Below are 282,650 nucleotides of genomic sequence, written 5' to 3'. Positions count from 1 at the left end.
CATTAATGTTTTGTATACTGGCAAGTTTTAGCCCCCCTAAATTCACATGTGCCGAATTCGGAAGGTTTAAAAGTCAAAATGGCCACAATATTGAAAATAAATGACTAGATGCGTAGTTATTGGCCCTATTTACTTTAATTTCCATTTTATTTTCAATATTGGGGCCAATTTGACTTTAAGCCTTCCAAATTCGGCACCTTTGCAGTACATGCAATCATAAGAAAATGGTCAACTTTGGGCTTGTCGTTTTATATGAAGTCAACCTAGACAATTACTGAGACTTTGCAAAGTTGTAATATAAGACTAGTAGTCATATAAAAAAAATGTTTTATAAATTTTGAAGGTGGACCACATCGACTTTGGACCCCCTGAAAATGTTGAATTTGCAATAAATTTCATCTTCGTGAGGGCGCTGTTCGAAATGTAAATGAGTTGTGACCAGGGGGGGCCGGCCAAGATTGGCTGAATTTTGACGTTGTCATTGGTTTTACACGTAAACACAAAAATGTCTCAAATTATTCCAAAACTGTACGTATGTTATTAAGCACTATTTTATCAGTCTAAATCCGTTGAGGTTCGCCAGTGAACCTCATTGTAAGTACTGTTTTTTGAATGTTTTGTATGAATAACGCACGGTATGTTTATGATATATACCTAAAATTTCCCCATTGTGTATCACGGTTCGCGTGGTCTAATGGTAATGGGTCTCGCCTGCGGTGCATAGGGTCCCGAGATCGAGTCCCGCTCACTCCCGGCTATAATTTTTTTTTTCTTCACATTTATTTTGAATCCAAAAATATTTATTTTTATGTGAAAATTTATACATTCACTGAGAAATATATTTTGTGCATTTTTTTTCTGTAACGGGGCCAATAGAGCTAAAAACACAACTCAGCACGGGGCGTCCAATGTCCAGGCAGTGTTGCCGTCATATTGTCTGTTTTGTTTACGATATTGGCTGTTGCCACAGTGAATAATGTAGTCCACCATCGTCTGAGTTGTGACCTCAATTGTTTGGATATGTATTGTATTTATCCTATATTTAGCATCAGTGACAACAAAAAATAATTAATCTGACAAAAATGTGAATTTAGAGGGCTAAACTTGCCAGTTTACAAAACATTACATTTTTTCTTGCATATTTAATGACCCCGTGACACAACGCGCAATTACAGATTTTTTTTTAATACTTTTGACAAATTGTCATGCAGTTAGTGTGTATACAAGGTTTCAGACCTCTCTCTCTTTTTGTAAAGAAGTCACAGACTCCCAAAGATGACATTTATTTAAAGGGCAACTTTTGAGTCCAAATTTAAACCCCCATACTTCAACTTTAAATGGCTGCCACAGAAAATCCGTAAGAGCTACAGACCTCAAATTTGCAGGTTTTAATATTTTTACAGGTACAACATATGACTAAAATATAAAGCAAATCTGAGGGGGTCAGGTGGGGACCTCCTTGATATCATATGGACTTACCCTAACATTACAGTTAAATATTCCACCGATAATGTAACTTCAGGCTATTGTAAGACGAAAAGCAGCAATACGTACTTTTTTTCTTTTTTCTTTTAACCTACTTCAATCCACTCCGCTGCAGGAGGAACGCATCTTTACCAGCTCTTCACTTCGTTCTCTCTATACACACACAAACCATTAATATATATATTATACGCCATTTCATTACGACTGTGGCTCGTAATGGGCTATTCTGAAAACAGATGCAAACTCCCTAAAGAAGAGTGTAGATTTCCAGACCTTTTGTCCAGTCGTGATTGTTGGAAATTCAGACTTTTAAAGTGTCCAAAGGCAAAACAAAATCTAGCAGAAAAATAGTTCAACATCAGAAGTCCTCGATTTGAGAGCTCACTTGGGACATTTCCATTTGAATTGAAAAGTTACTCCACTATAGGTGGTGTGCATTTATATTCTAGAATAGCCCAATGCTATCTCCGTCAAAGTCCTAACTAGAGTAAATCCAGAAGATAAAGCGTCTTTTATTTTGTAACCTTAATATATTGCCCATTGTATATCCTAATATATTAGAAATCCATTCACATTTGTCTAGCTGTTCTTGATATATGATTTTTTACATTACTGAAAACAATGGAAGATAAAAACGTTGAACACTATTTGATTGTATCTCAAAATAGCATTCAGCGAGAAACAACTGATTTAAAACGTTTTAATAACATTTAAAAGTCGAGTTATTAAAGGTCATGAAAACATTTTTAAAACGTTATTGCAAATATTTTGGGCAAACATTTTTGCAAAATATTTTTTCAACCCCAATATAACATTCTGTTTAGAATGTTGTGTATGAAGTTTTAAAATGGAATGTTATTTTATACCCTTTATATAAACCGACATTTAAACGTTTTCAGTAAAAGATTCTTTGTTTGCTGGGTTAATCGAATTTTATCGAGCTGTATAGCTCAGCACTAACATGATTAATGTTCGAATGTATTAAAGTTCATGCGTGCTGGTAATAAAAAAATAACTTTCAGCACAACAAATTCAACTTTAATTTTGGATGTGTGACACACGTCGCCAATGGTCAACAAAAGGGTTAGTCCAACACAGGACTTTTTGAAGATGCTTGTCACATATCGAAAATTCTAAGTTAGCTGAATTTGTTGTGCTGAAAGTCAGTTTTAACCTGTAGAAAATGATTAATCTAATGTTGTTGGCAGCATCCTATGTATTGCTATGATTGATAATGGATAATGGTAAATCATAATTTATTAAAATAAAAGTAGTGTCTATAGTCTGCTACTGTGAAGTCTTTATGACACCCAAAATATTTGGACAACCTTAATAAATATCACTTTCATTAATGACAATATTTACAAAGCACTTTCTTAATGCAGCGGCTATTTTTGGCAAAAAAAAACCCCACAAAACTTTGTCACGAAATCTAGGTTGTGGATTGGAATACTATCGCTGCTTAGAGGAGAAAAGTTTATAAGCGAAAGAAAGATCGACGATAAGTGACTGCAAAACTGAGGTTGTTCAACTGTTATAATGTTATCGCCACTTGTTTAAAACTTCGGCCTTTTAACAAGTGAGGTAAAGCAAAGAAAATTGGAATTTACTACTAGCGCCCATGCATGTTACTCCCGCGGTTGTAATACAGTACGATCCTCGGGGTGTGTCTGTATGTGTAGCCTGCACGCCGTGTACGTACTGTGCATACGTGTTCGACTAATACCGTATTTCCATCGTAATAATAAAACGCCGGTTCCATCGTTTTATTCAAAATCTCGGATTTTGACAAAACTACAGCACAAGTCTTGATTTTTGCAAAGTATCTTTATTGACTAAAGTACAAGTACATTACAATCGTGTAAAAACCAGAATTTAAGAAATTTTTGAGGGCGTTCTCTTCAGCAAATGTTATAATATGGCTTTAAGGGTAGACGAGGTATTGTTGGTCGAAACAACCTAAAAATCGATTTTCGTTGTCTATATCAATATATTATTGAAAAATAACACCTTGATGTTTTTTAAAAGTTCATTCTATAAATCGTATACTTTGCAAACTTGCTTAATTTATTGTTGTTAAATGAGTTATGTAAGTTTTACAAAAGTGTTGTTGTTTCGGCCCTCTTTACAACGTAACTCAAGAACCGCATCCCCTATACAAGTATGTCTGTGATATTTTAATTCTTCTACATGCTCGTTATGAATTGAGCAATGCAGTTTTTGCCAAAGCTCACTACCATTCGTAAGATGTCGTGAACTACCAAATCACAACAGTTTAAAATAGTTAATAACCTTAACCACTGACGCTACACCAATTTTGATATTTAAAAAAATAAAATACTTAAAAATATTTCGTATCGCTTGTAACTTATGCAACAATGGCAAACAGTTCAATGCTGCACAGTAAAACTGAAACCTTTACATAATTAATGACAAGACTATGTAAACACACGGGAATAAATGGAGGCGTCTTGTAATAATTATTGGTACTTTAGGGATTGTTTCCATTACGCTTTGCCCATCATCTAACGAGATTCTTCCATCGGTGTCAAACCTGCGACCTATCCGTGTTCATTACATGACTACAAAGAAGATAAGTATCCATAAACTGAGGAGGTAAGGGGCCGTCTTTAACATTCAAGGTAGGGCTTGAAGGTAAACTAAAATAGAAAAAATGAGAGCAACAGTTATAAGAAGCAAAATCTCCAAAGTTAAAAAAAAAGATATGATGATCGGTATGGGTTGAAAAGTTATAATTTAGTACAATGATAAGTATGCGTACATTTTATGACATTATGATAGTGCCAAAAAAAATCAACAAAAATATAACGATGATGATCATTATGCTGATTATGATAATAATGATATGTGACCCGTTCTCGTAAAACCAAGAATATGACAGCAGAACTACTTTGTGGAGATAAAGGCATGTAAATACATTGATCAAAATTCTGAACTTGATTTTTTTTGGTGACGTGGTTTCCAATTTATGATCCTTACATCTATACCAAAACCTCAAAAAGTACAATTCTAATGTTCTTGGTTTTGTGGAAATGGGTCAGACATATAATAAATACAAATACAAAAACTATTTTGCCTTAAGATATTTAGAGGATTCAAATCTCCTGGAGAAAGGTCATGGCATTGATTTTGTATTGCAAAGGAAACATTAATAGTGAAAATACAAACCAAAGTTGATAAAGCACGGCCCCTGGTCGCGGTCTTATACAAACGGTCAATCGTTACACACTTTCCTACTCACCTGCCTGTCGACCTAATATGTCACAGAATCAATAAAAGTTGTCAAGAACTAGATCTAAGATATCTCTTTCACGAAATTGATTTCCTTATAGAAGTACCCTATAGCCTTTATGACAAGACATTACGAAAACTAGTTACATATATCTGACAGAAAATGAAAGACTAAGTAAACCCGATGATATAACTCCTTTTGTCAATTCTGTGGACTCGAAATAGATTTGGACATGACACAAAATGTATAAAATCTGGAACAAAGCCTCTAAGTGAAGCATCTAACCTTCAAATGTGGGGGTCAGATTTGTTCATATTTTGTTATCTATCTCATCTTGCAGCCTACCATTAAAACAATCTGTTTAAATAGTTTGAAATTATATTGCTCCAGTGGGTTTTGATATTAGCAGCTACAAATAACATTAACAAATTGTACAGCACACAAGTTCATAGTCCAATTGTTGTTAACACATTTTTTCGTTTTTGTTCACACCTTCTAAGTGGAACATGTCATGGGCGTTTGAAAACCATTGGGTAAAAAACAAACAAACAAACAAACAAACAAAAACCAAAAACCAAAAAAAAAAACCCGGGCGGTATTTAACGGAAATATTTCTAACAGTGTAATACAGACACATCATGGCAACAAGATCTGTAAACAGGTGATCAACTCCCGGATCAACTCCTAAACAGACAAGGAGGTGATGTTCTAGTTAATAATTCGTAACTTTTGATGTGTCTATTTATGTTTTAAAACATTTCTCAAAATTTATGCAAGTAACAGCATTATTTCAAACTATTTGTTATTGTGTGACCCGATCTGATCCACTCAGGCTTAAAGTCGGAAATTTTGAAAATTGAGTTACTACCATTCAGGCCAATCAAATTAAGGAAAATCAGGGCTTAACCCACCACTAATTGCAACAGAAACCATTTAATCACCATTCATTTCAGAAAAGTATATTAATGAAAATGTCAAAAGTCCCAAAAAGTCCAAGTAGTAAGGAGTGCCAACTTCCCTTGACAGTCACTTTTGTGGACTTCAAAAAAGTCTTCGGCTCCATGTTTTCAGTGCTGCGGCATTATGGAATACCAAAGGTTGTGGTAAATGCCATACAGGTGCTCTACAATGACTCCAATAGTACCGTTATGGTACACGGAAGTATCTCAGAGCCTTTCCAAGTAACAACCGGGGTGCTTCAGGGTGATGTGTCAGCACCATTCCTGCTCATTATCCTGGTAGATTACCTTCTGAAGAAATCTTCCCACGTCGGTCAAGTAAGTATCCTGCTAGGATGCTGAATGACCTGGATTTTTCTGATGATATTGCCCTATTGGAATCTTCCACAGCCCGGGCCCAGTCGCAGCTTACTACACTACGCAAAAAAAGTTTCTTTATGGTTAGGAAATTTACCCACTATTAAGATCTAGCGACTAATTTTGTACGTTTGCTAAATAATCGCATGCGGGTGATTGTCCTGCGCATTTTGACACCTCAATCACTACTCTACGACACTCCTGAGAAAAGATATGAATGTTTAAGTAACACGAGGTCGAAAAATGAAAATTGCAAAAAGGCCTATTCAAGTTTTCAGCATAAAAGAACACAAAAAACAACAAACATGCAGATAACATTTTTTGTGTAATTGCTGAGCACATTTCAGGCATCATAATGCCGCTTCCAAATTCACTTGAGATTAATCTCTTCCTTTACCAGTCTTTCAATACTTTGTGTGTCCACCGTTGGCTTCCCTTACAGCAGCCACGCGGCGTCTCATGCTCCTAATGAGGCATGGAAAGTTACCTTGCTCCACCCTGTTCCACTCGTTGATAACGATGAGATGCAATCCCACCAGAGTTGTATCTGCCTTTATCTTCTTGTTGACTCGTCTCTTGTGCTGATCCCAAAAGTTCTCCTAGGTTAAGATCAGGGCTTCTGGAGGGCCACTCAAGTGTCTCAATTCCTTCTGCTCCCAGGAATGCAGCTGTAATCATGACCTGTTTTGAATCCTTTTCCAAATCCATCTCTCAAAACGTAAATGTCTTAGTATACCCACTCACCTTTGTCTTTGATCATTCATCTGCACAATAAGCAAAGGATTATCTAACATGCATCAATTAAAATGCTTTAAATTAAAATTGAAAAGGCGGGAATAATGAAACCGTCTTGGATCAGTGACTTAGCTCTAAAACCATTGAATAGGCTTCTTTGCAATTTTCATTTTTCGACCTCGTGTTACTTAAACATTCATATCTTTTCTCAGGAGTGTCGTAGGGTAGTGATTGAGGTGTCAATTGTCGCTAGATTTTAATAGTGGGTAAATTTCCTAACCATAAAGAAACTTTTTTTGCGTAGTTTATATATATAGGACTGCAACTGCAGCAGCAGATCTAGGCCTCGTCATCAGCGCACCTAAGACAAAATATATGACTGCAAACTGTAACGCCCAACCAGCACTTGAGGTCTATGGTAGTACCATCAACCATGCCACAGACTTCAAGTACTTGGGTTCTAAGATGGGCTCTAGTGATGAAGACCTAAAAAGAAGAAAGGCATTAGCCTGGGCAGCGATGATGACGACGACGATGATGATGATGATGATGATGATGATGATGATAGTTTGACCACCAGTCTCCGACATACAGACATTAAGTTATAGGCAAAAAGGTCAAAGGTCAAATTTTGGTGTCGTTAGCAATAGAAATAGAAAAACCAGGGCTTAATGGAATTCGATCTTCTTTGCCATGTTACCAAGGTAACAAATCACCTGAGATATGGCAAACTCTTCTTTTTTAAATGTTTCTGCAAGAGGAGCAATATGAAAACATTTTTTCAAAATCAGAGCATTTTTTGTTTGATGACCTTTCCCAACAAAAGTTACTCTTGTGCAATTGCTATCATGCACTTGTGAGCACCTCATGATTTCTGGCAGCAGTGCAGCTTTGCTACCGCCTTCGTGGTACCAAATCCCCCTTTTGAGAGAGTCGGGCTTACACACTACTTTGTCTGTCTAGATATGACGGCACATTAATTCCGAAATAACAAGTGTATATCATCAATTAGATAAGGACCTTTGGAGCGGATCATCACACTAAACACATTGACACTCTGATGCATCACATTTATTTGGTGAGAAAGATTAAAGATATCCTTACAATTATAGCTTACAATAAAGTATTATTTTACTAATAATGTGTGTAACATGTAACATTGCGGTGAGAATGTGAATTTTTCGATTGTTCCTGTTGTCATGGTGATTACCACGTTTAGTTGATTGATAAAGCTGGTCGGTTGATATAAATGATATAAATGAAAAGATATAAATGAAAAGAAAAGAAAGAAAAGAAAAGAAAAGAAAAGAAAAGAAAAGAAAAGAAAAGAAAAGAAAAGAAAAGAAAAGAAAAGAAAAGAAAGAAAAGAAAGAAAAAAAGAAAAGAAAAGAAAAGAAAAGAAAAGAAAAGAAAAGAAAAGAAAAGAAAAGAAAAGAAAAGAAAAGAAAAGAAAAGAAAAGAAAAGAAAAGAAAAGAAAAGAAAAGAAAAGAAAAGAAAAAGAAAACGAAAACAGAAGAAAAGAGCATACAAAACTGTCAGCAAATTCGGTTGATTCATAATGCAACGCGCCTCCAGCGCGCTGGATGTCTCTAGCAACCGCTGCAGCGGTTGCTAGAGACATCCAAAGCCCTCGTTGTACGATTACTACACAGGAACGTCTGTCAAATACCAATGATGTTACATGAAAATACACAATAAAACATTGATTCACAATTATAGTAGGTTTATTTTCAATCTATTGATCACACGGAATGCTTTGTGAAATTGTTTTCAATATTGATATTATCAAACTCTTGTGAAAATCCAATGGTGTGAAAATTCAAGAACGGCAAATCTTGGACTGGCAAAAGCAACCGGTGGCGGCTCATCGTATTGTGAATTATTCAGAATTAATACAGATGTGCCTGACATTTACAGTTTTCTTATTCATCCCATGCAAAAGTTTAGTAAGAATGATTTCTATCACAAAGAAGGCGTATATTAAAATTACACCAAAATGAATAAATATAAAAAAACGACCTAGATCTCATGACACATAACATATTCATGTATTCTATAAATAACGGAATACATTCTTTGAGGTGTTTTAGATGTCTGGTTTCATGTTCAGTAAATCATATGGGTTACACTCTATTTCATTTCGTCGCATATACGATCAGGTTTGGTCCCAAATGTCATTTACATATTTAGTTTTCGTTAATAGTAGTCATTTATAAACCTATATTAACGAGCTTAATGTTTAACCCTTGCCTACTTCCTAGCTTAAGCAGACATACTACTTCATCACTTATTATCTTACCAAGTAATGCATCTTCATGTATAAAGACGATGATGAAATGGAAAGACAATAAATCTTGTCTTCTGTGATAAGGTGTAAATCCATTGGCCTAATTTTGAAAAAGAGGTCATAAATGAAGCAAAATGTCGGTACACAGGCCGAAATATATGTGATGATATATTTATCTTTGCTTGTGCTTACTGCATGCGCTCTATATTGCTGCACGCGTATCTTAATATATTTCTTTGAACTTTCGATCTAGACCCCGAGGTATTTGAAAAGAAACACGCATAATTAAAAAGTAACAAACTGGTACGTTCACTTTGGATATCTTCCTTTTCAATTTCAGTAGTAGATGGGTCTTTTGGGACGTTATGAATATTCATGAGCGCATGAACTCATGAATACTAATGAGTTGGGTGTGGTAATTATTCAGGAGGTCATGAATATTAACGAGGACTTTTGATATAATGTTTCGTGTTATATTTAATCGTGAAAAATATATGTTCGTACAATCTTTTTAAAGACTGCACGAACATATAAATCGTGTAAAATATTTGTTTGTGTAGTCTTTAATATTTCTTTCGTATTTGACAACATTTAATTGATAATTCGATGCATTGCTTAACCGGTGTTTGAGTAACGTTATAATTATACACAACCGCGCATAACCTACTTTAAATATACGATCGAGTCATGTAATGTTACAACATTCCACAGGTCACATGCATTCAGAAAATATATAGTTTAAACTACCTATGACTAATAATTCTGGAGTTATTGACAAAAAGGTCAAAGGTTGGGATTTGGGCTCCATAGAGAACAAAAACAACAGTTATTTAATGTTGATGAAAATTGTCTCAAAATGTTTGTCTTATTGTAATAATTCAGACACGAAATAGGTTACATTACCTACAATCGCGATGTTTCGTTACCATGTTAACACGACAAAAGGATTTAGACTACTGCCCGTTGAGTCCAATTGATGTTGACATATTTTTCATATTTATGAAACTCGGATGAATTTTCTGTGCCAATAGCTCCAGAGCTGTATACATATAGCTGTTGTGCATTTACAATTGATTGAGAGTGGTCCTTCTTAAGAACCTCTTAACTTCTTAAGTTTAAAAGCCATTCAAGAGTGTCTCTTATACATGGATTACAGAAGAAAAGGTTACAAGGCTGAATTTGTCTGGTCGTAATGGTCAAATTAAAAACAAATCAAAGTGGCTTCAGCTGCAACAACCCGATTCGTTTTGGTTACCTGCAGCCGGAGCTTGTTTTGTTAACAAGATTGACTTTGTTTGGTTAACTTTATTGTATCAAGTTGTAATTACTCCATTCAATTAGAGCTTATTTGGTTAACTTATTTATTCAAGTTGTAATAATTCAATGCAATTAAAATTAATTAAGTAAGCTCAACAAATCCTGAAATACAATTTGTAATCTGCAACTATTCAAAAACATTCAGTGAATAAATACTTTTGCAGAAAATATTGCTGATCTCTACAGCCGGCGTTTCGCAATTATTGATTTTCAAAATTATCCCATACTCTTACAATTATATATTTATATGTGCTTTTTATATAATATTAATAAATTGCAATTATGAAAACTACAAACTTTTAAAGTGAAAATATATTTACCATCGAAAATATATCATACTTAAATTCTATAGAATCTATAATATCCAACCGAGAAGTGCCCATTTATTTTCTAAATTGTTGTATAGCGCCCAAATACCCCCGCAAATATCTTATACACGATTTTATTGATTCATTTTGGGCTTACCAAAAGTCAGAAGTCGTCAAAAAGGGCAACATCCTCACCATTACCAAACTGCTTTATAAATTATCCTCGCTTGACCAAACACGCATAGTACGTTGATCGAAAGACCTAGCAGAGACCGCGTGGCTTGTCTTAACAATGCAAAAGAGACGTACATCTTGCCTACTAACACTAGCCCATTTACAAAAACCTATTGAACAGTTACGTAGTCATTCGATAGTGCGGACACTCTTCACTCGCAAACCACCAAAATTCGTGCTATTTTGGCGTTGGAAAAGAAATCTCGTGAATAGAGTGCCCTCTCAACAATGATCTACTATCTGCCTACATGTTTACACTCTAGAAATGCCAACTAAAATCATCCAACAACTTCATTTTAAGAATTATTTCAGTATAGAAATCAATAGGAACAGAAAGAGTATGGTCTACACATTCCAGGAAATGATGTTTCATTTGTTTCTTCCACCATTCTATATTTCCCTAAAATTATCACATTTTTTCTCCAAAATCATATGTAAATGATTCTCCACGCTACGCAGAAATTATGTGCGATAAATCATACAAATTTTACATAACTTTAGACAGTATTGGAATATCGTGATGATTTTTAGGCATTTTGAAGGGCAACATAAGTATATTAAGAAATCAAATATCGCGCCCTCGTCGCAACCTCCATGTAATCGAATGTCGTAAAAGTAACAATAGAGGGTATTCATTACTTTATCATTTATGTGGTTGCTCATGTATACAATTCCTCCACATAGGCTGTTTAGCTTAATCGGGAAGTGACCTCTTGAAATGATATCACACTGATTATACTGATCTTTATGTTATTACAGCGAGGCCCACATACAATGTTCAACACAAAGTGAACGATGTTATAACTTGGAGAGCTAACAAACCATCACCGCCAAATTCGACTGACGTGTGTACAACGTGGGATGCTATGAGGAAATTGAACACTCGTTTTCTGATCATGCATGTGTGTTTATGGTTCGGATTAGACTGCGGAACTCAGTCCTCAATGATAGTCAGTCACTTATCTTTTGGTCGTTATATGACTATCATTTGAGGACTGAGTTCTTACCATACATCTTCCGAGGTGCAGTTTCAGACAATAGCTTGGGATTATTGGGACAGAGGTTATCTATTGAATCCTTTCATGACCACTGAAGCATAGTCAAGTCTGCCAAGGACACTCGGCACGAATTGAAAGACCATGCCACTCTCGACAAAAGAATGCATGCATGTCAAAGGTCATACGACACCAATTTGGTGTTTGTTATGCTCCTCGAAATATGTACCTTAAGGTCTGTGTCTGGGTTCGGATAGCGGTTACGCTTGGGGTTTATTGAATACACTCTATATAAAATCATCAATATGTCGTTTCCAGTTCCTGGCTGAACTATTGGGTTCAGCTATTAATGTTTTTAATAATTCTTTTACCCCATAGCATTAAAAAAACTAGTATTTTGATAATTAAAATAGCAGGATGCGGTATGCAACTGATTGGGGTGGTCACGGGTCGTTAAAACCACTAACCGCGAAATGAGGATATCGAACTAGTTTGCCCCGCAGGGCTTCAAAGAACCACAAACCGCGAAATATGGATATCCAACTAGTTTGCCCCGCAGGGCTACAAAGAACCGCTAACCGCGAAATATGGATACCCAACCAGTTTGCCCCGCAGGGCTACAAAGAACCGCTAACCGCGAAATATGGATATCCAACTAGTTTGCCCCGCAGGGCTACAAAAAACCGCTAAACGCGAGATATGGATATCCAACTAGTTTGCCCTCGGAGCTTCAAAACCACTCACCGCGAAATATGGATATCCAACTAGTTTGCCCCGCAGGGCTACAAAGAACCATTAACCGCGAAATATGGATATCCAACTAGTTCGCCTCACATGGCTACAAAGAACCACTTACTGCGCAATATTTTTTACCTCAAAAAGAATTAATATCTACCAAAAACGTTTCAAAACGTAAAAAGTGACCAAAGTTTAAAAATCTTTCCTGTGTGGCTTTTCACCCTTTTTAAACTTGGTCCCATTTATGAAAGTTTCTAAAGACCCAAACGAAGTCATCTATAGGCTACTTGTTGATTTTCTTAGTTGTCAGTGTTTATTTTGTAGAGCAAATGAATTAATGTTCGTGCGTAATTGACGTTTTTCCGTATATAATGTATTTTGATTTAAGAAAAAGTAGCAAATACTCACTTTGTTAAATTCTTCATCGTCATGTGCGATTCTGCGCCTTATGTACAGATGTAGGGCCTATATAGCAGGTTGACACACAGTCAATTTGCTAACTATATACATGTATAATACTCTACTACTCTTTATGAACACGCAATGTAATAAAACATAAACCTTGAAATGTTTTTGATAATACATAGCCTACGTCATATTGTACCGCTTTCGAACAGTCTTAAACCTATATAAGAGCACATTGTTGCATGTCAAAATTAGGACTAATTCTTCATGTTATTACTACTTTACTAAATGGGACCAAGTTTAAAAAAGGGTGAAAAGCCACACAGGAAAGATTTTTTAAACTTTGGTCACTTTTTACGTTTTGAAACGTTTTTGGTAGATAGTATCTACATGGATTATAATGCCATGAGTTACTTGATCGTGGACTAACAGTATGTTGTAGCTTGCTGTGCAAGAATATACGACTATGCTTATTGGCTAGAATCCAGAATCTGATCACAAGCGACTTCCAGAGCGATTAACCTAGTTTTGCGTTAGATTTATTCTGTATTTGTAATTCTATCCATGGACATCCCGTGGAATATTCTAATGTATTCAAATCACCGACCACCTCATGAAATACAATCACTTCTTCAATATTGCTTATCAAAATATCCACTTATCAATATGCTTATGGACTTTTTCTCTTGAAAACCGTTTACACGCACGTAAGTTAAATATTAGACCTTAAAAATGATTCGAGCTTGTTTTACCCCACAAGAAATTGAATAATATTTACATGGATTATATTGCTGCCTCCGCAAATGCCATGAGTTACTTGATCGTGGACTAACAGTATGTTGCCGCTTGCTGTGCAAGAATATACCACTATGCTTATTGGCTAGAATCCAGAATCTGATTGCCAGCGACTTCCAGAGCGATTAACCTAGTTTTGCGTTAGATTTATTCTGTATTTGTAATTCTATCCACTGACATCCCTTGGAATATTCTAATGTATTTAAATTGCCGATCACCTCATGAAATACAATCACTTCTTCAATACAATAATTGCTTATCAAAATATCGACATCAATATGCTTATGGAGTTTTCTCTTGAAAACCCTTTATACGCATATAGGTTAAATCTTTGATCTTAAAAACGATTCGAGTTTGTTAAACCAGTAGTGGTTGATATAAATGATATAAACATGATAAATGACGGTTCTAGTTGCATTTCTTGTTTTAAGTTTTAGTCAAATTGTTAATATAAATAATGAAAAGAAAAGAAAAGAAAAGAAAAGAAAAGAAAAGAAAAGAAAAGAAAAGAAAAGAAAAGAAAAAAGAAAAGAAAAGAAAAGAAAAGAAAAGAAAAGAAAAGAAAAGAAAAGAAAAGAAAAGAAAAGAAAAGAAAAGAAAAGAAAAGAAAAGAAAAGAAAAGAAAAACACAGAAGAAAAGAGCATACAAAACAGTGCCAGCAAATTCGGTTGATTCATAATGCAACGCGCCTCCAGCGGTGAGACATCCAAAGCCCTCGTTTTAGGATTACTACACAGGAATGTCATTGTGTGTTTAAATGCAAATGATGTTACATGCAAATACACAATAAAACATGGATTTACAATTATAGTAGGGCCATTTTCTATTTATTGATCACACGGAATCCTTCGTGAACATTGATATTGTCACACTCTTGTGAAAATCCAATGATGTAAAAATCCAATGATTGCAAGAACGGCAAATCTTGGACTGGCAGACTGGCAAGAGCAATCGCTGGCGGCTCATCGTATTGTGAATTATTTAGAATTAATACAGATGTGCCTAGCATTTACAGTGCATTTTCTTATTCATCTCATTCAAAGGTTTAGTAAGAATGACAAAGAAGGCTTTTATTAAAGTTAAACCTAAATGAATGTAAAATAAAAACACGACCTAGATCATTCTCATGACACATATTGATGTATTCTATGAATAACGGAATACATTCATCTTTGAGGTGTTTTAGATGTCTGGTTTCATGTTCAGTAAATCATACGGGTTACACTCTATTTCATTTCGTCGCATTAAAACAAAATCGTATATATGATCAGATTTGGTCCCAAATGTCATTTAGATGATTAGTTTTCGTTAATAGTAGTCATTTATAAACCTATATTAATGAGCTTAATGTTTAACCCTTGCCTAGTTCCTAGCTTAAGCTGATATATTACTTCATCACTTATTATCTTACCAAGTAATGCATCTTTATGTATAAAGACGATGATGAAATGGAAAGATAATAAATCTTGTCTTCTGTGTTAAGGTGTAAATCCAGTGGCCTAATTTTGAAAAAGAGGTCATAAATGAAGCAAAATGTCGGTACACAGGCCGAAATATATGTGATGATATATTTATCTTTACTTATGCTTGTGTTTACTGCATGCCCTCTATATTGCTGCACGCGTATCTTAATATATTTCTTTAACTTTCCATCTAGAACCCGAGGTATTTGAAAAGAAACACGCATAATTAAAGAGTAACAAACTGGTACGATCACTTTGGAAATCTTCCTTTTCAATTTCAGTAGTAGATGGACCTTTTGGGACGTTATGAATATTCATGAGCTCATGAACTCATGAATACTAATGAGTTGGGTGTGGTAATTATTCAGGAGGTCATGAATATTAACGAGGACTTTTGATATAATGTTTCGTGTTATATTTAATCGTTTAAAATATTTGTTTGTGCAGTCTTTAATATTTCTTTCGTATTTGACAACATTTAATTGATAATTCGATGCTTAGTCGGTGTTTGAGTAACGTTCTAATTATACACCACCGCGCATATCCTACGATCGAGTCACGTAATGTTACAACATTCCTCAGGTCACATGGATTCAGAAAATATATAGTTTAAACTACCTATAATATAGTAGCTAAATGCACAGCTGAAAGAGTGCTCAATACCTAGGTAGAGCAAAAATACATAAATTTAACACATTTCCATGATATGGGTTGGTACCCTGGGTTTCACGTCCGTTTCCTACGGGCGATCATCAACAAACTGATTATTTCTTTTTACACGGCTTGTTACCTTTCTCCTATGACGACAAGTCGATATGAGTTCAGATTTCTTATTTAAAGTGTTTTGATTATTGATGATTTCGATTTTCTCCTCTAAGCAAAGGTTGCATAACCCCGATTGACGCATCGATGTATTTGACCTTTTTACTATGTCCCATCGAATTTCAAAGTCCCTTTCCTCTTTCTTTAATTTCCATACAAACTTGGAAAGTTCTGTTTCAGTTGAGTATTTTTCGTGCCGGAATGATTTTGTATGATTATGGTAACGTGTTTTAAATGGGCCACCAGATAGGCCTACATATACATTTTTTGTGTCATCTGATGACACCGTAGCTTTGTATATTATGGAACTGACGAGGCAATTCCCACGAAGTGGACATGACCCTTTGACCCTACAATTGCACATTTTTGGGGCGTGGTTTCCTGTTTTTCATTCCTGATTACTCTGGTGTTGTGCGCTTTGATTTTGCTTTGCATGTTGGGCATGCAAGAGTAACTCATTTTTACTGTACTTCTGTTAAAGATCTTGTTAAGGGCATTAAACTACCTATGACTAATAATTCTGGAGTTATTGACGAAAAGGTCAAAGGTTGGGATTTGGGTTCCATAGAGAACAAAAACAACAGTTATTTAATGTTGATGAAAATTGTCTCAACATGTTTGTATTATTATAATAATTCAGACACGAAATAGGTTACATTACCTACGATCGCGATGTTTCGTTACCATGTTAACACGACAAAAGGATTTAGGCTACTGCCCGTTGAGTTCAATTGATGTTGACATATTTTTCATATTTGACGTAAATTAATGTAATAAAACCACATGCAAGTTTTAAGGTTCAAAAACCATTTCTTCAATAGATCCCAGACGAGACAAAAAGACATTTCACAAAATAATATTTTCAAAACCTGTTTTATTCCAAGACTGTTCTTGCGGATGATAACTTGATTGTTAGTTATATCAAAATAAAAATACATTAACTCAAAATATATACATATGTCACATGAAAGAGGTTTGCTGTAATAAGAGCAATGACTCCTATACTTGTACTTGTCAAATTAGTTTTATTCTGAGTAAGAATATTCTGAGGTATAAAAACATTGCCGCTTATATATCTGCTGGATCACATCTGTATGATTTGATATAATAATATATCCAAACACACGATGTAAATTAATGGATTGAACAAAATTTGATTTTCATGCCCAAACTGGATCAGCAGAGACATTCGACAGAACCTAAAGTAAATATTTTCTGTGGATATAAGGATAAATTATTATTTTGTTAAATAAACAAGCCCAATTGACTTAATTTGCCTTGTCAAATATATTTGAACTTAAAATCTACTCTAATCAATGAAGTATTAAAGCAAATGAACATAATAATGCGTTATATGTGAGCATATTATCAGCCCAATATACATCAAAATCGAAACCTTTTTTTAGTCGCGCAAATCTGAGAAAAAATATGGGAATGTCATCAGAGGACCCACAACTTCGCTTCTTACTTTCTTTTCCTAAAGATATGACTTGGAGGTGATGATACTTGATTATTTATTGCATATCGTATTATTGGAATGAATATATGGGCCATGCATTTCCTGCAGCTATAGAAGAGATTATGATCTAGATAGATCGGCCAATTTCTGTTATTTTCTTTTAAGTATGACACACTATTCCTTTATATACACTTTTGATTCGCAGTTAAGATTCAGAGATATTAAAGAATGAAAGCTGACACATTTTTATACTCCAAGTCATGTTGTTAAATTCATATGCCCTACAAGAATTTGAATAATTACTTCAACTATATTGCTGCTTCCGTACACGCCATGAGTTACTTGATCACGGACTAAAAGTATGTTGTAGCTTGCTGTGATTGGTTAGAATCTGATCGCCAGCGACTTCCAGAGCGATTAACCTAGTTTTGCGTTAGATTTATTCTGTATTTGTAATTCTATCCACGGACATCCCATATAATATTCTAATGTATTCAAATTGCCGATCACCTCATGAAATACAATCACTTCTTCAATACAATAATTACTTATCAAAATATCAACTTATCAATATGGAGGTTTCTCTTGAAAACCGTTTATACGCATATAGGTTAAATATTTGACCTCAAAAATGATTTGAGCTTGTTCTCTAACCTTAACCAGTAGTGGATGGCTACAAGAATTTGAATAAAATCTAATTAGATGATATTGTTACCTCCGCACATGCCATGAGTTACTTACTCGTGGACTGACAGTATGTTGTAGCTTGCTGTGCAACAGTGCAAGAATATACGACCATGCTCATTGGCTAGAATCCAGAATCTGATCGCCAGAGCGATTAACCTAGTTTTGCGGCAGATTTATTCTGTATTTGTAATTCTATCCAAGGACAATCGGAAATCCTATGGAATATTTTAATTTATTGAAATTTCCGATCACCTCATGAAATATAATCACTTCTTCAATACAATAATTGCTTGTCAAAATATCGACTTATCAATATTGCTTATTGAGTTGTCACGCATATAGGTTAAATCTTTGACCTCAAAAATAATTCGAGCAGTAACGGATGAGAATCGATTTATAATTATTTATCATTTAATGTCGGTCACCTACCTTTGCACGGTATTTTTTGTGGGGACTGAGAGCACATCAAACACACCATATTGCATTCGGAATAAGAAGAATGTCCTTCTGATATCAAATAATTTTGATTTTTGTTTCTTTGTTTAGTTGGCTGGCTGGCTGTCCCCAGGCGGAAGCAAATTCATTAATCCACTGTGCAGCTCCAACGCAATAACCAATAAACATCAAACTTGGAATGGTGATAGGATATGGTAGCCTGATGTGCTGTATAGTTTTGTGTTTTGTTATTTGCATATTTATGAATATTAACGAGCTTATTTGCATATTTGCTTGCATTTTTGTTAATTATGTCTGCAGCTTAAACGTAAAAACCAATCAACTTCAAACTTGGTTTGGTGATTGGATATGATGGCCTGATGTGATGTATAGTTTTGTGTCGTTGTTATTTGCATTTTGTGAATACTTACTCTGCAGTTAAAACGCAATAACCGATCAACATCTAACATGGTATTGGGATAGTATATGGTGGCCTGATGTGCTGTACAGGGTGTAACAAAATATAAAGTACGGTTTGAAAAATGCCACTATTAAAAAGGATGAGGTATTTGGTCAAAATGATAAATTGCACAGCTAAATCAACATGTTGTCCTCCCATAACTATAAAATCACTGGCGTATAACCGTAAATAAGGAATCAGTGGCTATTTGAGCGAGCCGAGTAACAATGCAGTTGCAAAAATTCAATTAAAATCAGAAATGAAAATCACATTTTTAACCACTTTCTTTTGAAGTAATTGACAGTCTTAGTCTTCCATGTGGCCACCAGGGCGTGGCCACCATTCACTGGCAGGTAGATATCAGCTTTCCTCAACATGGAATTCACATAACGTGTTATGAGAGACGCCCTGCCTGCGGGATGTCAACTTATGCAAGTTTGTGTCTCTAGAGTGCATCAAGTTCTGCAGGAGGACTTGTGAAAACCTTTGATTTCAGATAGCCCCACTATCACATTGATAGTGCATCAAGTTCTGCAGGAGGACTTGTGAAAACCTTTGATTTCAGATAGCCCCACTATCACATTGATAGTGCATCAAGTTCTGCAGGAGGACTTGTGAAAACCTTTGATTTCAGATAGCCCCACTATCACATTGGAAGCGGCGTCCAGACAGCATTGTTCAGATAACGATAGAAGGAGAAGTAGAAGGAAAAGCCAGGCCAGGTCGAAGGAAAACAGGATGGATTGATAACATCAGAATGTGGACTAATGGTGGAATGGCCGTGGCAAGAGAGAAAGCACGCAAGAGGATGCCGACGGTTCTATGAGGACTATGGCAACGCAGCAGCAGCAGCAGCCCCACAAGAAGAAATCCAGAGGTGTAAGATTAGGAGATCTTAAGGGCCATTCCACTTGGTGCGTCAAAGCAATCACACGATTGCCAAGCAATTCTGCACGGCGTTCTGTCAATTACTGTAAGTGGTGAAACTGTGATTTCCATGTTATTTAGATTGAACTCGAGCAACTGCAGTTTTACACCGCTCACAAAAATAGCCACTGTGTCCTTATTAATGGTCACACGCCACTGATTTTACAGTTTTGGGAGGACAAGATGTTGTTTCAGCTATCAATTAAATTTTTTTGACCAAAAACCCCATACGTAAAAATTTAGAGGCATTTTACAAACTGTGCACTTTATTTTGATACACCCTGTATAGTTTTGTGTCATGTTATTTGCATATTTATGAATATTAATGTGCTTATTTGCATATTACATATTATCTATTATTGAATTAAGTAGAGTAGCAATTTTTGAGGATGAGTCCCAATAAGTGCATGAACAAAAGAATTACGTACATGTTATAGAAAAAAGATCTAATACTCGGATGGCGAATAATGTTAGAAAAACGGTGAAACCTGTATGGTGTTTTAAACTGTATCGTAAAGAATAATTACCAAGCTTTATAAGCTTAATTAACTTATATAATTATGCTTCACGTGTTCGTACATTTGACCAAATATTCCAAAGTAATTTGTTGAGTGGTTGATAATTTAAAAATTACGTCAATTCTGATATTATATTGTAACAGCAATATATATATATTATATATATAGACTTAATTCATTAGCTTTCAATAATCAATGCATGATTGGCAATTTAGTAATATCAAATAAATTGACTTTCATATTTAGTAATTGAAGAGGCTGATCTAGTATCAAATACTTGATACAATATTTCAACTGGTGCAGTTAATTATAATATAAAGATACACCCGAAAAATCTAACAGAAAGTGTAACATGCTGGTAGGAATACATGAATATAACAGTATGTAAATTGCGCAAATCTCTATTGATTTAACAAATCTTGAAGCTTAGTCAACAAGATAGAGGCGGTTGAAATGTTAATTAGTGAGTGCAGCAAGTTATGATAGGAATTAATCTATTGGAATAAATTGATCAGTGTTCTCAGTCATCCTATTTTTAGTGTAAGTTTTAACTGATTAAGTAAAAACAGAATACTCACGTGAAATTTTCGTTCTCATCTGAGCTTCACTTCTTCTGCACTGATGGGTTGCTGGTACTTGACGTTTTCTCAGCCATCCAGTGCACTCAGAACGGTGGTCACCAGCTTCTTTTGTTATGCATAGTCGCGCTAAATGTCGATCGAAACATGTTGAATTCAGCACAATTCAGAGATACACCGTTTTGCTATGAAATTCATTTTCCTTCAGTAATGTCAGTTACAAACATTGTGCTTGGATATACATTTAAAAAAATCCTGGTGTTAAAATTAGGCATGAAATTAGGTCTTTTGGTTTAATTTGTTTTTTATAGGCCTTAACTACCCCCGCGAGCTTTTTTTTGGAATTCATGTTTTAGCGTTTCAAACTAATATAATTCGCTAAAGAAAGATATTTGCCACCTCTGTAAGGCACATCGTGTGGGTCTATACCGTATATTATAGTTTTGTCAGAATATCCGTTTTGATTTCACCTTTTTCCACTTGCGACTGCCAAAATGTCCAACCAGTACTTCATTTCTAATATAACCAGGCGAAATAATCGATATTTCTATTGTGGTTTGCACAATCATCCATCCATGGGTACATTCGCGAGTTGATTTGACAAAATTGGTAGTCAGAATTGAAAAATGGTGCAATCAAAGCCGAAATTCTGACAAAACTATGACATATAGCTTTATATGATGTGCTTTAGAAAATTGGGAAATATCTTTCGTTAGCGAATTATGTTACTTTGAAAAGCAAAAACGCTGACCCCAGAAAAAGTTCGCGGGGCGAAACGAAGTCTGTGAAAATCGAAAATCTTACACTAGAAGCCTAAATTTTAAAATTAAGGTTTGAAAAAAAAAATACAGTTACCAAGCATCATAGTTTTCCTCTGACATTTTACTGAAGAAATGAAAATTATTGCGTTTCATTTGATCGAGAAAATTAAATTAATTATGAAGTGAAAAGGTGTAATTAAAATTTTGCTTATTTCAACACCGAATTCGATCGTTTCAAGCGCCTACTTAAGTGACTGAGTGGGTCTTGTTTAACAATAGGCATTGACTGACTATCGTTCTACCTGAGTGTAGTATAGCAAGAAATTTAGAATTAAAACAAAATGCTGGGCTTACTATTTTAAGCAATGCTACGTTTAGTTTGTACCAGACCTCGTCAGGCAACTGACACGCTGGATTGGTCATGTATTTCAAGTCCAGTATTTTGATTTATATCCAAATTTCAAATCTATTGGAATCTTACATGCCTTATAAATTAAATTATAGAAACATACAGTCATTTGCTTAAGCTTGGAATTTATATTTTTTACCTTTAATATAATCTTTCAAATATTATCCTTCGTGTACCAGTACAGTCAAATTATTGGAGTGTCGGGTATAAGGTAATCATCATTGGTCAAATTATTATATATTACCGAAATTGATCAATATTAACCCACATGATGTAGATTTCTATTGTAAAATGTTGAAAGTTTATACAAAAATTTTATTAGTAAAGCAGACAAGCTTTTCAGGTAAAATAATGTCAACACATTTTCACGTAAAGAAAAAGAAAAAAGAAAGTTTATACTAGAATTGCTGCTGCTAATCGGGCACACCGTTTGACATCCACCTCTACTGATGACAAAATGGAGGATTTTGTTTTTCGCGATAAGTGCCACAGTCGTTGTATCGGTCGATCCGTCATGATAAGGCAACAGGCGGGACTAATGTAAAGCTACGAAGAATACTATTGATGAATAATTCATTAGTAGAACACCATCGCTATCACCTTCCGAGCTATATCAGTCATAGCCTCTTTCTTTCCTTTGACTTATGTGTGTTGCAGAAGCCTCTGCTTCCTACTTCTATTGGAGAGTAGTACGTAAACACCCGCTGCTCTTGTAGCCAGCCACTAAATCTTGGTATTTGCAATTGTTCCCAGCGTATGCATTTGAAAGATTTTTCTAGCTCTAAAATGATTACAGTCTGTGGTCTTGTAGAGAAGGTGGGGATATCTGGTCCCTTGGCAGTCTCAGTAATATGACCATGAGCTAAATGGTTATAACTTGTTACTACTATGTGATTTGGGTGCATTTGGGTATTAGATCCCAGACTGAAGTAAATAACCTCACTTTTCACAAACTAATACTTTCAAACCTGTTTTATTACAGAACTGTTCTTGCTGATCGATGATATATCTTAATTGTTATTAATATCAAAACGTAAATACATTAATAACAAAATCTATACAGATATTACATGAGAAAAGGTAGTTGTAATCAGAACAATGACTCTCGTACTTTTAAATCTTTTGACAAATTAGCTTTATTTTGAGTAAAGACATTCTGAGTTATGAAAACATTGCCGCTAACATTTTGCTGCAGGGTGCCCTTATTGTGTGCATTATGATAACCCGACGTGTGTTTTTATGATCCTAAACTGAACTTGAATCTTTTGTAATTCATACACATCAATTTATCATTTGTAGCTATAAAGTTACCATAATCTCCAAACATTGCCTGGATCAGACGAGACATTAGACAGAATATAGAGTAAGTTTCTGTGGATATACCGATATATTAAATTTCATAAAATAAACAATTTGAACCGAAATCATATGGTTTTTCAAATATATTTTAACTTTTTCTCTAATGCATATCAATAACATATCATTACAGTTTTAGCGCCATATGGATCACATTCAAATTACCCTTTCGCTAGCCGCGCAAACCCGAAAAAACCCAATATATATGTGGTATGGGAATGTCGACAGATGTCAATAGAAAAAAGTGACATAAGTATAAGAGATTGAAAGAGCAATCAGTGGGTAGAATTTATAGATGGTCGAACCCGGGACCTTAGTAGCAGTTGGACGTGTTTTTAATTACTGTCTATGCAGAAAGAGTGGGAGAAAGGTTAGATAACTTCATTAAATGAAATATGATATCTGTGCATTAATATAGCACTATACTTCTCTTATTGGTTTTGGCAATGTGGATATTTGATTATTTGACACATAATATTAACATATATATCGTGTTATTAAAATAAATATACGATTCGTACGTTTTCTTCAGCTATAAAAGAGGTTCAGATGCTAGATAGGTCGGAGGTAATCTGTTGTTTGTCGACTTGCACGGCCACTTAATTATGCCAAAATTATGTCTTTATATACAAAGCTATCTTTTAAGAATGAATGCTAGATGGATCGGAGGTAATCTGTTATTTTCTCGGCTTGCACGCCCACTTAATTATGCCAAAATTATGTCTTTATAATTATACGGAGCTATCTTTTAAGAATGAAACACTGTCCTTTTATAAACACTTGGGATTCGCAACAGTTAGAGAATGAAACATGACACAGTTTTATAACCCAATTCATGTTTCATATTCAAATACTTAAATTATATGACTGTCCCAGCACAAGTTTTGATCACCGACCAATCAAAGAATCTATACACTGCAAAAACTTCAAGCTGGTGTTGAAGCTTCTGGTGTTAATTTACAGTGTTAGATTGTTAGATTAACACCACGTGGTGTCAATACAAAATCTTAAATGTGCATTACATGGACTTTTTTTTGTAGATCTAAGTGATCTATTATTTGGGTGGAAACCAACAGAAGCAACAGAAACAATTCACGTTCATTGATTAAGATGTTAACAATGATTAGAGATGATAATTTCAACACCCGTACCAGTGTCACTTCTACACCAAAGAGTGTGGACTTCTCAGAACACCGCCGCAGTGTTAAATATGTTCAATCAACATCCAGTGGTGTTAAATTTACACCACAGTGCTGTTGAATATAGAAAATTCAGGCGGTGCTGAATAGGAAATTAACACCGGTCGGAAAAAGGATCAAAATAACACTTCGTAGTGTCAAAATAACACCTGTGTTTCATTAACACCGAAAAGTGTGGACCTCTCAGACACCACCTCGGTGTTAAAATTAACACCCTCGATGTTGCTTTTAACACCGACGTTTTTGCAGTTTAGCTTCTTCTCACCAGCGACTCCCGGACCGATTAACCTAATTTTGCGTTAGATTGGTTTCATACTCGTAACTGTATCCAATAGAATATTCTAATGTATTTTAATTGCCAACCACCTCATGAAGTACACCACTCCTGCTACACAATATAATTACTTATCAAAATATCGACATTTCAAAATGCTCAGGGATTTGTTCATGTAAAACTTGTACACGCATATTGGTTGCATCTGTGACTTCAAACATGATAGCTCTGTTTCCTAACAAGGAATAAATTGTATTTAAAAGGAGATTTTATGATTCTATATATCATCCAAAGGGCGTGGTTTAACTGATATCAACGAAGGGAACTTATTGATTCGGACATTGAATTTACTAGTTATTGTAGTTTGTGGATTCATATCAGCTCAAATAATGCATGCAAATAATTTCTGTGATTGTGTGCCTAATTTGGTTAGTAATTTATGATGCCAAAATTGTTACTTTGATATCAACTTACAAGAAATAATAAATGCAACACGTACACCGTGTGAGTCATCCTTGTACATTATGGGAATTCTCTGTTTGCACGTCCCTAATTTTGTTAGCAATAATATTAATCCTATTACCATGAAAAAGGAGGATCCATTATAGTCTCATTATTTGGAGCCCCTCACAATTGCACTCACTGTAGAGACATGTTATATTCAGATTTACCATAATTGTCACAATTGCACACACCATTGAGAATTTCCATGGAACCTAGAATTGCTATAATTGCCGCAATTGATCCCACTGCAGGGGCTTCTCCGGGGGCTTCTATATTTCTGAATTGAAACAATTGTCATAATTGCGCACATTGTAGAGAACATTGTAACCTAGAATTGCCATAATTGCAGCAATTGCTCCCACTGAAGAGACTTGTTATATTTCTAAATTGCCATAATTGTCGCAATTGCTCCCACTGACGAGGCTTGTTATATTTCATGTTTGATTCGAGCAAAACGAAAGAACAGTTTAAGAGGACACAGTTCTTACAGTGACACCCTATAATACAATCTAAGACAAAAATTAAAGTGCTTTTAATTTAGTTTTCGTTGACTGAAATCGTTTTTCTAACAAGATTTCTTTTTTCGGTTAACTTCATTGTATCAAGTTGTAATTACTCAATGCAGTTTTTACTTTTTTAACATGTTTAATATCATAATATTATCTTGAAATATACTTCAAATATACTTGAAATATTCGTGATATATACTTGATATAGATGCAATTACACTTACAATTACTGTTTTTATAGTATACCAAATTCAATATTTCAGTTCAGCGTACTCAAATCTGTACCACTAATTAGACTTACTTGTGTGAGTTTTGACAACCTAATTTTGCCAGTTATTTATTTACATGGCTTAGCATCTGAATTAAATTTACGTTATTGTTGCCTTAATTGAATAGATTACTCGCAATACGATAATTTAACCAAACAATCATTGTTTGGTTAACTTATTATTGTATGAGAAATTACGACTTGATACAACAATAATAAAAAAGAATTACGACTTGATCAAAATCATAACTTTGTGTATAAATAACTTCATAAGTGAAAATAGGTGGATAAAATATCATATTGATCAAGTTGATTTTGTAATTGATTAGAAATCCGTATGTAATATTGGTAATAGAAGACATACTTACGTGTCGACTGCTCAGAAGTGGGTAAGTGCAATAGCTACCATGTGAACTGGCCTCAAAAAGAAACTTATAATTTTTCAGATGGTCATATCTTAAAATGCTCTCCATAAAAATGAACAAAAATTGCAGACAGGATTACTTCAATACTCTACTCTAAACCAAACAGTTGTCCAACTGACACAACAGCAAAATGCACTGACATGCCCTCCCTGGACCACATTCACAGCGCAATAGATTTCTTTGGCTGGGTTCCAATAATTCTCCTGTGAATGTGATCCCGGAAGCTGTTCCGTGTCAGTGCGTTTTACTGTTGTGTCAGTTGGACAACTGCTTGGTTACTGCCATGTGTTTAGAGTAGATAGAGTATTGCCCTAAGACAAAAATTAAAGTGCTTTTAATTTAGTTTTCGTTGACTGAAATCGTTTTTCTAACAAGATTTCTTTTTTCGGTTAACTTCATTGTATCAAGTTGTAATTACTCAATGCAGTTTTTACTTTTTTAACATGTTTAATATCATAATATTATCTTGAAATATACTTCAAATATACTTGAAATATTCGTGATATATACTTGATATAGATGCAATTACACTTACAATTACTGTTTTTATAGTATACCAAATTCAATATTTCAGTTCAGCGTACTCAAATCTGTACCACTAATTAGACTTACTTGTGTGAGTTTTGACAACCTAATTTTGCCAGTTATTTATTTACATGGCTTAGCATCTGAATTAAATTTACGTTATTGTTGCCTTAATTGAATAGATTACTCGCAATACGATAATTTAACCAAACAATCATTGTTTGGTTAACTTATTATTGTATGAGAAATTACGACTTGATACAACAATAATAAAAAAGAATTACGACTTGATCAAAATCATAACTTTGTGTATAAATAACTTCATAAGTGAAAATAGGTGGATAAAATATCATATTGATCAAGTTGATTTTGTAATTGATTAGAAATCCGTATGTAATATTGGTAATAGAAGACATACTTACGTGTCGACTGCTCAGAAGTGGGTAAGTGCAATAGCTACCATGTGAACTGGCCTCAAAAAGAAACTTATAATTTTTCAGATGGTCATATCTTAAAATGCTCTCCATAAAAATGAACAAAAATTGCAGACAGGATTACTTCAATACTCTACTCTAAACCAAACAGTTGTCCAACTGACACAACAGCAAAATGCACTGACATGCCCTCCCTGGACCACATTCACAGCGCAATAGATTTCTTTGGCTGGGTTCCAATAATTCTCCTGTGAATGTGATCCCGGAAGCTGTTCCGTGTCAGTGCGTTTTACTGTTGTGTCAGTTGGACAACTGCTTGGTTACTGCCATGTGTTTAGAGTAGATAGAGTATTGAAATAATCCTGTGTGTATTTTTTGTTCATGTACAGGCGAATAATTGGAACCCAGCCAAAGAAATCTGTTGCGCTGTGAATGTGGTCCAGGAAGGTGTTGCATGTCAGTGCATTTTGCTGTTGTGTCAGTTGGACAACTGTTTGGTTACTGACCAGTGTTTAGAGTAGAGTATTGAAGTAATCCTGTCTGCAATTTTTGTTCATTTTTATGGAGAGGATTTTAAGATATAGCCTTGTGAAAAATTATAAGTTTCTTTTTGAGGCCAGTTTATAATAGCCGTCATATGTAAAATCTGCACAAAAAGTAACGCAGCTGTTTTAAATACGCCTATGGCTTCAGAACTTGTAATTGTTTTCACAATATATCAACATAGAACGAAGGATGTTTTATTTACGCACATTTTGATACCCCATTTGTCCCATGTCGTTCAATATTAACAACACATGCAGTTAGTGCCTTTAACAAAAAATACCCGAATTTGAAAGTTGTAATTTACAGCGATCAATGGTTATTACACAAGCATAATTTGTGGCACGTAAAACCCACCATTTATCTTCCGCGCTGACTTCAAATCAATAGAGACATTGCGATTTCCAAACGTAGACATATCGGACGTACGTTGATCTATTCAAAAGCGAGGTGCGAAATCGACGTAGATACATCGTTGAAAATGCACAAAATCTGTCCATTTCACAATATGTTAAAAACATTCAAAGATAATGAACATACGAATCATTATAACAAAGGTACAGCGATGTGTTAAAAATGGACTAAATTTAAACGCAATATTCATACGCAGAGATTGCCCATTGAAATGTGTGTGATACTTTGTGTACAAAAAATGACATTGTGATTTCCCATTTTGGATTCCAACGTAGAATAAAACGCAAATGCTACGTTGAAATATGCTGATCTACCAAAATATATGTTTTTGGGCAACTATAATATTTGGGGAGGCCAAAAAAAAAAAAAAAGTTTAATCAGCATGTAGGTCAAAATTTTAGTCAAAATCAAAAGCGGCCTGTTTGAATTAGGCAGAGACTCAGCTTACTGTTATTTTTTCAATCACTATGCCCTCTATCGACATAGATTAGATTAGATCAAATATTAGAGTCTTCATTCCAGCTGACTTGTTCTCCTTCGTGACGAATGAGCACCATCCAGTTTGGAACCGAGACTAGCAATATTTAACACCATATTAACGTACGTAAAAACGTACGTGAAAACGTACGTTCCACGTGCTGCGTTTGGAACATCGCAATCTCTCTAATACAATTTAATTCAGGTATTTTTTTTTTTTTTAAACACAGCTGAGATGTTAATATAGAATGAAATTGGACGGATGGGTATCAAAATGTGCGTAAATAAATCGTCCTTCTTTCTATGTTAAACTATTGTGAAAACAATTATTAATTCAGAAGCTATAGGCGTATTTGTAACAGCTGCGCTATGTTTTGTGCAGTCGATGTATACATGAATTATAGCGTATGCGTGCCAAAGATATGTCAAAATAATCAGAAACCTGATTGGTTAAAAGAAAATTGCAAATTAGGTTAAGCAGACTTTTCAGGACGGGATGTAACAGAAAAAAATACCGAGTAAATGAATTTGAACGGAAGTCGAACATGAAAACCAAAAGATTTAAAAAGTCGCGCTTAATAGCTGCATTTATTGTGCAAATTTACGCAATTTTAATTTGATTCGAATGAATGGTTGCGAAGAAATGAACAATTACATTATGCGCGCATCAATGCAAATCATTCCAAGTTCGATCAACCGGCGCTTTTTTCCTACTCCATCACCCCTTCCTAAAGTTTGGTATCTCATTAAATTTCAAGTCAACTTTGTCCATTTTATAATCCGACGATGTTATGTTATTCATGCTTTTACTGAAGGTGAACAACCTGAATATTGTAAGTTTTGATTTGCCCTCACATATGTGATGCAATCAAGCCAAATCAGTCGGAACTCGGAAATATTGATTTTGAGATATAGCCATACAAAGGAAATAATTCCTTTTGTTTCCTCTTGTTTTGGAAACTCTTTAATTGCTCATATCTTTGGAACTGGTTGTTCAATTTCAATGGGGTTTTCTGCAAAATCCAGATTTGTAAATGTTTTACTTTCCTATAAGAAACTAAAAATTTAATATTTCCGAGTTCCGACTGATTTTGCTTGATCGCATCACATTTATACGTGGTTGATGTATAAAAAAGTTAACATGGATTCCTGAAATTCGATAGCTACGATAAGCAACAATAATTCTTTATGCAATATGTCAAAACAAAAAAAAAGAAAAATATGATTAAGTGATGAGCTTGCATCTTCTATATAATGTTCGATACTCTGCACTATTCTTTTTAATGCTTTAAGTTTTTGTTTAAAGTTTAAACCTTTGCATTCATTATTCATGACAATATTTGAAGCAACATTGTGTTCGAGAAAACTTTGATTCCTGCAATTGGAAGCTTCTCAGCTTTTATTCGTTTTGTTGTACATTGCACAATATGTTACATGTTTATTTTCTAAAGAACATTTGAGTCAAGAATGTAGATCACGTGCTTACATCTTGTAGATATCATGCAACATTAAGTTGAAGTGTAAAAAGATTTTGCGGATGATATTGCCCTGTTGGATCTTCCACAGCCCGGGCCCAGTCGCAGCTGCAGCAGCAGATCTAGGTCTTGTCATCAGCGCATTCAAGACAGAATATATGACTGCAAACTGTAATGCCCAACCAGCTCTTGAAGAGAAGAAAAGCACTAGCCTGGGCAGCTTTCTGGAAACTGGAACGCCTTTGGAGAAGCCCATCCCTGCCAATCGAAACAAAAATCAAGCTGTTTGAGACACTTGTTTACGGTCTTTCTGTACGGGTGTGAGTCATGGGTAATCACCAAGGACATGGAAAACAAGATCAGTGCTACAACATCTTGCTACAGAGTCATGTTAAACATCAAGCGTGTGGATCGGATTCCAAATGAAACCATCTACAATCTGACCAACACCACTCTACTGGTAGCCAGAGTCAAGTATCATCAACTCAGCCATTTCTCGGCCATATACTGCGTATTGAAGACGACGAGCCTGTGAAAGAATAGGCCCTTTATATTCCACCACATGGGAAGAGGAAACCGGGACGGCCAACGCACACTGTACTTACAGTATGTCCAGCACCTCCTGGGAGATATTTAAGGGATGCTGCAGCAGCCGACTGATGATGATGATGATTGTGTTGAATGATATTACTTTCAAACGTGAATTGACGTATGCGTTATGTAATCGATCATTTCTTCGCAATCAGTAAACCGATTCAAATAAAATTAGCATATAAGATGCAAAATTAGCATATAAGATGCAAAATAAGTAAAGTTTATGAATTGGGTGTTATGTGTTATTTCCGGATTGTTTTTTAATCTGTTAAGAAAATACACAAAGGTATTGCAACATCGCTGAAAAAGAAGAATTCGACAACGTTTATACTAGTCAATGTGATTGAAGTTGTCCACTGTGGTGATGTCCTTCTTTTTCAGCGATGTTGCAATACTTTTGTTTAATATGTGACGCATATCATTAGACGTTAGGATTTCAAACATTTTCAATCAATGGATCCCAGACTGAAGCATAACATACATTTCACAAAATAATATTTTCAAAACTTGTTTTATTACACAACTGTTCTTGCGGGGACTTAACTTGACTGTTATTGATATCAAAACGAAAACACATTAAAAACAAAATGTATACAGATATTACATGAAACAAATGAGTTGTAATCAGAGCAATGACTCTTGTATTTTTGGTAAATTCTTTGATTTTTTGAGTAAAGATATTCTGAAGTAAGTATGAAAACATCGCCACTTACATTTTGCTGGGTGACCTTAATATGTGTATTATGATAACTTAAACTGTGTTTGTCATGGACCTGAATTTTGAATTGGAATCTTTGATAACCCATCCACATCAATTTATCATTGTAGCTATTACATAAAGTTGCCATAATAACGCAGATTATTTTGATTGATCAACAATTAATTTTCATACACAAACACTGTGGATCAGCAGAGACATAGACAGAATAAAGAATAAGTTTCTGTAGATATGTTAATAAAGTTCAATTGAATTAATTTGCATTTATGTATATTTTTAACCTAAATGTACTCTTATTGCTGAAGGTCAAACACAAAATGGATATATCCAATCTGGTATACGTGGGCGTAGTTTTAGCTCCCATATGGATCACACTGGAAACCTCTCTTTAGCGTCGCAAACCCGAGAAAAACATGACGTGGTATGAGCATGATAATGTCGATAGAAGTCAATAGAAGTGGATAAAGTAAACGACGTGATAGAAATGTAAGTGATTGAAAAGCAATCTGTGGAGGAATTTAGAGATAGACGAACCCGGGACCTCAGTTTCAATATGACCGTCTTTGCAGAAAGGGTGGAAGAAAGGGTAGATTACGTTTAATGAAATATCTGTGCTTGACCTGATTAGCATTGGGTTAGATGAGTTGACTTCTGACGTCAATGGCTTGCAGCACTCGCACGCACCATCACAATTTCCATTGTTTTTTGACTGGCAGTATGCGTACGCATCATATTTTGTTCAGGGCTCGTGTTTTTAAAACTCCCGCCACATCACAAATAAGGCTATTGAACAGTGTAGTGGTTGCATGGGGTTTACTCAAGCATATCGAAATACCAGTCCCTTGCCTTTGTTGATAAACATTGAGGTCAACTCATACTTCTCTTATTGTTTTTGGCAATGTGGCTCTGCGATTATTTGGCGCAATACCGTGTTATTGGAATAATGTGACATAAAGTTTATTCAGCTATGAAAGAAGTTTAGATGCTGGATCGGAGATTGTTTAGTCGTTCATTAATTAATTAACTTAAACTTAATTATGCCACAATGTGTGCCGTTATATACGAAGCTTTACTTTAAGAATGAAACACTATCCTTTTAAATACACTTGTGATTCGCAATTAAGATAGGAGAAGTTAAGGAATGAAAGCTAACACAGTTTTATTCAAGGCATGGTTTGATATTCATATGCCCTACTAGAGTTTGAATAATATGTGCGTGAATTAGCCTATATGGCTGCCTCAGCACTAACAGTGACTTATGTTATCATCGAAGTGTGTCGTAGATTGCTTCTTGCTATCGACTCTTGGAGCGATTAACCTAATTACTCATTACATTTATTCCATACTTGTAACAGTATCACTAGTAATGATATTTGAATTAACATTCTGTCTTAGCAGCTATTAGCGAAACCGACGCTTTATTTGTGCATCTTTACACATCCAATGATAAAACTAGAATTGCTTCCATGTTTCTATATCCCCTACGCCTTACACTAGGAGTTGAAGATCATAAGGGGGGCCAAAAGTTAAAAATATGTCCTATCATTTTGTAAAATACCTCAGACAAATCTCTGATTGCTAGGAATAAGAAATCAAGCGTTGTAAAACACTAGAGCGCTTAGTTCAGGAAATACATACTGAGGGTATATCCAAATAAAATATAGTTCGAAAAATACCATTAGATTAAAAAGTATGATGTATTTGTTCAAAATACTTTCGTTGATAGCTGAATCAAAATCTTGTCACTCACACCACCATGTACTGCACAAAGAATGTTCTAATGTATTCAAATTGCCACCCACCTCAGGATATGCAATAACTTCTTCAATAAAAATATAGCGAATTAGCAATTTGCGTAGGGAGTTGTGTATCTTGTAAGCGCATATAATTTCAATGGTTGACCTCAAGCATGTTAGCTTTGTTTTCCAGCAATGGACTGTATGTAAAGGGTATAATAGATATCTACGAAATAAGCTTATTTAAATTTGTTTAAGTTTACTCAGATATTAAATTTGTCACTTCACTTACACACAACTACATGTGCCGCGGTGCCCCCAGGATCCACGGTTGTTTGATGAGATCATTTATTAATTTTTCAAACAAAACATCATGTACAACCAAATTGTAGGCTTAAACAGCTAAAAGCGATATCATGCTAATGTATACAGATGCTTTTGAGTCGTTCTAAACTTTAATTTCCCTCTTTTACAAAACTATTCACTTTTATAGTATTTTTAAAGCTTTTTCGGATATAAAATGTATCTGTTAATGACAAAACTGGTGGCGCTATTTAGTTACTGGATATTACACTTTCAAGCTTTTAATACAAATAATTCCTTTTATTGTTTGATAAAATATGCTTATATAATTTCCTTATTGCTTGTTTCCCCTATTATAGCTGTTTTAATGGCAGTATTAATCACCTAACCCTTGCAAATAAAGAAATATGATTTAGGATAAATAGCGCCATCTATAGTTTGCATTTAGTTAATAATGAAGCCAATTCTATATACATCAAACAGCCGTGGATCAGCTCCCCGAGTTTCGTACGGGTTAAATTATAGTATGTTTGGGGAGGGCGGGTTAGTGTAGTGGTCTTCTCACTCGTTTCTCACCACTGTTCCCTGCGGTGCCACATGTGAGTTTGGTTGCCGATCCATGGTCGTCCTCGCAGGTTTTTCTCCGGGTGCTCCGGTTTTCCTTCTGCATCTAAAATCGGACCTCTTCCCATATCCCTGTCCCGTCATATCCGGATGGCATCCCTTGAATTTAGTAGCCTCTGAGCACTATTGGGATTAGCCTGGCTTCGGCCGAATGTTATAAATAAAAAAAATATATCTTCCTTGAGTCAGTAATTTGGATATTGTTTTTTAATGTATTTCTAAATATTATGATGAGAAGTATATTAAAGTATACCTTTTCAGAAAGGGACTGATGCAAGGAATCCAATAGGCATAACAGATTCCTGCATTCAAAAATAATTAACACTTATCGATTGAGCTAACTTGACTGCTATAAGTTCCTGTATGTCTTTGTCAATAGATCAGAATCTACAAAAGGTTATCACACTAAAGTTTGTTCGGTTTATATAAGGCGGACATTGTTTGGTTTTTGTTAATGCGCGCGTCATTAAAGTCCCAACTCACGCTCGCGTAAATTCACATAAGTGTGCGCCAATCACGCATTACGCAACGCACAACTAACGTAAGCACTGCGCCCAACAGCGTGCACGCCATTCTATATCAATACACGGTGTTATGAGTCTTATCTTTTCCGCCTTATATAATTATGCTGAACAAACTTTAACAATGTGTAGTCCGTATCTCTAGTTTCTTGGAATTAGTTGGTGGGTGAGATTGTGGATCACTAGGTGTCCCTTCAAGGTAATCATTCAAATGATTCAAAAGGATTTCATTTTATTACAATATTTTGTGTTTGAATTCGGATCGATCGAAAATAACCTACACTTTCAGGCCTTGCCGTATAGAAAAAGGCAAGTGGTTCACTCGCTATAAGCATGATTCTAGGCGAGTGGTCAAAATGTCACAAATATCACATATTTGGGTATAATCAAGTAAAGCTTCTGTCCTAAGACGGTATTTATGTATTTATGGTGAAATGCGCGTGAAACGCGCAAAAATGTTTGATTTTCACCACTTGGAAGGGGCACAGAATAGAATTGGCTGATTCGATGGCAGATTTTTGGAGATGCAGCGAGTGGTATTTAGTGTCTATGGCGAGTGGAAAATCGCTCACTAGAAATCGAGTTTGGGCAAGCGGTGGCAAGCGAGAGCGATCGCTCACCTCAAACGGCAAGGCCTGCAGTTCATTGATGCATTATGCATAAACTACACTATAATTATGATTAATTATTTTATTCAGAAGTTTCCGGAATCTGTGTATCTATTAGACAAGTACAATATTGTGTATACACGTTTTAAAATAAATTTAAAACGAAAAACGTACAAGACACAGAAAGTAGTGTACAATATTTTTTTACTATTATTCATATCAGGCTTTTGAGCGATACAATAAAACTGTATATTGTACAATATTTGCAAAATACCCGGATGCAATACAATATTTTTTAAATATTGTACGCGTATCGCGTACGCGTCACGCATTACCATGGTGACAGCACCAACACGCGTCATGATACAACAGCACAACAATACAGAGACCGTAACGGCTCACAGGAGATTTTGTACTGTATAAACAAGTTAAATCACAAACTTATTTCGCAGCAATTCTGGATGATGATAACCTTATGATAACCTACAAATAAACCTATATATAATTATTCCGAAATTGTCCTTTGAGAGTAAAAAGCAGAAAACAAAAAAGTCAAAAGGTAAGCTTACATTACAATACACATTGGTTAAAGTAAACCCGGTGGCTAGAGCTTAAATTTTCATTTTATCGCATAGCAAAAGCCTGATATAAATATGGCTTATTTTCGTGTGATACAAGAATATATTGCACTCGATAGAAAAATATTCTTGTATCACACTCAAAGCCATTCAATATTATATAAATATTTGTGAGACCAAGTTTATCATTATTATGTTTTCTGATTAGCCTTCCTGAGTATACTAAGGAGGATAATAATGTCCAAGTAAAGAAATAATTGAACAGCCACCTAACAAACATAAAACGTTTTTAAAACGTTTTAAATGGGTTTTGTATGAAAACACACTATAAACACATTTTTATAAACTGTTGTCCAAATGTTATTGTAAAATATTATTTGCAAACATTTTTGCCAAACATTTTGTAACCACTTAAATATCAGTGTATTAGAATATTTTGCAATAAGTTTTCAAAAAATATAATACAAATTTTATGACAAATTATTAAACATTAATATAATGATGTACCATTAGGTAACAAGTTTGGAGAAAACCTATTAATAAAATACTATGCTGAGCCACCAGCCTGGGTGGCTCACGCTCCAGTAATTTCAGATGATTGAGCTCAGTAATACATCAAAGAATGTCTTCCAATTCATGAAAACCAATAGATAATCAGCTTATCGGATTAAAAGCTTAGAGGGAAGCTCTTGCTGCTCAGCGAGTGTTTGTAATTATCAGAAGGTTTTCTCCAAATTTATTCTCTAATGCTTAAAGTGTATGTAGCTGGGAGGAAAACCCGTTCATCATATGGAAATTTTAACCTTTCGTATTGAAGATATACATTTTTGTCCAAAAACACCTAAATCTTTTGTGGGTCACCTGACTATATTCAATGAAGGTGTTTTTTTTACAGATTGTTGCTTTAAATGCAATTTATACCGTTCATCTAATATGTTTAAGTAGCAGCTGCACGATTAAAACCTATTTACAAATGATCTTATAGAAAAGTTGTACAAACTTTGTTGATTGATAATACAAATAACATACAAATTTACCTTTTCTAATTCTGTTCAATTCATCATTTCGTTTTGACAAGAACGGTGTACATAATGCTATCATTATCTCCTCAGAAAGACCAAAGTTGAACTGAACATTGTCAGTATACCTTTGTTACAAAGTAGAGTATTCCAAACCGGGATTCCAAAGCCATACTCAAGATGAGTGTCCCATACACATCCTTATCTTACACTTATTATTCATCCAGCGGCTCGAAGTATTATGTTTAAATTAAATCGGGAACTGGAAATACTGGGGATTTTATTATTTTCACTTTTTTTGCGGTAATTTCCAGTACCGTTTTAATTCAACAATAACATGGACCTTCTTCAACAATAACATGGAACTGTTTATTTTGCTCTTTCACTTTTAGCTGCCATTGTTATTGAAAACATTGATATTTCATCATTGAACACGTGTATTACGCTCGTATGTCAGACCCATGTGACACAGGTGCATTACGCTCGTATGTCAGACCCATGTGAAACAGGTGACAGGCTTTAGGTTTGTTTATTTTCACAGTTTTATTTGATCTATTGAGTCATGCTTGAAACATTATGAAAGAAAAGCAATATTATAACAAAATACAGTACAAATCTGATTTTAGATATTAAAAGCTATTTGATCTTACGCTTGAAAAAGGCGATAAGCTCTTGGCGTGTTAACATTTTAAATTACTCTAATTGTTAACTGTCAAGATAACATTGGAATATATCATCGTGTATTGTTGATATACCGTAAAAACTCGACAGTTAGCATATGTGCTTACTATCGAGCGCTTTTGAAAATATGGAATTGTACCAAGTCCGGCGCTTTACCAACTGAGCTTATTGGGTTGAGACACACATTTGCAGGTTTACTTGTTCGTATATAACTATGTGTATCGATGATTTCCTCAAAACCATTTACACTTTTGTGGATGGGGCTCTTCATGTTTGCATGTTTTAAAATCGCTCGATAATAAACACATGTGCATAACTATCGAGTTTTTATATTTTGTCTTAACGGTGAGTTTAGTCAGAAGAGTGAAATCTTTATTAAATACAAAATACTATGTTATTATATATATCGTTATGATCACGGCAGAGTGCCGAATACGCAAAATTGCTGTTCTGAGTAAACGGCGTTTGAAAATCTTGGCACCATTCTAAAAATTGAGAACATTCGTGAGCACTCATTTGAAATGTATATAATAGAAGTGAATGTGCACGAATTATTGGCAATACTTGCATGTTCTGAAATAATCGATATATCCCTCAAAACGCTTTTTAGCAGCTATTCGGCTTTATGCTGTATCCAAAATGTCTCTACCACTGCCCAGAGAGAGGTCGAATACGCATTCAATTACGTGTAAACCATAGCACGCATTCTTGATTTGGGGCTTTTGTGTAGAAATTACTGGTTGTCCTAAGGCTATGTAGACTTAACTTGCTATATAAGTTATAAATAGTCATCCCTGTAATATTTAGCAAAAACTTTTAAAGCAAAAATAACAATATTAGCCTATATTTTGTGTATGATATTCCGCGATTTTCCAATTTCACGGGCGCGCACTCACATTATTAAACCACAGCAATATCATGTGGGGAATGTTTGTACCTATTTTGGTATCACTGGATAGAAGATACCTACAGCTATACGTTGGTATCAAATACATTAGTATACATGGTATAGGACATGTAATATAGAAAATTTGGGGTTTCCCGCTAGATCATCATGAAGGTAAGTATACGATTCGTCTCTCTGCCGAATTCATTTATCGCACTTAGGCGCGATTCGTCCAAATCAAAATTTCAATAACAACGTCGGTGAGTAAGATTTACCATTATTTTTTGGTGGAAATAAAAGATAACCTGAAACATAATCATAAGCATACAAATACTCAATTCACTCTGCCGAATTCATAACGATATGATTGAGTAAGTAAACCATGAGAGTACTCATCGGATGGAAGATGAAGCTGTGGGTCCCGTGCACAGAGCCATGCGTGTATATATCTCACAGTTATTTACAAAAAGAGTAGGGTGATAACACCGATTGTCCCAGTCTGTCCTTGTGCTGTTTGGATATTCACAATTTAAGTACGTACAGACATGCTATATGCGTCCTCGGCCCTGCCTTAGGCAGCCGATTCGTTGAGAAAGTGAACTGACATTGGGCTATTCCAGAATATGGATTCCCAGCAATTATAACTTGTCAAAAAGTCCGGAAATCCGAAAATTCTCTACAGAGGGTATGCATCTATTTACTGGAATAACCTATTCACCAAAATCAACAGCGCTTTGAGAATAGGTGAAAGGAGCTATTAAAATTAAACACGTCTGTTACAGAAGACTCGTATTCCCCTTTAAATATTTAGTTAAGTTTCTCACAAGCAATCTCAAGACGCAATACTTCTTAAAGGTTAAAGCTGTAATTGTCACTGTACAATTTGATGAATGACCCCAATGGCTTACAATCATTTGAAACTGGATTTAAATATTGTCTTAACGGGGTATTAATATTCTAAATAACAGTGTAACCCCTGAGCTATCATGTACAATTAAAATACCTACAAACTTTTACCCTTATAATGCCCCACATGCCTGAGTGTCTCTTCCAAAGGCCAACAATAAAAGTAGAAAAAGATCATTGTAAAACCGGTAAATGAAAGTGGAAAAACAATACGAGCAGCAATGTCTATAGCATTTGTTGGTCTTTTGGGTTCGTCCTTCTTCGAATTATTAGACTTGTGTGATTTATTTCCGATTCTGCAGTCAAGGGAGCACAATGCTTCAAGAATACTCGTTTTCCTGCGTTTTCGCTTCTGTAAAGAATTAAAAATAGATTAATTGCTTTAAGATGATACATCATGCATTACATTAGACAAAAAGTTTCCATTTTTAAATAGAAACTGTTTTTAAAACTACTTTAAAGTAAGTAGTTAAGGGGTTGAATGTCCATTTATCAGATTCGAGAAAATAATGCTATATTTGTTATAAATTTTACAATACGTGATTGACGGTTTAGTAATTTCAAATAAATTGATATTCATAATTGAAGAGTCTGATCAAGTATCAAATACAATATTTATTATTACTGGTTTCATTTGATAGTGTTTAAAATCTGAAGATGTATTCGGTTACCTGAAACATGTCACAGAAAGTGTGACGTGCTGTTTAAAATACTGTTTAAAATTCTGTTTGGAATACATGAATATTAGAGTATTACAATTTATGGCATTCTCTTTTGATTTAAAAATATTGAGGTTTGATCAACTCAGCAGGTGGATATTAATCAGGTGATAGACAGTTAATCCATGGGAATTTTATTTGCCCGTAACCTATAGTAAGATAACAATCCAAATAATGAGTAACTAAATCATGCAAACTAAACTACTGGTAGTAAATAAACATCTCAAAAAAAATAACTAACCCCCCTTAAATAATGACCATTATTCAAAAACGGGCGATTGTATTACAAATCCGTAAAATGCGTTGAAGTAGAATGTATTTCTGCACATTTTGACACCTCATTTGTTGCAATTGACTAATTATTGAAATCAATGTAACCCAAGATATGAAAGATGCAGTAAATTGTATTGATTTTGTATTCAGTATAATGGAAGGAAATCTGTGTAATGATATATGAGTGTTTTTGTAATTGTATGCAAGTGCAACTTTCAAATATGGACCCCGCAACATTAAATTGACTGGTGTTTTATTGTTTTCTGGGCTTTCGTATCAAATGAGGTGTCACAATACGCAGAAATAAATCCTGCTTCTGACGCATTTTACAGATTTGTAATACAATGGCCCGTTTTGGAATAATGGCCATTATTTAAGGGGGTTAGTTACCTTTTTTGAGGTGTTTACGTGAAAATATCTAGAGAAGTACAGGAATCGTTAGATTGGTAGTTGTCAATACCATGGACAGACAAGAAGCCACTTATATTTATCGCATCCAAGTTTACGCAGGCATCCTTCATTGCAATTTTTTTCCTGTATGAAAATTGTTTCCCTGTTGCTTGACATTTTGTACGTTTGTACCACCTTAAGAAATAATAACAATTAACAAACCTAATCAATCTATTTACTGATGAGGTAATTACCATTGGTCTAAATGATATATGACCATAAACTTTCAAATTGGTCAACGGCGTCACCCCTCCCCACACGATGTAGTTTCCTATTGCTAAATATTTTGCTATAGTTTATGTACGAAACATTTCAGTAAAACAAATAATTTATTGTAAACCTACAAGCAATTTAGGTTAGATAATCAATAAATCACCTTTTAAGTTAGATGACAAGAAATTAAGAACAGTTTACACTGGAATATCCGTGAATCATTGTTATCTGGCTTCTTATTGCTAATTATAACATTTCCAAGGTAGGGCGAAGAAAAAATCATAGATATTTTAATACGGACCTACCTGATCAAGATTTTGCATTTGGGAGATTTATTGATTCTTTTGGCTAAAAATTTGTCAAAGAAGGTCAGAATATTAAAAAAAATATGCTCTGAAAAAATCATCTGATGGTTTCCAGATTTATCAAGATTTTGGGGAAATTCTAGGGCGATTTATTTTCAGAAAAAATGCCTCGAAAAGTCCATCCACGTGTAAAACATGGTTTTTCATTTTTTTAAATACAAACTTCAACTAACCTTATGATTGTTGTTAGTATTGGTTATATATGGTATATCTTTCGATGATCTACCCATGTTAACATGCGTCTGCGCATACACTCGATTTGTTGATGACGTCAGCGTACGATGGAGTTCCTGATCGGACTCTAACTCATCTTCTTCGTCATTCTGGAATAATATGGAGAAAAGAAAAAACATTTTAAATCAAAGACCACAAGCGATAATGGGACAACTTCCAAAACAATTAACTTTCTTCGCCCATGTAGTAGGACTCTACAATTTTCTGGAATACTCAGAAATACCTTCATTTCATTACGCGATGTCTCGGATTGATTGATATCTTGTCTTACCCATTGATCGTTCAAGGTCACGCCAAAAGTTCAAAGTAGAGAACACCTGAATTGATATCAGAATATGTAGGCAAACATTTGTATCATTATGTTACCAGTACATGCATAGTGTAATTCAAAACCCCATTGATATCACATTTGTAATATATTTGGTATGTATACTTTTTTTGTTTTTGAATCGTCGGGAAAATGTTCGGTACTATTCGATTTGTCTGTCTCTAGCTTAAATTAAAATAGATTTGTAAGGTACATCTCCTGGCAGTCGATATTAAACAAACATTAATCATTATTTGTCCTTTTGTTCCTTAAGGCTGACCAAGAACATGAATATTAATATCATCAGTATTTACAATATCAACAATTGTTTTATGAACGTGACACGTACATTGTGTCGTTGTAAAGTTAACAGTTTTAAATACACATAGCCTAAATTTAAATCCAGCATATTTATGAAGAGGCTGCTGAAGAAAGAGTACCACAGAAAAAACAAGGAAACAAGAAATTAAGAACTCAGAACGTTCTATACCCGAAACATGCTCAACATAATTATACTGATGTAGCGGTAAACGTAAATAGAAAGCAAAATAATTATACTTCTACGCTACTCATATTTGGTACACTCACCGGAGCGTTTTCAACGGGTCAAGCGGGGTCATCAGCGGATGTTATTGCTCTGAAGTTGTCTCAACAACATCATTAGCAATAACAAATCTTCAGAGCAATAACATCCGCTGAAGTCGCCGGTTAAACTGTTGAAAGCGTTCTGGTGAGTGTATCAAATTTGAGTAGCGTAGAAGTATAATTTTACTTTCTATCTATCTCAACATGAGATTTATACCAAGACCTATACATCTCTCATTCTTGCCCACACTTCTAGTCTCACGATAAATCACACAGGCATACCAAATATAATTATTAAAGAAGCAGAGACACCAGTAAAACAATTAATCGAAACACAATCAATGAGACTTTACGACCATATTGACTGAAAAGAAGCTACCAGTAGAATGGAAGGAAGGCACAATTATTTTTGTACAACAGGAAGGCGATAAAGCTGAACCTAGAGAACGGACAGGCTTCAGAGAGGGCTTTTCAACAACTGAACATCTGCAGACTTTGAACCAAACGGATTAATAAAACAAATAAGTATCAGCTGAAACTTTGTACTGGCTACATTGATTGAGAAAGTCTTTGCTTCGGTGGAACATAGCGATTTATTTGCAGCCTCAAGAAGAATTGGAGTTATAGTATATAAGATCTTATATAAACATCTCAAAAAAGTAACTAACCCCCCTTAAATAATGGCCATTATTCAAAAAAGCAGAATTTATTTATGGGCATTTTGACACCTCATTTGATACGATAGCTTAGAAAACAATAAAACACCGGTCAATTTAACGCAGTGAGGTCCAGATTTGAAAGTTGCACTTACAACAATACAAAAACACTCAGATATCATTACACACATTGTAATTTTCAGTTTTAAACTCATGTGATTTAATGGTTTTTACAAATGTCAGTATCAGTTAATATCGTGTGTGACTTCCTTCTGCCTGAATAACTGCCAAGCACCTCCGCCTCATACTGTTTACTGATGCGTCCCTGGTTTATTGGTGCCCATTCCCGTCTCAGAATTTTTTCCAGTCCAATCAAAGTTGTTGTTGGCTTGATCCTCTTGTCTACCCGGTACTTTAAATGTCCCCACAAATGCTCCAACGGGTTTAGGTCTTGAGATTTGGCAGGCCATATAGTACGATTGATTCCTTCTTGTTCCAGAAACTGGTTGGTTATCCTAGCCCTATGTGGAGTTGCATTATCGTCCATCAAGATGAAGTCTCTTGTAACTTTGGTATATTCAGAAGGTGAGATGTTACGAAGATGACCAGCCTAACCTGAACTAACTTAACCATTGAAATGACAACTTGGCGGGGCATTTAAAAATGACTTAACTCTTTATGTCTCAACCAGGGATTAAGTGAATATTGACCAACGATAAGAATAATGACAAAGCGTCAATATTTAGAGAATTGCTACAAATCAGGTATCAAAATGCGCAGAAATAGATTCTGCTTCCAACCCATTTTACAGATTTGTAATACAATCGCCCGTTTTTTTTAATTTGAGATGTTTAGAAGACACTTACACATGACAAACGATATAATTTAACTATAATTCACATAGACGATGTTTCTAAGGATGTCTCCAACGCAAGGGGGACAATCTCTCCAAACATATTCACAGCTGCCCGGAAACAAGTTTTCAAACAACTAGACTCAGAAGAAAGAGGTATTAACATAGACGGAGAATGGTTAGCTGACCGGAGCTTTGCAGATGATGTATTACTTACACCACCGGCAGGTAAAGACAGAAATGACTTGTATAATAAATACACAGAGGGAGAACAAAATATATGACCAACTTTGACACTAAAGAGTCCATTGAAATTGATAATGAACTCGACAGAGAAGGTAGATCTGACTTTGTTTCTTCTTTGTAAAGCGCCAATGTTTTGTTAAATTAATTACAATTAATAGCTTGCGATTAAATTGCGGATGCCTGGCTTTTGACTGATGTTTAATTATTTATTAATTATTACATTTAATTTTAAAACATTACCTTGTTTTGTTACAATAAATTATACTCACTGAATTAATTCCACCGGATTTCCTTACAGGTGTTTTCGATCTTTTAGGTCTGGTACTGACGTAATGTGCTAATACATATTCAAATGATGCAAGAATGACAAAGGAAAGACACGCGAATAACCAAACATCTAATGCCTGCAAGAAAATCAGAAATATTTAAAAAAAAAATGGGTTAAACAGTTATAATGTAAAATGCTAAGTGGACATGTGATTTTGTGTTCAAGTGACATTAATTGGTAACTCAATGTTTGACAGGTTTTAATTTGAAGAGTAGTACATGGTCGTTATTTTTGCAAGATTCTAAGTCTTGCAATTAAGGTATATCAGCTCAGCAGATCTTGTAGCCTTGTTTTAATTATCACGATTATGTGTCAACTAAAATATCAAATAAAACAAAATAGTAAAGAAGCTGCAAGACATGCAATTACAAATTTGAATTTCTTAACATATTAACTCTAAGAATGGAATGAACATGTAATCCATGTTCATACAATTCAATACTTTTCAAATGTTAAGAGTTATCAATAAAGAGATAAGATTGAACACCACCTTAGTCCTAATATCTGAAGCACTTAAAAGACTGATGTTGTGAACGTGATTACAATTTAGTACAGGACCCATTTAATTATTCGAATACGGTATGCTTTAAGAGCCTTGGTGATGTAACAATGTCCCAGTAATCACTAAGTTATGTTTAAAATGCTATAAGAATGTTATAAGCGTGTTTTGTATTTAGTAAAAATATTTAAATGTCAAAGCAAACATTTTGCGAGATATTTTGTTAACATTTAAATAATATTACGCGGGTCGATGCATTTATATTTCCTTATATTTTCCAACACTTTTAGTGGCATTTTGAAACAGTTTCATCAGGTTTGGTAATAACGAAATAAACAGGTTTTTAATTTGTCAAAACCAGTGAAGAAATTTACTATTTCTTGCTGACAGTTTCGTCAGTGCACCACTGACTTTATCGAAGCTTGTTGATGTTGTGATCCAACAGCTGATGACTGGCGGGAAGTTACTGTTACGTCACTTCCTGTAGTGATCTTAGCCCTACTCGCAGTCTCCAAAAGAGGATCATAAACATGACTCAGATTGTAGACCCCCTCGTCTCTGTTCATTACTCCTCGCCCCCTCCTCCTGATCTGAATTGACTCTTTTATCCATCGTGCTTTTCTGTCACTCTCTCTCTCTAAGATTTTAGACTCCCCCCAATTGATAATATGATTTGCCCTGGCTACATGGTCACTAATAGCTGAGTTCTTAAAATGGCTCTCGGATTCTTTGCGTTTAGACCGGGTGTATTTCTGTTGACTCGCTTTTTCCGCCTCCCTTCGGTGCTCGTCTAACCGTGTGCCGAACGTTCTTTGGTTTCGCCTACGTAAGTTAATTCGCAGCTACCGCACGGGACTTCGTAAACACAATTAGGAGTTTTGACCGGTTCTTGCTTGTCTTTGGGGTGGACCACCATTTTCCTGATTGTAGTGTGTGGTCTCATTGTGGTTGCGATGTCATGTTTCTTTAAGGTTCTGCTGATTCTTTCAGACACACCCGCTACATATAGAATAACCACCAGGCCTTTGCTTTTATGCTCAGAAGTTGCGATCTTATTTTTCTTGGTCTTTCCTTGGTGCTTGTCTTCCATTTGTTTCTTAACTTTGTCTATAGTCCATTTAGGATATCCACACTTGGCTAGAGCCTGTCTAAAATCTTAGAGAGAGAGAGTGACAGAAAAGCACGATGGATAAAAGAGTCAATTCAGATCAGGAGGAGGGGCGAGGAGTAATGAACAGAGACGAGGGGTCTACAATCTGAGTCATGTTTATGATCCTCTTTGGAGACTGCGAGTAGGACTAAGATCACTACAGGAAGTGACGTAACAGTAACTTCCCGCCAGTCATCAGCTGTTGGATCACAACATCAACAAGCTTCGATAAAGTCAGTTGTGCACTGACGAAACTGTCAGCAAGAAATAGTAAGTTTCTTCACTGGTTTTGACAAATTAAAAACCTGTTTACTTTTAGTGGCAATTTTGTTATAAAAATAGCAAAAAAAAATTTTCTCGTGTATGAAATAGGTTTATACATGTAAATGCGTATCACTTGTTGCTCGAGATTTTATACAAAATATGCACTTGCTTTGAACTTTGACCTCGTCCTCTTCTTTCACTTTACTGATTCACTCATTTAAAGTTTTATCGGAACATTATACGATAATAGAGCAAACATTTGAAAAAATATATTGAGAACATAATTCATAGTCACGACAAAACAGTTACATTGCTATAGCTCTTTTCTACACTATGGTCACTTTCTTCTTATGAATCAAACCAACGTGCAAGGGTGATTTGCTTAATTAGGAGTAATATGGTTATATGGAAAGCACAATGTTGCAAACAAAATGATATGAGTTTTGCTTACGGATATACTACTATGGGTTAGTACCAATGTTAAATATGAAAACAGGGGCGTATAGCAAGAGCCTCGGGGCCACGGACAAGGAGCAGTCCGGGGCCACATAACCTCTTTCTTTCTTAAAATTAAAATATCCGACTAATATCGGTTATCGCAAAAAATTGGTATTATAATCATTCCCCATCTATATAAGATAATTATGAAGTATTTTGGTATGACACCCAAGTCACAACCAGATTTTATTCAAAATACATGACAGGGAAAAGGTTTTGTTTCTCCAACAAGTAATGTCTGCCCTTCCGCAAATCTGAAACTTTTAATTCTGATAGGAGTTGCTCCTGGACGTTGACAGGAATTGGGTATATTCATGAACATAATGAGATAATAGTTTTTAATTTATTTTGACAAGCGCTTCGCGTGAAGCGCTTTAGAAGTTCTTCTCAGAAGCTTAAGAACTCATTATGCCAGTTATAATGCACTATAATAAAGGCGTTAAATACCAAGTGTACTATCCCGATTCTCTTGTAATCTAACCATCTTATTTTTAAATTGACAATTAAATGATACTTATGCCATAATTGATGTAATTAATGAATGTCGAATTCCAATTGATATCATTACGTAGAGGGTTATGTTGAGATACTATCACTGAATATTCTCTACGAGTCAATTCTTTTTCAATCCGTTACAAGATGTAATGATGATATCGAAGTTATGATCGCAGTGCAATCGATGAGAAGAGCAAACACATGTAAAGGGAAAATCCTTTACAATGCCAGGGAAGCAACAAGGGTATGAGTTATTATAGGTCAGAGAGGAAGCCAATTTGGTCACGTCACATTATAGAATAGATACGGCAGCGCGGGAAGTTATTGATGACGAAGCCACAACATTCATCAACATTTATTATAACATTGACTGATAGTGGAATTTGATTGATTACTTCCAACATACATAACAGATTCCACTTGCGTATTTGGTTCAATATGGGTTACCTGGGTGCAATGGAAATTGACAAAGCAAAGGACAATGACACGAACAACCTGATAAGATACAGACCGTAGTATAGGAAACTTTTGGTAGTGAGAGTCCTGTAACTATATGTTCCTGTATAAATACACAGATCGTGGAGTGAATAAAGGGAAAGTATTGATTATATTGGGTATAAAGTTGATTTACCTAAAGGATAGTGCAGATATTATTTTGATATATGGATGCTGTGAAGTTTGGTTTTCTTTTCATCAAGGACGAAATTTCTCGTATTTTCATTGGAAATATGAAACATGTTGCCTTTAAATTATTACTAGAGTTTCATATCAAATCCAGATACTCACAATTAGTAGTGACGTTTCGCAACATTTATACTGGTTGGTTGCTTCTTCTTGACTGAGCTGTATCCAGTACTAGCACTTGCTGTCTTAGCTGTAGTGTTGCATTGAATTTTCGTGGTTGCACCCACATTGTTCATAGCTTGCTCGTTGCGCCTCCTGATCCAGATTGACTCTCTTATCCATCTTGGGAACTTATCACTTTCTCGATGAAGAATTTTGTCCCCTTCAAGTCTATGATTCAGTGGCTGTGTCCCGGTGGCTGCGTTCTGCGACATGATCTGAAATGGCAGACTTTTGTTGTTCTGAAACCGATGATAACCGTGCCGCTCTGGTGCATGTCATTTGCTGATTGTATTTGATTCTTTCTGATGTTCCAAACTGTCTTCCTGTTTCCCCAACATATGGGAGTACGAGCGAAACATAACTGTCGCAACTGCACCTACACATATGTTAAAGGGGTACTACACCCTGTGGTAAATTTATGACTATTTTTGTATTTTCTCAAAAAATAATAACACACTGGTAACAAAAGTTATGTATATTATTGGGGCAAGGAATCCAATTACTACACTGAAATTTCAGTGACTCGAGACAAGCGGTTCGTTATTTATGATAAGAAATGAGGTACATCCTATCGGTACCTTATTTCTTATCATAAATAACGAACCGCTTGTCTTGGGTCACTGAAATTCCAGTGTAGTAATTGGATTCCTTGCCCCAATAATATACATAAATTTTGTTACCACTGTGTTATTAGTTTTTGAGAAATATGCAAAAATAGACACAAATTTATCGAGGGGTGTAGTACCCCCTTAAGGAAACAGGAAGACAGTTTGGAACAAGAATGAAAGAACATCATAAAATCAGTCAAGGACATGCACCAGAGCCGCTCTTTTATCATTGGTTTCAGAACAACACAAGTCTACCATTTCAGACTACGTCGTAGAGAACACAACCACATCATAGACTGGGAGGGGACAAAATACTTCATCGGGAAAGTGGTAAGTTCCTAAGATAGAAAAGAGAGTCACTCTGGATGAGGAGGCAACGCGCAAGGTATGAACAGTTTGGGGTGCAGCTTAATTTTTTCAGTCATGCATACAATCAGCTTATCCAACCCAGCTTAGTCAAGAAGATGCAACCAGTCAGTAAGGTTGTGAAACGTCACTACTAATTGTGAGCACCTGGATTTGTTATGAGAACTTTAGAAATAATTTATATAGACAATCCTGATGAAGAATCATTCCAATGATGTTGCCTTATTATTTATTTATAACCTATTATTAAGAATGCACATATCAAGATTGTAACGCATAAATGAACCTGACCTTTTCAGCTCACCTTCTTCAATTAGTCCAATATTCAATCAAGTATCATCGGACACAATTAGCGTTCGGCAGTTCCCTTGCCATCTTCGTTAATTTAGCATTGATCATAACGGAGAGTTCAACAGGAAACTCATTAGGTTATTGTAGCCACAAGAAATAAATCCATCAATAAGTTGACTATCTGTCAAAATTACCCTAAGGACAATGGTTCTACTTTAGCGAATCGGTTTGAGAACCAAATAAAGAAAAAAGTTTCACAATGCAGATATTATGGTACGAGGTTTTACTCGAGATTCTGAGGAAGTCAAATATCGCACTTCAAGCTCAACATGTCGTTATCAATAATACATGTGTCATAATATGTAAGTATCCAGTAAAGTAAAGTATGTGTCAAAGAAACACCTACTAAGTAATTGGAGCCATACAAATATTTGCATTTTATGACAGATTCCCTTTGAATACCAAAATGTAAAGCTGATTTTGACGTTTTGATTGCACATCAAGTTGGCGTTTGAATCTTGTTCAACGATTCACTGATTTAGAGACAGAGATTTCATTTGCATAGTTGTGATTTAGTAAAGCATAACTACTTCTTATAGTTAAATATATATGTCAATCAATTCTAAAATTGTTTTAACGTTTACTATCATGCTCTAATTGCTCTTTCCTCGTTTATCATTCGTGTTTACGCTTTTACGTGTCTTACAAGACATTCCGTGTAAAATCATCTAATATCCCCTCCGGCATATGCTAGCTAATGCTCCATGTTGTCGTCGCTTATAGTGAAAAATGTTTCTCCTGAATGAATCAAAACATGAAATCCATCATTTGCACACCGATAGTTTTCTTCGCTTGGATTGCTATCCAATAAAAAATCAAAACATCCCAGAGACAGGAAGAATGTTGCTATAACCTACTAAATCGCTTATAACTACAATTGTCTCACCTTGCATGACAAATTGCGACAATCTGTCTCACGGCTATAAAATGATTGAATTAAAGACGTGAAAAATAATATTTACGTGCAAAATAAATGGATGTTATAATTCAAATGATGGATAGTCGTGATCATAGGCATTTGAAGGGCCAATTCAAGGAACATGTTTGTAAATCAACTTGAGTTAAAGGATGTCTGCGGCAATCATAACATTATGTCTTATAAGTTAGAAAAATAATTATCAAGCATGAATCACATAGTTTTATTTAAAACAAAATCATATTGACCATAACAACGAATAAAAACAATCGGCTCTCACTAAGTCTCAGCACGCGATATTCAAAATTCAATTCAAAGTGCAATGACGTAATGGTTATTTGTGCTCCATTGTCGTCAGCTTTCATTGTATTACTGAGACGTTATTGCACTCGACAATTTCGGCGCCCAGGAATTTTGAATATCGCGTGCTGAGACACGGATGTTTTTATTCGTTTTTATGGTCACTATGAGTTTGTTTTAAATAACACCACGTGCTTGATAACTATTTTTCTTACATATAAGGCATAATGTTGTGATTGCCGGAGACTTCCTTTAATGCTCGCTTATGTGTAATTTGATAAATATGCTTATATATTTTACTCTTTTACTCCTATTTTCAAACATATTAAGCAGTACTTTAAAGTACGACATGACGTCATGTCGTCTATGGTTTGGTGAGAAAATGCAATATACCCTCCATCGCCAATGTCAATGCCATGCATTAACAGCAACTTAAGGTAACAGAAAAGATATTCCCCCGGTGTTTTCGGCATGCTTATCTCCTCATATCCTTTGTCTCTCTTCAGTAAACTTCAATTGATATTTTTAATATTTCACTTACTAGTATTCAACATTAATGAGTGGTTGTAGCTTAGAATACTCTCTTAACACATGCATAATAACACCTGTTTAATTGTAGTTACCATGGTTACACACACAATGCATCTTACCGTAACGTATGAAACCCTTGGAAGTGACCCTCTCGTTGTCATAATTTGTGTAAACATGGTAAGGATAGTGGTGATGCCCAGAGCTACCCGTGCTGGTACTGCTTGTACATCCAGGAAGAAATTAGTCCACGAAATAAGAACTAGAAGAGCCGTTGGGAAGAAATAGAACAGGAGGTGGAACTCCAGGCGACGGGTGAGAACAAAAGTAACTCGGATGTATGGAAGAGCTGAAAGACGATTAAAGATATGTTAACCCCGGATGTTAACATTAAGGCGAAATTAGACTAGCGATGAATCGAAGTGATTTGAGAAAAGACAAACCACTTCATTTGTTAGAAATTAATCGTTCGTCGCTACAGGTATTAATTAAACTGATCAAAATAGATTTGCTTACATTACATGAAAAGCAAAAAAACATACCAAGGGGTATTATTGTTCAGTGATATTTCTGCACACCTTAATCAAGAATGCCCATAATATTTACAGGACTTTATTTATCTTAGAGATCCACTGATGTGTTTTTAATCTTATTTCAAACAAAGATAGACCTAAATCATAATAATAAAAATTACAAATACAAGTTATATTGGTCGCTGACTAAATAATGTGTGCCCTAATTGACCGCAATAGTAACATCCACAGCAGCTGAAGGGAGTATCGCATTATGCTTTGCGATATACCATAATTAATAGAACTGCTCATGTCATTGAAAATGTACACAACCACCTACTTTTCAATTTTCAATTAGTCACTTAAAACAGGATTGCTTAGATTTTTTTGTGTAAAAAAAGGCGTTATAGTTGATGATTCTATAGAATAGTTTGTCTGTATGCAACAAGTATGAAGACGTTCTAAAACTGAAACGGTCCCCTATTCAAACGTATGTAAGAAACCCAACATCATTATTTTCTTTGTGACAAGCCATTTTGAAGCCTTTCAAAATTTAATGTGTGAAAGCTTACTTCCTCTTTCCCCGACACTTGAAACTGACTTTTAAATAGATATTGATGAACTATTTTGACACATGTTCGTCAACAATGTACTTAAAAAATTGGTTACTTTAAAATAATAAATGTTTCATATGTGTATATATTTCGTTTTGAAGTACTTTGATGCAAATATAAATTTTGAATTTACTTTATTTTGAATTGAATTCAACAAGTTATGAGAAACCTAGCATATAAATATGCATCCTCTTTACCCTTATAATGTAAACATGAAATGATATTTTGTGTGTGGATTATTAAGTGCGTTAATGGGAAAATTGGAAAGTGTAAATGTCATATATTTATATTTTGAAAAGTAAAAATGAAGCAATATTAAATTTGCAATCTCTCTACTTAAGGGGTTGTTTGGAATGACAGGTGAGTCAGGGGTCAAAAACAAAATTTTTACCTTTTTGACCTCAGCACATGTGTATGTATGATCTGCCATACAAAAATTAAAAAAACAATACCTCAAAGTATCATTTTTAATGTTTTTGTCATAATCACGCTTTTCTACAAATTTCATCTGTTTGTACCGGGGGCGTGTCTGTTGCCAGGTAGGCCTACATGACAGCATAGACACGCGTTACAACCTTGAATAATAATACAGAATTGTGACGTTATATTCTTCTTAACCTATCTTAGAACTGCCTATTATTTCAATTGTTATACCTGTTCTGGTTGGTTGATTGCATATACTGTATAGAAATTATGCAATATGACGTCGAGCATGACATAGTCATCTTCATTCAAATAAAATTCAGGTACCCGTAAGGTACCACGGAGCAATTCGCACGATAATACAATAAAACAGATGAAAGGTATGAATGGTTGTGGAATCGAATTGCAGACCTGTCCCTCTGTCACCTTAGAACTGCATCTCGTAGGCAATGGTAGGTAATAAACCAACCGGAACGGTATAACAATTGAAATAACAGCATGTCTTGGTCTCAATTCAAGATGTGCAATTTGGACACACCTACTCGTTGGCTGATTTATACTTCAACAGTTCCTCAAAGCTATATCAGAAAAGCCACTATCTCATTGTTCATTGGCCCGCAGTATGCGCTCGCCCCGGGGCACTCAACTATAGAATTGATGGGTATATGTGCCTACAAGCGTTGCGAAGTAGGCGCATATCAGTACAAAACGTTGGGGGTTTTTTTATAAAAAAAAAAGGGTCATTGTGTACAATCAAAATGAAAAAGGGGTCATTGGGTATAATATTTTGAAAACTGAAGGTGCCTGGTCATCGGGTATAGTCGGCTTCAAAAGAGGGGCATATATTGACAGGCACATACCGTCACCTCTAAAGTTGATGCCCCCGGGTGCTCGCATTATATTTTGTTCATGGCTCGGCTTTTAAAACTCCCACACGTCACAATAAGGCTATTGAAAAGTGTATAGAATAGCTAATGATAGACCGGTCCCTGCGATTAGTCGCGGACCCGAGCGACAATATAGTAAACACATCGAGTTTATAACACAAGTGACAGAAGTCGTGAATTATGGAGGGTTTCATTGAACTTCTACCAGCAAAATATGGAATAATACTAACTCAAGACACCAATCGAGATGATGATACCAGCCATAATGGAAGGCTTGTATTTGACCTTCTTATGAATCCAATTTCGTGGCGAGAAGTTAAAAAGGTAATGTATATTTCAAGAAATTTGGGTTCAAAATTCCGTATCAGCTTGTATCATCAATTCCGTAAATATGGCGTATAGAGGCACAACTTGACAATAAACTGAACTATTTAAACGTAAAGGACGCACTGGATACACATAAATTTGTGTTTCCTTGCTGGCGGAATAGTTGCAAAACTCTTTTTGTCAAAAAGTTGGACAATTTATGAATTATGATTGGCAAAATAGCGAAAGGAAATAGACTTTTCCAACCATGTAAAACTACACTGGGTTGTTGACATGGTCGACATACATTAAGGCATATGCATGTTCCTAAAGTAGGAGGTAAGTACTAAAATTAATTGTTTAAAGTGCTCAACATACCAGCAAAAGGTCATAGGGTCATCAGAGTACAGGGACTTTGTGAAATACTGGGTACAAAAAAAAAGTGCGTGAGCCGATATGCAACATCAAATATAAAAGCCGATTTACATAATTTCCCATGACCTTACAGAAGTGATCGTGCTCAAATATAAAACTATAGAGTTTGGTCCTTGATATGCACCATCAATTGTGTACTTGTGATCAATATTGCTAGGCAAACAATCACAGCAAACATGCCAAAATCCTCCCATTTCTCCTCCATTTACACACATATAAACCCATCCCTTAAGGAGAGAAATTAGCAACGTTTTTGAACGGGGCTTCAATTTTGTTTTATTTTTATTTATATATATTTTTATTTATAAAAAATTCTAATTTTTTACACTTTTATTGCGATCACTGAATGAGCCTTTAAGTAACACGGAGACTCATAGGGCTACTTAAGTTTCTGCTCACAACAATTTTATTCACCTGACTATTATTATCACCCTCTTGGGAAAACAACAGCTGATGCTCAAAGAAAACACAAGTATAGTTTTTCCAATTCCGGGGTTGCCTTGTTAAAAAACACGTTGTGAAACACAGTATGCATACGTTATTAACGAGATGATGGCTGTTACATTCAAAACAGTCATTATATACATAAATGTGTTCATGATGACGGACAGTGTAAGCAGATGATGACACTTGATACATCATATTAGACAAACTGTAAGCATGAAAGGCAGGGGCGTAGCCAGCTTTCTTGATCAGGGGGGGGCAAAATAAAATTATGGGGGCACAGACGAAAAAATTGCAGTTGCATCATACAATACATAGAGACTGTATGTCTTCGAGCTTCCCGAAAAAGGCCTTATTGGGATGATGTGCGCGCGTAGCGCGAAAAAAATGGTATTTTACGCTATTTTCGCCCATTATCCGACTAAAAAAAGGCTTTATTGTTACAATGTGCGCGCGTAGCGCGGAATTTTTTGTATTTTACACTATTTTGGCCCTGAATTTTGCTAGAAAAGGGGCTCCTTGCCCCTTTTTCCTTTTGCCCTCCAGATTTTCTCTTTCATTTTTGTCAGAGGGGCACTTTTTCTTTCATTTTTTTGTCAGGGGGGCACTCTGCCCCCCCTGCCCCCCCGCTGGCTACGCTACTGATGAAAGGACAAGTCCAAGAGTGGAGGTTGATGGCATTGGGCGCAACATATTGCAATATGAGTTGCACATTTCAACTCCAGTTTTAATTAAAAAAATAATAGCATAAAAGGACAATACTTCAAGAACTTACGGTGCATTTGACCCCAGTTGGAGCTGTTAAAAGAAGTTAAATTCGCCACTTCCAACCAAAAGTGTGATAAATCTTCTACGTGATGAACTTCTACCGGCGTGTGTTTTGCTTTGCCCCATTGTATTTGTAATTCATTACTGAAATGTCCCACTGAAATAGAATATGTGAAAGTAACTATAATAAGAACAATGAGTAATCAAAACACTGGGAACTTAATAAAAAAACGGTATTTGGATTAAAATATTGATACAAGCAAAAGTAAAACAAGTGGTATTGTCAAAATCAACAAGAAAGTCTTAGTTGTAACACTAATTACTTTTTGTTACTCAATCTGCTCAAGATATCAAATATTTTAATTTTCAGTATTGCAACTTTGCTGAAAAAAAAAAAGAATTTCGCAAACTGTTAGTTGAACATCAATCAAATAATTTTGTCGGAAAGACGGAAATCCGTACACCTTCATAGACGCAGTCTTTAATCACAGGTTCAGTTATATACAGGTGCAGTTAAAAAGCTTGGTTGCGTGCTGTCTTGGTGAGGCTACCCGTGAATGCTGCTTTGAAGGCATTGAGGGATGGCAGCTGTGCTGGCTCCAGTTGCAGGGATTTCCAGTCTTTAGAAGTACTCGGTAAGAAGGACGACAGGAAGACTTGTGTTATGACCTCGGGTGCATGATGTGGATTGCACTAGGTATTTCCCCAGTTGATGTGAACGATGTGAACGAGGCCGAAGCGGATCTGGTATAGCATGAATAGTCTGGTCTGTGATCTGCTGTTATGCAAGGTTGGCTATTGGAAATCTTTTATCATGTTTGTAATACTTGCATTTTGATGGCGGTGTGGAAGAAACCTCTGTTAACTTAATACATGTATTTACAAAGGCAATTATAATTGTAGAACTGTTGAAGCACAAAAGCAATGACATAAAGATATTAACTTTACGATAGAATTTAAGGAATTTAACTTAAACTTATGGAAAACTTTATTTGTAATTATATTATATTATAATTATATTAATTATATTAAAGGAACATTCAGCGATCCGTCAATTCCACACTACACTATTTCCCACACATGTAATTTTTGTGCACTTTTCGAATTGTTACTAATGTAGTAACTAACCCTTACAATACATTAAGTATGTCACTCGTCAAGTTAGACAAATTTTAATTCATTAGGAGTCGAACCTGCAGTTACAGGACGAAGTGCCCATCTCTCATTCGTTAGCGATTAGGCTAGACTCCACCGTAATGTTGCTGTAGGGGGATCGTCACACCTGTTCCGCAGCGAGTCTGGATACCTTCCAAGCATTTAAGAATACCGTTACCCATTTATACATCTGGGTGCAAATGAGTGATCGAGAGAAAGTGCCTTGCTCAAGGGCACAACACGATGGCATCGCCGGGGCTCGAACCCGCAACCTTCCGATTATGGGGCGGAACCCGTGTTCGCTAGGCCACCGTGCACCTCTCTTTATTGACAACATTGTAATGACTGCAAAGGGCGATGCTTACCCTGTGCCTTCTTGTAAGAACATGGATGAGCATGGCAATGAATAACTCAGTTTGAATAAGAATCTTTAAAACACCTTTAAAAACTCTACCGCAGGATAGAATTAAGTACAATGTAAAACACTCAGCACGTCCATTTGGCTCGCCCGCCTGCGGTAGTTATCCATTTATGGATTTGTTTTTGTATGCAAAACATTCCCCTACCCATAAAATACATGGTTGTTGAACATTTGCAGCCATAAAAGGTCAGGCTGGTCAATATTGAATGAAAATGTCAATTAATGAAACGTGCTACTTGAATTCAATTTTGAATCGCCATGAGGTAAAAACGTGAGAAGAGGTCAGGTGAAGGAGTAATAAAGACATATCAGTTTTCCACCATATTCAAAGATATCACTTTATTCGTGTTTAGAGCGAATACCTTATTCAACAATGCATACGATGCGAAATGACTCGATAAACTGCACCACATTTGTTATGGTAACATGCTATGTATTCTATTCTTTTGGAAATTACAAATAATAATCAGCAATAGAATGGTATGTTTGCAGCTATACCACAATTTTGCAACAATATAGGAAATATAATTGTCGCATGTGTACGTCATTCGAGCATGCTGATTGGTTACATAGAGGTTAGAGAGGCAAATTAACATCACATGTACAAGTGCCGCGTACACGTACACAAAATCCGACTGTACCTCAAACTGTTTTACGACTAATTGGTACAACCAATACACAGATTTATATCGCCAGGTGATTAGAAGAAATACATCACCAATACATACATCAAGGTAGTTCTTAATATATGTTTGAAGGTTTTCGCCATTTTAAAAATACTTTTCTACACTTTGCTTATCAGAAGGAAAAAACGCGATCGAGGAAACAGGCAAATAAATAAGAAGAAATCTCGTACAGCGCGCACTTTTAAATATGGTGTATCGGTGTGCTGCTATGTTGGAGTCCTCGAAAGTAAAGCAAGACACAAGCACCCCACCCCCTCCACACAGTCACACACCACACTCAGCCCCACCCCCAATCACTAAAATTAAACCTGACGAAAGTGCTCATATCAGTAGTCACTCATATTTACTCAGATGGGTCCATCAAATTAATTTTAAGAGAAAAAAAATGACTACTAAATGAAGTGAGTGTGATTAATCTTTTCTGACAGGCAATTTCCTAACTTGGTACAATTTTGTATTCTAATATTACCTCATTTCAGGGAAAAGTCAAATCCTCGAAGGAGTCCTGGATTAACAGACTTAAATTTTTTATTGTTTAAAAATAGTATGTTAATTTAAATACGGTACTTACAGCTTCCTATTTCCAGATTACATTTTTGCACATCAAAAGGAAATGTCTTAAAATCCATCGGGCAAGCTTGTGTCAGCGTCAGTCTGCAAGGTAATAAAACCAAATAGGAGAAATATTTAATCACGTGTTGTTATGAAATAAATTAATGTGTTTTAATTTTTATGTATGAGTAGCCTGTGTATTATGGTTGGGAGCAATACCGGTTTGGGGATTATGTTACTCAAATTTAAAGTAAGCATTATAAATGTAATGTAGAACTTAAGGATCTCGGTATCATAAGCCACATGACATCATCGTATCATCGTAGACGCTTTCCGGCTATGTTGCCATTGCGCACGCTACTACTGCTCTCCAGGCTATTCTGTCATTGGTCTGTGTAAGAGTTTGTTCATCTACTTCTTTCTGCATTTGCGCCACCCACGTTGGTTTTGGGCGTCCGACAGGACGCTTAGTTTTTCTTTGAAATTCAGTTAGGGCTTGACGTGCTGGAGTTTCTTCTGGGAGTCTGTATAGATGACCCACCCAGTTTAGTCTTCTTCTTTTGATGGTTTTGCTCCATGGTTCAGCATTTGTGTTTGTATATAGATCAGCATTTGTCATTTTGTCTAGTTTTGTGATGGATATTGTTCTTCTAAGTAGAGTTCTTTGAAATACATCTATTTTGTGTTCAAGTTTTGTTGTCAATGTCCATAATTCACTATTGTATAGAAAAATGGATCCTACATACGCATTAAAATTCTCATTTTTGTTGTAATGTTTGCTCTTTTGCTTTGCAGGAAATGTTTGAGTTGATTATATGATGCTATTGCTAGACATTTTCCCCTTTTTATATCTTCGTTAGTATCTAGTAATGTTCCTAGGTATTTACATTTTTTCCAGTCTGATGGACCATCTTTGTGTACTTTGTATAGTTCTGTTTTATCTTGATTTATTGTTAGATTTCTCTTTTTTAGTTTTGGTGGTACTGTTTTTCTTATTTTGGTGATTCGTCCAGTGTCTGTTGTTATCCAGCTTATATCATCTGCATATTGTTGATCAATTTGAAATGTTTGATCTGGGCTGGATTTGAAATAGGAGTGATCCTGTATATGTGATGGTAGAGTATCATAGGAGACTTCTTTTAGTATGGCATAATTATGTTCAGTTTCATGTGCATCTCTCTCAGCTTGTAGGGATTTAGCTAGATAAAAAAGCGAAAAGTATTGCACTAGCACAATCTCCCTGTGGAGCTCCTATGTTTGTGATGATGTTATCACCAGTGTGTTTATCTACCTGTATTTGTATTTCTACATCTTTTAGTAGTAGATAGAACATGTCAAGTACTTCCTTTAAATCTTTAAAGCCACATGACAACAGTATTAGAATTATGAGTTGAGTCAAATCATTAGTAATCAGGCCGATGCGAGCCAAATATCTCTATTCTGTGTAAGCTTTCACACCACGACCCCCAATCCTAATATTTAATTTTAGTATTCAATTTGAGGATCATTCATTTCCTTTTTATCTATGCCTTTTATCTATTCCTTTATATGTAATTAAACACATGAAAAGAAAATGTTTCCAAATTAAGAGCGACTGACTGTCAGAACCATTACAAAAGCAGGCTTCGTAGCTACATGAGGATGACCAATGACCATCATCCGATGGGCAGTCTTAGTCTCTCAAGGTATGAGCAATATTATTGGCCAATTCGCTGACGAAGTGACGTAATAATCGGATTTACTACAATAGCAATAGATTAATACAATTTTTGAATAGATCGCTCTGCACTACGAGCAGATTGCTCTTGTGAATACAAAGATCTTACAGGTGCGAGTGATTAGCATTTTTTGACATCTATGGTTCAATGCACTGGTACCGCGTGATCCATGTAGTGCAGGGCGATCTATTCAAAATTGTATTCATCCATTGGTATGGTAGTTAATCCGATTAATTACGTCCCTTCGACAGGGAATTCGTCGTCGAAGTTATGTAATAATCGGATTAACTACCATAACAATAGGGTAAAACATTTTTGAATAGATCGCTCTTCAGTAAGTTCACGCGGTACCTCTGCATTGAACCATATCAAGTTGATCATTCGCACCTGTAAGATTAGTATATTTGAATGGAGCGGTATTGTATTCAATCTATGATTGCAGACATACACAGGTGATGAGTACTATCTGCTTGTAGTACAGCGCGATACATTCAAAAATTGTTTTACCCTATTGCTATGGTAGTTAATCCGATTATTACGTCACTTCAACAGCGAATAGTCTGTCACTAGTAAAACACTGGTAAAAGGCCACTGAAGTATTCAATCAGGAGAGCTATGCATGAAACATGGCACATCAGCTCCAACAGAACATATTAACACCTCATCAGTTACGCAGTAGTATCTTGATACAGTCATGTCAATACAATGACAGAACGAACGGTGAAATAACCTCGGTGATATTCAAAGGCAAATCACGTTGTTTCCTCGTCAGATGTTGTAAAGAATGTGTTAATTTCTCCCAGGTTGATACTGTAAAGGACGTGACCATTTGCACGATTAAAATCCTTGGAACTAGACACAGTTAGTGAATTCTGTACTCGTCATGCAGAATCCAAAACTATTTACATTTCCTAATGAGTTGGAAAGTACGATCCAGAAACGTGTGTGTCAAATTTAGATAATTGAATAAGTTGAATAATTAGAGAATAAAGGTATTGTTTTTAGCCACTGGAGTGCATCTATCGTCTCATATAACACGGGCGACATCATTATTTTAAGTAAAACAACGAGGCGAAGCCGAGTTGTTTTACGCCAAAAATAATGATCGCCCGTGTTATATGAGACGATAGATGCAGGACAGCGGCTAAAACAATACCTTTATTCTCATTCTTAAACACTTCAATTCAAATGAAAATATTATACAAGTTTTAATCAAATTAAATCCTACATTTTGCAAGGAATTACCTAGGGCTTAAAATCGATCAGTCCCGTTGTTGCTGTGCGCCTCCGATTGGTCCAAATAGCGAGTACGCGTATCGCGTCGACGCATACGCGCTGACCCGTGTGATATCGTGTCATATCACACGGGTAAAGCTGGGTAAGAACCAATAAGATTGCAGGAACGTTCTCAAGTGTTTAAGAATTTCATTTCTAGCTTCAATGAATGAAATACTTACAATTATATAAACCAGGAAATCAGAGACAATTGTAACAACTTTCAAATGACAAAATTGAATCCCAAGTGAATAAACTCTAACATAAATTGGTATTGCATCCATAAAATTGATGGATGTCGTCTTGAAAACCGCTTAGACATTGAGATACTGCAACACCTGCATTATTGTCAGATTCATATTAGACGACACACTATTTCACTTCATTTGACATCATAATCCTTAATAAACTGAATTGAATGAGGTTTAAAATTAAGCTATCCTCCTTTAAAATCCCTGATTCCATATTCTTTTACTCGCATTATGTCGGCTACTGACTTATCAATATTGACAAATTAATGTGTCTGAGACTACGACACCTGCGCTTAGACGTCTCAGGCTTGCACAAAAGAGCAATGTACACTAGCACAGCGTCTTTAAAGTGAAAACAATTTCAATACAGCGACTACATCTTGAATGCGTGTATTAGTGAATTTGATTGTCTGATTAAATTATTATTATTGTTATATTTTAGTTCATCAAAGTGCATTACAGTAGACTAAAAATCTGAATTTGAAAACGTTTCTAAATATTTATACTGACTGACTGCAATAATCGTCACAAAGATGGCTTTGTAGTTAGCGGGATAACCTTGTTTTTTTTCACACGTCTTAAGGGTATACGATGTATTGTTGGTCGAAGCAGCCAAAAACAAATAGTTCACAGCATCTTGCGAATGGTAGTGAGCTTTAGCAAAAATTGCATTGCTCAATTCATAGCAAGCGTGTAGAAGAATACAAATACGTTTTCAAAGTATATGATTTGTAGAATGAACTTTTGCAATTTTTCAATAATATATTGATTCAGATAATGAAAATCGATTTTTTGGCTGCTTCGACCAACAATACCTAGTATACCCTTAAAGCACGAGCGAACTTATTGGCCAACATACAGTAAGCCAAATAATGAAGGTACCAGTTACGTTCACCCCCTGTATATCCTAAACAAAGGCAGATATGTCATAATTGGAACCAACAGCCAATTATTGGAACCAACAGCTTTTAGCTCGAATTTAATATCTCATTCGGTGACATTGTTCAAGAAATAAAGACACAACGATCCAAAACAACAAGGAAGATGCGAATTTAAAAGTTGCAGTTTGCCACATTGCATGCCCTATTTATGCTATTGATTTGTATACAAAGCGTTCGCGAACAAGAGAACCGTGCTTTCATTGATTAGCACGACAAACTAGCGTCGTGATTTCATTGATTAGAACACAAAAGTGCAACTTTTTATTTCGTATCTTCATTAGGTTTTGGATCACCATTTCTTTAATTCTCAACCAATTTCAACAAAATTAGGTGTTAAATCAGAGATAACGAGTACAGGTATTGGCTACTACTACTGTTTATTTAGAATATACAGAGGTGAATACAACTGCTACCTTAATTCTTTTGCTTACTGTAGTCTGTCAATTGTAAATAGAGACTGAAGTATCCAATCAGGAGAGCTATGATGAATGAAACATAGCACATCAGTTCCAACAGAATACTAAAGTATTATCAGTATTATCTTGATACCGTTATAACACTCATACACAAATCGCGTTATTTCCCTGTCCGATGTTCTAAATAAACCCTAATTTCGTGTAATATTACATGAAGGAGTAACCATAATGATAAATAAGGTGTTGATGCTATAAAGTACGTGTTCATTTACGTGATCATTTGCACAATTACAGCCCTAAAACAAAATACACTTTGCAGCCTAACTAATGAGGTAATGTAAATAGCAACTAGATCTTGAATGCGTGCATCAGCAAATCTGATTGTCCAGTTAGATCTCGGCATCACAGGATTTATCTATAAATATTAGGATTCGTCGCAAATGTATCATGTATGCAGCTACTTACGTCTTGGGTTTTTAAGGGTATTGCAATACAATACAATACAATACAATACAATACAATACAATACAATACAATACAATACAATACAATACAATATAATACAATACAATCCAACACAATACAATACAATAGATTAAAAACCAGAACTTCAAAATGTGTCCATTCATTTTAAGAGTATCTGACAGCTGGTTTCATGGCTACTGGATAATGCCCACTGTATGATTGCCTACTGGATAATGCCCACTGTATGATGGCCTACTGGATAATGCCCACTGTATGATTGCCTACTGGATAATGCCCACTGTATGATTGCCTACTGGATAATGCCCACTGTATGATGGCCTACTGGATAATGCCCACTGTATGATTGCCTACTGGATAATGCCCACTGTATGATTGCCTACTGGATAATGCCCACTGTATGATTGCCCACTGTATGATTGCCTACTGGATAATGCCCACTGTATGATTGCCTACTGGATAATGCCCACTGTATGATGGCCTACTGGATAATGCCCACTGTATGATTGCCTACTGGATAATGCCCACTGTATGATTGCCTACTGGATAATGCCCACTGTATGATTGCCTACTGGATAATGCCCACTGTATGATTGCCTACTGGATAATGCCCACTGTATGATTGCCTACTGGATAATGCCCACTGTATGATTGCCTACTGGATAATGCCCACTGTATGATTGCCTACTGGATAATGCCCACTGTATGGTTGCCTACTGGATAATGCCCACTGTATGATTGCCTACTGGATAATGCCCACTGTATGATTGCCTACTGGATAATGCCCACTGTATGATTGCCTACTGGATAATGCCCACTGTATGATTGCCTACTGGATAATGCCCACTGTATGATTGCCTACTGGATAATGCCCACTGTATGATTGCCTACTGGATAATGCCCACTGTATGATTGCCTACTGGATAATGCCCACTGTATGATGGCGTCATTGTTTCTTTACGCGTGTTATTGTACAAGCAAACTCATTGGCCAATAGTTTGTCACTCGTATGTATAGAGACTGAAGTATTCAATCGAGAGAACTATGCATGAAACATGACACATCAGATCGAACAAAACATATTAACACTTCATCAGTTACATATAATTATCTTGATAATCGTCGTAAATAAAATGACTTTGACACAACCGTAATAAAATTCCTAAGCAAATCACGTTACTTCCTTATCCTTGTTCTAAAGAAATTCGTACATGCTGCATTGGACGTGATCATTATTTTGCACCATTAACATCCCTAAATGATGCATTTGATAAAAATGAATCCACTTCATGCAGAATAATAGATTATTTGCTTTGCCTAATTATTTGGAAAGTATAATCTACAAAATATGTCACTATGTATAGAGAATAAAAGGCGAATATTTATAATGAAATATAAACCATTATAGAAACAAATTGTTCAGCAAAACAGAAGCAATTGTAATGAACTTTAAATGACAAATTTAAATCGCAGGCGTAGAAGGACTAACATAAAAGTGTATTGCCACCAGAGAATTTATGGATAGACATTTCAATATTGCAATTTGAAACGCCTGCATTTTTGTCATTTTCACATTAGACGACACGCTATTCATTCGACATCATAATTTTAAATATGACATGATCTGGTCCACGGAGGCCAAAGGCGGCAAATTTGAAATTGAGATAAAGGCAAAAATATAGAATAAAAAAATAGAAACAAGTATGCTAGACCTTTTGGTGTAACCAATTTAGTATATGATAGCCTAGTATTTGTTTAAGGTAATAAAATATAGAGTAACTAAATTTTCAAAAATGCCTCCTTTGGCCTCCACAGAGCAGCTCATGTCAAAAATACAAAGAACCCAGACCGAACGGATGAGGCTTAAATTGAGTCATCCTAATACCGTATTCCAAATTACATTATATAAAGTATTAATGTCTGATCTTTATTGACAAGTTATGTGTCTACGACTACGACATTTTTGGGCTAAAACATAAATGTTAAATTAGAATTTGACATCTTTTGACAGGCCTGTTTTGGAGTAGGCTACATTTCTCTGCAGCCTTTAATTAATAACATTATTAAAAGCATCGACATGAAAACGTCTGTCAAATAACTTCCATATAGGTATTAAGGCAATCCACATTGGAAAAGTTCGTACCCGCTTTAGGACTGGATATTCGTCGCAAATTGTACGCAGAAACGGCACGGATGTTGACGTAAGCGTCTCCACGTGTCTCCACCTCATTTATCTCCAAATCTGCTAATACGCAGATCTACCTTCCTCTCCATCACTGCACAAATATTACCCACACATCGCTACATTATACCTACTTGTTTTATTGACCACGAACATTTACTAACAACTCTCGCACATACTTTGTTACAAATCTTCCCTGTGAGCTGCATTGATTGGTCGGAGAAAATCTAGCTAGGAAGCCGCTTACACAAACGACAAGGCAGTGAGAGCACGGTCGTGATTATATGCATGACCCAGGATCGGTACAAGAGATCATTCCATAAACTCTTTGGAAGCGGTAAACTGTCTACGCTTTTATTATCACTAGTGTAGATTCGCAAGTCTCCAGTGTAGACACAATGCAGACCACGGAAATGTCATATTAATGCGCATTTATATAACTCAGATCTGCTCTCATGTGCCTGATGAAAGATCTACAGTACTAAATACATTTTCATGTTAGTTTACTCCTGAATATTTTCACTAAGAACAATGTTAAGGGAACTTCAATTATGTGTCTTGATGTCAATCAAAATGGCATAGATGGGTTGGCAAAACAATTCATTATACTTTAACCACAATGAATTGCAGTACCCTTAACAATAGTTTATACAACGTTGGCAACATTGGCAAAGTATTTCAGTGATGCAGGAACCAACTCAAAGCTTATTTCGTACGTACCGGAGAGTTAAGCTGGTTCGAGTGAGTATTGTTGGTTACAACATTATTCATGTTATCGCAATGGCTAAAGGCAATTGTCCATATAAAATGAGCAGAACTGTGAAGTTATACACTGCACAGTCATGAATAGCAGAACATACTAACACCTCTCACATACGTAGCATTCTCACTTCAGCCGTTAATAGTGTGACAGAATGGGTAAGAAACATTTCAATCCAGTATTCCTTCAGAGATGATATAAAAAGGCTGTGATTGGTGAACTGATACGAAATGGTAAGTTATTCATGGATAGGAGCAACACCTAACACCAAGCTCTCTCTCACCAATTGATCCAATCCAGTGGCAAAACAAGTATTGTTAATTTTGACAATCCTTGCCATCTTAAACATATGTTCCAATGTGACCCAGGATCGGTACAAGAGATCATTCCATAAACTCTTTGGAAGCGGTAAACTGTCTACGCTTTTATTATCACTAGTGTAGATTCGCAAGTCTCCAGTGTAGACACAATGCAGACCACGGAAATGTCATATTAATGCGCATTTATATAACTCAGATCTGCTCTCATGTGCCTGATGAAAGATCTACAGTACTAAATACATTTTCATGTTAGTTTACTCCTGAATATTTTCACTAAGAACAATGTTAAGGGAACTTCAATTATGTGTCTTGATGTCAATCAAAATGGCATAGATGGGTTGGCAAAACAATTCATTATACTTTAACCACAATGAATTGCAGTACCCTTAACAATAGTTTATACAACGTTGGCAACATTGGCAAAGTATTACAGTGATGCAGGAACCAACTCAAAGCTTATTTCGTACGTACCGGAGAGTTAAGCTGGTTCGAGTGAGTATTGTTGGTTACAACATTATTCATGTTATCGCAATGGCTAAAGGCAATTGTCCATATAAAATGAGCAGAACTGTGAAGTTATACACTGCACAGTCATGAATAGCAGAACATACTAACACCTCTCACATACGTAGCATTCTCACTTCAGCCGTTAATAGTGTGACAGAATGGGTAAGAAACATTTCAATCCAGTATTCCTTCAGAGATGATATAAAAAGGCTGTGATTGGTGAACTGATACGAAATGGTAAGTTATTCATGGATAGGAGCAACACCTAACACCAAGCTCTCTCTCACCAATTGATCCAATCCAGTGGCAAAACAAGTATTGTTAATTTTGACAATCCTTGCCATCTTAAACATATGTTCCAATGTGAATAATTTAAAGAGTAAAATGGGTAATACTGTTATGTTATGTTATGTTATGTTATGTTAACCACCACTTGTGTATCGTGTATCGTCTACTTTAAACCTTTTTTTTATTGTGAAAATTAAATTCGCTTTTTTTTTTATTATGAAAGAGAAACTGAATACCATTTCTAACGATGTTAAATTCATATCACCTCTGATTCTCTTTGATTAAAGTTCTAAGTGTTCTAATAAAAACTAGCGTCTACAATTACATGCGTGGATAAATGTGTGGTGTATGAATTATAGCACAACATGCTTGCTTATACGTCTTATTCAGGGCCTTCATCCGTAAGATATCAAGACATTAGGTGAATCAACATTCATGGTGTATAAATAAATTAAGTTATTTCCATGTTAGATGATCTAAGAGGAATGTGATCGACGATTTGATCCAATGGGATATAGGTTCAGCCTGGATTGGCGCAATGGTAATACACCTTGTACCAGTATTCCAATCACGCCATAGCCATCTCTGCATACACTGTCACCACAAATAGCCAAAGCAGATACAACTCCGATTCCAACAAAATGTACTTATTTCCCTTATAACAATGTTAGATTCCGATAAAACACGCAAATTCTGATATAATGAATCTGCTGTTTCCAGTAATGCATTTAATATCAAAAGAATTTTATCTTTTGCCAAATTATATCTTCTTTGGACTTATTCATCTTTAAAACGTAGTAGTCTTTTGAGACATAGAGCTTGAATACCATTTGCGAACGATGTAATCTCAGGTCCAACTATTCATGTTGATGAATTGATGGATAAATTGTTTGCTGCAAGCATTTCAGAGCAGGTGCCTTTTAACATTAATGCTCTTGTTTTGCAACATTACGGGGAATGTAATGAGTATTAATTTCAACATAATGGTATATTGCAAACAAGAACAGAATGGGAAAATGATGTATGAAAGTAAGGTATTGGAATAGCATAAGAGTTTCACATATAGCCAAATACAGGCGTTTGTTATCATCTACTCAAGTCGCTTCTCTCATAAGCAACGGTACGAGTTCGAGCCAACGCATTATCAATTTTCATTTTGGTGGCATAATTGCGCTACCTTGAAATTCCCCTAGGCAAGGCATTTATTGCTAATTGTCTCAGACTACCAATACGAGACTCAGCGAGCTGGCTGCGTTGGTTATTCTATTACGGTCCGTGAAGAGAGTGATTTGACTTTCAAGAAATTTTGTCGGTTGGGAACCCTTGTAATGTATCAACCCAGTCTCTTCACAACAGTGCTAATACTAAGCACTGTACAAATAGTCTTAAAGCGCTAATATTGAGCACATAAGTGAATAGTACTTTAGTACAGCGATAGCGCCCTCTGTTTGTCAAAATTAACTTTAGTACGTATTTTCAACGTAGTGAATAAATATGTGAGGTTATATGCGACACCAAATAATATAAAAAGCAGACTATTAGTATGTTAAAAATCGAAATGAGGTACGGGAATGGCTGGGCTGGCTACGGGGTGTTAGCTCGGAGGTATGGGGATGGCTGGGGTGGCTACAGGACGTTAGCTCAAAGACAATATTGCTCAAAGACAATATTGTTTAAGGTTGCGCCGCAGGCTTACAAAGAAATAATGTTGCTCCAAGCTTAAACTATAAATTAGCCCCCGATAGAGGTCAGGGCCTGAAGAATGAAGGAAATTATGGGGAAAAGAGTAAAAAAGTTAAAATTATGAAATGGGTGACGGGCTGACTCTAAGTATAAGTATGTGTGACGGGCTGGTTATAACATGATCCTTAAGGTCTTGCTTTCTTGCCCTGCGAGGCCCTTATATTGGGTTCCACTTGAGTGTTTAGTTGTCGTATGGGTGTCACCGGCTTCGGTCCTGCCGGCCCTGCGGCCTTGATGTTTTTTGTTGATACTGGGCTTAAACACTCCAAGTGGGACCCCAATACAAGGGCTCCGCAGGGCATGAAAGCAATGAGTAACCTTGCTGTTAAACCGTAAGTAACCTTAATGTAATGACCTTGAAAATACGTATTAAAGTGAATTAGAGGGCGCTATCACTGTACTAAAGTGCTATGCACTTACGTGCTCAATATTAGCACTTTAAAGACTGGTGTACAGTGCTTAATGTTAGTACTCTAGTTAAGAGATGAGGTTGCACCGTATACATGGTGAAAGACTAAGACGGAGAGCACTCGCCTTGAACTGCCTTACAGGGATTGTAAGAGATTTTTTATATAAAATATGTTTCAGTATTCTTTGTGAGATAAAATCATGTTAGACTAAAATGTTCTGAAGCATTTTCACAAATGATCAAGGTTGTCTCATATTGTACACGGACGGGGTTCATTAGCACTATACATTGAAAAGGAAAAGAAAAAAGGAAAGACATAAACTTTCAAAATTTAATGTACTTTTGTAAAGAACAGTATTGTTAATGAGAATGTGATTGTTAAGAGGAGTATGCGATACTAGCGATTGCCTCTGGATATAACATGTTTCAAAGCATAGGCTAATGTACGCTTTACTTTATACTTGTATATAATATTTCAGCAATCTGAACGTTTTATACCAACTAAAAACACCAATTCAAACATGATGGAGTGTGCCAACAGAATATTAAGTGTAACACAATTTCTGATATCAGTTTTACTTACGCTACGATTCACATCGATGCAAGTTGATGAAGATGAAGTTGGAGATTTCCATTACCATAGGAAGAAGAAGTTTATCAAACGTTTCTCGCAATTTCGATAACCAAGAATAGAGCATGCATTAGTTACACAGGAACAGATAAAATCCTATTGGATGATGACAGAATGTAAACGACTTCCATTTACAAGATTTTTCTACTATATTGAAAATTGCAGTAACGTATTTTTCTTATTATAAGCCTACTATTGATCAAACCTTTTCACGTGAGGGGATTTCCATATTTCACTTTATCTCACTTCTATGAGAATTTTTGTATTGTCTTTAATTGTGCATCGTAGTACCTGATAACTAATTTTCTGGTTCCAAATAAACATCAAAATGGATGGGTATCAATCATGTTAATAGAGCCTTTGCCGACTATACGAGTACATGGTAAGTGCGAAAATGTCATTGTACTGGATAAATCAATTGAACACTCAAAATAAGAACTTCAAGTACATAGAAAAACTACAATTTAAATATTACATAAATCACTTAACTACAAACAATTCATAAGAGCATTGCATTAATATAGCTACAATTAATGAACGGCAACTTAAATCAGACGCCAACTAGTATAAATTAATACCTTTACATAATTTCATTTCGCCGCAAGGTATCTTGTGAGTATTTCATGATTTTACTAATGCTGTTTTAAAATTAATTGACATTATATTGCAATTAGTTAAAGCTACTTTAATTTTATTTATTATTAACATTCTATCGATATGTTACATTTCCACATAATGTTCGGCGTTTTTATCCTAAGAGGAATCACCCAGGTCATGGATGATCATAATTGATTAGACGAATCTCTTACCCTCCGGGTGGAACTTTAAATATTGATTAGATAGAACTTGAATATTCATTATGACATTTCACGAAATGAAATATCTGATTTTAATAACAGGCAGGTAGTAAACTTTTTAAATTCAACTTTATACATTCTGCGACAGTTTAACTGGCTACACTTCATGTACTTTCCGGTTGCCTTCACTCCACACAAACCGAAACCGCCTGGCAATGATAACATAGAAACAAGGCTTTGAATACATTAATCGGCTACTAAAAGGGCTCAGTCGATCATGTTATGTTTTGCCCTATTATCATTGTTTATGAATTAATAAACATACCTGGTTCGTTTAAAGCACAAAAAACCCTCTCCGTTATAAAGAAATAAAAATAAAATATATTTAAATTTCCCGGTATCGGGGGCGGCCATATTCGATCATTTCTTACAGCCGAATATCGATACAGCCGAGTGGGCAATGCTAGTTTTCCTATGGAAGTTATCCACTTCACTTACGTGTGACTTCTAACAAAATGAGCTGGTTCCCGTAGCATTCCTCATCCAAAACAATTCAATGCACGACCCCGGAGTTACCTGCATGACTTTGGCGGGCTGTTTTGAAACAGTCATGGTTGCACGACATGTACGTTGTTTTCGATTTTCTTGTCCGTTTCGCGCTGCTATCCGTGTTGCCAATATCGCTTACCACACGACCTAAGCGCCCCCCCAATGTGTGCAATGTGACGTCACTACAGCCCAAGTATCGAATCGTGGCGACTTCCACTGATGACTTTAATTAATTAATTACATTAATTAGTAAAAGTGTTTGATTCTAACAATACCGTCAATGTATTACTAGAAAGACAAGTATTACAATGTGTCCTTTAAGGGGGTACTACACCCATGTGCTAAATTTGTGACTATTTTTGCATTTTTCTCAAAAAATAATAACACACTGGTAATAAAAGTTATGTATATTATTGGGACAAGGAATCCAATTACTACACTGATATTTCAGTGACTCAAGACAAGCGGTTCAGTATATATGATAGGAAACGAGGTACATCCTAGCAGTACCTTATTTCTTATCATAAATAACAAATAACAAACGCTTGTCTTGGGTCAGTGAAATTCCAGTATAGTAATTTGATTCCTTGCCCCTATAATATACATAACTTTTGTTACCACTGTGTTATTAGTTTTTGAGAAAAATGCAAAAATAGTCACAAATTCATCGAGGGGTGTAGTACTCCCTTAAAAAAATCGCCCGGCTGTTTCCTTTAAAATATTCATACGTGTAAAAAACCTAAACCATTCAGGTGTGAAGAAATCAGTCAGTTACTACTGCCTGAGGAAGGTAACATATCGTTACCGAAAATATTTGCAAGCCAAATGAAAATTTGCCTGCATTAGTTTCCGTTCAAAGATTCTTTTGTTTATTGAACTACCGGAACGTATGAGCCTTCACTGTTCGTCTTCAATTATTAAGTTATTATTTTAGTGCGACAGACAAGATCGTACTGTTGATAAAATGTGTTTGTAAAAAAGCTACGAAATTTAATAGAGCGTGACAACTAAATCGAATCTTGTATATCAACACAAGAAAAGCGAACAATAAGCGATTTCGACATTTGACCTATTTTTGATAAGAATACGCTTCAGAGAGGAGCATATCTCCTTGCAGGCTTAAATGTCATTTTAAGCTCATATTGACATTGGAAAACAAACCCTCAATAAAAGCGTTTGTTAAATTCCTTAAAGCATTGATATTGTGTTGCTTATCCCATCAGTTATCCCATCACGTTAACATTGAAATTATACCACACGCAGGTAACTTAGTTATCACGTATTTCTCTTCAAGCAATTTGTACGGCAAATGTAATCTTTGTATAACGATAGTGAAAGAATACTTTACCCATGCTTTCACAGCTGTTTCATATTTCAAATAATTATTACAAAAGATGTACAAGACTCGGGTGTATATCGTCTACATCACATTTTGCTTCTCATTTATCATGTTTGTGGTTTGAAAGTTTCTGAATTATCTCGATGATTTATGTATGCGAAAGACAATACTTCATGCTCTTCAAATAAGATATCCTTCGATGAAACATAATTCCAACCTTTTACAAAATAATCAATAACGTGAACACATAATGCCCAGCGTGCACGTAATTAAAATAAAAATAGCACTTAAGTTCCCCTGAATTTTCTCATCGATGGAAAGTTTTTTATCTATTTTATTGTGCGTTAATGAACATTCTTTCAATAACTACAATCTACAAATAGCTATTATGCCATAACGATGGTTAGGAAATCCTACTGACAATTATGTCTATCAAGCAATCAATTAAAGCGCACTCTCCAATGTTGATCCCTGTATTTTATTGCTTAAAATTTTTATGCCACAATATGCACGGAATGATTTTATAGAAACAATATCGAACTTTACATCACACTTTAGGACACCACACTTCACAGAAGTACCCGTTCCCTTAACATAATTTTTACTCAATCTTCTTACTCAAGTGTAGTGTAAGCAATCCAAGACGCAATATTTAGCTAATTTGTGTCGAACAAGATACGCATGAGCATTCATTTGGCAACGTCCAGACATTTTCGATACGCAGCGTTGGTATGTCCGTCTAACTGTTCAGAACCACTCTTCTGTGACTGAGCTAGGTCGCTTATTTAGCTAGTAAATTTTGCACGTACGAATTGGACGCAGACAAAGCTGAAAATGTACAGAATTTGTCTATTTTGTTTTGACATCATTCATATGTCCGGTACATACGTGCAAAATTTCCTTTGATTTGTGCACGAGATCTTCTGTCGACAAAAGAGCTTGCGAATTTTATATTTGACAAAAACCTAGTCGTTCAACGCCAGCAAGAAGTGGGAATGGGCAGTTTTGTGCAACGTCATGACCGTGACTATTTTCCCGCTAAAAAGTATAATTTTTGAAATATATATGATATAGGCATGTAGTTGTTCCTAAACTATGTTTGTTTATTGCAACCAATTCAATATAAGGGAGAACATTTTTGAAGGAACCTTTTTAGTCAAGTTCAAAGCCATGCTGAAATGCATTTTCGATGTTAAAATCTTAAAGGGATATAGCATATACACCATACAGGAACATTATTTATAGCCAAAGGAACGGCCGTACAGTGGCCTAACTACGGGTGGGGGGCAGATGGGGGCAACATGCCCCGGGCGCTACACTTAGGGGGCGCCAAAGTGACCAATTCAGCATCGATTCTGCGCCTCTCCAAGGGATGAAAGTCAAAATTTTCGCGCGCTTTGCGCGCATTTTGGCACAAAATCAATTGTAAGAACATTTTAAGACCGATATTCACCTTCTAGTAACCAAAATTAATTAGTGGTAGGCCCTATTTCTCCAAAATTTCGCGCCCTCCGCGCGCAATTGTTTCAAGAATTGCCCGCTTCTAAGATATTTTCGGGGGGATGTAGGGGCGCAAATTTTGTTTCTTGCCCCAGGCGCTACCAACCCTAGTTACGCCACTGCGGCCGTAGTACTGTGCCCGGTGAGCTGGATCAGTTTTATACGCGTTTGAACTCCAGTGTAAGATGTGAAGCCCTGCGATTACGGACATCTATGAAGTTCACTTCACACTTTTGTGTTTATAGTGGTAAATTAGAGTTTAATTTACTACAAACAATCAGGCTGCTTTATGGCAGCTGAGATGAGTTGTTCTGAAAATTAATTGTGCCTCACGCAATGCCAAGAAAGTGTCGTGCGATGTCTTACGTGGCTGGGTTTGTCACAAGTGCTACTTCTCAGTATCCATTTATCACTTCTTACGCACATAAATTCTGATTAACTCGATGTGGAATTCATATTATTTACTTATAGCTCAAACACTCATAGTTGTGATACATATTACATAGACATATGGCAGTAATCAAGAGAATTGATTATTAGTGTCCCAGTTTATTAAATTTGAGGATGTTCAAGATACAATACGCCCTACGGTGTACTTTTCAGTTCAATGCGTGCATACTAAAACAATAACCTAGTCTTGAAGATGAAAGTGATGATACAAAGTTGACTAAGTTTTGATCATTGTATGCACATCGTGCTAAATAATTCGGCTCAAAATCCTTATATCAACCATTAGTGCATAACACTCTGCCCATGGCTAAATCGAAGGCACAGTTTAACTGACTTACGACAATCCTGTAACAAACATAAAAGGTCTGCCAATATCTACTCCGGACAGACTCCATCAACATGTAAATTCGAAGCACATTTAGTGCACAGACCATGGATAGGTCGTGAGTATGACAAGTTTACCTGTTAGAGCCTGTGCAAAGTACGGGGAGACTTTGAAAATATTTCGCACCTACTAGGGCAAAAATCAACGAGGACACCCTTATTATTATTATATGATCTATTTTAAGAAGTATATTTTCGTGCGCCGTTAATATTAAATGGACTTTTCTCTTGCAATTCTGATATGGACACGAAATAGTTTAATTAATTTTACCCTTTTTACAGAATGCGTGATTTCCATAACACAATCTCGTCAACCACTGAGGCCACTAAATCAATACAAATAGGCCTGCAAGGCCAATATGTTTATTTCAATACAATTTCTCAAAAATGATACCCATGGAATGTTACATGGATGTATAAATACGATGTTTTGCATACATCCCGGCATACATGTATCTCTTAAAGAGTCAATTCAATTGCTTTGGTTATATGGATGCATGTCATCAGGATGATAAGAACACCTTTTTGTATATATCTTGTGTGAAATACTGCAAGAAATAGGTTGCAAGATTTTATTTCTGTCATTGCTTGATTACCTACTAGTTTATTGCCAGTATTTTACTTCAAGCTTATCCAGACACGAGGAACAAAATCTCTTGTTGGAATACGAACATTAAAAAAACACCAGGTTGCTTGAAATGTCATGTAGGGAGTTTACATATAACCTTGGAAACTCTTCCGAATATACTTACCATGACTGACACGTCATTTGGCGTCATTCTTCCCGTTAGTTAACTTGAAAAGAACACTGAGAAATAAGTACCCATGGACCCATATTTTGCATATTTACATGACGTTGTTCATTTATACACACAAAACACCCCAACGCCCTCCCGACATTTCTGTGGCGCCTCAATTCGTGTTCTTCATTTAGCTAAAATCGTCAATAATTGAAACAAGCGTGTATATATATATATCTATTTGTTATTTATCAAATAATTCTGAAAATAAACCTGAATTGTATACTAAATAGCTGATCAATTTCGATGCACCGCTTTTCGAAAGCGATGGGCAATCGCCGAATTTTGCAAATGCATTACTCGTCGGTTTTTCATTTATACTAATCACGTCGATCGCAATTTCTGGCGGACAATTAAACTATTCAAATGGCCACAAAATATTTAGAATATCCATTGCTGTCAATAATCATTGCTTTGAAATAATTCATCTGCGAAAGTTAATGATCGAGAAAGGTAAATACATTAGCAAAGTAATAGATACAGTAGGTAGGAAATGATTGGTTGATGCATTCACGTGACAAGCGACACCGCTCGGTAGTTAAGATTTCTTCAACTCGCAAAAAGCGTTTTTGCCTCAGCAATTTGTATCGATTGATCAGCTAGACGCTCTGAAAACGGAAATAACCACTGAGCATGCGTGAAAGTCGCGTTTTAGCTGCAAAAGCGGTCGAATATAAAGTCTGCTTTACAAAACACTTCAATTGCACATGCCTTTCAATGGCTGCTAAACAACACCCCTGTAAATTGGCCATATAGACAATTTTCCTATATATAAGCCCTTACGAAACTAAAAAAGCAGGTAATTGACAATTCTAATTATTAGGAACAGTTACTTGTACAATGACCGATTGGTTGCAGAAAACATTGTGCACTTTAAGACGATGGAAAACACATGTGCAGGTCAATGGCCGCCCACCTTAGAGAGTTGAGATATCCTGTTGATTTGTACCAATTTATTTAAATATATTTTATGAAATTGACTCTATGACTTTGTATAACTTTTGTATTTTACATTTTGGAATTAACTTTTACGACTGACTTTTGCGAGGAAGGTCACATGTTCATCGCTTCATCATGAGGAAGGTCACTGGTGAGAATCATTTTTTTGACATGATAAATTTATTTTCTAGGGACGATGAATGTTTACTCTTCATTCAAAATGTTTAAATTGCTTAAATTCCTTGAATCAAGCCTTGTTCTATTTATTTATATGATTATGTATATAATAATATTCAAAAAGGGCTTGCTGGTGTTCAACCGACACTACGCATAATTGAGATTTGTTTCCTTAACCTAACGTGAACATGATCAGTATTGCAACTTAATTTACAGTTGAATGATATTCATGCGTCGAATCTTATGCAAAATTAAGGTGTATTTTCCCCCATATTGAACCGCCTTGCTCTATTTATATTCTGCCCCACGAACGCTACTCAGACAGGCAGACAGGCTTTATAAATGTATCAGTCGACTTGTGGTTAGTCAAAATTGTTTTTGCATAATTATTGTGATAGCTCATGGAATCTAACACCAGAATGATCTTCGTGGTTCCAAAGAGGTATATTATTTTGGAATCAAGTTATTTTGTTTAAAATAGGTATCTAGAATAAGTAATCTAGTTTTCTCGCATTTCTTTGCCATAAAATGTTAGCTTTTACTGTCAGATATATCCTTTGTTATTTTTGAGCCGAACAAAGCAAAGCAAAGAAAATTGGAATTTACCAATACGTATCACTCCTTCGGTCGTGTTATGTTACGATCCTTTGTTGTGTAGATCACCACGCCGCACGCCATGTACGTACTGTGTTATGAACACCGTGTATGCGTTCGACTAATAATTCCATCGTTGTAATAAAACGGTTCCTGCGTGTTATTCAAAATCTCAGATTTTGACAAAACTACAGCACCTAGAGTCTTGATTTTTGCAGGGTATGTTGGTTTAATAAAGTACAAAATAATCGTGTAAAAAGAATTTTGAAAAATATTGAGGGCGTTATCCTCAGCAAATGTTATAATATGGTTTTAATCCAACTTTGTTTAATCTGATATCGATATCCTTTGTTTATTGTGTGTTGGATTTTGCATTCAACATTACAACATGAAGTAGATTTTCTCGAACAAGAACTAACTTATTCCTTTCTTTACGTTCTTTACAAGGGCCGTCGGTCAATGTCATTTGTCATCAAAATAAAAATCTGTAGATGTTGACCCATGATTAATGGCCAGTAGCCTTTCAATGCGTGACGAGTGCAATAAATCAATACATAACATGGCCTCTTGTTGTTTGCGAGCAAGCACTTCAAAATCCCTTGGTATTCTTGAAATATTGCACTTATTCGCCTCTGTGAAATCAGGAGTCATCGGTTTAACCAATGGATCGTTCATTTCATCAGATATACGTATGTTGACAAAAACAAGCATTTCAACTCTTGCTGTAATTTTAAAGCTGACATTGAGACGTGTTTTCTTTTCTTTTTCCATTTTCTTCATATAAAGGTCTTTATATATAGTATGCAGTTAAGTTGAAGGTTTAGTTGTAACAGGCTGGCGACCTGTTCCCACGAAATGAGCGTAAAGTCGCAAGTTGGTGGTTTCGAGATATTCCATTTGTCGAGTTGATGATCTTTGTTTGAAGATCGACACCTGTATAATTTGTGGTATGTCCGTTGTGAATGGGGACATAATATGAGGTGCTAGTATTTAATTATGTTCCCATTCACATTTCTAAATACAGGTGTCTTCATGTAAAGAACATCAACTCAACAGTTGCAACGTTTCGAAACTCCCAACTTGCAAACAGGTCATATATATTTAACCAATATCGTTTGTAAGTATATTTTTTTGAACACATACTCGTTCACTCCATTACTCAGCAGACCAGAAGTGGTGTATAATTTACTGAAGGTCAAGGCAGATCGGAGGGGATTATGACAGCCATTTTGAAAACTCACGTATCTGTCAGTGTCATTGACACGTAAATCACGTACGTGTATTCAACTCCTACCATAGAAGCGTGAAGTTAATAAACGAACAGGCTGTAGAAGGCATTCCCTAGGTTGCAAATGTGGAACAGTAGATATAACAAATATGTCCGCAAATATGTCAAGAGACTGGAAGCTTGATATTTGACACGATTTCTCAAAGTTGGTTTGGCAATATGGTTATTTTGTTACGTTAGTGTTCCACACATTAATTATTTACATTAGTATAATAATAAATATTGTCACCTTTAGTAAACCTGTTGCATTAAGGTTGTCCGCTTGTGCCACGATATAATACAGGGTATTCTCATGAGGGGAGCCTAGTAAATAATGTAACTTTTCCTGGTACGAATTGGATTTCTTTCTTTGTAAATAATAAAGGAAGTGGCGTTTTACTCTTGAAATTTTGTAAAGCGCCAAGATGCATTTGCATTAGGCTATACGGTATATAGGCCATCACTATCAGGCTTATTTCCAATGGGGGTCCTTATTTATTGCTTTCAATTAATTCATCTACGAAAGTTAGTGATCGAGAAAGGTAAATTAATTAGCAAAATTATAGATACAGTAGGTAGGAAATATTATTATTGGTTGTTGCATTCACGTGACAAGCGACACCGGTCGGTAGTTGAGACATTTTCAACTCGCAAAGAGCGATGTCGTTTTTGCCTCAGCAATTTGTATCGATTGATCGGCTCGACGCTCTGAAAACGGAAATAAGCACTGAGCATGCGCGAGAATCGCTTTTCTATTTGCAAAAGTGATCGAGTATAAAGTCAGCTTTTACAAAACACTTGAATTGTGCACGCCTTTCAATGAATGCTAAACAACACCCCCCGTAAATAAGCCATATAGACCATTCTCCTATAAGCACAGGTAAACTTGCCACACTTGCGACCTTGCAATGTATTAGAACAGCTATAATCACATAAATAAATAGAACAAGGCTTGCCTTTAGCAATGTACACATTTTGAATGGAGAGTAAACATTCATCGTCCTTAGAAAATAAAAATTCTGACCAGTGACATTCTTCGCGAAAGTCAATGGTTAATTTTAACAATTCTAATACAAACATGTCAAAGTCATGAAGTCAATTTCAAAAAATATATTTAAATAAATTGGTGAAAATCAACAGGACATCTCAACTCCCTAAGCAGGCGGCCACTCACCTGCACTTGTGTTTTCCGTCGTCTTAAAGTGCACAGAGTTTTCTACCTACTATTTTAGTTTCAAGAGGCGCTGCCTGTGCAATGTACGGGGAGACTTTGAAAAGAATAATATAATAAACTTCGCACCTACGAAGGAGAAATTGACTTGACACCCTTAATGAAAGTAATTATATGAGATATATATTTTAAGAAGTATTTAGTCGTGCGCCATGAATATCAAAATTGACTTATGGCTTGATATTCTGACATGGGAACGAAATAAAGTAATAAAGTAATACTGATAATAAAACAAGCGATCCTCCTGTCAACAATCAATTAATTTGACCTTTTTTACAGAATACGTAATGTCGGATTTCGAAATGTGAGAATGTTTTATAGTTTAATTGATTGTGATCGATATATCTGATGAACAAATCTCATTGTAATACATGCTTACAGTGGCGGCACCAGGATTTTTTTCGAGGCAAAGTGCATTTCAGGGGGTGGGGCAAAATCGACAAAATTGCGCAAAAAAGTGGAATTTACGTAATTTGGTGGTTTGGCCTTAAAAGTGTGAGTGGGGGGTGTGTGTGTGGGGGGAGGTGGAAACTGGGGGGCAATTATTTTTGGGGTGGCAAATGTCCCATGCCCCCCGTAGAGCCGCCACTGCATGCTTACTTCCATAACACACTCTCGTCTACATTCAAGCCACTTAATTAAAGCGAAGCCAAGGCCAAGGTGTACAAAGTACACCTTTTCGTAAATATCTTGTGTGAATAACTGCAAGTAGTAGGTTGCAAGATTTCTTAATTAACAATTCTATGTAGTGTGCCTTTCAGTGTCGCTCCATTTCTGTCATTGCTTGACTACCTACTAGCTTATCTAGACACGGGGAACAATGTCTTGTTGGATTACGAACATTAAAAAACACACCAGGTTGTTTGACATGTCAAGTAGGGTGTTTAACCTTGGAAACTAATATATAGGGCCTACCATGACCGATTATTACACGTCATTTGGCGTCATTCTTCCCGTTAGTTAACTTGAAAAGAGCACTGAGAATAAGTTTAGTACCCGTGGACCAACATTTTGACATTCTCGACATTTCTGTGGCACCTCAATTCGTGTTCTTCATTTAGCTAAAATCGACCATCAAGCTATATATATATATATATCCATTTTGCTGTTTATGAAATAATTGTGAAAATAAAGCTGAATTTTATACTAAATCGCCGCTTTTCGAAAGCGATGGGCAATCGCCGAATTTTGTGATGTATTGCTCGTGGTTTTTGCATTCATACTAATCACGTCGATCGCGATTGCCGACGACAATTAATATAAACATAATTTTTCACCAGGTTCGCCGTCGCAAATAATAAAGGAGACAAGTAGAAAAAGTGATCCCGCCTGGGAATCGAATCCAGGACCTGAGGTTTACGAGATAGACCTGCGCCTTAAAATTAAACATTAAACTTATCTCCTCCCCGCAAAGTGATATCTTATGGGTTCGAATTTCAACCAGCCTAATCATGAAGCTCCCGTGGCCCAATGGTTAAGGCGCAGGTCTCGTAAACCTGAGGTCCTGGGTTCGATTCGCAGGCGGATCACTTTTTCTACTTGTCTCCTTTATTATTTGCCACGGCGAACCTGGTGAAAAATTATGTTTATGTATACAATTCCCGTCGATCATGCCACTGTTTTTCCGGACAATTAAGATATTCAAATTAATGGCTACACACTATTTAGAACATCCATTGCTGTCAATATTTATTGCTTTGAATTAATTCATCTGCCAAAGTTAATGATCGAGAAAGGAAAATTATTAGCAAAATTCACGTGATTGATTTATTTTTGGGGGTGGCAAATGTCCCATGCCCCCCTAGAGCCGCCACTGCATGCTTACTTCCATAACACAGTCTCGTCTACATTCAACATGTTCAAGCCACTTAATTAAAGCGTAGCCAAGGCCAAGGTGTTTATAATTCAATACAACTTTAGAAAAAATTATACTCATGGAATGTTACCTGGATGCATATAAGTATATACATGTATCTCTTGAAGAGTCAATGTAATTGGTCTGGTTATAAGGATGTGATCAGGGTGATAACATCAAAGTACACCTTTTCGTAAATATCTTGTGTGAATAACTGCAAGTAGTAGGTTGCACGATTTCTTAATTAACAATTCTATTTAGTGTGCCTTTCAGTGTTGCTCCATTTCTGTCATTGCTTGACTACCTACTAGCTTATCTAGACACGGGGAACAATGTCTGGTTGGATTACGAACATTAAAAAACACACCTGGTTTTTTGAAATGTCAAGTAGGGTGTTTACATATAACCTTGGAAACTCTTCCGAATATACTTAATTACCATGACTGACACGTCATTTGGCGTCATTCTTCCCGTTAAAGTTGAAAAGAGCACTGAGAATAAGTACCTGTGGACCCACATTTTGCGTATTTACACAACGTTGTTCCTTTATACACACAAAACACCCCTTGACCCTCTCGACATTTCTGTGGCACCTCAATTCGTGTTCTTCATTTAGCTAAAAACGACAATCAAGCTATATATATCCATTTTGTTGTTTATCAAATAATTATTGTGAAAATAAACACTGACCATGTGTGAGAATCGCTTTTCTATCTGCAAAAGCGATCGAGTATAAAGTCAGCTTTACAAAACACTTGAATTGCACACGCCTTTCAATGGCTGCTAAACAACACCCCCGTGAATTAGCCATATAGACCATTCTCCTATAAGCCCCCACGAAACTAAAATAGTAGGTAATTGACAATTCTAATTATTAGGAACAGTTACTCGTACAATGACCGATTGGTTGCAGAAAACCGTAGAGAGTTGTGATGTCCTGTTGATTTTCACCAATGTCTTTTAATATATTTTATGAAATTGACTTAAGGCGTGGGGTATGGGCTAACTTGAAGTACAGGTATCTGGAGAGGGGAAGCAACGAGTTACCCCAAATCACAGCGACAGGTAGTGTCTGGGCCTCCAAGTGCAAAAATGTATTTATTTTGGAAGGTTCATGTTTGTTTTTAATTTTGGGGCGTTTTTCCCAAATTTGCTATTTTTGGTGATATTTCAAAAAAGTGACATGCCAAAGACAACTCTTTGGGCACATACTTTGTTATTGTTATTGCAGTTCTTTTCCACATACCCACGTTACCATTCGCTTTGGTGATTTACTAATATTATATATTTGGTGTGATCCGTGAGGAAAATCACATCTAAGTGATACGACCAGGTCATTCTTGTTCGCGCTGAACAGGCGTAACTAGGTGGTTGTATATTCTATAATTTTCCTGGTGTGTTAACTGTGATCACATCTAGACACCAGTTTATATTTGAATTTAAACGGGACCCTAATTTAATGAGAAAAACGCCGAAAAAGAAAAGCAGATCAGTCATGACACGAGTGGATTTTTACGCATCATTATTTGGTTATCAAAACACGACTTCACAAATCGAAATTGGAAGGGTTTAGGCTATTTGCTTATTTATCGTTTAGGCAATTTATCATTCCTTGTGATGGCTTAGTCTCGTGCCAGACTGTGTGTGGCTATCCCGAACAAACATGTTTGTTTGGCTTTGTAGGAGACTAGTAACTACTAGTGCTGGCTCTAAAAGTAAACACAATTAACACTTCATAAAGTTTACAATGTTTGCGCTGGGTTAAGGGTGCATGAATGTTAATGGTTGTGTTTTACACAAACAAAGTGTCAATTGATGCAACAGCTATGCAGGCCTACCCTTAAAAATATTTTGTCTATTCACAAATCCGAACAATTGCATGTCTCACGCTGTTGTTAATAGCATCGGTAAATATGATAAGGCCGAATAAAAAAAATAAAACATGTTGCTGGTCCCCGTCCGCTTCCTTTTTTTTATTTATAAAATTCAGTTATAACTTTATTTCTATTTATTAAAATTTTGAAAAAAGATGTCGAGGAAGCTGAGATATTTTCTATTAATTTTCTATTAATTAATTAATTTGTATTATTTTTAAATTGAGTCATAACTTTATTACCGTAATTTCAATTTTTTTTTAATTTTGAAAACATTTCTTGAAGGTTCTGTGATCATTAGAGGGTATACCAAGAGTTATAATTTGGTACTTCAAACTCTTGTCAAAGTTATATAGGAATAAATAAAAATGTCTAAAAAAAAGGAATGGGGCGCCCAATGTGAGCTTGGACGTGATATGGTGAATTCCATGGTGTTTAGATTTGGTATTATAATGATTTTTCTAGGGAAGAGTAGAAGATGATCAATTGCAAGAGAAATGTGTTTGATTGGGGAAGGTGTATGACAGGACCGTGTTGGATGAAATAAATGGGAATGCAGTTTTCGTGTCAATTTGCGATTATGTGGGGTGGGGGAGTTCTGTTTTGGGGGCCTATTGTAGTGAGGATATTGCTTTGGATATTGAATATTGTTGAATTTTGTTATGCAGTGGTATATGATGGATAGTATAGAAGACACAAATAAGTAAGCTCCCCGGCAACATATTGGGGGGGGGGTTATCCCCCGACCCGGGATCTACGCCTATGTTGATCAAAAGAAAACGTTAATTTTTTATAAATGTATAACGTCTGTGATACATATGCGAATACACTGAAAGAAAATCAAATAGAGATGACTTTAAGGATAAAAAACAATAACAGAACATTCATTCTTCATCATAAATATAATGGGTAGGCCGATACAATGTTTACAACTATAAGAACGTTAATGTTTTGTACATGAACGTAACGTCTAGAAATGTACAATTTGATGATATCAAAAAGAATACCAAGTTATATTTAGCATTGAAGAATTAAAAAAAAAAAAAAATACAGAACTTTCATTTAAACATGTACACGTAGCAATGATTAACGATGTTGAAAATACAAACGTAACGTTTTGTTCATAAACGTAAACATCCTCGACACATCTATACATCCTCTGTAACATCGGCGCCCCCAAAATATCGAATATTGACATGCTATATGCTATGACCTCGAAGGCAGTAAAATTATAGGATTAAGATAACTTCAAAACCATTGCTTCAAGATCACAGAGGGCTTATTAAGCTGCAAATCAATATATTATTAAAATAATTCATTTCATATAGGCCTAAAAAACTGATTTTTTAACATCTGATTCGTTAAACAAACGTTTTTTTTACAACGTTATAATCAGTGGCGGCGCGCGGTAGGGGGCATGGGGATGAACTCTTTCCCCTGTTGTCTCCAGTAAAAAACCCAAATTACGAGCATTTCCACTTTTTGTGACAATTTTAAGCACAAAATATTGACTGCTATATGCTATGACCTCGAAGGCAGTAAAATTATAGGATTAAGATAACTTCAAAACCATTGCTTCAAGATCACAGAGGGCTTTTTAAACTGCAAATCATTAACAATAATCCATTTCATATAGGCCTAAAAAACAGATTTTTTAGCATCTGATTCGAACCATGTGTTTAGCTGCGCGCAAATCCTTTTTACCGTTACTGTCATCTTCAAATCAAACTAAATTTATATGATGTTTCTTGCATTGGTTAGTCCAATTGCACAGTGTGATAATTTGGTTCGAGGTTTAGGCTTGGAGAGGCAGTCAATGAGGTGTCATTATCCAATTACTTAGACCATAAAGAGTCAAGACACATCGTGTAGATTTCCATAATTATCTTCATAGTTCATAAATAATATCAATGCATAAACATCTTAATATTCTCTTTAAACCCGAATCAAAGAATGCTCCTTTTTCTTTCCCTCAAAACAATTAGAATTTATTCCAGTCGCGTCTCGCTTGCTTAGACACGCTGGACGCTGAAAGACCACGCAACAAATGGCGCGATTAAAAACGCTAGATAAGCGGAGATACTGATCAATTGGATTGATCATGACACACCGGCAGACAAACAGGGCCTATAGATTTAAAACACATCAAATACCACAAAGAAAACAATACACATTCGGATCACACAAGGTTCTGAACAGAAACAACACATACGGGCCAAAACAGCACAAAGACATAAACCAATCAATAAAACACACCATCCAGGATCACACAAGGTCCCCTACCCTATACCACAAACCCACCGAGAACCGCGAATGCTGAGAACCGCGAAAGCCGAGAACCGCTCTAGTTTGTGACTGCAATTTGGCAATGCGTTTTAAGCTTATCATGAAATTAAGGCGATTATCTGGTCACGGTCCGGCCTTTTAGAATTTTTTCCTGATTTTGCAGGCAACAGGGTGCAGATTGGCTCACGATAGATGTCGTATTCCTCTATGTGGGTCCCTTGATAATAAAATTACTTTGAATTCCTTGTAACAACATACAAATTTTCGTCTGGAACCAGGGTTTTAGACTAAATTATAAAGCAGCTGTAGTCTTCGGCGCAGTATCAAACCTCATAAAAAGGGCACGACTGGCGAGTATGTTTTTAAGTTTCCCGCACGAAAGCTTGGGTCTACGGCTATACTTTACTTTTTGGGAAACGTTGACCTTTGACCCTGCTATGATCTTGATATGTACCCTTGATTGGGTACTGTTATAGCATCCACTTTACGACTGAGTCGTGGAGTTGTTTCGCACCTGATCAGTAGATATTAATCCTACATGGATACAGTAGTTTAACTATGGAGTGACAATGGTGAAAGACCCATTATTGATTAGGCGCAGATATTAAAAGCACAGGTCCTTTGCGTGTATAGTAGAAAATTATAAATAATAGAATGGTTGGAATTTTGTAACTAAAAATACTAACTGTATTCTGCATTATGTATTTATTTACCTATGCCTATTCTTTTTTTGTTTATTTACTGAATTATTATTTATTTGGTAGATTAGTAAGTAATTAGTAATATTCCACGATTCATCGGTTTATTATTGATGGCTGTATTTCTTACAGACACACTCACTCTAGAATCCAAACCAGGTTCCCGCCCATTATACATCCCTTAATGACTTTGAAACTTCTGTATTTGACATTTGTGACCGGACACGACGAATCAGCCGTAAAGTAAGCCCGGTCAATTTTGTTTTATTCCGCGTTTAGAAAATATATGTGACCGTCCACGGCGAACGAGCCGTAAATTCCTCCCCCGGTCAATTTTGTTTTATTTCCTGTTTAAAAAATAAACATTATAAACTTAAAAATGGTATATCATTTGACTTCAAACGATATCCAGAAGCGGAGTTATGGTTAGTTAAACTTTGTTCCTTCAACAAAATTATAGCTTTTTTCGTTTCTATGTGTGTCTCTTTTTCCACATTGCTGGCAATAAATATCAAACAGTCATAATTGGCGGTCATTTCAAATCATCCCCAAGTCAACGAGGTTTAAGAAGGTTCTCTCATTGTTAAATGTTGGTTATGCATACCTATACAAAATACAATGCCTGGTAACCCACCACTTGAAAAGGATTTAGCAAAAGCAAACAAAGACCAGAGCTATTAAAAGTTCTATAGCCATCTAAGGTAGAAGCTTATTATCCACTTCAATAATAGGATAATTGATTGGTGTTGTGACTATCAAAATAAGACAGATGTCGCGCCAGCTTAAGTGACCGATGAATACAACCTTCGTACACATTTCTACATTTTACACCATAACTCAGAATACAATTTAGGGAATTTACGGCTCGTTTGTGCTGCCGGGTCACATATGTCATAAGCTTTAAAATGGCATATCATTTGACTTCAAACGATATCCAGAAGCGGGGTTATGGTGTGTTGAACTCTGTTCCTTCAAAAAAATGATACCTTCTTCCGTTTTATACATGTGTCTCTTTTTCCACATTTCTGGTAATAAAATCAAACAGTCATAATTGGCGGTCATTTCAAATCATCCCCAATGTCCTCTCAAGTACAAGCTGTATCAAAATGATTGGTACCCGACAGTTTCAATGGTTATTGAAAAGCCTGCTTCTTCTTAATGCAACATTAGATCCTCTTGAAATAACCATAATTTATTGTTACATAACGGTTAAAGACATTAATCAACAAATTATGCGGATCCTATGTTGCATTTTGATGCGCCAGTCATGTCCATATTCACTGGAAATTGATGGGTACCAATCATTTTGATACACCCTGTAGTGTTCACACAGTCGGATTTAAGTCACTTAATACCGGTGTTAAGTCACTAATACCGGTTATAAATCGCTTATTACCGGTAATAACTCACTTATATCCGACTGTGTGAACAAGACTTCAGTGTTGGTAATACAATTACTTGTAACCCACCACTTGAACAGGATTTAGCCAAAGCAAACACAGACTACAGTTATTAAAGGATTCTAAAGAAATATGTAGAAGCTCTTCAGCAATAGTATTATTGATTGGTTTAAACGGTATTCAAATTAGATACTTTTAAATGAGATACCTCCAAATTCAGGTACCTATGAATACGACCTTCACGTACATATTACACTGTAACTCAGAATACAATTTGCCGACTTTACGGCTCATTCGTAGTGTACAGGGACATTTTAGAATTAGCTTTCACCACTGACTTTCGAGAGGAAAGTCACTGGTCAGAATCTAGGGACGATGAATGTTTACTATCCATTAAATATGTCTACATTGCTTAAGGCAAGCCTTGTTCTATTTATTTATATGATTGTTTATGTTATCATATTGGTGTTCAACCGAGACTACGCATAATTGAGATTTGTTTCATTAACCTAACGTGAACATGATCAGTATTGCAACTTGATTTACAGTTGAATGATATTCATGCATCGAATCTTATGCAAGATTGAACCGCCTTGCTCAAGTTGCACTACTTACATGACTTATATTCTACTCCACGAACGTTACTCAGACAGGCATTATAAATGTATTAGTCGACTTGTGGTTAGTCAAAATAATTGTTTGTGCATAGCACGTGGAATCAAACCCCAAAATGATCTTCGTGTTCCAAAGAGGTATATCAAATTATTTGTTTAAAGGGCAGGTCTATTGCTCGGACAACATCATATCATTGGCAAGCTAATATTATGAGGACAATAAAAATGACTCCTTTTTTGAGAAAATAAGACGTTTAAAATTGATATTCCGCAAAAACCAACTTAAGCGGTGAGTTCCTTCGAACGAGACAGATTTGGCCTAGAAAAACGGTGAGATGTACCCGCTTTGAGAAAAGCGACTATAAACGCTCTCAATGGACAGAACGTATACTGTTGTTGTTCACAGAAAAATATTCCAAATTAATTATTACAAATTTGATGGTTTTAAACATATGGATAAAATCAGCCGCTTCTTTTTTTATATATTAGACAATTGTGCTATTACAATTCATATGTATCAATATCATGAGAAATATTAGGCCTAAAAAATAAATACATAACTTGAGCTTAGAATTTCATCTGAGACTAGCATATAAACCGTGTTAAGTCCACAAACTCATGTATCCGATTTCCCTGTATATTGCAATGGTATAGTTTCAGTTGGATGAAATATTACAAAGCAAACACATAGTAAAAATACTGTGTGGGCTTTGTTCCCGAAATGAGAACAATAGTGTGCATATTGTTATGCAGCATTGTTATGGTAAGTGATAGTACAACTCATTGTTGCTAATGTCAAACTTGTCAAAGTGATTGTGATTGTATGATGAGAGCATGATAAAGTGCCCGCTTCATTTACCTACGTCATCAGCCAAACGGGTGTGGGGGGGGGGGAACACGTACGCTTCAAACGGGGGGAAGAACACGTACGAGGCTCCTTTTTCAGGAGAAATACACACACAAAAATTGCAACAAGTGTCAACTTGTAATGTAATAATTATTCTCTTCGAATAGAGATAAACTTGTTTTTGCAATAGACCTGCCCTTTAAAATAGATATCTAGAATACGCCATGTAATTTTCTCTCATAATTATTATATTTGACATATTTTATGTCAAAATATTATACTTTACCCAACTTTGTTTAATCTGATCCTTTGTTTATGGTGTGTTGGGTTTATAGGCGTTCAACATTACAACATGAAGTAGATTTTCTCGAAAAGAACTGACTTATTCCTTTCTTTTTATTTACGTTCTTTACAAGGGCCGCCGCTCAATGTCATTTGTCATCAAAATCAAAATCTGAAGATGTTTACCCATGATTAATGGCCAGTGGCCTTCGATTGTGTGACGAGTGCAATACTTATAGTAAATCAATCAATACATAACATGGCCCCCTGTTGTTTGCGAGCAGGCACTTCAAAATCCCTTGGTATTTTTGAAATATTGTACTTCTTTGCCTCTGCGGAATCAGAAGTCGTCCATTTAACCATCGTTGATTTCATCAAATATGCTGACAAAACAAGGATTTTTTACAAATCTTGCTGTAATTTCAAAGCTGAAATTGAGACGTGTTTTCTTTTCTTTTTCCAATTTTTTTTCATATTAACCCTTACGACCCGGCTGGCGACTTGAGTCGCCGACGGCACTGCACAGTATATAACGGCTGGCGACTTTAGTCGCCGATAGATTGACCCTACATAGAATCCGTATTTTTGACAGGAAGTTGATGTATCTATGTCTAGAAACGCTGGTGAGGTCAACTTTGGAATATGTGTTTTCTAATCATCAAAAAATCCGACTTACTTTACATTACAAAATACCTTCAAAAATTGGAATAAAATTGTTATTTTCCAAATCGGACTTCTAGTGCGAAAAAGCATGGTCATGGGTGATTACGTAACGATTATATTATACAGTGGAGGTAAAGGTTGTAACATGCTGGTGACCTGTTACAACGAAATGAGCGTAAAGTCGCAAGTTGGTGGTTTCGAGAACTTCCATTTGTCGAGTTGATGTTCTTTGTGAGAAGACACCTGTATATAATCATGGATAGAAGTCTCTTCCATGGTATAATCAGTGGTATGTCCTTTGTGAATGGGGACCTAATATGAGGTACAAGTATTTGGTTATGTTCCAGTATGCCATGGTAATGGCACATAATGTTTTTTATCATCGCAATCACCCAAGACCCCTACATTTTTTTGAACACATACTCGTTCACTCAAAGACCCCTTACTCAGCAGACCAGAAGTGGTGTATAAGTTACTGAAGGTCAAGGCAGATCGAAGGGGATTATGACAGCCATTTTGAAAACTCACGTATCTGTCAGTGTCATTGACACGTAAATCACGTACGTGTATTCAACTCATACCATAGAAGCGTGAAGTTAATAAACGAACAGGCTACAGAAGCATTCCCTAGGTTACAAATGTGGAACAGTAGATATAACAAATATGTCCGCAAATATGTCAAGAGACTGGAAGCTTGATATTTGACACGATTTCTCAAAGTTGGTTTGACAATATGGTTATTTTGTTACGTTAGTGTTCCACACATTAATTATTTACATTAGTATAATAATAAATATTGTCACCTTTAGTAAACCTGTTGCATTAAAGTTGTCCGCTTGTGCCACGAGATCAAGAGAAAGCGTGTCTTAAAATATGGGGGAGGGAATCGAATCCAGGACCTCAGGTTTACGAGATAGACCTGCGCCTTAAAATTAAACATTAAACTTATCTCCTCCTCGCAAAGTGATATCTTATGGGTTCGAATTTCAACCAGCCTAATCATGAAGCTCCCGTGGCCCAATGGTTTAGGCGCAGGTCTCGTAAACCTGAGGTCCTGGGTTCGATTCGCAGGCGGGATCACTTTTTCTACCTGTCTCCTTTATTATTTGCCACGGCGAACCTGGTGAAAAATTATGTTTATGTATATAATTCCCGTCGATCATGCCACTGTTTTTCCGGACAATTAAGATATTCAAATTGATGGCTACACAATATTTAGAACATCCATTGCTGTCAATAATTATTGCTTTGAATTAATTCATCTGCCAAAGTTACCCAGCAAACACAAAACGTTTCGACATCATTCGCAAAAGGTTATAAAAGGTTGTCAGAAAACGTTTAAATGTCGGGTTATAGAAAGGGTATATTAAGGGTATAAAACGTTTTCATAACATTAAGAATCATTTTTGATAATCTACTGCTCAGCAAACAAAAATGTTTTACAGAAAACGTTTAAATGTCGGGTTATATAAAGGGTATAAAACGTTTTAATGACATTCCAAAAACATTTTTGAAAACTTTATACAAAACATTCTAAACATAATGTTATTTTGGGGTTGAAGAAATATTTTGCGAAAAATGTTTGCCCAAAATATTTGCAATAACGTTTTAAAAACGTTTTCATGACCTTTATATAACCCGACATTTTTTGCAAAAAACATTTTAAGAACATTTCTGTGTTTGCTGGGTGCAGATATTTTTACATAATGTTATTTTAGTGTTGACAATATATTTGGCAAAATATGTTTGCAAAAATAGTTTACAATAACATTTTTGAAAACATTTTAAAAATAGTGTTGTAGTACGTGTGTTTTCATACAAAAGGTTTTAAAACGTTTTCATGACCTTTATATAACCCAACATTTTATTGTTATTAAAACGTTTCTATGGAAACCAAAAGCCAAAATATAACTTATTAAAAACGTTTTTAAAACGTTTTTGTGTTTGCTGGGTAATGATCGAGAAAGGAAAATTATTAGCAAAATTCACGTGACAAGCGACATCGCTCAGTAGTTTAGATTTCCTCAACTCCCAAAAACCGACGTTTGTTTTGACTCATCAATTTGTATCGATCGATCGGCTAGACCGTCTGAAAACGGAAATAAAGCGATCGAATATAAAGTCAGCTTTACAAGACACTTGAATTGCACACGCCTTTCAATGGCTGCTAAACAACACCGTCGTAAATTAGCCATAATTGGCCATTCTAATTATTAGGAACAGTTACTCGTAAAATGACCGATTGGTTGGAGAAAATATTGCGCACTTTAAGACGATGGAAAACACATGTGCAGGTCAATGGCCGCCTCATTAGAGTGTTGAGATGCCCTGTTGATTTTCACCAATTTATTTTACAAAATTGACTTTATTTATGACTGTCTTTAAAACTTTGGTATTTTACATTTAGAATTAACTTTTACCACTGACTTTCGCGAGGAAGGTCACTTTACTTGTCAGAATCAGTTTTTACATGTTCATCGCTTCATCGCAATGAAGGTCACTGGTCAGAATCATTTTCGAGGGGCAATGAATGTTACTCTCCATTCATAATGTCTACAAGCCTTGTTCTATTTTTAATATTTATATGATTATTTATGTTATCATATTCAAAAATGACTGGTGTTCAACCGAGACCACGCATAATTGAGATTTGTTTCATTAACCTAACGTGAACATGATCAGTATTGCAACTTGATTTACAGTTGAATGATATTCATGCGTCGAATCTTATGCAAAATTAAGGTGTATTTTCCCATATTGGTCCGCCTTGCTCTATTTATATTCTACTCCACGAACGTTGCTCAGGCAGGCATTATAATTTGTATTAGTCGGCTTGTGGTTAGTCATAATTGCTTTTGCATAATTATTGTGATAGCTCGTGGAATCTAACACCAAAGTGATCTTCGTGGTTCCAAAGAGGTATGTTATCAAGTTGTTTTGTTTAGAATAGGTAACTACATTGCGTCATCTAGTTTTCTCTGATATAATATTTGACATCTTTTATTTCAAAATATTATACTTTACCCAACTTTGTTTACTCTGTTTGTATGATGTGTGGCGTTCAACATTAAATCATGGAGTAGATTTTTAGGAACAAGAACTGACGTATTCCTTTCTTTATACGTTCTTACAAGGGCCGCCGCTGCGCAATGTCAATGACACCGGTCAATGTCATTTGTCATCGAAATACAAATCTGTAGATGTTGATCTGTGATTAATAGCCAGTGGCCTTTGATTGGGTGACGAGTGCAGTAAATCAGTACATACAGTAAGCCAAAAAATTAAGGTACCAGTTATGTTCACCCCTATATATCCTAAACAATGACAGATATGTTATAATTGGAACCAGCAGTCAATAGCTGCATTTTTTAGCTCGAATTTAAGACCTCATTTGTTGAAATTGTTCTAGAAATAAAAACACGACGATCCAAAAGCCCAAGGAAGATGCCAATATAAAAGTTGCAGTTTGCTGCATTGCATGCCCTATTGATTTGTACACAGAGCGTTCGCAAACAAGAGAACTAGCGCCGTGCTTCTATTGATTAGCACGTTAAAACTAGCGTCGTGCTTTCATTGATTAGAACACAAAAGTGCAACTTTTGATTCCGTTTCTTCATTAGGTTTTAGATCACCGCTTCATTAATTCTCAACCAATTTCAACAAATAATGTCTTAAATCAGAGCTAAAGAGTCCAGGTAGTGGCTGTTTGTTTTAAAGTTGACATACTTGTCTTTATTTAGGATATACAGGGGTGAACAACTGGTACCTTAATGTTTTGGCTTACTGTATTATGGCCTCGTGTTGTTTGCGAGCAGACACTTCAAAATCCCTTGGTATTTTTGAATTATTGCACTTATTTGCCTCTTTGGTTTCACCAATGGATCGTGGATTTCATCAGATATGTTGACAAAACAAGCATTTTTTTATTAAAGCTTGCTCCCGGATCTTACTATAATTTCAAAGCTGACATTGAGGCAGTTAAAGTGGAAACCCTACCCAACCAGTTCACCACAGAAGAACTGCCTTACACCTGTCACTTTGATAACAGACAGAACAGAATTCACATGGAAAATTCTATTAACTAATTCCCTAAGGAACTTCAACCAAAAGCGGGCTTCCCTTTTAAGGTATAGGTAGTTGTAACCGACTGGTGACCTGCTCCCACGAAATGAGCGTAAAGTCGCAAGTTGTTCGTTTCCAGATCGACCTTCCATTTGTCGAGTTGATGATCTTTGTTTGAAGACACCTGTATAATAATCAGTGGTATGTCGTTTGTGAATGGGGACCTAATATGAGATACTAGTATTTAATTATGTTCCCATTCATTGCTGCCTCTCTGCCATCAAAATACGTAGAGCAGATCGGCATTACGCATTACCTATCCGATGAACTAATTTAAGGTTACACAAAGAGACGTATAAAAAACGTATAAAAGACGTATAAAGTTGTTCTCTAAAACAGAGTTTTCTCAGTAATCAAATATCGCAGCGAGTGAAATGTTGGTGCATTGGATGTAGCTTAACATTTTGTGTGTGTTATATACAAATTATTAGAATAAATTTGAAAATCCTTCGTTTAAAGCATTTTTACCCACCATGTTCACAAGATCAAAAACACGTTCCATGAGGTTTTTTTTCAAATGTGCGCTCCGTATAAATCCACATCGAGCGATTGTTTTCTTCTTTTTCGTATTGTATTACAAATCGATCAAAGAAATAATGTTGCCATGGGGAAGAACCAAATACAGTACCGATTAAATTTTAGAAGCCCGTTTTGGGGGAAAATTTTGGAGAATTTGCTTGAGAAAAAGCTGGTTTGTGAAATTATCGATATCTTGATTACGAGACGTTAATTTAGACACCTGAATACCTACATTATTTCTCAACATTCTGCCAATTGCTATTCCATTTGATTTTCACTCCAAATTGAAGCTAGTTTTGCAAAAAACGAGGTTTTCCTCCATCAGTTCGTTCAAATTTTCAGCGCCGACATGCGTGTTTATTCTAAGAGCCATAATGCGGACGCGATTGTAATCATGTAATTGCATCCAATTATAGTTAATATCATCCGCTTTGAGAACAGACAATTGCGTAAGTTGATCTATGGCCGAGTGGATAGAGCGTTGGACTGGGAATCTAATATGATATATTTTTGTGGGTTTGAGTCTCCGTGTGGCTGAATTTTCTTGTTTTTTTCTCTTTTCTCATTTTTACTTCCTTTCTTTCCTCTTTTCTTTCTCCCTTTCTTTTTCATTTCTTTTTTTTTTTTCATTTCTTTCTTTCTTTCTTTTCGTTCATTTTCTTTCTTTCTCTTTTTCACTATTTCTTTATTCTTTCTTGCTCCTTTCTTTTTAGTTTTATTTGATTGATTCGCTGAGTGCAGTGAATCGTGATTGATTGTTTTTCACTTTATATAATTCAGAAATTTGTAGGCCTGCTAAGTCTGTCGTGTTGATTTGCATCCCAAATTCGATTTACAAATAATTGCTTTTTGATATTGTTGTTGTTGCCTACCCTTACATTGTAATCAGGGGAATAGCAGCATTGATTTCATCAAAGATATCAAGGCTATAAATTCAAAATCAACACATTTTCCAGGGCGTAGCTTGACGAAGTGCCCCCAATCAATTTTAAAATTTAGAAAATCCTTGTGAAAATTGCCGAAAACGGCTTGTGCCCCCCACCCCCCCCGGCATCCGAGCTCCGGGCACGAGCTAAGCCAAGTTTCATAGCCTTTTCATGTCTTGACCGTGGATCGATATTCTATTGTAAGTAGGCCTACGTCCCGGTACGCTTGTTCATTTTCTGCATGGCTGTTTCTGTTATGAACTTACGCCCCTCTGAAATCAAGCGCATGAAAAACTCTCGGCTAACCTTAAGGTAATACACTATTTTAAAGTGTTGCGATTTGGTAGTTCACAACATCTTGCGAAGGGGAAAGAGCTTTGTCAAAAATTGCATTACTCATTTCCTTGCGAGCGTGTAGAAGAATTCAAATATCACAGAAATAATTTTGTAGGTCCTGTGGTTCTTGAGTTATGTTGTAAAGAGGGCTGAAACAACAACACTTTTGTAAAATGTACATAACTTATTAACAACAATAAATTAAGCAAGTTTTCAAATTATTTAATTTGTAGAATGAACTTTTGCAAAACACCAAGGTGTTATTTGTCAATAATTTATTGATCTAGAGAATGAAAATCGATTTTTTTGGTTGCTTCGACCAACAACACCTCGTCTACCCTTAAACTCCTGCCGGCTTAGGAACAATTTCCGGGTCGATAGCTCTATTTGAAACAAACACGAGGATATAGGCGTATTATTTATGTGGTTAGATTTAAATGGATCTAGTGCTAGTGGCTTGACTACGATTGTTGCCCGTGGACAAACGACTAGTATATTACATCGTTGGTAAATTTAAACAAGCAATGGGTGACATCGAGTTTGGATCTAATATTGGTAATAGAGATGTCGCCGTTCAACCTGTTCCTGTGCCTGTGGGAGTTTCAATTATGTAACCAATGTTTTTGAATCAGGCAATGCAGATCTGCTCTACTTTTAGCACTTGATAGGTTTAATAATTAGGTTAACTTAATCAATATGATATCGGGCCAGACTCAGGGGCCAGACTCCCGATTCCAGAAAAATACAGACTCAATTTTGTTGAATTAAACATTGCCAAATGAAACATAGCTAAATCTGAATCCTTTATTTAGTTATAACTGGCAATAAAAGTCAAATATTTGCTGTTATAAGGTGAAATGAGCCAAAACATGCAATTGTATGATTTCCGACAATTTTAGTCACATAATTTCAAACAAAAACTTGGCACAAGTCTAAGCATTCAAAATTTGGATTATAAGCTATGAGTTTTAGAATTTGATACCAAATTTGATAATTAATTATGAAAGATATAAGAAAACGTGTTTTCAATGTCTGTTGGCTTGATTGTCACAGCGTATGTTTTTGACCCTTATTGCTAAAATATAAAAAATTGACTCATTATTGTCAGTTAGCTAAAATTGTGACATATCTATGTTTCATTTGGCAGAATGGGGTGTACTGCTCTTATTCGGCGTCTTTTATTATGTAGCCGTCAAGAAGACGAGTAAGAATTTAATGCCGATTCGTTTCTGATGTAAAGGTCCAGGGCACTGTGGAAGTGACGCGAAGGTTGGGATGTAAACACTCTCATTTCTAACTAAAAGACTCAAATTTTCATCATCGCTGTCGTCAAGACGCCATATTCTTTTTCGAACACATGCTCGTTCGTACAAAGACTTTACCTGTATCGATTTCATATTGAAGTCCCCTATGTAACGTCATAATCCACTCCGATCAGTAGCGTAGCCAGAATTTTAGTGTTATGGGACAAAGCCACATTTTTGTCCCCATTTGTCAATTTTTGTCCCATTTGGTTTTTAGACATTTTAAGGACTTTACTCTTTGCCATCCCCATTTTATCCTTGAAAAAAATTGGGGAAGGCTCCAGGCTCTCCTCTGACTACGCCCCTGCTCCGGGCCCCTGCCTCCGACCCGCCATAATTTGCCCTGCAGTAAAATATGCACCACTCCTGGTCTGCTGCCAATATCAACATGTTAATGGATGTGCTAAATGGAAGGCACAGTTTAGTGGCTATAAACTGTAATGCAACTAACTTGCAAAAATACTTTAAGACGTATATGGTGTGCCATCCTCTACTCTATAACACGTACATGGTGTGTCAACCTCCACTCCTCACAAAATCCATCAACATAGATGGTTGCTTGATGCCGAAGTACCTTAATGTCCCAATACATTAAAAGCTTTCTCCAAGGTCGTGAGTATGATACGTTTACCTGTTGCAGCTTGCGTAGAATAAGGGGAGCATTTGAATAATAATGGAATCCATTTCACCTTAGGCATCAGAACTAAATATAAAAGCACATTTGAGATATCTATTTTAAGAAGTATATTTTCGTGTGACATGATTATTAAAATTATCTATTGAGGGAGACCGAATTGAAAAACAGAATAAGAATAGAATACATAATCAAAATAACCCCATAAGTGATTCTTCTCAAAGAGTTTTACAAAGAGATCGCGTATAAATTCCTTTCCAATCAATGTCATTAAATATTGACAGAAAACACAATACGTCGGACTTCGAAATATGGGAATGTTTTCATTAGAATACAACGAAGTAAATCTCATTGGAATACGTGTATGCTTTCATAACACCATTTCGTCTACCAGTGACGCCACTAAACATGCTAAATCAACGCAAAGATATTAAAAAGTTGATTATATTATACATTTCGATACAACACGAGAAAAATGATACCTACATAATAATGTTGCATGTATGTATCCCGTAGAGTCAATGTAATTGTTTTGGATATCACGATAATACCAGCATGATCAGTTCGATATGCCAGTTGTTTTCCTCACCAATAATATATCAGCATAATGGGAAATTGTTTACATTTGCAACCATAAATGGCTAGCACTAATACGCTATAGTACTTAATAATGTGCTACTTTTGACATTCCAACAATCAAGAGAAGCAATTAATAATAGCACATTTATTTTCAAAACAATTTATTTCAGTGACATTCAACTGGATATAGTAGGTTTATTGTATTTGTATATGTTTTACAGCATAATAATGGTCGTGCCATTTGCGAACGTCAAACCACCGGGTACTGGACTTAAGATAAACTAATGTTGTCTGAAGGAATCAGTACAAATAGGTAAAATGAGCAGTTTTAGATTATTCTTTTATAAAATATTTTGCAATTTTAGCTTTAATTTGCTTTTTAATTGATTCCAATCGGACGTTTGGTTCCAAATCTGTGGGCGTTCAAAGATAATTAGGTGACGCAAAAATGTGATCCTCTCAGTTTTTTGCCTATGGAAAAGAATGTATTGTATAATGTATTACATTGTTTTTACCCTGCGATATTTAAGGTTTTATCAATAAAAATTAATAAAAACAGCTTATTTCATTGGGAAAGTTTGATTTATTAGTGATTTGGGCTAAAATAAATAAAATTTGCATAATTACCACTTAAAAATTAAAAAACAGTGTTTCTAGACTTTAAATGCAATTTGCGCAAAATGCCAGTTTCATAAATGCAGCATCTTGCGCGCAGCTTTTTTTCAATACCCCATGTCCAAATTAGCTGAAATTCCACAGGGATGATGGAAAGACCTTTTCTGAGACATTTACAGAAGGAATTTTGAAAATTCTTTTTATTTTGCGAAAAATAGGCAATTACGCCCGAAATAATGCCGAAAATCGCAAACCTTATCATTTTCGAGGTCGTTTACCCTCGAAATGATTATTTTGCTTATTTTCTTTCTGTAACTTTCAAGATCAATGTATTTCTTGGCTGTATTCTTGACTGTTTCCTTTACGTCCTCTCACAGTTCATTTGGTGTCTCTGTTCATCCTTATTCACTTTAATTAACTGGTCCAACTTGTTCTTTACCTCAACAGCATCCGGGATGTTGTCAAAATGGTACTTAATTGGTGGCATACTTCCTTTTTTTTTTTACAACTTTTAGTCCACTCGGTCTTGTTCTTACTCTTTTGGAGTATTGACCTCGATCTCCTCTGAACCATGATGTATCTGGTTTCTTGCTCTGTCACCAAGGCTTGACCAGGTTTCCGATGACCAACTTATTTGTACCACAGAAATCATACAGTCTGTCTCCGCGGTCATTTCTGGTCCAAGCCCATGTTTACCTACAATGTCTGGCACTTCACCGCTCTTTCCAATTTTTTCATTCCAATCACCCAGTACCATGTTTAAACGTAAAAAAAATTACCGTGTCGACGCAAGATGCCAAAATGACAACAACTTTATTATATTATCAACCATCTTAAAATACACACGGGAAAATGGTAAACCGTTTAGATAACGCAAACTAGTAGTATGATGGCAGTATTAATTCTATATTAACGCATATAGATACGATAACGAAATGTCTTGATGGATTTATACGAACATTAGAAAAGCAACAGGTTGTTTGAAGTGTCATCGCTAGGAGGATATTCTAATAAAATCATTCAACGTTCGCAGGTTTTTGAAAGTTTTTAAATCAATAACATGAAAATAATCACATCTCAAGAATCAATTTTATCACTGATATTTTCAAAATATTTTGCCTAATACAATTGGTAAGAATGTTATGAACAAAATGAAAATCGATTTTGCCCGATAAATAACTCATTTACAAATATCTGAGCCATCAAAATAAGTAAATCAGTTCTGCATCAATATTGCCTCCCCAGGACTGCCTCATTTTGATGAAATAATTGGAACTCCCTCCAGCACAGGAGAAATTAGCCAAATTAGCAGGTCGATAACGCTCTTTGAAACAAACACGAGACTAGGCGTAGTATTTATTTGGTGAGATATAAATGGATCTAGTGATATAGCTTGACTTTGATTGTTGCCCTCGGACAAACGACTGGTATATCACATCGTTGTTAAACTTAAACAAAAAGAGGTGACCTCGTGTTTGGATATAATACATGGTAATAGAGCTGGCGCCCTTCAACCTGTTCCTGTGCCTGTGGGAGTTTCAATTATGTAACCAATGTTTTAGAATGATTTAATGCAAATTTGCTCTACTAATAATTGTGTACTTTATAGGTTGTCTCATATCCCTGGGTTAACTTAATCGGTATTAAGATACCAGACCAGTATTATGGGATAAAATAGAACGAATAGAAAGTGAATGTGAAAGTAGTGATCTAGAAACACTGAGCGCCTTGAGGCAGCCAAAAACCACTCTCCTCAGCTTGTGTCTATTTAACTGGGACTAAGGCTATTTTTCACCATCTATGGCCTACAGCTGATTGCAGTAGAAACCAGGAAACTTTTTGTAATACTGTTATTTTCTCGGTTATGTATTAATTGTCTTTTTATTCCATTGTTTCTGTTGTTTCTTGTGTTTCCAAATGCATCGCTTTGGATGTAGATGCGCTATATAAATGATTGTAATGTAATGTTTACTTCCATAACACCAGTGCGGCCGCCAAATTGAAAAGTCAAGGTGATCAGAAAATCCGATACAACTAAATTCGACAAACACGAGAAAATTAATACCTACATCATGCTGCATTTATTTGTCTCGTACAGGCTTGAATACGCTAGATAATGACTACTTTGACTTGAATCCAAATTAACTCACCAACAGTCAAAAAAGCAATTATCAGTACACTTATTTTCAAAACAATTTATTTCAGTGACATTCAACTAGATACTAATAGTTTAATTAATTTTGTTACACATCCTAGTTGGGGCTTGTATAGATTTGCAGCATAATCATTCTGGACCATTGTGGGCGTGGCATTTGAGAATGTCAAACCACCAGGTACATGAATCATGTTGTCCGCCGGCATATGAAAACGTTATGAAAGCGTAGTTTTATTAATGACAAACAACTCAGGACACGATGGAATCCGTTTAATTCGTGTGCACTTTTTCAAAGTTATAATCTTTATTATGGGATCTGGTAAATGAATTGAAAGGAGAATTATTTGTATTATCCTCGTGTTCTTTTCTAAATAAGCATTGCGAATTTGTCTTCTGTATGCGCTCAATTGCACCCATGGAAGCCATGCGACTCTCCCATTGGACACTGGCATTGTAAACCAGAGCATATTGCCTTGTACAACCTAAGGGCACAACACATTATTAGTACGTCTGGTAAATCAACAAAATGCAAATAGTGTTCTCTTCGTTCCAATATCTGTGTCTTCATTCAGGCATCACTTTCCATGCTTATGTAAATGACTGTAGTGATGTACTGTAGAAATTTACAAGATGACAACTAATATGTGATGCGATCAAGCAAAATCAGTCGGAACTCGGCAATAATAAATTTTCACTTTCCTATAGGATAGTAAAACACATTTACAAAGCTGGATTTTGCAAAAAAAAACCATTGAAATTGAACAACCAGTTCCAAAGATATGAGCAATTAAAGAGTTTCCAAAACAAGAGGAAACAAAAGGAAATACTTCCTTTCTTTGGCTATATCTCAAAATCAATATTTCCGAGTTCCGACTGATTTTGCTTGATCGCGTCACATATTAGAAGCTATCCGAGAGTACACCTGGGAAGTAGACAGGCCGTTTATATAACGCATGTCAGTACTGGCGGCAGTATTGATTTTTAGAACGCATACATAGATACGATAACCAATTAATGTATTGCTAGATTAGGAACATAAGAAAAGCAACTGGGTGTTTAAAATGTCATCAGTAGTTGGTGTTAACATAAAAACCATTCAATGTTGGTAGAGGTATCTAGCCAGGGACGTGAGATCTAGCATGATCGATTATGAAAAAGTCTTAATGCAAACTCTTAATCAAACTCACAAACTCCCAAATTCAATTGTAACCTAAAAAGTATTGTCAAGAATCAATTTTGGTGCTATTTTCAATACATTTTTGCCTAATACAATCGGTCAGAATTAATGCAAAATACAAAATAAAATTAATTTATTGCTCGATATTTGACTCATTCACAACATTATGTAACCATGCACAGAGCAGCTAATGGGAACCCGGCTTGCTGATCTGAGCAGTCGAAGGATTTCGAAGCATTTCAAATATTGCCTACCCAAGATTATATTATCTTGATGAAATAATTGAAACTCTTGCCGGCACAGCAATAATTTGAAGGTCGAAAGCTCTCTTTCAAACAAACACACGCGTAGAATTACTGTGGTGAGCATATGGGGAGCTAGTGATATGACTTGACATCGATTGTTGCCTCTGGACAAACGACTACTATATCACATCGTTATTAAACAAACAATGGTTATCCTCGTGTTTGGGTGTATTGTGTTTGGATCTAATACACGTAATAGAGCTGTTACCCTTCGAATTACTACTGTGCCTGTGGGAGTTTTAATCATGTCACCAAGACTTCTGAATGAAGCAATGCAGATATGCCCTGGTGTATGGATGTTTATGCTAATGATTTTAGCCTCCTCAATAATTTGGGAGAGTGGTTGGAATACCCTTCCACAGCGACAACACCAGGTAAATAATGATATTGTACAGGCGGGAAACTAAATTAATACACGTTTATCTGCTATCATCAAAAAAATTGTAAGCAAAACTATCCTCAAAGTTAACTATTATATCCAATTAAATGTTACTGATAGTTTTGAAAACAAATGTCCTATTACTTCTCTTGACTCTTGTTTTTTTTCGTAATTTGCCATAAAATGTGTATTATATCGCGAATTAAAAAAAAAATCTAAATTATTTGATATCAGATATGTGTCTGATGTGCTCTCATGTCCCACAAAAATGATGTTTAAACGTTGCTATCCGATCCCTTAAGTTAGCAAATTCGTATCTTGAATAAAAAAACCCCAAAACTCATGTAATCCTCCACTCATTGTATTTGACTACTACACGATTGATTCCCAAACAATTTGTGTTTTATTTGCAGAAATGGGAGAGAATAGAAAAACATTTCAGATTTCACTAATTGACCCACTAATCTTAGCCTGACAAATTTATCATTGTAACATATAAACATTGTTTTATTTCTTTAGTATTATGATGATGATTTCAGAAACAAAGTGCAGACGATACACTGTGGTGAAATCTTGTGGAATTCTGATACCAAATTCTAATTATAAACGCAATCATATCTCTAACCATAACATTATACCTCTGATCCTGCCCCTTAATCATTAATGCTTGCCGGGGTTCTTGAACTGGACTCTTGGACTGGGTTATTGGACTGGTTGCAGACGTGCGACTGACATTCGGGTTTAATGACTTAAACTTGTATTTTTAATATTCAGTCCATGTTACGTGACACATGCTTTATATTAAAGGAGGCAACAAGCTAACTTTCAACACATTTTGTCCGTGATCATGTTAGCAGCAAGGATAATGTTATCGATATGCTAACAAGTCCGAGTGCAGCATTTCATATAAACGACAGTCTCCATAAATTTCCCGAGGCAGTTTCTTAAAGGCAAAATGCTCGTTTCAGGTTTGGCTTCCACGCTCCTCTCCCAGCTATATTAAATTGTGACAAAAACTAATGGGTATGCTTACAGAAAAAAGCTATCTCTATTTCCCAATGTAAATGACACGCGTCTGAGCTTCTGTCTTTCAATAACAGAGAACGAAACTTAATCCTGGGAACAGTAAAGGTTTCAATCTCGTAGCGACTGATCTTCAAAGGAGCACCGAGAAAAGACTCATTGACAAAATGAAATGGGGGTTGGCAGCGTACGGATTGCTTACATTCGGGGATGAACTACAAGATGACGGTATTTGATCAAGTCCGAAGTGATAAAACAAATATTCCATGTAAGACACCATTTTGCACGCTTTTATAATAAAATTATGACTAACAATTTCAAAGGTGAGAATAAAGAGTAAGGGCGGGTTATGAGGTTCTGGATTACGGTAGGGCTAAGATTAACCTGAATATTTAAAATCATCGAAATTGGTCGGATTAATATCTTTAGACCTTTAAAAGACAGATTCGACACAAAATGGTGCTGCTTCTGTGGCAGAAGTTGTAAATCAGCGGTTGTGAAATTCGCATGGCTTCCATAGGTGACAAAATCGCAATGTTGAGAGAAGATTACAACCAGAAACAAAAATATAATAAACGTTCATGAAAGTTCATCTGTGTTGGTATCATGATTTTGATTTAAACTTGTGATCCAAACACAAGGAAATAATTCCTACCTTGGAAGCCAACCAACCATCTCTCAACAAAGACGGGGGCCGGTTCAGACTGCCATGAGTCTACGAGTCTCTTATCAGGTCAAAGGTCAAAAAGATCACGACTTATCACGACCTAATACAGTCACTCACTCGCTGAAAAAAGATGGAGTGCCATATAAATATTCCGAGGTAGGAATTATTTCCTTGTGGTTGGATCAAAATTTAAAATGAAAAATATAATAATTACAAAAGTTATACAATTTAAAGGGATTTCCTTACGCCCTGAATTGCTTTCACAAATACAACACATGGTTGTATCATATGTTTTCTTTAATAAGTACTATACTGGGATACTATATTGAACGCCTTCTTAAACCGCTCATGCCGACAGATAACATTGGCTTAACTTAATCCCTGTCCCTGCAAATGTCACAACCAACAACGGTCCAGAATGATTACGCTATAAATTTTATTGAAGAGGATTTGTACTTTCAAACATTGTTAGCAAACCTATCCTCAAGGTTAAGTGTCACTGATAGTTTTGAAAACAAATGTCCTATTGCTTCTCTTGACTTACATGTTAATTAAATAAGTTAATAATATGCCAGCATCGCTTCACTATCCAGAACAACTAAACTTTTAGGTATTTATATTACTTTGGTCCCGTCTTTGATAATATCGTTCATGTTTTGACTAAAAATGCTTATTTCTGGTTGACGGGAACACGCTCGATACCGTTTTAAACAAATCTTTGTCTTGAACACCCCAACGTAAACTGTGAGTCCATTTCTCCTGATTTTATTTCGATATATCCTTTATTTTTTACAGCTTTACACGTCAAAAACCTATATACTTCAACTATAGCTAGCCTGGCTTGTGTATTTTGCATCAGTCTGGACCCCGGGTCTGGACCATGGAATTTATTCACACGAAACTGTGTACCCCAGAGAACATCATATTGCCAGCCAATGGAAGTAGCAATACTCATGTGTAACACATTTATACTGATGACACTGCGTTCTTAGTGGTTCTTTACTATTATAGTAACTCAACAATTATAATGAAGAAAAGTCCTTAAGGTAGCAAATCGCATCTTGAATTAACTTATTTTATCCTCTACTCATTATACTCTACTCACGATTGTTTCCTTAACAATTCGTTTTATTTGCAGGAGTTGGATAAACTGAAGAAAATTTAGATTTCTTTAATTGACACACTAATCTTACCCTGATAAATTTATCATTGTAACATATAAACATTATTTCATTTCACAGACGATAAACTGTGGGGAAATCTTGCCAATACGATTCTCATCCCAAATTCTAATTATAAACGCGACCACAATCATATATCTTAAACCATAACATTATACCTCTGATCCTGCCCCCTATCATTACTTGTAACTGTCATTTTTAGAAAAAAAACGATGGGTTTGATGACCTAGACTTATATTTTTATTATTCAGTCCATGTTACGTGACATATACCGTATGCTTTATATTCAAGGAGACAACAAGCTAGTTTTAACTTTCAACACATTCTTTCCGTGTTAGCAGCAATGCTAATGTTATCGATATTTATTTATTTTATTTTATTAGATCTTATTTTGCCTGGGGAACAAACTCAGTGGTCCACACTGATTTCCAGTCTGGCCCAGGGGTCAAACAAAATACATCAAAAATACAAATAAAATATATACAAAAGAATTACATACCATGGATTTAACAAATAACATCATATATGAACACACCAAGGAAGCACATCTGTGCTGGTCGGCTGCAGTGCAGCAACAAGTGCGAGTTCAGCATTTCATATAAACGACATTCTCCATAAATTTCCTGAGGTTATTTCTTCAAGCCAAAATGCTCGTTTCAGGTTTGACTTGCAAGCTCCCCTCCCAGCTATATTAAATTGTGACAAAAACTAATGGGTATCTTTAATACAGAACAGCAAAAGCTATCTCTATTTCCCAATGTAAATGACACGTTTCTGAGATTCTGTCTTCCAATAAAAGAAAACGAAACGTAATCCTGAGAACAGTATAGGTTTTAATCTCGTCGCGTCTGATGTTCAAAGGAACCCCAAGAAAAGACTCATTGACAAAATGAAATGGGGTTTGGCAGCGTATGGATTGCGTACATTCGGGGATGAACTACAAGATGACGGTATTTGATCAAGTCCGAAGTGATAATAACTAGTGCTAATTAACCATGCATTCAGTGTTCAATCATGCATTCCGTGTAATAACTTTATCTGAAACTTTAATGACGATAACTCATACAAACAAACTCAACTTATTTGGAATACCTTAAATGAAATTCTCGGTCGCAAAATAAACACCCTCTACCGTCATTTTTCTACGATGATAACCCTCACCATGCGCGAATAGATCAAAACACAATAGCTAATAAATTCAATTTTATTTTGTTAATGCTGGTCCTAACCTAGACCGCAAAATACAAACTGATGCTAATTTTCATACTTTTCTGCGCAATATTAATTCCCCAAATAATTCTCTGGTTTTTTTTACTCCAACTGACCCAGAGGTATATCTGCCGTTCATTCAAATCAGGTAGAAGTAGTGGCTTTGATGAAAAACAACCCGATATTGTTAAATCCGTCCGCACAATCGTGGCTTCTCCTCTTGCTCAAATAATCAATTGGTCAATAACCACAGGCATTGTTCCAAATCAGTTTAAAATGGGCAAAGTCATTCCTATTTTCAAGAACAATGACCAGCACAAATTTTGAAATTATAGGCCAATATCCGTCCTCCCTGTTTTTTCGAAAATTCTAGAGCGAGCTGTGCACAATAGATTATATGGTTTTATTTCAAGTTTCAATATTTTGCATCAATCTCAATTTGGTTTTCGCCCAAAGCATTCTTCTTTTATGGCCATTATGGATACATACAACAAAATTGTCACTGACTGTGCGAGTTCAGCATTTCATATAAACGGCATTCTCCATAAATTTCCCGAGGCAATTTCTTTAAGCCAAAACACTCGTTTCAGGTTTGAACTGCACGCTCCCCTTCCAGCTATATTAAATTGTGACAAAAACTAATGGATGTCTTGCAGAACAGCAATAGCTCCTGCAAAAGCTATCTTTTCCAAATGTAAATGACACGTTTCTGAGCTTCTGTTTTCCAGTAACAGAGAACAAAACTTAATCCTGAGAACAGTATAGGTTTTAATCTCGTGGCGTTTGATCTTCAACGGAGCCTCGAGAAAAGACTCATTGACAAAATGAAATGGGGGTTGGCAGCGTATGGATTGCGTACACTCGGGGATGAACTACAAGATATGGGTACTTGATCAAGTCCGAAGGGATAATAACTAGTTTTAATATATCATGTCGCCACGTACTTGTCACCATCAAGTTCAATGTCTTCTATTTTGTGTGAACTGAGGGCTTGAACTGAAACACAGTAATAATCGATATCTGTTCAGGTTAATTATCGCAATTACCCATTACATAAACTATTATAATTTCGGCGGTCGCAACACATAGTAGCGTAGGGTGATTTTGGCCATTTTCATGAAAATTAAATATCAAGTTCTTCTCGTTCGAAATTAATCAATATCATGACGTTCCCAAAATTGAAAGGCCCTGGAGAGAACGCCCAAAAAGCTGAATGTCCCTAAAGCTAAATGTACCTAACCAACAGTATACTACTCTTGATTATACCGATTATATCGTTTCAGTAGATACTGAATACAGGTGTAAAAATAGTCGCTGGGCCGGCAAATATGTAATATCTAAGGTCAAATACAAAACCTCAATAGTAAAAAGTGGGCGCCAGTTTCAAAACCTGTGCCATTTTGATAAAATTGCTTTTTTTTTTGGTTCAAAATTAAAGAACATGTCCTTACACACATATTCATACTCAATACACATATTAAAAAATAGCCAACACCATTTTCCATAATTATTAATCTTGTTAATTTTGAAATGTTTTTTTTTTGTGAGGACGATGAGGTTGAAATGTTTTTGTCTATCACGCAAAATGACAAATCGTTACATGAGGTAACGTCATTGGGGCCCATTTTCAGCGTTATGATATTTTGCATTTGAACTAATTATCTTCCCGGCCCAGCGACTATTTTTACCGCTTTATGACCTTTTTGTAACAATATTTTTGTGTGTTTGTTTACTAGTGCAGCAATTTAGGTACTGAATGTAACTGCACATTATTTATCCTGTCAAAGTTCGTTCTGAAAGAAGCAATAAATCGTTGACACAATTATGTTTATCGGCATTTTATTTAAGGTTTATAGAGGCTGGGCATTTGGGCAGTTATTATTTTTCTATTATTTTTCTGATTACCTATCTTTATTTTTCTGACGACCTATCGTTAAGAGTTTTTATTTATTTATTTTTGATTCGACAGAACTGACAACAGTACAAAAAATATATAAAATATATTAAAAAAAAAAAAGCAATCAAGCATCATCACACAAGAAACACACAACCAACTCAATGAGCCAGGATAACCTGGCTCATTGAGTAATTCTGAGTTATTTTACGAAAACCTTATTTTAGGTCAAAATGACCTAAATTATGTTAAATGTGGTAAATTGTTTGTCTTGCCATGAAAATCAAGAAAATGTACATTTAAAATAAGCTGTTTACTTATTATGGGCAATGGATGTCAACGATCAACAGTGGCATAATGGTCAGTAAATGACCTATGACCTTTTTTGCCTACTTCTATCAATCAGATTTTGCTTTTTGAAACATTATTGAGTGTTTTGTAGATGTAGATGTAGGTCAATACAGAATGATGAAAAGCTTTTCTTTCTCTGATTTTCTTGAAGCGGAATTCCATGCAATCAATTTTATGTATATTTGTGAGGCGGTTTAAAACTTGGCCGGCTGAACAATATTTTTAAAGACTAAGTAAATTTTCTGTAGTCCTTTAAAAATTGTTTTAAATTGAGCTTATTAATTGCCGGCGGAAAAATATTTTAGGGACTAGATAAATTACTAGACATTTTTTCCCATAACTTATTCCTTGCCCTAAATCTTGACTTATATGAGATTGTGCTTGTCGGAAATACAAACCACAATTCTCGCAAATTTAAAATTTCTGCTAGTTTTAACTTGGAATTGGGATCGGTTTTAGTTAGATGCTTCATAATAAAATGAATTTATCTTGATAATAGAGACTTCTTTGAGTAGTTTGTTCCAGATATTGTAGTATACACTCCGGGCAATGTTTTTAATACCGGAAACATCTTTGACAGGAATTTAATATCCAAGGAGCAATTTCCTTCCACTCCAATGTCTTGATGCTGACGATATTAAAATGACAATTTCATATAGCATGCAAAGGACAGACCTAGATTATATAGTGAAGGGAGTGTTGATTGTTATAGTAGAAGTGAGTGACTACTGTAGATATCAATATAAATAGAATTCAAGATGAAATATTCTTTATGACAAGTAAAAATTACTCACTGAATTATGGGGCATCTATGAAGAATATAATTTTGAAGCTTATGAGTTCGACTTTAAAGGATGTCTCCGGCAATCACAACATTATGCCTTATATTTGAAAAAAATGTTCATGTAACAAAAGAACCTAGGTTAATGACATTAAATTATTGGAACATAACCAGTAATGCAAATAAACTCTTTCTTAACAAAATAGGAAAAGAAAAAAAAAGCAATGTATGTGAAATTTGTAACGGAGTAGTATATTAAACACTTCTTTTTTGGTTGCAAAAACAAAATAAATAACAAGATATGAAGCGAAGTGGACAAAATAATTTTGCAACATTACAATGTTAACATTAAAACCACACAAGCAGATGTTATTTTAGCATGCAGGAAAATGTAATACTATTATCAATAAAATAATGAGTGTTAGTAAACTGTCAAATAGTACTTATCGTTACGGGAAATATCCCGATTTGATCAGTTTTTTACATTCTGAATTAAGAATCAGAAAGCTTATGTAGTAAATGTAGTAATTAGTAAAATCAGAAATAGAAAAGTATGACCAAACGAGTTATGTAAATATATGTGATGAAATCAACGAAGTAAATAAAATAAAAAATTTACCATAGAAACGAATTAATACAGTCGTCTCTCAACACGCGATATTCAAAATTCCCGGGCACCGAAATTGTTTAGTGCAAACAACAACACTTTTGTAAAACGTACATAACTCATTAAGGGAGTGTGCCTGTCAGATTATCCGGAAACTGCTCACTATAAGTACAAAATGCACGGGAATGTATCGTACATCAATATCCGTCTATACGCTGTCAGGTCAGTTACCGATTTAATAGCGGAACCCTTTTGTCATGAACAAAAGGTACCTCTCGATGAATAGCTTGGAAAATCAAATCGGCACAAAGGAACAATGCGTTACGTAATCTATTGCCCCTCTATGTTATAAAAACTCTTTGACCGCAACATCATTATAAATAGTCCATGATGAATATAATACGGTATTGCCAGAAGTTGTACATAATTATAATGACAATGCTGTCCAGTTATGACCCTCGGTATACGGCAGAAGTCATTCAACACTTCAGGGAACATCGTATACACTAAATTAGATTCACAATATCAAATTAAAATGCCGAGAATATACTCTCAACGATTTATTGCCCCTTTCAGGCAGAGCTTTGTCAGGATGAAATGTACCCTTACATTCAAGTTTAAATTGGAGTACTTCAATTGGTGCACTAAATAAGCAAACGCATCGGCAAGATTCATTTTCCCGCAAACGGATATCGTTACAAAAGACAGCCAAAAGTGGGGGTTTAATCCACGGGAACGACTCGAGATAGTTTCATAAATACAATACAGACAGAGGCACGCACAAAACCCACCCTAGCACCACTATTTCCCACATACCAAAATATTACAAGAACAGCAGTTCACGCAAAACGCTTCAAATCTTATAATCGTCCCCTACATAATAAAAGCATAATCCAAGCCATCAATTGAATTCACAATTCTATACCAACCAGTGTCAATAAAGCAACACTGTGAATCGTTTCCACTGATGCAAAGAGACACTTCAGTCGAGACACAAATTGAATTATTTAACATTAAAGTAAATAAATATAGTCAATTGGTTTATCGGTTAAGCGGTCTGGGGGAAGGTTTGGGAAGCTACACAATACTTTTATTTCTACGCAGGTAAAACACTTCATTATTCAAGGGATTTTGAAGTAGCTCAGCCGGATTACATTTTGCACGTTTATATGGGTTGCAACTGACAACGTATGCTGCTTAAAAATTACAAAAAATGATTCGAATAAAACATCTATCTGAATTTGATTTAGGAATCAACGTATAGATACGTTTACAATTGCTCAAGTATAAATGTCGCTTATTATTGAGGAGGTATTTAAAATAGCTTTGGGCGGACTGTACGAACATTCATTTTACTAATATTAATTTATGATAACTATCTTATTTTTTCCCAACATTTTTATTCTTTTGATCTTACCGTGAATACTTTTTATAGGTGTAAAAATCGTAATGATATGCGCAGAATTTATTGGACATACGGATGTAAATCCTTAAAGATCATATGCAACAAGCAAGTCCAAAGTTGTTTACAATTTGCGTTCAAACGTAGCCAAAGAGGAATCTTTTATTGCATAGTAAGTTACGTGGGGTTTTTCATTGCTCCCATGGGCATCAATTCTGCCCCCGCACTTTCGGCAAAATGACAAATTTGTTGTTATTTCAACTACTTCTTGACAATTCAGGTTGATTTGCTCCCCCCCCCCCACACACACACATTTCAAGACGGACTGACACTGACGATTGTTCTTATGGGAAATATAAACCACAAATTTGACAATACTGTTATTATCACATTCACAAACAGACAAGGGAATCGGTTGTAGTCAGATGCTTCAAGGCTTTGTTGAGTAGTTTTGTTTCAAACTAAAGGAATTGCTCCAAAGATCACACATTGCATAAACCTATGAGTAAAATACCGAGAATACTGTGTTGTCAATGATTTATTGCTCCTTTTAGACCAATATTTACCAGGATAAATAATGTACGCTGTGAAGATGAAATAAAACTAGAGATCTGTAAGGAATCTGCTAACAATGAAAATATCATTGGAAAGAGCAAATTCTACACGTCTAAATAAAAAAAACCCGAATTGTTGCAATTGCTCACAGCAAACTCAAGTTTGAATACATCCACCCATTTTTGTAGCTGCATACGGTTTCACTTCTCAAGTACCTAAACTCATCACAAGAAATAAGCCCCCCCCTATCAACATTTCATTAAATTGTAAGGTTTCATTTTGTACCAATAAAACTAAGTTAGAAATAATTATATGACTGTTTCTGATCTCTATTTTGAGAGTCATGTGATGACTCATATTTCAATTAGAAATAGAAGTGATGAGCTTGTTAACCACTGCATTGATTCCAAATTGGATAGAGAGCGAAAATGGACTCGGAAGAAATCAGTGACTGTCAGCAGTGAAGAAATATTTAAAGCAGTTGGGAAAAGGTCAAACAAGGTCAACCATTACGTTGACCGATTCAATTTCTGAATTTTGGCATAATCATGTTCGTTCTCTTGCAGTGCAAGGACGTTTTTATGATCTCCTTTCCAAGGAGTCTTCCTGCACTCTCTGTCGTAGCATCATTTTCAATCTTCCTTCGAGAGTCAGCAAATGCTTTCTGAATACAAGGGTCAACCTTGCTAGGTGTTTCCAACAAATGTTTACATGGCTGCAACAAAGAGACTCTCAATCATGTTCTAAATAACTGTAAAAGTCTTCCTGGACCAAAGTCATTATACTTACCGTTATAATGGTGTTCTGAAATATTTGATATCTGTCGCACGAGCTGGCCTCAAAGATTCGGATGCAACCATTTTTCATGACATCCAGGTGAAGCTGGCTTTGCCGGTGTCACTACCATTCCTACTGAATGTTCTCCAACCAACCTCAAACCTGATCTGGTAATTATCTGGAAGAATCTCAGGAAACTTTTGATTGTTGAACTGACCGTTCCCTTTGAGCATGGTATTGATAGAGCCCATCAGTTGAAGCTCAATAGGTATGCGCCTTTCAAAAAATTAAGAGTCCCGTCTTTTTCGTCTCCAAATTCCCACAGCTAATCGGATTCCATGTAAGATATATAAGAATGTAAACAAGCTCAATGTATATGGGACAGCAAGAAACATACAGCCAGAAGCTTCAGGCAGACCACAAACTAGATCACAAGTGAACATTGCTAGAGTTAGACATGCATTACCATGGTTACAGCAAGACTCAAAGATCAGCTCAAGACGCAATCCTTTACTCAACATTCCCCAATCAAGCTTCTGCCGGATTGTTCGTAAAGACTTGAATTGGTATCCCTACAAACTACAGTACCGTCATGGACTTCATCCTGAGTTTATTTGCATTGTTTGTTGAATATTAATTAAAAGCAAAAGTTGTAATTGTAACAATAAATCCTGTTGGCAATTGAAATGGATAAAAATCAATCAGCCGTGTGCAGCTACAAAAATAGGTGGTTGAATATAACTTTGGTTTGTTGTGAGCAATTGCAACAATTCTGTTTTTTTATTTAGACGTGTAGAGTTTGCTCTTTTCAATGATATTTTAATTTATAGCAGATTTCCTGCAGATCTCTAGTTACAGCCCCTCAAACACGAGTTTACTTCTTTTTTACTCAACCTGTATTATTATCACAACTTAACGATATAGGTGAATACTCGGATATTCTTGGATAATAGTTGCAGCTGTACAGCAAAACCTCGTGAATATTAATTTTCTCGTCAAATTGATATAATGCATACTTTAATACAGAACTACAGTGACTTGATACTAATCCACTGTTCACAAGACAGAGCTGTAAAACAATTAAGTAATTAAATCACGGGAAATTTAGCATAAAAACGACTGGATTGTGTTACACACAAATGGATAATTGTCACTAGATGTAACTTTATATCATATGGATTACATTTCCGTTATTAATCGTATTGCAAATGAACCGTATAGTTAGAGAACTAGATCTGGGATAAAGGATCTCAATTCCAATGATTGATATATATATAATTTGTTCAATTGCATTTGCATCCATTTACAATGAACGGAATTATAGTAGTGGTGTTGAAGTCCTACATTTAAACATTAACACCGAGCGTCCCAAAGGAGGTTAGATGTGAAAGACATAGTCGAGTTGTTGCCGTTGGTGTACTTTGGCATCCTAATATGATTTCATAAACTCATTTCAATTTCTGAATTTTGGCATAATCATGTTCGTTATCTTGCAGTGCAAGGACGTTTTTATGATCTCCTTTCCAAGGAGTCTTCCTGCATTCTCTGGCGTAGCATCATTTTCAATCTTCCTTCGAGAGTCAGCAAAGTTTTAGTTAACGCCCTTGGAGACTCTCTGAACACAAGGGTCAACCTTGCTAAGTGGGGTAAATCGATTTCCAACAAATGTTTACATTGCTGCAACAAAGAGACTCTCAATCATGTTCTAAATAACTGTAAAGTCTTCCTGGACCAAGGTCGTTATATATACTTACCGTTATAATAGTGTTCTGAAATATTTTATATCTGTCGCGCGAGCTGGCCTCAAAGATTCGGATGCAACCATTTTTCATTACATTCCAGGTGAAGCTGGCTTTGCCGGTGTCACTACCATATCTACTGAATGTTCTCCAACCAACCTCAAACCTGATCTGGTAATTCTCTGGAAGAATCTCAGGAAACTTTTGATTGTTGAACTGACCGTTCCCTTTGAGCATGGTATTGACAGAGCCCATCAGTTATGCGCCTCTTATTTCTGATATTCAGGATCTGGGATAAAGGATCTCAATTCCAATGATTGATATATATAGTTTGTTCAATTGCATTAACATCCATTTATAATGTACGAAATTAAAATAAAACATTACAAACACCGAGCGTCCCAAAGGAGGTTTAATGTGAAAGACATAGTCGAGTTGCTGTCGTTGGTGTACTTTGGCATCCTAATATGATTTCATAAACTCATTTCCAACTAACTCGTTGGGCACTTTAAAGTCCAATTTAAAGTGGCAGAAACATACTGTTTGCAATGTAGCTGGTTTCTAATTGCAAAACTTAGTTTGAAACAAACATGGCACAGACTACAATCATTTACTTTATAAAAGATGTGCACAGTCCACAAGATTTTGTGCAATGTGACTCAAAAGCTTTGTGTGTCCCATAACATCTTAACTTTACACGCACAGACATTACATTTCTGGGATCTGTGGGTCAGATGCATAATTTGACATGTTTGAAAGTATTATTTGAATAAAACTAATTTTTGGCCCAATACGATCTTATGGGGTAATTTGGGAGTCTTTTTGAGGTTCACGGTCTCAAAATATTGCTTGGCAGACAACAGATTCGAGTTCAGCATACCCAGATTAACAAAGATTAGCTGGTTGCCAACTTTTACGCAAACTTGCCGGTTGAAACTCTCTTATCTCCCTGTATCTTGTTAATTTCCTTGGTTTTAGAGTTACTGTGCATGTGAAGTACTTCTTTGAACTGTTCTGAGTTAGTAATGTCTGTTATCTTATTAGGTCGTTCTAATATGTCACTGTTCTTGGTACGTAGGAGTAAAAGGAGTTGAACCTGCATTATCTACAGGGCGGAGTTTCAACCTCTCTTTCAATAGCAATTAGGCCAGGGGGGATTGCCCACCTCCTCCACCGCGAGTCTGTTACCTTCCCAGCATTTAAGAATGCCGATACCCATTTAAACACCTGGGTGGAGAGGAGTAATCGAGATAAAGTGTCATACTCAAGGGCACAACACGATGGCATCGCCGGGGCTCGAACCCACAACCTTCCAATTATGAGTCGGAGCCCGTTCCGCTCGGCCACCGTGCTCCCAACGTAGGAGGACTTACAGATATCACTGCGGGCTAACTGCGAGTAACAGGTACGAGTAGACTGGCAATAGGGGATCAGCAGGGAATAAGTGGAGTAAATAGTGTATTTAGATTGATTTTTAGATTTTTTTATTCCATTTTCGTAGGGAAACTAGAGTATATATGTGACCGTTCACGGCGAATGAGCCGTAAATTCCACCCCGGTCAATTTTGTTTTATTTCGTGTTTAAAAATAAACATCATAAACTTAAAAATGGTATATCATTTGACTTCAAACGATATCCAGAAGCGGGGTTATGGTTTGTTAAACTTTGCTCCTTCAACAAAATTATAGCTTGTTTCGTTTCTACATGTGTCTCTTTTTCCACATTGCTGGAAATAAATATCAAACAGTCATAATTGGCGGTCATTTCAAATCATCCCCAAGTCAAAGGTTTAAGAAAGTTCTCTCATTGTTAATTGTTGGTTATGCATACCTATACAAAATACAATGCCTGGTAACCCACCACTTGAACAGGATTTAGCAAAAGCAAACAAAGACCAGAGCTATTAAAAGTTCTATAGCCATCTAAGGTAGAAGCTTATTATCCACTTCAACAATAGGATAATTGATTAGTGTTTCACTATCAAAATGAGATCGATGTTGGGCCAGCTTAAGTTACCGATGAATACGACCTTCGTACACATTTTACACCGTAACTCAGAATACAATTGAGGGAATTTACGGCTCATTTGTGCTGCCGGGTCACATATGCAAATCGCCAGCGAAACATTCTAATGTTCTATTTTCATTAATGTTTCTTTGATAAGGTAGGGTGGCTCTCTAATCAGATGAACCAAGCACTTTACGACAATTGACATCTGTAAATTAAAATGCTTCATTTCCCCCATTCCAATGATATTAATGCCACAATTGTTTAAGATAATAGCAGCGACCAGGACATTGCACCACAATTCATTTTTCTCCAGGAAGTCGCGTTAATATATCAATATAATATTTGTTCAATATCTAGAAAGACGGGCTGTCATACTAATTCGTAATCGCATTCATTATTATGTAATCATGAGAACATCAAATATGACATATTTTTCCCTTTTGCTTTATATTTAACTGTAACTAATAAGCTAATAAGCAGTATACTGAAATGCCCGACAACTATCCAACTTTAGCAACAACAGTGTTTCTTCATATTTATTGCATATGAATTCAAATATTAAAGTCATTTGATAAAGTATTTACTAGTCTATGGTAGTACCATCCACCATGTCACAGACTTCAAGTACTTGGGTTCCAAAATTGGCTGGAGACCTAAAAAGAAGAAAAGCACTAGCCTGGGCAGCTTTCTGGAAACTGGAACGCACCTTTGGAGAAGCTCATCTCTGCCAATCGAAACAAAAATCAAGCTGTTTGAGACAACTTGTGTTCTACTGTCTTTCTTTACGGGTGTGAGTCATGGGTAATCACCAAGGACATGGAAAACAAGATCAATGCCTTTGCAACATCTTGCTACAGAGTCATGTTAAACATTAAGCGTGTGGATCGGATTCCAAATGAAACCATCTAGAATCTGACCAACACCACTCCACTTGTTGCCAGAGTCAAGATTCATCAACTCAAATTTCTCGGCCATATACTGCGTCTTGAAGATGACGAGCCTGTGAAAGAATATGCCATTTATAAGAGGAAACCGGGACGGCCGCGCACACTGTACTTACAGCATGTCCAGCACCTCCTGGGAGATACTGAAGTGATGCTGCAGCCAAACAAAATTGTTTCGCTTGCCCAAGATCGCAATAGTCGGAGAAAGCTTGTAGTTCCGCAGCCGACTGATGATGATGATTTACTAGGCGATATATTTAGACTAACATAATGATAGCTGCGCAATTCTGAATGACTGATAATGATTGTTAATGCAGACATACTAATCGTCTGACTGTGTCGGGCAAAGGATTGCAAGTTAGGTTAATATATTGGATATATGTCAGTAATCAATCAATCAATGAACCAATCAAAATGATCTTCCTTTTCCAACCAATGTTCTTGATTACAATAGAATCCCTGTCAATAAATAATGATATTTCTTTCATGAACACATGACACGTTCATGATTTATTGCACAAGTCAATATTTGTATTACGCTCTATTTCCAATAACCTCGATTGATATAACTGAACCAAAAGTAATGGTATTTCCTGACATAACGTGCATTGACACACATGCGACCACCGGATGAAAGTATAATTCAGCATCGATGTGTTAGTAATTGGATAATAAATTTCGTCGGGTGTATTACATAGTGACGGATGTTAAACTTCGCCAGAAAAAAAAGTTTTTGAGTTAGACGCGATCAAAGAGTACGCCGATTTGTGATCAACCATAGCAGAACACTAACAAGTAAAATCCCCTCCAAAAGTTGCTGTATTTAAAAAAAACTAGTATCTAAAGTATCTAAAGTATCTTGAAACATCTATCACATGAATAATTATTCGCTATTAAATCAGTAAAATGATTACAAAGTTATACGTCAGTATGTAAAAACGTGAAAACGTTGCACCCTAACATCCGTCTCACATCCGTCACTATGTCTTGCGCCAATATCGCACACGCTAATCTGGTCTCTCGTGTTGATCTATGGACATCCGTCACACATCCGTCACTATGTCTTGCGCATAAAAGTCGGATCAAGGAAGGACTTCGAAGCATCCGTCGGTTCTTTACGCTTATTATTAAACGCTTTTTTCATGATAAAACCGACTCGTCACGAGTGCCCACGACATACATGGCATATTGTATTTGAGTATTTACTCCTGATCTTACTAGTTCTCACTCTCATGATATAGCTAATCACACAAGCTGTAACTTCTTTTTACAAAACGCCAATGATTGTATTCAGTTTTTACCAATTTACACTGTATTATCTGTCAATTTGGAGCCGCCTCTAAACTCCTCTGAACATATTTTGATCATCTTTCAATAACCTACTCATTAAAAAGGATCATATTTTCATTTTTTATTACTTAATCATCCCTTTTATATTGTAAAGCATTGAAAATTTATTAAAAGTGCTATATTTTACTAAAATAATGATCCATTGAATATCTGCTCTACGTTAACGTTTGTTGGTTTATACCCAGTTATCAACATCCGTCAAGAAATCATGTAGGTTTAAATGAACAATATTGAATTACGTACGTTCAAATTGAAAAATAATGTTTTTACATAGTGACGGATGTGACAGATACGCCATACAATTTAGTTGTTTTTCCGAGTAAACGGCGTTTTACATAGTGACGGATGTTTAGATACGTCACTGTGTAAAACGTCGGGTAATGTAATATATCAACATCCGTCATTTGCATAATTAATTAACTAATTAATTATGCAAACTTGAGCTTCAAATCTTGGTAATATTATACTACTCACTATTTAAAATACATTGGCCAATTTTCATAAAAATTACAAAAATCAACATCCGTCACTATGTAATGCACCCGACGTAATGTCACAACCAGATACAGTTGCAACAAATAATAATGATCTTACCATAACCATAATTGGAAAAGATAAGTTAAGTTGTATCAAGTTTAATTGTGAATATGCGAGGCACGTTTGACTTATGTAAAGAGGCACTTATATTCGACATATAATTTTACCAAGCATAGATTTTTACCTAAAACTTCTTACATTCACCAGATTTCTGCCTATTAATCAACAACACTCACTATCGATTGTAAATATCAACTCAGTGTTCCTAAAATAGCTAAAGCGAGTTGGCGCAGTAGTTCTTTATCACACTTGTTTCCCCCATGTCCTGTTATAAGTATTGTCTTTCAAGCAACGTAGTAAAAGCAGTATTTCAAAATGGCATTTCAGGTGCAAATGTCTTTATTTTTATTTCTTTTTCACAATGTAACTAGCTTCTTTCATGAAATGGATGTAATTACTTTGGATGTAGACAATTAAATGAGATAAGAGTTTAGAGGTAAGGTAAGAAGTGTTGCGTTGAGAAACAATAATATGCTTTCTACGATATACAGTACAGTAAATGGTTTCTACTATATTCAATATTTCTCATTTCCACTTCGACATGTTTTGGGATACACATTCTATAAACCTCAATGAGGCATTGTTCAAGCTAAGCGAAATGCCAGAGTAAAATGCCGACAACACCTGACAACGATTTATAGCTCCTTTTAGATAAATATTTACCAAAATGAAGGATGTACGCTGTGAAATTGTAGTACCTTATTTGGTGCATTACCGGTGATAAGAAAATATACTAGTAAGGAAGACTTTCCTGAATTTTGATATCCATGCATAACATAATCTAATCTTGGGATTGGAAATTAACTCTTCTAACTACTTAACCTTAGAGAAACCTAATCAAAGGACACGCCTATACAGGGTGTCCCAAAAAAAAGAGGCCCGTCATTGCGCCCTCTTTTTCTCCTATTTCTGAAAAGTTTATTAAATATATTTTGGTACGTAAAGAAACCTTTAATCGTTAGCTTTAATAAACCAAAACAATTATTTCAATCGGCTCACAACTTTTGAAGATATGCCCTTTTGAATAAAAGTACCCGTTTTTCACTCTGTCCACGGATAGTTGGGATGGCTCATGCTGTGGAGTGGCCTGCACGATCACCAGACCTCACACCACTAGATTTTGTTCCTTTGTGGCAAAATCCAAGATCTTCGCAAACGTATTACTGAATGCATTCGTAAGTATCCGGCGCACAAGGATGGTACGCAACGCAATTGATGCAATGAGGACCAGGGCTGAAACCTGTATTCGCCAAGGAGGCAACCAGGTAGAGGGCAGAGCTGCACAGTAAACTCACTTCAGAAGAACCAAAGACAAACCAAACAGCCTTTTAGGGCTACCTTTTATCCTAAAAAGAGAAATGACTTATGTTGTAATTAACAAAAGAAAGCAAGAAACAAGTAAGAAAGCAAGAAACATAATAAATCAAAAAGGCATACATAACCAAGAAAAAATAAGTATTTGCAAGTACAGCAAAAGAAGTTCCGGCATCCATTTTACCCACAAATTAATGACACTATTAACAAAATCCATTGCCCATAAACCCACCGGTAAAGCCCATTCCATAAATAAAGTTATTTTATAAAGTTTTCATTGAGGAATATTTGATATTCATGCATGGTATGTGTACTCCTTTTCAATCTTTGAAGTAGCCAAACCTTCTCCGTGGACAGAGTGAAAAACGGGTACATTTCTTTAAAAGAGCATATCTTCACAAGTTGTGAGCCGATTGATATAATTGTTTTGGTTTATTAAAGCTAACGACTCAAGGTTTCTTTACATACCAAAATATATTTGATCAATATTTCAGAAATAGGAGAAAAAGAGGGCGCAATGATGGGCCTCTTTTTTTCAGACGACGGTGGACGATTTTATTCAATGTGGCAACAGCCAAAAGCGTAAACAAAATAGACAATATGACGGCAACACTGCCTGCACGTTGGACGCAATTATTTTTTCCCGAGCCAAGATGCGTTTTTAGCTCTATTGGCCCCATTACAGAAAAAAAAATGCACAAAATATATTTCCCAGTGCAATGTATATTTATTTATTTATTTATTTATTTATTTATTTATTTGGAAAACGCTTTTATAACAGCGGCACCCACCGTCTTGGTGGTGCATCCATATAAACAAAAGTTAACAAGAATTAAAAGATGATACTGAAAGTATTTACAAAAGTTAACAATACAAACAGAAATACTAAAAAAGAATACTTAAAATACTAAAGTTAAAATACTAAAAAGAATACTAAGTTGGCTTGCATTCATCGTCCACCCGTGGGTCAAATGAAGTGAGGAAAAAAGAATGAAGCAAATAAAGCCAGCATCAAAAGCCAATTGGCCCCTGGGTGGAAGCTGAGTGCCAGCCACTTAAAACTACATCAACTGGATATATACATTATACAATAGACAAGATTGTAATCAGTGTGGTGAAGAATTAATTAAATAATTTTAGATTCAAAGAAAAAAGAAGAAGAAAAATTTTCAATCATTGCCGGAGGTGGGAATCGATCTCGGGACCCTCTGCGTGGGAGGCGAGACTCTCAAAGTCTCAACCATTACACCACGTAGTCGCATTGTGTACACGTGGAGGGAATTTTCAGTATATATCATAACATATCGTGTGTTATTCATATAAAAAATTCAAATAAACAGTACTTACAATGAGGTTCATTGGCGAACCTCGACGGATTTAGACTGATAAAATAGTGCTTGATAACATGCATACACTTTTGGAATTATTTGAGACATTTTTGTGTTAACGTGTAAAACCAATGACGACGTCAAAATTCAGTCAATCTTGGCCGGCCCCCCCTGTTTTTTTTTTTGGGACACCCTGTAGAAACAAACTCCGCTCACCTCCTATCACACAAAAATTACATATAACTACATATCCAGTACGCACAGAACATAACTAAAACGCGTAAACCTCTATGTATATATAGTAATGGCATAAGGCTGCGATCACATAGAAGTATACGGTATACGGTATTCGCTATACGAAATTCGATCAGGCTGAGTTCACATAGTATACTCCTATGTGAACTCAGCCTGATCGAATGAGCGTATTTCGTATAGCGAATAGCGAATACCGTATACCGTATACTTCTATGTGATCGCAGCCTTATACAAGCCATCAATTGAATTCGGCATTATCAACCAATTGGTTTCAATAAAGCATAACGGTGAATAGCTTTCACTCAATGTAAAGAGGCTCTTTAGTTGAGACAGATTTTTGAATCATTTAACATTTCAAATTGGTTTACCGTTTAAGCTCTCGGGGGGAAGGCTTGGAATTCCAGATAAAACACCTCATTATTCAATGGATTTTAGAGTAGCTTAGCCGGATGACATTTTATTTTTCGTTTTTATGTAGATCGCAAATGACTAGCTGCAGTTAGGCTGCTTCAAAATTGTGAGCACGTTTTGAATAAAAGTTCCACCTGAGGATGATTTTGGAATCAACGTATTGTCATATTTACAGTGCCTCTAGCAGAAATATCACTTTATCATTGACAAGATAATTTAGAATATCTTCATTTGGATTGTAAAAATTTATTTTAACTTTATCTTTACTGGTACTCAAATATCATGAATATAAACATATTGAATATATTTTATGTTACCGTACTTTTTTCACGTACTTTTAAAAGAGTAAAAATCACAATATGACTAGACTTGACAGTCATATATTTGTCTAGCAAAATACCAAATACCAGTTTATTGGTGAAGATATTTCAGTCTTCTCTCCATTACACAAGAGTCGCGAAACGAAGTCTGAAGACTTCACACAATTATGGTAACTTTTGTACCACTATTGGCTAACAGAGTTCCTTGTGGTAACTCTAAACTGCTACCGAGATCATATATTATACTGGCTTTATAACATAATTTGTTACCATTCGAGAATAATTACCACCTAATTATAGCTTATAACAGCATATTACATCATTTCTAAATATAGCCCATCACCTCAGCACAAACCAATCAGAATCATTTTCAATGGTCTTTTAAGCAAATAATTGTGTTATTGCTTGGGCCTCAGTATTTTTCTTCGGGAGCATGCGCCCCCAAAAAAATTACATCGGCCCAAAACAAACTCCTCCGATTTCCCGCAATGACCTCAAAACCGATAGCTCGCAGTAATTATTGTGTGTACCGTAACGAGGGATAATGCAGTACAATAATTAACGCGTGCTAATTCTTTGCTCCGGAACATTTCACGCGCGCAACTAATGTATTTGTATATGGTGTAATTTTACACTGCTGTCATTACGTAGTCCGTCTTAGCCTGTTCGAAGGTCGAAATGTAAGCTGTGACTACAATGGTTTATTTCCCGGGGTTTATTTCAATCAATTTCAGAGAATAAAATCTTGAGGATTTGGTTAAGTGAGAAATTAAAAGGTGACGGTAATGATTTCGGTTAATAACTTTGCCAGAGACCTCAATTCTAAAAGAAAAATGTTTAAATTTTTCACAATGCCCTCCAAATACCGGATGCACATTTATTAACCAATCATTTGCAACCTTTTTATAGTTTGTGTTTCAAGCTGAGCCAAAGTGTAATCTTTATTTCATTACCAAGTTACATGGTATTTTGGTATCCATCTGGAAGCTATGCTTCCTAAGGAATGCATATTTCAAAGTAAAGGAATTGTTTCAGATGCTGCAGTATGCTACTGTCCGAACATTGTTTCTTTAAAATTGAAAACGTCTTTTTTGATGAAATTTTAGTTGCGAAAGATTGATGTCCTTACACTTCAACATCTTGTAGACGACAGTATTGAAATAATACTATACTAGATAGTGTAATAGACAGATCTAGTTTTAGTAATATGAAGGATGTGTTAAAGTGAGTGACCAGTATTAAGGTCGATATCTGTAGAATAATGTAGAATAAAGATGAGACGTTCTTTAAGTAAATGGAATCATATCCTGCGTAAAGAAGGGTATTGGTAAATGTGATATTCCATTACATACCTTACAATCCTTGTTTGTGCTTGGGTTTTGTTTAAAAATTGAGCTGATCTAACCATTTTTTCAGTCTTCTTTGTAATCATGCTAATGGGAATACATAAACACAGAAATAGAATTTTCAGAAATTTCTATGATTTCAAATGCTTTTATTATATGTGTAAGTTTAATAAATTATAAGAATATAAATTGCAAAGGTTTAATTATTTTACACGCGGAAACATTGTACTTGTGTATATAGTTATTTTAGTTTAAAATCAAATAACATTGCACCATATAGCGAGGATCTATTTTGGCTATCGCAACCGAAAGAGCCAGATGAATATCGTTTTTGTTCTACTGATAACATTTTCAACTGAAACCTTATGATAATTATTTTTCTCCTCAAATGAAAATCATACATGCTTTTATTTAATAATCCAATGTTTGTCATAATGCCGTTAAAATGAATAAATTACCGGAAATTTGTCCTAAATATGATTGGATTTTGTGATTGAATTTGATGTAAAATGTACGATGTCCATGGTTTTGGTACAATTCTCGCGTTTCACAATACGATGCGCCTCCAGCGGTCGCTGGGTTGAGGCCAAAATACGCAGTGCATCATGGGAAAATGAGTCGACATCCAAAGCCCGCGTAATACGAATACAATGCAGGAACATGCATCATTGTGGGTGATGTTACATGCGAATTCACACTAAACCAACAATTTACAACTATAGTAGATCCATTTTCTATCTATTGATCACAGGGAATCCGTCGTGGAGCTGTTTTCAACATATTTATTATCACACTCGCGTGAAAATTCAATAGCTGCTAGAACGGCGATGTCGACTCTGGAGTCGAAAATGTGACGGCCAAAAGCAAACGCTGGCGGCGCATCGTATTGTGAAACGCGAGAATTGGACAGGTATGGGTCTATTCTTTCCATTGATACTAAAAATAACCCAAAGTGAACGTAAAGTATAGCCGGACATTTACATCCTGTCAATTAGGACAATACCTTATTGTCCTGTGGTGGTGCTCATTTACATATGGTTTCCCAGTCCTACTTTAACTTTGTAGTGAATTCGCTCTCACTGAGAGAAGACACAGCTTATTTTGCTCTGAGTTTGCTGTCTTTATTTGCTACTTAGTTCATTTGAACTTGCCTTCAATTTTAGACTTGAATTTGTTTTTAAACTACAGCATGTAGTTCTTGTTGTTTGCTTTATATTTTGTTGTCTGTCCCTGAAGAAGAGCAGTTTATCTGCTCGAAACCGCTATGTACACACTATGTTGTTTGACCGCTATGTACACAGTGATTTTCATCACTTCCAGTGTACTGTTTTCCTGACACGTTTGTGGGCTCTGGAATTGGCAATTTTTGGCCATCGAACTTTGCCTGTTTTTGTGCCTACTCTGGATGTTTGGTTTAGCGTGACTGTTAATATGCACAGTGATTTTCATCACTTGTTCTAGTGCAGTTTTGTATTACCATAGAACCTTGTTGTTTTTGCAGGTTCAGCACTTCTGTGGACCTTGGAACTGGTATCGAAGTTTGGCTATCGAACTTTGCCTACTTCTTATGCCTACATTTGCTGTTTTTGTCCCCCTGCGTACTGTCTAGTCTGCATTTTATTTGTTTCCCCACATCAAGTTGGTGTACCTTGCTTTTTTTCTTTCCTGTTGTTCATATTCAAGGTATCCTCTTGTATCATTTATTGATCCTTGATGTGTTTTGTGTCCTTGTCCGTTGGATTCACCATTACCCACTTTTTTTTTTATATAAAAAACAACATGTTTTTGTATGTTCGTTGTATTATTGAAATAATTTGATATAAATATTTAGGCGATGGATTTGACTGACAAAATGATAGATGGGCAATTCTGAATGACTGCTCATGCTTGTTAATCCAGACATACATATTGAAATCTGCCTGTATCGGCCAAAGGATTGGTAAAGTTAATATATTGGAAAATATTATATCATAAATCAATCGAAGTTAAATTGTTGTTCATTTACAAAACTAATAATCGTGATCACAGATGCATGACACTTTTTAAATTAGAATCATTAAGTTATCCTCATTATCTCGTTAGATTATCCTCATTATATCATCAATCAATGTGTATGAGACACATCCTGACACATTGACTAATGTAGTTAAATTATATATTGCTTTTATTTAAACAACAACAACAACAACAACAAAACAACGATAAGTAGTTTCAAATTTGACCTCAACACTATTTGCTTATTTCGCTTACCGGGAGCGCTTTCGAATAACTGCCTCGTCATCAGTCGGTGCTGTTATAAAAGCTCTGATGTTTTCTTGGAAACGGCTAAAGACCAGCCTAATCAAATGACATCACACGACAAAAGTCCTTCCCCTTGTCTTGCTGAGTTTAATCAGGTTGCCCACACAGGATCTAGTTTCACTTCTGTGTCTTGTTCTGGATGCCTTCCAGGACTCTCATGGGGAGGCTTTTCGTTTCATTCTCCATCCAGTACCTTTACGTTACAGGATTGGACTCAACTCTGTGTGACACAATCTGATCAAACCCAGCAAGACCAGGGACGTGAATTATCCAAGTTAAGTAATGAATAAAGATGCGAAATTGATGAAGTTGATTGTGACACAATTATAGGTACATTTATAGTTCATTGTATTTTCGATAGCAACTTTTAATTTACATATTAAAATGTAACCTTATTTGCTCACTGAACCTTTGCAGGCACGTTTGTTTTTTTATCGCTATGCACATGATGTATCTTGGGGTATTAGGGTAGGTGAAATGATTGATGATCGTCTCATGTAAAACGCAATGGGAAACCGATAATGCAAGTTCCGCCCTTCTTGCCTTGATAGACGACAATCTCCAGAATATTCTTAAAGCTAAAAAGAGCATTCAACGCTCCCTCAAGTGCAGTTTTTAAGCTTGCAGAGGTATCAAAAATGGAAACCTTAGAGCGAACGTTCTTCTCTATTACACAATGTAGATAGCAGGTTTCTGAGTTTCTGTATTCCAATAAAATAAAACGAAATTTAATCATGAGAACAGTATAGGTTTTAATCTCGTTTGATCTTCAAAGGAAACCCGGAAAAAATATTTGACAAAATGAGATGGGGTTTGGCAGCTTATGAATTGCCTACCTTCGGCGATGAACTATAAGATTTCGGCATTTGATCAAGTCCAGAGTGATATAAACTAGTGCTAATGTACCATGTCGGAATGTATTTGTCATCAAGTTCAACGCCTCCTATTGTATTCATAATGTAAACTGAGGGTATGAACTATAAAATGCGGTTCATAGTTGTTCAGCTTATTTATCTTCCTATTATGTAGACCATGATTATTTGTACACAATTTTCAGCATTTTGTGTATCAGCTCAAGAAATATCTAATGTATCACAAAGTCACTCCATAATCTAATAAAACTAGTGAACCTGTAGCTGTAAGAGCACTCTGAGCACCTGTAGCCGTAATAGTGCTCCCGTGATATGGAGAATTACTTTCACCAAGTTTAAGCCAAATCAGATGAAGTTTAAAATGTAGCTCCTGGATGACCTTTGACCTCGGATGACCTCGATTTTAAGTTTTACGTGTTCCCCTGATATCAAGGATTACACCCACCAAGTTTGAGCTCGATCGGACAAAGTTTGAAATTTGAACCCTCTGTGATGACCTTTGACCTAGGTTTACCTCAATTTTATTTCGGGCACGTATTCCCCTCGTATCAAGGATTCCACCTACCAAGTTTGGGCCCGATCGGACAAAGTTTGAAATTTGACCCCTCCGTAATGACCTCTGACCTCGCTTGACCTCAATTTTATTTCGGGCATATATTCCCCTCGTATCAAGGATTCCACCCACCAAATTTGAGCCCGATCGGACAAAGTTTGAAATTTGACCCCTCCATAATGACCTTTGACCTCGGATGACCTCGATTTTAAGTTTTACGTGTTCCCCTGATATCAAGGACTACACCCACCAAGTTTGAGCCCGATCGCGCATTATATTCCCCTTGTATCAAGGATTCCACCCAAATTTGTTGGGTGGAATCCTTGATACAAGGAGAATTGTATTCGGCATTATATACCAATTGATTTTAATAAAGCAAGACGGTGGTGAATAGCTTTCACTCATGTAAAGGGCTCTTAAGTCGAGACAGTTATTGAATCATTAAAGTAAATAAACAGTCAAGAAAAACATGCTGAATCATAAATGATCCAGAATTGCCATATGGATCAATGTCTTAATACTATTTACACACACCTTAAATCATATGATCAATGTCTTAAGGGTAGACAGGGTATTGTTGGTCGAAGCAGCCACAAAAATCGATTTTTATTGTCTAAATCAATATATTAGTGAAAAATAACACTTTGATGTTTTGCAAAAGTTCATTCTACAAATCATATACTTTGAAAACTTGCTTAATTTATTGTTGTTAATGAGTTATGTACATTTTACAAAAGTGTTGTTGTTTTAGCCCTCTTTACAACATAACTCAAGAACCACAGGACCTATAAAAGCATTTCTGTGATATTTGAATTCTTCTACACGCTCGCAAGGAAATGAGCAATGCAATTTTTGCCGAAACTAACTACCATTCGCAAGATGTTGTGAACTACCAAATCGCAACACTTTAAAATTGTGTATTACCTTAATACTATTTATACATTCCTTGAACATGTTAAACCATGTTAATAGGGTCATTGAGTTGAAATGAGGTAGGTAAGAACTCAGGATTACTATGTCATATCAAGCCATAGATTGTATTTTTGATAGGTATTGTAAAACATTTCTCAAGAAGGCATGGGCTCATAGAAATAACCATAAAAATCAATAGTCCACTGTCACCGTAGTTTATTATGTTCATAAATGTATTTGTATTGAAGTCCCTGTTTGAGCTTACTTTGCTATAGGCATATAACGAGTTATAGCTCAGAAAAGTGTTGTATATAAACACCTCAAAAGAAATAAGTCCCCCTCTGAACATGTCGTCATAACATCGTTTAGATAATCGGGTTAATTATGTATATATTTAATGTTATTTAATGTCTACATGTATAGGGCCTACTTCGGGCCAGGGAAATGTTTGGACCCGTTTTCAATTTTGGACTTGTATCAATGTATTTATGTTTTGTTTTGCTTGTTTTTGAATCACCTTTTGTAACTTTGTAGACTAAATGTAGAACGCACCGTCTTAAACGTGTGCCGCTGATGTAAAAGCGTATGTTCTAATAAATATCTATCTATCTATCTAACATAGTAAATTGGTTACCGTTTAAGACGTCTGAGGAAGATTGAGGTAGCTCTACCATATACTTTTATTTCTACGTACTCACACAGGTTAACACTTCATTATTTAATGGATTTTGTGGTAGCTCAGCCGGATTTTGCGGGTATAGGTATATGCAAATGACTAAATAGGCATAATGTTAAATAGGCTGTTTCAAAACAGTGAAAGCGTTTTGAATAAATGATCTATCTGAGGATGATTTATGAATCAACGTATACGTTTACTGTCATCACTATGTCTTCAATATAAATATATTAATATCGTTCATGTTACCGCATGTTTTCACGTACTTTTAAAAGTGTACAAATCATAGTGATATGTGTGAATGTATTGAAGAAGCATTTGAAAACATCCTTACTGTTCATATTCAAAAGTTCAATGTTCCTGATACGGCAATATACTACTTTCCGAAAAATTTGTTTAAATATCGGAAACATCTATGGCGGCATTTTAACTTATAAAGATTAATTTACTTACACTCTATAGCAATAATTAGCCATGATGATATAGTCATCCGCATTTAAGTAACATTTTGGTTGTGGAATCGAACTGGAGACCTCACCTGTACTTCTGTCACCTTAGAACTGCTCCGTATTCAATAAACCAAGCAACCAAGCAACCATCCAATCACCCAACCAACCAACCAACCGACCGACCGACCGATCGAACGACCGACCGACCAACCAACCAACCGACCGACCAACCAACCAAGGAACCAACCAACCGACCAACAAACCAAGGAACCAACCAACCGGCCGACCGATCGACCGGCCGGCCGACCTACCGACCAAACGACCGACCGACCGACCAACAAACCAACCAACCAACCAACCAACCAACCAACCAACCATCCAACCAACCAACCAACCAACCGACCGACCAAACGACCGACCGACCAACCAACCAAAGGTATCACGACTTGTCGACTTGTTTTGAATTTTGACCCCTGTGTAAACTTAAATATGCATAAATCTAAATAAATCTAATTTGTGATGTGATCAAGCCAAATCAGTTGGATCTCGGAAATATTGATTTTGAGATATAGCCAAACAAAGGAACTATTTCTTTCTGTTTCCTATTGTTTTGGAAACTCTTTAAGGGTATTGTTGGTCGAAGCAACCTAAAAATCGATTTTCATTATCTAGATCAATATATTATTGAAAAATAACACCTTGATGTTTTGCAAAAGTTCATTCTACAAATTGTATACTTTGCAAACTTGCTTAATTTATTGTTGTTAATGGGTTATGTACGTTTTACAAAAGTGTTGTTGTTTCAGCCCTCTTTACAACGTAACTCAAGAACCGCAGCACCTATAAAAGTATATCTGTGATATTTGAATTCTTCTACACACTCGCTATGAATTGAGCAATGCAGTTTTTGCCAAAGCTCACTACCATTCGTAAGATGCCGTGAACTACCAAATCACAACAGTTTAAAATAATTAATAACCTTAATTGCTCATATCTTTGGAACTGGTTGTTCGATTTCGATTTCGAGTTTTCTGCAAAATCCAGATTTGTAAATGCTTATTACTATCCTATGCGTAACTGAAAATTTAATGTTTCCGAGTTCTGACTGATTTTGCTTGATCGCATCACAATTTGTACCCCTATGGAATAATAATCAACTGGCAAAACCATCTAACGGAAAACAATGGTTTGCAGCCGGACTAAAAGAGGTTTTTTCACAGCGTCCTAGTCTGAAGTTACGATCAATCACGATGAGACTACGTAAGTTTCCACAAATGTGTCTCAGTTGCGTGCAGCGAAACATTCTATGTTCTCAAAGTAAATTTAGGTAAACAAAGCCAGTAAACTACTCACGTCTTTAGCTTTCGCCATCTCGGATGATGGCATTCTCAAATGTGACTTGGTTCACTGCTTCTCCCGCGGAAAGCGGCTGTAGCCTCATTCCCAGAGTGTGATGGTACAAGCAGTGAGTCATATACGTGATCTATAGTGTATGAGCCTATGTCCCGGTTCATGGTGGCGGCCCCCTTTCTCCTGATCCATATGACCTCCCTGACTTTTCTTTTGAACTGATTCGCTTCCTTGTCAAGTATTGTAGCTCCCTCCCAATCTATAACATGGTTGTCGGCAACTACATGGTCCGTAATTGCTGACTTGTTGAATTCTGTGGAGCAGCTATGGGTAGTCCTGTTAGTGCGATTGTGGCAAACCTATACATGGAATGGCTAGAACAGCAAGCGATTGCCACGGCACCACTCGATACTGGCGCCGTTACGTGGATGACGTGCTTGAGGTCATCAAAAAGGACACCACAGAGAAACTTACTGAACATCTAAACAAGGTGGACGAAACGGGGAATATTAAATTCACGTATGAGGAGGAGAAGGATTGTAGCATACCGTTCCTTGACACATTAGTGGTCCGTAAACAAGATGGCAGTATAAAGCTTCTCATATACAGAAAGAAAACCCACACGGATCAATATTTGAACTTTGACTCACAACATCCCCTACATCAGAAACTCGGGGTCATTCGTACACTGTTTGACAGAATGGATAGCATAGTGACAGAGGAGGAAGATAAAAAGGAAGAAGAAAACAAGATCAGAACCGCGCTTCAAAACTGTGGCTATCCAAGGTGGGCAATGGACCGTGTTAAGCAGCAAATGTCAACAAGTAAGATCAAGAGTAACAGTTCAAAGAAGAGCACCGATGATAACCCGTCAAAGGGTATGGTAGTTTTACCGTACGTTGCAGGCCTCTCAGAGAAGCTTAAGCGCAAAGCACAAAATCGCAACAGCCATGAAACCTCATAACACTATTAAGAGCTTATTAGTGCACCCTAAAGACAAGAGAGAAACCAACCAGATGTGCGAGGTGGTCTATAACATTGACTGCAAGGGTTGTGAAAAATCATACACAGGTGAAACAGGGAGAGCGTTTGGCACACGGTTAAAAGAGCACCAGAAAGATGCAGAGAAAGCGGAAAACAAGAAGTACACCCGCGCAAGACGGAAAGAATCTACCACAGAATTCAACAAGTCAGCAATTACGGACCATGTAGCTGCCGACAACCATGTTATAGATTGGGAGGGAGCTACAATACTTGACAAGGAAGCGAATCAGTTCAAAAGAAAAGTCAGGGAGGCCATATGGATCAGGAGAAAGGGGCCGCCACCATGAACCGGGAAATAGGCTCATACACTCTAGATCACGTATATGACTCACTGCTTGTACCATCACACTCTGGGAATGAGGCTACAGCCGCTTTCCGCGGGAGAAGCAGTGAACCAAGTCACTTTTGAGAAAGCCATCATCCGAGATGGCGAAAGCTAAAGACGTGAGTAGTTTACTGGATTTGTTTACCTAAATTTACTTTGATAACCAAACCAATCCTACAGATGAAACTGTTCAGTGAATTCTATGTTCTATTTCCATTAATTTAATATTGATAAAATAAGGTAGGTTGGAGCTCTCAGATACACCAAGCACGTATTAACAATTGATACCTGTAAACTAAATTGCATTATTCCTCTCATTACAATGACATAAATGGCACAACTGTTCAAAATAATAATAGTCACGCTCACGCAGGAAGGAACGTTAATACGGTAATATGATATTTGGGAATATGAAAAAAGACGCGATTGTCATATCAATTCGTAATCGCATTCTTTATCGCGTATTCGGGTGAATGTCACATAATAATTATGACAAAAAGTTTTATTGGTTTTTGTTTTATTTTATTTTGATTTCCGTTTTGTTTGGTTTGACATTTGCCTTGTTTTCTAAAAAAGATTTTTTCCATACTTTGCAGAATAACGTTGCTCTTTATAACAGAACTGCAATTAATATATATTGTACTGAAATTGGAGACAGTATTAGCAGCAACAGTTTTTTTAAAATTGTATGTGCAACTAAATGTTGCAGTAATTTGATTAAGTATTTGATAGATAGACTTTGGCTGTCATAGTGATAGCTGAATAATTCTGTATGACTGATAATGATAACTAGTCCAGACATACAGATTATAATAGTCTGCCTGTATCGGACAGTGAAAATTAGGTTACTATATTGGATTTATTATATAATTAATCAATCGATTAAATTGTTTTCTTTTCCAAGCAATATTCCTGATCACATGTGACACTTTATTAAATTAGAATCATTGGTTTATCGTAATCATCTCCTGTTCATCAATAAACTTGTATATTGTATGTGTGTAGGGTGGGGTGATTTTCCAGCAAAAACATAACGTTTATAAAACGTTTTAAACGGTTTATATTTTGGGTCTTGGTTTTGGTAAAGGTGATCTAATAACACAATAAAACGACATGTTTTAAATGCTGTCAAAATGTCAAAAAATGTTGTTTTTACAAACATTTTTTACCAAATATTTCGTCATATTTTATGCCCTTATATGTCCTTTATATAACCCGACATTTAACCGTTTTCTGTCAACCTTTTGTGAATAATGTTGAAAACATATTGTGTTTGCTTGGTATGTATGGGATAGTGATCTATATATTAAAATAAATACATTTTGTGAGGGCATCCAGAAACAGGAAAGTTTACCTTGATTTTGCTCTTGCTGAGTACACTGAGTTTTATAACAACAACTTTGTTCAGCACGCGATGTCAAATAGGTGTCACATTTCATCATAAGCCATAGAGATATCAAAGCATGTAACATGTTACTATAGTCACGCTTGGGGCACTCTGAACCATCCTAAAAACGTTAATGGCATGTTGCTGCATTCAACAAAAGCACATTTAGGAGATTAATCACATTTCTCACATAAGTGTCAAGCTTTCCGACAGGATTCCTGTCAAACATGGGTTTGAATGATGGAGTTGCACTGAAAAGATGAATATTTTAAATCATTTTTTATTGTTCAATATATTCAGGGTTTGTTCCGTTATATCGCACATTACCTACTCTTTCAGAAAACTGTCACTACAAAAAAACATGCCAGCTTTATTTAACATTAACGCAATGTTTACTTCCATAGTAACCAACCCCAAGAGGAATTAGTATGAAACTGCCTTTACGTGAAAAGAAGGGCGAGTATCAGATCCTAATAGGAATAAAGTCGAAGCGGAAAAGAGGTTACTCAACATTTGTCATCGAAATGCAGCAGTTATTATCATCAATGGAAATATTTATGCTTTATTGACCACTTAGCGGACCCCTTCTTATCTTCACTGCTCCATCAGATACCTATTGTTATGAATGATCAATGAAAAGGTTCAGAACTGGGCTACTAATGGTCTGTCAAGTATCTATAGTTATTTTCATGACTGTGTCAACTCAAAAATCATGCAAGGTCGAATGTAGGAAAAGTACGATCAGTTGAGCTGTATTAAATATCAAATGGTCATAATTGGCGGTCACTTCAAATCATCCCCAACTGAACGAGGTTCAGGAATGTCCTCTCATTGTTAATTGTTGGTTAACCCACCACTTGAACAGGATTTAGCCAAACAAAGACTTAAGCTTTTTACTAATACTATACATAAGTATAAGTTTATTATCCTCTTCAACAATAGGATTAAAGATTGGTGCTTGACTGGAATTACGTGCTAGTGTCATTGGTTATTGTTAAAAGGCAATAAGGTGTGTATTTCCTCTGAATAGGTAAGACTCTCTACATCGAACCATGGATGCTGGTGGTTCGAATTAAGCCCGATCCTGACTCCACTTCGCAGCGGTATGCGATGCTGCGATGCTTTTCAAACATCTCAGCATCGCGCGATGAAATTAAAATGTACAGGTGGAGTCAGTATCGGGCTTTAGGAGAATGTATCTTCCAAACCCAATTCGAAATGATGCGCTTGAGAATTCAACAATATAAATAACGGTAGCTCTATTATAATACACATTAATGTTTTAAGCAGATAAAATTCCAAAATATAATACGTTTTCTGTCTTTGCTTGTCACGTGGTAGGCCTATGTTGAAGTTGCGATTATATTTTTAAATAAGTTTCAAATGAATAACAACAAGACAAGTGGCCGAGTGGTCTAAGGCGCTAGGCTCATAGAGTACTAAGCCGTGCGCCGTGAGTTCGAACCCCGCCTCTGCCAAAATTTAAAAGAAGTAAATTAAAATTTTACTTTAATTTTAATTTCATATTTGGGAAATGTGACTGGGAGAATTTATGTATGGCGTGGAGTGGTGTGATAGGGCATGTACTTTAACTGGCCGGCGCGGTCCGGTGACTAAGTCTTTATTTCCATTGTTAGCCATGGAGATCTATTCTGTAGAACTGACCGGTGACTAAGTCCGATTTATTGGGACGTCTATCGACCACTCGACGAGTAATGTTACAAGCAACACAAGGTGAACATAGTTAAAGCAGTATTTCAAAATGGCAGTTCAGGTTTTAAATCTCTATGCATTTTGTATAAATCAATCTTTTTCAATTTCTTGACCTACCTTGACCTATGGCGTTCACCCCAACTTGGGGTTGAGTGGTGCCATCTGCTTCATGATGTCCTGCCACTTCCCTCTGTCTTGAGCTAGTCTGCTAGCTTTGACCAAAGAGTTGATGTTTACTTCATCTTTTTGCTTTTTGGTGGTCTCCCTCTTGGGCGTTTGCCATGGATATGTGCCTCAAATGCTAATTTGGGAAAACGTGATGGTGGCATTCTCTGGATATGGCCGAAGTATCGGAGTCTTTTTTTGATATTCTGTCCAGGATGGTAAACTCCATGTCAAGGGTTTTGAGAATGGTGGTGTTTCTGATCCTGTCGAGACGTGACACCCCCATTATTTTACGAAGGCACATCATTTCAAATGTTGAAAGTCTGTTTTCATCTTCTTTCTTTAGAGTCCATGTTTCCGCTCCATACAGCAGTATTGAGAGGGTAAGTACTTTGTAGAGCTCGATCTTAGTGCTTCTCTGTATGTCTTTGGCGCTCCATATCTTGTGAACCATTCTGTTAACTCTCCGTTCACTCTTACAGCGCTTTCAGATTTTCGGTAGAGTGCTTCAAGGAGTTTAATAATTTTGTTGGGGAATCCGAAGAATCCAAGTACCTTCCACATGCCCTCCTGCCACACAGAATCAAAGGCCTTTTCGAAGTCAATGTAGCAGCAGAAGAGTCCTTTGTCCTTTTCGAGGTGTTTTTCCATAATTTGTCTCAGGGTGAACAGTTGATCAATTGTTGACCGGCCTGGTCTAAACCCCGCTTGCGCTTTTGAAAGGATTTCTTCAGCCCTTTTCATGATGCGTCTTTGAAGAATTAGGGTGAGAACTTTGCATGAGTGACTAAGTAGGCTGATTCCCCTGTAATTGCCACAGTCTAGCTTGTCCTTTTTCTTATAAATGGGGTGATGATTGCCTTTCCCCAGTCGCTGGGAAACTCCTCTTCGTCCCAAATTTTCTTGCACAATTTGTGTATAATATCAACTCCTATGTCTCCTGCTGCTTTGAGTTCTTCACCAGTAATGCTGTCGTAGCCCGGGGCTTTTCCATCGGAAAGTTTCTTTATTGAGCTGACGATCTCATCGCATAGGATGTCCGGTTCCTCAGCAGAGGTTGGCATTTGGGGGATACTATTTGCGAGATCTTTGTTAACTGGGTTCTGTTTACAGATCTTGAAAGTTATCTTTCCATCTTTCTTTGACATCATTTGCTTCAGAGAGTATTTCTCCCTCCTTGCTTTTCACTGTTTGCATTTTGGTGGTTGCTTTCTTTGTAATTTTCTTGATTGTTGAGTAGACTTCTTTGGATTTTGCAGCTTGATGTGCTTGATCTACCTTGATCCATAAGTCTTTAAGCCACTTGTCACGGCATCCTTTGGTTTTTCGCTTAATTTCACGATTTAGGAAGTTATATCTGCTCCGTTTGGTTGGATCAGAAAGTTTCTCTTGTTTGACCTTGCTGGATAACTTCTTCACTTATCCAGGGTTTTCAATTTCTATTACTTAAAATTACTTTATCCTGAAATGGTGTAAATTATCTTACAAGGTACTTTATACTGTAATTCAATCCAATGGCATAGCATTGGTACAATTTGGACTAAATGGAACTAACCTCCGTACCTTTGGAAGTAGGCAATTAAATTAGATGGGCTAAGTAGCATTGTATATACAATAAGGCTTTCAACGATATACAGTACAATAAACGGTTCCTACTATATTCAATATTTTTCCTTTCCAGTAACATGTTTTGGGATGAGCACGCTATAGAACCTCAATGAGGTATTCACACGAAAAAGGGAATAACTGAGAACATTCTAGAATAACTGAGAACATCTGTTAACGATATCGATAGAACCTTAACCGGATGAAGAATGTAAGCAATAAAGCTGAAATTGTAGTACCTCAATTGGTGCACTATTAGTAATAAGCAACTTAAAATGTAGGATTTCCTGCGTATAACATTATAAAGTCTGCACAAAACGCATATAGCTTCAGAACTAATAATTGTTTCCACAATATTTCTGCATAGAAAGAAGGATGATTTATTTACGCGCATTTTGATACCCCATTTGTCAAATGTCGTTCAATATTAACAGCACAGTAGTGCCTTTGATTGAAGAAAAATTCCCGAATTTAAAAGTTTACAGCCGTTTACAGCGATCAATGGTTATTACGCAAGCATTTTGTGGTACGTAAAACCCTCCATTATCTTCGCGCTGACTTAAAATCAATACAAATAGCTGCAACTTTTAAATTTGGATAGTTCTCTTTAAAAACACTGCTGTGTTGTTAATATTGAAGGAAATTGGACAAATGAGATATCAAAATGCACGTATATAAATCATAATTCTTTCTATGTTGAAATATTGTGAACGCAGTTACTAGTTCTTACGCTATATGCATATTTATAACAGCTGCGTTACTTTTTGTGCAGTTTTTAGTTAAAAACTGACACATATTACAAAATTGCACCAGTACACACAAAATATTTCAAAAGCGCGTAATAATAAAACCATAATATGAACCAAAAATTGAATTCGGCATTATATACCAATTGATTCCAATAAAGCAACACGGTGGTTAATAGCTTTCACTCATGTAAGGGGCTCTTAAGTCGAGACAGTTATTGAATCATTTAACATTAAAGTAAATAAACATAGTAAATTGGTTACCGTTTAAGACGTCTGAGGAAGATTGAGGTAGCTCTACCATATACTTTTATTTCTACGTAAGGTAAACACTTCATTATTTAATGGCTTTTGTGGTAGCTCAGCCGGATATTGCGGGTGTATGCATGTTGCAAATGACTAAATAGATGTTAAATAGGCTGTTTCAAAACAGTGGTGAAAGCGTTTTGAATAAATGATCTATCTGAGGATGATTTATGAATCAACGTATACGTTTACCGTCATCACTATTTCTTCAATATAAATATTTTAATATCGTTCATGTTACCGCATGTTTTTACGTACTTTTAAAAGGGTACAAATCATAATGATATGTGTGAATGTATTGAAGAAGTATTTGAAAACATCCTTATTGTTCATATTCAAAAGTTCGATGCTCCTGATACGGCAATATACTACTTTCCGAAAAATTTGTTTAAATATCGGAAACATCTATGGCGGCATTTTAACTTATAAAGATTAACTTACTTACACTCTATAGCAATAATTGCTAAAAGCGTTCAACCCATGATGATAGTCATCCGCATTTAAGTAACATTTTGGCCTCCGTAAGGTACCACGTGTCAATTCGCATGATAATACAATAAAACAGGTGATAGATATGAATGGTTGTGGAATCGAACTGGATACCTCACCTGTACTTCTGTCACCTGTCTCGTATTCAACAAACCAAGCAACCAAGCAACCAACCAATCACCCAACCAACCATCCAACAGACCGATCGAACGACCGACCAACCAACCAACCAACCAACCAACCAACCGAACAACCAACCAAGGAACCAACCAATCGATCGACCGGCCGACCGACCGACCAAACGACCGACCGACCAACTAACCAACCAACCAACCAACCAACCAACCAACCAACCGACCGAACGACCTACCAACCAACCAAAGGTGTCACGACTTGTCGATTTGTTTTGAATTTTGACCCCTGTGTAAACATAAATATGCATACATCTAAATTTGTACCCCCTAAGGAATAATAATCAATTGGCAAAACCATCTAACGGAAATTTTGATAAGATAAGGTAGGTTGGAGCTCTCAGATACACCAAGCACGTAATAACAATTGATATCTGTAAACAAAATTGCATTATTCCTCTCATGACAATGACATAAATACCACAACTGTTCAAAATAATAATAGTCACGCTCACGCAGGAAGGAACGTTAATACGGTAATATGATATTTGGGAATATGAAAAAAGACGCGATTGTCATATCAATTCGTAATCACATTCTTTATCGCGTATTCGGGTGAATGTCACATAATATGACAAAAAAGTTTTATTGGTTTTTGTTTTATTTTATTTTGATTTCCGTTTTGTTTGGTTTGACATTTGCCTTGTTTTCTACAAAATATTTTTTCCATACTTCGCAGAATAACTTTGCTCTTTATAACAGAACTGCAATTAATATAGATTGTACTGAAATTAGAGACAGTATTTGTGTAAAATTAGCAGCAACAGGTTTGTTTTTAATAGTATGTGCAACTAAATGTTGAAGTAATTTGATTAAGTATTTGATAGATAGACTTTGGCTGTCATAGTGATAGCTGAATAATTCTGAATGACTGATAATGATAACTAGTCCAGACATACAGATTATATTAGTCTGCCTGTATCGGACAGTTAAAATTAGGTTACTATATTGGATTTATAATTAATCAATCGATTAAATTGTTTTCTTTTCCAAGCAATATTCCTGATCACATGTGACACTTTATTAAATTAGAATCATTGGTTTATCGTAATCATCATCTGAATAATAAACTTGTATAAGACAACTACTACTAATTTAATTGTATATTGTATGTGTGTAGGGTGGGGTGATTTCCCAACAAAAACAAGACGTTTTTAAAACGTTAAAAACGGTTTATATTTTGGGTTTTTGGTATTGGTAAAGGCGATCTAATAACACAATAAAACGACATTTTTTAAATGGTGTCAAAATGTCAAAAAATGTTGTTTTTACAAACATTTTTTACCAAATATTTCGTCAACACTGAAATAACATTATGTTAGTACATTTTGCAGTATCTTTTCAGTTTTTGAATGTTATGAAAATATTTTATGCCCTTTATATGTCCTTTATATAACCCGACATTTAACCGTTTTCTGTCAACCTTTTGTGAATAATGTCGAAAAGATATTGTGTTTGCTTGGTATGTATGTGATAGTGATCTATATATTAAAATAAATATTTTGCGAGGGCATCCAGAAACAGGAAAGTTTACCTTGATTTTGCTCTTGCTGAGTACACTGAGTTTATAACAACAACTTTGTTCAGCACGCGATGTCAAATAGGTGTCACATTTCATCATAAGCCATAGAGATATCAAAGCATGTAACATGTTACTATAGTCACGCTTGGGGCACTCGGAACCATCCTAAAAACGTTAATGGCATGTTGTTGCATTCAACAAAAGCACATTTAGGAGATTAATCACATTTCTCACATAAGTGTTAGGCTTTCCGACAGGATTCCTGTCAAAAATGGGTTTGAATGATGGAGTTTCACTGAAAAAATGAATATTTTAAATCATTTTTTATTGTTCAATATATTCAGGGTTTGTTCCGTTATATCGCACATTACCTACTCTTTCAGAAAACTGTCACTGCAAAAACACACGCCAGCTTTATTTAATATTTGCAATGTTTACTTCCATAGTAACCAACCCCAAGAGGAATTAGTATGAAACTGCCTTTACGTGAAAGGCAGGATTAAAGTCGAATCAGAAAAGAGGTGCAGAAGTTAATTATCATCATTGGAAAAATGTATGCTTTATTGACCACTTAGTGGACCTCTCTTATTTGCACAAAATATCTCTGAATATGGCTTCAAGTTTCGTATTGTAACATGTTATATGAAGAATAGAAATAACCTGAAAACAAAATTCCGCGTCAATATCTGTATGTATAATGTAATAAACATCTCAAAAAAAGTAACTAACCCCCTTAAATAATGGTCATTATTCAAAAAGGGGCTATTGTATTGCAAATCTGTTAAACGCGTTGGAAGCATAATTTATTTCTGCGCATTTTGACAGCCCAGAAAACAATAAAATATCGGTCAATTTAATGTACTGAGGTCCAGATTTGAAAGTTGCACTTACACACATATTTTTACAATGCAAAAACACTCAGATATCATTGCACAGATTTCCAGCAACTTTCAGATCTTGGGCTACATTGATTTAAATGTATGCTGTGACGTCAATATTTAGTCAATTGCTACAAGTGAGATGTCAAAATGTGCAGAAATAAATTCTGCTTTCAACGCATTTTACAGATTTGTAATACAATAGCCCCTTTTTGAATAATGGCCATTATTTAAGGGGGGTTAGTTACTTTTTTTGAGATGTTTCTAATAATTGATATCAGCCAATCAAAAGGTTCTTATTTCTGTTCCAAAAAATTGCACTTTCTGTGTACGTTTCGATAACCACTCTGTTATCTTTGTAAGCACTGAATGTTGCCGGTTGCTTTTTCCCCTGTTGGATGTTTTGATGGGTTTTTGACACACGACATAGCAGCTCATTACAAGTAAGTGAAAAAGTTGATATTGACATTCGCCTCTGTTCATGGTGGGTGCACGGTCGTTTGATATGATTATTTAATATTTTGTTCTAACAAAACGTCATATAATTTTCAATTGTACTTTTTAACTATTTTAAACACAGATTTTCCTTTCTTTATCAGGTTTTTCATCTTTTTCTGCCTTTCTGTGGTAATTTTTATTTATAAATTGTATATTTGGGGCATATTGAGGACGCTACTTACATATATTTGAAGTATAATTCAGCCCAATAATATGAGTTATTCCTTTCATTTCAAGATAAGTTTTTAGAAACGTTCCTTGCTACTTTTTACTCATTTTCTGATACTTCTGTCATTATACAAGTACAAGTGCCTACCCTTTACAAAGATGCACAAAAGGTTTAAGGTTAACATCGTTATCAGTATTGAACTTTACTTAAAAATGAATGCAGCTCTACATGACATCAAACAACCCTGGGCCCTTTTCTTCCTTATCCCTATAGCCTTCTTGTCCTAGCGTTTATATCTGGCTTGCTCCGTCTTCTGCCTTAGGGGAATCAATAGGTGATTGGATGACCAGTTCTCAATTGCAGTCTTCATTCAGTTTTGACACTGATCCTGATGAGATCCCACAGGGCTCTATCCTAGGGCCCTTACTTTTTGTTATCTTCATCAATGACATGCCATCCTGTGTCCCACCTGACACACGCATTGCTCTCTTTGCGGATGATGCAAAATTATATAGAACAATTTCTTCCATTGATGATCAAGTGGCTCTGCAAAATGACCTCATTGCTCTGATTAACTGGAGTAAAACATGGGATATTGATTTTAATGCAAAAAAATGTGTGGTGCTTCAGGTCAAAACTCGTAAACATCACCATGTTGATCCTGTTGATTATAAACTTGGTAACCACAATTTACTTTCTGTTACTAGTCAAAATGATCTTGGTATCATGGTCACTAATAATTTGAATTGGAAAATGCATATTAATCATATGATTTGCAAAGCTAACCGTATTTTGGGCTTGATCCGTCACACTTGCAATGAGATAAAAGACCCACTTACTCGTAAAATTCTTTATTTGGCTCATGTCAGACCTATTTTGGAATACGGGTCAGAAATTTGGAATCCATCTACTAAGGGTCTCATTACTACCATTGAAAGAGTTCAAAGGCGTGCTACCAGATTCATCCTTCAAAGTTCTGCCCCCTATGAAGAGCGTCTTTCTGAACTCAACCTTTCTAGTCTTGAGGACCGTCGCAAGTTTAAAGATAACATCCTGCTCTTCAAGGGTTTACATGGCATGTCTTTTATCTCATTGCAAGATAGAGTGAATTTCCGTGGCACTGGATCTATTTCTTTAAGATTCTCTGACTCACCTACAATTATTCCAAATAAGTGCAATACCAATATTTTCAAGGAGACATTTTTTAACCGCGTGTACAACTCCTGGAACAACCTCCCTGCTGACGTCAGGAACGTTCAAATTTTCAAATATTTTAAATCCGAGCTCCTTAATTACTACATCTCAAATTCACCTGTCAGTATGCATAAAATTAATAATTTCATCGGGATTGTTCATAATTCACAATTTGCAAATGTTTCTTCTGTACAGGTCCAGGAATGCTTCGGTATGGAGGTCTTAGGCATGCCTTAGTGGCGTTTCGTGCTGCACTGTGGTACTTTCTCAAATTGATGCCACCAACGTCAAGTTCCAGCAGGAATCAGACGAGGAGTGTGAGAGTTTATCAGTCAGTTTGATATAGTGCTACGGTGTGGTGCGGGGCGTCGTTGGGGTGTGCAGGGGATCTTTGTGCCGAGGTGTTCTTGGATTTGTGCGGGGGAACATTTGCAGATTGTGAACTTATCAGTTTACCTACCTTGTGCAATTTCACTAATGTTTATTGAATTTTGCGATGTCTTTTGGCAACTCAATTTTAGTATTATATTGTATTTTTAATGTATTTTATAGTGTTTTTTAAACATGTTTATAATTATGTACTGTGTAATTTTAGTTCTTTCTTTTTGGTGTGTGTATAAGGGCCCCCATCCAGTGGGCCTGCGTGCCTGTTCGGGGTTGCCCTTTTGCACCACACACCGCTTTTTGATATATATTTGTGCAATAAAGGTATTAAACTAAACTGAATCTGTTGATGACTTGTTACGCAAGTCAATAGTTTTTATTCAATTCTCTTTTCTAGTAACCTCGATTGATATAACTGAACCAAAAGTAATTGTATTTCCTGACATAACGTGCATTGACCTTTAGGCAAGTACCCGGATGAAAGATAATTCAGCATCCTTTTGATCACTGACCCTATCCCCAGTTAATGAGGTAAGTCATATTTTCTGCTAAAATGGGCATAAGGCTTGGGCCTTAGATTGGCCCTAATCATTACATGTCATGATAGCAAGAAATACGTTAGTCAAATTAGTTTTATGAAGAAATAGGTTGGCCGTCTGTGACGTTCTCTGCCATCCTGAGGGTGTTATCGCCATGTGTTTACACTCAATACAAAATAACACAGAAGATTAATCACATTTCTCGTTAAGTGTCAAGCTTTCCGACAGGTTTCTTGTCAAATATGAATTTGAATGATGACACTCACTGAAAAGATGAATATTTTAATTTCTTTATTATTTGTTCATTATATAATACTCAATGGTTATTTCAATTTATATCGCACATTATCTTCTTTTTAATTTTCTGTAAAACCCCTTTCTGAGATCCATCACTGCCAAACCACATTTTCCAACACATGCTAGCTTTTGTGCACGTTTAGACTGTTTTCGTTTGTAGTAACCGATCCCAAGAGGAATAAATCTAAAACGGCTTCATACCAAAAGTCAAGTACTGGATCCTGTTAGATCCTTGTAACGCCAGGAAGTCGAATTTAGAAACCATAGTCAGTATACTTATGCTACCAGATGGCGCTATGGTAGGACAATAGACACTTCAAGAAGGAATTACTTGACGTATTTAATCAAAAGCACAGTTATTATCATCAAATACAACAATATCTATGCTTATTTGGTCAATGACATGTGGAGCAGTAAGCAAACATTATTGTACCAAGTATCTCTGAATTGTTGTAAGGCACAACATCTTTTTGGTCCTATAGCGCTATCGGTGCCCGAAGCGGTACCGACGGCACTTTTTATCGTACCCTGACAATTTGAACAATGCATGTGTTTTTTTATTTAAATGATATACAATAACACTATGCATCTGTTAATTATTATGCTTGATACAATTTATTATATCTCCAGGGAGTGATGTTAAGAGTTATAGGTACCTAACCGGGTACCGATAGTTCTATCGGACCAAATTGAACGTGGTGCCTAACATATCTAGTATTAGCAAAAAATATACTTATAATGACTTACTTTGTGCTGAACCAAACTTCTCCATTGGGTAGTAACCTCACAACCCTATCGTCTCCCATTACAAAATGCAGTTCATGAGATTTCTCCAGAGGGAAGTATAAGTCCGGCCTCCAAATTCTGTCTATGTTTGTACCTCGTATTACCAGTGATTCAGTCTCATTCTGCGCTAGTCGTAAATCATACCAGGAGGAATGGAGTGTGAACGAAATAGTATAGTCCTAAAGAAAAGATGGGAAATAGAAAAAATTGAATGTTTCTTATTTGTAATTTTGAGAACAAAATGGTTGAACTGTTTCTACTTGTATATCACTGGTATAGGAACACTAGCGGATTTACGGACTCGTGCTCCCGAGTCCCAAAAAGAAGCCACGAGTTCTTTGTAGAACAATGTGAACATTTACCATTTTTAAATTCACATCTGAATGGTTCATTATTTCTTACCATATGAACTCCATGTCTAGAAAAAAACCTCGAAAAAACAACAACAACAACAACCGTACTTTACCTAGTCCATAACCTTACATTCATTAAATTGTGTACAAACTGTTACGTCTCTGTAACCTTATCTTTTAATTATTAGTTGAATTAATTTTCTTTAAATTACGTTATGTGTAACTATTTAAAGTAAAAATATGTACTGTTAATATGACTCTGATACTCATATTACGCAATGAATGCTCTACGTCATGTATCGTTATTATGATGATGTATACGCACCTTGAATTATTCAAGCAACGTACATGCGTAAGACACCAGATCTTTGTTCTTAACAATTTCAACCACTTTCTTTATATTTTACTCTTTAATTATAAGAGGAAGGTATATGTTGGAAGTCTGAAACTATATATTTAAGGAATTCCGGCGATTTATGACCTTGACAAAAATCAATTAGAGACGTAATAAGGAGAGATCCATTGATTTCAAACGGAACAATGAAACGGACTTAATGAAATTTCCATGGTTTTATTCAGAACAATTTTTTAAAGCGTAATAAAGCTTTAATTTCATTTCTTAATAGACACACCTTTCAATAGCCATTCCAGAGCGGGAGTTGCGAAAAAAATATTAATCCCAATATACCTTGTACAGTTTTTCAATTATGTGTCAGAATTTCATGCACGGGAGTAATTATTGTTGCAATCCATGTATTACCTGATTGAAACGTGCATGGCATTCTGTCGGGTAAAAATTTATTAAGGTAACCTTGAAATATAAAGAGACTTTTTTTGAAATTATGTTACTCTTTATCATATTGCTAGTATTTGTCGATATTCTACAAAGCTGTGTCTATATGAATTTGTGCAGACCAATTATCAAGAAGCCCACCGTAATAGACCATTACTGTAATTCCCAAAAGCCGTTGCAAATTTAACCAAGAATAAATCATCGTCCTACACACATCAACTATTGAAATCGGAAATAAAATTGAAATAACAGTTCCCGTGAAATTTAGAAAAGAGTTTTACTTAATATCTGCAGATGGCAACATACATGCATTTTACTGAGAGAATGCGATGTTACCCCTCCTTTTTATATGCTTTCATTTTCTATTCTTTTTATCTGCATATCTGTCAATAACGACATATTCTCCCCGGATTAAGGCAATTACAACATTGATGCTGACAAGCTATCAGGTAATAAATAAGAAGTGCCGCTTCATTACATGTCTCTTAACCACATCCATGGTTAATATTTCAGTAGTTGGAAATTCACTGAGGGAGTGATAGTGCATTTTAACATAGGTTTACAAGATGAAGGAGACGATTGCCTGCTAGCTTCCGTTAGCAGCAAGACATGAACTGCGTGCGAAATCAGACGAGCAATCGGCTAAAATCCTTTCGCGAAAGTCACTAAGGGCCCGTTTGCTATACAAGCTGCAGGTCTCTAGGGCCAGTGAAACACCATACAAAGTCAGCAAGATGACGTATTGGTATTAATGTGACTTTTATGTTTTTCACTTTTCATCTCATGAAAAATTTAAATTAAACATTTCACCCTTATTGAGACAATACCCGTGATACAATACAAAAATCCAAGTCAGATGCCAAATATCACTTTTAGTATATTCATTGCTGCCTTAAGGGAGGTGGAATGGGCGTGGTCCAAGACCCCTCCAAAAATTTTTCCAAAAAATTTTTTTGCCATATTTTGTTTAAGAAAATCATAAGCTATCAGGTCAGCCAGATAAAGTTAAAAATTTCCTTTTCAAAATGCGAATTTGAGGGGAAATTCATCTCTTTCAATTTAAAACGATATTATGACCGCGTTAGCTTGCTATACATGCCGTAACCAGTTTGGTTTACGACTGGTGGGAGACTAATCAACGAATCAGCTGGATAGACATGATAGATACATGTACATGTACATGTACGTAAATGCGATGAAGAATTCCAGTAATCTTATTCTTTCTAGTGAATAATTCATCCACCAATATTACTTTATAGGCGACCGATAGGCCTATCATTGCATGCCTGGCTGGATAAAGAAATAGGTGTCGTTTGCAGCTATCACTTATAAGTAAGTACGGTACTTCTAAAAATATGTGTGACGTGTGTTTAGTAACTTAGCCCGGGTAAGCTTATTCGTGATATTATAAACATGATTAGTTTTACCACGTAAACTTGTATGGCTCAAAATTCGGACAGTATCAGTTTGTGAATGAGGACATCGTATAAATTCCTTGTACTAAAACATGATAACATGGATAAAGACCTCTGTTGAGATGCAGGTACCTGCTTATTATTACGGAGTAACCAATCCAGATCCAGATCCAGATTATAAGCATTCTCTCGGTCTGGGCTGTCTGACGTAAGGGGCTGTGCAATAATTATGAGCCCGGGCATGGGGGGGGTTGTGGGTTGTGGGGTGGGGGTGGGTGCGATGCAAAATTTCCCCCCTCCCCACCTGGAAAAAAGTCCACTTTATCAAAATCAGCACCCCCCTATAAAAATTCCTGGTGGTAAAATGGGGGGGGCAGCAAGAAATTTTTATCGAGCGAAAGGGGTGGGGCAAGCAATTTTGGCAAGCCGGGGGAGCAAGTGATTTTGGCACACATTCTAGAGACCATTGCATTCAAAATCTAGTCGGATTCGCTGAAGCATGACATGTACCGTGTAAAGCAATGGAACTTCCATCAGAAGTAAAGTAGTAAACACAGCTGATCACGACAGACGATCGCATCAAAAATTTTGCTAAAATTAAACTTTAGCAAAATTTTAGACTGTTCAAAATAGGCAAATCTTGCTCAAAAGATACTGTACCGTACTGTAGTTGACTCATCAAAATAACTTTCATCCAAATTTCAACATTTAAACAGAATAAATATAACAAAAGATTGCACCACTGTCCCACCGAAAAACATTTTAGCAATGTACGGTACTCTAGAAATCGAATGCGTAACTATCGTGTTCAAATTCGAAGCTAGAGTTATCAAGTAAGGGGCGCCTTTTAAATAAAACACTCTAAAATGGCTTTATAAAGGAAAACAGTTACGGAAACACTTCGCCAATTTCCTGCTCGCTGCGTTCACAACATGTATCATGTAGATTTAGGCTTCCTCAATATGTTGAAGTGCCACATGAAATACAAGAAAACAGCAAAGTGCCACTCAATGGCTGCTTTAGCACCTGGGGAAGGGGAGCCAGAGGGGTGTCCCCCCTGTGTGAAGCTATCGATTTTTAAAAATTTGAGGTGCAAATGACGCCATCAATATTTTGTCCTATTTTAGCCGTTGGTAGAGGACATAAAAAAGGGCAGAATGGCAGTCAGGAAGGGCATTATTATGCCGTCGGTTAATTTTACCTATATAAAATGTCAATAAAGTGTCAATAAAATACATCATTGATAATTCGATATATACATCATGCATTATCTATAGTATATTCCTTTGCTAAATCGTAAATAAAAAATTGAAATGTAGAATATTGGAGATATTCCTGCTGGATGAAGTTTGATCAAGGCATTTGATTTAATTTTAATTTTATCCATTCTGAGGGATAAATCACAAATAGTACCACAAATAGTCTTGGAAGCTAGGGCTTGGGCAGCCAGCAGTTTTACACACCCAAATTTGTAAATACACATCCAGTTTTTGCTTTGCCCACATGGCCTATACTTTGTACACAAATGTTTAAATTTACACACCCAGTTTTTTCAATTTACACACCCAAACCTTCAAATCTTGCTTAAGACCCTGCAAAGTGATCCATGGATGTTCTTTAATCAAATTATTTTTTACGTGCAAATGCCCCCTGTCCCCTAGTAGTGCCACCACTGTTTAGAACTGAGGTGTACTTTTATTTAGACATTTGATGAATTTAGTTGTACAGCTGTCTTTCAAAAGTTTCTTTAAGGGTGGTTATTAGGAGAAGGGAACTAATTATGGTGAATACAGTACCTGTAGGCTACTTGTGTGACGTTGACAGCTAAATAAATTTGAGCCAATTTTTTAAACTTTTATTCAATCTTTATGAACTTTGCCAGTAAGTGTTATAATTATACTGAACTGTTTTTATACTTCCAGATGGTGGAGCTTACTCCAGGCATGGCAGTGTTTGTGTTTCCAAGTACACTGGATATGGAGAAGACATTTGCAAAACTATGTAGAAGATTGATGGATGATTTTTACAGTGGGGCAGAACAGGATTAGATGTGATCAAACAAGACCATGAATGACACACACCAGCCATTGTTGGTAAGAACAGCTATTCCCGTATATGTTTCTTTTTATGTTGCCTGGTGTAGCTAGGGGGTTGTGCGCCCAGGGCAAGGATACAAAATGGATGCGCCCCAAAGCTGTGAAAGTACCAACGGAAATATTTTCCCCCGTAAATGATTAATTGTTGACCCAATATTTTGGGCCCAGAGCGCTCAAGAATCTAACAAGTTGAAGGGGGGAGTTAAATAAGGATGCAATATGTGACGGTCGTGACCATAAGACCCCGGGGTGTCACTCGCATACCAAAGTGGTATGCATGCTCGTCCCCAAAAAAAACGTCGAAACAGGGTTGATTTTTGGCCTTGTGGCGGCATCGACGTTTTTAGAAAAAAAGGTGCTTTTCAGGTAAAGTTTCGACGTTTAGGGTACCGTATCTTTTTCAACTTCAATGGATTCGTTTTAGAGTTTACGCCATATAGGGGTCCATTTAAGTTTCTTACGCCGAATTACGCCATATTTTAGGGGTAAGATTTACAGATCCTTACGCCAATAAGGGGTGAACATTTTCTACACTGATTACGCCACTTAGGGTCCATTTTTGAGGTGCTGGGACGAGCATGCATACCACTTTGGTATGCGAGTGATCCCCCGGGCATAAGACATCGCCCGTGCAACACTCACAACTTGCACCTAATAGATACTTGCATTATGTTGAGTTAGTTCCATCAACCCCTTTTTTGAAATCTATTGTCATTTCACACTCCCCCTAAATGTGGCGGAGTGGTGCCCAGAGCATGTGTCCCCCCTGCCCCTTCGCTACGCCACTGTTCATGTGTGATTGCCATGGTTGCTCATCAAAATTGAGACAAATATTTTGGCCCTTACTGGGAAAAAGCTTTTTCTCTTGTGTGCAAAATATTCCATCCCGAGTTCATGTTGAGTATAAACATGGTGTAAGGACAGGGGTAAAATGTGGAATAATATAGGTATAATACCATATTAAAAATTATCACTTGGTCATTTTGTGAAATGCAGTTACACAAATATCTAGAAACAAAATCAGTGGCTCCAGAATAGGGTACATCTCGTGCCCCTCATCACCTAATGCACACAAATGTCTTGTCCCCATTGCAAATTTAAAATTATTCCAAAGTCGTTTTTGGGGTCAATAGCCATACCATATGCATAAGGCAGCTATTTTATTCATGCATTGTTTACATTAGAAATGACTGCTGCCTTAAATGCATTTTGTTCATGTAGTTAGTAACTTAGTACTAACTACTATCAATGAATAAAAGATGATCAAAATAACAGTCTTACTAAAAAAATAACAAGGCCAAGTTTATGTGAACAAAATTGGTTGCCATTTGCTGTCATCAGTGTCTACAAAAATGACTGCATCTAGCTGCAGCCCTTGCTGATTTAGCTGTGTAATGTGCATGATCCTTGGATCACACTTCATATTCCAGAGATAAACAATGTGGTCCTGACTTCCTTTCCCCCAGAATGTTGAAGAGTGGACACTCTGAAGCATCACTCAATTAATGCCCTCAATGGTATGATGGTGTTGAGCGTGGAGTAAAACCCAGCTCTGATTTCCTGCGAGTGCCGATGAAAGATATCCGATCTCAAGATTTGAAGAACCTCAGCCCTCTGGCTAGCCTTGTTCATAAGGCCCTCTAAGTGTCCTCCCTCATGACCAGCACTTGAATCCTATCACTACTTTTGAGCTTGGCAAGTCCATGATATGACAGTCACAGACGGCGGCTGCTTATAATCATGCGTATTAAGCTGAACAATCAAACTCGGGTTGAGCCTGCGAGCCCGTATGGCGAGACAAGGCCGTTTGGCATTTTGAAAACTGAGCCCAAGTTCAATTTTTCAGCATACGCACAGTCATTGAATGATAGCCGTAATCTGTGGCCCTCACTGACTTCACAAGTTCAAGCAGGGAGGAAATCTTATAAGGCCTTGAACAAGGCTACCCTCATCAGGCTTGTGTGTGTTGTCTCATCAAATTGAGCAAGGTCTCTATGCAAGTGTGTAATCACAAGTCTGCCTAACAGGTCAAAGTTAGCACAAATAGGAAAGTTATATAAATATTTTAGCAATTTCACAATTACACAGTAAAGACAGCACAAAGCAGCCATTTGTGTTTACATAAACTTGGTCTTTGTAGATAGCTCCCTTAATGTTTAATTTTGAGACTTTTTTAACATCTTGATTCATTTAAAGTCCTAACTATATACATGAACCAAAATGCATAAGGCAGCAATAATTTCTAACGTTAACCATACATATCAAAATAGCTGCCTTATGCATAGGGTATGGTCATTGACCTGACCAACAATTTCAGTGTTACGGAGGCCCCCCTATTATGACTTCGGAATAATTTTAAATTTGGTATGCACTAATATATTGACCAATAGCATGTTTTGAGACTAAGGACAAGTAATTTGCTTGACATGAGGGGCATGAGATGCACCCTACTCCAGAACCAGGGAAAGGGAAAGCACCCCCTATATACGCAACAGTATCGTTGTGATGAAAATGAGATTTTAATATGAACATTTTAATGTACACAAAATCATATAGATTATGGTTTGTATACGAGTGGATATTCATACGTAGTGGTAGATAAAATGAATTAAAGTTTTAACTTCAACACTACACTATTTTTCGATCACCTGGAACATTTTCACTAGTCCGACTAGCGTCTTCAGCAGATGGTGATGTTGTGTTGATATCTTGTTTACAATCGGGATATCTCTCACTGATGACGTCATTATGATTGACAGAATGACGTCATAGGTAGTGAGAGATATCCCGATTGTAGACAAGATATCAACACAGCATCACCATCTGCTGAAGACGCTAGTCGGACTAGTGAAAACGCTCCAGGTGAGCTTAAAAATAGTGTAGTGTTGAAGTTAAAACTTTAATTCATTATGGTTTGTATTTACACAGTACACTCAAACTAGCAATTTTGAGTTATGATGTTATGTCCTCGAGCCCTTGATTTCTTGTTGATAATTAATTGAAGATAATATACAATGATTTGGTACATTGTAATAGTGTTTTAGGAATGAGAACATTGCCACAGAGGTATGTCAATAATATTTGTATTTTTTTTTCTGTCCACAGCATACACACTTGCTTCATAACTTGATGTGGATACTGTAACAGAAGCCAGCATCTTAAATATAAGGAATAAATTTACAGGGGTTGCTATCCCGCGATAAGATCCAGAAGACATTAATGTGGGCATCATTATGAATCTTGGAACTCAGTACCCTCCTCAAGCCACGCCAAGCTTCACTATTTTCTTCTTCATCTTGGATACCGCTTTACCATGATTAAGTTTGGACTTATCAAAATGAACTTCTGGGTGAAGCTTGAACTAATAAAAGCATTTGTATGATTAAGGTCAAACTTGGCTTTCGCTTTCAGGCATTATTATCGTGAACTGATGGTGACAAATTGAACGCATGAATGGTGAGACAATGAAAATCCTTTTGGATGCATGGTGAAGCTTGACCCAACAGATCACTTTATATAGCGAAAGTTGACTTCAAATTTGTGAGCAAAAAGTAAGCTGATCGAAGTGAAGCTTGACCTCCAATATCAGTTAAGGTGAACAAGGATGAATGCTTCAGGTTGGCTCAAAAGTGTTGAATGACCGTTGCATAAAAGACAAATTGTTTTGTGCATTTAGGGCTGTCATTTTCTTCAGAATACTAGGGGTCATAAAAATTGTATACAAAAAATAGTGAGGGTCATAATTTTTTACACCAAAAAAGGATGAATTAATTAATACAGTTTCCTTCAAAGAAAAATAGCACTTGTTTACATTTTGAGAGTGTGCACAGTGTAAACACGGTAGTGGGGTTCTGATTGGCTGATTCCATCATCTGACAATCATAACAACAGACACGATAATTTGATTGGCCGATTACGAGCCTATACATTGGTCTGCGCAAACAAAGCTCCTCGTATGTCACTCATTAACATTCTCGTCAATCTGAGCAAGGACTGCCGTTCTTCTCTGAAAACAAGTGAAAAGGTGTGTGACTATTAACAAAAATTTGGGTGCCCTACGTGCACATTTACACTTTCCATCACAAATTTTGCACAATCTTTAGTTAATACAATGACAAATCGTTGGCAGAGTGCTACACTATCGTAACTGCAGTAGAATGTAATAGCTGCCTTTTGTAAAACACAGGTCTATTATTTGCAGCACATCCCCTCATTGTAAAGTGTTGATGTCCTGTATTACTTGCCTGATGGGCACTAAGCTAACCCTTGGAAAATAGATGTAGTTGCGTGTTTTTCTAGTGTTATTGGTTCAAAGTAGGTACATTTATTGAAATGTTGCAAATGGTACCTATTACATTCTACTGCACTTACGATAGTGTAGCACTCTACCGACGAAATGTTTCTGTACTGCGCACACCTTTCCATCAAACACACATTTCTTGACTTGTTTTGGAAAATTTGTTTCTGGTATGCGTGCAAAAGGGCGGTCATCAAAATATTCCGCCAAAGATAGGGGGTCACAAAATTTTCAGCCCACGATGGAGGGGGTTCATAAAAAAAGGGCAACTTTTCTAGGAATTGTTTTCTAGCATTAGTTTCCTATTACTAAGACCTAACTTTTTAGAGAGTTTGTATGTTTAAAGATGAAAAACTAACCATGCTGTTTTCCGCTGGGTTCAGAAATTTCAATCATCAAGAAAAAATGCATACAAACAAACGGTTTCTGAGTTTGATTGACAGGTGAACTACAGTGTAGTATCTTTAAAGGAAGTATCCGGCAATCACAACATTATCAAATCAAGCATGAATCACATGGCTATATTTAAAACAAACTCTTTGTGACCATAAAAGCGAATAAAAACATCCGTCTCTCAACACGCGATATTCAAAATGACAGGGCGCTGGAATTGTCGAGTGTAATGACAATTGAGCACAAATAGCCATTATGTCATTGCACTTGGACAAAATCGGCGCGGGAATTTTGAATATCCCGTGTTGAAAGCCCACTGTTTTTATTCGTTTTTATAGTCAATATGAGTTTGTTTTAAATAAACCATGCGATTCATGCTTGATAAATATTTTACTAGGCACAATGCTATGATTGCCGGAGACTCTGATTTTATGCATCATTTTGTGCATATTGGCATGTGTGAATTTTATAAAGTCAATGTTTTTGTTAAAGCCATATTATAACATTTGCTGAGGAAGACGCCCTCACTGAATTTTTAAAATTCCCTTTTTTACACGATTAAATTGTACTTTATTGAACCAATATACCCTGCAAAAATCAAGACTCTAGGTGCTGTAGTTTTGTCAAAATCCGAGATTTTGAATAAACGCCGGATTTGGCGCTTTATTATTACGATGGAATTATTAGTCGAACGCATACACGATGTTCATAACACACATGCACAGTACATACACGGCATGCGCGGTGATACAACAAAGGGTCGTACCACAACATGACCGAACGAGTGCTACGTATCGGCGACATGTGCGCTGGTAGTAAATTCCAATTTTCTTTGCTTTGGCGTAGTTGTTCGGCTCAAAAATAAAAGGGGATATATCTGACAGTAAAAGCTAACATTTTAAGGCAAAGAAATGCTAATCTATTTTGTTTGAAAATGTTATAATATGGCTTTAATAAGGCCTATATCAAAAAAATTAAAGAACTGTTTCTGGAATGTCATCTCAAGATAAAAGAAAAGTATTTTTGTGTTATGATGTACCAAAAAAGGAATAGTCTGTCCTGAGAGGTATAGGCAGTGGTATTAACTTCAAGATCATTCATCCATGGTGGAAATATCATGCGATGAAATTTGACCATCCTCCTTTAATGTTACTTACACCTAAACCTTGATGTACATTATAAATTGAAGGCTTTAAGGTGGTACTACACCCCTTGATAAATTTTGTGAATAATTTTGTATTTTTCTTAAAAAATAACTACACACTGGTAAGTAACAAAAGTTATGTATAATATAGGGGTAACAAATCCAATTACTTCACTGAAATTTCAGTGATTCAAGACAAGTGGTTCATTATATATGTTAAGAAATGAGGTACATTCTAGCGGTACCTCTTTTCTTATCATAAATAACATACCTCTTGTCTTGAGTCACTGAAATTCCAGTGTAGTAAACTGGATTCCTTGCCCTATAATATACATAGCTTTTAATTGTTACCAGTGTGTTATTATTTTTTTGAGACAAATGCAAAAATAGTCGCAAATTTATCAAGGGGTGTAGTACCACCTTAAACCAGAACTAGGTTTTGTCCGTAATGGGAATTTTTCAGTTGTTTGTTTCTTTGTGAAAAGGCAACACTCTAATCATTCATCATTTTTGAGTGCAAGTATTGTATTCAACCTATTAGCTATTTGGGTGCTTACATTAGCCATTCAAAATTAATTGTGTTTCAGTCATTTTACAGCCTACAACTTGCCCGGGACAAATTGTGCATACATTTAAAAGAGGGTCTTTGATCACTCCAAAAAATATGTAGGGGTGCTATTAGGAGAGTCACACTTATTTAATATGTTTTATACAGCATTGAGCATTGTATAAATGTGTAGACCATGACTTGATACAACTCTGCCATGTGAAAGTTCGCTTGTGTTTAGTTTCCACAAATCATCCACTTTTCAAAAAGGAGCTTAATTTTATATTTTGAAGTCATCAAATATCCTGTGGAGCAAATTATCAAAGGCCAAAAAAATTAGTTTCACACATACATTTTGCAGTGCACATGATTTTAAACAAAATTGTTGGTAAAAATGTTTCAATACTCCAATAGATTGCCGTAACCATCGTGCAAATTATGATAAATTTACTCTATTTGGCAGAGATATCTCTAGTCATAAAGATTCAGAAAAAAGTATAGTTGGACCTATCTACAACATATGGTTATGGGAGTTATGGGCAGATAGGTAACATTGTGTCGTCATTGGTCAAATTTTGGCTCTACAGGGGGCAAAAATAAAAATTGCACCGATTTTGTTGAAAATGGTCTATAACTATTTTGTTCTACCATGAAATATCAGAAAAAGAATAGTTTTCCCTACATGTATATAGGATGTTTCGGTACCTTTGTAATAAAGCAAAATAGGACAGTCAATATCCACAGAGTCGCATTGAATTCTATATTGAGTCCATTTGACCTTGAAAAAGAAAGTACTTGTAGAGCGTTATAACTTTCCTTTTTCACATTTCTTGCAGCAAGATGAATAATTTGACTTTGAAACCACAACAAAATCAGAGCAATTTTCATTTTTGCCCCGAGGAGACAAAGCCGGGAGCCAAAGTTAGACATATGACATCACAATGTTCCACTTTTACCCAGAACTCCATAACCGTATGTCATAGGTTAAATGGGTTGTTATCTAGTTTGAAAGTGCAAAGTTCAATGACTTTTTCCACTGAATGAGAGGTGTTGTTGAAATGGCTCCATAGCCTAGATTAATAGTGCTATTTCTCAGCCAAATAGGGACGCTTTATAGTTATACATTTAGTAAGTTGTTATTCGGCACTGTCATGTTTATAACAGTATGATATAATACAATACAAGTGGCAAATGATGTCAGTAATTTATATTCAACAAACACATTTATTACAAATGGAGATAGCTTTATTTAGCAAATAAAAGATATTAATGAATCAGTACAAACTTGTGATAAAGTGTCTTTTTTCATTGTTATTATTCAAACACATTGTTATACAATGTACACCCAAATGACCAAGTGGATGCATGATAAAAATTGTGCAAATTATTACCCCAAGGTGATCTGGAGAGTATAGGTCTACTATTTTCCAAGACTGTGAAGGCAGAGGGAAAATAGTAGGCCTACATTCTAAAGTCACTGAGGGGGTAATGGAATTCAGCATTCCCTGAACAGGGGTAGCGCTAGAACTAAACACTCGAGTGTCCGCAGGGACCCCCGAACTTGCAAAAAAATTAAAAGTAGGGGGTCCGGAGTAGAGTTTGGTGAGTCCCAGTTGCACAAATGCAGCATAAATAGTATATCTGCAATAGCGCTAGATTGAAAAACTGGGGGTCTGCAGGGACCCCTGAACTTGCAGAAAATTTAAAAACAGGGGGTCCCAACTCTATTTTGGTGGGTCCGGGACCCCAAAAAGCAATGATATCTAGGTTATGAAGCTGGTAATGCAGGGAAAAAGTTGCTTAAAGGGAATTAGTCAAGGTGGCATTTGGATCATGTAAATTATCTTCTGTTTGTCATCAAAGTTATTACAATGATGTAGGTGTCTTTCCTTGGACGCATTTTCATAGAAATTTGAAAAGAAGAATGTCATTTTTTGTTATTCCTTTGTATCTGTAGAAACCAGCATAAAGCCCAACCAAAATGTCCATTTCCCAGGAAAATAATTAAATTGTTTCAAGACAAAATAGAGTAACACATTAAACTACACAAATGAAAACCCAATCGAAAATGATTCCTTCATTATTATATTATAGGTCATACACACATGTAGCTGGTTTTAATAGTAAAACAAAAATCTACCACTTTCCTTTCTGAAAAAAATGCTTTTTGGGAGGCCTATCCATATATGTGAACCACCTGAGACGAATATACCTACAGGTATATTGGTCTCAGGAACCACGGACATTGGTCAGAGATCTGTGGGGTAATCTACTATCCAGCGCCAGAGCTGAGCATGCATGCTTGTATTTTGATATTACAGGAAGCCCATCACATGCCAACTGTGAGTAGCTATTGAGCTCAGGTTTGATGAGATATACTAATAATATAAGTTTATACTTAAAATTATCTACCAACTCCAAAAAATTGGACAATAAAAATATTTTTAGTTTTCCGGGCAGTTTGCAAGTTTGTTTGGAAGCAAGCTATAAATTTGATTTCACTAAAATAACTTGGGGAGTAGAGCATTTAAATGTTCTATCGAGTTTAGCTGGGGAGAATTGGCCTCTTAAAGTTCGAAGTTTGCAATGCGTACAAAATCTTGAAAATGTACACGTCACGTGTCATTCAGATATTAAATGATTTGATATACATATAGAAAAACCTGAGAATGAACCATGTTATGAGCCATACATTGTAGCTAGTGGGGGCCCCAGGTGGGGGCACGAGTCAGTGGTAATAAGAAGTATTTACTGGGGAAAAATGGAGGAGAAAATATTTGGTCCATCCCTCTCACTTAACATATCATTTTGAAAACAATCTTTATTTGATAGTACTCCTTTCATTTGGCCAATATTTTTTGGTAACAAGTAAAATTTTTCTAAAATGCTTGCCGAGTGCTTGTGAAAATGATAGAATATGGCTGAATCTATTGACAAAATCTGAAGAATATTACAAGATGTAACTTTGGTTAACTTATAAGGGGCTGTGCAATAATTATGAGCCTCCCGGGGGGTAAAATATCCGGACGGCCCGCCAAAAATCGCTTGCCCCCCCTCTCGGCCTGCCAAAATCCCTTGCCCCCCCCCTCTTGGCCTGCCAAAAACCTTTGCCCCCCTTGAACATGCCAAAAATTAAAGCGTTTCCGTACTGTTTTCCTAAGCCTTTTTAGAGCGTTTCATTAAAAAGGCCCCCACAAATGTGTGCCAAAAATCTCTTGCCCCCTTCCGCTCGGCTTGGCAAAAATTGCTTGCCCCCTCCCTTTCGGCTCGCCAAAAATTTCTTGCCCCCCCAATTTTACCCTCCCCAGGGCTGATAATTATTGCACCGCCCCTAATTATGATTAATGTTGTTGGAAGTAAAAGAATTTCAATGATTTTCAAACTACATGTATGGTACACTTTTTCACATTCAGTTTTACCCTCTAAACATAAAGTTTTATCAATATTCAGAATGTTGAATTCTCCACATCAAATCTGAGATTTCACAGATTTTCTGGTGATTGTATGAAGGTAAATCAATTCTTCCAGAAACAAAACGATTCACCCACTCTACCGTGCTGTGGCCACACCCTTCCCCAACCTGAATCCCACAGAAATGCACACAAAAGGGAAAATTTTATGCTGGTTGCAATCTACATGATTATACTTTTCTTTATTGTTTCTTGTTCCTTCCCTGACTGAATGTACAATGTAGGCTATACATGTACCAGTGGCGTACCAGTGGCATACCGTGGCCGCCCCTTCCCGGGGGGCTGAAGAAAATCCAATTTTGCCGCCCTTCCTCAACAGCCCGAAAAGGTTGCCCCAATTTTTTTTTACGGTCGCCGCCCCTTCGATTTGGCCGCCCCCTGCTTTGACCCGGGGGGCTGGCCCCCCAAAGATGCGCATGTGTACCAACCGGGGTACCAACATATTTGTCAGACCTGTAAACTTTACTTATGCAACTCCACACTTCCCCATGGAAGATTTGGGAAATACCTTCCACAAAGGAAGTATGAAGTAGGAGGTATGAACACATTATTTTTGAAGCAGCTGCATTTGAACTTCATACACCCTCTGAGAAAGATTCATCCTTACTCTTCCACAGAGAGAGGGTGAGTTTCAAATGGAGGTGCCTAATGTGTTCATATTCCTCATACTCCCCCTTTGGAAAATATTTCCAAAATCCTCCATAGATGATAGGGTAGTGTGGATTTGAAATGGAATCACCCCCATTGCATGAGTTGTTCTATTCTGACTTCTACAAAATACCTCAAATTATAAGGTTCAAAGGGAAGACAGACAGAACTTCAATCACTTGGCCAGGTGCACACCGGATGAGCCGACCGGAAAATTGTGAAACTCAAAGTGCGATATTTTTGTAAAACCACATGCTGTTTAAAGATCATTTCACCTTTCATATTTATCTCTCGATCTATCCAATTTACATACCTTTCCGCGTATTAGCACATTGCAATTTTGCTACCTTTTTCTCAAATTTGTCAAGACTTTGACACTCTAAACACGATAGGCCTGTATCGTGTCTACCCGTGGAATACTACCCTTTTTACGGATGGTGTATATGGAGGTCACAATGGGGTTGCCTCCTGGGGTATATGTAGACTCTTTATTATTATTATTATAAGTGATATATTATCACTATTGCCCAGGCAGGGACAAATTACTGACCAACTCTTCCCTGTTTTAAGCATTGCCTGGTTTCCCTACAAAATCATTATTTTTGTGGATGGGGATGGGTATAAAAAGCCACAGACTGCTACATTCGCATACCCTGTAGAGCGGTCACTGCCAGCCAATCCAATTACATAGCCCATCTCCATAACATAATAATTCATTTTATTTTTATCTTCCTTGAAACTAGCTTTTTTTTTTCCTTTCACAAAACAAAATATTCTTCCTCAAAGGGATAACATTATTTCCTCCCCTGGTGTGTGTGTGTGGGGGGGGGAGGTGGGGTGAATAATAGAAGAATAGACGCCCCTGAAATGTATTTGATGTCTGTAATCATACTCTTCCGAGTATCAAAATTGAAATGTGTTCATGGTTATCCAAAGCAGTGTGTCAATTGTCAATAAACTTCTTATAAATATAATACATAATTAATGTCTCCGAGTCTGTTTACATCATACACTTGAAGAACATTTAATTGTCTCACTTAGAATCAGCAATTCCTTAACAATTGACGCTCATCATACAGCCAGTCATCAACTTAAAGCGTCGTATACACCATTGTTGTGCTGATGTGGTTTTACATGGCATAGTTGTGAAAATGTCTGCTGCAGCCTTTGTACTTGTTTCATAAGAAGAAATATCTTCTCTGTCTGTCTCTTTTGCCTGCTCTACGAACAGTTTATTCAACTTTTTGAGTCTTTGAGGCTCTTATGACTTTCTCTTGAACACATGAATTCACAAAACATAAACAGCTGGATTGCTGTATCTAGATACTCTACGTACATTATTCCTGGGAGTTGAAGTTGAGTTGGTAATAAATATTGGATAAAATCCCTGTAGCATGTTGCATGATACTTAAAACCACTAGCACAACACGTACAGTCTGTCCTTTAAGCTGCTGCGTGCACCTTCAGTCTTTGCTGTGATGTCATCTACGGCTTTCGTCAATTTCTTTCCTTATGAAAGTTCAAGATGTCAGAGCCCCTTGGCATCTCAATCTGCTTCCTTTGTGGCAGGGTATTTCACTTTGTTGTAGACAATGCAAATATGTAACAGCACATCTTTGGAGTGCTGCTGTGGCTGTTCAGTTGAACAAATACTTAACCGTTATATGGTAGTAGATGTTTTTTCCTTGGGAGTACATTCTCATCACTGCTTGTGTTCATGTCAGCAACTGCATTTGAGATACAAAACAAATGCGATTCAGTGTTTGAAAATATGTTAAAGATTCAGTATTTACACTATATTTGATGTTTCAATGCACGCGCAGGGATGTAGAGCTCTACACTATATAGTGACAATATACCAGCACATTTTTCACATTAACCAATTTAAAGGGGTACTACACCCCTTTGGTAAATTTGTGACTTTTTTTGCATTTTTCTCAAAAAATAATAACACACTGGTAACAAAAATTATATGTATATTATTGGGGCAAGGAATCCAATTACTTCATTGAAATTTCAGTGACTCAAGACAAGCGGTTCAGTATAATATGATAGGATATGCGGTACATCCTAGGTGTACCTCTTTTCTAATCATAAATAATGAACCGCTTGTCTTGGGTCACTGAAATTGCAGTGTGGTATTTCGATTCCTTGCCCCTATAATACGGATACATTTTGTTACCACTGTGTTATTAGTTTTTGAGAAAAATGCAAAAATAGACACAAATTTATTGAGGGGTGTATTACCCACTTAAAAATTTATCTTTCATTCATTTGTGTAAAATATTGCCAGAATTATCAAAATAAAACTCAAAATTTTCATTCCTGACCAAACTGCTTATATATATTGTCAAACAAAGGTTTTCTATGTGTTAGCCTTTTATGCAACGTTTGTGATCAGAGCCGTTCAGACCATTAGGCCAGGTAAGACGGTGGCCTAGGGCGGCAAATGCAGAGGGGCGCCAAAAAAAAGGCGAAAAATTAAAAATCCGGAATGGAGAAAGAAAAGGGGCATCAAATCATCAAATGAGGGCGGATAAAAAGAAAAAAATGGGAGGGACAAAAAATACAGAAAAGAAGGAAAACGGTCACGGGCGCCGGTCGTGTGCAGTATACAAATAGGTCAAAACTGATGAGTTTTCAAGGGGGTAACCCCCCTCAACACTTTTTTTGGTATGCTTTGGTGGAGCGGCAGGGAGAGGCTTTGCCTAGAGCGGCAAAGTCCCTAGGAACAGCCCGGTTTGTGATGGGAGAAATTAACAAAGGTGAGTTTACCTGACCGAAAAAATTGAGAAAACTTTGAAAAAAGGACCATACCAAAAAATAGGCTTTGAAAAAGGGGTCATTGATATACCAGAAGGCCGAAAATGCTACCCATGTTTGCAGCACGTCCCCGTATATGGTAATTTGTACTGAGTACCCACCCCCGGGACCACCATGGGGTGAATAACACAATACCTTACAACTTGTATAAAATGACTAGCTTTGTAAAATCAAACCAAGATTTGCACTAGTTAGCTAAAGAATGTAATTTCAAGGTCTCAATCTTCCACAGAACACTATTTTCAAATTTGTTCACTGACAGCTTTGCATAAACCAAAATTGCACTTCACATTATAAATTTCTCGCAATAGGCAACATTTGCTCGAAAAGATATAATAATTTGCGAGCGCAGCACGGCAAAAATTTTTGAAAGCTTTTTTGGTCAATATAGGTCGAAAAGGTCTCTTGACAAAATAAACATAGGCCTACATTTTCCCCATAAATCCATTCTAATATTATTGGCCTGGGAATTAAGTTTCAGTTAGGGGCTTTGCAATATTTATGAGCCCTAGGGGAGGGTATATTTGGGGGGGGGGGGGGCAGGGAGGAATTTTTAGCAACCAAAAGGGAGAGGGCAAGCAATTTTTGCAGGCTTTGAATGGGGGGGGAGGGTACAATTTTTGGCATACATTTACAGGTCACCTTTTAAATTACACACACTAAAAAAGCAAAACACTACAGAAACATTTAGAAATTATGCAAAATGTCCTGCTCGCTATGCTAGCATCATGTAGGTAACCCAGGCAAACCTTAGTTAACACATTTGCTAGTCAGCCAAATTCGCAGACAATGTCAATGCATATTTACAATTACATAGAAATTTAAAACAACTGGCCGAAGAAGGAAACGTACATAAATATGTTTTCTATACTTCACTTGACCCAATTATATGATTTTTTATGGTGATAAGTCACTTTCGCACATGGAATTTTAGAGGATTTGGATAGCAGTTCCATTAAAAAAGCTGCTATCATAATGAGACTAAGATCTAGAAACACCCCGAAATGCCGTTTTGGGGAATTTTGCTAGCTGAAACTTTTGATGAAAGTCAATCTTTGACAAGATGTAACTTTGCTACGGAAAGTGCTAGGAAAAAATGGTTTTCAGTTTTGGCTTTGTTTACTCAAGGGCTTTGATTTGATATATAAAATGATGCAGTTTGATGGCAAATTTGAATTCACCTAGCATACCTACATCATGTAATTATACATCTGAGAAAAAAAAAGGGGGGGAGGAGCAATTTGAAAATTTTACCCAGGGGGCTTGTAAGGGCTGTGCAATAATTATGAGCCTGGGGAAAGAAATTTTGATGAGCCAAAAAGGGGGATTTTGGCCAGCGAGAGGGAGGGGCAAGCGACTTTTGGCACACATTTGACATTCATGCCGGGGCACCTTTTAAATAAAAGGCTCTAAAAAGGTTTAGGAAAAAAGTACGGAAACACTTTAATATGCAAATTTTCCTGCTCGCTGGTAGCTCCGCTCGCAACATGACCGTGGGCCATTTAAGGTTTGCAAATCGGGATCCCAAAAATTTGACATGTGTGTAAAGGACGGTGGGGGGAGGGCAAGTGATTTTTGGCAGGCCGAGAAGGGGGCAAGCGATTTTTGGCAGGCCGTTATGAAATTCCCCCCCCCCCCGGCCCACCTGGGGGCTCACAATTTATTGCACCGCCCCTAATCATAATCTTATCATTGCACAGCCCCAATAATATCCATGATATCAATTATCATGGCTTCAAAGTTCAATCAATCATGCTAAATCAAACATACCTGGTTCAGGTTGAAATTTTTATTTCTTCTACATCCTTTTGACCTTTGTGAGCCGGGGTAATGATGTGATAGCACGAACGATGATCGATATTTGTCTTGGTTATAACATCTTCTCTGGTGTGGTTTATAACTATGATAAAGACTGCCGAATTTTGATCGCAAACGTTTGTGATCAATCATGATTAGGCGATCATGCACTAAACATGGCAATTCTTTCCTTCCTTTCTGACTGTTTGCTGCTCAAATTTGTTGTCCAGTTATCCGTGAATGTTAGCCCCTATGATCATTTAATGGAATTATTTTGCCTAGCTATAGCATAGAATTCAAACAAGCATGACAAGTTTTTTCTGCACTTTCCTTCGCGTGGAAGCAGCCATGTTTGACCTCTGTGGGGAAATTCCCGTTTATATTACTTATATTAGTCTCGTTTATATTACTTATGCACGCTAAATGCAATAGGACGTGATCTAAGATCGCACGTAATGGTCTTGGGTACGCGCATGACAAATATTTATACTTTTGGGCTTCAAACTGACTGAAAAATGTCTTTTTTTCTAAATTCTTGCAAATATTGCAAAGGGCAACAATAAAAATGAGGTTTACTATGCATAGGTGAAGTAGAATCGTCATAAGGAAGTACTTTCTGCCTCAGAATAGATCACGTGTCACCGTGGGTCAAGGACGAATAATAAACATGGCCACGGACATGGCATGCACGTAAAGTCACAATTAGCTGGCTGGATTTTCACAAAAATTGCACTCAAAATATACAATAAAAATAGACTATTTCACCACAAAATGGAATATCTCAACTGCAGGCACTCTGGGGAAAAACAATGTGAGTATAAATATCAGAATTATCCCAGAAACCGACGTTTGTCACGAAACATCTAGACTGTAGATTTACGAGAAACTGATTTCTCGCTTTTTTACATGTGTCTCACTGTGTTTATATCACTTGCAAACTTCGGTATCAACCAAAATATACACGGAGAGTGACTTGAATGAAATTCGGTTGTAATCTGCATAATGTTTGCAAGAATTTCCGACGGTCAAACCAAAATTTTGAGCATGCCGTTGTGAAAAATGATTCTTAATGTGAGAACACGTGTAAAATCGTCAGAAAACAGTGAAATGGGAAGACAAATTCAAATGTAACAGAACAATGGAAAACTCTCAGCTGCTAAAACCATACTGAAATTTTGTGTGTATGTATGTATAACAAATGTCCAACAGCGATTGTTTCTGACATTTCTCTTTATTGAAAAATGTGCAAAATACTGATTTTTCACTAATTTGCCCCAAAAATCTTACCAGATGTAAAAGTTAGTAAAAAAAGAGTATACATGGCATGAACTGACCCATGGCAGTTATCACACATGATAATGGGTGTAGGTCATCTTTACTTTTCGACAGGGGCTACCCTGACCAACGTCGCTACCCCAGCCCTTAACGTTGGGTACAATTATACCCAACATTCTGACAGTTAAAGATGACGAAATTGTAAATTGGTACTATAATTATTACAAATTTTTAACATATTTTAATAGAACAGATTAACAAATGACCTTAGAAACTAAGGTCTAACTTCTCTGGAATATCCTCCTTGTTTGTACCATATTTTTACCTATTTTCTTTCTGTCTCACTTTCACTTATTTCCTTTTAGTATTTTTGTGCACTTTTAGGTCCTGGCATTTGCAGCCATTTGCCAAACATGTATCAATAAATATAATCTGCCCTTTCAGTCCTTTTGGCATAAGTTGTATGTTTAAATAATAAATGCAACATCTACAAAAACACTGTCATTCTATAATATCAAAATGCTTGACGTCGTTGTAACAACTTATTTAAAAGCTTCAAAGATACGATGTTTTCACTAGTAGTTTACAGTAAAAACAAAAGAGTGCACTAACTCAATGAATTGGAACAACCGCTTCGAATCACATACAGTATAAATATTAAGCTGTACAAAGCCCCTAGTATAACTGATTTTAAAATATTGTTGTCTTACATTATAAATGAAATTACAAAACAACTTGAACAACTGATATAAGAGGCCTCCGATTGGTTAATAAACATTGTATGATTTTGATATTTTAACAGTGGTAAGCAAACTTGTATTTGAAAGAAATTAAACTTAACTAACATGTAGAGAAACGGCTTCAGGCTGCCTAAACCTGTACGTAGAAAGCAATGAGTTACATTTATGTGGACGCAGTTATTACAGAAATGTGTTACTTTAACACGACAATGTTTATTGACCGCCGACCATCGACAATGTTGGGCAAACGTTGTCCTGCTATCTGGGTTTGTCCTAGAGCAGACTCTATAGATAAAATGTTTTATATTTTGATTCTTTTTATGTATAAATCAAGAAATAGTAAATAAATGAATTGCATCGCGGGATATATAATTGTATATACATTGTGTGGAGCCCCAACAGAGCAGTTCCTCTGGCATGTCTGGGGTGAACCAAACCTGGTTATCAAATTTCCTCTTTAAAAAGTTATGGGGCACAAAAGGTCTAGTCGATTTTGCTGCTTGTGTATGGATCAAAAGTAAAAATTGCTCCAATTTTCGTAACAGTTCAAGTTTCATTCAGAAAAAGAACAGTTGGCACTATTTACGATGTCTATAGTTAGCATGTTACCTAGCAAAGAGTTAACAGATATCTAGGATTCCATAGGATTCAATGGTATTTGTATTTATTTATTTATTTATTTATTTATTTATCATCTGTATTTTGAACTTCAGATCGCAGATAGAAAAACTATTCTTTTCCTGAATCCCTTGAACTTGAGGAACAGTTTGCAAAATCTGGGCAATTTTAATTTGTCACCAATGTACAACATGCAAATTGACTTTGGACCTGTTCAGAATCACAACTTGGTAACTATCTGTTACATGTTTGCGATCCTTAGGCCCAGACTTATAAGCAAGTTGGCATGCCTTTTAGTGAATTCTAAGCATGTTTATTTTCCCTGTATGATCATGTAGTATTCTTACAGTTTGGCAGACAAAATCTGCTAAATCTGCTAATCTCCGACAACTTAGGAACAACTGGGTCGTTGTAAGGAAAGGTTATTCATAATCGAGTAAACATACACGTTACCATCCATACGTAAGGCATGCTACACGACCAATTGATTGGCCAAACATGCCTAAGTGACAAGTCATTCTACAGACAAGTGTAAGCTCATACTTAGGGCGTAGTTTACAGACAAGAAGAGATCAAACATCTTATGTACTCAAATATTCGAAACAGGACACGTGTCTATGGATCAACAGGTGGTAGATTGCTAAACGAAATGTTCATACCCAGGAGCGGCGCAAAAGCAATGGAAGCAATTTACATTCAGAAAGCATTTCTGCTGAGTAGTGAAAAAGTCTAGTCAGGTTAAAGCCATATTATAACATTTGCTGAGGAGAATGCCCTCAAAAAATGTTAAATTCTGGTTTTTACACGATTGTAATGTACTTTAGTCAATAAAGATACTCTGCAAAAATCAAGACTTTAGGTGCTGTAGTTTTGTCAAAATCCGAGATTTTGAATAAAACGATGGAACCGGCGTTTTATTATTACGATGGAAATATTACTCGAACACGTATGCACAGTACGTATACGGCTATGAAATGAATTTTCTATGCTTTACCTCACTTGTTCGGCTCGAAATTAAAAGGGGACATATCTGACAGTAAAAGCTAACATTTTATGGAAAATAAATACTAATCTATTTTTACAGAAATGTTATAATATGGCTTTAACCAGTCTCCACAACCCCAATCAACGTTGATACTCTTATTTTACTCACACACGCCGTGTCTACCCATTGCTGTGCAGAAAACAGAGGAGGTTAAACGACAACTATTTTGAATATGAAAGTTAATGGCATTTTAGTATTCCTAGGATTACGCGATGTTATATCTAATTTATTATTTAAAAACATTTCTCTTGGCATCCAAAAAAGTTGTTGAAGCCAAGTTAATTTTTTAAGGTGAGAGAAGGTGAGTAGAATATAATTTTACCTTTGATTTTTTTTCTCAAAGTAGTACTTTGAACACAATACATACTACCGTTAAGGGTATAACTTTAGTATGCAGGGTAATTTAAGAAGAGTTTTACCGGTCTATATTTACAACTTGTACTCTACATGCATAATTATTAGAAATAAATTATCATTGGAAAGAAACAATTTCACGATAAAGGACATCAATTGATTTATTTAAAACCCTTCAAACATGACATCAAAATCATTATCTCTCAGATGCTGGCATATTCTCTCAGGCATAGTCTAAATAGTGTTAATAGTCTCGTTGGGTAGGGTGGCTTCCCATGCACCTGAATGACGTATTATTCTAACCGATTTCTTTGTAATCCTTAAAGTAACCAGTACAAATATTTTGTTGTTCCCAAAATATTGTCCCATGGGTGAGGGAAAGGTCATTAAACTTGACATGGGGTCAAATTTCAAACTTCATCAAATTGTTGAAAATATTACTAATGTATTACCCTGGTTTCAGAAAATACCAGTTTTACCTATCTATGTACCGTTCTCAAGTTATTACTAAAAAGGTCTAAGCGTTGACCTCTAAATGGTCAAAATGTTAAACTTGCTCCGATTTAGACTGATATTATTGATATTTTAATGAATGGTGTCAAAATCTTTGTTTTGATAAATGATCTTAAATTATGCTAGTTAGCTTAATATGTGGGATATTTAAATTCCTATGAACACATCAAAACATGTCAAGTGTAATGGGTTTCTGTGGTCATTGACCTATTTTGATGCAACATATAGGTTATAAAACATCATACATATTGCTAACTAGCATTGTTTAAGATCATAATTCAAGACGAAGATTTTGACACCATTTTCATTAAAATCGGAGCAATATTAAAATTTTGACCCTTAGAGGTCAATGTTTGACCTTTGACCTTTTGGTAATACCTCAAGAACGGTGCATCCTAGATAGGTAAAATAATACATTTTCCGAATTCTTATGACCATAGGAATTCATTAGTAATCACTATGAGACATTATTTCTCTGAAAATTCGTGACCAGTTTAAAAATCAGTGACAAATCTGTGTTGGATCACAGATTTTTCACGGATTTTTGTCTCCTAGTGAATGTTTTCGACACAATTTTAGGAAGTTGGAATTTGACCGTATGTAAAGCTTTTAAAATGACATTTTCCCCACCCATGGGACAATATTTTGTCTTGGGAACAACAAAATGTGTGTACTAGGGACTTTAAGGAGGTTAGAAAAATGCATCATTTAGGGAAGCCACCCTATCAACCCCACAAAAACTACATACTTTGCCTTCCAATGTACATGGACATAATGTGTACAATTTTAACTAAATAGAAAGGCTGCAGGTACTCAATATTTGTCTTGTGTGCATTATTAGATACATTGTCAATTGCATTTTCTTATAGCAGATCTTCTCACAATTTCAACACTACGGTGACGCTATATCGGCTGAACAGTTTTATCTTTGCCATGTATATCTCAGTTTAATGGAATATGTGACATGTTCACATAAGTACAATGTTTTTATAATGTCAGCATTAAAAACATAGAGCCATCGTTGCCTAGACTTTTGAAAACCTGAATAAACCAATTTCAATAAGGCTATTTCCATTTCGTACTATTTATCCAGTGCAGTTTTATAAAGTAATAATTAGCACGATTTACGAACCTTGAACATAATTCTGTAAAGCAAATGTATTTAAGTAAATTTTGATTGTCGGTCCTAACCCCAGGTAAGGTGCTGGGGCCAAAAAAATTATTACTAAAATGAGCGCAAAGGATGTATCTACTATTAGCTTAAGTAGATTGGGCGTAAAGACGCGCATTTGTTTTATGACGGATGAAAAACCACAGGGGACTCCCCATTGTAGTTCTAGGATTATACAGGAAGGGAGATAATAATTACTTGAATGATATAAATATTAATGTAATTATGTTAAACATGTTTGTCTTATATTTAATAACCAATACTAATGAATGCTGTTACTTTATAATTAGCATTTTGACTTGGAAATGCCAAAAGAAATGAAATACGATGTTTTTACACTGTCTGCATATTATGTAGATATCAACAACGTTAACAGATAATTGAATACATGAATACAAAAGCCACCTAAGTCCATGCGAAGTTATTTTGAGAGAAAAACCCGTGTATCATTTTAATTCCTTCAGTTAGATTTACCTGGTCAATATGGTAAGTTTTACGTGCAAATGAGTGGATTAACCTGTATTAGGTATGACGATTAGCATTTCAGGGACTTCGTGGGGTTCATTTTAAATTTTGGACTTAGGTGGTTCTTTGAATCATATACAAAGACAACAATGTTAGAATGAGATTACCACTAGTAAGATAATACAAAATAAAGCACACAGGTATGTATAATGTTGATAAGCATTCTGCCATGTAATATAAACCACACACTTTCCTTTATTAAACCCATTTTTTGTTCAAAAGTCATTCTCTAGCAATGAATGTGTTACAAGTGGACTTTTATACATACTGGATTTCAATCAATGTGTTACAAGACTCAAATCATGGAATTGGGTGATTCTTTCATACATGCTATTTTTCACATGCCCAATAGACACAGAGAATGAATTTGAGTTGTTCTTTCATGCATATGACAGGCCTATGTATAGCAACAATTTCCCATGCTTAACTCAATTTGGCCAACGTATGGACTTAGGTGGCTTTTGTATTCATATATTCAATTTCAGAATAAAGTCACTTTAACAACAACACTTCATCTTGTTGAATTTGTATGGTACTTTACCTGCTCAGGCAAAGGACGTGCCGCTGGTGCATGTAAGAAACGGGCCACATCAAAATAATCATCAACACACCTAAATAAATTTCAAATCCAAGGATTGCCCAAAAGCCTATTCTAAGACGTCCTTTAATTTGATGTTTTGGGACACTAATGGGTCATATCTAGCTGCATTATGCATGTCATTTGCCAAACTAGATAAATAAATAGATATAATGCTTTGTCTTTTGTTTCTTTTATATAGCATATTGTTTTATTTTATTTTAGTTAGTAGTTTACAGTAAAAACAAAAGAGTGCGCCAACTCAATGAATTGGAACAACCCTGACGTATCACATACAGTACAAACAAACTGTACAAAGCCCCTATTGTGACTGATTAATGTTGATGCATCACACTTTATTCATATGATACAAAACTACTTGCGAATATAAATGAGCAGGAACAGACGCAAGAGGCCTCAGACTTGGTAATAAACATGGCATTAAAGAGTGATTATTCATTTCAAAGAAATGCCGAGTAAACATTGTGTTCCTAAATGTTATACATAACCAATTATACGTAATGTGAACATTCACAGATACAGCTTTTAGAACACTTTGAAAATAGTAACACTATAAAGCTGTTACTTGTGTTACAAGTGTCTTGTTTATAGCACACGTAATGTATTTTATTTTTTTTACATACAATTATACAAGAATGTTGTAAAACCTTCGATGTTAAGCTAGGTGGTTCAAAAACATTTGTATCAGGCATCTCCAATACAAATTACAGACAAAGGATTCAATTCGTATGAATGCTATCATCAACAATGTAATCCAGTGATTAAAGATCTTAATGATGGTGTTCATTTATGCTTTCTTGCGATTTAAAGAAGACTACATAATAGTTGTGGCTGTATTATTTCAATTATTATTATTAATTAACCATCATTTTACTTATCCATTTTACACAAACTACGAAGACGATGGTTGTTTTAACACCATAATTTTCTAATAAACGTCATATTATCCGTTATATTTGTTACCATGTACATAGTACACTCATTTCCACGTAATGTCCCACATAATGTGAGCGCGCCTTCGCAAAATTGGAAAATTCTGGCTGTGTACTAAAGTACAGGCATTGATTTTCGCTACTAATTTCTATGAACATGGGATTTTCACCGGATTACTAAAACTTGAAAAGAAATGACTACTTTAACCTAACTATGTTGTATATGCAATGTAGATATCTCTTGTTGGAATAATTTTACAAAATCAAAATGAAAAAGCAAATGACGATTGTTTTTACGATTTCAAATCATTAGGAAATCATTGAAAGCACCGGGGTTTTACTCCTAATACCTTTAAAGCTGCGACCAGTTTACTTCCACGACAATGATGTATCAATGTCTTGCATGTCTTGTCCCCCTTCCAGCATATGCCAATACCCATATTGCAGTTGAATTGAGGCATTGCTATTTTGGAAAGTCAATATTTGCATCTCAACCTATCTGCGAACTTTAATGTGACAGTTTGTTGCTAAATGTGACCCACAATTTAAGATATCTTATGCATGGAAGTGCTCTAAGTTAGAGGCGCAAAGGGTGGAAAATGTAACGGATGTTCTTTTGCACGTTTTGTGGAACAAATTTTACTCTAAGGGTCAGCCCGCGTAACACATTTAATGCGCATGGCTGCTGTAACAGATAAATGTCTCCTTCTGAGTCAGGCCAAGAGCGTGTGAGTTTATTTTAATCACTCTATAAATGTTCATTAATATTCCGTCAATGTTATCTAACAGTTCATTTCATTTGTAACAAATGAAGACACAAATGACGATTGTTTTTACGATTTCAAATTTAGAAAACATAGCTTCATGTGGATGTTGACCATGCTTTGCACAGCCATGATTGTTTTCGAGAAAAGCAAATAACAAGAAGAGGCAACAATTACCGAATTCTCGAGACATTTCGAATTCAATTACAGCAACTGCAGTGAGGTTTTCCTATGCTGACACATTTACAGCCTGTCTCAAAAAAAGTTGTGCAAGTGAAAATCGCCCTCTTTGGCAATTAGAAAATACCGTTGTGACATAATTCTTACATCAACGTCACGGCCGCAGTCTTAGCTCTCAAATGCCGTTTAGTCTGTTCAATTTGCTTGTTCCAATTTCGAGATATGTTATTTAACAACGAAAGGGTAAAATCACAATTGTGCCACTTTTACTAGGGAAGAGAGCTGTACATGTAAATCAATGATAGCTGATTTTGATGCGTCTAATGCACTCCCCCCTTTCGGGGCGCATGCATTAGACACATCAACATCAGCACGCGTGTATTATTTTGTCTAATATCTTTCCCAACAAGTAATACGCATTCATTAACCTATAACATGTACAAGTGCGCAATACTTGTTTTGTCTTTTAACATGTCTGAAGTGACTAAGAGAACAGTATTTACCATGATAAAATCATTGACATGCACATGCAGAATAGCATAATGTGAAATCCATTTACAGTAGAATGTGAAATATTTATTTATCTTTTAATCTCTTTTAAGGGGAAAAAGAAAATCATCATTCCTGCATCATAATGAAACAGAAAAAACAGTCAAAAAAGTTTTGTATTGTGTAATTGATGCTTTCTTTTAATTTCACGAAGAAACTCTTGATAAACTTGATGCTTTCACCGTTACATGTAAAGCCCTATCCCCTAGTAAAAGTGGCACAATTGTGATTTTGCCCTTTTGTCTTTAACTAAACATATCTCGAGATTAAAACAAGCAAATTGAACACAACAAACGGCATTTGAGAGCTAAGACTACACCCTTGACGTTAATGTAAGCATTATATCACAAAGGTATTTTCTAATTGTCAGAGAGGGCGCTTTTCACTTGCACAATTTTTTTTTGAGACAGGCTGTACTTAAACTGAGAAGGCAAGACCCCGATGATGTCAATGGCGCTGTGGGTATTTTCAGTTGAAGTTAATACCGATATACAGACAATTATTGGGACATGTAACGCGCGACATATCCACTCAAACGGATGCTTCAAGCTATCTTTTTAATGTAGAAGACAAAATGGATACAGGAAGCTCGAATGAAAACCTGCGAGGGCCATGGTATGGATCAGCAATATATACGATTATGACACGATGTCACGTCACTAATGACAGAGTAATCCTCATTTAAATAAAACTTTGACAGGCACGAATGGTTGTGGAATGGTGGCAACAAGGCTGCCATTTCAAATTTTATAGGGTCTAAACATTGAGAAAATATAGGGAATCGACTCAAGTTCACAGGGGTGAGAGGCCAGTGTATGGAATATATCAGTGCCCGCCCGCTATATCAAAGACTCGCTATGTATATAGAATAAGATTAGTTAGGGTTGGGGTTACGACTACGTTAAGGGTACTGATTAGGATAAGGGTAATGGTATTAGAGTAAGGGTAATGGTAAGGGTGAGGGTAGGCATAAGATTAGGGTCATTGACTTGTCTGTCACAATCTAATAACTTAACTTGTAATACACATATATCGTCTTCGTTGATACATCATTGCAGATTTTCACCGGATTTTACTTAAACTTGAAATGAAATGACTACTTTAACCTAATTTCTATGTTGTATTTACAATATAGATATCTCTTGTTGGAATAACTTTACAAAAGCAAAATGAAAAAGCAAATGACGATTGTTTTTACGATTTCAAGTTTAGAAAAAATCATTGAAAGCACCGGGGTTTTACTCTTAATACCTTTAAAGCTGCGACCATTGTACTCCCACGACAATGATGTATCAACCTGTGCGGTGCAATAACCGCTCTAGTTATCTTCCTAATATATTGTAGTTGAATTGAGGTATTGCTATTTTGGAAAGTCAATATTTGCATCTCTTAACACATATGTTGAGCTTCAACCTATCGGCGAACATTTAATGTGACAGTTTGTTGCTAAATGTTGCCCACAATTTAAGATATCCTATGCATGGAAGTGCTTTAAGTTGGAGGTGCGAAGGGTGGAAAGCGTAACGGATGTTCTTTTGCACGTTTTGTGGAACAAATTTTACTCTAAGGGTCAGCCCGCTAACACATTTAATGCGCATGGCTGCTGTAACAGATAAATCTCTCCTTCGGAGTCAGGCCAAGCGTATGTGAGTTTATTCTAATCACATTATAATAAATTTTCCTTCAATGTTATCTGACAGTATTTCCTTTACAACCAATAAAGGCAAAAATGACGATTGTTTTTACGATTTCAAATTTAGAAAACATTGTTTCAATTCTACATGTGGATGGCGATCATGCTTTGCACAGCCGTGATTGTTTTCGAGAAAAGCAAATAACAAGAAGAGGCAACAATTACCGAATTCTCGAGACATTTCGAATTCAATTACAGCAACTTGCAGTGAGGTTTTCCTATGCTGACACATTTACTTAAACTGAGAAGGCAAGAACCCAATGCTGTAAATGGCACTATAGGTATTTTCAGTTGAAGTTAATACCGATATGCAGACAATTATTGGGACATGTAACGCGCCACTTATCCTCTCAAACGGATGCTTCAAGCTATCTTTTTTAATGTAGAAGAAACATAAATAGAGGAAGCTCGAATAAAACCCTGCGAGGGCCATGGTTTGGATCAGCAATATATACGATAACGACACGATTTCACGTCACTCATGACAGAGTTATCCTCATTTAAATAAAATTTTAATAGGTACGAATGGTTGTGGCATGGTGGCAAGATGGCTGCCATTTCAATTGTTATATTGTCTACACATTGCGGAAAAACAGAAAGACGAGTAACCGGAGGAAAATCTGCGCGAACCTCTGTATAGACCGGTAAGGAAGCATGGCCTCATCAGGTAATATAGGGAATCGACTCAAGATCGCAGGGGTGAGAGTATGCCAGTATATGCAATATATCAGTGTCCGCCCCGCTATGTCGAAGACTCGCTATGTAGAATAAGAATGGATAGTTAGGGTTATGACTACGTTAAGGGTACGGATTAGGTATTAGGGTAAGGGTAATGGTAATGGTGAGGGTAGGCGTAAGATTCTGGTCACTGACATGTCTGTCACAATCTAATAACTAATCTTTTAATACACATATATGTCGTCTTCTTTGATAGTTTGATACATCATTGCAGTTGATTGAAAGAAGAAAATATGAACTCGATACACGAATATTTCAAAGTTAAATAAGTTAAAATGGCAATATGTCGATTCGAATAGTTAAAAGAAAACGATGGTATAATACAATCTTTTAATATCAGTTGTTGACTGTATCTCAACTCATTAATTTCAATATTAGATTGACGTACTTGACATTATACACACCCCTACCCCCCCCCCCCTCACTCCATCACACACAGAAATCGAATTATGCGCTAATATCGATATACCGGGGTGTGTTTAAAGACGACAGACGATCGTTTATGCACTCGGTGAGAATAATTCAATAAAAGAGCCGTTAACAGTTTTAACTGTGACAAATTGGTTATCCCCACTTCACAGGAATACACAATGTATACCACCTTACAGCAACATAATGTGCATCGAGTGCTCTGGACTCTTTAAAGGTCGATACCTTGAGCAACCACAAACACAGTAGAGACATGTTCTACTTTCGATGGTCATCTCTAGCAAATCTTATTTACATGAGGTAATGTGTTGTGAATGAAGAAATAAACTCCTCAATGTTTATGTCCCATAACACGCACATCAAACAAGAGGAATTGCAATAGATATCGTGTAAATTGGCTTTAAAGCCAGTGGCAACATTATGTTAATATACCTTCATAGCTTGCTTCCATATTCTTTCAGAAGAAAAGATACCCATAATTGCCTAGGGCAATAATTGGCAAGGTGATTAAGGGTGCCAGTTTATATACATCAATACGGGTCAAAAGCATAAATTAGGGTTTATAAATTCAAGTTTTAACACACTGAACATCTTGTTAAAAAATTACGGTGTGAAAATTGCTTATTAATTGTAAGGGTTTTTTATGTTTGAATCCAAGTTGAGTCCTTACATAATTGTATTCATTGGTATTGTGAAATTGTAATTTTAATTTCATCATTTGGAATTGTGTACTTTACGTTTATATTGATTTCTGAGTTACAATGAGGAAGTCCTCTGTCGTTATGCTCTCTCTTTTTATTGTAATTCTTATGGTGATGGAATGGAAAAATTTGGCTTTTGTTCAGATCTTAAACACAATAAATATATTTGCAATATATTTGACTTATTCGCTATCCAGCTGCTCGCTATCGATGAATAACAATGTTTATACATGTATGTCAGTAAACAATTTCCATTAATATGATTGAAACTTTTCTTAATATACGGTAAATAATTAGTCTTATAAGCTGACGGTAAAATTGTTCAAATTCACTTTGAGTCAAAGCATCAAGTTCACTGACCTGAATGAGTAGTATATACCTGTCACGACTGAAAGAAACGTATATAGGAAGTTATTATGGGGAACTCCTCAGTGTTAGCTTAGCGCGACTTGTTGACTATCAAAACACGAAAGTGTGATTCTTAATACGCCTGAGTAAAGGGCATCACTAGGACTAGGAAACAATCAGATTGTGTAAGTGGTTCTTGAGGATATTAAGAAGTGGAAATTAAATAACCGATTACATAAGTGGTGAAGCAAGTTGCTATTATGGCTGTGCCAAGCAGTAGGTACCATAACAATGATGCAAATCAACCAGATACAACTAGAAATATTCTATGATTAAGTTGATGATGTTAGCACTTGGTTGCAATGGATCAGGTATAAATGTCTACTTTGACAACCATTCTTGGGCATACTGTTTCTTAAATCAAGTTAAATTGAACACATTTGTGATAATATATACGTTGCTTTGTTAATTGTGTTTAGTGGGCATTGCCCAAGATGATCGATATTACAAGGCTTAAGACTATTATGTAACACGGAGTGATTGACACGTCCTCATCACCAAAGTAAGAACAACATAGTTTACGTCCTTCCTAATGCAATGCAGCATAATGACATTTTCAGAGGTAATTCTTTCTGTGTCAGTTCTGACACAACTGTTAACTTTTCGCGTCTACTTCTTGCCCAACCTGTTGAAATAGTATAGTGCAATCTACATCCTTGTATTAACCGGGTTTCCGAGCTGCCGGAGTAGTACTGTTTTGCTATCTCTTAGTCTTTTGAAACTTGAAATAAGGTCACTGACACAAAACAATAAAAACCAAAATAACCTATTACATCCTATTATACCTCCAAAGCCTCTACACATAAAATGTGAATTATGCGACGTCAGATCTGACACGTACCATCTACAGGTTGGTACCGGCAAATGGGATCTCATGGTAATTTGGATAATGAATGTACCAATCAGAAATTTGTGATTACCTTGGGTTTAAATTCAGTACAATCTTTTAGAGATGGAATATTTGCATAACAGGTAATGAACACACTGAAAGAGGTTGAGCACCGTATGATGTAAACAATGTAATATTGCTAACAACCATGACAACGCCAAACTAAATAAGACAGTAAGTAAAGAGGAGAGAATGGTACTTGAAAGAGAAATAAACAAAGTGGAGGATGCTCATCCAAAAAACAACAGTTGTGAAGATGTTAAGAAGGTTAAAAACTATTAGGAGGAATGGGCTTAAGGCAGTATAAAGATATGATGTTTTACAAACCACCCCTGTTCCCTGCAGATGTGATGAACTGCTATAGGAGGAATATTTCAGCAAGCACCCAGTTCCCAGTTTTAGGCAAGCGGGTAAAGCCGTATTTATGTTTAATCTATATATTGACCATTTGCACAACAATATCGCTTTCTCACTTTTTATAAAATGAAAGGTCGTTACAACTTGTCACTGCTATAACACTATGGCTAAAGCGAACCATAGACGTCCTTACGTTCTTACGTCGCAACTTATGCCTGCCTCTAGCAGGCTTGAATTGAGCCTATATACAGAGCTATACTTCAACTCTCGATTTTTTATGCTGATTTAAAAAAAATATTTACAGAAGAACCAGGTCACAATCACTCTTAGTGAGCCACGTAATCCTCCCAATTCTACACTGGTCCAAGAAGCTAAGGCCAAAAAAAAATGTTTGTTTGTCCATAGAGGCTTATGAAACAGTTGGGTCGGTAGGTCGGATTTTTTTTTAAAATTTTTTTTTACAGATATTGCACTTGAAACTGACAATAAATAAGTCAAAACACAAAGCACTTTACTGGTTTAACTCTTGAGATAGTTCTGTATGTTATACTGTTCATTTTCTTTACATTTTCTTTCTTTAAATTTATACTAACCACTGTTTTATACGATGTCCCATCGATGCCAAAAAAAAAAAAATCAAAAAAAAAAAAAAAAAAAAAAAAAAAAAAATTAAAAAAAAAAAAAAAAAAGACACGGTCGGGACCAGGGTACACGGTCGGTCGGACGTGGACAAAGAAACTATTTTTTTTGGCCTAAGCATACATTACCGAGTCACTTCTGTCTCAGATTTGCTAATAAGTTGCAAAAATATAACAGTAGGCCTACTTACGTAGATCCATAGTAGAATACATTTCTTATAATTATGTTGGTTAATATTACAATAAATATATTAATCATCATAATGGTTAACTAAAGATTTTTTGTTCGACTTTTAATCGAAATGTAATGTTACGTTTGCGTTTTGTTAGCCGTCAATTTCCGATGTCTTCGGAACAAATGGATTGCTGTAATGAAAGTTTATCCATATCTAAACCATTATTCCCAAAATACGCAATGCATGCTACTAGACAATTTGAATGGCCCAAAATGCAAAGTGAGTCACTTGAGTAAGACATTCTAAAGACAAGTGTAAGCTCATACCTGAGGTGTAGCTTACAGAGAAGAAGGGATCAAACATCCTATGCACTCACTGTCTAGTTTAGTTCAACAAATAGTCGAAACAGAATACGTGTCTGTGTATTACATGGTTGATGTTGCATGAGGTACCCATTACCCAGGTACAACACAAAAGTCATGGAAGCAATTTTTATTTTAAAAGCCTTTATGCTTGATAGGAATAGTGTAAATGGTAGTTAATCAGTCTCCACTACCCCAATCAACGTCAATGTCGTCATTTTGCTCACGCATGTCTTATGTACCCTAACATGATTTTGTAGATAATTGAAGAGTAGGGGAAGTGAATATTTTGAATACTAACGATAACGACATTTTAGTATGTCGAAAGATTACTTGAATCTGATCATATAGATGCTTCATCTAATTTGCTATTTGAAAACAGTGCTCTTGGAATCTAATAACAACAGAGTTGCCATAGCCTTGTTAACGTTAAGTGAGTGCAATACAATTTTAACCTTCCATTGTTTCAAGATCTACAATGCTAGACAAAATAGGTTGGAATGAAAAATAAAATGTGCACCTTGTAATGGCCATATTTTCGTTATTTTTAGAGTGATGAAATGGCGGTTTCTTCAGTGTCAAGTCTAAACATTGCCCTCACCCCCAATACCTCTCTCTGCCCCACCAATCAATGTTGGGTACTACTGAGCGGAACTGAACAAAATGTCAGGATTCAACATTGATTGGGGGGACGGGGTTCATTTGCAATACCGTGCTAATTTAAATCCAACCCTTTTGTCCAGGGTTGTAGATAATTTGAACACAATACCAGCTACCGTTAAAGGGGATACGTTGTCATGCAGTAATGCAGGGGTAATTTTTGGCTGGTAAATTTTTACATATTCAACTCTATTTCTATCTATCAGAAATTGATTTTCATTGGAAATAAAGAATTTTGCATGAAAGAAAATCCACTTCTGATGGATGTTCAGAAAAATACAGTTGAACAGGTAAAAAGCGACCTACACAATATTTGCTTATTGTTATAAAACTCAAGGGTAAACTTGAATAATTTAATGTGTATATTATTAGCTATATTGCATTTATTTAGCTAATCTTGACACACTTTCAACAATTACTCTGACACTATAGAATACAAGGTTTCATCATTTCCATGTTGTCTCAAATTGTCTCTAATGTTCCCACAAAGCTAAATCCATGTCGAAATATAGGCATGGGCGCTTTAATACATGGATGTAGCTGTCGGCAGTAGTCATATACCTGGGTTAGCAGTTCAGCTTGAAGGGAAAAGGATACAAACAGGACCCCAAACTATCCCCAGATATGCCGTAACACAACACACAAACTTTGCGGAGTAGGTACTCTCTTTGATTCTACCTCATTGGGTTTTTTATTTTACTTGCTGTACCTCAACTCATCAATTTCAATATCAGGTTGATGTACTTAAAGTTACACGCACAAACAAATCTATTTGTGCGGTAGCTATTATGTCAAGGTAGTATTTAAAGTGGACTGTTAAGTGGTATGTAATTATATCTGGGTTGATCAGGAAACAGTGAAGATTTTATGGAGTTAAATCAATGGAATAGGCGGTACAGTAAATTTAGATTGGAATAGTGCAAAACATTTTCGCAGTCACCTTTTGAATAATTGCCTTTTGTATTCAGACCAGCATGGTTTCTCTCCGGGTAAATCGTGCACCACTGCCCTGAGTGAGGCTGTCTGCGAATGGAATAAGATCCTGGACCGTCGCACAAGCCCGACTCCGCGAGTTGATTTAATTTCTGTTGACTACAGTCGTGCTTTTGATTCCATCTCTCATGCAGTTCTTTTAGAAAAACTCCACCGCACGTATGGTTTTAGAGGTCCACTTTTGAACTGGATCTCTTCTTTTATTTTAAACCGCAAGCAAAGAATTGTTTTTCGTGGCCATATGTCTGATTTTGTTCCGGTTTTATCTGGTGTGCCCCAGGGATCAGTCTTGGGGCCACTTCTTTTTAACATTTACACCAATGATCTTCATCTGCATTTAAATTCCAAAGTTAATCAATATGCTGATGATAGTTTTATTTCCCGCACAATTAACAATGATTCTGATGTTGCTATTCTCCAAAATGATTTGAATACACTCGATTGGTGGTCGGAAAACAATGCTCTTCAGTTAAATCCTCTGAAATGTCAAGTTATGTGTATTTGCCGTCGCAGAAAGAAACCTTCACCAGTTTATTATGTTTCAAATACCCAGCTTTCAGAAGCTTCTAGTTTACGTCTCCTTGGGGTTCAGGTATCTTCTGACCTCTCTTGGAATGAACATGTGTCCAATGTTACAAAAAAGTGCAATAGACTCATAGGCTTCCTCAGGACTGTTGTTGGTAAACAAAATCAAAACATACTGCTCACACTTTATCGTTCTCTTGTTTTACCGGTCATAGATTTTTGTTCACCAGTTTGGTTTGTTTATCGTAAAAATCACATTAATAATTTGGAACTTATCCAAAGGAGGGCATCAAGATTTATTTTGGGTCAGAGAAGGGGATCAATCTTACAGGGAGCGTCTTCAACAACTCAATCTTATGGATCTTAATAACAGGAGGAAATATTTATCTATTTGTTTTGCTTGCCAGTGTATTTCAAATTCAAATTCTTATGTCTTTCATTCCAGCAACTGGACTGTAAACATTCGCCATCTTGACAATTTGCTTTTTAACAATCACATCACCCCAAAAACCGATAGTTTTAAGTATACCATCAGTGTCAATTTTCCCCGTCTTTGGAATGCACTTCCAGTGTCCATCAGGGATCAGTTTATTTTGTATAAAAATATGAGGCCATTCAAAAGCCACCTTAAAACACATTTTATTGAAATGACTATGCAAGAGCTGGAGCTGGACTCCTAAATTTTATGTTATTGTTGATGAAATATGTGTAATGTGTAATATGTAACTTATTCTAAATGTGCAATATTTAATACTTAATATTTATGTTTTGAGTTCACTTGTCTCAGTGGGTTGGAGGGTCACACCCCTTGGGTGATAGTGTTCACGCTCCTGGCTCCTCCTGGCTAGCCTACCGGGACAATCTTTTATAATTTTTATTTTATGACATGCTTTGTATGTGTATTTTTGATGTATTTTAGCCAGTTGTGTAAATAAATAAATAAAATAAATAAAACACTTCACCGAAAAGCGTGGTATAATAAACACTGTCGATGTTAATTGCTGACTGTACCTAAACTCATCAATTACAATATCATTATCAGGTTAAGTACTTGAAAATAACCCACAAATAAATCAATTTATGCGCTAGATTATATTGGGTAGTTTTTAAAGACGAAAACAGAGGCATGTAATTGTATCTAAACTCCTCAACAAAAGTTTGGAAAGTTTTTTCAAGCATCTGTATCTCCAACTATTTGTGACATATTTATATCGTGTTGCATATCAATGGGTAGCTACAATACTCCCCTTTACAATGACACCCCATTTGAAACAATAACATTTTTCACGGCTGAGTACGCGCCTTGTGAATGTAGTGGGGTCTTAAACAGAATTTGCCAAATTGAGCATTATTCTGTGCAGCAAGCTGCAATCCATATCTTCACAATCTGGGACCTAATGCAATCCTCCAAGATGACACCGCTCGCCCCATAGAGCCACGGTAGTCAACGACTACCTACATAATATGGGAGTAGGGCCAAAATGGCCTGAAATCAGGCCAGACCCGGGGGCGAGACCTTAACCCGATTGAACACTTGTAAGACCAACTTGATCGTGCTGTACGTGCCAGAGAAGCCCATATGCAACCACATTGATTGACCTGCGAAGAATCCTTATTGAAGAATGGAATGCCATGCCACAGTAACATGTAACCAGGTCGGTGAGCAGCATGAGGAGAAGATGCATGACTATTGTGGCTGCCTGTGGTTTTTCCACCCGCTATTGAGGTTAGTGACTAGCGTTGTTTGAGCACAGAATAATTTTGGCAATTTGGCAAATTCTGTTTGACACTCCACTACATTCACAAGGCGTGTACTCAGCCGTGAAAAATGTTATTGTTTCAAATGGGGTGTCATTGTAAAGGGGAGTATTGTAGCTATCTATTGATATGCAACACGATATGAATATGTCACAAATAATTTGAGATACAGATGCTTGAAAAAACTTTCCAAACTTTTGTTGAGGAGTTTAGGTGAAGATTTTATGAGGACAAAATCAATGGAATGAGAGAATACAGTTGTAATTGTTCCGGTTACAAATTTTGTATCCCACGACCAAATTTTCCACACAATTTCTTGTTGCATACCACCTTAGACTATTCTGAGAGCAACATAAATTGCATCGAGTGCTTTGGACTCGTGTGTAAAATGGATACCTTGAGCAAACTCACAAATAATAGTGAATTGCTCTACTTTTGATGGTCTTTGCTAGCAAATCTCATTTAAGGTAATGTAATGTGATTGGAGAGTACGTGTTGTTACACCCCCTAATTTTCACTTATAAACGTCAGCTGGTACTAATGTATAGCTATGGGTCTCCTCTATCCAGTGATATTAAACAATAAACATTCACCACATAATGTCACTATGACGTCATAATGTGATGGCGCCCATTTAAATTTGGGAAATTCTGGCTATGTACAAAGGTATAGGCAAATTGATTTTCGGCTAAAAATGCTACCTAACTAACAAGTGAAAAGTCAGTAGCTCTTGGAAAATTTTAACAAGAGCGAAATAAAAATCATTGGGACCTCACCAACTCCGCTCTAAGGTCATCTTTGATGGCGGTCCTACTGGGGTAACTTTTATCACTAAAATGAGCGTAAAGGACGGATCTACGATTAGATCAGGTAGTTTGGGCGTAAACGTGTGCATTTTTATGACGGATAAAAATCTTAGTGGGGGTGTGGTACAGCCCCACCCCTTCGTAGTTCTAGGGTTAATGATTAATGATTGGTCTTACTCTGAATATGCTCTGATTATTTGAATATTAATTAGAAGCCTAGTCAAATTAACCTAATCGCAATTAATAGTTCTCGTAAATGTGGGTCAGCCGAAGAAATTCATTGAGAAACTGATCTTGAAAGCAGAGAGTTATCATGTTTATTGTGTTTCATAAAGTACGTACTTCAGAGCTTCAAGCTATTTATTTAGTAGTCAACCGGGAGTGACCGACACGTTAGCTGAGGCCCTGCATTGAAAATGAATTATATTTTCCAACTTATTTTATAACACTTTCTTTTACTATATAAAATTATATTGAATAATGCAATAATTATTTTTTTTTTATTATGATTTATCTTCGATCTCAGGTCCATTGCATGCCCGACTTGTAAAAATATTTGATTTGATTTGATTTGTTCGGGTTTTGACAACCCTGGATAACCCAAGAAAGCCTATTGATATTGAAGCTTATTTCCATTGGGGTCCATTTGAACACCGGGACGGGTTGGGAACAGTCAGGGGTTAACACCCTAATCTTTTCGAAACTGGCTGCGAGATACATGTACAGGTATGGCTCTCTGTACACGGGACCGACGGCTTAACGTCCCCTCCGAAGGACGGAGTACTTTCATGATTCATTTACCCAATTCTAAATGAACCATGGGGAGAGCGGAAGTTGCCAATTAATTTCAGACTTTTTTTCCAAGTCAATATCCCAGCAAATCGCCACCGCCGGGAATCGAACCCGGGACCTCATGCACTAAAGGCAAGTACCCTAACCATTGCGCCACGCTCTCCATAATTCAGGGCAATCTCCAACCCAAACCTTTTAACCCAGGTTTCGAGCTGCCGGATGGGAAAGCTACTACGTCCTGATTTTTTCTAGCCCTTAGGCTTTAGCGATTTGGGGGAACTGGGACGGTAGAAAAATAATAATAAACAAAATAATATAAACAATAAAATATGTTTCTACACAGAACCATGATAACTCATTTCGATAAAACTTCTCCAGGCTGTGACACATATTTTAATATGTATCGATATTTACAAATATCCCATACAATATGAATTATGCACTGATATATCTGACACGTATCATCTACTGGTTGGTATGGGAAATGGAATCAAGTCGTAATTTGGAAAATGAATGTGGCAATCACAAAGTCATGACTACCCTGGGTATAAACCCGATAAATTATATACAAGAATATTTAAAGACAGGTTGTTGTGCCAATGTCTTTACTGTTTAAGACCATGCGCCGAACTTTTTCCTCAGTTTATCAATTCGCTCCCGGTATCTGAATGTAATTGGACATTTTAACATGTTGAAAACAATAATAGCGAGCATATTCAATATCATGTACATGACATGTATACCTATGGGATTCCTCTATCCTGTGATACGAAAGTATAAAGTACAATCATTCCCACATAATGTCACTATGACGTCATAATGTGAGCGCGCCTTCGCAAAATTGGACATTTATGGCTGTACATGCAATGATTTTCGCTACTACTTTCTACGAACATGCGATTTTCACCAGCTGTTACTCAAACTTGAAAAGAAATGACTACTTAAAGCTAACTATCTTGTATATCATCATCATCAGTCGGCTGCGGAGCAGGCGACTACAAGCTTTCTCCAACTATTGCGATCTTGGGCAAGCGAAACAATTTTGTTTGGCTGCAACATCCCTTCAGTATCTCCCAGGAGGTGCTGGACATACTGTAAGTACAGTGTGCGCGGCCGTCCCGGTTTCCTCTTCCCATGTGGTGGTATATAAAGGGCATATTCTTTCACAGGCTCGTCGTCTTCAAGACGCAGTATATGGCCGAGAAATTTGAGTTGATGAATCTTGACTCTGGCAACCAGTGGAGTGGTGTTGGTCAGATTGTAGATGGTTTCATTTGGAATCCGATCCACACGCTTGATGTTTAACATGACTCTGTAGCAAGATGTTGCAAAGGCATTGATTTTGTTTTCCATGTCCTTGACTCACACCCGTACAGAAAGACAGTAACACAGGTTGTCTCAAACAGCCTGATTTTTGTTTCGATTGGCAGGGATGGGCTTCTCCAAAGGCGTTCCAGTTTCCAGAAAGCTGCCCAGGCTAGTTCTTTTCTTCTTTTTAGGTCTCCAGCACTAGAGCCCATCTTGGAACCCAAGTACTTAAAGTCTGTGACATGGTTGATGGTACTACCATAAACTTCAAGTGCTGGTTGGGCGTTACAGTTTGCAGTCATATATTCTGTCTTAGGTGCGCTGATGACAAGGCCTAGATCTGCTGCTGCAGTTGCAGTCCTAGTAAGCTGCGACTGGGCCCGGGATGTGGAAGATTCCAACAGGGCAATATCATCAGCAAAATCCAGGTCATTCAGCATCCTAGCAGGATACCTGCTTGACCGACGTGGGTAGGTAACAATTCCAGCGTCAATTCCAGAAGTTGATTTCTTCAGAAGGTAATCTACCAGGATAATGAACAGGAATGGTGCTAACACATCACCATGAAGCACTCCAGTTGTTACTTGGAAAGGCTCTGAGATACTTCCATCTACCATAACGGCACTATTGGAGTCCTTGTAGAGCACCTGGATGGCATTTACCACAACATTTGGTATTCCATAATGCCGCAGCACTGAAAACATGACGGACCTGTTGATGGAGTCGAAGGCTTTTTTGAAGTCCACAAAAGTGACGGTCAAGGGAAGTTGGTACTCCTTGAAGCCTTCCATGATCCTCCTCAAAATGTGTATTTGCTGAGCATCTAAAGCCAGCCTGGTTGCTTCTCAGTAGAGGATCAACGTGAGGTCGGATCCTGTTCAAAAGGATCTTGTTGTACACTTTTGCGGCAATGGACATAAACGAAATACCACGGTAGTTTGTCATGAGAGAGAGGTCGCCTTTCTTTGGTAGAGGAATGATGACATTTGTGACCCATTGACGTGGCGGTGTCAGCGTTGAGAATACTTCCATGCAGAATTTGAGAATCATATCAATCATGCTATCCCNTCCTCCCTGAAGTGCTTCAGCAGTTATAGCACAGTCCAATGCTGCTGCCTTGTTGGTCCTCATGGCTGCTATTGCTTTGACTACTTCTTCACGAGTTGGGGGGCTCAGTGATGATAGGAAGATCTTCAACAGCTGGTGCAGGAAGTTCTGAAGCTGCTGTGCCACTGTCGTTGTTAAGGAGTGAGCTAAAATATTCCTAATAATTTTACAGAAGCAAAATGAAAAAGCAAATGACGAGTGTTTTTACGATTTCAAATTTAGAAAATCATTGAAAGCACCGGGGTTTTACTCCTAATACTTTTAAAGCATTTTACTTCCACGACTATGATGTATCAACCTGTGCGGTGCAATAACCGCTCTAGTTATCTTCCTAATATAAATCTCTTGTCCCCTTCCATCATATGCCAATACCCATATTGCAGTTGAATTGAGGTATTACTATTTTGGAAAGTCAATATTTGCATCTCTTGTTGAGCTTCAATCTATCGGCGAACATTTATGCAACAGTTTATTGTTGCTAAATGTGACACACAATTAAGAAATCTTATGCATGGAAGTGCTTTAAGTTGAAAGCGCGAAGGGTGGAAAGCGTAACGGATGTTCTCTTGCACGTTTTGTGGAACAAATTTTACTCTAAGGGTCAGCCAGCGTAACACATTTAATGTGCATGGCTGCTGTAACAGATAAATCTCTCAGGCCAAGACTATGTGAGTTTATTTTAATCACACTATAAATGTTCATTAATATTTCCTTCAATGTTATCTAACAGTTCATTTCCTTTGTAACAAATGAAGACACAAATGACGATTGTTTTTACGATTTCAAATTCAGAAAACATAGCTTCAATTCTACATGTGGATGGTGATCATGCTTTGCACAGCCGTGATTGTTTTCGAGAAAAGCAAATAACAAGAAGAGGCAACAATTACCGAATTCTCGAGACATTTCGAATTCAATTACAGCAACTGCAGTGAGGTTTTCCTATGCTGACACAATTACTTAAACTGAGAAGGCAAGATGCTGTAAATGGCGCTATGGGTATTTTCAGTTGAAGTTAATACCGATATACAGACAATTATTGGGACATGTAACGCGCGACTTATCCACTCAATGTAGAATAAAACATCAATACAGGAAGCTCGAATGAAACCCTGCGAGGGCCATGGGTTGGATCAGCAATATATACGATAACGACACGGTTTCACGTCACTCATGACAGAGTTATCCTCATTTAAATAAAATTTTAATAGGTACGAATGGTTGTGGAATTGTGGCATGCTGGCAACATGGCTGCCATTTCAATTGTTATTGTCTACATATTGAGGAAAACAGAAAGACGAGTAACCGGAAGAAAATCTGCGCGAAGTATAGACCGGTAAGGAAGTATATGGCCTCATCAGGTAATATAGGGAATCGACTCAAGATCACAGGGGTGAGAGGCCAGTGTATGGAATGTATCAGTGTCCGCCCCGCTATGTCGAAGACTCGCTATGTAGAATAAGAATAGATAGTTAGGATTAGGGTTACGGCTACGTTAAGGGTACGGTATTAGGGTAAGGGTAATGGTAAGGGTGAGGGTAGGCGTAGGATTCGGGTCACTGACTTGTCTGTGTAATAACTTAACTTGTAATACACATAATAATGTCGTCTTCTTTGATACATCATTGCAGTTGATTGAAAGAAGAAATATGAACTTCATATACGAATATATCAATGTTAAATAAGTTAAAATGGTAATATGTCGATTGGAATTGTTAAAAACGCTTCCATCTTTCAAACAAAACCGTGGTATACTACGCTCTTTTGATGTCAGTTGTTGACTGTACCTCATTTAATTAATTTCAATATTAGATTGACGTACTTGACATTACACACACACCACACCCCCTCACTCCATCACACACAGAAATCGAATTATGCGCATAATATCCCTGGGTGTGTTTAAAGACGACAGAAGATCGTTTATGCACTCGGTGTGAATAAATCAATAAAAGAGCCGTTAACAGTTTTAACTGTGACAAATTGGTTATTCTCACTTCACAGGAATACACAGTGTATACCACCTTACAGCAACATAATGTGCATCGAGTGCTCTGGACTCCTGTGTAAGTTAGATACCTTGAGCAACCACAAACACAGTAGAGAACTGTTCTACTCTCGATGGTCATCTCTAGTAAATCTTATTTACATGAGGTAATGTCTTGTGAATGAAGAAATAAACTCCTCAATGTTTATTTCCCGTAAAACGCACATCAAGCAAGAGGAAATGCATTAGAAATTATCTCGTGTAAATTGGCTTTAAAGCCAATGGCAAGATTATGTTAATACACCTTCATAGCGTGCTTCCATATTCTTTCAGAAGAAAAGATACTCATCATTGTCTAGGGCAATAATTGGCAAGGTGTTTATGGGTGCCAGTTATATACATCAATACGGGTCAAAATTAGGGTTTATAAATTCAAGTTTTAACACACTGGACATCTTGTTAAAAAATTACGGTGTGAAAATTGCTTCTTAATTGTAAGGGTTATTTTATGTTTGAATCCAAGTTATGGACTCGTTGCAATTTGTCCTTACATAATAGTATTCATTAGTATTGTGAAATTGTAATTTTAATTTCATCATTTGGAATTGTGTACTTTACGTTTATATTGATTTCTGAGTTACAATGAGGAAGTCCTCTGTCGTTATGCTCTCTCTTTTTATTGTAATTCTTATGGTGAAGTAATGGAAAAATGTGGCTTTTGTTCAGATCTTAAACACAATAAATATATTTGCGATATATGTGACTTATTTGATATCCAGCTGCTCGCTATCGATGAATAACAATGTTTATACATGTATGTCAGTAAACAATTTCCATTAATATGATTGAAACTTTTCAAATTGTTCAAATTCACTTTGAGTCAAAGCATCAAGTTCACTGACACATCAGCTCACTTTGTTCAAGTTTGAATTATCAGCTTCGTAATATATCCCGTGTTAGACGCTTCTTGGATGTTGACACATGCCACCTTGTTGTTAGAAGTCTTATACTGTCTCGCATTGACTATGGAAGTGGGCTCCTTCTGGGTAGTAATACATCTGACATTCAAAGGTTGCAAAGAATCCAGAACTGGGCATCCAAACTCATTTGCCGCAGAACAAAACAGGACCATGCTACGCCTTGTTTACAAGAATTACACTGGCTTCGGATCAGAGAGAGGATCATTTTAAGATCATGATGATTATTTTCAAATGCCTTAATGGATCAGTCCCCTTTTATATGACTGATCTGCTCTCTCTGTATTGTCCAGCCAGAGCTGGCCTCAGATCCGCCTCTGATACCACACGTCTTTCTGAGATCAACAGTGTCAAATTGCTGAAAACTGCTACAAACAGGTCTTTTGTTCATTCAGCACCACATATTTGGAACAATCTGCCCACTACCATCAGGGAATCAAATACATTGTCTGGTTTCAAAAAGGGTCTAAAAACTTACTTATTTGCTGCTTATGAATAGTTTGTTCCACAGTGGTCATAATTTTTATGTTCTTTGTATTTAATTAATCTGGTTTCATCTTTTGCCATGTTATTTTGTCATTTTTGTCATATGCGCTGCGCTCTTTTTGTATGTAGCGCAATATAAATGCTTCAAATGTATGTATGTATGTATGTATGAATGAGTAGTACCTGTCACGACTGAAAAGAAACGTATCTGAGGAAGCTATTATGGGGAACTCCTCAGTGTTAGCTTAGCGCGACTTGTTGACTATCAAAACACGAAAGTGTGATTCTTAATACGCCTGAGTAAAGGGCATCACTAGGACTAGGAAACAATCATATTGTGTAAGTGGTTCTTGAGGATATTAAGAAGCGGAAATTAAATAACCGATTAAATAGGTCGGTGAAGCAAGTTGCTATTATGGCTGTGCCAAGCAGTAGGTAACATAACAATGATGCAGATCAAACAGATTATCCTGGATAAATGGATCAGATATAAATGACTATTTTGGGCATACTGTTTCATAAATCAAGTTAAATTGAACACATTTGTAATAATACGTTGTTTTGTTAATTGTGTTTAGTGGGCATTGCCCAAGATAATCGATATTACAAGGCTTAAGGCTATTATGTAAAAGTATCAAATTATTTCTTTAGTTGATGGAGTGATTGACACGTCCTCATCACCAAAGTAAGAACAACATAGTTGACGTCCTTCCTAATGCAATGCAGCAAAATGACATTTTCAGGGGTAATTTTAGTATACTTTCTTTCTGTGTCAGTGGGGTACAACGCACTACGCACTTCTGACACAACTGTTATCTTTTCACGTCTACTTCTTGCCCAACCTGTTGAAATAGTCAATCAAAAGGTTCTTATTTCTGATCCAATAAATTGCACTTACTGTGTACTTTCGATAACCACTCGGTTATCTTTATCAACACTGAATGAAGACTGCTACTGTGAACTGGTCATCCAATCACCTATTGATTTCTTGGTGATTGACTTGTTGACTGTGTTGCCAGTTGATTTTTTTCCTGTTGGATGTTTTGATGGATTTTTCACAGGATGTAGCAGTTCATCAAAAATGTGAGAAAGCTGATATTGACCTTCATCTCTGTTCATGGTGGCGCCCCTTCTCTTCCTGATCTCTATAGCCTCCTTGACCCAACGTTTGTATCTGTCTTGCTCCGTGCCTATGACCTCTGCCTCCCCCCAACCGATGACATGGTTCCTCTCTGCAACATGATCTGTGATGGCCGATTTATGGATGGTTGTAAGCGATTCTTTCCTGCTTGCTCTGGTGACTGTTTTTCCAAGTTCTTTTTCTGCTTCCGCGCGGTGCTCATCTAGTCGAGTACCAAATTTCCTTCCCGTCTCTCCCACATATGAGAGATCGCAGTTCAAGCAAGGAATGTTGTATATGGCTTGAGTTGTATTAAGCGGATCGCGTTTATCCAGAGATGAAGGTCAATATCAGCTTTCTCACATTTTTGATGAACTGCTACATCCTGTGAAAAATCCATCAAAACATCCAACAGGAAAAAAATCAACTGGCAACACAGTCAACAAGTCAATCACCAAGAAATCAATAGGTGATTGGATGACCAGTTCACAGTAGCAGTCTTCATTCAGTGTTGATAAAGATAACCGAGTGGTTATCGAAACGTACACAGTAAGTGCAATTTATTGGATCAGAAATAAGAACCTTTTGATTTACTTTACTCTACCGATCCTGATGAATTTGTTCAACCTGTTGAAATAGTATAGTGCAATCTACACCCTTTAATCGGGTTTCCGAACTGCCGGAGTAGTACTGTTTTGCTATCTCTTAGTCTTTTGAAACTTGAAATAATGTCACTGGCACAAAAACAATAAAAACCAAAATAACCTATTACATCCTATTATACCTTCATACCTCATTTGGATCAAATTGCTCCAAAGGTTCTACACATAAAATGTGAATTATGCGACGTCAGATCTGACACGTACCATCTACAGGTTGGTACCGGCAAATGGGATCTCATGGTAATTTGGATAATGAATGTGCCAATCAGAAATTTGTGATTACCTTGGGTTTAAGTTCAGTACAATCTTTTAGAGTTGGAATATTTGCACAACGGGTAATGAACACACTGAAAGAGGTTGAGCACCGTATGATGTAAACAATGTAATATTGCTAACAACCATGACAACGCCAAACTAAATAAGACAGTAAGTAAAGAGGAGAGGATGGTACTTGAAAGAGAAATAAACAAAATGGAGGATGCTCATCCAAAAAACAACAGTTGTGAAGATGTTAAGAAGGTTAAAAAACTATTAGGAGGAAGGGGCTTAATGCAGCGAAGAATAAAGATATGGTGCTTTACAAACCACTCCTGTTCTCTGCAGATGTGATGAACTGCTATCGGAGGAATATTTCAGCAAGCACCCAGTTCCCAGTTTTAGGCAAGCGGGTATAGCCGAATTTATGTTTAAACTATGACCATTTGCACAACAATATTGCTTTCTCACTGTTAATAAAATGAAAGGTCGTTACACCTTGTCACTGCTATGACACTATGGCTAAAGCGAACCATAGGCGTCCTTACGTTCTTACGTCGCAACATAGGCCTGCCTCTAGCAGGCTTGAATTGAGCCTATATACAGAGCTATACGTCAACTCTCGATTTTTTATGCTGATTTAAAAAAAAATATTTACAGAAGAACCAGGTCACAATAACTTGTAAAAAACTCTTAGTGAGCTACGTAATCCTCCCAATTCTACACTGGTCCAAGAAGCCTAGCATACATTACCGAGTCACTTCTGTCTCAGATTTGCTAATAAGTTGCAAAAATATAGCAGTACTTACGTAGATCCATAGTAGAATACATTTTCTTATAATTATGTTAATATTACAATAAATATATTAATCATCATAATGGTTTTATGTTCGACTTTTAATCGAAATGTAATATGTTACTTTTGCGTTTTATTAGCCGTCAATTTCCGATGTCTTCAGAACAAATGGATTGCTGTAATGAAAGTTTATCCATATCTAAACCATTATTCCCAAAATACGCAACGCATGCTACTAGACAATTTGAATGGCCCAAAATTCAAAGTGAGTCGCTTGAGTGAGACATTCTAAAGACAAGTGTAAGCTCATACCTGAGGTGTAGCTTACAGAGAGGAAGGGATCAAACATCCTATGCACTCACTGTCTAGTTTAGTTCAACAAATAGCCGAAACAGAATACGTGTCTGTGTATTACATGGTTGATGTTGCATGAGGTACCCATTACCCAGGTGCAACACAAAAGTCATGGAAGCAATTTTTATTTTAAAAGCCTTTATGCTAGATAGGAATAGTCTAAATGGTAGTTAATCAGTCTCCACTACCCCAATCAACGTCAATGTCGTCATTTTACACACGCAGGTCTTTTGTACCCTAGCACCATCCTATCAAACATCCTATGCACTCACTGTCTAGTTTAGGTCAACAAATAGCCGAAACAGAATACGTGTCTGTGTATTACATGGTTGATGTTGCATGAGGTACCCATTACCCAGGTGCAACACAAAAAGTCATGGAAGCAATTTTTATTTTAAAAGCCTTTATGCTAGATAGGAATAGTCTAAATGGTAGTTAATCAGTCTCCACTACCCCAATCAACGTCAATGTCGTCATTTTACACACGCAGGTCTTTTGTACCCTAGCATGATTTTGTAGAGAATTGACTAGTAGGGGAAGGGAATATTTTGAATACTAACGATAACGACACTTTAGTATGTCGAAAGATTACTTGAATCTGATCATATAGATGCTTCATCTAATTTACTATTTGAAAACATTGGTCTTGGAATCTAATAACAACAGAGTTGTCATAGCCTTGTTAACGTTAAATGGGTGCAATACAATTTTAACCTTCCATTTTTTCATGATCTAGATAATTTGAACACAATACCAACTACCGTTGAAAGGGATAATTTTGTCATGCCGTGTTGCAAGGGTAATTTTTTGCTGGTCAATTTTTACATATTCAACTCTATTTCTATCTATCAGAAATTGATTTTCGTTGGAAATAAAGAATTTTGCATGAAAGAAAATCCACTTCTGATGGATGTTCAGAAAGATGCAGTTGAACAGGTAAAAAGCGACCTACACAATATTTGCTTATTGTTTTAAAACTCAAGGGTAAACTTGAATTATTCAATGTGTATATTATTAGCTATATTGCATTAATTTAGCTAATCTTGACACACTTTCAACAATTACTCTGACACTATAGAATACAAGCTTTGATCATTTCCATGTTGTCTCAAATTGTCTCTAATGTTCCCACAAAGCCAAATCCATGTCGAAATATAGGCATGGGCGCTTTAATACATGGATGTAGCTGTCATCAATAGTCATATACCTGGGTTAGCAGTTCAGCTTGAAGGGAAAAGGATACAAACAGGACCCCAAACTATCCCCAGATATGCCGTAACACAACACACAAACTTTGCGGAGTAGGTACTCTTTGATTCTACCTCATTGTTTTTTTTTATTTTACTTGCTGTACCTGAACTCATCAATTTCAATATCAGGTTGATGGACTTAAAGTTACACGCACAAACAAATCTATTTGTGCGGTAGCTATTATGTCAAGGTAGTATTAAGTGGACTGTTAAGAGGTATGTAATTATATCTGGGTTGATATATATCAGGAAACAGTGAAGATTTTATGGAACTAAATCAATGGAATATACGGTACAGTAAATTTAGACTAGAATAGTGCAAAACACTTCAACGAAAAGCGTGGTATAATAAACACTGTCGATGTTAATTGCTGACTGTACCTCAACTCATCAATTTCAATATCATTATCAGGTTAAGTACTTGAAAATAACCCACAAATAAATCAATTTATAACAACATTTATTTTCATTTTAGACTTTTTATAGTCTATATTTTCTTCATTTCAGCTTAATTTAGCAGTTGTCATGGTTGTGTGCAAATTCCTATTACTATTAGATACGTTGTAATAAAACATGATTTTAAACATTTTGTATATTACTTTTCTCTGAGGGCTTGCAGCCAAATTGATATTTTATTTTCCTTGGTATGGGTTTGTGGCTAGTAGTCAGGTAATGATGATGATATGATGATGATGATGACGGCGACGACGACGACGACGACGACGACGACGACGACGACGACGACGACGAAGATGATGATGATAATGATGACGATGATGATGATGATGATGATGATGATGATGGATAATACAACTGATGTCAGATGATTATTAGAGTCGTGATGGTGACGATGATGGCAGTGATGAGGGATTTAATTTAGTATGAAATTCTCACCCCCCCTCCCGCACCCACCAGTCAATGTTGTTTTGATACTGAGACAGGAACGGACAATTGGTCTAGTATTGGCTCCAACATTGCTTTGGGGGGGGTTGTAAGCAATATGAAACATTAATGTTTGCCACTCATGTTACTTGCAATGTTTAAACAAAGAGCACGTTTCTATATGGTATCAGTCACAGTATATGTTTTTGCTTAACACGTGTGCTATGACCCAAAAAATACATCATCTCCAAATACACAGTTCAGTGACCTCGAGGCCTCCATTCAACAAGAAAGTTAACCTGTTGTTATAGAAGGACATGCATTTATACCCAATACACTCAGAGGTCAATTTATGAGTGCACAAACATTATAGGGTCAACAAACTGTGTCTTTATAATCCGAACAACATGTGACATATTTACAGCAAGGGCCCGTGCCAAGGCCAAATCGACTTTTACAATGTTTATTGAAGAGATAAGATATGCATAATCTCAGTTTGCGAGTAGATAAGAGGTCAAATTTTTCCATGTTAAAAATAGAATTACATGCTAGGCATGTTTGTTCCTCTTTTTCGTTTGTGTATTAATCATCATCATCATCATCATCATCATCATCATCATCATCATCGTCATCGTCATCATTATCATCTTTGATTTGATTTGATTTGTTCATCATCATCATCATCATCATCATCATCATCATCATCATCATCGTCGTCGTCGTCATCGTCATCATTATCATCATCATCATCATCGTCGTCGTCGTCGTCGTCGTCATCATCATCATCATATCATCATCATTACCTGACTACTAGCCACAAACCCATACCAAGGAAGATAAAATATCAATTTTGCTGCAAGCCCTCAGAGAAAAGTAATATACAAATGTTTAAAATCATGTTTTATTACAACGTATCTAATAGTAATAGGAATTTGCACACAACCATGATAACTGCTAAATTAAGCTGAAATGAAGAAAATATAGACTATAAAAAAGTCTAAAATGAAAATAAATGTTGTTTTATGCGCTAGATATATATCGGGTAGTTTTTAAAGACGAAACCAGCCCGATTAGAGGCATGTAATTGTATCTAGGTGAAGATTTTATGAGGACAAAATCAATGGAATGAGAGATTACAGTCAGTCAAGATTAATAGGAAAATTTCCACGGGAAAATTTTCTGGACACGTGACACCCATGGGCGCAGACATATTAGCATTATGGAATGTGACCCCGAGCACAGCGGGTCGTCTGCCAATGTATTTGAATAGGAAGAATTTCTTCTTGGATGCAAAATAAGTCACTTGTCGGAACAATGTTATAACAAGAGTTTCCGGAGATAAATATTTTTTTCCGTAGGTAAATATTTTTTAAATTACGTTTTGATGATATTGTGAAGAAATTAAGATTGCGTACTTTTCAATAATTTTGCAATGCACGAATTTCTATCGAAACTGCGGCCAAAAATACTATTCCAATTCTAAATAACTTAAATAGCGAGGTCACCACTGGGGGTCAGGGATCAGGCTCGAGGTTACACTCACATTGATACGCATTGGTCACGTGTCCAGAAAATTTTCCCGTGAAAATTTACCTATTAATCTTGACTGACAGTTGTAATTGTTTCGGTTACAAATTTTGTATTCCACGACCAACTTTTCCACACAATTTTCTGTTGTTGCATACCAGCTTAGACTATTCTGAGAGCAACATAAATTGCATCGAGTGCTTTGGACTCGTGTGTAAAATGGATATCTTGAGCAAACTCACAAATAATAGTGAATTATTTCACTACTAAACTAATTTTCACTTATAAACGTCAGCTGGTACTAATGTATAGCTATGGGTCTCCTCTATCCAGTGATATTAAACAATAAATATTCACCACATAATGCCAATATGACGTCATAATGTGAGGGCGCCCATTCAAATTTGGGAAATTCTGGCTATGTACAACAGTATAGGCAAAATTGATTTTTGGCTAAAAATGCTACCTAACTAACAATTGAAAAGTCAGTAGCTCTTGGAATAATTTCACAAGAGCGAAATGAAAATCATTGGGACCTCACCAACTCCGCTCTAAGGTCATCTTTGATGGCGGTCCTACCCCGGCTAAGCTGCTAGGGTAAATTTTATCACTAAAATGAGCGTAAAGGACGGATCTACGATTAGATCAGGTAGTTTGGGCGTAAACGCGTGCATTTTTTATGACGGATAAAAATCTTAGTGGGGGTGGTACAGCCCCCCCCCCTTCGTAGTTCTAGGGTTAATGATTAATGATTGGTCTTACTCTGATCATGCTCTGATTATTTGAATATTAATTAGAAGTCTAGTAAAATCAACCTAATCCCCGCAATTAATAGTTCTCGTAAATGTGGGTCAGCCGAAGAAATTCATTGAGAAACTGATCTTGAAAGCAGAGAGTTATCATGTTTATTATGTTTCATAAAGTACGTACTTCAGAGCTTCAAGCTATTTATTTAGTAGTCAACGGGAGTGACCGACACGTTAGCTGAGGACCTGCATTGAAAATTAATTATATTTTCCAACTTATTTCATAACACTTTCTTTTACTAAAATTATATTGAATTAATGCAATAATTATTTTCTTTTATTATGATCATTTAGCTTCGATCTCAGGTCAGTAGGGTAGCATCCACTTCTGACACCCCTTTCACATCCACTGCATGCCCGACCTGTAAAAATAATTCATGGCAAGCTCCACACCTTTTAACCCAGGTTTACGAGCTGCCGGATGGGAAAGCTACTACGTCCTGCTTTTCGTCTAGCACTTGGGCTTTAGTGATTTGGGGGAACTGGGACGGTGGAAAAATGATAATAAACAAAACAATATAAACTATAGAATATGTTTCTACACAGAACCATGATAACTCATTTCGATAAAACTTCCCCAGGGTGTGACACATATTTTAATATGTATCGATATTTAAAAATATCCCATACAATATGAATTATGCACTGATATATCTGACACGTATCATATACTGGTTGGTAGGGGAAATGGAATCAAGTCGTAATTTGGAAAATGAATGTGGCAATCACAAAGTCATGACTACCCTGGGTATAAACGCAATAAATTATATACAAGAATATTTAAAGAGAGATTGTTGTGCCAATGTCTTTACATGTAACCGATGTAATTGTTTAAGACCATGCGCCGAAATTTATCTATGCTCCTCAGTTTATCAATTCGCTCCCGGTATCTGAATGTATTTGGACATTTTAACATGCTGAAAACAATAATAGCGAGCATATTCAATATCGTACCAGTTTTTTGGTGTTTTTTTTCATTCCAGCTGATATCTTCAACTCCGTGAGTATGTTGTAAGACAAGAATTACGCAGCCGTACAAATATGAAAAAGCTTCATCTCGTACTGGCTAAGTGCCATAAGAGCATCCACAGACGGACGTGTACGATTCGCGTTAAAGCAGCACATTATGACCTTCCAAAATTTGGCTCTAAATGTTGACTGTACCCACCACGTTTCATGCCCATATGACAGTTTTTAGTAATTTGACCTTGGATGACCCCAAAATGACCTTCCAAAATTTGACTCTAAAAGGTGACTGTACCCACCAAGTTTCATGCGCATACGACATTTTTACTAATTTGACCTCAGATGACCCCTGGGTGACCCCGGATGACCCCAAAATGACCTTCCAAAAATTGGACTATAAAAGTTGACTGTACCCACCAAGTTTCATGCCCATACGATAGTTTTTACTAATTTGACCTCAGATGACCCCTGGATGACCTCAGGTGATCTTGGCCCACTAACTGAAACAAACTTGTTCTGTCTGAGGTCTAGATGCACCCATCCACCAAGTTTGAGGAACGTGCGACCCCTAGTGTCCGAGAAAATAGGCGGAAAACAGTTTTTACTAATGTTACCTCAGATGACCCATGTCAGGTGACGTGCGACCCCTAGTCTCTGAGGAAATAGGCGGAAAACAGTTTTTACTAATTTGACCTCAGATGACCCCTGGGTGACCTTGACCCACTAATCAATACAAACTTGTTCCGTCTTAGGTCAAGATGCACCTACCCACCAAGTTTCATGCCCATATGACAGTTTTTACTAATTTGACCCCTAGATGACCTCTGGTGACCTTGACCCACTAACCAACACCAACTTGTTCTGTCCTGGGTCAAGACGCACCCACCGTCAAGTTTGAGGAACGTGCGACCCCAGTCTCCGAGAAAAACAGTTTTTACTAATTTGACCCCTGGATGACCTTGGGTGACCTTGACCCACTAACCAATATAAACTCGTTCTTCCTCATACCAAGCTGCACCCACCCACCAAGTTTGATGAACGTGCGACCCCCGGTCTCCGAGAAAAGAGGCGGACAGACAGACAAACAAACAGATGTACAGATTCTGGTGAATTATAGTAAGATTAGACATGGATATCATCCCCGTCCATATTAGACTGGGTCTATTTTGGAAAAATCGTGTTCCTAGCGGCAAGATTGCGTAAAAGTTGGAATATGTTGTCTGCCAAACAGTATTTCGAGTCCGAGATCCTCAAAAAGACCCCCAAATGACCCCATAGGATCGTATAGGAGGAAAAATTAATTTTATTCAAATAACACTTTCAAACAGGTCAATTTATGCGTCTGACCCCTCGGATCCCAGAAATGTAATATTTGTGCGTGTACGACCTATCGTTAAGAAGTTATGGTGCACAAAAGGTCACAGGTCGCCGATTTGCTTATGGGTATGGGTATATGTATGGTATACATGTTGAGTATGGGTCACAAGTCAAATTTGCTCCAATTTTCGTAAAAATGGAGGCAAATTGTTCGCCTAGCTTAGAAGTTTCAGCAAAGAGTCAACAAATATATGGGATTCAATGGAATTTGCATTTATTTATCATTTATCTCCTAAACTTGACATCGCAGATAAAAACTATTCTTTTCCTGAAACCCTTGAACTTGAGGAACAGTTTGTGCCCATTTTTACGAAAATCAATTAACTGCAGATCCCAAGATCTTGAAACCACAGGGTTATCATAGGCTGCACTTAAAAACTTCAAGTTATTTTTTCAGTACGGCAGTGACTGACCTGTCTTTATCACTATTCAAATGAACCATTCGTGCTGTGTTTGGCTAGCTCTTGGGTTTTCGCGACTTGAGAGTCAACTAGGATGCTGGAAAACAATCAAAACAAAATACACTGACACATGTCTACACAGAACCATGCTACCTGCTTTCGGTAAATATTTCCCACAGGCTTCGACACAATTATGTGGCACTATATCTGACACGTATCATGGCAAATGTGATGACATGAAAATGTTGACAATCAATGTGTCGATTTGAAATTTGTGACTATCTCGAGCATAAACGCAGTAAATTGCAAGAATCCGACGATTGTTTTTAAGATTTTAAAACTGGAAAACTTTATTACTTTTAGTAAAAAAAACACCTATATTTTAATGTGTTTTAATCCTGCTATACCATGTATACGTACAAGCACCTAACAAAATCATGTAAAAGGTCCAAGGTTGCTTTCGATAAAAAGAATAAACAGGGGTAACAATATTATCGTAGACTAGAGACAATTACAAAATACAATACTACGCACGGATGTTTCAAGCATTTTTGTGGAACGCAAAGGTATAGGTAGAGTTTATACACATTGAGGAAACAGGAAATAATTGAGGGGAAAAGACCATCCATTTTAGATGCAGAAGGAAACCCGTCTACATGGACGAAAACCTAAGAGGACCATGCCATGGACCGGCAAGCATGCTAATGCTCACATCCGGCAATACAATAAATCGATCGCATGTTGCAGGGGTGAGAAGCCAGTGTCTGCCCGAGATATCGATGATTTGCTATTTCGAATAAGGCTTGTTATGTCGAATATTAAATAAGGTTGGCTATGTCAAATATGAAATAAGTTTGGCTAGAGGACGGCTTATGGCTAGGTTAAGGGTTAGGGTCAGGGCAAGGGCTAGGGTTATGGATACGGTTCTGGTTAGATTCGACTTAGCGGACCTTACTTCATATTTGACATAGCGAATCTTATTTTCGACATTTTAATATAGTTTTACAGAAAACGTTTAAATGTCAGTTTATAAAAAGGGGCATAAAACGTTTTAATAACATTCAGAAAACATTTTTTTAAACTTGATGCAAAATATCCTAACACTAAGCTATGAAGGGTTGACAAAATATTTTGCAATAATATTTCGGCAATATTTGTAAAAGGTCATTATAGTCTTTATTCATAAAAACGTTTTAAAAATAGTATTTGATCTTTAATATATAACCCGACATTTTATGTTAGTCAAACGTTTTGGCCAAAACCAAAACGCGTTTATTATACGTTTATAACGTTTTAAATATATTTTTGTGTTTGCTAGCGAATCGTAGACATTGGCTGCAACAAATCTACCCAAGTATTACATGTCATTCAAAATATCCAATACATTTTTACTTGTTCAGGTCTGACAACTGCGTCTCAGATTTCTCATTTAGCTTTCTCTAAAGGCAGCCGCATCATTAACTTGTCAGTCGCAATCTAATAACTTCACTTGTATACTAGAAATACACAAATGTTGTCTTAATATTGGAGTTGTTGAAATACAATCAAATACAAATAAATCAAATATTTATTAAGTGAAAATAGTAATTTGGTAAATTTCGATTGCAATAGTAAATAATCAGAAATAATATATTTAAAGAGTATCGACTCATACGTAACGCTATGGTAAATCCGACAACTTGGCAGGAAGATAATGTATATCAGGTATTGATTGGCAAGAGCCCGAAACCGCGCGATAATGTGCTTCTTTAAGCTTGATAAGTTTCAGTGTTACATTGGTTTGCGTATACAATACTGCGCGTTTTGGCATAACGCGTTACACGCTGAACACTCACAACCACTCACTTTGAATCGAACTTGTCTGGCACATAGCGAACTAATCCGCGTGTATGATTCGTTTATAAACATCTCAAAAAAGTAACTACCCCCCTTAAATAATATGGCCAGTATTCAAAAACGGGCTATTGTATTACAAATACGTAAAATGCGTTGGAAGCAGAATTCATTTCTGCGCATTTTAACACTTCATTTGATACGATAGCCCAGAAAACAATAAAACACCGGTCAATTTAATGTAGTGAGGTCCAGATTTGAAAGTTGCACTTACAACAATACAAAAACACTCAGATATCGTTACACAGATTTCCTTCCATTATACTGCAACTTTCAAATCTTGGGCTACATTGATTTAAATGTACGCTGTGACGTCAATATTTAGTCAATTGCTACAAATGAGGTGTCAAAATATGCAGAAATCAATTCCGCTTCCAACGCATTTTACCGATTTGTAATACAATCGCCCGTTTGTGAATAATGGCCATTATTTAAGGGGGGTTAGTTACTTTTTTGAGATGTTTATTTATTTAAGCGGTACAATTTGAACTAAATACATAGACACCAATGTGACCAGGGTAGGTTAGATATGGCTGCTTTTAAGGAGAAAGGATGGGCGAACTACATAATATCACAAAGGTTTTGCAAGGTGGGTTATGAAAATAGTTTATGTGATCTGCCATAGATACGGGGTATTATTTTGTCTTGTATGAGACAACAGAGGGCGTGCTGAATGTGACCTCAAATGTCAACCCATCTTTATATATTTGTAATGTATTTTTGCGTATCTAAATAAAACAATGGCCGAATACCTCCATTAGGCATAAGAAATAAGCCATTAAGATATATTATTGAATGGACAATAACCTGGGAGTAATGGGAAACGAAAGAAAACCAAGAAAAGGGCAGTGAAACAAACATTTGTCCAAGCATGGCCACTAGGCTAATATTTAAAGCAAACCGTATATGCCCTCCCATATTACCTATATAATTATTGTGAACGTTTTCAAACATTGAAACCATTCAGTGAGTGGATGAACTGGAAAGCAATCAATTTGGTGTTGATTGCTAACTTTCCTGTTACTGATAAGTCTTGTAAAAATATATATTTGATAAGTGATAGTACAGGTGGATATTGGGTGATTTTTGAGTTAGCATATAGTTTTCCTACATTAGTCCTTACACCTCAAAGGATAAAACTAAAATTGGTTCCATTTTTCCTATGCCCCCTATATTTCCCACGAGGGGTAAATTGCTAGCAATAAAAGTGCACTAGGGTGCTTAGTTCAGGAGTTATACAGGGTGTAATAAAAGAAGAAATATCATATCATTATTAAGTTCATGTTAATTATGTGAAGAAACACCACTTATAATTCTTTTGTGTCAGTTCTTTGATATTTTATGCACGATAAGCATATCTACGCGGTTCAAACTTGATATGCGCAAACATGGCAAAAGTGGCCCAACACGTTTTCTGGACGATTTAATTAATCGGACATAACTTTTGAACCCAAGCTAGTAAAGAAACCAACTAAACGTCTTCTTTTAGTCAATATTTTACTGCTTGTATTGCATATAACATTTATGCCATAACTCTTTTAGTTTTTTTCTGAGAAGTCAAAATGCAATTGTATCAATTGTATTGTTACACCCTGTAGAGTAAATAAGGTATGATGCCAAATTTTCAAAATGCACCGATTCAATCGAAATTTGCCATAAAAATACTCCTCTCGGTAAACAAACAGGAGAACAATTTATTTGATAAATTTATAACTTCAGAATCGGATGAAACTATGGGTCAGTTATGCTTAAAAAGTCAGCCCCCCTCACAAATTTGAGCATAACTAAATAACTGTTTGCCCCCTTAAGTTGATTTAAAGTGTGAAATGTAGTCTGATAAGTCACACATTACATGTACTGTCCTTTTTTGCCAACATTTGTCCTTCCCCAGAAAATACAGCAATTTATGAAATTTGACTGGCTAAATACGCGATCTCGCTTCGATATAGGAGAGTGTTTTTGAATAGATCGATGTATCACCGTCTGATCATGGCGTTTGGGAATCGCAATCTCTCTATGATTGACATTAAACCTTCATCTGTTAAGAGTCTGGACGGCTTTCAAACTACGTCTTACTTACTCATCTTATGATCAGAATATCACTCTTCGTTTGCTAAAAGCAAAGTCGTGATACGTGAGATCGTGACCATTGTACAATTAGTTGCTAAATTTCATTATCATACCTGACTACAGGTGAAAACATAGGGAAGCAAAGCTATGTTTTATTTACAGCTGTTCCACTTATGTCGTCTAAAAGAGTACAATGCGTGTCTTACTCGGTGTCTAATTTCATCTAATCCATGTACAATAAAGTTGCAATGTTTGTCTGCTATATCAATTTACATTTAGGTGCAACAAGATATGCTGTGATTGCGTACATGTTGAAAACAGATGACTGTAAACTGATATATCATAAAATTCATTATCATTACAACACTCATCATCATCATCATCATCATAATCTTATGACATGCGTCCCCAGACTGTAACCCGTTGAACATCTCTGAGATTATCTGAAGCAAGCTGTATACAAGAAAGTCAATCACAACCTAACATTGCTAGGGTTGCCGAGAATACTGTAACGTGCATGCAATCACCTGGACCAGCAGTGCATTCTAAACCTGGTCAACAGAATGCAAAATCGTTGCAATGAGGTTGTTGAGAATGAAGGTGGACCAACACATTACTAAAAAGGAAAACAAAACTTTCACATTACACAAGTCACTTTGTTATTTTTAATTGCCATTGCAGCAAAAAGAACTTTGTGATGACTGAATGACTCTTAGCTTTATCAGGAAAATACATTTATTAAAGAAAGAATGTTTATTACGTGTTTTCATGGGTTCTATCCAAACAGATAATCCGCATTCAATTGACAATAATAGTGGTGTAAAGTCTCTTTGTTTTTGCAGAGCGGACACCGAGCATTACTCCGCTTGCCCCAGGTTTTTAGATTGGAAAGGGTAGGCAAGAAGTCGATGGAGGAGCGGACAGCAAATGACAAGACCCCTTTGGGAAGATCATAAATTATAGAACGCCAGTTAACTTGGACTGAAGCGCATTCTGCACACGATCATCAGCGAAGGTGACTGATCTGCCGTATAGGAGGGTATGGCTTTCTAGATATATGTCCGATATGCGTTTCATATTCAAGCCATCTGGACTGAAAATGATAGCTGGAGTTGGCCCACAAGGTTTCATTTGGAGCCAAGATTTGATGGCGTTCGTATGGGTATGATCAAGGGTTTCGAGCTGAGAGTCGGTGAGTTCATGAGTCATGAGAAGATACCGAATAGATGGGATTGAATATTCGGTATAGATCCTAAGCTTGAACTCATTGCGGATTAAGGATGAGTTGATGTTCTCAATCATTGCAGACAACTTGGATTTCACCACCTCGAAATGATCACTGGTTTTGTTACATAATGTTATTAAAACACCAAGAAACTTTTCCTGGATCATCTTTAACGGACTTCAGCCTGTGTTCACCAATGGAAAACTCAATCGCTACTGGTTTGCCACTGCAAATAGAGAGAGATTTACACTTGACAGGCTTCAAGGTGAGGCTCATGGTCGAAGTTATATGAGCAAGTTCATTCATTAATCGCTGGTGGGTTCTTTTGTGAGTCGTAATTAAGCAAAAATCGTCGGCGAAAGGAAGAGTTATGTATTTTGTACCATTTAAATCATAGCCATATTGGGATTCTAAGTTCTTAAGATGTTGAATTATTGGGTTGAAAACAGTTAAAAAGATGATTGGTGAGAGGGGATCACCTTGAAAAACTCCTTTTCTGAAGCGGAAGGGTTCGGAAGACCATGATGGGCCTTTAACTGTTCCATCGAGGGAGTCATACAGACGTCCGGACGACCGGAGGTGGGATTCCATTCCTCTGAAGAGTATAAATGATCAGAGAATGTTCGACGGAGCCGAACGCATCAGCAAGATCAAAGTAGGTAATGTGAGCAGTGCGTTTTTTGGCTTTGGAATGTGCAATAAGCTCTCTCATCACCATGGTATGTTCTGCACAACCATTTATTCCGCGCAAAAAAGCCTTTTGCGTTTCAGGGTCTAAGAGTCCGTTCTTGGTCAGGTAATTTGCCATACGCTCAGCAATAATCTGATGGTAAATTTTTGCAATACACGATGTCAGGGCAATCATTCTAAAATTCTCAGGTTTTGCAGTGTCACCTTTTTTGTGAATTAAAACAACTGCGCTAGAAGACCAGGATTCCGGAGGATCTCCGGACTCAAGGAGCTTACTGAACAAAGTACTAAGAACTAGATGAGTACTTGGGAGTTTCTTGATAAAACCATACATAATCCCATCAGGACCAGGAGACGATGTCACGTTTTTCTTGTTGACAATAATGGCACGAATATCTTTAGGCCGTATAGGAGATAGGTCAAACTGATTATTAGGTTCTATAGTTTCAGTAGGAAGATATGGAAACCAGTTTAACTGCGTCATGTTAATGGGTTTTGGAACAGAGTAATTCGACGGGTAGTATACATCAGCGAATTCTTTAGTAAAGGTAGGTTGCTCGGGTTTCTGGTCAAGAGTTCCATTGCTGCAGTTACCGGCAAATTTCCAAAAATTCTTATAATATAACTTCTCTTGGAAAAGCGTATCACGATTGTTTTTCCTCTTATTAGCAACTTTTTTGAGGTAATTATGAGCTTTAACGGCGGCCTTAAATTCTTTTCTGTCCGCATCGGTCCCATTTTTGCCGAAAGCTTTTTTCCTAAGCGAGTTTTTCAATGAACGTGCTTTTTCCAATGATTTGGGTTGGTTTTCAATGTACGCAGATTTATTATCATCTTTCAGAAATTCCTCTTTGCTACTCAAAAAGTCAGAAACATCTATGGCTATACCATAAACATCAATAATACCTCTCAAACAGGGTAGATATTATAAATAATACATGTACTGCGACTAAGTTGATGAGTTATTGCTTGGTTGTATTATCAAGTGTAAAGGGTTACATTGACAACCACTCCAGCGCGTAATGTTTCATAAATCAACTTAAATTTCATAACTTTATATAATACCTGAGTGACAATGTTATCAGTTGTGTTTAGTGGTCAATAGCCAAGGGGGTTGTTGTTAGCTTAAGAACGAAGCTATTATGTCAACGTGACATTAGAGATGTTTTTAAGCATCACTATTAGCAGTCAAGTCATGTAAGCTTAATCAAACTGAATGGTAACGTGCTTCAATGTTTGTATTGCCGCGGTGAGCCTTGCTCGAATCCCCGTAGTATGGTTCGTGACGTTCTCGTAAAAGTGGGTCAGCTGAAAAAGTTACATCAAGAACTGATCTTGAAAGCAGAGGGTTATCATTTTACCGTGTTTTCATAAAGTATTTGGTTCAGAGCTTCAAATTATTGCTTAAGTAGTGAGCGGGAGTGACTGACAAGTTTTCATTACCAAAATGAAAAAAAAAATAATAGATGTAGCCCTTCACTGCTACATAATAGTATTTTGAAACGTATTTTACTGCACTTTCTGTTTAGAATAATACAAGTTGTGTTCACCTTATCTGAAGTCAGTGGGGTAGAATGTATTTCCGACCTGCAAAAATAGTTCAGGGCAAATTGTCTACGAGCCCATGTTTTGTTACTTTTATTACTTTATTTTAAATAACATCAGTTCAATCGTGCTCATGCACAATGTTTACATGGTCTCCTTAGCTCAGCTTAATTGCTTTCTCTATGGTTGCATTAAGTTACTATATGTCCTGCTACTTGGACACTGGCACACAGGAAGTAGGATATAATTTTAAAAAAAAGATATAATAAAACCATGACACTGTTGATTGATGTGACTATTTAACTTGTTCAATAACACAGCATCCTATCATTTTCAATGTTAAATCTGATGTGCAACAGCTTTACACTAATACACATATATTTTATAGCCCTTTTAAACGTCGTTTGTCCTTTTTCAGATGGTTTTATGCTAGTTTACAAGTGTCTACCCTTTGTAAATATGTAAACAAAATTTAAGGGTAGACGAGTTATTATTGGTCGAAGCAACCTAAAAATCGATTTTCATTATCTAGATCAATATATTATTGAAAATTAACACCTTGATGCTTTGCAAAAGTTCATTCTACAAATCGTATACTTTGCAAACTTGCTTAATTTATTGTTATTAATGAGTTATGTACGTTTTACAAAAGTGTTGTTGTTTCAGACCTCTTTACAACGTAATTCAAGAACCGCAGCACCTATAAAAGTATATCTGTGATATTTTAATTTTTCTACACGTTCGCTATGAATTGAGCAATGCAGGTTTTGCCAAAGCTCACTACCATTAGTAAGATGCTGTAAACTACCAAATCACAACAGGTTAAAATAATTAACAACCTTAAGATAAATTAATTGCTCCATCGGTGTTCACATTTATTTAATAATAACTTTAGTTCTACATGCATCAAACAACCGTCATGATACCTATTTCGATAAAGTTTCTCCCAGACTTGACATACAAAACTAAGTGAATTATGTGGCGTTTATGGAAGCATAAGTGTATCATTTTGCCCAAGAATCGGTCGCTATACCCTGGTTTTGCCAGCCCATTCTTAGGTTTTGCTCCCCAAACTAAGGAATAGCCCAGCAAAACTCAAATCGGGTAGCAATTCTAGGGTTTTGCTATCCATTCCTAAGAATGGGCAGCAATACTATGGTATAGCCGCCGAATCTTGGGTTTAGCCAGGCAAAACTCAAATCCGGGTAGCTATTCTAAGGTTTTGAAGCCCATTCCTAGGAATAGCCCGCAAAACCAGGGTATAGCACCCGAATCTTAGGTTTGGCTAGGTAAAACTCAAATCGGGGAGCAATTTTAGAGTTTTGAAGCCCATTCCTAGGAATAGCAAGCAAAACCCAAGAATGGGCTATTGAAACCCAGGTATAGCGACCAATTCTTGGGTTTTGCTTCCCAAACCAAGGAATAGGTAGCAATACCACGGTTTGGCTCGAAAATGATACACTTGTGTCGCTAAACCCAGGTTTTGGTGGCGAATCTAGGGTTTCGTGGCTAAACCCAAGAATGGGCAGCAAAACCACAGTTTTGCTCGTAAATGATACACTTGTGCCGCCAAAACCCCGGATTCGCAGCTGAAAAGAAGTTTTGCTCGTAAAGCCGAACATGCCGAAGGACTTCTAATTATATTAATACGAGTTTACGAGATATGGTAAAATTCCGCAAATGTCATTAATGCTCTGCGTGCTGGCCATTGCCTTCCGCATAAAAAGTCCAAGTTTTGAGATATTTTCTCAAAATATCAAGAGCTATCTCAAGAACCACTGAACCAATACTAGACTTGCTTGTACTCATTTCAATGCATTTTTCATGCTGATTGCTGATATGGTCATGAAAATTTACAGTTCGGAAATTTTTTTAAATTTGTTTTAATATACATGTCGTCTGAAGTCGACTCGACACCCGCGTGGAGAGGGTTAATTAACTAACCTTGTAGTGACATCCCGGTCCCCGCACTCCGTACATCCGCGGGTATTCATGCTTGTCGGTGAACTTTAAAAACACCCCCTTTTGCATCTCATTTCGCGAAGTTTTTAGGGGAAAAACACCCCTTTTTTTAGCAATTTCGCGAATTATTTGCCCTTCGACAATACCCCTATTTTCACTAAAACGCAAACGATATTTCTAATATACCCTTGTCTGGCAGAAACGCGTAGGCTGCTCGATGAAAATACCCTTTTATTTTAATTTCGCGAACATGTGGTTTGAAAAAACACCCCTTTTTTGTGTGTTTCGCGAATCGCGTTTCTTCATCTGAAAACACCCTTTATTTCGCGAAATTTTCGACGAGCATGAATACCCGCGGATGTACGGAGTGCGGGGACCGGGAGTGACATAAATGTTACCATGTGGTAAAAAGTGTATTAAAAAGCCATGCCTAGTTGAAATAATCAAGTAAAATACATGTTTTTAAAACACATGAAAGTGAATTGTTGGATTGTCTTCACGATATTGTTTTTATCATGTTCATCACTACCAAGACGGCCTGCTATATTCTTTCTTTCTTTCTTTCTTTCTTTCTTTCTTTCTTTCTTATTTATTTACGTATGTAAATAAATAAATAAATAAATAAATAAAGAAATAAAGAAATAAAGAAATAAAGAAATAAAGAAATAAAGAAATAAAGAAAGAAAGAAAGAAAGAAATAAAGAAATACCTGTGTCATAAATGATTACACCCCTCCCTATTTTCTACTGTAAACAATATTTATTTTCAAAATACACTTTTTAATAGACTATTTTATTTTCACTTCAGCTCAATTTAGCTGTTGTATTTGTAATTGCAATTAGATACTGTGCGTGTAAAAACATGATTTTAAATATTTGTATATTAAAGCCATATTATAACATTTCTGTAAAAATAGATTAGTATCATATATACACGCTGTTCGATACTGACACCGTATAAACAAGATAAAATGTATACGGTACCGTATCAAATTGCGGAATCACAACTGATTCAGTGTTTTCAGACCCGATTCAGGGTTTCCAAGCCCGATTCAAGGTTTCCATAGCTAAACCCTGGAATGGGGAGCGAAACTAGGGTTTTGCGGCTAAACCCTGGTTTTGCTCGCTATTCTTAGGAATAGCCCAAAACCATAGAATCGCTACCCGATTTGAGTTTTACCGAGCTAAACCTAAGATTCGGAGGCTATACCATGGTATTGCTAGCTATTCCTAGGAATGGGCTTCAAAACTCTAGAATTGCTCCCCGATTTGAGTTTCACCGTGCTAAACCTAAGATTCGGGGGCTATACCCTGGTTTTGCGGGCTATTCCTAGGAATGGGCTTCAAAACCTTAGAATAGCTACCCGGATTTGAGTTTTGCTTGGCTAAACCAGGATTCGGAGGCTATACTATAGTATTGCTGCCCATTCTTAGGAATGTACTGCAAAACCGTAGAATTGCTACCCGATTTGAGTTTTGGTGAGCTATTCCTTAGTTTGGGGAGCAAAACCCAAGAATGGGCTGGCGAAACCCGGGTATAGCGACCGATTCTTGGGTTTTGCTCAAAATGATACACTTATGCTTCCATAGGCGTTATATCTGACACATATCAGCTGTAAATGGTAATTTGGAAAATGTATGTGATAATCAGAAATCCACTATAGTTTGATCAGCTCGTAATAGGCGGGAAATATTAGGCTTTTACCACAACGCCGAAAAGTAGACCCACGTTAAGAGTGCTATTAGTTGACCTGTCTGGTCTCAAAGTATACAGGGTGTCCCAGAAAAAATTACCGGGCGAATGAATTTGGACGTAAGTCGAGAAATAGACATCAGAATCCAAAACATCAGCGTGTACGTGTAGCTCATCTTATTTTGCATCATATATGCTAATTTTGCTGGAATCGGTTGACTGATCGCGAAGAAAGGAGCGATTACATAACGCATACGTCAATTCACTTCATTCCAAGTTTGAAAGAAAGATCATTCAACACAATGCGCACTAGTGGTTAACTGGCAATGGGCTTCATATTTTGTTCTGTGAAATCTTTCTTTTAAACAATCTGTTTCTTGCAAAACATTTAATTAGGTTTTGTTCAAATTTAAAAACCTGCGCGATATTGAAAATGAAAGCATGTAAGATGATGCTCAGTAATAGCAAATATTTTTTTCTTTGATGTTAATATAAATGTTGCATAAATAATTATTGCATAAAGAATTCCACCTGGCTTACACACATTAATATTTTTGGAATATTTCCAAGAAATTGTAATGCAAAGCTTAAATCTTTTAAAACTTCAACATTAATGTTGCTGGGTATCAACAAATCACACGTAAACCTGATAATTGTCATTCTGGGCTCAAAATGTTCTTTGGAAAGTTGAAATATAACATATTTGCACAAAATAAAGACTTAAAGTTGGAAAGCTTCCAACTGCAGAAATCAAAGTTTTCTTGGATAACCTATTATTCATCTTCAGTGAAAGCATGAATGACATAACACCGTCGGATTAAAATAGATAATGTGGACTAAATTGAATGAGATACACAAACTTTAGGAAGCGGTGAGCGAGTATGAAAAAAGCGCATGTTGATCAAACTTGCAATGAACTGCATTGATGCACACATTGTGTAATCGTTTATTTCTTCGCAACCAGTCAACCGAATCAAATAAAATTTTCGTATGTAAAGCAGTATTCAGACTTTTTATTGTACGTACAATATTGTATGCAACATATCTACGTTGTTTAATCTATTGCCATTCTATTTCCAGTAATGTTTAAGTTCTAACGAATGTTTGATGACGTAAAATCGATAATATATTTCTACTAGATATTACATGTAACATATTATCGAATTTTCGTCATCAAACATTCGTTAGAACTTAAACATTACTGGAAATAGAATGGCAATAGATAAAATAACGTAGATATGTTACATACAATATTGTACGTACAATACTCTCGGAGTCTGTGGGCGCTTAATGCACAACAAAATAAGCTATACGCTACATTTTGATTTTGATGTCTGTTACTCGACTTACGTTCAATGTTATTCGCTCGGTAATTTTTTTCTGGGACACCCTCTAGTACTTGAATTAATAATTTGTGATGCTTCTGCCGAGATGTCACAAGACAATTCTCAAAATTAAATATTTTGAAATTAATGCGCCATGTTATAAGGCCCGTCGATTACAAGCTGATCAAAGTTTATGAGTTGCGACCCCCGAATTGTGTTTATCACTGTTTATTCTGGTTGATTTAAGTCAACAATTTACCACTTGCCTTTCATGAATAAGAAAAAAAATATAAAAGGGAATGAACAAAGTTTGTAAAAAGTTCAAAACAATAATAAGGATAAATTTCAATATTCGCGTAATTTCTTTATGAGGCTATTGTATCACACGATGCCCTTGTAGAGTATGTCTTTTCAGCTGAATATCCACAAGCCCATGAGTATGGCGAATGGTGCCTCATGACAAAAATTGGTCATAAAAGTATGTAAAGCGTTCATATCGTACTTGCAAAGTGCCATAATGCTATAAGCATGATACATGTCAGTTCATTCACATGTGTGTATGATTCGTTCGTGAGTTCTTAAACAATTTTAAATTAGTTTGACATTAAGGGGGTACTACACCCCTGGCCAATTTGTTGCATATTTTTGGATTTTTCTCACACATTATAGCACATTGGTGACAAGTAAGACTACAACTACTGCACTGAAAATTCAGCAACTGAAGGCAAGTAGTTATTGATTTATTGATCAAATATTGGTTTCCCTTATGTTTGACTGTAACTCCACAACTGTTGTCTGTGCTGAAATAAAATTTCTTGTAGTACTTGTAGTCCTTGCCCCTATAATATGCATATCTTACTTGTCACCAATGCGCTATAATTTTTGAGAAAATGCAAAAATAGGCACATAGGCAAATTTGGCAGGGGTGTAGTACCCCCTTAATTCGACTAGGGGCGGATAGACATGGCTGCTTTACAGGAGAAATGGTGGCTAGAGTTTTGGGACTATTCTTCAGATCAATTTCATGAAAAGATTATACAGCGTTCATATTGTACTGCAATGGGCCATAAGTCTATTCAAATACGTGTATGATTCGTTCGTCTTTATTTAAAGCGGCACAATTTTTAGATTTGATCAATCAATGATCGACATCAATTTGAATAAGAAAATGATAGATGGAGTTAGAATGAGTTATCAAAATGTGTGTACATAAATAACCTAAGTGTCTTTTTATGATAAAATATTGTAAAAACGATTCATAGATCTCAAGGTATAGACGTAATATAACGGCTGCGTTAGTTTTTATGAGGTCTTTAGTTGAAATTACACACACAAATAAATCAATGTGTGTGCTAGATAAATCTATGTATGGTGTAAAGACGATAAAAGGTCGTTATTAAGCATGTATCTGGGTTGATATGTGAGGAGAAAAGGTGACGATTTTTTACGGAGACAGAACATCAATGGATCCTCTCAATCGTTAAAAAAAATTGACACATTCCATCTTGTTGAATGGATTCCCCTGTTTCCTGAAATGCATCGTATTAATTTCTCGCCATTGTGAGAAATTGTGCTATTCGGAGATCTCAAAATTGATAACTCAAATCACTTTCAACCTTTTGTGATCACTGCGTGACAACCTGTAAAAGTAGTGTGATGTAATCTGTGTAATCTATTTTGATAATTTGCTTTATTTTCATTTAAATCATGAAAAATGGGAATTCTCTCTCATGTTATCACAATAAAAAGTCAGTGAGATATATTTATTGATTGGGAAATCTCAAGATAGCAGTGTGATTAATCTATTGCAGCATGAATATGGAAAACCATGTTGCTGTGTATGTGAATGTAAGAGATTGAGCTATTAATAGAACTGGGACTTTCCAGTTTTACTAGTTTAGTGTAAATGAAAGAAGCAACAGATTTGCGGAGAAGATTTTTATGTTGTGCGGTTTAATGTGATCACTGCTTTCAAAAATGGTACAAGCAATTCAGTCAAATTTCACAGGCAATAATTTGCTATTAACCTAGCATGATATTTTAGGTCGCCAAAGTGCACATCGTCCCAAAAAGGAATGTATTATTCTGTTGACTTGCTACAGTCTAGTTTAAGAAACATACGTCTGCCAATGTAAATGGAACAAAGTGTATAGATGCCTGTTCCTGAAGAAAGTGAGCAAATGGTGAAATCGGCACCGTTTTGGAAATTGTCATCTGTGCTAGGATTTTGGACACAAATGACTATGTTGGTCGTCATGGAATTGGATAATATGTCACAGAAACTGATCAGCAACAAGAACAACGTTTGGGGATTTATTATCATAAAAGATTGTTATACTTTGTTGCACATGTAATGGATAAGATCCTAAAGCAGCGATTGTCATCCTACTATACTTTCTTTTTTTAATTAATCATTTGTTGTGAATCGTATATCAATGTATTTGTTGTCTATATTTGCGTGATTTTAAAGAGGAGATTTTGGTGTATTTTCTGCCCGTAATACTCCAGTTCGGCTAAATCGTGAGCTTGAACAGCTTACAGAGGTCTGGGACGATGGTAAACAAAACCTTACAAAAATACCTTATTATATGTTTCTACACAGATTTTTGATACCTCCTTTCGATAAAAAAATCCCACTGGCCTCTCCACGTAAAAGTTCAATTATGTGGCGTCATATCTAACCCGATCATTTACAGGTTGTTACGGGCAAATAGGATCTAATGGTAATTTGGAAAATGAATGTACTAATCAGAAATTTGTGACTAGTGATGGAATATTCATATAACCATGATAACGGTTAGCTCACACACTGAAAGAGGTTGTTGAATCGCACAATGTAAAAATGTACAATGTATCTCCAACTAGCTATTCACTCCCGGGGTACATATTCAAAATTGCTCGAATTTTGTTATAACCAATTCCAAATTATTCCTCTTATGGCTCTACATGGTTCAAAGCAAAAGAAGTTCTCCAATTAAAATGAAAAAGAAAAAAAAAGTATAATTTGCCATATGTATGACAACCAACCAATTTAGTTAGTATTGCACGTTTTCCTAGAAGTGGTTACTTTGAGAAACATGTAAATGATATTCTAGAGTTTTTGCCATATCGCCATGTTGAAGACATTTAGTTTGATTGTTTCTTTGAAGATAGAGAACAATTTTATCTTAGGCAACATTGACCATTTTAACCTTCATTATGTTAACAGTCTATACGATTTTTTTTCCTTTTTACGGCAAATGCGTCTCACTCTTCGCTTGCCAAGGGCCAAGACGTGATACCGTAACCATTGCAGTATTGATTACTGAAGTTCATATATACTACAGGCGAAAATCTAGTAATGTTTTATTTACAGGTTTTCAACTTATGGAAGATTAAAGAAGTCTAACCGAATACAATACGTGTCTGACTCGGTGTCTTATTTCCGACTAATCTATGTTCAATTAAATTACTAGGCTTGTCCGGTATCAATTTACATTGGGTGTTAGAAGATACATATGATGTGATTGAGTAGTTGAAAAACAAGTTGCTGTAAATTAATATATCATAAGGTAATTTGGGTATATGGATGGGTCCTTTTTTCAAATTTTTGTAAAAACTAAGACAATTTGGGTTAAATTTGGCCAAAAATTTTGACTTTTGGTATATCGATGGGTCCAAACTTCTTGACAATTTGGTATATTGATTGGTCCACTTTCAAATTCTCAAAGGCATGCCCCTATCAAAACCAAACTTGAGTACCCCCACCCCCCCACCCCACCCCCATCCAAACTCATTCTGGGTGTGGCGGATCCGGTTTTCCGTTGATTGGTCCACTTTCAACTTTCAAATTCAAACTTGAGTACCCCCATCCAAACTCAGTCTGGGTGTGGCGGATCCGTTTTTTCGTCGTCTAAGATTCAATACCACTAAATAACTATTACACAGTTTTCAAAATGGAAAATGCCTCATTTTGGGTGGAATATTCAGAACTCTCACAGTTAAATCTCACACCAATATCAGGTGTATTAGATGTCAAATGATCAAAAACTCAATATAGGTTGATATGAGATATTTTTTAAAGCAATGAACCGAAAACACCATAAAATGACAATTTGTCGTCTTTACACCATACATAAATTAAACGCCGATGCCGTGCAGATAAATTTTGGTAATATCCCAGCAAACACAAAACGTTTTCGACATCATTCGCAAAAGGTTATAAAAGGTTGTCAGAAAACGTTTAAATGTCGGGTTATATAAAGGGTATATTAAGAGTATAAAACGTTTTTATAACCTTACAAAACATTTTTGATAATCTACTGCTCAGCAAACAAAAATGTTTTACAGAAAACGTTTAAATGTCGGGTTATATAAAGGGTATAAAAACGTTTTAATAACATTCCAAAAACATTCTTGAAAACTTGATACAAAACATTCTAAACAGAATGTTATTTTGGGAGTTGAAAAAATATTTTGCGAAAAATGTTTGCCCAAAATATTTTCAATAACGTTTTAAAAACGTTTTCATAACCTTTATATAACCCGACATTTAAATGTTATAAAAAGGTTTTGAAAAAAAAAACATTTTAAGAACATTTCTGAGTTTGCTGGGTTCAAATATTTTAACATAATGTTATTTAAGTATTGACAAAATATTTGGCAACAATGTTTGCAAAAATAGTTTAAAATAACATTTTTTGAATACTTTAAAAAAATATTGTTGTAGTGTGTTTTCATACAAAACGTTTTAAAACGTTATCATGACCTTTATATAACCCGACATTTTAATGTTATTAAAACGTTTTTACCTAAACCAAAAGCCAAAATATAACTTATTTAAAACGTTTTAAAAACGTTTTTGTGTTTGCTGGGATTACAACAAAAATGTAATAATTATAATGAGAGAAAATATACCATTTCGAAGTCATGAAAACCCAAAATGTACTTTTTTTTGGCTTTATAACTTGGTTTATTTCAACGAATTTAAAGCAGTCTTATCATATGCCACACAAACAAAACATTTCCATGCATCGCCCAGGCCTATTAGTGGTATATAACCCTAAACATTATTTCATTAAAATACCCAATATCATCTTCATCATACCAAGAAATTCTGTATAAAGAAATTTACATTACACTTTACCTCATTGCCTCGTTACTTAATTCAATTGGAATTGTCTTGATTATATCTTAATTTTGAATCGTTAGCTGCTATTGGCCACAGGGATTTTAAATTATCAAACGGTTTCCCGGTATGAACCAATAGCCAGATAGCTTGACTCGGAAGCCATTTCGTTCATCTATGAAAGATAATAATGTGATAAGAAAACGTTTACTGTAATTGAAAATGCTATTGCTGTTGTTATATTTTAATGTCACAAGGCATAATTAAATACTTCAGGACATGAACATTTAGTCAGTCACCAAGTTAAACACAAAGTTAAACATAAGGGACCCAAACATTAGTTTCACATTATGTCATTATTATCCAGCTCATTCCTTACAGAAGCAAAACATTAAAGGATGACTCAGGCAATCACAACATTGTGCCCTTATATGTTAGAAAAACAATTATTACCAAGCACGAATCACGTGGTTTTTTTTTTTTTTAAACGAATAAAAACAGCCGGCTCTCAACACGCGATATTCAAAATTACAGCGCCGAAATTGTCTAGTGCAATGATGTCATGGCTACTTGTGCTCAATTGTTGTCAGCCTTCATTGTATTACTAGGACGTCATTGCACTGGACAATTTCGGCGCCCGGGAATTTTGAATATCGCGTGTTGTTGAGAGACGGCTGTATTAATTCGTTTTTATGGTCAATATGAGCTTCTTTCAAATAAAACCACGTGATTCGTGCTTAAAAATTAATTTTCTATCACATAAGGCATAATGTTGTGATTGTCGGAGACATCCTTTAAACGCTCAATACCATGGATGACTGACAGCATCAAAAGACGCCTAAGAATATACACCTAACCTAATACGTAACTGTTTATAGGACACTGTGTTTTTATTTCTAAGATTTCATTGGTCAATTGAATTCGCTTAAGATGATTGGCTGTTCATGATTTCTGTCCCTGTGATTTGTCGAAATAATTCTAATAAAATGAATATTAAATCTGTTCATCTGGATTTACTATTTTTGATTGCAACAGTATCGCGTCTCATCCTGTGACGTCATACTATCAAGTGTGTCACAGGTCAATAGTCAACCACCTGATCAGTCAGCCTGATGATGCGTCTTGGATGAGACGCGATACTGTTGCTATCAAAAATCCAGATGAACATATTTAATATTCATTTTATTTTGTTTATAGATTACTTAAAAGTAAAGGATAAGTCATTCAAATTGTGATTTGAAACAAATCACCACCCCCCAAAAAAAAAAAAAAAAAAACCCGAAGAAAACTGCTGTATTGACGAAGTTGAAGCGCTATTCAAATACATGTAGCTAATTACAGATTCATGTAAAATGCCTTATTTTGTCTTAAATATACGGCTTTCGGCTGAGCCACTAGCAGGCTATGTTAGCACATCTATTACAATGACAAAGGTACCAAAATCTGAATTTTGATCATTTTTACAATCGTCCGGATGAGCAAATCACCAAATGGGCCTTTAAACCATATCCTTTATGAGCCATTTCTGTCTACGATTTATTACTAAGTGACAAACTGCAACAGTAATGTATATCCATAGAGCAAATTAGATAATATTGTCCTATAATTATATTGCCTAAAATCACAATAAAACACAAATCCCCATGTGTTTTTTAGTGAACGGAATATTGTATGCTCGACGTAACAAGAAACACATGGGAAGGTAAATCGGATTGTAATCTATTATAATGGCGTTTTAGTAGCGTAAATTGCAATATGACTTATCAACAACTGGGTCGCTGTATTTCCAATCCGTGCGTTAGTGAGCCGAGTAAGTGAGACAGCCAAACGACAACTGTAAGCTCATGCCTGCAGGTGTAGTTAACACACTAGAAGTGTCCATTATTGTATATACCTACTGCTTATTTTGTAAACAAAATTACCAAGCAGTACGTGTTTATGTATCAACTAGTGGATGTAGCATGAGGAGCGACACATTTATATTTAGAAAGCCTTTTTCAAATACACATACATATGACATTTTAGTTTCTCTCCAGTTAGGTTGATTAACAGCCCTTGCGGTATCTATATCATACTTGTAGGAAAAAGTACTGGTTGACCAGTCTCCATAACCATGGACCTCAATCCTAGGAGGGGGGACATCCCCTCCTGTTGTTTTAACAAAATGAACCCCTTTCATTTAATTTCGGTCACTTTTGACAATTCAAGTCAAATACGGGGTCAATCACACTTTTCAATTCAAGACGTATTGACACCGCTGTTCAATAGTGCAGTTATGTCCACGGCAAATTCACCGTGACCTTTCCAGGCATAAACCCGCTTAGTGAAGATTAAACCGATATATGCAGTACTAAACCATTATAGTAATCGATTGTCCAATGCAAATTTATTACCACGTGATAGAATTAATCCAATGAGCGATCGAATTGTCCGCTAATCCAATCGATAATGACGCTATGGACAAGTACGGGCGGAGCTCCACTGACCAAGTTTTGGGGTATTTTTCAATAGTTTGCTGTCATTTACTCATCAAGGCGGTCCCCCGTTATTATAAGAACTATGCTAATGATTTAAAGATTGACATGTAGAGAATAAACCATACTTGATTGACAGAAAGTACTAAATTTGTACCTTTTACGGTTTCGTGACACCCCTCTTCCAAATGAGACCAAGCCAGGGCGGCCCGGTGAAGCAAAATGTGCATTGGAATAACACGGGAATTTGGATAGATGGTAGGATTTCTTTCTCATACAAATGTATGGTCCCCCGTTATTAAAGCATGATGCAGTCATGTCTACAGTAGAATTCACCACGACCTTTGCAGGACTTAAACCCCATTAAAAGATATTAACCCAAGATAACACTCATTGAAAACAGCTCAACTATGTTACATCAGATCTTCTCTGGTTAAATTCACACTACACATGTTTCTGTTTTACCTGTGCGGTATTGCAATGAGCTGGTATTATAGTTTCAGTTGGGTAACCGATTATAAAGCAAACGCAAGGTAACAATACTGCGCGGGCCTTTGTTTACGAAATGAGACAATAGTGTGCATATTGTTAACCAGCATTCTTGAAAATGAGAAACTTAATGGTTGTAGACCGTAACACGGTTTGGAAATAATTTCTTCATATTTTTTGGTGTCATCTGTCGTTTACATATCCTTCCTAAAACACCAAAGTGCGAATATTTCCAAACACCTAAATTAGCTAATAATTTAGGACATGTTACAAAACTATATTTTCTAGAATTTCAGAAGAGTACTTTAAATATTGGCCGGTTATTTTTCACACAGCGACGTTAACTAGGCAATGTCCTATTACCTATAACATACACTAAAACACCAAAGTGCGAATATTTCCAAACATCTAAATTAGCTCAAAATTTAGAACATGTTACAAAACTATATTTTCTAGAATTTCAGAAGAGTACTTTAAATATTGGCCGGTTATTTTTCACACAGTGACGTTAACTAGGCAATGGCCTATACTTCTAACATACACTATTTGTAGAGGTCACGCGTCAATGGTGAGAGCACTGTGTATTGTGTATAGGAAAACGGACAGTAACTGCAGTATGGCTTGTACCGAATTGAAAATTCAGATATTTTTGAAAAGAATAAGTAATTGAAACATAGAGCAAGTACTAAAATCATAGCTTTTATACTTTTTGATATATGACGCTAACTATTTCATCTCCTATATCTACAACACAGCGCTGCCAGTAGGGGTCAATTGCCTATTGTGAGTGCCCCTGTGTTTTGTGCATACATGTAGGCAACAATAACTGCATGATGCTCTACACCGTTTATCATTTGTTTTGGCAAGCAAATTATTTGACGTAGCAAACTACAGTACGTGATTACATCGATTGCGTTATGAGAGCATCAATCATTCATTTATGTGGTATGTTGAATGTTATCGAGGCATAATAAATCAGGTGGATTGAAAGAAATTAATACCATACCTTTCATTTTTCAGTTAGAACATGCAATGGTTATATGATTTACAAGAATACCTTCCCGTTTCTCTATTAACAGTCAAAAGACAACATCGTTAACATCGAAAGCTGCTAGAAGACAATGACCTGCCCCTACAAGATGTGCTTAAAGTCGCAATGGCACTATAGAAGACACAGTCAATTAAACATGACAAAATTCAATAGAAAACAAAAGAAATTCTGGAGGAAATATTAAGTTTTGAAAAACAAAGCAAAGCACTATGCTTAAATGTTTGGTATGATGTTAAAGGATATAATAAGGATTTCAAATCTGGAATTAGTGAGAAAGTACTTGTTTATGCTCATTTTGTGAGAGCAGGTTACTGTGAGTGTATGGTATTACATGTTAACAAAACATTGCTGGATGGTTATTCTGTCTCTTGTCCGTGTACATGACCGGCAAATCGTTTTTCCTTTTTCGTTTTCAATCAAGGAAAACAAAACAAAACCCAATATGATCGGTTCTTCATTTTTATAACACGGCATACAAAAAACAAACGCAGAGATAAACGGAAATAACGATTGATTTTTCTTGCTCCATTTGTTACCAAGAAAAAAGACAAAAAACTAACAATGTTAGTGTTTTTCTTAGTGATACTTGAGACTGAACTAGTGAGAGTGGGAGGGGGAGAGGAAGAAAGAGAGGAGAGGGAGAGACGGAAAGACTAGAAAGAGAAGAACTCGAGAGAGGAGAGAGAAGGGACCGGAGAGGAGCGGGGAGACTGATCACTCGGAGGGGGGGGGGGGAGGAAGCAAAATTGGGAGATAGACATTGATAGACAGGGCCGTAGCTAGGATTTATTGGGGTGCCACCGGCTCATAAGCGGACCTTTTGTGATTTAAGGGCTTATTGTCAACGTTTTTACAGAAGAGAGTGAACCTTTTCATTCGGATTGGCATTTTGTCATATTAACGTGAATCAATTTAACAACATCAAAGACGAGAGGGCGCTAGACCATTAAAGACACCGGTGTTCCATAATCTTGTCTCTCCAGCCTTTATTGACACAGGCATTCACCTCTATTGAAATAAGCTGATTGGTACTTCAAAGTTAACAATGAATTCAAGTTACAGATCAACTCACTTAATCCCACTGAACAATAGACTTACGAAAACTGAAAAGATAAAAAGACCCATAGTATATTATGCTCATCTTCACATGGCAGCTCCACGTAGCAGCTATGACACTTACCTACTTCTGGTACTGAACAAGCGATATATTTATCTCCGGGAGTATGTTGAAATATGGCTCCTGGCAATTATTACTCGGTCGTAAAAATATGGAAAACGTTCATATCGTACTCGCAAAGTGCCATAAGTGCATTCCCAGACGTGTTCGTCTTTATTTAAAGCAGCACAATTTTAGATTCTATGTACATCAATTGACTACATGCGGATAGACCCTCTGCTTTAAAGGAGAAATGATTGCCTGGAGTCGTGTAACTAGTCTTCATCTAATTCGTGAAAAGCATTAGATGGACATCATCCATATCGTAATTGCAAAAGTTCCATAAAGTGCATTCACGGACGAGACGATTCGTTTGTCTTATCAAAAGCGGTATAATTTGAAATTCGATATACATCAATGTGACTAGTGACGGATAGACATGGTTGCTTTAAACGGGAAATGATGGACGGAGCTCAATCGTTATTCACCACATTGAATTCATGAATCTTGGTGGAAAAATATCCAAAATTACAATCAGTAACATGATCAAATGAGATATACTGTACAACATTACTTTAATTCCGTTTGAATAAACATTACATTGTCTAAATGTACTTCTAATATTAACGGAATTTTGCACATTTCAAATCTAGCATCCCTATGCAATTGCATTGATGGGCGAAGTTGAGGATGGGAGCATTAAAGTAGCGTTATCCGATGTTTTTGTGCATTAATTCATTTCTCAAAAAGTAAAAATCTCAGTTTAACAAAATGGTTAAAATGAAAGCCATTATTTGAGGGCAAAATCACAAATTCCTATCGTTTATTCACCAATGTAAATATTAAAAGCTTAATTAATCATGATGTTAATCATTAATTAATGAAGTCAAATAGCAAGGCTAGACAAATGTGACCGTACACCACGAATGAGCCGTAAATGTCCTAAATTGTATTCTGAGTTACAGTGTAAAATGTGCACGAAGGTCGTATTCATAGGTACCTCAAGTTGGTGCTACATGTATCGCATTTTATAGTGCTTGTCAAACACCTTTTAAACCAATCAATAATCCTATTGTTGAAGAGGATAATAAGCTTCTACCTATGTCTATAGAATTCTTAAATAGCTATAGTCTTTGTTTGCTTTGGCTGAATCCTGTTCAAGTGGTGTGTTACAAAGCATTGTATTTTGTCTAGGTATGTATAACCAAATATTAACAATGAGATGACATTCCTGTATCTCGGTGACTTGGGGATGATTTGATATGACCGCCAATTATGACTGTTTGATATTTATTACCCGCAATGTTGGAAAAGAAACACATGTAGAACCGAGAAAGGTATGCCATTTTGTTGAAGGAGCAACGTTCAACAAACCATAACCCCGCTTCTGGATATCGTTTGAAGTCAAATGATATACCATTTTAAAGCTTGTGATATATATTTTTAAACACGAAATAAAACAAAATTGACCGGGCCGACTTTTCGGCTCATTCGTGGTGTACGGTCACAAATAATCTCTCTCTATAGAAGATCTGTATAATGGTCGGAAGCTACTACAGTTCAGAATATATTAAGTCTTATAACTGTTAATATACATTAATATTCAAATTTAATATAGTTCTTTGTTGTCTTAAGATAATTAATGTATGGACCAAACAAAAGAAGAAGAAAAGGCCAAAAATTCTAGGATGTTGGGCAAGTGCAAACTGCACTGAGACATGGCCGACTAAACAAATTAGCAGAATAGCAGAAAAAGCAAATATTGGTTCAAACACAGCCGTAGGTAACCCGATATTTAAAGCGACCCATTTCGAATTGGAATGAACTGAAAACCATCCAATAGTGTGTATTGCAAGCTTTCTTGTTATTGCATAACTTTGATAATTAAAGCATACAACCACACCCCTCATACAAACCCCATATACACTCACATGTACTTATATTTTGCCATATTGTCCTCAAGTGTCGGTGTATATGACTGGCCAATCGTTTTTCGTTTTTCAAAACGACGTTTTTCAAAATGTTTATCGTTTTCATTTCAACAAAGAAAAATGGAAAAAGCCACTATGATCGTTTTTCGTTGTAGGTAACACAAGTATAAAAATACGAATTTCTCTTACTCGTAATTTTAATTTAATTATCATGTTTCTTCAAACATACCGTACAATGTTGTCTGATATTTACCGTTTTTACTTCATTTGTTAACAGACTAGACAGCTCTCGAAATTACCATAACTACTCTTCACTCAACTTATGTCTATGTCTTATGTCTTCGTTTGCCACAAGCAAAGACATAATACATGAGATCATAACCATTGTAGCATTGCCTACGGAATTTCATTATGTGAAAATCTAGTCATGTTTTATTGGCAGCTGTTCTTAAAATCGTGTAACCAAAATACAACGCGTGTCTGACTCGGTGTCTTATTTCTGACTAAATCTATATAATTAAATTGCAATGTTTGACCAGTATATTAAATTACATGGGTGCAAGAAGATACCATATGGTGTGATTGCCTGTTTGAATACAGATAGCTAACCATTTATTGTATTATTACCATCATCATCATCATCATCATCGTCATCATCATCATCGTCGTCGTCATCATCATCATCATCATCATCATCATCATCATCATCATCATCATCATCATCATCATCATCATCATCATCATCATCATCATCATCATCATCATCATCATCATCATCATCATGCAAAGAAGTATGAACAAAACAGAACATTTCACTGCAATTGAAATTCATATTACTATTGTTCTTAAATATTATTGCCTAGAACAACCTCCAAAATCGGAGATATTTAATCAGATATTGACCAGTAGCACAACAACATCACCTTCTCACTCCCTATAAATGTAGAGGTTTCGTCTAAACCTGTTATGGCACTGACCCGCAATAATCTAGCGCACATTTTAAACGACAAGTCAACAACCTGCAAATTCGCTCGCAGATATTTAAACTTTGTATCGATCAGTCGCGTATCAGCATCAATTTCTCGCTTTTTATAAAAGGAATAAAGGTTTCGTCAAAACTTGTCACTACGAAAACACGAGCAGTTCAATTCACGTACCTCAGGCGATGTCAAGTTGTCATAAACGCTGACATACGATTGGTTACGGATGTAAATTTAAGTATTCGTTTGGGGTGCAATAAGGCTCTCAGGTAGTACATACGAATCTATGTAAAAGGGAAGATTTTGTTACAATTTCTCACTGAGGCTCAACTTTGATTTAGATGGGGATGTGCGGCTGGAACTCCGACAAACGAGAAAAATGACCCGAAATTAAACCAATTTTGGAAAATTTTCTCAAATTTTGCTAAAAAGAACTTTTAAAGCTTTTCACTCTTATGAGAAAGTATGGAAAAATACCCATTCTTAAACCAAATTTTTACAAAGGTTGGGCTATCAATGAACAAAAACACTGAAAATATACCCAGTATCTCAACTAAATGGCTGAAAATACTCTCATTTGCAATACGAACCCGCACCCGCTAACTACCCAAAGACAGTTGTCAAATTCCACGCACCTCATGAGATGTTAGACTGTCTATGTTGTCATAAAAGGCTGATACAAGAATGATTCAGGGATGTAAATAACAGGTAAACTGGGTGCCTAGTAAATTATTTTGCCCACACAGTAAATTCAACCTGCCCATTGCCCAAAAGTGCCCATCACAAAAATTGGGCACTATGCAATAATCATTAAATCATAGCGTCATGATGATAGCTCTTGATGAAAAGGAAAAATCTTGATATTTAAACGTGATGTATCTTTGGCTACTATACTGTTGTTTTCGTCCAATCACCACTTCCGTGCATCTGCACATTACTTTTGTATACGTTGATCAAGGTAACTTCAAACCTGATATTCTGCGGTCACACGATTATGTAACAAACTTTAAGTTTCTAACAAAGGGTACATCATCATCAGTCGGCTGCGGAGCAGGCGACTACAAGCTTTCTCCAACTAATGCGATCTTGGGCAAGCGAAACAATTTTGTTTGGCTGCAGCATCCCTTCAGTATCTCCCAGGAGGTGCTGGACATACTGTAAGTACAGTGTGCGCGGCCGTCCCGGTTTCCTCTTCCCATGTGGTGGAATATAAAGCGCATATTCTTTCACAGGCTCACCTTCTTCAAGACGCAGTATATGGCCGAGAAATTTGAGTTGATGAATCTTGACTTTGGCAACCAGTGGAGTGGTGCTGGTCAGGTTGTAGATGGTTTCATTTGGAATCCGATCCACACGCTTGATGTTTAACATGACTCTGTAGCAAGATGTTGCAAATGCATTGATTTTGTTTTCCATGTCCTTGGTAATTACCCATGACTCGCACCCGTACAGAACGACAGTAACACAAGTTGTCTGAAACAGCTTGATTTTTGTTTCGATTGGCAGGGACGGGCTTCTCCAAAGGCGTTCCAGTTTCTAGAAAGCTACCCAGGCTAGTGCTTTTCTTCTTTTTAGGTCTTCAACACTAGAGCCCATCTTGGAACCCAAATACTTGAAGTATGTGACATGATTGATGGTACTACCATAGACTTCAAGTGCTGGTTGGGCGTTACAGTTTGCAGTCATATATTCTGTCTTAGGTGCGCTGATGACAAGGCCTAGATCTGCTGCAGCAGTTGCAGTCCTAGTAAGCTGTGACTGGGCCCGGGCTATGGAAGATTCCAGCAGGGCAATATCATCAACAAAATCCAGGTCATTCAGCATCTTGGCAGGATACCTGCTTGACCGACGTCAAGGGTACAGACAAAGGTATTGGTAATGACGTCAGTCAAGAGCTTAGGCAGGATAATAGGAACCCACGCGACACAAACCAAAACTAATCCTGAAACTCGTGATTTGAAACGACCGAGTGAATAACAAACTGCAGAGGAAGATGATGACAAGATGTTGCAAAGTCGATGTATATAATCACTGGCGAAGACGCAACCAGTGATAAGTCTATACTATATTAATTCATCGTCACTGCGTCTTGAAAATGCAAGATGCATTAGAGGCGCTGAAATGGTCCGAGACAACGTTGACTTATTCGGCGAAATTCTACACTGTGTCCTAAACTAGTGTGGGAAGTAATTTCTTAACAAATTAAAAACACGTTTTGTAAGTGAAAGTTGGATTAATTGTTACAAATATACTAGTAATCCGAAAGAAACCGATAGTGTAAAATGCTTCTGTAAGAATATATTCTTGTCCTAAATCGTACCGTAATCACAAGAGTCCATTTTCCTGAGGAGATCCGATATTAAGAGTCATCAAAGGTCCATTTAGAGGGGAAAAGTCCATTAAAAAAAATAGAAACCGTTTTTTCCGCAAAAACCTCTCTCACAGATCAAACCCACAGATCAATAATCTATCCTAGCTAAATGCCACCAAATTACAACTGTCCACCAGTATACGATCATTTCTTGGCAAGAAAAAAAATTAAATTTTCACCCAGTAAATTATTATTATTAACCTCCCTAGAATGGTTACGGAAGTAAACGTTATTACTCTCATTCTCAAGTATACGAAGTTATATCATCTAAATCACTACGAAATCACTACTTTGACGTTAATAAATTTGGAAACTTTAATAAAATTTTGCTGCTGGCAAGCAGATAATTCCTGCAAATCTTTTACAGAATTTCAGCTCTGTCTTTTCCAGATCACAAATCAAGAGAGTCACGTATACTTCTAGAGTATATCTATATAGGTGAACGACTCCTCTCATGAGAATCTGTTTTAAATCTGCGTCTTCTCGTGAGATTAGTTTTTAATAAGTGAAGGAACCCTACATGGGATAGAGAAAGAGCTGGGTTATATCCTTATTTGTTTTGCTCTGAGCAACGTCACTACAAACACCACAGTTGCACCTTGCGGATACATTTCTTTTTCATCAAGACAGGTTACGGAACTATATACAACTTGTGAACTAGAAAGGAAGTTTGCTTTGTTATTGACCAATTTTTATCCTGCCGTCATGCACTGTTTCGAATCTCGTGAGAGAAATATTGATGATATTCACACGGGAGAGAATAATCCACCTTCATGTGAATCAATGTGTTCTTTCTGTGGCTTGTGTTGCGTCTAAAGAGCCCTACCGTTGCAACCACAGAATAACGACACTTGGCCAACATCTTCGTCCTGTTTAACGGGTAATAGGCCTGACCCGCCAGGATCCTACGATCACGATACTTCGCGGCTTGGTTAGAAAATGAAGTGGCGCTGTTTGAAGCTTTCCCATGACGTGATTCAATAAGCCAATCAGAACCCTCGGCTTCCATGTTTACAAGTGCCGATCTTCTAAACCAAGCGGTAAATGTATTATACATACAAGTAACGCTCTCCCAACGGAACACGAACCTCCTCTCGTCATGCGCACTAAAGGTGAGCACCCATCACACGTTATATCACGTTCTGTGCATTATCGAACTATTGTTTCTCTCAGGTCGCAGCACTCGCGCTGCCACTACGTGATGGATACGGCCGCGTTGTATTTGTACTTTCAGTGTCAATTTATGTTTAGCAACAACTAGTAACACGACTGTAAACCTATAGCACTTGTTTATGAATTAGCTTTGGGCAACAGGTATCTGTTGTGACATAGGATCCAGAAAGACCATCTAATGACTAAAATATAAATATTTAATACTCACCATAGTCAAATCGGCGACAGAATGATACAAATTGCAGTGTGAGTAATATACGAATGTGTCTCATTTTAAATAATTTTGTCTTTCATTTATGAAATAATTCATTATTTAGAGAACTATACTAATGGTGAAAAAGTTTGGATAATAAAAACAATTTGGGAGTCAATTTGTTTTGTTCTAGTTGGATTTGTGTATGTCGTTTTACTTTATAATATGAACCTATATTATGAAATACATAAGACATTTTTTCAATGTCGCATAAGAATAACTTTTTGGGTCTTCCAGAATATACGAACATGTTTTTTTCAGCATTCCCTTATAATAACATATATATCATCAGCGTATCCGCAATATATCATTTAAAACTTCCCACACATGTGTGACACATGTGTCTTAGAGACGTGTGTCGTGTCTATTGCTAAATCCAATGTAAATTTGTGCTAGAATTGAAGCTTAAAAGTTAAAGTAGCTTTGGGGACCAGGTATCTGTTGTGACATAGGATCCAGAAAGACCATCTAAGGACTAAAAGATAAATATTTAATACTCACCATAGTCAAATCGGCGACAGAATGAAACAAAAAATTGCAGTGTGAGTAAGATACGAATGTGTCACATTTTAAATAAATTTGTCTTTCATTTATGAAACAATTCATTATTTAGAGAACTATACTAATGGTAAAAAAGTTTGGATAATAAAAAAAACCTTGAGAGCCAATTTGTTTTGTTACCTAGCTGGGGGGGTTTACACCCCCCCCGCTAGGTACTGTAATGCTCTCCGATTCTTCTTTCTTTCTTCTTCTGGCAACAAAAATTTCAAAATGCTTCTCCTCCTACATGTTACACCCTACAATTACGTAACTTGCACATATGTATCGCCTATATCCAGTGCCCATATGGTGCAAACAGAATTGGGATCAAAGGTCATTAAAGGGGCATTTTCGGTATATAACCAAATATCTTCAAAATGCTTCTTCTGCCACATATTACATAGCACAATGACGTTACTTACACATGTGCATCGGCTTTACCCAGTGCCCATACCTTGCACACAGAATTGGGGTCAAAGGTCATTAAGGGGGTAAAATCTTACAATTGAATTATCTGGACATCTGTAAGGAGTATGGGGCTCAAACTCGATACAATAAATCTCATGACCTGGGGAACATTTTGCGGGCGTCAGGTCAAAGGTCATGCAGAGGTCAAATTTTAGAAACGCATTTCCTGGACATCTGTAAGGGGTACGGGGCTTAAACTTGGTGACAACAAACTTAATGATCAGGGGAACATGTTGGAACACTTTGCAGGGGTCAGGTCAAAGGTTATCTGGGGTCAAATCTTTATAACTTCATTTTCTGGATATCTGCGAGGGGTATGGGACTCAAACTCAGTGACAACAAATCTCATGACCAGGGGAACATTTTGCAGGGGTCAGGTCAAAGGTCATATAGAGGTCAAATTTTCTAAATGCATTTTCTGGACATCTGTTAGGGATACGGGGCACAAACTCCACAACAACAAACTTACTGACCTGGGGAACATTTTGGAACACCGTGCAAGGGTCATGTCAAAGGTCATCTGGTGTCAAATCGTAGAATTTCATTTTCTGGATATCTGTAAGAGGTACGGTGCTCAAACATGGTGACAACAAAACTCAAGACCAGGGGAACATTATGGAACATCATGCATAGGTCAGGTCAAAGGTCATATGGGGTCAAATCTTAGAATTGAATTTTTTTTTTTTTTTTTAGGAGTACGGGACTCAAACTCGGTGAAAACAAACCCCATGACCAGGGGAGCATTTTTGGAACATTTTGTAGGGGTCAGATACCTCCACAACACCAACATGCCTCAGCTAGGTTTGTGGTCTATGACCACCATTTGCCACTAGTTCTAGTTGGTTTTGTGTATGTCGTTTTACTTTATAATATTAACCTATATTATGAAATACATTTTTTCATATTTCAAGGTCGCATAAGAATAACTTTTTGGGTCTTCCAGAATATACGAACAAGTTTTTTTCAACATTCCCTTATGATAATATATAAATCATCAGCGTATCCGCAATATTTCATTTAATCCTTCCCACACATGTGTCCTAGAGACGTATGTCGTGTCTATTGATAAATCCAAAGCAAATTTGTACTGGAATTGAAGCTTAAGTAGCTTTGGGCAACAGGTATGTGTTGTGACATAGGATACAGAAAGAACATCTAAGGACTAAAATATAAATATTTAATACTCACCATAGTCAAATCTGCGACAGAATGAAACGACATAACATTCAAATAACAATGGACGGTATCAGCTTGGTGAACTGCAGAGAAATGGAAACAAAACAACAAAACATTTAACCAGTTGTACATAAAACACGCGCCTCTATTACAGATGCTGCATAATTTCTAATATAGTTCATTGAAAATAAGGGAGTGTTCATAAATGCTTTCATGGGGGTGGGAAAAAGATAAACTCCCCTAAAATAGGTGGATTTTTATCCCCTTTTTATGGTCTTAAAATATTTTTGAACCCCTCTTCGCTTCATGTCCTAAAAAAGAAACCAAAAATATATGTTATAATCTCATTAGCTAAAAATGACCATTTGGAATTAGTATTCATAGGAGTCAAATTGTAAAGTGCATTTTACCCCGGACTTTTACCCTCCAATTTTTTTATCCCCTATTAAGGACTGAATTGTTTTTGATCCCCGATTTTAGGACCCAAAATCTTTTGAATCCCCTATATTTTCCAACCCACACAAAAGTATTTATGACCACTCCCTAAGTCATTGTAAGCGGCAACACAAAACACAGCATCAATATTTAAAACCCGTATTAAATATCGCCCTATGGTTGATTTGCTCCACTTAAATTGCGTGTGTTAAATGCATACTATACTCCCATCTGGATTATCGTGGTCATAAGCCTCCTAGCTTTTTTGTATTATTAAAAGTTGCTTTTCATTATGTATCTCACTCTCGTATGGCTGAGTAAGGCACGAATATTGAAGTGAATTAGATAGTCTGTAATTCCCACTTTGTTTGCCATACTGGAACAGGGCAGACCATCATCTTTGCATGTAAGAAGAGCACATCTTTTTAACATTTATAATTTTACTCCCAACGTATGATTAAAATAATTATTGCACTAAAGGACGAACAACACCTAAAAGTAATTATTTGCGCTATTGTAGTAGAAATCTATACATAAATTTCAAATGGAGTCATCCATTCAGGTAACCCCATTTGAAGTTCACACTCCCTGTGTAGAAGAAGGCCGGGTCTTCCATAGGGGGTGTATGGATTTCAACTGGAAATCTAGACTATTGCTTTAGAAACATTGGCCAGTCGAATGATATAGGTGACAGCCTCTCACAATGTTATGACTACCTCAGTTCGTATTTTGTTTGATTGATTCTGGAGACGACCATGGCAAGTATATTGCACAATAGATAAACCTGGTTTTTCGTCGATAAACCTGGTTTATCGAAAACTATGACAATCGAATCGATAAACTTGGTTTTTTGATTTGATCGATTGTCAGAGTTGTTTTGATAAACTCGGTTTTTCGGCTGATAAGCCAGGTTTATCGAAAATTATGACAATCGAATCGATAAACTTGGTTTTTGATTTGATAAACCTGGTTTTTTAATCAAAACACAGGTTTTTCGAATTTGATTGTCATAGTTTTTGATAAAAGAAGTTTATGACCGAGAAACCTGATTTTTTGCCGATAAACTTGTTTTTCAATTCGATTGTCATATTTGTTTTTGATAAACCTGTCATAGTTTTTGAAAAACCAAGTTTATCGGCCGAGAAACCTGTTTTTTGCTGATAATCTTGGTTTTTCACTGATAAACTTGGTTTTTCAGTGGATTGTTTTTCGAATTCGATTGTCATAGTTTTTGATAAACCTGGGTTAAAACTATTACAATCGAATTAAAACAACCTGGTTTTCGATTGAAAAAACAGGTTTATCAGTGAAACAATACCAATTTTATCGACGAAAAATATGTGCCAATGAAGTATTGTTCAACTCACCTGGTGCACCTGGACGAACAGAGCCATCGCCATAATTATTTAGCATTTCTCTGAGAATTAATCCATCCATATGATGACAGGTCTTGTTTTGATATGGGCAATTTCTGAAATAAAACACACACATCCGTGTAGATTATACAAGAATCTATTCTTTAAACTACGGGAGCAACGTAATGTTATACAAATTTAACAGTCCAGTGTGATAAAAATCATGACATATCTTTTAAACACAAATGCACCATGAGAGAGTTATGTTCTTTAATGTGAAAGTAACCAATTTCACACATCAAACCTTGTGCATCTATCTGGAACTACCCTTTTGTTATAAAAAAAATTAACGAGTTGTAGGACACGTTTGACTTCAATCAGTAAAAATCAAAAGGGAAGCAAGCTAGGTTGATCTCCGTGTCAAACAATGACTGGTCCCATTTTTCATTTCAAATTTCATACCCTGTTTTGTAATGAATACACGAGACCACAGTCTATGGTGAGACTCATAAATATCGTCTAAAACCTAATAATAAGAGTTGGGGTGGGCACTAACCCATATTTTTTTCAGGAATCAGTTTTCTATGGCCAAATTGCATCAGGAAAAAGAATCTGTCAAAATAAAATTCACCAGATGAAGTTTTAGGTCGGGTTTTGGCGAAAATTCAAAATGTCTGCCAAAATAGGCGTTTTTGAGGGATTTTACCACTGTTAGTATAGTTTTAGGCAAAAAGCACCATGTTATATGTCTTCCTATATGTTTTTGAGGCTGCTGGTTCCAAATCTACCATTAATATAATGACCAGATGAATATTTAGGGCCGATAATAGTAAAAATTCAAAATGGCCGCCAAAATCTCTTTTTTTTTTAAAAGATTTTCTGTGGACAGTGACCCATATTGAGTAATGTGTCTTTTTAGGTGTTTTCATGTTGCAGACTATGAATCTCTACTCTAATAATTGATTAACCAATCATAGTAGCAATATCTGATCGTATATAATACATTTATAATGGTACATGAGCGGCCCTAATTTGGTAAAATGATCTAACTTGAAATTAAAATCGCCGTTTCGAGAAAAAGAGCTTTAAAGTTTGAACACTTGCAGTTTTTCTTTTTGAATAAAATTATTAAACAGATCTTATGTCTTAGAAAATATAAAAATCTCATTATTTGGTGGCATGGTGGTGATTCGAGGATATCACCAATGGAAAGAGCGCCCTCACATTACCCATGATATGGATTTATTTCAAAATGTCCAAATTTCAAGATAGATCGTTTTACCAAATCAGGGCCGTGAGGCTCCATTATGTTAAATGTACCGCACAAAGGCATTTGTTTTAGGCACAACTGTACATGGTGTCAATTATGTCATGTCAGCTTCATAACAGCTCACCAGAGCAGCGGAAACGCAAAAATGAAGCCATAATAACCCTGAAGTTTTGCTAAAGTCAAGTTTTAGCCTTGGCTAAAAAAAGACAATGAACAATATAAGCAAATGGTGCTAGCCAAATTGAGGCAAGTGAAATGACAGAGGACTGGATCAAGAAGAGTGGCCGATGGCAGCATAATCTGTGAGCAAAAAGCAGTAGCGTAGCCAGCAAGGAGCCCCCCTGACAAAAAATGAAAGAAAAAAGTGCCCCTCTGACAAAAAAAAAAATGAAGAGAAAATTTGGAGGGCAAAGGAAAAGAAAAGGGCAAGGAGGCCCTTTTCCGTCAAATTCAACCACATCATGGGCCAAAATAGTGTAAAATACAAACCTTTGTCAAACAGATTGTCACAATATAAAAGCCCCTTTCATCACAACCATGGGTGAAAATAGTGTAAATTACACAATTGTTGCGTGCTACGCGCGCACATCGTCCCAGTAAAGCCTTTTTGGAAGCTCCAAGACATGTGCTGCAGTCCATCTAAAAAACTTCATTTTGACACCCCTGTCCAAGAAAGCTGGCTACGCCACATATATTTGACCTCCACTCCGTTGTTTGGGAGTGGCAGCAATATACAGGGTGCCCCCCCCAAAAAAAAAAAAAGAGGCTACTCATTGCGCCCTCTTTTTCTCCTATTTCAGAAATGTTGATCAAGCATATGTTGGTATGTAAAGAAGCCTTTACCCATTAGCTTTAATAAACCGAAACAATTATTTCAATCGGCTCATAACTTTTGAAGATATGCCCTTTTAAAGAAATGTATCCGTTTTTCAATCTGTCCACGGAGAAGGTTTGGCTACTTCAAAGATTGAAAAGTGCATATACCATGCATGAATATAAAACATTCCTCGATGATAACTTTATAAAATAACAACATCATTTTAGGGAATGGACTTTACCAGTGGGCTTATGGGTTATGGATTTTGTTAAGTGTCATTATTTTGGGCGAAATTGATGTGGGATGGGACTTCTTCTGGTATACTTGCAATTACTTATGTTTTTCTTGGTTATTTTATGACTTTTTGTTTTATTATGTTTCTTACTTTCTTGTTTCTTGCTTTCTTTTTATTGTCAACATTTCTCTTTTTGGAATAAAAGGTAGCCCTGAAAAGGGCTGTTTAGTTTTGGTTCTTTTAAGTGAGTTTACTGTGCTGCTCTGCCCTATACCTGGTTGCCTCCTTGGCGAATACAGGTTTCAGTCCTCATTGCATCGATTGCGTCGCGTACCAACCTTGTGCGCCGGATACTTGCGAATATAGCAGTAATACATTTTTGCAAAGATCTAGGATTTTGCCACAAATGAAGAAATCAAGTGGTGTGAGGTCTGGTGATCTTGCAGGTCACTCCACAGCATGACCCATACCAACCACTCTGTTTGCTATCCATGGACAGAGTGAAAAACGGGTACTTGTCTTTAAAAGGGCATATCTTCAAAAGTTGTGAGCCGATTGAAATAATTGTTTTGGTTTATTAAAGCTAACAATTACAGGTTTCTTTACATACCAAAATATATTTGATCAACTATCAAAATAGGTGAAAAAGAGGGCGCAATGAGGGGCCTCTTTTCTTTTCTTTTTTTGGACACCCTGTATCATCTCTGTTTGGCTCAGGCTCAGCATCATCTCAGGCTCAAATCAACATTTTCTTGTTCCCAACTCTTGACCAAAGACAATTTTTGTAAACTGTGTGAAATATGATGCCTGCTAGATCTCATGGACTGACTTTATAGTTTGGTAGACATGACCGTCTTGACTTGAACTTGCATTACTCGTTGTAGGGCTGGTCCACCCACGGATCCAGCAGGAAATATATACCACTAACTCACGTGTTTGAAGTGCAATTTAATTTGATTATTTATCTTTGTTTACAAAATAGAGTTATTTAATGAGTGATGACATTTTTGGGAATTCCCTTTCATTCATCAAGTTGATCAGAAACAAATTGAATCCTTTATAATTTTAGATAGTTGGTAGTCCCCTTTCCTAGAATGTTCATTGTGTTGCACAATTGGGAAAATCCCCAAGATTGTAAAGTGAATATGACATCATGTTGGAAAAAAAACAACAGGAAGTGATGTAATGTGAAAGGTTAATGTTACTTTATTCTTGGGAAATTCACAGATTACATATATTGTGAAAATAGGTTGTTTTTTCTGATGTTAGGCAAATGTAAAGACAATTATACACAGTACAGTGTTCTTGTGGGCTAGTAATAGTGTGCGTATATCCGTTTCATTCAAAGAAAGTTTATTGCGAACCAGAAATATTTTATGTAGTCAATGAACTACTATATCCAGTAATATCGGAGAAGATCTAGAATACGTCAAAGTGCGTACCTCTTCCAAGAAAGGAATATATTCTTCTGTTGACTTGCTGAAGTCTGGTTTATGACATAATACATCTGTCAATGTAAGTGGAAACAGGGGTACAACTGCTGAATGCAGGCCTGTTTTCCATTAGAAATTGTGTGGAAGGTGAAAAGAGCACCATTTTGGAGATAGTCAACTGTGCGAGGATTTTATGCAAAGAATATAAAAGTCTTCGGTGGACTTTGGTGAACAGTGATCTTCGCAGGACAAGTGAATCAGAACATAAATTACATCAGACCTTTGAAATCAACACCACAAAGAAGGCTGCTGGCTACGTAACATTATCAAACTTTCATAAAAGATGTATTTGATTGCATGTATCTGTGTTTATGTATCAGATCATAATAAATCACATTTCACTTTTGATTAAAAGACTTGGATATTGTTAACTTAATCAAACAGTGTGTTTTGTTGTGCATTCTGAAGTGAATTTAAGAAAAAGGTGTTTTTGGCCTTGAGTAACAGAAGCAAAGTCGCCAATAACAGGTGCTCAAAAGCGATCAGAATGTTACAAAAGTACTGATCGCGTTGAGCTTACTTCGTAAATTATAAATGATCTGAGTGAAAATTGTGGCATAGTTTGTAATGATGCTTGCAGAATTTGGTGTAGTTCCTGACAGAAAATCTTTCGTGACCTTCAGGTGATGAACAAGGCAAAAGCAAAGATCTCCTGTTAAGCTAAATTTATACTTCTTCGCTGAGCGATTGGTATTTGACCAATGCGATAACACGCATTTCCCAACACAACAAAATGCGAGCTACCTCACTAGCTAGAAACCAATTGCTCGGAGCATAAATTCAGCTCAAACGTCACTGACATCGTTAGCTATGATGAAACATTTTGAAGAAGGGTATCGATATTCTATTTCATGGGTGCAGTATAAATCCACGATACTTCTTGTCAGAGAGCAGGCCTGTTGATCCGCACATCAAGTGAGAATTTCCCTGCTCATGGAGTGCCTAAACTCCGCAGTTCTTCATTGTTCTTAGTCTCTTTCGAAGCCTCATTGGCTCCGCTTCTGTGGTACAGCATAGCGGAACCAAACTGGCTGAGGAGAAAACTACAGTTTGAGTCGCCATTTTAACAACATTGCTAGCGAAATTGCACATGGAGCTAAAAAAAATAGATAAATTTCAGGGGTAGAAGTGTAGCGATTGTTGAATTGAAGATGCGAGGAGCTGTCGTAAGTTCTTAGGAATAGGAAACGTTTATATTCATATCTGAAAATGCTGAATTAGAGTCATTATGGTGCAATGAAAGTGTGATTACGTAAAATTGTATGGCAAACTGCAATATGTACAATGAAGTAATGAGTAGGAGGGCTTCTTTTCGTCTTACGTAAAGTATTGTTCTATAAAAACAAATACACGATTGCTTTACATATGGCGCCCTAGCTGACACCAAGATAGTGTATGTAAAACTGTATTTTTGCTAGGGTATCTCGCGCTGCTAAGCCAAGGGATGAAATCAAAACACAAGCGCGTTATTTGTTTAATACTTAAACACTTCAGGTTGTTTGGACAACTTGTCTTCAGTGTTTAGAACAATATTTTAGTTTCTTAGTATTAAGTGAGAAACCTAAATACAATTATAAACACAACACATCAATCGTACAGCGGCATTACGGCCAAAAATATAAAACTATAAAAAAGTATCTACAAATTGAAATTCTATTCAGATAGAAATTGAATGTGAAGAATTTGTTATTATAGCTCTATTTCACAATGTACACAAAATAATACGACATGACCTTCATAATGATGAAGTTGTATGAAGCTTTGAAATAGTCTACGTTATCAGGAGCTCAATAATGGTGTGTGACCGGATCGACAGACTTATCCCTCATTTGTCCTCATCAAAACCATTAATTAAACCGATACAGGCTATTTGCAAACAGGTGACTAAAGCACCGGCTTTACCGTTAATGCCCAGCAAACATTAAGTCACGGGCCATTGAATGTTTGTACACCGGCGTCGGACTGGACCAATACTGGACAAGTAAAATTACAGTTCTGAGCTTGCTTTCCATTGCCCTAATTCTATTTTACTCTTTTATGACTCTCACTCTCTTACCCACTCAATGCTGGCAATTTCAGCCATAAAATATGCTTGTCCAGTTCAGTACCAGTCAACCAGTCAAGCATTTATTGGCCCAACATTTATAATTGGCCCAGTGCGAATATTTATTTATTTTGGAAGGTTTACGTTTGTTTTAAATTTTGGGACGTTTTTCCAAAATTCGATATTTTTGCTGATATTTAAAAAAAAGCGACATGCCAAAGACAAATCTTTGGGGACATACTTTGTTATTGTTAATACAGTTCTTTTCCATATACCTACGTTACCATTCGCTTTGGTGATTTACTAATATTATATATTTTGTGACTGCAATTTGGCGTTTTCAATGCGTTTTAAGCTTACCATGAAATTAACACTGATATCTGGACATGCTACTTTTAAATGTATGTCTTATCGTCGGCTTTTGCAGGCAACATAATGCAGGTTTGTTCAGGATAGATTTCGTATTCCTCTATGTGAGTCTCTTGACGATATAATTACTTTGATTTCATTGTGACAACATCCAAATTTTCGTCTGGAAAAAGGGTTCCCGACTGAGCTCGGAACAGCTGTAGTCTTCGGTGCCGTATCGATATATCTAAAATGAGCACGAATATAGCGAGTGTGTTTATATTTCCCGCATAAAAGCTTGCGTCTACGTCTATATTATACTGCTTTGGATACGTTTGTTGGCAATTATTATGATGTATACCAAAGAATACCAAACCGTTATCAAACCTGTGTTGTGATTGGCACTTATATGAGATATCTCTTTGTATAAAGTCCTACTAATCAGCAGGATGATTGGGTGATTGGGTACTGCGATCTTCTATAAAGCATACAGTTTACGATTGAGATGTTTAGGGCCTGGTCAATACACAATCCTACAGGGAACACAGTAGTTTGACAATGGAGTGGCTGACACATTATTGATTAGGCGCGGATATTCAAATTATAAATAATAGAATGTTTGGAATTTTGTAACTAATATATATCCTTGCAAAAAATCCTTGCACAAAATAATGATAGCTTCCAAAACGGTACTGTTTTCATTATTCACTCACTTTCTTCAGGAAAAGTTATTCATCCACTCTGCTCCATTTACATTGATATACGTACATGGTGTTTTTTTCACAAACCAGGCTTCAGCAAGTCGACAGAGGAGTATTCTCTTTTTGGGAACAATACGCACTTGGGCGTAATCCATTATTACCGGATTAGGGTTTTTCCATGATGCAATGCAATGATCACATTGTGTTATCTAGGAATTCCCAAGATAATAATAGATCTGACTGACTTTGTTATTGTGATAACATGAAATAGCAAACAAAGCAAAATTATCAAATTGCTCAGGGTACATCACACATGTTTATTCGCTGAATACCTCATTCTTCTGCTGTCAAGCGAAACATGTTTGTTGTCATTGGTGTTAAAAATGGGAAACGAGCGGAAAAAATGACACTAAGTCCATTAGTATTAATTTAAGATAAAAAAATTAAATAAAAAAAATAAATACTGCGAAAATTAAAACAAAATCGACGCACTTTAGTTTCTTGTGCAAAAATGTCTCTTCTGCTCTCTGCTATGCTACCCAAATTTAAAGTATGATCAGAGCAGCTTCTAATCAGGTCTGTAAGATTCCACTAAGTAATAAATTGCACATTTTTGGGAGCCACGAATTTCTAGGTTAATAAAGATTGCTTTTAACATGTCATATACTAATGAGAAGTGATTAAAAGTCGACGAATGAGGTGAATTGTTTTTCGTGTTTTGGAAATTACGATTCCGTTCATTGGTTAAGAAGCATGCGCTCATTGTTAGCGACTGGAGTATACATTTAGCTTCATATTTCAAAGGCAGTACCGATTATATCTTATGTTCGCTGAATGATACAATGCAATGTAAGAGCGACATTATGACATACTTTGTGTAATGAAAAGTAAACACTCGGTGGTTTACATTCTTGTTTCATGCGACTGTGTAGGAAAAGTTTCCAAAAGTTTCTCCTTTGTGTCGGAGATTGCGATTCAAAGTTAAATCTGAGTGGCCGTATAATTATTATCTTTGAAAAAAGTCCTAATTCTTAGTGTACTATACAGGCTTTTGCTGGTGGGTATACAGGTTTTGTTCGTACTTTTAAGATTAAGATAAACAAAATATGGAGACACGTTTTGGAAATTACTTTTGTAGTATTACATTTCATTATAAGATCTAAATTGCATGAAAACCATACATACTCCGAGTACTCGACGTATAGACTATTCTATCATAACATGTCTTATTATTTATCTAAAATGCACGGAGCTCTATGCGAAGAGACCTTCAGATTTAACCAGTCTAACATGCAAAAAATACAATCTAAGTACTATGTTGAAATGAAAACAAATTAAATTCAATTTTCGTTTATCTGAAACAGTTTTTAGTTAATGCTTATAACAAATAATCGAGTACCACCTAACTAAATTTTATCAAAATGACCACATATATTGACGATTTAATCAAAATTAGACAGGTTGCAATTCCAATGCCCACGATCATACACCCGTCTGCCTATTCAAAGCCACTCTTCTGTGACGGAATGGGATGGTCGTTTGTTTAGCCAGTGTTGAAGATTCTCCACGTACGAAATGAACCCACCGACAACGTAGAAAATGCACAATATTATTAACAAGAAATGTCTTTAAAAAGACAATGCCACGGATGAAGACCATGTTTCATAATTTGCATTGATCATGTTGATAGTCCATGATATGCTGGTAATTTGTTTTATGTGTAAACTAATTACCGGATGGGACACTTATTTATTTATTTATTTATTTATTTATTTATTTATTTATTTATTTATTTATTTATTTATTTATTTATTTATTAACCATATTTAAGCAGGGTAACCTACTCAACAAATATTACAATGTTGATTTTCAGTAGGGCCCTGAGACAAACATATAAAAGCATTAAATACACGTAGATTATACATTATTAAAAACCATAAAAAATGAGCTTATATTAAAAACAGTAAACAATGGTCAAGGATATTGAGCATACGAAGGAAAGTCTTACTGTATTGATAAGATTTTGTTTGTAAGAAACTATTATGCGTTCATGCAACACGTCTAATTTTCCACACAAAAATGTGCAGTACGCAGTATTTATTCAATAAGCTAAGGTGTCAAAATGACAGACAAGAAATGTCATGAACCACGGTACCATTTTTGGCGAAAATATTGCTTATTTAGCAAATATCAACATGGGGTCATCGGGTAAAATATTTCCCTAACCTGTTGAAATAACACCTCTGCACGTCACAATATAATGTTCTTGCTTCGGGTTTAATCGGGATGAATCAATTTGAAAAGGCCTATAACGAGAGTCAAAAAGACGGGGAGACAAAACGAGGACCAAAATCTTGACAATTTGTGGAGGGTAGGTTACTGTGTTTGTCAGAGAAGAACAGCACTTGTTTACATTTTGAGAGTATGCAGAGCGTAAACACGGAAGTGGGGTTCTGATTGGCTGAATCAATCGTCTAACAATCATAGCAACATACCGATAATCTGATTGGCCGATTGTGCGTCAAATCGGCGTAGATTGGCGCACTTGATTGAAGTGAACACAAAGCTCCCCGTATGTCACTCATTAACAGTGCACTCGCGTCAAGCTGAGCAAGGGACTGACGTGCTTCTCTGAGACCCAGTGTAGAGAGAAGATGGAAGATCGTGCATATAATCTGAAAGAAACATTTTCAATTTCACTCTGCTGTCTTTATTTCATCAATAATGGAGAATATGAAGTAACATTGCAAAATCAGAATGCTTAGATCGTACAAGTTTTCCCATTTATTTGTCACCGAACAAATTATGTTGGGTTTCTTTTCCAAAGGTTGATTGAAATGGAGAATATGAAGTAACATTGCAAAATCAGAATGCTTAGATCGTACAAGTTTTCCCATTTATTTGTCACCGAACAAATTATGTTGGTTTTTTTTCCAAAGGTTGATTGAAATGGAATTTAAAACTTTTATTCCTATAAGTATTGTGTCAAATGTTGAGCATTCTCTTCACCTTAGATTTGCCTCTAGAATTAGAATTCTATTAGAATAATAAAAATAATTGAACGTTAATAACTCGTCAGATAATCTTCGAAATGGTATAGATTCAAAGCTTCTTTAAAATGACCGAATAAATGTCAAAATTTAAAATTCAAAATTCAAAATTAAAATTTCAGCACTCACATGTTTCATTAATTTTTCGATTAGATCATGATCCCATGAACATGATGAAATATGTCGATTTCAACTTTTGCCGTGTTGAACATCGAAAAAAAAAAAACATCATTAGAATCAAATTACAGTTGAATGCCGACAACAGATTAGATTTCAGACTTACACATATAAAAAGATTAGTCACACATGTAAGACGCATGTTTAGTTATTCATTCGTTCAAATGTACCGCATATATCTGCAGTTAATTGGAGCTTGTTGTCAGATTTCTTTTAGATTCCAACAGCTTATCTGTGTAAGTCATATACAGCAGCAGTGCTCTGCATAATTAATGTTAGTCAAGTGATCTGTATTTTCGTTTGACACTCTCAAACAATAGCGAGTTAGTATTTGCAACTTTTATGATAAAAGTTAAAAGTTAAACCTAAACTTTTCACCACGGACCGTCGTGTATTGAAGACCTATGATGTACCGACATCTATGATTAGCTAATGACAATGCCCTTCACCCTCCACTGATAGCTTATGTGGAGTTTGAACTACTGTCTGTTCAATTAGCTTAGATTCTTGAATTTTTAAGATATTTAAAAAAATAAAAGATTGTGGTCAAAGTCATCAAAGAAAAGTGTTAGACCTAACGTGATTTATACTTTTCTTAAACAATCAAGAATCTAAGCTAATTGAACAGACAGTAGTTGTAAAAACGATGGACCGTTCATTCTTGGTCTGGAAGTTACGATTCACTCCATTCACTCTGGTGACTGGAGTATAAATTTAGCTTCACATTTCAAAGGCAGTATACCAATTATACCTAATGTTCAGCGGAATGGTACAATGCAATGTTAGAGCCACATTGACATACTTTGTGTAATGGAAAGTAATACTTTTAGTAATATTCTAGTTTTTTTTACTAATGAATGGGAATTGTGAGCGGAAATGCTCTTTTTCTGTGAGACTACGATTCAAAGTTAAATCAGAAGTGGTGGTATAATTATTTCTTCTTCTCTTCGAAAATATATAGTTCTGTTAGAAGCATGAGCTGATATACATAAAACTCTCAGCGTACTACATATCGTTATGAATTCGGCAAATTGAGTTCTTGTATGCTTATAATTATGTTTCAGGTTATCTTTTATTTCCACCAAAAATTAATGGTAAATCTTACTCACCAACGTAGTTATTGAAATTTTGATTTGGACGAATCGCGCCTAAGTGCGATAAATGAATTCGGCAGAGAGACGAATCGTATACTTATGTGTACAAATCATGTTGATCTATAGTATTGTATAGCGGGAAACCCCGAATTTTGTTTACACGTAGTTGAATGCGTATTCGACCTCTCTCTGCACAGTGTTAGAGACATTTTGGATACAGCATAAAGCCGAATAGCTGTTAAAACGCGTTTTGAGGGATATATCGATTATTTCAGAACATGCAAGTATTGCCAATAATTCGCGTACATTCACTTCCATAATATACATTTCAAATGAGTGCTCACGAATGTTCTAAATTTTTAGAAGGACCAATGGAATGGTACCAAGATTTTCAAACGCCGTTTACTCAGAACAGCAATTTTGCGTATTCGGCACTCTGCCGTGTTCATAACGATATGTTGTTGCTCTTTGATATACAGTTTTTATAAAAGCTTTTCTGAAATGTATTTTTAAGACTAAGACCATAAAATATTGAGACAAGTTTTGGAAACTAACGTGAAAAACAAATTTATATTACGAGCAAAACAAATACCGCAAAACCCCGTCTACAAGCACATAGAGTGCTTATGATGAAACCTAAATTATTCAAGGCGCCATTATGGAGTTTGAGCAAATAAATTACAGATCCAAGCCAGACCGTTGCAACTCATATACTAGCGCAATACAAAAAGGTGGCGACAGCATCGGCTTTCCCTGTGTATTACCCTGCGCTGAAATGGCGTCCGATGGCGTCGCCAACAGGCACCATGCACCAATTGATTCACGGGCGGCGCCATATTGGATAAGTAAAGAAAAATGCTGCTGCCACCACGATAGTACTAAAAGCTACGTACAAAAAATATGCGTAGTGCTGTGGAGACTTATGCTAATTAAAGAAAAAATGCTGCTGCCACCTACGTCCACATGTTGCCAGTGTTGACGTCGCTGACCTCACATCGACGAACGGAGTTGCAAGTCCATCGCACTCCGTGCTCTATTCTTCGTCCATGTCCAAGCATAATTATACAAACAAGTATTATTTTAAGACCAATCTATTGTATTGGGATATTTACGCATGTATCGTATTAATTTAGCTTTCACCAAAAACACTATATATGCTTGTAGACGAGGTTTTACGGTATGCCCCTCGAAGACAAAAAATTAACGATAGGTCTTCATTACTACATGATTTTAATTTTGTGTTACTTTCGTGAATTCGTGAATTGTTTCCATTATTTTATGGAGGTAATTTTTTTGTTTTGATACAGTATCAAACTTATTTCAGTCACGTACGTATGTAGTTGATTCACTTGGAGTAAAATCGTATTCAGAATTCACAAGTGTGCATCGAGAATAACTGACAACAATGCATTTGCATGCATTCAGCAACCACTTAAAATTCCATTTAAAGCAGCCACATAATTTCCCATTTGAACCCATCTACTCATATATTGTACCAAATCTAGAACTCATTAGCGTCAATCCATTGCCACGTTTAATTGTAAATATTTTGCTGTGTGAGTCTTTGGATCTATCAGGGTTGTGTCGTCGGGTGAGTCCACATAAATGTCAAAAATTGTTTGTTTTGTTACTGAACACGTTCATCAGGACGGACTATCCAATAAACCAATACTCACTGTTGACGTTTTGAAGTCTTGCAGACTACTAAATAGAAGATCGTCACAACAACAATAGTGTAGAAAAAGGAGACTTTCTTGTTTGTTCTTGTTTCTTTCTTTGTTTGCTTGTATGCTGTTGTTTTCTTTCTGTGTTTTTAACATTTTTGTGTCTTTAGGAAAATTATATTTTCGTGCAGTATTCTGATTATCAATAGAGAAAAAGACAGGGCTTGCGTGAGATTGGCAAAGTACAATTGGGGGAAACACCAAACGTAGTCAAAACATATGGTTTGCACTTAGTAAATGTTGCATTAGGATCTCTAATGACGATTAAAGTGTCATTTTCAAACTGTTTTGTTTGAGAAACATCAACCTGTAACCGATAATTTGTTTGAAAATCTTTCCAAAACCAGTTGAAGTTTAATCAGTACGATGATATATTATGCTGGTGAATGGTCTTAAAACGTTTTCAATTTTAACATCAGTCTCGACATTTCAACAAGAGGAAGTCCATTTTTGAATGTTTTACTTATATCTTGATCTATGATCTTATAATTCATGCTTCATAGTTTCAATCAAATCAGAATATATTGATGGGCAGTAATTTCATCTGTATTTTCGTTTGACACAACGACACATACAGAATCAGCATTTTTCTAACCCATTACAGTCCATCGTTTCAAAATTACCATTTGTCAATTATTGTAAATTGACCGAGCTACGTAAAAATAAAGATAAAACGATGTAATTTAGTTTTAAAGTGCTTTCAATATATTGAGCGCGTATAAGCTGAAGGGTTAATGATTATTACTTTTTGATTACTACTATCATTAAACCCTTCTGATGCATGCAGGTCAAACCAAGGGTTTTTAGGGTTTTTTTAAAGACACTCAAACACTAAATAAGTCAGGGGCGGCCAAGATTGATTAAATTTTACGTTGCCATTGGTTTACCACGTAGACACAAACCTATGACAAATAATTCCAAAAGTGTATTCATGTTATCAAACAATACGGTACTAGTCGGGATGTGATAGTACACTCCACTATAAAGTACATTTTTCACTCTTTTCACTCTGTGGCTTCGATATGTTATTTTGACAGTTGGCTTAGTGGTTGGCCTTTGAAAGTGGATTTCCGAGTTCGAAACGCTGTATCGCCAGATATTTTTATTTTTTCCCCATTCATTTTTAATCCAAAATTGTTTATTATTATTAATATTATTAATATATTTTGTGCGCTTTTTTCTGTTTTTCTGTAACGGGACAAATAGAGCCTAAAACGAACCTCGGCTCGCTCAGGGAAAAATATTATTTATTTATTTATAACATTCGGCCGAAGCCAGGTTAAACCCAATAGTGCTCAGAGGCTACTAAATTAAAGGGATGCCTCCAGATATGACGGGACAGGGATATGGGAAGAGGTCCGATTTAAAAGCAGGAGGAAAACCGGAGCACCCGGAGAAAAACCTGCGAGGACGAGCATGGATCGGCAACCAAACTCACATGTGGCACCGCGGGGAATTGAACCCGGGCCACAGTGGTGAGAAGACCACTGCACTAACCCGCCCTCCCGGTTTATAACTTGTTGTAGCTTTAAGAAAAGTCTATTTTCATGTAATATTCTGATTATCAGGAAGGAAACAGACGGGGATTGCGTGTGATTGGCAACGTACAGCCATTGTGGTTGAATAATATTATATTATATATGCACTTAAGATTTCGGCAGGATGGGAAGTAGTTTGCACTGATATAATTTATATTATTAATTTTATCTTCCCCAAAAAAATTAAATTATTATGGTTAATCGGTTTTTCTTTTCCATTTTCAATTTCGGTGAATAATCTTGAAACGTTTTCTCTTAAACATCAATTTCGATAAGTCCACAAGATGGAAACTAACCCTGAATCTTTAACACACATCTATGATCTATTCACTATAATGCATGCTAACTAACTAATCTTTAACACACATCTATGATCTATTCACTATAATGCATGCTAACTAACTAATCTTTAACACACATCTATGATCTATTCACTATAATGCATGCTTTGGGGTTTCAATCAAATCAGAATTTCTGTTGTTAAGATTAAAAAGCATGGAGACATGTTTTGCAAACTAACGTGAAAAATGATTAAGAACAAAACAGTATCTGTTTATCTATAATTGCAATTTTGTGTTACTTTCGTGAATTGTCTTCATTATTAGGTAATGTTTTTTTTTTCTTTGATACAGTATCGAACTTATTTCGGTTAGGTACATATGTAATATAGTTGATTTCTGGGATTAATATCGTTTTCTGAATTACTGACAACAATGCATTTGCCTGCACTCATTACCTACTTTAAATTCCATTAAAAGCAGCTACACCTCTTAATCCCTCATATTTTAACCTTTCTATAATGAGCACGAGCTAACGTGCCAAATCTAGAACGTATTCGCTCTCTATTTCCACGTATTAATCTTTGGATCTATCATGGTTATGTCGCCGGGAGAGTAGCCCATAAAAAATCCAGTACTCTTTTTGATGAACCATGAAATGGTATCAGCCTATGTAAGTTTATGTTACTTGTTTACTGGCTTATTTACTCAATAATGTTTTGGTCTGAAATGTCTTTCCCCCTCCTGATAATAAGAATATTGTCAGCTTGCAACAAATAATTGTTTTCAAAAATCTTCTCAAAACAAATTAAAACTGGTTGATCGGTACTATAATACCTTTTATCCATTTTTGTGAATAGTATTGAAACATTTTCTCTTTAATATATATCAGTTTCAACATTTCAACAAGAGAAAACCAAGTTTTGAATGTTTAACTTATCTTGATCTATTATCCAATCAGTATGTATGCTTCGGAGTTTCAATCAAATCAGAATTTATGTTGTCTAATCCATGTGGCCTGAAATAAGGTTGTGCTTAGAGTTGGGAAGATGTTTATGGTCATGAAAACGTCGCTTAATACCCCAGTATATTGGCGGGGAGGGAGAGAGATAGCCCAAAGAAAAGTTAGTAGATCATGTGTAACAATTTGAAGGAAAAAAAACATTTGTAATTTCAATATTCTGCCTTTTTCTATCAATAAAGGTGAAGCAGCAAATTTGCACAAATCAGAATGTCCATTCGTAAGTCTCCAGAGTTTAATAATTGTTAGCATAACAACATCATATTATGAAGGGTTGTTCACCCAATGCAAAGTATAAAAGGTTCAGCACTCTCTTCACCGTAGAAATACATCCTAACAATATTAAATTCTAGCTGAACTATTGGAATAGTTGAACGAAATAACTCGTCAAATAATCCAACAAGTAGGATGGATTCAAAGCTTCTCAGAAATGATTGAGGAACGGTCAAAATCAAAATTAAAATATCAGCACTCACATGCTTCATTAATATTTTCGATTATATCTTGATCCCATGAAATATATTGATTTCATCTTTGCCGTATGGAGCACATAACAGATTACGTCATCTCAAATGAAAACTCCCTGTTGCCGACAACAGATTAGGCGACAACTTTTACATTAAAAAAGATCAGATACGCAAGTTGTAAGACACATTTTAGTTATTCATTCATTGAGAGGTAACGCAATGATTATATCCTTCCATTAATTGGAGTTTTCGTCAGATTATCGTTAAGTTTTATATCCATACAGCTTATATGTGTAAGTCATATCCCTTGATTATGCAGTGGGTGTTATCTCTATAATTAATGGGTAGTAAAGTGATCTGTATAGTCGTTTGACACAACGACACAATACAGACCGGTAGGATCGGCCGTCAAAGATGACCACAGAAAGGAGAGGTGGTGAGGCCCACCATTGGTTTCTACGTCAATGATTTTCATTTCACTCCAGTCAATTTTTTCACAGCATTTTTGTAGAATTTTTAGCCGAACAAATTTTTCCTATACTTTTGTACATAGCCAGAATTTTCCAAACTTGCATGGGCGCCCTCACATTATGACATCATAGCGACATTATATGGGTAATGTTTGTACTTATTTTGGTATCGCTGTATAGAAAAGACCTATAGCTATAACTTAAGTCTTCGGAGTTTTACACCCGGCAAAATGTATATTGTTTGGCCCTATTTAGGCCCAGTATATTGGTAATAGCTTCTGTCATTCATTAGTTGTAGATGTTGTTTTGTTTATGAACTTTTAGAAATCGAGTTGGACGTGCTTTTATTAAATAATCATTTGAAAGACCGATTTGAGGCGACATTCAACTTGATTAAAATTTCTACAAACAGACAGACAGGGATAACGAGACATATAGAGATGGGAAAAGAAAGGAGATGCAAAATCTTGACAACATTTGGCGGGGAGGAGAGAGATAGCCCAAAGAAAAGTTAGTAGATCATGTGTAACAATTTGAAGGAAAAAAAACATTTGTAATTTCAATATTCTGCCTTTTTCTATCAATAAAGGTGAAGCAGCAAATTTGCACAAATCAGAATGTCCATTCGTAAGTCTCCAGAGTTTAATAATTGTTAGCATAACAACATCATATTATGAAGGGTTGTTCACCCAATGCAAAGTATAAAAGGTTCAGCACTCTCTTCACCGTAGAAATACATCCTAACAATATTAAATTCTAGCTGAACTATTGGAATAGTTGAACGAAATAACTCGTCAAATAATCCAACAAGTAGGATGGATTCAAAGCTTCTCAGAAATGATTGAGGAACGGTCAAAATCAAAATTAAAATATCAGCACTCACATGCTTCATTAATATTTTCGATTATATCTTGATCCCATGAAATATATCGATTTCATCTTTGCCGTATGGAGCACATAACAGATTACGTCATCTCAAATGAAAACTCCCTGTTGCCGACAACAGATTAGGCGACAACTTTTACATTAAAAAAGATCAGATACGCAAGTTGTAAGACACATTTTAGTTATTCATTCATTGAGAGGTAACGCAATGATTATATCCTTCCATTAATTGGAGTTTTCGTCAGATTATCGTTAAGTTTTATATCCATACAGCTTATATGTGTAAGTCATATCCCTTGATTATGCAGTGGGTGTTATCTCTATAATTAATGGGTAGTAAAGTGATCTGTATAGTCGTTTGACACAACGACACAATACAGACCGGTAGGATCGGCCGTCAAAGATGACCACAGAAAGGAGAGGTGGTGAGGCCCACCATTGGTTTCTACGTCAATGATTTTCATTTCACTCCAGTCAATTTTTTCCCAGCATTTTTGTAGAATTTTTAGCCGAACAAATTTTTCCTATACTTTTGTACATAGCCAGAATTTTCCAAACTTGCATGGGCGCCCTCACATTATGACATCATAGCGACATTATATGGGTAATGTTTGTACTTATTTTGGTATCGCTGTATAGAAAAGACCTATAGCTATAACTTAAGTCTTCGGAGTTTTACACCCGGCAAAATGTATATTGTTTGGCCCTTTTTAAAGATTAATTGAAATGGAATAAAAACGTTTTAATCCCAGTAGTATATTTTGAAAGGTTCAGCACACTCTTCGCCGAACACATTAAAATTCTAGCTTCTAGTAGGATGGATTCAAGGCTTCTGAACAAAAATGACTGAAGAAAAGTCAAAATCAAAATTAAAATTTCAACACTCACACGTTTCATTAATGCTTTTGATTATATCTTGATCTCATGAAATCTATCGATTTCATCTTTGTCGTATGGAACACAGAAAAGATTACATCACCTCAAATTACAAGTCCCTGTTGCCCACAACAGATTAGACGACGACTTTTACATTAAAAAAAGATTAGATACGCAAGTGGTAATACACTTACACAGGAAGCACAAAAATGGTATTAAAAACGTTTAATCGAAACGTTTTAATAACACATGATGCAGTCATGTCTACAGTAGAATTCATCTCGACCTTTGCAGGACTTAAACCCCATTAAATCTATTAAACCAAGATAACACTCATTGAAACAGCTCAACTGATTAAATCGGATCTTCTCTGGTTGTGCACATGTGTCTGTTTTACATGTGCGATATCGCAATAAAGCTGGTATTATAGCTTCAGTTGGGTAACCGATTATAAAGGAAACGCAAGGAAACAATGGTATGTGGACCTTTGTTCACGAAATGAGACAATGGCCTGCTTTTTGTTAACCAGCATTCTTGAAAATGAGCAACATAATGATTGTTGACTTAACACGGTTTGGAAATAATTTCTTCATATTTTTGGTGTTATCTGTCGTTTACATATCCTTCCTAAAAACACAAAAGTGCGACCCTCTCCAAACACCTAAATTAGCTAAAAATTTAGGACATGTTACAAAACTATATTTTCTAGAATTTCAGAGAATAGTTTAAATGTAGCTTGTACCGTTTTTTTGTGGCATCCTTCAGAACGGAGCGGTCCGTTACCAATATAGCTCAATATTTTCGGTCAAATCTCCATTCAATTAACACGGGGAGTTGGCTAGCTATGAGCTAGCTATGCTTTGCCCTCACTCATATTCTACGAAAGTGCGACTATTTCTGAACATCTAACCTAACTGTAATTTTAGGTCATGCAGGGCGGATTTAGGGGGGGGGGCGCAGCCGGCGCGCGCCCCCTCTATTTTTTGACTAGCAAAGGGCGCCGGTAACTTAAAAATACAACAATTGTAAGAAATTAAAAAAAAGGAACAAATTCGGCCATGAACAGCAAACAATGGGCCAAAACCGTTGAGTTTTCGAGGGGGTAACCCCCTTTAACACATTTATTTCGTCGTCGACCAAAAGGCGCCCCCTTTATCAAAAATTCCTGGATCCGACCCTGTCATGTTAGAGAAATATATTTGCTAGAAGTTTGGAGAATAGTTTAAATATTGGCCGGTTATTTTTCACACAGTGACGTTATTGTAAAATATTTTAGGCAAAAATGTTTGCAAAATATTTTGTCAACCAGACTGGTTCTATTTGGTAAAAAATCGCGTTCCCAGCGGCAGGTTTGCATAAAAGTTGGTAACCAGCTTATTTTTGTTAATTTGAGTATGCTGAACTCCAATCTGTTGTCTGCCAAGCCAAGAGACCGTGACCCTCAAAATGACCCCCAAATGACCCCATAGGATCGTATAGGGGGCAATATCTTTTTCAATAACACTTTCAAACATGTAAAATTATGCGTCTGTCTCCACGGATACCAGAAATGTAATGTTTGTGCATGTACGACCTATCGTTAAGTTGTGGGGCACAAAAGGTCACAGGTCGATTTGCTCCAATTTTCGTAAAAGTTGAGCCAAATTGTTTGCCTAGCTTAGAGGGTTCAGAAAAAGAATAGTTTGCACTATATAGTAAAAACTATTCTTTTATTGAATCCCGTGTACTTGATGAACAGTTTGCATCCATTTTTACGAAAATCGGAACAACTTTTTACCCCTGTATAACTTGCAAATTGACCATGGACTTGAACGATTCAAGGCTTCTGAACAAAAATGACTGAAGAAAAGTCAAAATCAAAATTAAAATTTCAACACTCACACGTTCCATTAATGTTTTCGATTAGATCTTGATCCCATGAAATCTATCGATTTCATCTTTGTCGTATGGAACACAGAATAGATTACATCACCTAAAATTACAAGTCCCTGTTGCCCACAACAGATTAGACGACAACTTTTACATTAAAAAAGATTAGATACGCAATACATTTAATAACATTTAAATGGCGGCTTATATAAGTAATACGAATTATGAATACGTTTATAAAACGTTATTGTAAAATATTTTAGGCAAAAATGTTTGCAAAATATTTTGTCAACCGGACTGGTTCTATTTGGTAAAAATCGCGTTCCTAGCGGCAAGTTTGCGTAAAAGTTGTTACCAGCTTATTTTTGTTAATTTGGGTATGCTGAACTCGAATCTATTGTCTAGTAAGCAAAATTTTGAGACCGTGACCCTCAAAAAGACCCCAAATGACCCCATAGGATCGTATAGGGGGCAATTTTTTGCAATAACACTTTCAAACATGTAAAATTATGCGTCTGGTCCCGCGGATCCCAGAAATGTAATGTTTGTGCGTGTACGACCTACCGTTAAGAAGTTATGGGGCACAAAAAGGTCACAGGTCGATTTGCTCCAATTTTCGTACAAGTTGTCAAATTGTTTGTCTAGCTTAGAAGTTTCGGAAAAAGAATACTTTGCACTATATGCGGTGTCTAGTTAGCATGTTACACGGCAAAGAGTCTAAAAATATTATAGGATACCATAGGATTCAATATAATTTGTATTTATTGATTATATATCTTCTGAACTTGACATCGCAGACAGTAAAAACTATTCTTTTATTAAATCACGTGAACTTGAGGAACAGTTTGCATCCATTTTTTACAAAAATTGGACAACTTTAATTTTTTACCCATGTATAACCTGCAAATTGACCTTGGACTTGATGAGCTTCATAACTTGGTAACTATAATGTCCTACGCGCATAGATCCAGACAAATATATTGACATGCTTTTCAGTGAATTTGGAGCATGTTTAAATTTTACCCCTGTATGAGCATGTAGGGGGGTTGGTCCTTTTTTAGGGTCAGGGGGTTCAAATATAGCTTGGCAGACAAAATTGTTGAATTCAGCATGCCCAAATTAAAATCAAAATATTTTGTTTACCAGCTTTTACGCGAACTTGCCGCTTGATGCTTAAATTAGCACATATTCCTAAAGAGGAAACCAAAATTATATCTCGATCTATTCACTATAATGTGTGCTTCGGAGTTTCAATCAAATCAGAATTCATGTTGTCTAATCCATATTGCCTGAAATAAGGTTGTGCTTAGAGTTGGGAAGAGGTTTATGGTCATGAAAACATCGCGTAATACCCCAGTATATTGGTAATAGCTTCTGTCATTCATTAGTTGTAGATGTTTTTTGTTTGAGAACTTTTAGAAATGAGAGACCCGATTTGAACGTGCTTGTATGTAATTTTTAAGATATTGGAAATCCCTATGACCTGGTGCTTAAATGCCGAACTCACTCTGACGTGATTTTGAATAGTTAGACGGGTATGTGTACAAAATTCTTAAGATTCTTAAGGCAGCGCAACTTCTCAATAATATAATAATATAAGTTTGCTTGCTGTGCACTTTACTGGCAGAAATGTTTGCCTGGCTGTGTATTGCCCGGCTGTATATCGCCGATATTAAGAAAACGCTGTTTAGGAGAAAATTGTTTAACATTTTTGCCCTGATTACGATTTTTTGCTTTAAACAGTAAACATGTATATTACTCGTATTTTCTTAGGACTAATCAGGGGCTATTGATATTGTTTAAACGTTTGGAAGTAAATGCTTTAATCAGCATGCTTGATCAAAGAAATAAACTGCGTTTAAGCAACTTCAGTATTATTTCGGCAATAAAGTTCGCGCAACCCTAATTTTAATATAAGATTGATTAAAGAGTACAATAAAATGGTGGATGAAACAAAGTAGCATATCTTGTTCTACGAATTTTTTGACCACCCTCGTATATCCATCCATTAATTGGCGTTTTCGTCAGATTATCGTTTAAGTTACCCCCTAGCTTATGTAAGTCATATCTCTTAATTATGCAGTGGGTGTAATATCTATAATTATTGGGTAGTAAAGTTTTATTGACCCAGCGACACAATACAGACAGGGTAACAATTTTCTATAGATGTTGTGCGTGAAATTATTGATTGGTTCCAAACAAAGGATTTGAACCGATGTCCTTCACCGTAATCATGGCGCAGTGCAATCCACTTAATCAAATGTTGTCATCAACCTATTTAATCATAGTGCATTTGTTATACGAACTGTCGCAGCAGATTGCAATCATGCTTTTGTTGAATACATTTGAGTAGTCCGCCAGTCTATTTTATCTTGTTTTGACATCTTAAGTTTTGTTTTTGATTCATTTTACTTTCAAGACAACCCACTGGCTGTCTGTCAGCAAGTTGAGATACAGGCGGTCAAAGTTCATACAGAGGTCAAAATTGTAAATTGCTCTAAGTTTGTTGAATACCTCAAATCTGTCTACGACGTACGAGGAGTAAAAAAGTATTCAGGAGTTAAAAGCAAACAGGTCGAAAGGTCACGTTTCGGAGAAAAGGTCTTGTATAACATTGGAGCAATTTTGAATTTTGACCTCTGTATGAACTTTGACAACCCCTATATCTTACATTGATCAATGCTGACAGAAGAGGCAAAATAAATTTTAGATGGTGTGGAGAATAAATATCCATCAACACAAAACATTAAACTCCAGGTGAGGCAGATATGACCAGCAACTGGATTATAATGTCTCTTGCCTTTATAAAACAGTCGAAATAACCCACGTATGTAAGAAATCCATTACTGGCCATTACACTTTATCAAGTCACTTCTTGGTCAGCCTCGTATGTGTCTGATAAAAGAGATAGTATAGAAAAAGCATTTGTATTTGCTTGAAGTGTATTATGCAGCACAGATCCTTTATTATACATTTAAATTGAAGTGATACTCGCAAGCTAAAAAAGCGACGTAAGCTTTGGAGTTTAAAAGTTGTAAGTTGTTTTACATTACAATACATTAAATTAAATTACATTGTATTAGATTGCATTTCTTACATTACATTGTTATTATTCTTAATCGTTGCACGTGGTCTACCTTGTAAACACAAAATTCGATTGGACGTTCGCATGATTTCGATTGTCGTCTATCAGGCCGTAGACTTCCGATATGTGTTGGTTACATCGTTGTGGACGTGTATATTATTCTTGTAGGTGTAGTTATTAGTTTCAATTAACGGTACTAAAACCATTTTGTACGCTAAACTTTCTTTCACAATCTATATTTTTCTTAAAATAAGAATAAAATTTCGGGATGCTGGCGCAAAACATAAATTCCTATCGTGTATTCTGTATTTCATTCATTATTCATGCATTGGTTCGTTTGTTCATTTATATGCATCCGTATCTGCTTATTACGGTTATTTATTTTAATAGAATATTAGTCGACAGCAAAAATTAGTATTTATGCGTTATGTAAATATGTTGTAGGCATATCGGCCTTTCATTATTTTGGGAATTCTCACAACAAATGCTGCTGTAATATGAACAAATCATTTTCATTCAAAATGATTTTGTCACAAACTACAGAAAATGTTTCTGTTGGATGAATGCGTTCCGAATGTCCCATTTTTTGTTATAAAAGTACTAAAGAAACCTCGTACAATTATGTGTCTGGCGTGATGCCAACAATGTCCGAAGATAATTTCTTCTCTCATTGTAATAGTTTGTCAATTTAATATAGTTAGGGGAAAATGTTCACTTTGGTGACCACTCTCTGGCTAGTAAGGTTTGACGATTGATTCGACTTCTATGGACCATTTAGAAAAAAATAGCCACCATGTCCCTCGCGAAAATCCCGGCATTTTTCGCTAGAGGCCAAAATCCAAAATGGCCGCCACCACCATTTTGAAAATTTAAGTTTTGAACCAGAGCACCTATAATCATGCACAAAGACACTTTTTCGGATATGTCGAGTACAAGGATTCCGATTCTGACATTAGTTTGACATTACGGCATCATTTTCACCCAGAAATCCAAGATGGTGGCCGGCACCATCTTGAAAAATTTAGTTTTGAACAAGAAGACCTTAAATCGTGTACAAAGACACTTTTTTGGATAAGTCGACCACAAGGATTTCAAATTTGACATTACTTTGACATTACGAACTCATATTTACCCAGAAATCCAAGATGGTGGCCGCCGGCGCCATCTTGAAAAAAATTAGTTTTGAACCAGATTATGGCATGACGTTCCTGCTATTGGTTCAGTTGTTCGTTAAAGACCCATTCTTAAATTTGGAGACAGTTTAGAATTTCACCGGCTAGTTTATGGTGTGCTCGTTGGTTTGTAGTGCTAGTCAACTGGGTTATTAGAAGCGGATACGGAAAGATAGCAAAAAATGCTAAAAACATACATTTTATCAATAAAGGCGCACCAGAATAAGCAAGATCGACATTAGAGAGTTGTTAGCGCACGTATGTGACAGTTTTTCTTCATTACTACATACGCTATAATTACTAATATACCTCCTTTTAGAAAATATTTTCAGTGCTCTCGGCAGCCAACACCGTTGTTGAAAGTACTGAAAATATTTTGCTAAGGACCACTACATCCATATATTTTCAGGTCTTTTGGGGAAACTGTATATCATCAATACAAAAATGTTCAGATGATGGACGGATTTTCCTCCCAAGCAACATACACGTACTTCTAGTACACATCGTTAGATTTATACTTCGAGTACTGTTAAATAGCAATATTATCAGAAGTACATTCCTCGTATTCAGAATGCAATTTGATGTGTCTAATGTGCTCTGATGTCCCATAAAAATACCATGCAAACGTTGCTATCCAATCCCCTAAAGTTATGTTTCGCGACCTGGTTTATTCTACATACAAATAGAGCTAACAAACTGCAGCAATAAAGCATTGGCTATTATCCTTCCTCTGATTTATCTTTCCGTGTATTTTAAAGGTTATCTGTGTGCTGGAAAAAAATTTCAACTTACTCCGATTTTGACAAAAATGGTTGCAAATTCTCCGTTAAGTTGACACAAATCATGAAAATAATAGTTTTGCATCTGTTGTGTTAACCTACTGATTAAAGGTTAAAAATGTCAAATGGCTTTGGCTGGCCATAAGGCCCTGTTGACCGTCGACTTCCATTGCAAATAACAAGTAAAGAGTACATTTTAGATGGTAAGTACTATACTGTTTCTTGATTCTTATGTCAAGAAACCGTATTTGCCACCAATTTTGATAAAATCGGAGCAAGTTGACATTTTCACCCCTGTACAACCTAAATGTGATGTTTTTACCCAAAAAATGAGGTTTTTGTAGAATAACTCTGTAACGAAAGGTCACTCATAGATAGCACAAATTGTACATTTTTTGAGAATAATTTGGTGTATCTGTCGACAAGTTTGGAGAATTTTCAAATATTTACCCCTGTTTGACTATTCGTGACATTTAAAACTAGGGGTCAAATCGAAAATGGCTCCACATCTTAAAATTAACTTTGGGCCATGTACTTCATGTGTAGAAACTCATGCTTTTATCACAAAGTGCACAATTGTAACAAATTTGGGAGCTTAGTAGCTAAACTATTATTGATTTTAAAAGAATATTATTCGACAAGTAAATATGTTGTAGGCATATCGGCCTTTCATTATTTTGAGAATTCTCACAATAAATGCTGCTTTAATATGAACAAATCATTTTCATTCAAAATGATTTTGTCACAAACTACAGAAAATGTTTCTGTTGGATGAAATGCGTTCCGAATGTCCCATTTTTTTGTTATAAAAGTACTAAAGAAACCTCGTACATTATGTGTCTGCGTGATAATTTCTTTTCCTATTTTAATAGTTTGTCAATTTAATAGGTTGGATTCATCATTCTCATGTTATACAGGTAAAACCATTGAAAAGAAAAAAATGCATATTTGCATATAACACTTTTAATACAAGTACGTGTTTTAATTCTTGTCAAATAAATCTAAATGCAAGCACATGTATGACATGCACTTGTGTTTGTCACCAGAAGTGTTTATTTTCCATTGTATAACCCATTGTAGTACATCGTTTCAATGTTCAACACACACTCTATTTTCTCAATAAAATTGCCATTTGTCAATTAATGTAAATTGATCGAGCTACGTACACAATGATACAAATAAACAAAAAACGGTATGATTTAGTTCGAAAGTAGTTTCTTGATTAGATAATACACTGAGCGCGTATAAGCATGCAGCTCAAACACAACTTGAACCATTTCTTATATTTCCTAAAAATCATAGCATATAATTTATAAAATGCTTATAAAAAATCTATAAACTGCTTATAAAAATGTAATCATTCAAATTAATTGTGAATTTTGGAAATTCGCGATATAAAACAATTTTAATGGCAACTTAATAAACATTGATATTTTTGATATTTAACAGTCCTCGAAATAAGCTTTATAAATATAATGATTTGTGTTTAAAGTGTATGTAGTTGGGAGGAAAAGCCGTCCATCATTTGAAAATTTTGACTATCTGTATTGAAGATATACATTTTTCCCCAAAAGGCCTAAAATATTTAGGCGTTTTTGGGAAAAAATGTATATCTTCAATACGAAAGGTCAACATTTTCAAATGATGGACGGGTTTTCCTCCCAGCTACATACACTTTAAACACAAATCATTATATTTATTTTAAGTTTACTTCGAGGACTGATAAATGTCAAAAAGTTCATTTTGAAATTATTGGCCATAAAATTTGTATTATATCGCAAATTTCAAAAAATTCAAATTAGGCCTATTTGATATTTGAAAGGCATTCCTTGTATCCTGAATGATGTTGTTTTTATACCGAAATTTGTATTTATATTTAGAATCCTTGATGTCTTGTCTTTAAAAATGTATACTTTCATGTATCCATATGTCTTGTGTGAATAATTAACACTTATCTTGCATGTTGAAGCTGCCTTAAATGAACGTTGAATCGTCAAATGTTATTTTTTTGCAACCTATAGTTAAGCAGTTATCTCTCTCCTTCCCCACGCATACACCAGTTAAGAAAACAAAGATGCAGAAAATAACCAATCTAATTGAGAAATAGCAGTTCCATTTTACAGATTTGAAACCTGTGCTGTAAAATTTTCTGATCACCAAGGACGCGTTATCTGTGCATCTATAGTGTTCAAGATGACATTAATCTTCTAATGGCTGTGTCTTGATTAAACTCTCGAATGATATGAAGTTATTTTATTTTGTGCACGTCTTTGTGGATAGAGGACATTCCTACAGATGTAATAGTAAATGTGTGTAAAGACGGCGATCAAAAAATTACAACGCATCCGATGTGCTCAAATATTTCGATTTTGAAGCCATTGGGCGCGTTCTGAAATTTGTGACCGTTTTTTCAGAAACCATTTGATCCATACATCCGTAGTATTTTCAGGAACTTCCCATTAGTCCGAAAATGCACATGGACAAAGTCGGGTAACTTGATTATGGTTCCTGGGCTTCATGACATCGCCATCAGATTTTCATCTTAAACACTTTAGACGCAGCCAGAACGCCTCCGTGCGTAGTATAGTGTTCTAAGAATTGAAGTAATATTTTCGATGAGTTTTGGATGGTTATGCTACGTATAATAATTACGAATGTACCCACGGAAAGTACAAATTAATGTTGTATGATTGGAAGCGCATGATGATAAAAAAATACACTATAGTGCATGCGGCTATTACCCCTGACAAATACAGGATAGTCATTTATGGTCGCCTTCATTCTCAATAACTATCAGAATAACTGAGAGAAAATTCAACCTTCTTTAATTTTGATACAAAATGCTAGTCTCTGTCAAGTTGTGTATTTTACATCAGCAATAGCTTAGTAGCGGATATAGTCACGTACGGCGATGCTTTATTTCATCGTCATGCCTATTTGAGAATTTGCAGTTTACTAATGGTTTGGAGATTCTGCAATAGCTTCTTAAGTTGGCAATATTTTCAATGGGCTTTAAATTGTTATTGCCGACCATTAAAACGTACCCTGGGAAAGTACAAAGTAATAATTGTTTAATTAGAAACGCACGAGGATATGAAAAAATACACTCTTATACTATATAGTACATGTGCGATTTATTACTAGATTATTTATACGGTCTCTTTTTTGGGTAATAGTTCATTAAACAAATGTGTTTATAAAATTTGAGGGTTTTTTATTTGGTTTGATTTTTGAAGACCACTTTATATTAATCATTAGTATAGTGATACTTACTGTGTTAAATGATCGAAATACTTCCCTATACTATAATCATGAAATCGACAAAAATACGTCGTAGCAGAATCTTCACACAATTCAAACTTGTACCGCTTCCACAATAAGATTTTAAATCCACATGAAATTGACTTCTTTTAAAATGCATGCCGACTCCTACTATTGGTTCAGTTGTTCATTAAAGATCCATTCTTAAATTTGGAAACAGTTTAGAAGTTCAACGCCTAGTTTATGGTGTGCTGCCGTTGGATTGTAGTGATAATCAACTGGGTTATTAGAAACGGATACGGAAAGATAGCGCTGCTAATAAATTTGCACGTGTATACAATTACAAGGATCATTGTTCTAATTGATTTCACTTTGTTTACAAATTTACCAAATACTTTCAATATACTTAATTTCAGTCGTAATGGTCGTAATAAAAGAAAACTTGCAATATTTTTCAATTTGTTATTCGCGCAGATACTTGCCGAGCAGAATACACCTATAAGTGTGTAGAGCGCCTTATTTCACGATTCATTACATACTTTTAGAATGAGAGCACGTATATGAGATGTTTCTTTACTATATATAATATGATGTAAACCTATACAAAGGGTGAACAGTATAGATGTGCTATACCTGAATCATTCCTTCGCCATTATAATATAAAATAACACATTCTCAACATGTATCCATATTAAGAAATCATTTTTGTAAAGAATTTGCCTTTTAACAGCCGTAATGCAGTACTGATCTATTCTCCTAATTTATGATATCATAAAGCAAGCAACTTTCTTGTCCAATCACCTGTTGCTACCCATGAAATGTGTCTGAGCTTAGATGAAATAGTATCTATTCACCAATTTCTAGAGTTATGTACTTTTGTTTTGTTTTTTCTTTTTCATTTCTTTTGAAATAAGAATTTTTATATTATGCAAACATGATAAAACTAAAAGGCAGCTCCAAAAATAGAGCTTTAATCTAAACGTTTCTAATTCTCATCGCACTCAGAGGTAGTAAACATTGACAAACTTTCCTAAACTGATATTTTACAAGATAATGAAACTATTCTTACGCCTTGGCTTGTTTTTCGCCGTGTTCATTTCCGTGTTCTGCTCCTTCTTCCTCCGAATCACTCCCACTTTGATGAACAAAAAATAGCAAAATAAATACACAGCACGTCATTTTTCGTATTCCTGGTACTCCAATAGCTGCAATTGCTCCTTTGCAGCCAGTGTGTATAGCGTGTGAGTATCCCTTACAAGGCATCAGACGATACTGTGGCATACTTAAACTGATGTTAGTCGCGACGGTGTTATTTGGTCGCTGTTGTCTTGTAGCAAACGTTTGGTAACGTTTGTCATCCACGTTTTAATCGCTCTAGAGCTGATACACTGCTGCCATAGCTCCCTCTGTTGAGATAGATTAGCATTTCCCGTTGTAGATATAGTTCAATGACTGGCTAGTTATACAAATCATAAGCAATCCATCTGTTATAGTCTGTAACACCTTTGCTGATCATAGTTAAACCGTCTATATGATGCCAAAATCCACATGGTTTGACTTTTCAGGCTCATTAACTTGATGTCCATTATCAAAATTAAATAGTTTTTGGTAAATTTTATCAGTAAAGGCGCACCAGTTGAAAGTACTAAAATATTTTGCTAAGGACAACTACATTAATATATTTTTCAGGTCTTTTTTTTTCATGGGGGGGGGGGGGTGAGGGTGATGAACGGATTTTCCTTCCAGCAACATACACTTCAAGTACATATCATTAGATTTGAAAGTTTACTTCGAGGACTGTTAAATAGCAAAATTATCAGAAGGACATTTCTCGTATTCAGAATGCAATTTGATGTGTCTAATGTGCTCTCATGTCTCACAAAAAATACCGTGCAAACGTTGCTATCCAATCCCTTTCGCGACCCTGGTTTATTCTATACATACAAATAGAGCTAACAAACTGCAGCAATAAAGCATTGGCTATAATCTTTCCTCTAATTTATCTTTCCATGTATTTTAAAGGTTATCTGTGTGCTCAAAAAAGCTGAAAAACCACCACACAAAACATTAAATTGTTGTTAAAATTACATTTTTCGTTCCTGTATTTCGAGCTTATAGTGTTCCATATTATATAAGCTTACATCGTTATTTATAACTTCCACAGTATAGAATTCCATAATGTTAATAATTTTCTAGCCATTTAAATCGCATGCAGAACTTATTCAATTTTTCTAGTTGCAATCAAGTCCGAAGAAAATGACCGTGCGTGTTTGTTGAAAGACTGAAAGACCCAGTCTAGGGGAATTAATAAACGCATTTTGAAGAAGACACTCCCAGGAAACACACATTTGATAAAGAGAATATGTCGTTCAGTACATGCATTTTTTTCATAGGTAGTCGCCAACCTGTAGTCGTTGGCGAATGGCGACCCATTCAACCAGCCTTTAGGTACTCGCATGGGCGTCAATCACGAGGGGACAGGGACGTGGTGCCCCCTCCTCACATTTCGGCAAAATGACCCATTGTTTGTTCTTTTCTGCCACATTTAACCATTTTGGCCAGTTGCCCCCCCCTTTACATTACATAATTATTATTCTTAATCGGTGCACGTGGTTTACCTAGTAAACACAGAATTCGATTGGACTTTCGCATGATTTCGGTTGTCGTCTATGAGGCCGTAGACTTCCAATATGTGTTGGTTACGTCGTTGCGGACGTGCATATTATGATATTATTCTTATAGGTGTAGTTATTAGTTTCAAATGACGGTACTAAAACTATTTTGTACGCTAAACTTTCTGTCACAATCTATATTTCCCTTAAAACAAGAACACAATTTCGGGATGCCGGCGCAAAGCACAAATTCCTATCGTGTATTCTGTATTTCATTCATTATTCATGCATTAGCTCGTTTAATCATTATGTATCTGTTACTTATTATGGTTATTGATTTTAAAAGAATATTACTCGACAACAAAAATGAGTATTTATACGTTATGTAAATATGTTGTAGGCATTTCAATATTTTGGGATTCTCACAATAACTGCTGCTGTAATATGAACAAATCATTTTCATTAAAAAAATGTTTCTGTTGCATGAATGCTTTCCGAATGTCCCATTTTTTGTTATAAAAGTACTAAAGTAAGCTCGTACAATTATATATCTGGTCTGATGCCAACAATGTCCGAAGATAATTTCTTCTCTCATTATAATAGTTTGTCAATTTAATAGGTTGCATTCATCATTCTGATGTTATTCAGGTAAAACCATTAAAGAAAAAAATGCATATCCCAGATCTAAATCCAAAACAACTAACACTTTTAATACAAGTACATGTTTTAATTCTAGTCAAATAATATCTAAATGGACGCACATGTTTGACATTCACTTGTGTTTGCCACCAGAAGTGTTTGTTTTCCATTGTATAACCCATTGTAGTTCATCGTTTCAATGTTTAACACACACTCTATTTTCTCAATAAAATTGCCATTTGTCAATTAATGTAAATTGATCGAGCTACGTACACAATGATACAAATAAACAAAAAACGATATGATTTAGTTCCAAAGTGGTTTTTTGATTAGATAATACACTGAGCGCGTATAAGCTACAAGGTTAATGATTACTACTGATGATTACTACTATCACTAGCACTAACCATTCATACATGCAGGTCAAACCCAACTTGAACCATTTCTTATATTTCCTAAAAAATCATAGCATATGTGACCGAACACGACGAATGAGCCAAAAATTCCTCCCCGGTCAATTTTGGTTTATTTCGTGTTTAGAAAATATATATCATAAGCTTTAAAATGGTATATCATTTGACTCAAACGATATCCAAAAGCGGGGTTATGGTTTGTTGAACTTTGCTCCTTCAACACAATAGTAGCGTTTTTCGTTTCTACATACTACATGTGTCTCCTTTTCCACATTGCTGGTAATAAATATCAAACAGTCATAATTGGCGGTCATTTAAAATCATCCCCAAGTCAACGAGGTTCAGGAATATCCTCTCATTGTTAATTGTTGGTTATACATACATACAAAATACAATGCTTTGTAACTCACCACTTGAACAGGATTTAGCCAAAGCAAACAAAGACCAGAGCTATTATGAATTCTATAGACATCTAAGGTAGAAGCTTATTACCATCTTCAAAAATAGGATTGTTGATTGGTTTAAAATGAGATCGGGCCAACTTGACGTCGGGCCAACTTGACGTACCGATGAATACGACCTTCATGAACATTTTACACTGTAACTCAGAATTTAGGACATTTACGGCTCATTCGTGCTGTACGGTCACATATAATCTATAAAATGCTTATTCTATAAACTGCTTTTAAAAATGCATTCATTCAAATGTACAATAGAGTAAATTCGCATTTGATTTTTTGAAAATCCCTTGTATTAGAGAAAAGTTTCAATTAAGGAATCGGATAGCAACGTTTGCACTGTATATTTGTGAGATCTGAGAGTACATCAGATACACCAAATTGCATTCTGAACACGTGGAATTTGTGAAAATTGCGATATAATACAAATTTTATGGCAAATTATTAAAAATTGATATATTTGAACATTCCTCGAAGTAAACTTTATAAATATAATGATTTGTATTTAAAGTGTATGTAGCTGGGAGGAAAAGCCGTCCATCATTTGAATATTTTGACTATCCGTACTGAAGATATACATTTTTTCCCAAAAAGGCCTAAGATATTTAGGCATTTTGGAGAAATATCTTCAATACGAAAGGTCAACATTTAAGAAAATATCATTAGATTTATAAAGTTATACTTCGAGGACTGTTAAATGTCAAAAACATCATTTTTAAATAATTTGCCATAAAATTTGTATTATATCGCAAATATCAAAAAATCCAAATTATTTTATATTTGAAGGACATTCCTTGTATCCAGAAAGCTATTTGATTGTTATTTTTATACCAAAATCTGTATTTATTTTTAGATTCCTTGATGTCTTGTCTTTAAAAATGTATACTTTCATGTATCCATATGTCTTGTGTGAATAATTAACGCTTACTTGCATGTTGAAGCTGCCTTAAATGAACATTGAATCAGTCAAATATTATTTTTTGCAAGCTATAGTTAAGCTGTTATCTCTCTCCTTCCCCACGCATACACTAGTTAAGAAAACAAAGATGAAGAAAATAACCAATCTAATTGAGAAATAGTACTTCCATTTACCGATATGAAACCTGTAGTGTAAAATTCTCTGATCACCAAGGACGCGTTCTTGGTGTGCATCTATAGTATTCAAGATGGCAGTAAACTTCTAATGGCGGTTCTTGATTAAACTCCGGAATAATGAAGTCATTTCATTTTGTCGGAGTCTTTCGGAGTCGGATAGATGAAATTCCTTCAGATGTGTGCAAAGACGACGATCATGTGTTAAAATATTTCGCTTTTGAAGCCATTGGGCGCGTTCTGAATTTTGTGACCGTTTTTTTTTTCAGGAAACATTTGATCCAATGCAATGGACAAAGTCGGGTAACTTGATTATGGTTCCTGGGCTTCGTGACATCGCCATCAGATTTTCATCTTGAACACTTCAGACGCAGCCAGAACGCGTCCGTGCATACATGTAGTGTTCCGAGAATTGAAGTTGGCAATATTTTCGATGAGTTTTGGATGGTTATGCTACGTATAATAATTAGGAAAGCACCCACGGAAAGTACAAATAATGTTGTATGATTGGAAGCGCACAAAGATAAATAAAAATACACTGTAGTACAAATATAGGATAGTTAGTCATTTATAATGTCTGATTTCACTCTCACTATCAGAATAACTGACAGAAAATTGAACCTTCTTTAATTTTGATACATAATGCTAGTCTCTGGCAAGTTGTGTATTTTACATCAGCAATAGCTTAGTAGCGGATATAGTCACGTACGGCGTTGCTTTATATCTTCGTCATGCCTATTTGAGAATTTGCAGTTTACTAATGGTTTGGAGATTCTGCAATAGCTTCTTAAGTTGGCAATATTTTCAATGGGCTTTAAATGGTTATTGCCGATCATTAAAAAGTACCCTGGAAAGTACAAAGTAATAATTGTTTAATTAGAAACGCACGAGGATATGGAAAAATACACTCTAATAGTACATGTGCGATTTATTATGAGATTATTTATACGGTCGCTTTTTTGGGTATTAGTTCATTAAATAAATGTGTTTATAAAATTTTAGGGTTTTTATTTGGTTTGATTTTGAAGACCACTTTATCATTAGTAGTGATACTTACTGTGTTAAATGATCGAAATGCTTCCCTACTATAATCATGAAATCGACAAAAATTCGTCGTACCCTAATCTTCACACAATTCAAAACTTGTACCGCTTCCACAATAAGATTTGAAATCCACATGAAATATTGACTTTTAAATGACATGACGCTCCTACTATTGGTTCAGTTGTTCATTAAAGATGCATTCTTAAATTTGGAAACAGTTTAGAATTTCAACGCTAGTTTATGGTTAGACTTCTCCGTAGTCCACTTGCCCATTTTGCATACTCTGGCTATTACATTTAAGCATAAAACGCTGATTTGTATTAATTTGTGTGCAATTGATAGATTTTCACATCTGATATTTTCAGTCATCGTACTCCCTGTGTTTGTTAGCTTCCAATGGATTTTTTACTCAAAAAATTCCAAAATTAGAATTGTTCAATATTAAGTGAGCAATTATAATTATGCAAGATATGTTGCATTCAATATAACTTTTATTGTCACTAATCATCCAATTATATAAACTCTTTATGACCATTTTACTATTGAACAATTTAATTCTAATAAACATCAGTATAATTTTGAGTTCAACGGAATGCGTTCATCATATTTTTTAAATCAAAATTCGAATATGGCATAGTCTAGTTTATGGTGTGCTCGTTAGTTTGTAATGATAGTCAACTGGGCCATTAGAAACGGATACGGAAAGATAGCACTGCTAATAAATTTGCACGTGTATACAACTGCAAGTTCTAATTGCTTTCACTTTGTTTACAAATTTACCAAATACTTTCAATAGACTTAATTTTAGTTGTAATGGTCGTAATAAAAGAAAACTTACTATTATTTTTTGTTATTCGCGCAGATACTTGCCGAGCAGAATACACCTATACGTGTGTAGAGTGCCTTATTTCACGATTCATTACATACTTTTAGAATGATAGCACGTATACGAGATGTTTATTATGATGTAAACCTATACAATGGGTGAACAGTATAGATGTAAAATTTGACATGAAAGAATATATAAATTTAGATATGACATCTGTACCTGAATCATTCCTTCGCCATTAGAATATAAAATAACACATTCTCTCTGTATCCATATTAAGAAATCATTTTTGTAAAGATTTTGCCTTTTAACAGCCGTAATGCAGTACTGATCTATTCTCCTGATTTATGATATCATAAAGCAAGCAACTTTCTTGTCCAATCACCTGTTGCTACCCATGAAATGTGTCTGAGCTTAGATGAAATAGTATCTACTCACCAATTTCTAGAGTTATCTACTTTTGTTTTGTTTTTTCTTTTCATTTCTTTTGAACTAAGAAATTTTACATTATGCAAACATGATAAAAACTAAAAGCCAACTCCAAAATAGGCGGTTTCAAGCTTTAATCTAAACGTTTCTAATTCTCATCGCACTCAGAGGTAGTAAACGATGACAAACTTTCCTAAACTGATATATACAAGATAATAATTCTTACGCCTTGGCTTGTTTTTCGCCGTGTTCATTTCCGTGTTCTGCTCCTTCTTCCTCCGAATCACTCCCACTTTGTTGAACAAAAAATAGCAAAATAAATACACAGCACGTCATTTTTCGTATTCCTGGTACTCCAATAGCTGCAATTGCTCCTTTGCAGCCAGTGTGTATAGCGTGTGAGTATCCCTTACAAGGCATCAGACGATACTGTGGCATAGTTAAACTGATGTTAGTCGCGACGGTGTTATTTGGTCGCTGTTGTCTAGTAGGAGACGTTTGGTAACGTTTGTCATCCACATTTTAATCGCTCTAGAGCTGATACACTGCTGTCATAGCTCCCTCTGTTGAGATAGATTAGCATTTCCCGTTGTAGATATAGTTCAATGACTGATCATAAGCAATCCATCTGTTATAGTCTGTAACACCTTTGCTGATCATCGTTAAACCGCCTATAATATTCCAAAATGCATATGGTTTGACTTTTCAGGCTCATTAACTTGATGTCCATTATCAAAATTAAATATTGTTTGGTAAATTTTATCAATAAAGGCGCACCAGTTGAAAGTACTAAAAATATTTTGCTAAGGACAACTACATCCATATATTTTTCAGGTCTTGGGGGGGGTGTATATCTTCAATACGAAACGTCAAAATTTCCAAATGATGGACGGATTCTCCTCTAAGCAACATACACTTCAAGTACATATCATTAGATTTGAAAGTTTACTTCGAGGACTGTTAAATAGCAAAATTATCAGAAGGACATTTCTCGTATTCAGAATGCAATTTGATGTGTCTAATGTGCCCTCATGTCCCACAAAAAATACCGTGCAAACGTTGCTATCCAATCCCTTAAAATTATATTTTCGCGACCCTGGTTTATTCTACATACAAATAGAGCTAACAAACTGCAGCAATAAAGCATTGGCTATAATCTTTTCTCTGATTTATCTTTCCGTGTATTTTAAAGGTTTTCTGTGTTCTCATTTCCCTCTAATGTTTCCACGTTTTCGTAAAAAAAAGCTTAAAAAACACCACACAAAACATTAAATTATTGTTAAAATTACATTTTTCGTTCCTGTGTTTCGAGTGTTCCATTATTATATAAGCTTACATCGTTATTTATAACTTCCACAGTATAGAATTCCATTGTCTAGCCATTTAAATCGCATGCATAACTTATTCAATTTTCCAGTTGCAATCAAGTACGAAAACATTGACCCTGCGTTGAAAGACTGAAGGATCCAGTGTAGGAGAACTAATAAAGGCATTTTGAAGGAGACACTGCCAGGAAACACTCATTTGATTCAGAGAATATACCGTTCAGTATATACATTGTTTCACAGGTAATCACCAACCAGTAGTCGATGGCGAATGGTGACCCATCCAACCCGTCTTTAGGTACGCGTCTTACGTTTTACAAGGGCTGATGCAAATTGAGCCACATATTGCTGCACGTAAGGCTAACAGACCTGGCTCCATTGAGCGATGAATTGTACGTGTGCAGTTGCACAGTTCTTTGCGATTTCAAGTCAACAGAAAACAGTAAAATTTATCCTATGTTATGGTCACTAAAATGACCCAGGCCAAAATCACCTACTACCAAGTTCTCTCAACACTAAATACACAACAAACACTGTTTATTATATCAAACAACTTATTGTTTATCAATTAGTGCAGTATGGCTACCAATAAAATTATAATATAAGATCATAATTATAAGAATTAAATTTTATATTAGTACAACGATTTCTTTTTGCTATTTTTACTCACCTAAGCCTGGAGATCTTTATTAACTCATTTAGCTGAGGTTCTGATGAGATTGTCTCAGTTCTTGATCCAAGATCCGGCAATGTCCAAGATCCTGTCTATCCAAGGGATACCCCTGGTCTACCACAGTTTCAATCCAAGTCCTGAAGAGTATGTTTTCACTCTCCTAGCTGATATGCTAGTGTTTTCCAAATGGTCTTCTATGTTGACTGTATAAGCTCCTCTCTCGGAGATCTCTTGAGCAAGCTTTTTGCTCAACTTGATAGACAGATAACACACTATGTTAGTCCAGCAAAATACCACAGTTCGTTTATGGAGATATTTCAGTTGACAAACAATCAAGCACTATTGGCTTTCACTAGTATATACCTATATATTTTATATTTTGTATTTTATTGTCTCCAACACACAAGAACCGCGAACCGAAGTTTGAATACTTCACAATTATGGCAATTTATGTACCACTACTGGCTGAGATATCTGCTCCCCAATCATTTACTATCAAGGCTTTATTGTTCCCCTTCTAGAATAATCATCCCTGCATAATTATATCATTTCTAAAAATAGTTCATTACCTCAACACACTACTAATCAGAATCATTCACCTGTGCACTGTACTGTACCATAATTACTGTAATAGCGCCACCACTTATTACTGTGGTAATCGTGATCATTCCAGTATTTTCCCATTGTGTATGATTGTTTAGAGCATTTTACATTGAATTTCCAGAATATTCCATGTACAAACCAATAGAGATAAATATCAGAACAAGTGAAAATTAATGTCTGATGACAAACTAAATAACTTTTAATAAATATTATGGAATGTGTTTGGGGCACAAAATACATACAACCATTCTTACATTTGATATCATACCTTCAAAACTGTTTTGAATTATTTTGCACATGATATAAGTGATAACTAAACGATGTGGCTTTTTAATATGCAAACACTGAATGATTCTTGAAAACACATTTAAGAATATTCGTTGGGGCCCGCTATTTCTGGGACACCCTGTACATTTATTATTTAAGAAGGAACACGGACTTTTTCTGCAAATAAATTTCATTAGGAAAACAAAATGGTGACAATGTTTTCAACATTTCATTGAGACTGGCGATTAGAATCTCCTTTAAGTAGGTCAGTGGACATCCGTCCTAGACATTCAATTACTAATGAGATGGACAAGACAACATATGGCATGGATTAATGCTCTTTACATGAGCAGTCTCAAGAGGGATACCTGCCCTTTTTTGACGCTTTGGAGAAAAGTACTATAATGTAAAAACAAACTTTTTGGTCATAGTGTTTAGATATTTGCATTACTGCTCATATTAGTCTTTTCCGAGTTCCGTTTAAGTACAGGTCTACGTGCAAGGAGCTCAAATAGGAAGGGGAGGAAAACGATTACGTAACGCATTGTTCCTTTATTTTGTAAATTAAATCTAATACTGGAACTAAAATTTGCAACTCACTTTGCTACGTGCTTGCGTCCGAAAATTTCAGACTTCATCAGACATCTGATTGATGATGTTGTGATGACGTCAGGTGTTGTGACGTCAGACGGCGAGGAATGTCTCGTAACGCCGGATCCCATGCGTGTGACAACTGGAAGCGGAGTCCCCCTTTCTTGTTGATGGCGGGCTCCTCCACTCTCTCTCAAATTGCATCTCTTACTCCTCTTTCAAACCACCTCTCCTCTCTATCAAGGATGACTGCTTCTTCAGGAGTAAAGTTGTGTTCAGTGTTCTTATTACAGTGGTGATATACAGCGGAGTTGTATTGTTCCTTTGATGCATTGTTCCTTTGATGCCGATTTGATTGGCCGACAGGCTATTCAGTGGTACCATTGTTTCGAGCAAAGGAGTTTTGTCATTAAATTGGTCACTGACCCGACATCATATTAACGCTTGACTGTCAAATAAGTGACGAATAGAATGCTATGTGTTACCGCACCACTTGAGAAAGTGGTACCATTGTTCTTACGTATCCCAACGATGTTTTTTGTGTGGCCTCAATCCTATAGACCGTATCGAATAAACTCAAGCGGAACGGTACAACAATTGAAATGGCAGCCACGTTGGTTCTAAGTTTTAAGTGACAGAGGACAGGTGACTAGTTCGATTCCAAAATCATTCATACCTATCACATGTTTTATTGTATTATCGTGCAAATTGCCCTGTGGTATCTTATGGTGGACAGACTTTTATTTAAATGAGGACGAGTAACGTAGTACCCGAACTCACACAAATGCACAACAATTTTAACTAATCAGTACTTCTTCTTCTTTTTGATGATTATCTTGATCATTTATAATGTTCTTGACGGCTGATATATATCCTGTTGTTCACTTGCCCTGCTTCACTGTGTTTGACAGACGTGTTATTTTACAAACCAGATTCCAGCAATTCTCTCAAAATTGCCTTCGTTGCTGTATTAAAATAGCACATTATTGGCTATGCAAACTGGTTAAAATTTACCTCTTTTTGAAGCACAACTTTTGATCAACACGTAGACATGGTAGAGAGTTTACCATCTTTAATGATATTCTGCAAAGAACAAACTCAGGCTGCCACTGTTTTATACTCCAGAAACCCCAACATCTATTAATAGACCATTCTGTCATATTACAACACTTCCTGTGGGTGATTCCCCATGATGTCATCTACTTCATATATTCTTGGGGATGTAATGCACTATGATTGAGCAATACAGGAATCCCCTATGATATTAATAACTCTGATTGAGTTTGATTACTGTACCCAAAGGGATTTCCCCTAAAACATGCCATAACACACAAACTCTTGCATGATTACTTCCAAGGATTTTCCCCTTGTCTTATACTTTTCACGACATACTTTCAACTTGTAAATGTTTTCTTCCTTTACATCAACTTCAACATAGTATCAACTTTTGTTTTTAACTCATCATACACAGTGACTATTTGTCACACAAGTTCCCTTTTAAATGAACTTTTGTTTGGTCATTTTTATGCAATTCTGGACAAGGCATCAGCCATTACATTGTCTTTTTTTCTTATATACTTGATGTCCAGATTGTACTCTTGCAAGTTCAAACTCCACCTCGCCAGTCGTTGGTTTTTGTTCTTCATCCTGTTGATGAAGGTGAGGGGATTGTGATCTGTGAATACGAGCACAGGGTATACTGTGGTACCCAAATACACATCATAATGCTAATAGCAATGCTATACACTCCTTTTCAATTGTGAAGTAATTTCTCTGGTGCTTATTGACTTTCCTTGAAAAGTAACATATAGGGTGGCACATATATGTCACTGGCATCAACAGTCAAATTGAACTGCATCTGAAAATCAGGTGCAGTAAGTACTGGTGAACTCGTGAGTATTGATTTGATTTTGTGAAAAGCATTTTCACATTGATCTGACCAAATGAATTTTGCATCCTTCTTCAACAAATCAGACAAAGGGCTTGTTATCTTTGAAAAGTTTGAACAGAAGTTTCTGTAATAGCCAACCATTCCTAGAAATCGTATGAGTGCCTTCTTGTTTACAGGTGTGGGTATTGTAGCTCTTGATCATAACCTTCGGTGTACCTTTAAGAAGATCCAGTGATCCCCGAGTAAAATAAGCAAGTGACTAGTAAAGAAAATGTATAGTAAAACAAAATAAATTAATACCACTCCCCCGGGACCACTCCGAGTCACTGATCCTGGATCTGTGCTCCCGAGTACAGAGCTTGCCCAAGGCAAGGTACGATATCGCTAGGCAAACTACATAAGTCACCCCATTCTGTGCTCAGAAGTAACAGACCACTACACTATCCCCTTGCCGAAGGCAATCAAGACAAGAGAGCGAAGCGAGCCAGTGGGTCACCGACATCACAACAGGGCCACACTACAGTAAAGACCACTGATTTCCACCCCACTAACCGCGAAGAGTCCACTAACCGAGGCGTAGCCGGTCTTCAGACCATAGTGTCAGAGGGGATCATACATGGCATGGTTTTTGTATTGCTCAATTGCTTCAACTTTGGCTTTGATAGGTTTCACCTGACGTTGACCTACAACATATCCCAAGTATGTGACTGTGGCATGGCAAAACTCACTTTTTTACCAGATTGACTGTCACTTGTACCTCAGACAGCTTCTTAAACAATTGATGGAGTTGATCCATGTGTTGTTCCCAAGTTTTACTGTAAACAATCAGATCATATACATACGCTTCACTGCCCTCTATGCACGCCACAATTGAGTGGCCCAGTATAAAAACGGCCCATGGCACATTTTTGAAAAATAGAGGGCGCTGTTGAAAAATGTCAAAAGGTCACCAAAGGTCATCCATACAAACATAACACATCATGAATGTAACTCGGGAATGTTGTCAATTTAATCTTTTAAGCATCAAATTTCTTATGTATTTTATTGAACATTCGTACATTTACAGTGCCGATTTCTCCCAATGACGAAAAATGTGCCATGGGCCGTTTTTATACTGAGCCACTCAATTTAATTTAACATTCCTTGAAAAGTCGCTAGCGCATTTTTCAAAATCGAATGGCATAACTTTGTATTGGTACAGACCAAAATGGTGTACAAAAAGCAGAAATCTCTTTGGCACGGTCTGTGAGTGGAACCTGCCCTTTTAAAAGATCAAATTTGCTAACAAATTTTGCATTCCCAATTTTGTCTATGCAATCATCAATTCTTGGAATAGGGTAGGAGTCATTTGCAGCTCTCATATCTGCTACTAATCTGTATCAGGCTTGGGAAGCTTGTCTAGCATATAATTGATCTCACTTTTGAGATGTTCCATTTTCAATGGATAGACTCTGTAAGGATGCTGATTGATTGGTTTTGTATCACCAACATCTACATCATGAAATGCAGCATTTGTTCTACTTGGCGTATCAGGAAATATTTTGTAAAATTTGTGAGTCAATTTGCAATTTGACTTTCTTGATCTTGAGAAAGATGACCTAACTTTGAGTCCAAATTAGTGAGCACATCAGAATTGTTCAATTTTACATTATACTCTTTGTGCTGCAGCTCTTTATCCTGGTGAAATTTGACATCAGAATTGTCATCTTTACTCTTGTCTACATTGGCGATTTTGTCTACATCGGCATATTTGTCTACATTATCAGCATTCTTTACTGTACACACAGGTTTTGAAATACCACTGTCACTTCGTTTAACATACTCTTTGAGCATATTTATGTGGCATAACTGCCTGCTTTTGCGTCTACCAGGAGTCTTGATAATATAATCTACTTCACCCACTTTTGACTCTACTTCACATGGGCCATGATATCTGGCTTGTAATGGGTGTCCTGGAATTGGAAACAGTACTATAACTTTGTCACCTGGTTTGAACGCTCTTTCCCTGTCATGTTTATCATACCACTGCTTCATTTTGGCCTGACCATGTTTCAAGTTTTCTTTGGCGATATCAGTTGCTCTGTTAAACCTATGCTTAAAATTGGAGACATAATCCAATAAATTGATATCTAATTTCTCATTGAGCCCCTTTTCTTTCAACAACTTTAAGGGTCCGCGTACTGTGTGTCACAAGCACTAACTCAAAAGGACTAAATCCTAAAATTTCCTGAACAGCTTCCCTGGCAGTGGGTATTTTCTGATTTGGCTTCCCTACTACTTGGCATGTGTGACATGTTTTGCAATATTCAGAAACATCTTTCTGAGAGTGGGCCACCAGAAATGTCTCAGAATTCGTTCATGAGTTTTCTTAACACCCAAATGCTCTGCCA

The 282,650-nt window shown here is 36.1% G+C and overlaps 1 protein-coding gene and 1 long non-coding RNA gene across 2 annotated transcripts; one reads left to right on the top strand and one right to left on the bottom strand.

Annotated features, from left to right (window-relative positions):
* Window positions 1-39,237: 39,237 nt before the first annotated feature.
* Window positions 39,238-268,756, bottom strand: LOC140171161 (glycine receptor subunit alpha-2-like). Its single transcript, XM_072194352.1, has 10 exons — window positions 268,464-268,756; window positions 238,753-238,856; window positions 236,963-237,033; window positions 148,115-148,332; window positions 59,239-59,321; window positions 56,413-56,562; window positions 52,139-52,365; window positions 45,137-45,271; window positions 42,160-42,309; window positions 39,238-40,318 (listed from the first exon to the last, which is right to left on the bottom strand). Exons 1-10 carry the CDS (start codon window positions 268,673-268,675, stop codon window positions 40,064-40,066), a joined length of 1,605 nt encoding a protein of 534 aa, XP_072050453.1. The 5' UTR covers window positions 268,676-268,756; the 3' UTR covers window positions 39,238-40,063.
* On the top strand, window positions 150,510-160,682 carry LOC140171162 (uncharacterized). The gene is made up of 3 exons (XR_011861573.1): window positions 150,510-150,631; window positions 152,637-152,807; window positions 155,916-160,682. It is a non-coding gene; the product is annotated as an uncharacterized lncRNA (long non-coding RNA).
* Window positions 268,757-282,650: the final 13,894 nt, after the last annotated feature.

Source organism: Amphiura filiformis, chromosome 15 (genome assembly GCF_039555335.1).
Source record: "Amphiura filiformis chromosome 15, Afil_fr2py, whole genome shotgun sequence".
NCBI lineage: Eukaryota > Metazoa > Echinodermata > Ophiuroidea > Amphilepidida > Amphiuridae > Amphiura > Amphiura filiformis.
The sequence above is the reverse complement of the archived record's forward strand: the minus strand, read 5'-3'. Positions and strand labels throughout refer to the sequence as shown.

Bases quoted from the DNA above. Each gene is read 5' to 3' on its own strand.
- LOC140171161 (XM_072194352.1), bottom strand. From the start codon at position 268,675: ATGCCACAGTATCGTCTGATGCCTTGTAAGGGATACTCACACGCTATA. The intron at 238,857-268,463 runs GTAAGAATAGTT...GTTTTATTTCAG, and splicing joins GGCGAAAAACAAGCCAAGGC to AAATTGCCCATATCAAAACA. The intron at 52,366-56,412 runs GTAAGTTCTTGA...ATCGTCTTTCAG, and splicing joins CAACTGGGGTCAAATGCACC to CTCTTCCATACATCCGAGTT.